This window comes from Nyctereutes procyonoides, unplaced genomic scaffold (assembly GCF_905146905.1).
Source record: "Nyctereutes procyonoides isolate TBG_1078 unplaced genomic scaffold, NYPRO_anot_genome, whole genome shotgun sequence".
Classification (NCBI taxonomy): Eukaryota; Metazoa; Chordata; class Mammalia; order Carnivora; family Canidae; genus Nyctereutes; species Nyctereutes procyonoides.
The window spans coordinates 14,189,329-14,477,686 of record NW_026575082.1 but is presented as its reverse complement, the minus strand read 5'-3'; the positions used below and the strand labels follow the sequence as shown (position 1 = coordinate 14,477,686).

The window sequence follows — 288,358 nt, the reverse complement described above, 5'->3', positions numbered from 1 at the left end:
AAACTATTTTTTAGTCAAAATGGCTCTAGTCCAAGTTGGATCATTGATCAACTCCTTAATTCTCCCAGGTGTAGAAACCGAGCTATCTGCCTGTGAGCAAAGCTAAAGTCAGAATCCTAATCACTTTTATGTACTTACAATATTCTATAATTCGATGTTGAAAAGTCAGGTTTTTGCTAGGGTGCCCTGACTGTATTTTGCCTTTTCTCCTCTGAGGTACCTAGACTTCAAACGAACTGGACAGGGATGTGCAATAGTATTGTCCCCAGGGTGCCTATTCCTGAAGCACGTCATGTGGATGGACTGTGGACCCCACAGGGACCCAGAAACCCTGCAAAGATGTCCAGTATCAAAGTGGAGATGTCTCCAACAATATTAGTCTGAGATATTAAGGAAAATTCACTCCCAGGGAAGAAATGGTGCCAATCTCTTGTCTAAATTCTGGTATAGATGGAAGAAGAAGGAAAGCGGGGGTAGAAGGAGTAAAAGTTCTCTCTAGGTGCTTAAAAGATAAAGAGGGGGATCCCTGGGTGGCTCAGTGGTTTAGCGTCTGCCTTTGGCCCAGGGTGTCCCGGGATCGAGTCCCACATCGGGCTCCTTGCATGGAGCCGGCTTCTCCCTCTGTCTGTGTCTCTGCCTCTCTCTCTTTCTCTCTGTCTATCATGAATAAATAAATAAATAAATAAATCTTAAAAAAAAAAAAAAAGATACAGAGGGAGGCCCCAGGGGGGTTGTAGGATATTAGAAAAGAGTGAGTGGAGGGCAGCCCAGACGGATTTCCTGTGGCCTCACAATCTCGCCAAGGGCAGAATGGAATCTGGATGCAGCAGCCTGCAGAGGACGCGGCAATCTGTAACCTACGTTCGAGGCTCTTCTGTGTTTTCTCCTGGTTGGGTGGGTGACATCATTGACAAGTCATCTTCAATTACGTCAGGAGTTTCAGGGACATGGAGAGATATCAGGAGAATGTAGAAGAGACTAAGAGGTAATGCTCCTTGGGATCCATTCCCAGTTCTATCACTGACTCATAGGGAGATTTTATTATTCCCATTGTTATTAGGGCTATTTTTATTGGAGATTGATACAATACCTAAGATCTGGAGGTCAACTCAGGACCTCTCCTTGCTTAATATCTAAATTAAATATAAAACTTTCTTTGAGATACCATTAAAGTGAAAGGCAGATGTCGTTATAAAATCTGAGAGCAGTGGAGCTGGAAACGTTGATAAATTTCCCTCTTTTGAAAAAAAATTTTTTTTAAATTTATTGAGATGAAATCCATGTCACATAAAATTAACCATTTAAAATGAACAATTCACTGACACTCAGGACATTCACGGTGGTGTCCGACCATCACCTGTGTCTTGTTCCAAAGCATTTCCAAGCCCCCAAAGTCAAACTCCTCGCCCCGTTAGCATTCTCCTCCAGTTCCTGGCAACCACCAATCTTTGTTCTGCCTCCATGGACTTCTCTATTCTAGACCTTCTGCATGAATGACATTATAAAATACTTGATCTTTTTTGTCTGGCTTCTTTCACCTAGTGTAAGGTTTTTGGGGTTCATCCGTGTTGTAGCATACATCAGTATTACATTCCATTTTATGGCTAATACTCCATTGTATGTATAAGACCACATTTTGTTATTCATCTGATGGTGGACATTCAGGGTGTTTCCATCTTTGGGCTACTATGCTCCTCCCCTTTCTCAGTCCTAGCCCTCACTCTCAACCCTCCTCACTTCATCTTCTCCTGTCCCTTTCCTGATCTTGTGTCCTTCCCTGTGGAAGACATACATCATTGTGAGCTTATCTCCAGGAGCTTTCTGGAGAGCTAAGAGGAGAAGAGAGAGCTGTGAGGCAGAAAATAGAAAATAAGGAAGGATGGATGTCTGGGTGGTTCAGTGGTTGAGTGTCTGCCTTTGGCTCAGGGCCTGATCCCGGGGTCCTGGGATCGAGTCCCACATCAGGTTCCCTGCAAGGAGTCTGCTTCTCCCTCTGACTATGTCTCTGCCTCTTTCTCTCTGTGTCTCTCATGAATAAATAAATAATAAAATCTTAAAAAAAAAAGAACTTTATAAAAAAAGAAAATAAGGAAGGAGAAGAGCTTGGGAAAGAACAAGGACAGAAGGGATGGGTAAAGGCCAAAGATTAGACATCCCCAGGTGAAAAAGGAAGTTCAGGAAACAAATTAAGGAGACTTTTTGGTAAATGGTCTGTCTCTGTCTAGGGGACTCAGCAGAGGTTTCCTCAAAGAGATTTTGAAAGTTGAAAGTTCACTTATGCTTTTTCTCCTGTGGTCCTCAAGAGAACATAATCCAAAAGTCTGCTGTCTTAAACTGGTATCAGGAGGGTTCCCACCCCCCAACCCCCACCCCAGCCAGCCAAGTTTCTCTAAGTATTATTAGTCTAGATATGTTTGTGGTTTTTTTCTGTTTTTTTTTTTTTTGTTTTTTTTTTTTTAGATAATGCTTGTTAAAGAATATCCGTTTACAGCCATTTAAATCCTAAGACACTCTTTTAAAAAGAGAATGGAGCATCAGAAAAGGATTTCGGTAATAACTAATTGAAGAAATTAAGAATGAAATTTCTACTTTCCTTGAGGATCCCCCATTAAAGGAACCATTCAGTGCATGTTAGACTAATGACTAGCTGTTCTTACCACTGAGACGATGGCTCTAATTCATCTTTAAAAAAAGAAGAGGGGGAGAAACAACTTTTGAAAAAGCAAAAGAATCAGCTAATGGGAGCCCCTGGGTGGCTCAGCAAGTTAAGCACCTGCCTTTGGCTAAGGTCATGACCTCAGGGTCCTGGGATTGAGCCTCTGCATTGGGCTCTGCTGAGCCTACTTCGCCCTCTCCATCTGTCCTTCCCCCTGCTTGTGCTCTTTTGTGCTCTATCAAATAAATACATCTTTTTTTAAAAAATTAAAAATAAAAAGAATCAGTTTGTAAAGAAAAATGAGGTTTATCTGTGGATGTGACCTGCATATTTTCTTTTAAAATTAATATCGAAAGAGATGAGAAGTTAAAAAGTGAGGGAGAAGTACAGATTTGTCTTCATTTTTTTACTAGCATTATTACTGAATCCAGTCATAGCTCTCCAAATTGTTTAAAATATTTGTAGAAATACTGTTTGGGTGGTATAATCATTCCCTACATGAGTAAGCAACTCAGTCTGTCAGCTGTCTGGAAAAGAAGATTTTAAGAACAACACTTTCTGAAGCCTACAATTCCTTCCTCTTGTCAAGCTTCCTTTTTTTTTCCCCCCCTTTAAGGCTATGAGTGCTTTAAAAGCAAGCAGTAGATGAAGATGGTCACCAAGCGGAAAGCACCAGAAATAGCTGAGTTTAAATAAGAACATCCATTTGGTGGAGCAAAGTCCAAAATGCAAGCCAGAAATAAAACCAGACAGAAGAATCAGGTGTTAATTACAATTTAATACCATGTTCTAGTCCTGGACAATGTTTTTCTTCTCCATCGTCAGAGGGTGTGTGTGTGTATAATTTCTTTTTTTTCTTTTAAGACTTTATTTATTTATTTGAGAGAGAGTGAGCATTAGTTGGGGGACAGGAGGGCAGAGAGAGAAGGAGAAGCAGACTCTCTGCCAAGCAGGGAGACCAATGTGGGCCTCGATCCCAGGACCCTGGGCCCATGACCTGCGCCGAAGGCAGATACTCAACCGACTGAGCCACCCAGGTGCCCCTATAATTTCTATATAATTTAAAAATTACGTCTGGCATGTGTCCAAAAGAGAAGCCTAAATTCTCTACTGCTGATCAGAAAACAGATACAGCAGCAATCTTTGACACTAAAAATGATGGAGTAGCAATCTCTGCTTTAAAAAGATCTAGTAATAATCTTTGCTAAAAAGACACAGTAGCAATTTTGGATGCTGAAAAGATAGAGTGTGAGGAATGTCTGGCTGGCTCAGCTGGTAGAGCATAGGACTTTGGATCTCAAAGTTGTGAGTTCAAGCTCCATGTTGGGTGTAGAGATTATTTAAAAATAAAATCTTGAAAAATTAAAAAGATTAAAGAGATACAGTAGCAATCTTTGATGCTTTCACCGTTAACTCTATAACTCAACAACCTGACATCAACATCCTCTGAACTCTTCTCTCAACATCCAGTGGGAAGGAAGCAAGTGATAGAAGGATTCCATTTGAGCAAAAAAAAAAAAAAAAAAAACCCCAAAACAGTATTACATCTTTTCATGGAACAGAACATGAGTAACAGACAACAGAATCTATTGGTTATTAAACCTAAAATCAACATCTAAATTCTAAGGAGATAAAAAATAATAATAAAATAAATTCTAAGGAGATGAAATAAAAGAAGGCATTTAAAAAAAAGATATTTAAACCATAGCTAAAATGCCCGATGGCCAGCAAGATCCAAAACAGTAACTTTCAAAGTGTGGTCCCCAGACCTGCTGCAGCAGCAGCAGAGTCACCTGGGAAACTGTCAAACCTGCAAACTCTTATAAATAAGTCATGGGGATATAATGTACAGCATGATGACTACGGTTAATAATACTCCATAGCCTATTTGTAAGTTGCTAAGATAGAAGATCTTAGAAGCTCTCATCACAGGGCGCCTGGGTGGCTCAGTCAATTAAAGATCTGCCTTTGTTTCAGGTCATAATCCCAGGGTCCTGGGATCAAGTCCTGTGTCATCAGGTTCCCAGCTCAGCCTGCTTCACCCTCTCCCTCTGCCCCCTGCACCACTTGTGTTTTCTCACCTTGCTTTCTCTAATAAATAAATTAAATAAACAAACAAATACGTAATTAAGATCTTTAAAAAGAAAGGTTCTAAAAAAAAAAGAAAAGAAAGGTTCTCATCACAAGAAAAATAAAACATTTTGTAACTAGGTAAGGTAAAGCATGTCATCTAGAGTTAGTGTAGCGATCATGTCACATTGTATACAGTTCATTATGTTGTATGCCTGACACTAATACAATGTTATCTGTCAATTATAACTTCAATTCTAAAAATTTAGAAGTTAAAACTAAAAAAAAAAAAAAAAATGCAAATTCTAAGCCTCTGTCCCAACTGACTGAATCAGAAATTCTAGCCACAGCGCCCAGTCAAAACTGTGTTGTCAGAATCTCCTTCCAGGTGATTCTGACACATGCTAAATTAGTTTAGGAGCTACTGGTATAAAAGTGAGTCCATTGCTCTTGATTTGATACCTGGGTTCTTTTTTTTTTCATTATTATTTTAAAGGTTTTATTTATTTATTCATGACAGACACAGAGAGAGGCAGAGACACAGGCAGAGAGAGAAGCAGGCTTCATGCAGGGAGCCCCATGTGGGACTTGATTCTGGGACCCCAGGATCACGCCCTGAGCCAAAGGCAGGCTCCAACCCGCTGAGCCACCCAGGGATCCCAATACCTGGGTTCTTAAAGTAATGATTTGTGCACTTATTCAGCTGAAGGGTGCTCTTTTCATCAGGAGTATTTGAACATTAAAAGTGGGGCCACAGAACCTACCAAAATAATCAGTTGTGTTGACTTTTTGTTACCCTCGACCAAAAGTGTTTTCATAAGGATTTTTTGGAAGCACAAAAGTAATCTACACATTGTGAGAAGGAAAGCAGCCAAACAATTTAATGGGACTAGAAAGGGCTTTTCTGCTGGGACAGCTGCCACTGGAGGGGTGACCCATGGCATTTGCATATTAATTATGATCATTTTGTCTCTAGCCCAGAAGTTGTGAGAAAAGAGAGAAGTTCAGAGGGAAATATCCTGGGCCAGAGACAGGGGCTTATTATTCCTAGTGGGTAAGTTTCTTTAGCATTACTTCAGTTTGGCTTTTGTGTGAAGCACTGATTTTTTTTTTAAGATTTTTTTATTTATTTGAGGGAGAAAGCATGAGCAGGGGGTGGAGGGGCAGAAGGAGAGGGAGAGAGAGGCTTAAGCAGACTCTCAGCTAAATGCAGAGCCCACTGTGGGCCTTGGTCTCACAACCCCAAGATGATGACCTGAACCAAAAGCAAGAGTCAGCTGCTCAACTAGCTGTGTCACCCAGGCACTCCTTAATGTATTGATTTCTAAACATATTTTTATGAGTAACATTTTGAAGGAATCTTAAAAGTAAAAGAAAGCAAGTAACTACTTTTTAGTGAGATTATTATCTCACCCAGATATAACAAATATCAAATTTTTATGAATTTCTTTATAGCCTTCTTCTTATGTGCTTTTATGCGATTTAGAACACTTTTTAAAAATTTACGACACATTTTTCCATCTTTATTGAGATATCATTGACATATGACATTGTGCAAGTTTAAGGTATGCAATGGATAATTTAATACATGTGCATATTGTGAAATTATTACAAGTTAGCTAACACATTCATCACTTTGCTGTGTGTGTGTGAAAAGACTTTCTTAGAAGCGAATCATGAGCTGTGCTCATCTTTAATTTTACTAATTATTCCCAAATTGCTCTCAAAGCTACTTGTAAAAATTTACATAAACACAGGAGTGTTCTTATTGTTTTACACCTTTACTGCAGTACTTGGCATGGTCTGGCTTTTTAGATTTTGCCTTTCCGATACAGGTAATGTCACAATGTTGCTTCCATTTTCATTTTCCTCTTCAATTTCAGCCTTCCTATTTTTCTCACACATTAATGTTATAAATCTAAGCAGGTTAGGGAAAGCATCTTTTCTTTTTTTAAGATTTATTTCTTTATTTGCAAGAGAAAGAGAGAGAGAGAGAAAAACCCCATGAGCAGGAGGGGCACAGGGAGAGAGAGAGAATCTGAAGCAGACTCTGTGCTGAGCACAATCCAATGCGGGGCTCGATCTCACCACCTTGAGATCATGACCTGAGCAGAAACCAACAGTCAGGAGATTCACCGACAGAGCCCACCCAGGCACCCCAACAAGCACTTGTAGTTTTAACATTGCAAATTTCATTAATCTTTTAAGTTTGTGCTTTCTGTGTCTTTACTAAGAAATTCTCCATGTTAATATCATAAAGAGAGTCTCCTATGTATTCTTCCAGAAATTTTGTTTTCAAATATATGGGATTGATCCTCCTAGAATTTATTTTTCTGAATGGTGTAGATGGGGATCTAATTTTTATATACAAGGACTTTTATCACCTTTCCAAATACACATGAGTCTGTTCCAGGGCACATATGCACTCACCCTCTCTCTCAAGACTATCATGTTAAGGAATTTTCCTTCTTTTCCTAATTTGCTATAAGTTTTTACTATGAATGGATGTTTTGTCAAATACCATTTCTGCTTCTATGTACATGGTCATTTTCTTTTACTCCTTTATTCTGTTAATGAGCAAATTACACTGTTAGTTTTTGTTTGATAAACCAACCTTAAAGTTGTGGAAGAAACGCTAGTTGATTATAGTGTGTTACTTTTACATTTTGCTTATTTGGTTGGTTAATTATTTATGATGTTTGTATTTATGTTCATGAGTGAAATTGGTCTGTAACTTTTCTTTATCATTAAATCTTTGTAAAATTTTCATATTAAGGTTACATTTGCCTCATAAAATATGTTGGACATTTTTTTCCTTTTTTTTTTTGTCTAAAAGAGCTTAAGATCATTAATTTTTCCTTCATTGTTGGTCAAACTCACACATAAGTCCAACTAAGGACTAGTGTTTTCTTTCTGGTAAGATTTTAAATTATTGATTTAATTTCCTTAAAATTCAGATGTATTCAAGTTTTCTATACCATCTTGCCAGTTTGGGTAAATTATATATTTTTAGGAATTTGTCTACTTCATTTAAATTTTCAAACTAATGTATATATAAAATTGCTCATAGTATTCTCTTACCATTTAGTTATCATTTACTTATTAGATCTGTAATGATGACTCTTAGGAATGACTAAGATTGGTTATGTGTGTTGTTTCTCCTTTTTTTTAATGGATTCATATCACCAGGTGATTTCAATGCTATGAGTCTTTTTAAAGACTCAACTCTTGGCTTTATTGATCTCTGATCTCCTTTATTCATTTATTTGAAGATTTTTTTTAAAGATTTTAGTTATTTACTCATGAGAGACACACAGAGAGACGCAGAGACATAGGTAGAGGGAGAAGCAGGCTCCCAGCAAGGAGCCCAATGCAGGACTTGATCCCAGACCCTGGGATCACACCCTGAGCTGAAGGCAGATGCTCAACTGTTGAGCTACCCAGGCGCCCCTGAAGATTTATTTCTTTATTTGAGAGAGAGCAGGAAGCGGGGAGGGGCAGAGGGAGAGGGAGAAGGAGAAGGAGTCTTAAGCAGACTCTGTGCTGCATGTGGAGCCCGATGGAGGGTTTAATCTTGTAACCCTGAGATCATGACCTGTGCCAAAACCAAGAGTAGGACATTTAATTGCCTGCCCCACCCAGTGACCCTTGGTCTCCTTTACTATATATTCATTTTCTAATTCATTGATTTCTATTGTCATTACTTTTATTTTCATTAATTTCTATTTTATAGTTTCTTTGGGTTTGCCATTCTTTTCCTAACTGCTTGAGAGGGACAGTTCACTCTTCAATATCAGCCTTCCTATTTTTTTCACACATGATTTCAATGTTATAAAGCTAAGTATTTAGACATTTAGCTACATCCTGCAAATTTTTTTTGTGTCATATTTTCATTATCATCTGATTGCAATATTTCTTCTTTGACCTATGGGTTATTTAGAAGTATATTACTGAATTTCTTAACATATGAGGATTTACTAGTAATCTTTTGATTTCTAGCCTAATTCCACTGGGTTTAGAAAACATACTCCATGTGATTTAATCCTTTGACAGTTCTTGAACCTTGCTTTATGGTCAAATATACATTAATTTTTACAACTGTTCTTTCAGGTTTCTCTTTTCTTCTTGCTGAACACTTACCTTAATAGTTATTTCACTGAGGAATTATAGGAGGGAAATTATCCTAAATTTTTTATATTAGAAAATGTCTTTTTATAACCCTAATCTTCTTTATTGAAGTACAGTTAACATACAATATTATATTAGTTTCAGGTTTTCAACATAGTGATTCAACACTTATATACATTATGAAATGATTGCAGTAACTAGTTACCATCTGTTGCCATACAAAGTTATTCCAATATTACTGACTCTATTCCCTATCCTGTACTTCACATCCCCATGACTTATTTATTTCACAGCTGGAAGTTTGTATCTTTTAATCCTCTTCATCTATTTTGCACACCCCAACCCTCCATTACTTTCCCCCTCTGGTAACTATCAGTTTGTTCTCCATATTTGTGAGTCTGTTTCTACTCTGCTCATTTGTTTAGATTCTACATTCAAGTGAAATTATATAGTATTTGTCTCTCAGACTTATTTCACTTAGCATAATGCCCTCTAAGTCTATGTTGTCACAAATGGCAAGATCTCATTTTTCTTTGTGGCTGAATAGTATTACACACACACACACACACACACACACACACACACACACCCCACAACTTCATCCATCTATCTATTGATGGACATTTAACTTCCTTCCATATTTGGTTATTGTAAATAATACTGCAATGAGCATAGAAGTACATATATATCTTCTTGAATTAATGTTTTTGTCTTCTTTAGATAAATTTCCAGAAGTGGAATTGCTAGGGTAGTTCTATTTTTAATTTTTTGAAGACCCTTCATATTGTTTTCCACAGTGGCTGCACCAGTTTACATTCTTGCCAACAATGCACAAGAGTTCTCTTTACTTCCCATCCTCGCCAACACTTGTTATTTCTTGTCTTTTTAATAATAGCCATTTTGACTGGTATGAGGTGATTATCTTATTGTGGTTTTTATTTGCATTTACCTGATGTTTAGTCATGTTGAGTGTCTTTTCATATGCCTGCAGGGCATCTGTATGTCTTCTTTAGAAAAATGTCTATTCAGGTCCTCTGCCCATTTTTAAGTCAGGTTGTGGATGTGTGTGTGTGTGTGTGTGTGTGTGTGTGTTGAGTTGTATGATTTCATTACATATTTTTGGATATTAACTCTTTATTGGATATATCATTTTCAAGTTCCTTCTCTCATCCACTAGGATGGTTTATTGATGGTTTTCTTCATAATGCAAAAACTTCTTAGTCCTAGTAGTTTATTTGTGCTTTTATTCAGACATAGATCCAAAGAAAAATATTGTTAAAACCAAAGATTTGACCCTTAATCTTGGAAGATAACTTAGCTGGCATAAAGTTCCAGGCTGAAGTATTTTTTCCAATACTTTACTTCTGTTCTATCTTGGCTAATGAGAAGTCAGCTGTTGGCCTGACAGTCACTTCTTTTAGGAACTCTATCTTTTCTTATTGAGAACTTTTAAGGTTTATCCTTATTTTTGATCCTTTGTAGTTATACTAGGTGAAGATATATCATTATCCTCTGGCTGGGTGCTTAGAGTGCACTTTGGGTTTTTCTTACTTTCATTCAAAGTCTTAACAATTACTTGCTCCTCGTTCCCCTAGCAAAGGGTTCTGAAAACTTTTTCTGTAAAGGGCTAGGTAGTTAATATTTTAGGCTTTGCTGGCCACATATGGTTTCTGTCACATTTTATTCTTCTTTTTGTAACAATTTTTTAAAAGTGTAAAAACCATTTTTAGCTCACAAGTAGCACAAAAAACTTGTCAACTCCCACCTAGGAATCCCAGTCATAATTTCCCACTCCACCACTACACATTACTCTTATGCTTCATCTCTTTCCCAAGTACCCCAGCTTCTCATTTAACACACACACACACACACACACACACACACACACACACATCTCTTGCTTAACAGGAGTAATTTAAATCACTTGAAACCCAAGGTATCTGCAGAAATGTAATCCTGACACCCCGAGTTGTGATTCTGAACGTGTTCTGCAGGGAGACATGGCTTATTGCAATGCAACTTGAATTTTCTTTGGACTTAAATGACGGTTAAACAAACATCTGCATTGTGACCCAGTATACATATACACACTACACACATATCTGAAATAGGAGTTCCATGAAACAAACCTACCTTTGTTTCATGCAATGTGCTCTGATATTTTTCTCTTCCATTCTATTCTATTGTTATTTTTAAAAGGTTGTCACCACTCACTAAATTGCTTTTATGACCCACTAATTTGTTGAGGCTCTCAATTTGAAAAACACTGGTCTATAATATTCTTTTTATTATTTTTAAAAGATTTTCTTTATTTACTTGAGAGAGAGAGAGCATGAGCAGGGGAAAGGGCAGAGAGAGAAGCAGACTCCCCACTGAGTGTGAAGTCAGGCACAGGGCTTGATATCAGGACTCAGAGACCATGAACTGAGCCAAAGTCAGGTGCTTAACCAACTGAGCCACCCAAGTGCCCCGATAATATTCTTTTTAGAACATCAGGAGTTAAATAGGGTTTTGTGGGCTGGTCTGGGACTATAACCATCATGCATAACACTGTTTCACTGCAAAATTTATTCTTATTTCCTAACAACTGGGTTAGAATCCAATTTGGGGAACTCAATCCATCTGTAAGCAGAGAACCGCCAAGGTCTAATTCAGGAACATTTTTATATTAGGAGTTCATTTAGACCCAAACAAGGAAAAGCTGACAACCTTCCTAAAGTAATTCCAATATACTTGTCTGCTTGGGAATAGAGCTTATCGGGAGGTAGTCAACCTTAGCATTTCTGCAACTTCTCCCTTTGAAAAATGACTTAATTTGAATTTCTGAAGACAGCACAGAAGTGATTCATTTTCCCCATAACACATGGATTGGAAGTTATTTTAATGTGTTTGCCACAAAATATAATTCTGCAGCTGCCCAAAGGGTTTTTGAAATCTATCAGCTTCTATTCCTACAGTTCCAGCTGGGTCTTAGGCAAGACCTTACCCATCCTAACTTGTCTTAATGGAAAAAAAGTCAGGCAGTCTGGTAGTATGGAGGCTCCTCAAAAGATTAAAAATAGAACTACCATATGATCCAGTAATTCCACTACTGGGTACTTACCCAAAGGAAATGAAAACACTAATTCAAAAAGACATATGAACCCCTATGTTTATCGCAGCATTATTTACAATATAACCAAGATATGGAAGTAACTCAAGTGTCCATCATTAGATGATTGGATAAAGAAGATATGATACATACATACAATAGAATATTAATTAGCCATAAAAAAGAGTGAAGTCTTGCCATTTACAACAGCATGAATGAATCTAGAGGGTATAATGCTAAGTGAAATAACTTAGGGTAAGACAAATACCATATGAGTTCACTCATATGTAGAATTTAAGAAACAAATGAACAAAGAAAAAAAGAGATAAACAAAAACCCAGACTCTTAAATACAGAGAACAAACTGGTGGTTGCCAGAGGGGTGGTGGGTGGGGGGATGGGTGAAATAGATAAAAGGGATTGAGAGTACACATCTCAGAGCACTGAAAAATGTATAGAATTGTTGAATCATCAAGTTGTACACCTGAAACTAATAATACACCGTATGTTAATTACACTTGAATACAGAAACAAGTAAATAAAAATTGGGAAAAAAAAAGTCCAGCAGTTTGGGAAATATTTCACTATGCACCCAAATTTCATCAAAGCTACATTTAGGGGGATCCATGGGTGGCTCAGCAGTTCAGTGCCTGCCTTCCGCCCAGGGCATGATCCTGGAGACCCGGGATGGAGTCCCACATCGGTCTCCCCGCATGGAGCCTGCTTCTCCCTCTGCCTGTGTCTCTGCCTCTCTCTCTCTCTCTCTCTCTGCATGTCTCTCATGAATGAATGGATAAAATCTTAAAAAAAAAAAAAAAGCTACAAATAGTAGTTTTCAGAATATTGTTAGGAATGACAGAGCCTGGCTTTATTTTTAGTTTGCAAGTCTTTTTTACTCTATTTTACATAAATTTTAACAGTAGTCTAATTCAATGAACTCTAAACTGTGTGTACATCATTACCTACCCTCAGGCTTCTTTTAGAGAGGTATAAATTAATCATTTTATAAAATTATTTCAGAAAATATTGGGGTTTGGAAGTATATGGTTGTATCCTACCACTTTTCATCACTTTTAAAACATACTCTACCATCATTTACTTTTTCCACCCCTCAAAAATAAAAGCTAAATATCCCCTCATGAAGTAAACACAAGGCCATATGGCTTCGGTCTAGGGTTACAACACTGAGAGGCGCAAAGCTGCTGCTTGCCCACGAGCTGATGGATAATCCATCAGGCTGTAAGCAAAAGCCAAGATTTCTCCTCAAAGAGTCCATATGCCTAAATGTCCCCAGGCTATATATTCCTCCTAGGTCTTCTGATTTGAATCACCCCTGAGAGAAAGCAGGAAGGTCCCAAATGTTACATGAGTGATATGAAGAAAAGGTTTCAAGTGTCTAAAATCCTCCTCTTGTTCCATCATGAGACCCTTTAGCCTTTCAGATGGTCATGATCAGCCAATACGAAAGAAGTACTTATTTTAGTGTCTGGCACGTGGTAAACCATTCAGTAAATGCTAGTCCTTTTTTTATTCCAGATTCTCATTTTAAAATAAAAATGCAAGAATTCTATTTGTTGGGAGCTTCCAGTTCAAGATGCGTCACTGAACACTGGTATTTGTTTTTCCTCCCTTGTTCTGTTCCATTCTACTGTGCTTCCCACTACACTTGAGATACCAACCAAATGGTAGTAAAGGAATAAATCCATAACAGCAAAGAGAATAGGAGAGGGACCAGCACGGGACATTTCAGAGAAGGAAAGACCAGTTCTGGCTGGCTACAGACTCACTGACCTCCAGGATCAGAATGAGAAGTAAAGTTGGGCATAAAGGAAAGAAGCATCTAGGAATATTCTCCTCTGATTGGCAAAAAATCATGACTTGGGACCTGCAAAAAAAAGACAATAATCCTAATATCCAGTGTAAAAACAGATTATTTTCAAACCACTCATGGAAGATTTTAATATAAGTATTGAACAAAATGCAGCATTATCAGCTTTGACCTGAGGATGTACTGTACATTAGGAGTGGGGGCTCTGGAGCTAAGTGTCTGAATTTTAATCCCAGCTCTGTCTTCTTGAAATGACTATTAAGTAAAGACTAGAGGGGGTGGGTGTGGGCATATCTGGGGGATATGCATTCCAGGAGGTGGGAACAGCAAGGACAAGGAAACTGAGGCAGAAGTTTCAGGCAAAAACCCATATATATATATATTTTTTTATAAAAGATTTTGTTTATTTGAGACACAGAGAGAAAGAGAGTACATGCTTTGGGGGAGGGGGCAGAGGGAGAGAGAGAAGCAGGTTCTTCACTGAGGGAGCCTGATGTGGGGCTCGATCCCAAGACCCTGAGAGCATGACCTGAGCTGAAATCAAGAGTCAGATGCTTGGGCAGCCTGGGGTGCTCAGCGGTTTAGTGCTGCCTTCAGCCCAGGGCGTGATCCTGGAGCCCCGGGATCAAGTCCCATGTTGGGCTCCCTGCATGGAGCCTGCTTCTCCCTCTGCCTTTCCCTCTCTCTCTCTCTCTCTCTCTGTCTCTGTCTCTCATTAACAAATAAAATCTTAAAAAAAAAAAAAGTCAGATGCTTAACTGCCGGTACCATCCAGGCACCCCTAAACCTGGTATGTTTGAGGAACAGGCATGTCCCTCAGTGTGGGAGAGTAGTAAATTATCAGGCCAAAGAGTGTGCAGTTGCAGCAATTATAAAAAATGAATATTAAAATCCAATAGGGATGAATGAATAAACAGTGTTTCTGATAAGTCAAGAAGTCGCATATTTTAAGGATATTCAGGCGGCCACCAGAAGAACTAGAATTGAAAATTATTGAAAATGGTTGACTCTAGGAAATTGTGCTGGGGATGGGAGAGGAGGTAATAGCACACTTTATTATTAAATCTTCTGCACAACCACAACAAAAAACCCATGTGCATATCATTTTACTTTTATAAAAGGGAAATGAAATTAAAAACTTTCCAAGTGGAAAAAAAATGTATTTGTCTGCAATGAAAGTGATCATAACAGAATTTGCATAATTTATACGGCCCTGAAGTAACTCAACAGCAAATATGTCCCAGGTGGACTCTCTACCTTTGAGATTTTGCATATTCCTGAAAAAACTTTTCCATGCTTCTGTGATTTTCTTGGAAAACAGATTATGCAAATTACTTCACACACTTCTGCTGATACAGCCCCACGGCTGCCACATTTTCTGGCCTGAAACTCTCTAGATTCCCGAGTCTTCTAGAAGCTACAGATTCACGCTGGAGTGTAGCTGAACCAGACACCCAAGGAGAAGATGACAAAGAGGTGCAATTTAATAGCAGAATGAGAAGGAAGGTCTTTGAAAGGGTCCTGGGCTCACAGTGCCTGTGTAAGACCAGAAGAAGGGAGCTACTACATCTAGTTAACTGTGAGGCATTTTCACCAACCCAGCAGTCCTCATGAAATCACTGCTGCTTCTAGAGGCTGCTCATCATGTAGGTGTTGCTGCCACACTTTTATAGGATATGCAAAAAGCCGATGAGGTAATATGCTAATAACCAGAAAACTGTTTTGGAGTTAACTAGGAGCCAAGCTAGATTCCCCCCTTTTAATTCAAACCTGAAGATCTAGTTTGCCTAACAACCAGGACAACAATAAATACAACATTCAGAATTGTGGCTAAAGATCCGATAGAGGTCTTCTATTTTCTTTTTAAGTTTTATTTATTTAAGTAATCTCTCCACCCAACATGGGGCTCAAACTCATGACCCTGAGATTGAGTTGCAGGCCCCTCTAACGGAGCCAGCCAGGTGGATGGAGATCTTCTAGATGGAGAATGGGAAGAAGCCTGATGCAATGATATTGTCAATGTTCCACTTATTTTTTTTTTTTTATGACAGTCACAGAGAGAGAGAGAGAGAGAGAGAGGCAGAGACACAGGCAGAGGGAGAAGCAGGCTCCATGCACCGAGAGCCTGACGTGGGATTCGATCCCAGGTCTCCAGGATCGAGCCCTGGGCCAAAGGCAGGCGCTAAACCACTGCGCCACCCAGGGATCCCCCAATGTTCCACTTCTTAAGATAGATACAGTTTCACAGTTTATATAATTATTATTATTTTAAAGATTTTATTTATTTATTCATGAGAGACACACACACAGAGAGAGAGAGAGATGTAGAGACACAGGCAGAGGGAGAAGCAGGCTCCATGCAGGGAGCCCGATATGGGACTTGATCCGGGGTCTCCAGGATCAGGCCCTGGGCTGAAGGCGGTGCTAAACCGCTGAGCCACCCAGGCTGCCCTACAGTTTATATTATTATTATTATTAGAGTTTTACTTACTTATTTTTGAAAGAAAGAGTGAGAGAAAAAGCAGGAGGGGGAGAGGGAGAAAGAATCCCAAGCAGACTCTGCCCTGAACATGGAGCCTGCCCAACATGGGCTGGATCTTACCACCATTAGATCATTACTGAACTGAAACCAAGAATCAGATGCTCAACAGACTGAGCCACCGCGTGCCCCTATATTATTATTTACATATAGAATATATGTATTCTTTACATACATTATTTACATGTAGAATACATATATTCTTTTGTATGTGTCAGATATTCATAATATATTTTTAAGGGAAAAAATATATTGCCTGACAGAGACATCTGCACTACCCTACAATATCATTCCATTCCATTCCATTTCTTTTTTTTTTTTAAGATTTTATTTATTTATTCATGAGAGACACAGAGAGGCAGAGATATAGGCAGAGGGAGAAGCAGGAAGCCTGAGGTGGAACTCAGTCCTGAGACTCCAGGACCACGCCCTGAGCCAAAGGCAGACACTCAACCACTGAGCCACCCAGGCGTCCCTCATTCCATTTAAGGACTAGAAGCTATAGCTTCTTTGTTTATCCATCTTTTAAGTTCTTCCACAGACATTTCAGTACTTCACAAAATACTGTGCAGTTTATAGTGGAAGTGCATGGATTTAAAATCAAACCAGCTCAAATTCAATACCTGTGTGCGCTAAAATTCTCAAGTTTCAGCTATTGATTTTTATTCTTACAGCCGCTTCTTCTCATTTCACCCTGTCATATGCATTGTCTTGATTGTGTCAATATTTACAGTCTTTCACAGAAAGGCACTGTCATCCTATAAACTCTAGTTTGGAGTGTGGTATGGACTGTGGTCAGAACTGACCTCACAGAAACAATCGTTTTTGACACAGGCAAAATACCACAGTACCTTCCCCATGGGCAAAACCCACTTCCATGCTTAGTCCTCGATCCTAGAACCTCAACATGGGCTGCCTGACCCCTGGACCTCTGCTTGCCCAGCTGGGAAAGACCGACACAGAGGCATAGGCTGGCTGACATTCAAAGCCATGACTTAAAAGTTCAAAAGATCATCAGTGTAAGAAGTCTTGTTAAGCCTAGATAACAACTTGTGCTAAGAGGTCTATCAGGGAATAAAATGCTCATTCAAACTCAGGTAGCTACAGTCCTTGTAGACTGACTCCAAAGACGGACATCAACAATTCCCTTCATCCTTGTGTATGTCTAGCACTCCTCCATCAACAGGTGAGTCTGTCTCCTCCTCCTGAATCTGAGAGGGCTCTGCAATTTGCTTTAACCAACAAAACATGGCAGAAATAAGCTAGTGATAGCTCTGGGCCTAATCCAGAAGATGTCTGATAGCTTCTACTTTTACTCTTTTGCAACATGGAGCCTCTGCATACAGAGGTCCAGCTACTGTGGTGGAGAGACCACATGGAGGGAGACCAAGAGAGATGGGAGGGGGTTAAGAGTTTGCGGTGGGGGTGGGGTGGTCAGTCCCCAGCTGGTCCAGTCATCCTAGCTAAAGCAAGTAAATCTTTGTTTCCTAGGGTTGCTATAAACAATAGAAAATTGATTCACCCACACTTCTGGAGGCTACAAGTCCTAAACCAAGGTGTGTCAGCAGGGTTGGTTCCTTCTGGAGGTTCTGAGGGAGAATGTGTTCCTTGCTTCTTCCAGCTTCTGATCGTTGCTAGCAATCTTGGGTGTTCCTTGGTTTACAATGGCATCACTCTAATATCTGTCTCCTGTTACATGGCACTCTTCCTCTTCTCTTCTTATAAGGACAATGGTCATATTGAGTTAGGGCCCATTCTACTCCAGCATTATCTCATCTTAACTAATTACATCTTCAGAGACCCTTTTCCTTTTTTTTAATTTTATAATAAATTTATTTTTTATTGGTGTTCAATTTACCAACATACAGAATAACACCCAGTGCTCATCCCGTCAAGTGCCCCCCTCAGTGCCTGTCACCCATTCACCCCCACCCCCCGCCCTCCTCCCCTTCCACCACCCTAGTTCGTTTCCCAGAGTTAGGAGTCTTTATGTTCTGTCTCCCTTTCTCATATTTCCCACACATTTCTTCTCCCTTTCCTTATATTCCCTTTCACTATTATTCATATTCCCCAAATGAATGAGAACATACACTGTTGGTCCTTCTCTGATTGACTTACTTCACTCAGCATAATACCCTCCAGTTCCAGATAACATCACATTCTAAGGTTCTGGGAAAACCTGAAATTTCGGGAGATACTTTTCAACTTAGTACAGAAACCATCTTGAACATTCCTGCCTCATTCCAGCCTCCAGACCACCACAGCTGCATGAGAGACTCCAAGAGAGATGACTAGAACCACCCAAATGACTTCTTTTGCCTGCCCAAATTGCAAAATCATAAGCAAATGGATGATTCTTGTTATAAGCCACTACATTTGGGGATGGTTTGTCATGGAGATAATCAGAGTCCTTTTGAAACATTAGAGGGGTGATTTAACCAATCATTGATACGATTGCTAATAAAACACTGCTACTATCTGAATAGAATTACTATTCAGAACACTGGGGTTTTTGCAAAAAGCTATTGCAACTCTCATGAGATGTCTTAGGTAGGATTTCATTCCATTGTTTTTCTACACCCAAGGCTTTCTCAGAGGTGATTTCCTGTTTAAAATAAGAAGGGAAAAAATGGAATAGGGATGTTCTATGCCTCAAAGTGACTTTAAAATGCTGAGTAACATGGAAGGAATGTGACACTCTCTGAGGCAGAGAAGAGAGTTTTGTTCCTTGTGAAGGACAGTGGATTTTACTCTGACAGCCCCCAGAAAGTAAAAGGAAGGGAGTTAATTGTGTTATAGCTGATGTCCTAGTCAGTAAAGATCAGAAGATGAACAGACTTAATGTGTGAAAAAAAAATGAAACTTAATTCTGACCAAATGTTCAATAATTCAACCCTCATCTCACTCACACAGATGAGAAGTTCAAGTCTCCAATCTTCCGAAAGCCTGGGATCAAACCGGATGAAGGAAGTGCTATGCTGCCAATTTTCCATAACATCCTCCCAAAACTATGCAGGATGAAAAATAGCAAATGTTAGTCTCTTGTGACCCTAGAAGCAGCCAGACCTGCTATAAAACTGTTGAATGGGCAGCCCGGGTAGCTCAGCAGTTTAGCGCTGCCTTCGGCCCAGGTTGTGGTCCTGGAGACCCTGGATTGAGTCCCACATCAGGCACCCTGCATGGAGCCTGCTTCTCCCTTTGCCTGTGTCTCTACCTCTGTGTGTGTGTGTCTCATGAATAAATAAATGAAATCTTTTATTTATATATATATATATATACATATATATATATATAAAACTGTTGAATAAGAAAAAATAATTAATATGGGAGGAAAAATTCTCCAAAAAGGGGATGGATCATGACTATTACTGTCCACTGAGAACAGAGTTAGAAATCTTCATATAAAGATATGTCCTTGTCATAGTAAACTCAAATATAAGTCAAAAGGTAGGGGTCTTTTCCATTTACTAACCATGACCATTACGTGGATTTCCTGTGCCACTTGCCATTTTAGACTCCGCATATGGAAAAGGGGATAATAATACCCCACTTTCCTCAAAAGATCATTTGGAAAACATGAAATTGTAAAGGTGAAAGCACTTTGAGCATTCCAAAAATACACGACAAAGCTAAGGTTTAATTATTACTGTTCAGCATATATTTAAGCACATTCATGGGAAAAATCTTCTGCAGTGCTCATTTCAGATATGGCTGATTAAAAGGAATTGCTAAAGAAACTTGTGGAATAGAAGTGGTGATGGCAGCCATGGTCTCATCAACAGGACAACAGTATTTCCCACTTCTTATTTTCAGCCTTGTCTAGGAATTCCAGGTCTGTCTGCAAGACCCTCTATCCAGTCTCTCATGTATTTACACAAATGATAATTTATTTGCAATAGATGAGTTTCTACTTAAAGTCCTCCAGGAAAACCACCCTCCTGGAATCTCCACACCAGATTCAGCTGTCACCTCCTATTTACTGTCAAGTTAAACGCAGAGCATTGCCAAGACAACGCTGGTGTCTGGAGCATATGTTTTCTCCTTAGGGTTTTGATTACCAGCCAGTTTGGCATCTTAGGACATGATGAGAAGAGAGAATACTGAATTTATTGTTCTACACCACCATACAGTCTTTTTGATATTAGGAAAGATGTTGGGGTTTGGAGCCGACAGCCAAGAAAGAATTCTTGAGACGTCTCTGGTGCAAAAAAAGGTGGTTTTATTAAAGCATGGGGACAGGACCTGTGGGCCAGAAGAGCTGCATTAGGATCATGAGGAGTGGCCCATTATATACTTTCAAATTGGGAGGGTGGGTTAGGGATAGCACAGGTCTCTAAGGAAATTTGGAAGCAAGGTTTCCAGGACCTTGGGGGTCCTAGCTATTGTTAGGAAAATGTCGTCTATTACTGCCTAATAAAACCTTAGTCATGAGACCCTTCAGATGTGTATCTGTGGGTTATATGCTTGGGGCTTGGGGGATGATTGCCAACATATATATCTTGGAGTAGAGATAAAAAGTTTCCAAAGGAATTTTTATGTTAAAGTAGACTTATAGGATCCTGGCAGGTCAGGCTAAGATTGCCTTTTGCTCTTAACAAAGTATTAACATGGTGGCAGCTGAGTTCCTAGAGGAATGTCACTCTGCCTGTTTCCAGGACTTGTCCGTGGGCTGTGGGAAGTAAGGACATACAGTTTTGGGGACGGGGGGTGGGGGAGTAAGGGAAATTTAATCTTTTTCTTGCCTTTGCTTCCCACATCATTTTGACATTTGGATTTCTAACCAAGTTCTGAAAGAAACTAATTAAGTGTTAAGTCCTGCTAACTCTGCACCAGACAACTTATAAAAATTATGTCATTCTTACAAATATCTGCTAATATTGATAATACCATTTTCTCCATTTATAAAAAAGAAAATTCAGAGGTCAAAGATCTTCAATAACTTTCTGAAAGTCCTAGAACTAGAATGCAGTAGAGTCAGAACATGCACCTAGGTGGTCAAACTCCAGAATTTAAGCTCTTACTATTATATAATTCTTTGCTTGGAATCCTCACAACAATAATATAAAATTGATGATGAAGCTTACACATTCCTCCTACACTTGTCTTATTGGCAGCTACTGCACTATAGGTGAGAGCATACCAGCTACAGCATGTCTATATTCTTTTCATGGGAATTTAGTTATCCAGGTTTTACTTCTTGTGGTTATATACATAAGTAGTAGTAGTAGTAGTAGTTGTTGTTGTTGTTGTTCTGTAATCAAATTCATACTATTTGTTCTTTTATACCCAAGCTAGTGATTTTTTTAGTGATAGTTACAATAAAAGTCTACATTCCTAAGTATAACATTTAAGACTCTGCATGAGACTCATAATTTCTATTCATCTCTAATCTTTCCTCTTTTACTCAAAGCACCAGGCAAACCATATTAAAGATCACAATGTGTGGGTCCAATGTCTATGTATTTTCTTTAGATGTATTTTTCATGCAGAGTAGTATTACCATCTAGGATGAATTCTTGTCAATATTTCAAAAATCCTAGTGTTAAAGTTACCTGGAATAAGAACTTCAGAGACTAAAATATTAAATTTCTTGGCTTTTGGCCAAAAATCCTAACTTAGTATGAGAATACTGATTATCTCATCTGATTAGAAATTCTAATTAACAGAGTCCTGGGTGTCTCAGTCGGCTGAGTGTCTTGACTCTTCAATTCAGGTCGCAATCTCAGGGTCATGAGATCAAGCCCCACATAGGCTCTGTGCAGTCTGCTCGATATTTTCTCCCTCTCTCTACCCCTTCCCCCCTGCCATGTGCTCTCACTTTCTTCGTCTCTCTCTCTCTCTCTCTCAAAATAAATAAGAATCTTAAAAAAAGGGATCCCTGGGTGGCGCAGCGGTTTGGCGCCTGCCTTTGGCCCAGGGCGCGATCCTGGAGACCCGGGATCGAATCCCACATCGGGCTCCCGGTGCATGGAGCCTGCTTCTCCCTCTGCCTGTGTCTCTGCCTCTCTCTCTCTCTCTCTCTCTCTCTCTCTCTCTCCTCTCTCTCTGTGACTATCATAAATAAATAAAAATTTAAAAAAAAAAGGAATCTTAAAAAAAAAAAAAGGAGGGCAGCCCGGGTGGCTCAGTAGTTTAGTGCTGCCTTCAGCCCAGGGTGTGATCCTGGAGACCGGGAATCCAGTCCCATGTTGGATTCCCTGCATGGAGTCTGCTTCTCCCTCTGCTTGTGTCTCTGCCTCTCTCTCTCTGTGTCTCTCATGAATAAATAAATAAAATCTTAAAAAAAAAAAAAGGAAAAAAATTCTGATTACCACTAATGTATGACTTTTGCTATCAAACTGAGAAGTATATCTTGATAAATGCAAATTTATTTACAATGACAAAATTATTTTGAAAACAACATGGGACAGAGGATGAGATAGGCAATAAAAGTAGTCCTTGGTGATAGAAAGTTTAGGAACCAATTGACCTATGGTGGCCTTTATTCTAGCACTTTTTCTTATTGAAATTCATCTCATATAAATGCTTCTTCTTCCATGAAGTCTCCCTCTTGTTATCTGGGAGAAGAAATCCCTCCTTGCTTTTTGATAATATGGTGTATATGCTGTTCTCAAAGCAACTTACTTCTGTATTTTCTTAGCTATAAGAGGATATCAAGTATAATCATTATCCTATGTACCACAAAGAATGAAAAAAACACTATTAACTAAACTATGATACACCATCTTGATTTCGACATGTGAAAAAGTATTTTTATTTTTTTTATTTTTTATTTTTATTTATTTTTTTTTGAAAAAGTATTTTTAAAAGTGTGTTACAGAATTAATGAGCTACAGTATCATGAGTAGTTTGTATTTCATTTCCCTTATTAGATCATTAAGAGGGAGCTACTATGTCTTGCTCATTTCTATTTCCCCAGGACCTTACACTATGCCTTACATGTGGTATATATTCAATATGTGTGTTATATTGAATTGTTGACTTAGACTTATCCTAGAAGACTCCTAAGGCTTGGTGACACACTAAAGTTTTTAGTGAAATTCCATGCCCTGTTCCTGTCTTTTGCATATACTTGTAGATCAGTCTAGTTTATAAATTAGACAATAAAGAAGAAAGCATGTGATCCCAACAGAATTCCTTATCTATGTATCAGTTAGAAGTCAACATTTACACTAAAACGTTATTTGTTAGATTTCTGTTGAGCCTTTTATTCTGATAATTTGGGGGGCTATGCACGGAATTTCATATTTGCAACTCCTGAACAGTTTACTTTTGAAAATTGGGCCAAGAAAGGAAAAACATAGAGAAGAATAGGGAGGGAAGGAAAAAACCCAGTCAAAACTGACATCTCTTGTCTTTTTCCCTAGAAGATACCACAGTCTTAGTGAACCAATGGATGTTTAATTAACTGGATAGGTGGAAGGTGGTTGGATATGTCAGTCATTTACCACTATAATAATGCTATATTAAAAACTACCTCAATAGCTCAGTGCTACATAATAATATACATTTATTTCATTCACATAGTTTGGCTGGGGGTTCTGCTGACCTGGGGTGGACTTACCCATGTATCTGCAAGTCAGCTGGGAGTCAGCTGGTCTAGGCTCAGCATAGCTGGGGCAGCTAGACTGGAGTGGCTCTGCTCCACATGCCCCTCAACTTCTTTGTGGGACCAGAGACATGTTCTTCTCATGGCAATTGGCAGAGCACACAGAAACAAGCAGAAACATATTAGGCTTCTTTAGACCTAGGCTCAAAACTATACACTGTCACTTTTACCATATTCTATGGGCCAAAGCAAATAATGTATCCAAACTGAAATCAAGAGGCAGGGAAATACACTCTTCCTCTTTAGAAAGGGGCTTGCAAATTCATATGTCAAAGGGTTTAATTACAGGAGGGGTGAAGAATTGTGGTGAGTGATGCAATTCCACTATGTACGGTAATAATGGCATTCTCCACATAAATACTGAATTTACAAAGAAAAACCACAAATATTTTCTCATTTAATTTCACAACTAGACCAAAAGGGCAAAGCAGATATGATTACGCCTACTTTTCTAAAGAAAAAAGGGGAACTTGGAGAATTTAAGTAACTTGTCCATGATACATACTGTCATATGATTGATATGGAATTAAATGAGAATTACTAAGTGTATTAAATAGATATATACTGTTAAGTGGTTCAGATAGAATTCAAACCATGCTACAATAGTTTTTTGTGGATTGCCACATACAGTTCTACTGTGGGCACAGAATTGATGTGTTTCGGTAAAGGGCTAGGTCAATTTAGAAGAATAACAATACTGGGCTTTATCTTTAAAATAATCAACCACGCCCAAAGTTTCTAGTAAGTATGCTCTGGCTGGCTTCCACACTACATTTATAAACGAGAATTGCTGCTTGTTTTCACATAAATACATTAATTTGTGCAGAGATTGGGCTAAGAGTACAAAGAATGATGAAAATCCAAATTGGGAACAGCAACTGAAATGCAAACAGCATCACACACTGATAAACTGCTTATGGATTTTCTGTCTTCAACTGATTGGAAAAAAAAAAACCAGTTTGAGGTGATGAACTGTAACATGTTGGAAGTAATTGGTTTAGTAAGGAAAAGGGTGTTAATTTAGAAATATCAATACTACTACCCTCCCAGTGGATTATATATAGACAGAACAAAATCAGAGCTGCCCAGTGATCTGATAGTTTATTGTTTCATTTACCACCACGTATGTCCCAGACTTGGCATTCGGAATAATGGGCATTTGCACTTCTTCCAGAAACACGGTGCCTTGCTACCTACTCCCTACCATTTATATATAGAGAGAGAAAAAACACAAAAGTCAAGGTCACCTAATGAAATAGAAATTGGTAATAGAAAATAAAAGGCGAATTGAAGTTTCCAGTAACTTTCCAAATAATCCTACCAATAATACTTAGTCAACAGAACCTTCCGAGGAAAGCTTCCCGGAGTTACCCAGTTAGTTCCAAGCCTAGGACCCCTGTCATTTGATCTCAGAGCAACCTACATTTTTGTTTTGTTGCATTATGTAAATTGCAATGATTTATTCATGGGTCTATCTTTATCATGCATGTTGCATCCTACACTATAAGCCTTATGAAGGGAGATCAGTAAGTTTCTGGTTCATCTTTTTTATCCTAGGACCTAGGACAGTACATGCTACATAGTAATCACTCATAACATTTGTTAAATGAAAGACTGATTCAATTTTTACCACTTCTACCTCCCTAAAGCACATTCTCTGTGACCCAAAATGGAAGGGTATAAGAAAGAGCTTGGGGGGATATTTGCTCTTGATTAGCTGCCCCATCCCCCCTTCCAGTGGTTTCTCCTTGAGAGCTCAAAATCCTTAACATAACCCAGAAGGCACTGGCTAGTCATGCCCCTCTTTTTTTCTGTTTCTTGGCTTCTCACTATTAAGCTCCAAATGTGTTTCCCTTCATTGTTTCTTTCAGTTCCTTGAATAAATTGCAACCCTGCCTGCCAAGTGCAATTGCACATATCACCCTTTCTGCCTTGAATTCTGTGCATACCCTTGTCCACTCTTAAATAACCTTTCAGCTGCCAGTCCATCATCACCACAGGAAAGCCTTTCCTGACTCCCCAGACCAGGCCAGGCTTCCCATCAGAGTTTCTCTTATGATCCATACTGTTGCTCTCTGTGGCAGCACAAACCACACAAACCACAGTTGTCATTTTTCATTTGATTACTGGCTATGGTCCTCATGGACTGGAAGCTTCATGAAGCCAGGGACTGTGATGATTTTTGCTTACCATGTAATACCCGAGATTTTTGCTCTACACTGATTATTCAGGGCTTTAGTGCTATGCCTGGCTTTTGGTCAGAATTCAGTAAGTATTTATTGAATGAATCCATCAATAAGAGAAATACACACACACACACACACACACACACACATCTTTTACATCTCTTTTTTTCTCTTCCTTAGGGATGAGCACCTAGGGGCAACAGATCTGGTTCTAAAAATAACTTCTGAAAATAAAAATAAAAATAACTTCTGTTGGTATACCAATAAATTTGAATTCAAGTGACCTTGGTTTTAGCCAAGAAACAAGTCCTAACTAGTTGTCCAGAGTTTCTCTGCTAATACATGGCAAGAATTTTTTTTTTCATGGCAAGAATTTTAACTCACCACAGGCTACCTCTTTGCAATCTTTTGATTTATAAAAAGGCACTATCTCCTTAGAGAAAGACTTCCTTCAAGGTATCACTTCTTACTATTAAACCGATCATTAATGAGCTTTCTCTTTATAACTCAGACACTTACCACAGTTTATCACTTGTATTTTATAACTCCTACGCCCACCCTGCCACATATGGTCACAGCTTGTTTGCAAAGAATGCTGATCATGCTTTCAAACAAAACTGTTCCCATATGCTGTGATTCATCCCCCCTTTCCTGCCTTTGCTTCATTTGTTTTAGAATTGGAGTTTAATTTTCAAAGGGTTGCTGTGACAGGAAGTGACTGGGGGAGGAAGAATTAGAAGAGGCGGATGGATGAGAGGAATGGTGGTTATTAAACCCACAGCCGGGATCAAAAACTACTGGATCAGGAAAACCCTTTCAAGGAACACCAAATTCCCACTTGAGCCCCTCCTAGTTTAAAGTAGGGGAATGGGGAAAACAGAAATGGAGAGAAGGCCTTCATTTCTGGGAAGCATGATAGTCCCATTACTTACATTACAACTGAATCCAACGCATGATTCAATTGCTGACCAGAGTGATATTTGGGAAAACAGAAGCATTACTATCTCTAGAGAATAATAATGAAACCAAGGAATGAGTTGGGTGATTGCTGATTACAACTCAGTGCAAGACCTTTCAATGGAGTGAAATGTTTATAATATAAAACTAACTTAGTGGGGTACTTGGGTGGCTCAGTTGGTTAAGTATCTGCCTTCTGGGCAGCCCAGGTGGCTCAGCGGTTTAGCGCCACCTTCAGCCCAGGGCCTGATCCTGGAGACCCAGGACTGAGTCCCACGTCAGGCTTCCTGCATGGAGCCTGTTTCTCCCTCTGCCTGTGTCTCTGCCTCTCTCTCTCTCTTTCTCTCTCTCTGTGTCTCTCATGAATAAATAAATAAAGTCTTAAAAAAAATCTGCCTTCCGCTCAGGTCATGATCTCAGGGTCCTGGGAGAGAGTTCCACATTGGGCTCCCTACTCAGTGGGGAGTCAGCTTCTCCCTCTCTCTCTGTACGCCCTCCCCCTTGTGCTCTCTCTCTTCTTCTCTCTCAAGTAAATAAATTAATTTTAAAAACTAACTAAGAATTATTGGATAACTTATTCCTTCAACAAATACCATTCGGCATCCATTATGTGCCATAGACCTAGGCACTGGGGATACAGCGGTGGAAAAAAAAAAAAAAAACCCTGATTGATATCCCAGCCCTCACAGAGCTTACATTCTAATGGGGGTGGGTGGGAGAATTAAATAACTAAGCAAGAATACATATGTCAGAATTTAATATGGCTGTGGAGGAAGTGAGGAGGGAAGAGCATTATGACATGAGTGAGTGAGGTTGGAAGGCTGGTGTTTTTAAAAGAGTAGTCAGAGAAGGTCTGATCTATCAGGTGAAGAAGTAAGCCTTCTTACACACCTGGGGGGGGGCAGGGACACACCTCATATGCTCAAGGAACATCAAGGAAGCTAATATCACTGCAGTGGAATGTAGGAGATAAAGTCAGCCAGGTAAAAAGGGGCCAACTTAGAGCTCTGTAAGCTGATGATAAGAATTGCATATTGTACTCTGTAAGAGGAGGGAAACAACTGAAGGGTTTTGAAAAATGAGTAACGTGATCTGAATCACATTTTTTTTAAAAAATCTTTTAAAAAACATTTTATTTTAGAGAGAGTAGGTGAGTAGGGAGAGGGTAAAGGCAGGTGCGGGAGAGAGAGAATCTCAAGCAGACTCTGTACTGAGCCTGACTCGGAGTTCAATCCCATGACCCCAAGTTCACAACCTGAGCTGAAACCAAGAGTTCGACACTCAACAGACTGAACTACTCAGGCACCCCCTAAAGTACATTTTTAAAGAAACACTTTAGCTGCTGTGCTGAGACCAGATCATAGTGAGTGGGGCCATGATGAAACAGAGAGGTCAGTTAGACAAGGAGGCTAGTGGAATAATCCAGACAAGAGATGGTGGCACTCTGCAACAGTTGCCAGAGAAGAATTGGCAAAGAATTGTATTAGTTTTGGTGACTACTGTAACAAATGCTCACAAACTTGACATTAAACCAACAGAAATTTATTCTCTCTCAGTTCTGTAGTCCAGAAGTCCAAAATCTGTATCACTGAACCCAAATCTAGGTGTTAGCAAGGCTGTGCATTCTCTAGACTCCACTTCTTGCTGGAGCTTCTGGTAGTTGCTGGCATTTCTTGACTTGTGGCCATATCATTCTAATCTTCAAGGATGGCATCTTCCAGTCTCTCTTTGCTCTATTTTCACACATCCCCTTCTCCTTTGAGGAGACCCTAAATCTCCCTCTGCCTCCTCCTTAAGGATACATGTGATTGTTTTAGGTCTCACCTGGATAATCCAGATAATCTCCCCATCTCAAGGTCCTTAATCAATATCCACCACAGCCTCCCTTGCCTTTTTAAAAGCCATTTCAGGTAATATTCAGAGATTCTAGGGATTAGGGTATGAATCTCTTGGGGGGGGTGAGGGCAATTTTCCAGCCTACTATAGAAGGAGTAAGTCATGGATATTTCTTGAAGAACAGCCAATGGGGTTTTCTGATCAATTACTTGTTGGGTAGGAGAGAGAGAGAGGAGTAAAGGGCAATCTTGAGATTTTTAGCCAGAAACCTACACCTCAGAGGAAGATTCTGGAAAGAATGGGCTCAGGGGGGATCCCTGGGTGGCTCAGCGGTTAGGCGCCTGCCTTCGGCCCGGGGCAAGATTCTAGGGTCCCCTGACTGGGTCCCACATCAGGCTCCCTGCATGGAGCCTGCTTCTCTCTCTGCCTGTGTCTCTGCCTCTCTCTCTTTCTCTGTGTCTCTCATGAATAGATAAATAAAATCTTAAAAAAAAAATAGAATGGGCTCAGGGAAGAAGAGTAGAAGCTCACTTTTTAAATATGTTAAGTTTGAAAATTCTATGAAATATCCAAGTAGTGACTTGAGGGAATTAGATATAAATCTGTATTCCAGAGAAGGCCAGACAGGGATTATAAATTTGTGAATCATCAGAATATGGGTGGAATTAAAGCCATGAGACAAAGTGAGATTACTTAGCATGTGCTTTTGAACTGTGTTCACTTAGCTAAACTAAAGTATATCCCAAAATCTTTTTCCTTGTGTGGTTCCAGGTTAGCACTGACCAAAATTATATGTGCATGAAATTGGGAGGTTGAGGCAAAGCAGCCATCATTACTCTCTGAAGGGTGTAGACAGAGAGCCATCTACTCTCTAAAGATGCTGACAGAGACAGACACGGGCACTGGTGGAATCCAGCTCATGCTCTTCTCTCCCACTCTGCATCCAACTCCTCTTCCCAACTCTTGGCCTTCTTGGCCAATAGCAGCCCCAAGCCCACCATCAGACTCAGAATAATAATAATACTAATATAGACTTCTCCATCTCTCTACTACAGTCCCACAGTAGCAGGTAGATGTGCCTTTGGAAGCCCCAACTCTGTCCTCCGACCCAGGGCTTCCTAGTTAGGAACTCTGCTCCAATCTCTTCTGCCTCCTTTCAGACCTTCTTCCCAATTGTGTAAGGTCTTATTCCAACAATAAATCCCAATTTCATTATGGTTGTGCTTCTCTGGTTAGCCCCTGACTGCCTGTGTGCCTGGGGAGTGAATCCAGATAGGGAAGAGTTTAACAACTGAGTCCTGGGGCTTTCCAACATTTAGAAAGAGGAAAGAGAGAGAGAAAAGGAGGAATCAGTGAAGAAAACTAAGCAGGAGTGGCTACTGTAGCACCGGAAGTTTATATAATTGGGGTGTGTGTGTCTTAAAAATGAAGAATAGTAGAAATAAAAATTAAAATGAAATATAAAAATAAATTTACATTTAAAATGGAAAAAGAGGGACTCCTGGGTGGCTCAGTAGTTGAGTGTCTGCTTTTGGCTCAGGTCATGATCCGGGGGTCCTGGGATCAAGTCCCGCATCGGGCTTCCTGCATGGAGCCTGCTTCTCTCTCTGCCTGTGTCTCTGCCTCTCTCTTGGCCTCTCTCTTGCCTCTCATGTGTCTCTTGTCTCTCATGAATAAATAAATGAAATCTTTAAAAAATTAAAAATGAAATGGAAAAAGAGATGACATCAAATCACAATTTTTAAAAGCTGGCAAATACAATAGATCATATTTTAAATTATTTCAATGTTGGGGATCCCTGGGTGGCGCAGTGGTTTAGCGCCGGTCTTTGGCCCAGGGTGCGATCCTGGAGACCCGGGATCGAATCCCACGTCAGGCTCCCGGTGCATGGAGCCTGCTTCTCCCTCTGCCTGTGTCTCTGCCTCTCTCTCTCTCTCTGTGACTGTCATAAATAAATAAATAAATAAAATAAAAAAAAATAAATTATTTCAATGTTGATACACCTCTATAATACTTTTATTCTTACATTTTTTGGCTGCATGCTTTTTGATCAGCTCTTCTTGTTACTATTATTTTATACAATAAGTTCCACAGAGAAAACAGAAAAATAGTCATTCTTCCTTCTAGCATGACTGATCTCAGTTTTTAAATTATTTTTAGCTTACATGCATAAAATGCATAAAATTGGTATATTCACAAACAGGCTTCCTTACTGTTTTGTAATCCTGTTAGCAGTCTGAGCTCCACAAACACAAGAATCTTCTAAATTTGTGTTGCAGCCAAGCTCTCTGAGTTGCTGTCTCTCTGCCCACGCCACCTGGATGGCCTCCCAGAACCATGACCCAGCTGCTGCCAGCGTGGCCGCCACCCACAAAGGTGCTAAGCCCAGTGGGGTTGCTGCCTGGGGCCCCCTGGGCAAGAGGCTATGGCAGAGGTTGACGACCTTTATGAAGTCTGGCCACAAAGGAATTTCTGCCTTCCCTAAATCAGACCACCTTTTTCAAATCGATGGGGACCATCCAGGGAGCAGCTGGCATAGTACGTGAAGACCTGAGCTATAATAAGCTCTCCCTGGAGTTCCCCGATGGCTACCCTTACAACGCGCCCACAGTGAAGTTCCTCGTGCCCTGCTAGCACCCCAGCGTGGGCACCCAGGGTAACATCTGCCTGGACATCCTGAAGGACAATCCTGCTGTCCATCCAGAGCCTGCTAGGAGAACCCAACACCTGATAGCCTTTTGCACACACATGCTGCCAAACTCTGAAGGAACCCCTACAGCCTCTAAGAAGTGTCTGCAAGAAATCTACTTAAAGCAGGTCAGACAAGAACCCTGACTGAACAGCCTCTCTCCTTATGTTGTCTTTTTATTTTCTCCTTAGATGGTCTATCCTTTCCTTCATTTCTGTCTAGGACTCTGTATCTTATGCTGTAGTGTCATTTTTGTTTTGTTTCTTTTTTTTTTTTTTTAAGATTTTATTTATTCATGAGAAACACAGAGAGAGAGGCAGAGACACAGGCAGAGGGAGAAGCAGGCTCCCTGTGGGGAGCCTGATGCAGGACTCAATCCCAGGACCCAGGATCATGCCCTGAGCCGAAGGCAGGCGCTAAACCACTGAGCCACCCAGGGATCCCCTTTATTTCTGTTTTTTAAATTAAGTCTCTGGTTGAGCCCTTGTGATGAATATATTAAATACATTTTTTTTTACAAAAAAAAAACCTTCTAAATTTGATTTTGAACAATCCTTTTTTTTTTAAAAAAAAAGATTTTATTTATTTATTCATGAGACACACACAGAGAGAGAGAGAGAGAGAGGCAAGGACATAGGCAGAGGGAGAAGCAGGCTCCATGCCGGGAGCCCGACGTGGGACTCGATCCTGGGACTCACGCCCTGGCCCAAAGGTGCACTAAACGGCTGAGCCACCAGGGCTGCCCCCAATCCTTATTTTTAAAAGGTTTTAAAATATGCAGTATATATATAATTGCATTCTCTTGTGTTCCTGATTAGGAGAAAACTTTCACTTTTGATAAGATATCAAAGGATTGAATTTTACAAAAAGAATGTGTTATTTTACACACCTGATGATAAGAAGGATTTTCCAGACTGCCTTTCAAACTTTGTTTCCCTTTCACTCTCGTACCCCTCTGGTGCTGTGTGCCTTGAGACAGACTCATTAATATCATGATCTGATTTCTGAGCAACACTTTTGGGTCTTGATGCCAGTTAAGTCAGCACACTAGGCAGTAGAGGATTTTTCAAAGCCGTCCTTGCCCCAGAGGGATAGAGATAACTCTACTATACACACACACACACACACACACACACACACACACACACACAAAATACAAAAGAACAAAAATATATCCCACTACACCCAAACTAAAGGTGTTTCCAACTTAACTTCCTCTAAGCCTCATCTCCAAAGGGCTTGTAGCCATTCCAACATTCCAGTACCACTGGACACAAAGGGAAAATTTGAACTTTCTAACCTGGAAACTTTCAAACGCACACACAAGTAGACAGTATAGTGCAGTAAATTCCCTGTAGTCTCAGTAGTTTGGCCAAAGGAGACCTTCTGGCATTCCATTCCTGTGAACAAGTTGCTCAATCAATTAAATAGCACACGGTGGCAGGATGCCAAAGCCCAGCACCTGCCAATCTTTGTTTGGTACATCACCCATTTAAGAAATGAAGGCCTAAATCTAAAAGGGGGAAAATATCCATGTTCCAAATCAAAACACATAAACCTTAGTTTGCCATTTATTTCCTAAAACACTACCACCCATAATATTGAGAAATTTCAGTGTGTGTCTATGTAGGTAAGAAATTCATTCATTTGCCTGTAAAGTTCTGTAGAGAACTTCTCTCTGCTAAAGGACAAAACTCTTGCCAACCACCAGCATCTGTGCCTATAGACCAGCCCCTGCAACTATGGGTGAACCCTAGATGCTCCTTATAAAGTTGAGAACAGAAAAAAGCCAAGCCACTGATGACAATATGGTGCCACCAGCTACTCATCTGACAGAAGAACTTCCAGGTCATTTTAACTCACACATTTCACCAAGTCCTAGCTTTTTTGCCCAGTTCAGCAATTTTTCCTTCACATTTCTCAATCTGCCCAACCCCTACCCTGTCGTCTTTCAAAGTCAGGGTGGTTCCAAGAAAATGCAAAATATGGTTAAAATCAATAATGAGACAGATTCAGAGAAGAATAAGCAAAGACTCAGAAGGATCAGAGCCCGGAGAGGAAGGAGAGAGGAAGAAGAGGAAGACAGTGTGAATCTTGCCTTGGATTGTGGTAACATCAGGTGCTAAAGATGGGGAGAACCAAGTGGTGGACGGATGGCTGTGACCTCACTTTGTTTGCACCAGGGTCATCTCACCACCAGCATCACAGTGGCAAGGAAAGGGAACATCGTGGGTGGGGACTCAAGATTCCCTGCTCTGTCCATACCCACAGCTCACATCACGACCCTGTTGCAACTGTCTTCATTCTGGTACTGTCAACTCCATACTGGTTGTAGCTGAATTTGTTTTTGACATGCTGCAGCTAAAACAGTGTCTTCACCTCTTCCCTGCCAGACTCTGCCCTAGGCTGGGTTTCTCAGGGGTAGGACCGGGAGTCTACCAAACACTTCCAGGTCCTTCCAGGGAGCACCCTGGATGATAATCTTGTTATCCTAGAGACTACCCACACTTCTCCCCTTCCCTCAGAAACCTAGCTCCCTCACATCACGCTCTCATCTCAAGACATTTCTCCAAAGCTTAACCTTCTTGCTAGAACTGACTGCCCACCCCAACTCCCCGCTTGTCTCCTGCCATCAGTTATCAATCTCAAGTTCATGCAGGAAGTCTTTTGCCCACAGATTGAACAATGCAATTGATTTTCAAGTGCCTGCCTCTCTGACATCCTCACTTGCTGCCCAAAGGAAGTGCCTTCCCCTGGCCCTCTATAATCCTTCCCACATTGACCTTTTCCATTCTCAAGGGCATCAAAAAGAAGTGGCTTTGCTATTTCCATCCCAGAAGATGGAAGATCAGATCTAGGAGGTCTGTCCCAAGATGAGGTTAAATGTGAAAATAACCTTGACCTCCAGAAACAGAATTTTCACCCCAAAATTTGGCTTTGAAAGACAGCTGAGCCACTGAGTGGGTCACAAAGACCCAGCAGGATTGAAGACACTTCCATTTATTAGTTTTCAATCAGGATTTGGAAATTGTGGTAATATAAATTTTCTGTAATATTTTTTATTTTAACAGTCCCATTGCAGTAAAATTATTGTAGGAATAATTACAATAAAATTATTGTAGGAATATCCCTCCATGCAGGGAGCCTGACGCGGGACTTGATCCCAGGTCTCCAGGATCATGCCCTGGGCTGAAGGTGGTCCTAAACTGCTGAGCCTCCCGGGCTGCCCTAAAATAGTTTATAAAAGAAAAAGCCAGCTCAAATCCCACTAAATAACTACTATTATTGTTTCAGTGTATTGCTTGTGTTTTTCTACTCATATGTAATACATTATTTTAGTGTATTTACATACATATGAGTTGCTTATTAACATAGCTTCAATTATATTTTATGAATATTCTTTGCATCTCTGACAATACTAAAGAACAGTGTTACACTTCATTATGTAAATATTTAATTTTTTTAATGACTTGTATAATATCTGACTACTCTTATGGAAAGGTCATAGCAGATTCTGAGATCAACAGAGTTAAGTACTGATCTACTTGCTGCTAAGCAGCTTTGCAACCTTTAAGTTTCTTAAATCTTGTGTGCCTCAGTTTCCTGTCATGTGAAATAAGGATAATCATAGTATCTATATTAAGGGTGTTTGGCAGGCTTGGTAGGTAGAACATGCGACTCTTGATCTCAGGGTTGAGAGTTTGAGCCCAATGTTGAGTGTAGAGATTACTTAAAAAATAAAATAAAATAAAATAAAATCTTTAAAATGTAGTATCTACTTTGAAGACATCATGTGGTGACTAAAGGGGAAATCGTGTGTTAAGTGCTTAGACTCATGCCTGGCATGCAGTAAGTATTAAATAAAAGTTATTCTTACCTTCATCATCTTCCTACTGCTTCATGAGTGAGTACTTTTATAATAAAGTGCTGATCCAATAATATAACTTTTCAAAAGTTGATGAGAGTTATGGCTAAACAGCATATCATTCAAGGTTTTAGTGAATTGGAAGTTGAACAGCAAATATTTCCTGAAGGCCATATAGTGTTATAGGCAAGAGATGAGTTTTGGATTAAGACAAAGGTTTAATCCCTGAAAACTGTGATAAGCATTGGTGTAGTTAACACAGAGGGCCAGTAACTGTTCTCAGAGCTCTGCTTCTATTAGTTGATTTAAGCCTCACAACAACCTAAACATATAGGTACTATTATTAGTAGGACACTGAGGCACATGAAGTTATGAAACTTACATCAAGGCGACAGGCTAGGGATCCCTGAGTGGCGCAGCGGTTTGGCGCCTGCCTTTGGCCCAGGGCGCGATCCTGGAGACCCGGGATCGAATCCCATATCGGGCTCCCGGTGCATGGAGCCTGCTTCTCCTTCTGCCTGTTTCTCTGCCTCTCTCTCTCTCTCTGTGACTATAATAAAAATAAATAAATTTTAAAAAAAAGAAAAAAAAAAGGCGACAGGCTAATAAAAGGCACAGTGAGGATTTGAACTCAGATGACTTAGTCTGAGTCTCTGCTTTTAAACACTGCTACCCAAGTCACCCCGTATCCATAAGGGATAGCTTCCAACACCCCAGGATGCCTGAAACCACGGACAGTACCGAACCCTATATATACCACATTTTTTCCTTCTACATACATACCTAGGCTAAAGTCTAATTTATAAGTTAGGCACAGTAAGGGATTAACAATAACTAATAATAAAATAAAACAATTATAACAATATACTATAATATAGTTATGTGAATATGGTCTCTCTCTCAAAATATCTTTTTGTACAGTTGACCCTTGAAAAACACGGGTTTGAACTTATAGGGTCAAACTTATACATGGATTTTATTTTTTTATAAATACAGTACAGTATTTTCTCTTATTTCTTAACATTTTCTTTTCTCTAGCTTCCTTTATTATACATATACAATATATAATATATATACAAAATATGTGTCAATCGACTATTTGTGTTCTCCGTCAGGCTTCTGGTCAACATCAGGCTATTAGTCATGAAATCTGAGGGGTCAAAGTTACAGGTGGATTTCTGACTTTGTGGGTTTGGCACCTCTGATCCCCGGGTTGTTGAAGGGTCAGCTGTACCATATTCACCTTTCTTCTTGTGATGATGTGAAATGATAAAATGGTGCCTGGGTGGTTCCGTTGGTTGAGTGTCAAACTCTTGATTTCGGCTCAGGTCATGATGTCAGGGTCACTAGATGAAGCCCTGTGCCTGGTTACCTACTGGGCTGGGCAAGGAGTCTGCTTGGGATTCTCTCTCTCCCTCCCTCTACCCCTCCAACCCTACCCCTCCCTCCCTCTCTCTGGAAAAAAAAAAGTAAAAGATAAAAATAATAAAATGGAGACCAGGTGAGATGAAGTGAGGAAGATGAGGATGCATGTGACATAGAGGCTGATGGCAGCGTGTGACATGGGGTCAGCCTACCATCCTGGTTCTGATGCTGAGTCGGAGGAGGATCCTTTACTACCGGCTGCGGTTGTCTCGGTAACTGAGACCACCTGAAAGAAAGATTGCAGATAAAAGGGGACTCTTGTGTGCTGTTCCCTGTTTGAAAAAGTTATTTAATATTGGTGAGTCTCTTGTTGACTAGGTTGTGCCCTTTTCCTTGTGGACTTGAAGAAACTATACGCTAGGTATAAGCTCCTTGCCAATCACATGTATTGCAAGTGTCTTTTTTTACTCTTCAGTTTCCCTTTTGACTAACATAATGGAGTCTTTTTATGAATAGTTCTTAATTTCAATATAAATCCCAAACATCAACATTTTCCCATGTAATTAGTGAATTTTGTGCCTATATTATCTTCTAGAAGCATTGTGATTTTACTTTCTCTACAATTTACTTGGAACTGACTTTTTAAATATTATGTAAGGTAGAAGTCAAGATACATTTTATTCTGATCTGGACATCCAATTGACATGACACCGTTTATACTGAAAAACTGCCTTTCTCTCACTGCCCTTGCAGCGTCACTCTTTCTCATAAAGGATGCTTACATCTGTGAGTTTATTCCTGAATGTTCTATTCTTTTCTATTGCTCTATTGGCTCATCTTGTACCAACATCATGGCAATTGTAGTTTTAGAATAAATTTGCCAATTTCTTCACTACTGTTGACCCTTTGCATTTCCATATAAATTTTAGAATCTACTTGCCAATTTTCCCCAACATGACCTGCTGGGATTTTGATTGGAATTGCACTGAACCTATAAATTAATTTGGGAAAAATTATACGCTTATGATATTGTCTGTGTAGTCTCTCTTCCAATCCACAAACTCGGTAAATTCTTCCATTTATTTTTATTTTCTTAGTCTCTTCTAATAATATTATATAGCTTTTATAAAACAATTTTTAAAAAACTTCTAACAGGTTTGTTTCCAGGCATATGATATCTCGAGTTGTTATTGTAAATGGTATTAAATTTTGTTGTTCCTACAGTACAATGTCGAAGAGGAGAAGTCCGTATGAGGCGTTGTTGTCTTTTTCCCAATCATAGGCAGGAAGCCTATAATATTTCACTATTAAGCTTCACAATTAGCTGTAGGTTGCAGAGGACTAAATTTGTATGGTTTTCTCCTCTGCTAATTTCCCCTCTCCATCTTCCGTAAAAATATCTCAACTTCTCTTGTCTGCTTTTCTCACCTCTTCTGCTCTCTTTGTTTTTGTAGGTTTATACCTTCTTTATTTCTTTAAAGTGAGGTTCAAGAAGGAATGAAGATAATAAACATGTTGAACCTGTCATGCATAATTAGAAGTCCCACAAGAATAGACATGAAAGAAATCCATTTTTAAAAAGATTTTATTTATTTATTCATGAGAGACACACAAAGAGAGGCAGAGGGAGAAGCAGGCTCCATGCAGGGAGCCCGATGTGGGACTCGATCCCGGGACTCCAGGATCACGCCCTGGGCTGAAGGCAGGCGCCAAACCGCTGAGCCACCCAGGGATCCATTTTTAAATTAAAGTGTACTTAATATACTGTATGAAAATTCTATGTTTCCTAAGTTGGCAGATTTTTTATGTTTCTTATAATATGCCATACACGTTGATTGCAGCTTTCTTAAGTGCTAAAATAATAAAGAAACTTTATTTCTCAGCAATTAGAATCTCACTTTGCGGTGCCAGAAGCCACCTTTACCTCAAATGATTTTCTTTTTTTAAATTAAATTTTAATTTATTTTTTAAGTAAGCTCTACACCAGTGTGGGGTTTGAACTCATAATCCCAAGATCAAGAGTTTGCATGCTCTTTCAACTGAGCCAGCCAGGCACCCCTCAAATGATTTTATGTATTAGCATTTTGCTTTTCTGCCAAATTCAAGTCCCCATTTCCTGGAGGACCCCCTTAGGCAACCCTTGAGTAATGACTGACGAGCCTTTGCTTACCTACACCAAAGAGTTTATCAGTTCTCCCACGTATAGAACCAAATATTTCTCTCAATTTTACACTTTAAGGAGAATCACTTAGGCTTGCATACTGAAAATAATGGAAAAACCAACTAAACAGTGGCTTAAATAAAGCAAGGGTTTTACTGTTTTTTATATAGGAAGGAGTCCAGGGGTGGGTCTAGCATCTCCATGGTGCTACCAGTAACCTGCTCTATTTCCAGCTGTCTGCTGCTTCACTTTCAGGCTGAGCATGGCCTTCAGCACCACATTGGTAAGAAGTGTCCTCCACCTCCAGGCAGTGCTTCTGCGTTCCAGGAAAGGTGAAAGGAAAAGTGCAAAAGGCGTGGCCTATTGAGTCAACCCCTTTATTTTTTATTTATTTTTTTTAAATTTTTTTTTAATTTTTATTTATTTATGATAGTCACACACACAGAGAGAGAGAGAGGCAGAGACACAGGCAGAGGGAGAAGCAGGCTCCATGCACCAGGAGCCTGATGTGGGATTCGATCCCGGGTCTCCAGGATCGGGCCCTGGGCCAAAGGCTGGCGCCAAACCGCTGCGCCACCCAGGGATCCCCGAGTCAACCCCTTTATAAAGAGCATTTCCCAAAGCTTCACCAGATGCTCCTTCATCTCATTGGCCAGACTATTTCACCTAACCACAAAGACTGAAGTCAATGTTTTATTGGGCCACCCTGAACAAAACTGAGGTTCAGTTAGTTAAAAAAAGGGAAAGGTAATTGATACTGGGTCAGCAAACAACAAGGTTAAACAACATTTAACAAGAGTTCACCTGTTTTCCCTTATTGATTCCTTTTTCCCCAGGAGAGAAGAGCAGTCAGAGGCTTCAACAATAGCTGAAAACTCAAGGGACCAACTCTGAACTGTAGGAATAAATGGGCATTAGGACATGAAGTCAAGAACAGAGGAATCTCTGAGAACATGCAAACAAAGCCGAGTGGACTCCTGCTTCCCCTGGGAAAGGAACCTTAACTAAGGCCCCCAGGAGGACCTCCAGCTTCTGGTGGGCAGAAGGACAGAGCAAGCTGAAGATAAGAATAGAAACAGCCGTTGGCTGTGCTTGCCAGCCCTAAGGGAATCGCTCGTGCACATGTTCTTTGGAACAATTCTATCTGATCCATACACATGTAAAAATCATTGCCTCCTTCACTTTTTAAGTGCTTGGAATTATTCCTTCCTTATTTAAACCTTACATTCACTAGGGCTACACATGGCTATGAGCCTGAACTTGTAGACCTTCCCAACTTGGTACATACAAGCCATAGAGTGTTTACTTATCACTCATTACTCTAGAACTTTCCTTTTTTTTGTGGCCTATCATAGACTTCCATCTTGTGCCAGGCCCCAGGCTAAGCACTAGCTTTTTTATCACTTGTCCTCATAATAACATTAACATAATTGCAGTTAAAAAATATTTTTAAAAGATTTTATTTATTTATCCATGAGAGACACAGAGAAAGAGGCAGAGACAGAGGCAGAGGAAGAAGCAGGCTCCCCATAGGGAGCCTGATGCAGGACTTGATCCCAGGACCCGGGGTCATGACTGGAGCTGAAGGCAGATGCTCAAACACTGAGCCACCCAGGTGTCCTGTTAATGCAGTTTTTAAGATGAGACACTTGGGGCTTGCTTCAGAGGTTTCAATCTGTACCTACTGGACTGTTCTGAAACCAGGTACATATACAAAAGCCCTTGTCCTCATTGCCTTGAAGCCAGAAAAAAGCTAGTCTTAACTCCCTGGTTTACAGAAGAAAACACACACATTACACACACACACACACACACACACACACACACACACACACACACCCCTCAGGTATCAAGGACCTGGCCCAGAGTAGCAGTTGTAGAAGGCATAGTGAATATCTGAACCCAGTCAACTCATTTCATATATATACATATATGATTTATTCATTTTTAGAGAGAGAGCACACAAGTGGGAGGGACAGAGGGAGAAAGAGAGAGAACCTCAAGCAGACTCTGCACTGAGTGCAGAGCCCAATGCAGGGCTAGATCCCATGACCTTGAGATCATGACCGGAGCTGAAACCAAGAGCTGGACACTGTACCACCCAGGTGCTCCCAAGTCAACTCACTTCTTGAGAATCTACGTAACTGATGCCTTTAGTATTCGGAGGGTTTAGTTCCACTTTTTGCCAGAGATGGACATCATTTTCAAACTTGACTATTCCCTCAAGACATTTCATTAACCACATTAAGGTTTTTACTTTCTAGACTAACGAAACACATAGCTTAAAAAAAAAAAAATCATGTTCCGAGTGTAAAGAGCTAGTGGAACTTGCCAGGAATTAGTTACAGACACATTTTAGCTTTATGATTTTGCTGGAAACTAAAAACAAGGCAAAATGTCTTTAAATTCATCCAAATAACCTTTTCACACTTCATCTCAGAGGAACCAGTTAGGAGGCAAAGGAGGGCCCCTTCAGGAGGCCAGTTGACCCCCTGCTCTGCTGCTTGACACCCCAGTCATCATCTGTTCTTTAGGGAAGCCTTCCCTGACCTGCCTTTCTAAATGAAATTCCTCATTATAGCACATTTGGGATTCTTCTTCTGGCTGTGGCAGATTAACTGGTACTGGACTAGCCCTCCTACAGCAAACAACTGACAAAATATATGGAATTAAGGCTTTCAGAAGTCAGACAATGGGTAGCACAAGACTGTGATCCCTAAGAGATGAGTCTCATGATACCCTTTCTGCAGACACTTTCTAGACTGTGACACAAGGAAGTCAAGCAGAGCACAGTGAGTCTTTCAAAGCTGAAGAGATAGAAATTGGAAGTTTAGACTAGTAAGACAGTTGGAAAGGGCAGGGCAAGGCCCATAGAAAAGGGAGCTGTGCAGAGGGAGTTCCAGATATTTGCGAGGGAATCCCCTAGAGGCTTCAGCTAAATACCAGGCTACTCATCTTAGGGCAAGACTCCATGAAGCTGATCAAAGACGCTGCAGAACAGATGGTTGAGCAAATGCTGGAGCCCGCATAGATCTGGGACATATTCAAGTTCTGACCAGTCAGAGTGGAGAAATGTCACTGGCCCTAGGCACTCAATAGAGACCTCAGAGGGACTATTTTAGACCTATACTACTAATGGCTCTAAAACAGCCCTTGAGCATATTAAGATGATCTGCAAATTCATTACCAGCCATAACAAAATTCAACACTATTAAAGAGGCAACAGAATCTAAACACTCAACTATGTAGCATCCATGATTTATACCATACAATAATTTCCAGACATGTGAAGAAATAGCAAGATATGATCCATAACCAGGAGAAAACCGCTAATCGAAAGACCTAGAAATGACAGAGGTAATGGAATTAGCAGATAAAGACTTTAAAACATCTATATCTGTAATTAAAGATTTATTTATTCATGAGAGACACACACACAGAGAGAGAGAGAGAGAGAGAGAGAGAGAGAGAAGCAGAGACACAGGCAGAGGGAGAAGCAGCTCCATGCAGGGAGCCTGATGTAGGACTTGATCCTGGATCCTGGGATCATGCCCTGAGCGAAAGGCAGACACTCAACTGCTGAGCCACCCAGGTGTCCCCATCTCTATATATTTTTAAAGAGCTATATTTTTTTAATGGACAACATATTTGAATAGACACTTTACCAAAGAAGATACATGGACATTAGCATATTGACACATTAGTCATTAAAGAAATACAAATTAAAACCACAATGAGATAACCCTACACATCTATTAGAGTGGTTAAAAAAATTTTTTTTAAGATTTATTTATTTGAGAGAGAGTGAGTGAATGGGGGTAGGGGTAGAGGGGGAAAATCTCGAGCAGAATCCTTGCTGAGCATGGGGCCTAATGTGAGGCTTACTCTCATGACTCATGAGATCATAACCTGAACCAAAACCAAGGATTGGAGGCTTAACTGACTGAGCCACCCAGGTAACCCTAGAATGATTAAAATTTTAAAAGATTGATCATGTCAAGTATTGACAAAGATATGGAGGACATGGAGAGAGCCAGGTGTTGCCTGCACACATAGTGGGGTACATTATAGCAGAGGAAAACACTGACATTTGGAAGACCTGATTTTATTTAGAAGCTATTGGTAAACCACCCCATTCCAGAGGAGACTCTGGAAAGAGGTCCTCCCCCAGGATTTCTGCAAAGAAAATTTAGTCCACTTTTTATTGGCAACTGTCATCAAGTGTATAACTTTTCCTTTGCTGCATAAAAAAGTACCACAAACTTAGCATTTTAAAACAGCACCCATCTATTGTCTCAGTTTCTTTAGGTCAGAAGTCTGGACATGGCAGAGATGGGTGGTCTACTTGGGGTCTCACAAAGCTGAAATCAAGGTGTTGGCTGGGCTGCATTCTCATCTGGAACTTGGGGTCCTCTTCCAAGTTCATTCAAGTTATTGGATTGAGTTCCCATTTTATTGCTATCAGCCAGGGGTTGCTCTCAGTCCTGGTGGCTGCCCTCAGGTCCTGGCCCTGTGGCCTCTTACAATCTGGCAGCTTCCTCCTTCTAAGGCAATAGGAGATTCCCTTCCAGTCTGCTATGATGGCGCCTTATGTAATATAACCTAAGGGAGCGAGGATTTCATAGGAGTCACAGATCCTGACCACACTCAAAAGAATGGGATTATAGACAGCATTTACAACAGGGTGCAAAAATACTGGGTGTCACTTTAGGATTATGTCTACCATATCAAAAGGTAAGTTCGAAGTCATGATTAAGCTTGAGTATTTCCTTCACTGATTGAAATTGCTTTAACCTTAGTGAGTAAACATATTAGAAGGATTCAAATTGGAAGTATTAATTTTCATTATACTTTCACAGACTGTAAGTACTAGTAGAAGTCATCTTGGCCAAGCTACAGCCAGTAAGTAAAAGAATTAGTCAAGAAGCTTTAGCCCTGAACTTGCTAGAGAATTTTCTGCTAAGCTGGTCTGGAAAGTAGAGGAAGGCCTCTCTGCAGGGTAGGGCAGGACTGTAAAAATGTGCATGCTGAAAGTGTGTTCAGCAACCTTAATGGGAAAAATGTTTGTTTTATGACCTTTAAAATTTTTTTGTCAGAACATTACAAACGCTCTTACTATTGGTTACAAACGTACAGGGAGATGGGAAAAAATAGGAAAACTAGTATTTATTCTATACATTGTAACTCACTAATAGGACCTTTATTGAGAACAAATTACACACAATATTTAGATAATAAGAAATAGTATTCTAGGTTCCAGAAATGTGAATATTGAGGTACAAATGACAGAATATGGTTAATGCTATTTTATCCCTTTTCAAGAGATCACTTCAAAATAGGCAGAAAATAAAACTAAAAGGTCTGAGCAACTGATCTGAACAAGACCCAGGATTGTAAACTCTAAAGAACAGTACACACTTAAGCATTCTTAACTCCCCCTGAATTTCAAAAGCAAGTGAAAAGTTTCATTATGTGTCTGATTATTAACAGACTCTACTGCCCCAAGAACTAAACAATGATAAATTATACGGATACTGGCACTAGAGCAAAGATAAATAGCAGTCTACAGGCCCCGCTTAAGAAGCCAAACCTTTCAAATTGAAGAGTAATCTACTTAAAAAATTTCTTGGGTAGTTGCAACATAAAGTTTGATGTTCGTTATTACTTCCCAATGTACATAATATGCTCTCCTCACACGGAGAATCCCCACAGCCTTCAGTTCTGGGTCTGCCATTGCCACTTCTGTCAAAAGAAACTCCAGGATGAATTTGGGGACTTGACAGATATATCAGGAGCTGCCAGAGAAGTAAGGAGGTGACACTTTAGTCATCACAGACCAATGTGAAACCAGGATGACTGCAAATGTGCAAATCAGGGTGGTCTGAGAAGGATTTTTCCCCTAAGGGACAAGCTTATAAAAAGACACTAAGATGATAAATACTTTTTATTTAAAATACCTTTTCTCCCCGCAACAGCACATATTAAATTTCAATATCCTCATTTAAACTGTGCTCTCCTGTGGCCAGGTTGTTGCTAGTATTGGATTCTATGATCCACAGAGAGATCCTGGCAAATTCACTTCCAACTCTTTCCTCTTGCCTCTAATAACAGAGATGATGAGGATAAGAATGCCTGACAGTTGCAAGGAGTTTTGGGCCTTTATATACCTGGCCCCCCTGCGGGAGTCTCTCTTTGCCAAAAGTAACAGCAGAAACCTACAAGAGCCACAACACAGCAGAAGGATTCCACTGACTTTATTCTCCAGAGCCTTTTATCCTTCTGAGGTGTCAGGAATTCTGAAACAATGAATCAAACCATCTTGACAGGCTTAGGCCATTTAGACCATATATTCTAAAAAGAAACAGAGGAAACTAAAAGGTTTTTACAATATTTTAGCTGAAGGAGGTGCTATTATTTAGATCTCACTAGACAGTCTTCTTGACAAAGTTTCAGGAATTTCCTGATTAAATTTTTAGAACAAGTTTCTACTCCTTGTCCATACTGTGATTTTAATCATTCAAACTGAAAAGCATTGTCCAATAAAGGATGACAATTCTGAACGACGTGCCATTTTGAAAATGATCCACATTTTCATGTAGACCAAAGTCGCTGGAGTTTTCCAAGTAAGACTGTTACTGCTTCTTGTATAGCAACTGCCCATGCTGTTTTCTTAGCTCCTTAGAATATGGATCTAACAAAGCCAAGATTTGGGGTGTGCCTCCCAAGTAAGGAAGTTGCCATCAGAAGGAAAAAGGAAAAAAAAAAGTCTTCATAGATGGCAACATCACCCTGATTCCCCAAAAGCCATTCCATGTACTTGTCCTTTGGATCCCCGATGGGCATCATCATCTATGTGAAATGCAGCACATTGTAAGGCTATAATATAGTTGCCACAAGCAAAGACGATGGAAATGCAAGCACAGCATAGGCTCAGGCAAATGAGTGATGAGGCAATATGGAGGCTTCTGGTGACTTTGGTGAGAGTCACTACTATGAGCCTTCTGCAGCTTTATCTTCCTCCCATGGAGCTCTCCCAAGCAGTAACAATTTTGATGGGATACAGGTGGCAGTAAGAAGTGTTGGAGGAAACGAATCTGTTCCACATTTCAGATGGCTTTATACCACTTTTCATTTTTTCTGCCTTCTTGGGTAAACTGATCCAGAGAACACTTTTGATCCCCCTCCCCCCGCCTCTTTTTTATTTTTATTTTTTTTTTATTTTTATTTTAATTTATGATAGTCACAGAGACAGAGAGGCAGAGACACAGGCAGAGGGAGAAGCAGGCTCCATGCATCGGGAGCCCGACGTGGGACTTGATCCTGGGTCTCCAGGATCCCGCCCTGGGCCAAAGGCAGGCGCCAAGCCGCTGCGCCACCCAGGGATTCCACCCCCCCCCCCCGCCTCTTTTTTAAATCATACTTCTGCTAGCTTTTCTGTCCAACACCAGTAAAGCCTGGGGAGAATGGGATTGTAAAGCCAGTGTTGGATTTTAACCATTTCAGGTTCCTTCAACCCAATCTCAGAGCTGACACACAAGTCCTTAAGGAAAGCCTTTTGCAGGGAGATACAGGGGTGCTGGGGTGGATGAAGAACAGTTGGGGGGATGAATGCATGAAAGGAAAAAAAGACTTTACTTTTTTGAAGGAGAACACTTTTACTCTGTTGGCAGCCAGTTGAACTGGCTCAACCTGAAAAAGTTGAATTTTATGAATAGGGGAATATAGTTATTTAACAGTGGTGACTGCTACACCCCAGAATATATTCAGGAGCAAGGCCAGAACCTCCAATTGTCACTCAGAAAAGCAACAGTAAAAGCTGGGAGGTGGGTCACTAAGAATGCGGACAGCGAGCAGACAGTTAGTTCTCTGCTGGAGGTACTGCATCTCCCACAGCAACAGGGATCACATGCATCTTCAGTTCACATCAAAACTTCAGTGCATTAGGCCAAACTTAAGACGGCAGATCCAGGCCACACCAGCTCTGTCCTGGTATCAGCCACCTCTAGGAGGAGCAGGTCCACCAGGTAATATAGGGAAATCAGCAAACCTTCGGACATACAAGCTCTCAAATGCAGAGACCCAAGGGGTGGCTAATAGGCCATCATTTCATTATTCTCCCATCTTAGACCCCAGTTGAATTTGGTCAAGCTCTGAGGCCCTTGAAGCATAAGAACAGCAGCTCCAACCATCAGACTGGCATGAGATAAGATTTTATAAATCAGAACATCAGTTAACATTACACAAAACTTGTGGCTTTAACAAAGGACACCTCATTTGAAGGCTTCACTCAAAGGTTCAGGGAATGTTCTTGTGATGGTGCCAGGCCTCATCACAGGGCCTGTGGTGGCACATCTAATTTACGCCAAATCTGGATCAAGACTGAGAGGATTTGTGCGCAGGGCTCCTGTGGGAAAATTCTCTCCCGCATTCTGGATTAGGTCATGGATGCCACAGTATTAAGGAGGGTAAAGCTCTTCTCAAAATAAGCCCAAGGGCGATGGTTTAAACAACGACCGGTTTCACAACAAGCTTCAACTTTCTGATTTCAACTGAATCCAGATGCATAAATACCAAAAATATTGAAGGGAAAAGGAAAGCCTAAGGATCTCTTTACAAGTTCCAGAAATACCCAGCTAAAAGGTTCCAGAAAAAAAATCATCAGCGATCTTGTCATTAAAGAGTAATTAATTCTACCTCTAGGTTTATGTGCTGATATCTTTATATCCACATTTTAGGGCGAACTATGGTTCTCCAACTTGTGATCCAGTAATTTTATGAGTTAGCCATGCAAATGCTGTGATTCAGTCTGATTCTGTAAAGCTAACCTCCCCAAATGTATTAGTTTCTTAGGGCTGCCATAATAAATTATCACCAACTGGGTGGCCCAAGACAATGAAAATTAATTCTCTCATAGTTCTGGAGGCCAGAAGTTGTAAATGAAGCTGCTGGCAGGGCCATCCCGTCCCCACCCACCCCGTGAAGTAAATAAAGTTCCTTCCTTGCCTCTCCCGGCTTCTGGTGGCTTCCCTGCCTGGTGGCCACACCACTATCTTCATGTGGCGTTTCCTCTTGTCATCTTTTCCTTTACAAGGACACTTTGCTTTTGGATTTACGGCCTCCCTGGATGAGCCATGATGATTTCATCTCAAAATCCTTAATTATATCTACAATGACCCTTTTCCTAAGGAAGATCACATTGACAGGTCCAAGGGGTTAGGAAGTGGACATCTCTTTTAGGGGTCCATAATTCGACCCACTACACTAAGCATGCTCTGGACTTTCAGGTCTTTATAAAACTTCAAGTGCTTGAAAATAGCAAATATTTCCTTCCTTCTTTTAATGCTAATTTAAAAAAAAGTGAGGAAACTTGGTCCTTTTGCTTTATATACCATTTGGAAGACAGCTGGCATATGCTTCAAATGTTAAGAATCTGGTGCAAGTGTGCCCTGTGCCAATTGCACACATGTAGGCAACTTCAACAGTATGTTTTCCTAATTATACTGTTTACACTTGATTACACACATACGACGGAAGGGTCTAGTTTTCATATCACCTGCTTAGATACAGTGTGACTTCAGAAGCAAAAATATACAAACAGTTTTATGCAGGTTCCAGGACATGATGTTTTGGCAGAAACTGTTTAAAATGTAAAAGCAAAGCAAGCCTGCCAGCCAGCCAGTCTCACACTAGTTGTGGGATCTTGAGCAAATTATTTATAAATCACCCTGTGTTTCAGTTTTCCCATCTGTAAAATGGTATAATGATATCTACTTCACAGGGTTGTTATGAGGATTAAATAGTTTAGTATTTGTAAAGCATTTAAATAGTGTCTGGCACATGGTAAAGACCTTGTAAGTTTTATCACAATTTTTAAGAGTCATAATTAGAAATTGCACTAAGCATTGAAGAGATACATTTGCAAACACATTTAAAGCAAGCATACCAATTAAAGTTCTTGGTTGCAAGTAACAGAGATGCAGACAAAATTTTTTTTGGAAATGAACGGGAAGGGTTACAAAATTGTTGGAACCAAGAAAAGCTGGGAAGCAGAGGACAAAGCCAAAGAGACCTGCAAAGAACATCACTGAATCATTCTGTCCCAACTGATTACCAATTTATTTATTTATCTTTTTTTTTTAAATTTTTTTTTTAATTTTTATTTATTTTATGATAGTCACACAGAGAGAGAGAGAGAGAGAGAGAGAGAGAGAGAGAGAGAGAGAGAGGCAGAGACACAGGCAGAGGGAGAAGCAGGCTCCATGCACCGGGAGCCTGATGTGGGATTCGATCCGGAGTCTCCAGATCGCGCCCTGGGCCAAAGGCAGGCGCCAAACCGCTGCGCCACCCAGGGATCCCCCAACTGATTACCAATTTAGAAAGCATAAGGTAAAAAAGAATATACAAAAATAAACATTTTAAGTGAAGCTTTGGATTTGTCATTATCTACTATGTCTTTAGAAATAATAGTAAAAATAATCTTTTACTGGATAAGTAAGCAGGTGATGGAAGGTTATCTATTAGAAGGTATCTAGAGTATCTCAATCCAATCTAGCTATCAACAGCTCCTCAGTTCTGAATCTTAGAAATTTTCTCTCCTTTCTAGTTTGAAAACCTTGCAAAGAACTCCGATTGGGCCAGCACCTCTAAACTAGTCAACTGTGGTGAGGGAAGAGTCATAAAAACCCACTTGGCTCCTGCCAGAGACACACAGCAGTGGAGGCACAGTTACTCCAGAGGAGAGAATGCCAAGCAGACACTGGCACAACTGAGCACTATATACTCACAACGTGTCTACACGGTACACAAGAACTGATGGGAACTAATTCATGAAGAAAATCCATTATTTGTATACACACTGGGTTCTAACATGGCTAAGAGAGAGGACTGACATGAGAAGGGAGAAAACAGCACAGGAGAGAGGTAAGTAAAACAGAAAAACCAAGGCAGGCATAAAAACATTAGTAATCACCTTCTATAGTAGCAAGTCACAAGAAAACAAGCCAATGTTTGCTGTAAATGTATTTTTCTGGTAAAGGCTGTAAGATACAAGGTATAAAGACTTAGTCCAAATTCTATCAGGGCTATCTGATGATATGTGACAAACTGGAAGCTGTACTGAAGGGTCCCACATGAAAGACTAATTGATCATAGGCACAATTTATAGAGGCAAATAAAATTTTAAAGTTTTCCCACATTAAGGGTTACAATTTTCTCAGGAAAACAGATTCAATTAAGCATATAACACCCTTTTTAAAAGCACACTGTCACCAGTGTGACAAATTGAGGTTTTAAGTGTGAAAGTATATGGCAGCATTTTTTACCTTTTCTTTTTTTTAAGATTTTTAATTTATTTATTTGAGAGAGAAGAGAGAATGCAAGCAAGAAAGTGAGCAAGAGCAGGAACAGGAGCAGGAGCAGGGGGGGAAGGGTCAGAGGGACAGGGAAAAGCTGACTGTGCTGAGCAGGGTGCCTGATGCAGGGCTTGATCCTGGGACCCTGGAACCATGACCTGAGCCACAGGTACACGCCTAACTGACTGAGCCACCCAGGCGCCCCTATGGCAACATTTCTAAAGCATGTTTACCAGCTGGAAAGGATACTTGAAGGATGGTCTGCAGCCAAGCAAATGGAAATTGCTGGCATGCTGCTATCTTTCTCCCTTCACAATGCACAGACCAAGTTAAATTCCCTAAGTACTAAAATAAATACACCTATTTAACTTTATTGGACTAAGTGCTTCTTAAATATATTTGGGCAGAGAACCCTTTTTATTTATTTATTTTTTAAAAAGATTTTATTTATTCATGAGAGACACACAGAGAGAAAGAGGCAGAGACACAGGCAGAGGGAGAAGCAGGCTCCATGCAAGGAGCCGGATGTGGGACTTGATCCTGGGTCTCCAGGATCACACCCTGGGCTAAAGGCAGTGCTAAACCCTGAGCCACCCACGCTGCCCGGGAACCTTTTTTATTATGAGATCTATTTGTATCCTAAGGAACTTACTTTCTAAGGAACATACTTTGAGAAATGCTATGTGGCAAATAAATACTGAAATTCTAAGGGTGATGAGTTGAAAAATTGTGATGTTTATGTCTCTAAGGAAGTTAATAAGTGACACATTACTTCTCAAATGCCCTTGTTATAGAATGAGTTTTTTAAAGATATTTTATTTATTTATTCATGACAGAGAGAGGGAGAGAGAGAGAGAGAGAGAGAGAGAGAGAGGCAGAGACACAGGCAGAGGGAGAAGCAGGCTCCATGCAGGGAGCCTGACATGGGACTCAATCCTGGGTCTCCAGGATCAGGCCCTGGGGTGAAGGCGGCACTAAACCGCTGAGCCACCCGGGCTGCCCATAGAATGAGTATTAAGTGTAGAATGGTATATCTCATATACCTTTTTTACATACCATGTTGATGCAAAAATGCTACAAGATATTACTACAGTACTGAAAACACATACCATAACAATCCCACTTCAAATCATTTACAGAAGATGAGCAAAACATAAAGAGATAAAGAATATCTCTGAGGAGGTGAGATATTACAAGTCCTCTCTGGCCTCTTAAAGGAGTCCTTGGAACTGCCAGAAAGGGGGTCCACTGCAAATGTCTGAGTTGTTTTAGTTCACTCTCTTCAGACTCTTTGACAAGACAACATCTAGGGTATATAGAGGAACTCACCAGGTTCTCCCCAGGAGAGCTGGAACCCTGCAGAGCTACTGCCTGTCTCTGGAGAGAGTCCCCAGCAGAACCCCTCTCCTTCCCCATGGGCCTGCTGCATCAGAAATCATATTTTTGATGGCAGAGGTATGTACCAAAGGTGGAGGAGCAAAGGAGTCCCTAATTTGTGTATAAAAGTAGGGCTTGGAGATGGGAGGACATATATGCTCCTAATATCGGAGTTGGGTGAAATTTGCAATGAGTTTTTTTTTTAATGATAATTGACCATTTTATTTTTTTTAAATTCTTATTTATTTATGATAGTCACAGAGAGAGAGAGAGAGAGAGAGAGACAGAGACAGAGACACAGGCAGAGGGAGAAGCATGCTCCACGCACCGGGAGCCCGACGTGGGATTCGATCCCGGGTCTCCAGGACCGCACCCTGGGCCAAAGGCAGGCGCTAAACCGCTGCGCCACCCAGGGATCCCTGAAATGAGTTTTTTATGAGAAACAATATCATGAGTGATGAATAGGTATCTAGGTATGTAGTCCAGCTCTATCACTGTTAGGTCATTTTGTGGAATTACTATGAAAATATTTTACCATTTATAACATTTCCGTAAAAAAATAAAAAATAAAAAAATAAAAAGCATTCTGTGTTCTACATATAATAATACAGAAAACTAAAACATTGGCCAATCATGGATGTATAGACTGCAATTAGTTTCTGAAGTCTTTAAGACTATCCACCAAGATTTATTCATGGTCTATGGCTTTTTTGTTCAGTATTTTCTCAATACGATATGCACTCTTTAATTCTTTAAAAACATTTTTTTAAAATTTAAATTCAATTAGCCAACACAGAGTACATACTTAGTTTCAGATGTAGTGTGCATTGGCACCTGTTAATTCTTATAGCAATTACTAATTTAAGCAAACGTTAATCAGCAAATAACCTTTGATTCGGAGATCTAGTATTAATAGTTAGAATGAAAAAATAAATGCTTTAAACAGAAATACATTTAAATCATATTTATTTTTTCTATTAATATAAAAATATTTTAAAACACTTTTAAGATATTTGACAAGCTGCAGAACAGAAAAGGCCTGTCTAGCAAAATGTTCTCAAGGAAGCCTGAGGGGTCCAGTAAACAGTGCAGCAATCCCAGCCTGTGGCTGCAGGTACATATTCTTGTTTTGTAGGCACACTGATTCAAAACAGTATTAGGAAAAGATGTGCTTCAAAGAACAAAATAAAGATAAAGCACTGAGCACCTTTTACAATGCTGTAATAAAATATTCATTAATTCCTCTGTGTGAAAATTTGGGAAAAGATAGAAAGTAAAACTGGACATAAAAGGAGTTAAAATGGTGTTTATAAAGTAAGTTTTCTCTGACTCATGAAAAAACGGATTACAAATCCTCTAAGACAATGTGAAAGTTCATAGGTTTTATATCTGCCAGTGTCATCACCTGCTATGGCAGCTTCTTAGTTGTTGACTGAGATTTTGTATTACAGACTGACACGTGGTATTATACTGACATTGATCTCTTCTCTTGGAGTATGGTGCTGTCATTGGTATACCATGAAGTACTATCACACACAAATTATAACCACACTTCATTATGAACAGAAATTACAAAAGCACATTTTGCCAAACTGATTTTTGAATCTTCTAAATTGTGTTTGTTCACTCACCTGTCAATTTGAAAAACACGGTAATTTGCAGAGGACTTTTTTGTTATTAATGTTAGTAATGTTATAATTGAATTCAAAAGCAATTATTTTTTAAGAATGAGACTTAGAGCAGCAAAGCTTAGCATCAGCCAAAATCTACTGGCATACCACAGGCAAAAGGCCAACTCTACAGTAATACATAAAGGTTACTTTAAAAAAAAATAAAGGTTACTTTATGAAAAACCCAAATAAAAATTACTCTCAAAATATTTTGTCCATTAGAATTAGTTTACAAACAGAAATTTAAATTAAATGAGAAGACTCTAGGCCTCTGGGATAGGATCTTACAACTAGAAGACAGGAAATGTTAACACTGATTTTTGTGATGTTGCAAGTTTAACCAGTGACTTAAAGAATTCTGTCAAAACATGTGATAAAAGGTATGGGGGTAACAGATACTGAGTCTACAATTAAAAAATTATCCTTTAAAAATTCTTCCCTTGAATGAAACACAAATACCAAGCATTTTCTACCTTTCTGTCTCTAGAAATTCCAATGGGAATCCAGAAATGGAAAAAAAAAATTAAAAAAAAAAAAGGAGTGAAGGGACAACATGCATCTGCTGGTATATGATGGACACCCTGGAGACAGCACTAAGACGATGGTATGGGTGCACTCTGAAGGAGAATGGCAAACACTGGCCAGCACTGTTTCCACTAAAGCTTCAGGAAGTAACAGATCCTGACCATTTTCCTAGTGTTAGCATTTAGTAGTTAGAACTACTTGTAAAACCAGTGCTGAGAGTTGATAAATATTTATGGTGCCACCTGGTGATTTCCTTCAAGTTTCTCCATCACGGATTTTGGATGTGATCGGTCCGCCCCCAAGGGAGCACATCCTCCTTTGCATGTGTGGGGAATTGCACAGTTAACAGGTGCTCTGAAACATCAGTGAGAAGAGCTGCCAGCTAAAGGAAGAAAATGCAAGTGGAGAAAGTTTACTAAGCTTTTCGACAGATACAACCACTATTTCACATGTACAAAACCTAAAGAAAATGGAGGCTCCTTTATTCCAGACAACCTGTAAATTCAGAATTCCACATACAATTTTCTTTTTTAGGAGCAGAATATGGCTGTATATCAATATCCATTTTCTTACTGAATCCTTGATAAGAGTTTAGTTTAAAAGGCAAATGAGAAACAGGATCCAGATGTTGAATGATGGCTTCAGCAGCATCATATGAGGTGGCTTTTGGGTTTGCCATAGAGTTCAAGTTTCTTTGTCGTGAGTAGGTGTGCCAGGCCATTGAGCAACATTAGAACGATGGTCATGGACATGACAATCACATAGTGGCTAATGCTACAGAAGGAGAAAAGGAAACATGTTACAAGCAGAGAGAACACATATGGGAAAGAACATAAAATCCCTCTAAATAATGTTTCTAAATATACCATAAAATATATAGAATTACAAAAGCTATCAATGATTTTCTTAAAAGTTTATTTATTTATTATTTTAGTAATCTCTACACCCAACAGGGGGCTTGAATGCACTATCCTGAGACCAGGAGTCCCATGCTCTTCCGACTAAGCCAGCCAGGCATCCCATCAAAGATTTTGAAATACATATCAAATGTTAAAAAAACAAATTTGTTATAGAAGTAGTGATGAACATAAATAATATTTTGAGAAATCTCCAACAACTGTAATGTTATAAAAATGTCTGGTATTGGCAGTGCCTGTGTCTTTGTCATCAATAAAAGTATTGTCCCCAGGTTAAGTATTCTGATGTTTTAGAGCACGCTATCCTGTGCTTTGACACAGGAAGTACAGTTAGAAGTTGACACAGTTAGAAGTACTTTAACAAAACTACCAACCACAGATACACACGTTACCCAAATTTAAATTCAAGGAAGTAGAAGTTTTATAGTCAAGAAATCTAAACAAAGGAAAAAGGATACATTTCTTCATTAATCTCCAAGTCAAAGCTACTGTCTCCCAGATTTTGCTCTTTTAGAGCTTTTATCACTTTTAATACTCCAAATTATTTAAAACACCCTTAACATTTTAAACTACTTTAATATAAATAATAAATATTAAATATAACTTGATTTCTTAACAAGATAAGCTTCATGAAGGGCACCTGAGTGGCTCAGTTGGTTGAGAGTCTGTCTTCAGCTTGGGTCATGATCCCAGAGTCCCGGGATCAAGCCCGAGTCAGGCTTCCTACTCAACGGGGAGTCTGCTTCTCCCTCCTTGTGCCTGTCTGCGCACACTCTTTCTCTTACTTGCTCTCAAATAAATAAAACCTTTTTTTTAAAAAAGATAAGTTTCATAAAATCAGTAGGTAGGTGGCTATCTTCAAATTTAGTGGAAGTCTATAAAAGGTATTTCACAGATCACTTATCTCCTTACAGTGGCCTGAAATCACAAACTTTGGGCTCATTTAAGCTAACATTATTGGCAGGAAATACTTGTGAAGCTCATCATCTTTAAGCAGTGGAGCCATAGGGCATTCAGCTTGTGATCTCTTCCATCAATCAAGTCTTGGTATCATCTCAGCATAGCAGAGTTAAAAGAGCATCTAATTTCAACTTGAAATGAGTTTAGCTGTTCCCACTCTCTCCCTTAACTATTTTGACATCACTTAAATTAGGAATTCTCAAGGTGTACATGTGATGGTAGAGGGACAGGGTCTCTGTGTGGAGAGGCATATAGAGGCACAAAGAAGGCCTGCCTGTACAAGGGGTGATAAAAGGTTGACTACACTTTTAAATCAGGGTAATGGGCAGTAGAAACAGGCCATATCTGTTGGATGCACTGGAGAAGAAAAAGTTTGAGAATCATTGATTTTAATAAAGCTTAGTATTCACTGTAAGAGTAAAGATATTTTATGGTACTTATTAATTACATTTAGGAGGACATTAAAATAGTATTGAACATAATGAGAAGTTATCATTATATTCAGAGAGAAATGATACTTTAGTTGTCATTTGTATTTTAATAAGGTATGACAATAATGCATATGGGAACAGAGTCCAAATGAACACTACTATCAAATCAAACCAATCAAACTGATGATGCTGACTCTATTCACCTCATACCAAATACACTTAGAACATAAATTTTATAGTTATGAAGATTACCTCAAAGGAAATGCAGTTTAAGAACTGCACTAGTTTAAAAAATGCACTTCTTTCAGGATGCAATATAAAAGGCAGTACTCTGTAAAGTTTACAACCTGCTATGAATGAAGATACAGTATAAAAGATCAAAAGGAGAAAATACTAAATTGTAGCTCTGTCAGCCCAACTCAGTTTTATGACCTGGACAGGATATTTTTCACATGGCTGTTATAAGAACATCTGATGACATAAGGTTCTCCAGAAAACCACTGAGCTGATAGCTGCAGGCTCAGTTGATTATACAGACTGGAGTATATTCCTTTAAGAGTCTCAATTTAGTTCTGGTAAAATCTGCTCTGAAGATATATTTCTAAACATATTGGACTATACCCATAAACAGAAATAGTCTCATAACCTAATAATATATATAATCTTCATTTTTAAGAAACTATTACTTATTTGTTAACCTGAAACTAATAGCTTAGGAATCTCTCAAACCCATTTTGAAAACCCACTGCAATCACCATGATGACATTATGACCATTATAGATACTTGCAGACTATATTCATGGGGTTTGGTGAGCTCCCACTCCTCTCTGGAATTCTGGGACACATTCTCACCATTTCTGTATTCATAAAGCAATCAAGTAGTAAGGACAGAAGGACAACGTTCTACTCCTGTGTATAATAAGCATGTTACGGCTAACGTTATTAACTATATTACTAATAAAAATGAGTTTAGAAATAAAATTTGTCACAAAGGGAAACCACTACAGGAGCAAAATGCAAATAACTATGGATTCCATTAAGGAAACTCTGTCAATAGGTTTAATAACATCTGCAACATGACAAGAAACATGTCAGCGTTTCTTATATACATTCATACAGGAATAATTAGAAACCCAAAACTTAAAAGCAACATTCTCACAAAGAGAATGCAGAAAAAAGTACAATGGTGAAGTTTTGATATGTGAACCCTATTATATGGTGCTTTAGCTTTGAATCTTGAAGCATATTTTCTAGCCATTATCCAAGCCTTTTCCTGGCAATAAATTAGACGCGGACGAAGGTGCATGAACCACTCCTGCCCCTCAGACCTATACCACATGGCTCACTGAGGGATCTCTACTGCACAGGATACAAAGAAAAGATTATAGAATTCTAACTTATTGATAGGAGCAGCAGCAAATCAAAAACAGCCCCCTGCAGCCTAAATCTGGGCAATTAGATTTAGAAAGCCTAATTTCTCTAACTCAGATTTCATTTATTTCACCATCCCAACCCTCTCCATCACCCCCTCCACTCTGCAATTATTTTCCTTTGTTAAGAGGGCATTTTATGGACATTATAATGGAAGACAAAGAGTAAGGCAAGGAGGTATTTCTGCTGGGGTGACCAGGAGAATATGCGGGGAATTTATGTTCATTGCCTTCAGCCTGATGAACCGAACCTGAGCTCTGAAGTCCCCTATTACACCTGTCTTCGAGAAGGCTCTCAGAGCAAGTGTCCCATTTCACTAACAGGAGTTAAGTCTGTGAGGGCAAAGCACTGACACTGAGATGAACTGTGGTTTAAACTAACTTATTAACTGGCTATGCCCCATCACCTTTCCAACCCCTCTGGATTTTGTGGGGGTAATGAGTATACCAGGACAACAGACACAAACCAGGACTGTTCCAGGTAAACCTGCACATGTAGTCACTCTGTGTGTAGGGCAGCTCCCATTACAAACAAATACTATTACCACAAAATATTTGTACAGCATAGTTTTTACCCTGTATGCATTAATCAATCATATAATTTTAAATAAGTATCATCAATAAATTATAGTATTGAAACATACAGTTAATATCCTTTTCTCACGGCTAGTACTGCAGAGCAGGGGTCAGTCATCAAAGCATTCTTGACCTGCAAGTGCTAATGCACCGTTTTGTTCCCCTTGGTTTGAATGATGCTCAATGTTTGTCTTATGCATTTATAGTCTCTCTTTCTGCAATTATTTTGTGCTCTGATGAATACTTTATTCCCATGATGGTTATGCAAAGGAATGTAAGAAATAGGCCTGAAGGTACCAGGCCAGTGCCAGGAAGAATGTCATGCTAGATGTTAAATACACGTTTTGCAATGGCTCAAAGCCTCTTTTAAAAAAGATCAAGTGAGCACAGGCAACAAAAATAAAAATAAATAAATTGGACTACATAAAAATTAAAAACTGTTGTGCATCAAAGGATACAATCAACTATGGCTCATCGTTCTGGCTCATTGCCTCCTAATCAATATTTCTTTCTCCTTTAAGTCCTATATATATATACTTTAAGATTTTATTTATTTTATTTGAGAGAGAGAGAGAGTGAGCACTTGAGTTGAGGGAGAAGCAGATGGAAAGGGAGAGGCCAACTTCCCGTTGAACAGGATGCAGGTTTGGGGCTTGGTCCCAGGGATCATGACCTGAGCTGAAGGCAGATGCTTAACTGACTGTGCCACCCAGGGTCCCTTAAGTCCTATATTATTAAAACTTTGCAGTGAATGGTTCCTTTGGAACAATCACAAACAGGATGAGACACAAAGCCACTTTTAAGAAAGAGTTTATTAGAGTTACAAAACAAAAACTTTGGGAAATTCCCTGTAAGTAGAAGTGAGAAGCAATGGGAATTCTAATAGCCTTGACTACTGAAGTGCTGCCCTCTGGACCTGCCCAACCATTTACTAGTCTGTGACATAAGCAAGTCACAATTTCCTTAGGGCCATAGTGTCCTTATCTCGAAAATGAGGACAATAACTATATCTACTGTGAAGAATATCTACTTTATAGCGTTGTGATAAAGATCACATGAAATAATGTGTTGGAAGATATTTAAACACTGTAGCACAACACAAATGTTGGTCATTTGTGGCAGAGGTGTGACTGGGGGCAATCCTTTGACTGCCATCTGAACCTCCTACTCAAGTTTGAGCTTCTACCTTATTTTGCCTTTACCTAATGTAAGCAGATTCCCTGGTCTTGAACTGCCTTCATCATGTCTTATAGAACTCCTATCTCAAATAACCAATTGCTGGGCATGTGAACTCTGTGTTGCAATGCACAGCCTTGCTCTGACCTTGTGGGTAAATCTCTGCCTCTACTCTACTCTGTAAATAAGCTTAATCCACCTAGGCCCCAGAATTAATATATCTAGGGACATTCACTCTCCCACCTCCTTCCAATATCATTTACTCATGCTCATGAGTAAAATGAAATGACAAAATCTCAGAGAGGTGAGTGTATTCCATGTGGTTATTGCTGGTATTTCTCCTTTCCTTTCTAATTAAGCTTAGAAGAGTAGTCTATACTTAAAACTCTATTTCCTGACCTCTCATTTCATTTATTCATTTCCCTTTAATTTTTATCAGTCATACATGCAGTACTAAAAACATAAAATAGTGGAGAAAGATTTATAATGTAAGGTTTATAATGAAAATTGAGAATCCTCATTCCTCCTTACCCACTTCTCAGGACACTTCTGAGTACCTCCTCTGGCCACTTTTCTTTTTTTTTTTCCTCTAAGATTTTATTTATTTATTCATGAGAGACACAGAGAGAGGGGGGCACAAACACAGGCAGAGGGAGAAGCAGGCTCCATGCAGGAAGCCTGACATGGGACTCGATCCCGGGTCTGCAGGATCACACCCCGGGCTGCAGGTGGCGCTAAACTGCTGTGCCACCAGGGCTGCCTTGGCCACTTCTTTTTTTAGATCTTCTGGTAGTTACCTCCTTACCATGAATTAGTATCTTTATGTTGCTATTTATTGATACATCAATTTAAAACATTATATATTAAGTCCTTTCTAGGAAAGAGGAGAATTGAGCCTACTTACACTATGCTCTACTCATTTCACTTTTAGGTATTTTTTCTTCTACTAGTTTTTCTTCTATTTTTTCCGTATGAGTTGTCTTTGAAGGACAATTTATATGTAAGAAAATGGAACTATTTTAAGTGTCCAGTTAGATGCATACTGACACATGGTATGCCATGTAACCATCATCACTGTTAAGATAGAAAACATTTCTATCACCCCAAGAGTTTCCACATTCCCTTGTACAGTCAAGCTCATCCTAACCCTCAGTACTAGAGATGGAGGATGATGACATTGCACAATAGTGTGAATGTACTTAATGTACTGAACTGTACACACATAAAAATACTACATTTTATGAGAATATGTTCCAAACAAAATTCTGGCTTATGTCTAAAACGAAAAAAAACTTAAACTTTGGAGAGAGTAAGGAGAGGTATGTCAAACACAAGAAACACTATGAAGGATAAAAAATAGAACTATAGAATAACATCAATGCTAATAGCTGCTTTTACTGAAGCTTCTTAGATGCCAGGCACAGTGCTAAATGCCCTATGTGGACTCATCCATTCAGACGACTACATGAGACAAGGGAGAGATTAGAGAGATTAAGTTATTAGCTGATGGTCTTGCAGCTGAAAGGTAGCAGCAACTGTTTAAGCCCAGGTTGCTCTGGTCTAAAGCTCATGTTCTAACCCACTATTTTGTCTGGACACTTCGGCATCAGAGGGCTGGAGAAAGAGAGACATCAAAACTTCCCTTAAGCATTCAAGCTTAAGAGTAATGATAACAAAATGATCTAGGGACACCTTTTATATGCCTGGCACATATGGAATGAAGAAGATTCAAATTAGATGAGGCAGGGAGGCAAAGCTGTATATATATATATAAGAAAGTAGGACCAGGAGTGAGCTGCCTAAGAGGTAGGAACAGAGGACAGAATAGACTCTAAAAGAGTCTCATCCAAGTCTACACAATTCCCAGGACCATAAGTGAAATAAATATTGACTAAATGAAATAAAACCAGTCTATAAAAATGTATTCTTTCTCTGAATGCATTTGAAAACAAAAAAAGCAAAAAGATCAACTTTGCTTTCTTTCTCTAAAAAAAGAAATTTAACAGATTATGGCAATCATTCATATTCAAATCATAAAGAAAAAAACGACTTTTGGTCCAGATTATACTTTAACACCGTTGTAGGTCTCATGTGTTAAATGTTCTCATATTAAAGATTCTAAGAGGCAGATAATGATTATATGCAATTTAAGTTGCCATATAAAATCCATACTGTCACTGAGTGCTTCATTTTTCTAAAGAGACTGAAAGATTGTAAGAACAGATAACTCTAGGGCAGCCTCAGTGGCCCAGTGGTTTAGCACCGCATTCAGCCCAGGGTGTGATCCTGGAGACCCAGGATGGAGTCCCATGTTAGTCTCCCCATGTGGAGCCTGCTTCTCCCTCTGCCTGTGTTTCTGCCTCTCTCTCTCTCTCTCTTTCTGTCTCTCATGAATAAATAAATAACATCTTAAAAAAACAGATAAGTCTAAAAGTGACCGACTCTAAAAACCCAGATCAGATTCAAGCAAACTGTCCTATAGTCCTTTCCAGAGTTAGCATCTGTCCACACACTATCTCAAGAAAACATTTGGTAATGTGTTAATGCTAAGAATTGGAGAGACATGTCTCACTTCCAGAGGCTCAAAATAATTGGTACATGCTCTGTTTACCTCAAAAATCAAATTGGCATCTTCTACTAAGATACCAAAATTTTTTTTCACCGTACTTTTAAGAATTTCAATGTGAATATATACTGTACCTTGTTCCAATCTCAAGCCAGCTGCCATAATCCTTGACCAAGAAGAAAAAATGCTGTAAAATAAATACATGGCTCCATTAAAAAACAAAGGTATTTTGATTCAGATGAAAAACAATGTTATTTTAGGATTAAGAGTTTCAGATTTCTGACCTCTCATAATTACTATCTGACTAGAATCTGTAAGAATATGCCCTTTACAAAAATTTTTGCTTGGACTACATGAGCAATATCCTAAAAGCCACATGTAGCATTACCGTTCAATCAAATGAATACAAAAGTGACATTTATGAATAACTAAAAATAAAGATAACCAACTTAATTTTTTTTAAAGTATGCTGTAATGCAACATGGGGCTTGAACTCAAAACCCCAATATCAAAAGTCACAGGCTCTACTGACTAAGCTAACCAGGTGCCCCAAAGACAACCAATTTTAATAAAAGATACTAAATAATACCAAGACCTCAGTGAAAAAAAAGCCATATCATCCATTTATCAACAAATATCTACTGATAGCCTACTATGTGTGGTCAATTTCAGAAATATATTGGATATCTAGTTCAACAGAACACAAAAATGCTCTCATCTAAATCAAGTGACTAGGAATCTGACTGGGAAGTTACACTACTTGGGGTCTCTAATCGGTTCTAGCACACGATGTTATACATGAAGAATTAGCTCTACCCAAAAAGAAGTCTTGCCTTTGCCTTCAGTTACTTGGAGTGACTCCTAGGACCAAGAAATGTCATGCCCGATGGGAGTATTTTTGCCTTGGGGCCTTAGCCACTGGGCAGTCTAATAATGTGATTTATACTGTGGGCTTTGGGCCATGCGGTATCAGTTCCACCTTAGAAGGACTGAACATTAAAGGTCAGCCATGGGAACAAAATGTGATTGATCCTTATTAAAAAGTTGACACTGGGCTCTGGTGAGCCTCATTGGCATACTCCCTATGAACACCACACATTAATGCTGGAAGAGTAATGCTGACTTAGTAATTCTGACTCCACAGGAGAGGAGGACCAGAGCTCCACATCCGGACCCTTCCTAGACTCTGCCTTCTGAGGCTCCTCCCTTGGCTAACTTTAATCTGTATCCTTTCCTGTAATAAACCGTAACTGTGAATATGATGGTTTACAGTGAGTTTTGTCCTTCTAGTGAATTATCAAAGCTGAGGGCAGTTTTGAGAACCCCATGAACTTGAAGGTGTAAAATAGGTTCTTTTTCTTGACATACTACATACAAGAAGTCCACCTGCCTGCTCCTTACTCAGAGCTCAACTAGTAGAGCCATTAACTTAGTAACATCTTTCCACCTGAAAAGCTCCACTTCCCCTCTTTCCTTCCTTCCCTTCCTTTTCTCAATCTCAGAGAATGGTTAGAAAAATCAACATTTCAAGTAGGAAAATGATGTATTATCTAAATCAAAAGTTAGCTTTTTCTGTTAACTTTCTATGGAAGGCTCATTTCAGAACAATGCGCCGTAGAAGAGTAAGGTATAAAATGACAGGTTCAAATAAATCAAGTAAAGAGACTTTTGACATCTTCAAAAGAACACCATTTCTGCATAAGTCATATAAAAAGAAAGTAATTTTATATGTGTAAATTATGGCATCACTTATAACTTAATACCTAAAGATTTCACATGCAGAAATGCATTCAGATTTCTCTTGATTAAATTAAATCAGCACTTAGCTTCTCAATCTTTATACTAAATATCCAATAATGTCTTACCAAAGCCATAATGTCTGATATGATGAGAACCATGAGAAAAAGGCTGGAAAAAAATAAAGGAAGATTACACATAATAGAACAGGCGCATTTTTAAGGCACATTAAAATAAAAATGAGAATAATCAAATAATCCTCTATTAGTATTTTTGCTTCTGAGAAATACTACTTTAGACAAGAGCTCTTTTTGCATTATAATGAGCAACTAACTGTCCCAGAGTGATGGGCTGGAATTCAAAAATGCTATTTAACATTTTGAATATTTATTTTGATAGGAAAAGGACATGAATTATGATATTTATTTATTTATTTATTTATTTATTTATTTATTTATTTTGGAGGGAGCGAGGGAGAGAAGGAAGGGCAGAGGGAAATGGAGAGAATCCCAAGCAGGCTCCATGCTCAGCGCAGAGCTCATGTGGGGCTTGATTTCATGACTCTGAGATCATGACCTGAGTTGAAACCAAGAGTCAGATACTTAATCAACTGAGCCACCCAGGCTCCCAGAATTATGATTTTTAATTAAACTTTTTATTTGAGATAATCACATGTAATTATATAATATAGAGGGATCTCATGTACCCCTGGCCTAGTCTCCCTTAAGGTAATATCTTATAAAACTCTAGGACAATATCACAACCAGGTTATTGACACTGTTACTGTCAAGATAAAGAAGGTTTCCATTACTACAAGGATCCCTCATGATACTGTTTTATAGCCACATCTATCCTCCCTCCGCTGAACTCCTGCCAAATCCCTAACCCCTGAAAACCAGTAATCTGTTCTCCATTTCTATAATTTTGTCATTTCAAGAGTGCTGCATAAGTGGAATCACTCATATCACTCTTTGTAAACTGTTGGGATTGTGTTTTTTTCACTCAGCATAATTCCCTTGAGATTCATCTAAGGTATTGTGTTAATAGTTTGATCTTTTTTATTGCTGAGTGGTACTCCATTTATGGATGTACCACAGTCTGCTTAACCATTCAAACACCAAAAGACATTATAAATAAAGATGCTATAAATACCTGAGTATAGTTTATGCAAACCTAAGTTCTCATTTCTTTTTTTTTTTAAGATTTTATTTATTTATTAATGAGAGACACAGAGAAAGAGGCAGAGACATAGGCAGAGGGAGAAGCAGGCTCCATGTAGGATACCTAATGTGGGACTTGATCCTGGGTCTCCAGGATCATGCCCTGGGCTGAAGGCAGACACTTAACTGCTGAGCCACCCAGGCATCCCTAAGTTCTCATTTCTTTAGGAAAACTACCATGGAATGTAATTGTTAGATCTTATGGCTGTTGCATGTTACCTTTAATAAGAAACAAAAACTCTTTTCAGAGTGGTTATACCATGCACGTACCCATCTGTAATACATGAGAACAATTAATGATACTTCACTGTGGTTTTAATATGCATTTCCTTAATCATTAAGGATGTTGAACAGCTTCACCCCATCTATACATGCTCTCAGATCTTTTGCTCATTTTCTCATTAAATTGTTTGGTGTGTACTGTTGAGTTTTAAGAGTTCTTTATATATTCTGGATAATAGCCCTTGGTCACATACATAGTTTGTAAATATTCTCTGTCAGTATGTAGCTTGTCTTTTCATTCTCTTAAAAGGGTCTTCTTTTTTATAGAGCAAAATCTCTTAATTTTGATGAAGTCCAATTTATTAATTTTTCCTTATATGGATTATGGTTTCCGTGTGAAGCCTAATTCTTTTCCTAGCCCAAATCTCAAAGATTTTTCTCTTACACTTTTCCTAAAAGTTTGAATCTGTGGTCTATTTTGAGTTAACTTTTATGTAAGGTGAAAGATTTTCATCAAGATTTTAAAAAACACAGCATACCTACTTGATTTTCATAACAAGGCAATGAAGAACATAATGCTCATGTGTAATACAGAATCCTAGCTTTCTGATTTGCAGAAGAAATGGAAAAATTTCCCTCTCCCATTAAGGTATCATAGCAATTAGGTAATAAAAGGGAAAAATGCAAATCCTAAAGTATTCTCAGATTTTAAAATTTCTATATAGAATACAAAGGTGCAAGAAAACTGTAGATTTCCCTCATTTCACAAGTTGAATGTTCTAAAAAAGTCTTTCCTCCAGGGAAAACTCATGTGATCAATTACTGAATTGCATTACACAGTTCCATTTCAACTGAGCCAGTTGAAATGACTAAGCCACTACGCTTAGTCTAAAATCATCCTTGATTTCTTTTTAAGACATAACTGTTTTTCGGGTATCACTGAGGGGCTCAGTGGTTTAGCGTCTGCCTTCAGCCCAGGGCGTGGTCCTGGAGTCCCGGGATCGAGTCCCGCATCAGGCTCCCTGCATGGAGCCTGCTTCTCCCTCTGCCTGTGTCTCTGCCTCTCTCTCTCATGTCTCTCATGAATAAATAAATAAAATCTTAAAAAAAAAAGACATAACTTTTTCTAGTTAGAAAAGGTCTGAAAATACAGTAATGGAACTCAATAATTCACAAACACAGACATATATAGCACAAGTCAGACATCATATCTAACTGAAGTGTTATGTATCATTCAAAACAAGTCTGATATAACAGACATACAACAAGTGCGTTACACTAAGAGTTTGTGGAGGACACAATGATAATTCAGTACAACCTTCTATCCAAAGCACCGATTCTCAAAGTAACAATCCCAAAGAAAGCTCTGTTTAGAATAAACTTTAATGGTTCCAATTACTGAATCCATTCCAATTTACACAGCCCCAATTATTACAAAATGCTTTCCTTCTTTGAATCAGAATCAGTGAAACAAAAATTCTACCCTATGGCACTAGTTCTTCTGAGACAAGATGAAAAAAATAATCTACACATTTAATGTAAGCCCTATCAAAATACCACCAGCATTTTTCACAGAGCTAGAACAAACAATCCTAAAATTTGTATGGAACGGCTAAAGACCTCAAATAGCCAAAGCCTTGAGAAAGCAAAGCAAAGCCTGAGGCATCACAATTCCAGACTTCAAGCTATATTGCAAAGCTGTAGTCATCAAGACAGTATGGTACTGGTAGAAAAACAGACACATAGATTAATGGAACAGAACAAAAAATTCAGAAATGGACCCATAAATATGTGGGCAACTAATATTTGACAAAGCAGGAAAGGATATCCAATGGAAAAAAGACAGTCTCTTCAACAAAATGGTGTTGGGAAAACTGGAAGCAACAAGCAGAAGAATGAAACTGGATCCCTTTTTTACACTATACACAAAAGGAAATTCAAAATGGATGAAAGACCTAAATGTTAGACAGGAAACCATGAAAATCCTAGAGGAGAACACAGGATTTGACATTGGCCATAGCAACTTCTTAGACTCATCTCTGGAGGCAAGGGAAACAAAAGCAAAAATGAACTACTGGGTCTTCAGAAAAAAGGCTTCTTGGGGTGCCTGAGTGGCTCAGTTGATTGAATGCCTGACTCTTGATTTTGGCTCAGGTCATGATCTCAGGGCTGTGAGACTGAACTCCACAACTAGTGTGGAGCCTGTTTAAGCCTGTCTCTTTCCCTTTTCCTCTTCTTTTGCCTTTCACTCCCTCTCTGCTTTTCACTCTCTTCCTGTCTGGAAAAAAAAAAAGGATAAAATGTTTCTGCACAGCAAAGGAAACAATCAACAAAACTTAAAGGCAACCTTCGCAATGGGAGACGATATTTGCAAACGACATATCTGATAAAGTGTTAGTATCCAAAATCCATAAAGACCTTATTAAACTCAACACCCAAAAAACAAATAATCCAGTTAAGAAATGGACAGAAGACACAAATAGACATTTTTCCAAAGAAGACATACAGATGGCTAACAGACACATGAAAAGATGCTCAACACACCCATCAATAGGGAAATATAAATCAAAACTATAAAGAGATATTACCTCACACCTGTCAGAATGGCTAACATTAATACAAGAAACAATGGATGTTGGAGAGGATGTGGAGAAGGGAACCCTGTAACACTTACATTCTTAGTAGGAATGCAAACTGGTGCAGCCATTCTGGAAAATGATATAGAGGTTCCTCAAAAAGTTAAAAATAGAACTACCCTATGATCCAACAATTGTACTACTGGATATTTAACCAGAGGATACAGAAATACTGCTTTGAAGGGACACGTGCATCTCTACCTTGACAGTTAGTTTTTCATTGAGCCAGTCTTAGGACACAGTTACCACACACACACACACACACACACACACACACACTCCTCCACTTCTCAATCCACAGATTACCAGTTCTTCTTAAACCTTGAAATCCCTGCTAAAAATATGTATCCACTAACACAGATAGAAAGTACATGTCATTTACCATTTTTTATTGTATCTAAGTAACTATTTCTTCTGTGATATTGACAAGGTATAAATGTTTTTACTGTTAAATTTATGTAAATATCCTGTAAAAATACTAAATTAAACTAGAAAGAAATTTCTACTATTTTTAAACAGTGGAAGAAAATCTTTTAAAATTATTACTGTTATTATGGCATATGCATAATAATATGCTAAACCCAGTTCTAGCTTAAACTCATCAAAAAGAACATGCAAATTTATGCTAATATTAGTTATTTCTTTCAGCTTTGAATATGCCAGTTTGATTCAAGAATAACAGAGGTGCTAAGAAGCTTTGTATTTATCTCAAGTGTCTTTCAGAGAGGCTGATCAGTCCTGTGCTGATGAGGCAATTTCTTTAGTTAAAAAAAGCAAAGTTGAGTTCATGGCTTCTTTTCCAGAGTCTTTATTTATTTATTTATTTTTAGATTTTTAATTTATTTATTCATGTGAGACACAGAGAGAGAGGAAGAGGCAGAGGCAGAGGGAGAAGCAGGCTCCATGCAGGAACCCTGATGTGGAACTCAATCCCAAGACTCCGGGATCACGCCCTGAGCCAAAGGCAGATGCTAAAACACTGAGCCACCCTGGTGTCCCCAGAGTCTTGACTGCTCCAGAAATTCCTCAAAACTTAGAATAATGCCCATCTCACTTAGCAAATATGTAGAAAATAAGACTGAGAAGCTATGTAAATTATTAACATGTAATACAGTTAAAGCCATGTAAAATGAAATGATGTTAACACATTGGTCTCATACATATTTAAGAAAAAAATCCAAAAGAAAACAGAATGATATCCCTTGTGTTTGTAAGCACAGCTATTATCTATAATAAACAAGTCATTAACTCTAATTTAAAATTTATGTTTTACTGTTTTCTAGGGAAGCTCTTCACCAGCTTGAGTAATATTCTAATAACATTTTATTGTTGAGAAAGCATGTGTCTGCTAGAGGCTCTAATCAACTAATTTTCTCTAATGACAGCTGAACTCTGGCTATAAGGGTACAATCTTTTTTTTCTCTCATTTTTATAATAAACATTCTCTGTTGCAGCATTGTAGCAATCATATATCTAGTCTCACTACCTGAACCTGGGCAAGTCCAATGAGTCTTAAACATTCACCTTACCTTTTTGATGATAACTGGGTAGTTAACTGAACCGCTTCAAAAGCACACATCACAAGAACAAAGGGGATTAAAATCTGTTCAAAAGGATAACAAAACAACAAACCATGCCATGGGTAGCTGAAACTTTTGAAAAACTTAAAAATGAATGCTATTTTTGCTTATAGCAATACTTCAATTTCTCAAATTTTACCTATATTAGTGAAGAGCAAGCTCTGAAATAAAACCATGACATCAATGACATATAGAATATTGATGAAATGGATTTAAAATCTACATCAATAGCATATGTAATAAAAAAGATAAATATCAACTCTCATTCTAAATAAAACCTCATACAAATTTCTGTTCTAACTTATTATAATTAATGACCATGTTCAAATGATTCTAAGAGAATATGAGAGACACAGAATGCCCAAATCAAATAAATTACAGAATCTAGTAATTTGATTCACAGATCCCTGAACCCATCTGGTCACTTGATACTGTAACTCTACAAACATGATTCAGCTGCTCTGCCATTGTTTTTTGTTCAATTATCTTAATATAACTTTATTTCTGAGTATACAAAATTCACACCCACTGTAAAAAATTTATTAAGAAATTGAGAAAGGTATATTATAGTTTATACTGGTTGAAAATCCATAATCCAGATGGATATCTGGATCAACACTTGATATTTTGAGATACTGCTTTCTAATAAACAATTGAAAAAAATATATATATATACTTGATGTCTAATAAGAAAGAAAAAAGATATGCAAAAGGAATGATGTTCAAGACTGTAAGATTCCTTCAAGTGAAGGACATAAGGCTAAAATAGAGTTTGGGAGAACCTTCACTTTGGCCACATCAGTCAAAAAAAAGCATCCAGTGCATTATGTCAGTAAAGCTCTGAATGAGGCTGGAGAGTAAAGATCTAGTATTCTAATTTAAACTTTTGTTTTTTACTATTTTCTTATTTTTAATGAAAGGCCAATGGTTTCCAAAAGAGTAAGAAAAGAACTACTACCATTAAAAAAATAATTGAAAATTAAAGAAATAGTGCATATTTTAAAATAACTCAGTGGGTAAAAAAATAAAAATAAATAAAAATTTACAAAATAACTCAACAGAAACTGGAACATGAGGAAACATCTTTTTAGCATTTCTTAAGATTACATTTGTATTAATGCAGTAACAAAAAAAAAGGATATTGGTCCAATTAAGAAACACATACTTAAAAAAAAACACATACTTTTGATAATTAGTATGTATATGATCTGAATAGAAGGTACTAATTAGATTTTAGGCAAATACATACTAACTACATTAAATGTGCCAGGCACTGTGTTAAGACAGGCATAATGATGCTAAAGAAGAAGGAAAGAACATGAATTATATTCCACAGGAGTGTGAACCTCCAAAGCTGAGGAATTTGCCATTATCTTGGTTTTGTCAGCACCTGGCTGGTGCCTGCTGCATTATTGAATGTAAGCATTCAATGATGAATTTGTGGAGTGAATCAATCAATTCTAGGTACACGGATTATGAGAAAAGATTGTAACATATGGGCAGTCTTGTGGGGAGCATATAGAATCTTTGGGGGCACTGCAGTTCTGATCTATACTGCCCTTCCCTACAGGCTTGAGTCATCTGTGATAGGACTTCCCAGGACTTATTCAGAATCTGTACTCCATAGAATTTAAATGGGCTTAAGGATAAAGCAAAATGGTTAACTATATTTTGGAGTAAAGCTAAAGGGTCCCACCTCCCATTCAGCATTGTCTGTGAAGGTATCTTCTTTCCATGCTATTTCACTCTATCAGAATGATTTTATAGTCTTAAAGTCATGTAATGGTACATAATCTTAATGTCACAATGAATTGATAATCTTAAACAGTATCTTAAGTAAATAAGAAAATAAGAAAACTAACCTTCCACATCATCAGGGCTCCCATCATATAAGGACTAAACACAGTCAGAAAGCAATAGACAGAGGCAAGATCAAAGCTAAGGAACCAACATAAAGAAAAAAGATTTTAGAATTCACATTGTAACTTTAAAATAATGTTCTATTAAAAAGGATGTCTAAACTAACTTTCTGAAAACTACTCTTACTAAAACACAAGCAAATATCGTACCAAGAATATTAGAAAGCCACTAAAATGATTGGGGTAGATCTATATGTGCTGATACATACCACTCTCCAAAATATATCCTTTGCTATAAAAAGCACAGTACAAAACAAAATCCTAACTTGTATTATCTTTTATTATAAATATGCTGTTTTCTTTTTAAATTACCTGTTAACAGAAGCTATGTTCCCAGTTCCAAAAAATGCTGTCACTAAGAAGAAAACCTAAACAGAGTTAAGGAAATGCCAAAACAAGTCAGAATTCATACAAATTTCTCCTTCATTTAGAAAAGATATGCCTAGAGATCCCTGGGTGGCTCAGCGGTTTAGTGCCTGCCTTTGGCCCGGGTCATGATCCTGGAGTCTCGGGATCGAGTCCCGCGTCGGGCTCCCGGCATGGAGCCTGCTTCTCCCTCCTCCTGTGTCTTTGCCTCTCTCTCTCTCTCTGTCTATCATAAATAAATAAATAAATCTTTTAAAAAAAAAAAAGAAAGAAAGAAAAGATATGCCTATCCTACCACGAGCATACATTGATTTTTAACCTGTACATTTGGCCATAAATTGTTATAAGTGAATGTTCCATTATATCTCCTTGCAAATGCATTTTGAAGAACCTGACTGAAGAGGCAAAATGTGCTAAGAATGGGAGGCATGGGAGCTTATCCTCACTTGTCATTTTTCTTTTCTCTAGCAGAAACGAGTCAGAGTATTGTTATCTGTAGTTGGCCATTGATGGTTTTTTAATAAGAGAACAGGAACCTAGTGGATCAGACAGATATTTTCAGGAGAAATACTGTTTCATTTTATATACACTTCCTCTGTGCCTACTACATGTGAAACGTGTCAGGATCTTTGGAAGACTCAGAAGGAAATAAGATACCATATTCTCCAATAATCCAACAGAGAATGAGACAGGAGAAAACATTAGACATCTTTTTGACACTTTGTAAGCTCACATTGATTTGTTTTAGTGCAGTAATAAAAGGCCAATATTAATCCTATTGGTGTCTAAGAACTAACTGCTAGGAAAATACTGTCTGGACCATTGAAAGGACTTAATGAATGTCAGCTATTTTATTATTACACAAAAGTGGTAAAGAATTATGACAACTTTCAGTGAAAAAGTGGCATATGAGTTGGTGACTTGAACCTCAAATGTACTCATGGATCTATTCATTCAAGCAATGAACTAACCAACCAACATTTATTGTGTCTAGTGTATGTCAGAGGCAGAGTCAGGCACCAAGAATATAAATATGAATAAAAGAGTCTCAAAGTGCTCATAAGTTAACTAAGATTATGGTGATCTATAGAAGTTTACGAGAGGCTTTTAAGGTAAACAGGGGAAATAAAAGACATAATCAGGAAACATTAAGAGCTGTGGTAGAAGCTTAGGGTTTATTGAAGGATACAGTGAAAGATAAAGCAGGAATACAGATTGGTGGCATATTAATAAAAAGCCTTGAATTTTACTGTGGAGACCATGAAAAGCCAGCAAACATCTTAGGTGAGTGATACAAACAAATACCAGAGACAGTGAGATATTCAAATCAGGGAGATAAATAATTACAGGCAGGAAATAAAACTGGGAAGCTATTTCGGTAGTTGATGTCAGGGGCAAGGAAGATCTACACTGGTGCAGTGGGAGCAGAAATGGAAGAGGGGAGACAGTGGGACTTTAGAACTGGACAAGTAGTTAAATATGACAAGTGTGATGGTCTGGATGACTAGGAATATGGCCTCCAGAGAGAGACTTTGGGGAGGGGTGGGCGGTTGTTAGTCAGTTTGGGACATATATTTGGTGATGTCCAGCAGAATATTGGACATATGGCTTGTGAGGTCAAGAGAGGCCAAGGCTGGAGAAGTAAATCTCAGAGTTGCTGGCACAGAGGTGTCAGTCAAAGCTATAGGAGAGGGTGATAATATCTAGGCAGCATAAGAGAAGGTTAAGGAAAAGGTAGAGCTTGGAGAAGAACATCATTCAAGATCAGACAAGGATACAGTACATTTTAGTGAAGGAGAATAGAGATAATACAAAAGCTAAGAGAACCTGGAACATGTCCTGGAGGTAAAGGAAAAAGAAAGTGAAGTTAACAGAGTTGAATGTTATTGTGGTCAAATAAAACTGAAGTCCAGACTGTGCAGTCAGGGTATAGCTGCAGCAGGGACATCTGACAGATATTTAGAGCACTACTGTGTGCCACACTAGCATGGGCCAGGTACTTCTCAAGGCTGAAGGATACAGTATCTAGATGGGGAGAAAATGGTAGCAGCAACTACAGATTTTTCTTTCAAGGAGCTTGGTAGTAAACAAAAAAGACGAGATGAAATTATACTTTAGGGATGCAGGGTTCAAGGGAAGAAGTGTTGATTAGCAGAGGGTGAGTGTAAGGACTCTGCAAAGAGACAGAGAGCAAATCTAAGGGCAGAAGCAAGAGGAGGGAAGGAGAGTACCATGCTAATTTCAGAGGAAATACCTCCCTGAGAATTTTTTTTTAATTTTTATTTATTTATGATAGAGAGAGAGAGAGAGAGAGAGGCAGAGACACAGGCAGAGGGAGAAGCAGGCTCCATGTACCGGGAGCCCGATGTGGGATTAGATCCCGGGTCTCCAGGATTGCGCCCTGGGCCAAAGGCAGGCGCCAAACCGCTGCGCCACCCAGGGATCCCTGAGAATTTCTTGAAGCTGGTCAGCCAGCCTTCCCAAAGTGAGACTTTATTTTGCCATATTGTCTTTCAAACTTCTGACAGTAAGAACTTCCACACAATATTGCCAAAATTGTGGTCCAAAAACCTTGTCAGGTAGATGTTATAGAACATGAGTAGAGTATAAAATACACATAAAAAGTACAAACCAAACTCGTATAAGTGGTTTCTTCTGGATGAGGGAGATTAGAGTGGAGTTGGAAATTGAAAAAAACTTTAGCTGTAATGTTTTAATTTTTTTTCAATGTGTGACACGTGACCAAATATTAATTGTTGATCTCCTGGATGGTGGGAATACACACATATACATTCACTTGTTATATCATTCTGTGTGCTTTTCTACAGTTTTGACGTTTTTTAAAAACATGGACTGTATGAGAAAATTATGGTTGAGAGAGGGGGGTTAAATGGCCTCCAAGTGGTCATTATTAAGTGAGCAGGCGAAGTTATCTTCTTCTTCCACTAAGTGGGCAGTTGCAGTGCCTTAAAAGTCCAAACAAAGGATACAAGGAAAAAAGCCCTCCGGATGTCATCCAGATAGAGATGTCGAAACTGGGTTATATCAAGATTACAGGTGAACTGGAGACTGGTGACCTGTGAGACAATAAGAAATACATGAACACACAAGAAGAGTTCACTTACTTTTACCCTCAAAGGCAATCTTCTAGTCTGGTACAATAGCTAGAAAGTTATCCTGTACTGACAAAAGAAATTAATAAAGCTATTCTTATAGCTTAATTATATTTTATTAAAATCTGCTGAAAGGTAGAATATGTTGCTAATAATATTGAACAGAGTTGTAGTATTGCTGAAAGTATAATAAAAAGGAGAACCAGGCTTTTCTTAATCCTATATAAATGCTTCACTTTTAAATCCCTGTATAACTCCTACCTTTTTGAAGTCCTGATTTCTCAGAGTCCTGATCTTCTAAAACCCAGCTATGGTATTATATTAACAAGGCATGATAAAATCAAATATTTTTGTTTCTTTATTCTTCTGTTAGAAATTATTTTCTCACTACACAAATGCAAAATATTCCTATTTTTGGTAAAATAGAAAGTCACTCAATTCCAACAAGAAGGATGTACTTTTGCTTAACCTCCTCACCCCAAAACAGAAAAACTCAGTTTAAAGGGAGACCTTCCTCTTCCTCTACTATCCATGTAATTTTCCAGTAATTCTTTGGATGCTTTAATACTCCTTTTTATAGAAAGAAATATCTGTTTTACTTTAAAAAACACAATTTAAAAAATGACACAATGGGGATGCTTGGGTGGCTCAGCGGTTGAGTGTCTGCCTTCGGCTCAGGGCATGATCCCGGGATCTGGGATCAAGTCCCATATTGGGCTCTCCGCAGGGAGCCTGCATCTCCCTCTGCCTGTGTCTCTGCCTCTCTCTCTGTGTCTCTCATGAATAAATAAATAAAATCTTTTAAAAAAAAATGACACAATGAATCTCATTTTTAGATTTAATATTTATTCAATATTAAAATTTTAGTATTTACTATTATGGACAATCTGACCATTTACTTGAATCTGATCAAAACTGTTTTCATGTAGTTTTAATATTCCAGGGCTGAATGTTAAAAACCAGTAATTATTTAAATACTTAAATAAAGTTTCTTCATTATTGAAATTAATTTTTCTAAATTACCAATTACTCTGTAAGCTCAACTGGAACCAGTTATGGATGGATCAAGGGATCGACCATGAAGGTGTTTTTCTGCAATATTCATTTTATCTGACTTCAGTAAAACTGTAAATATTCTATCACCAATTGCTTATAATTACCTTCAGTTCTAAAATAAAGGCAAGAGACATCAATTTAACTTTACAGCGTCCTTAAAATTTACCTGGCTTTTAGCCAATTCAAAATGTACTATGTTGAATAAACAGCCTAAGATTTGGACTGAGGCCACAATCACTACAGGGGCAGAATAAGCAATCTGGACCAGGACTACTAGAAAGACAAAAGCAACACTGAAAACACAAATGTTACCTTATGATCAAATTCATGAATTGACTTGTGACAACATAAATATCCTTGTGACTATAATAAATGGAAGGAAAGAAAAATTAGACATGAAAACAGAGGAAAATAAGATAGAGAGCATTCTTTCTCCTCCACTCCTTCACCTACATTGATGTTTTTGTACATTAGCGATTCTCAAATAATCTCTAAAAAAGCCCAACCTATTTAATGCCTATAAAAAGAATAAAAATCACACTTTTCTGCTGTAAATCAACAATTTTCTATAAACTAGTTAACTTAATTATTAATAATTAGCTTAATTATGACTGCCTTAAGTGGTACATAGTTTTTGATGAAATAACACTGCAACTTCCTTATAGAATAGGGAATATTTTAATATTCTCAAATAAATGCAACAATGATTTTGACAAACTACCTTCTGTCTATAGGAAACACCGGATTGCTGCAGAGTTTCTTGTTCCATCCGTATCCAGACAAACATTAAGCACGACAATACTAATGGAAAGAGAGCTTCATACCTAAGGGGAAAGGGGGTTTGGGATGGAAGTGGGAGGGTAGAAAAGAAAAAAAAATCATAAAATAAGTAAAAATGCAAATTTATCATAATGCAAATGTCTTTCCCAACATTAAAACAACCTTGATAATACTTCTTGTTACAATATCACAAAATTTAAAATTTCTAGGCCTTCCAGAAGAAGAAAGTGAGAAAGGAACATTTGAATATGAACTCCAGCACCATCTTTTTTTGAAATTTATGGAATCTTGAGATTATAATTTTAAAAGAGATATTTAAACCATTTATAAGGTAAACAACAAATACATAAGAAAGAAAGAAAACATTCAGACAAAGGTATAAAGATAATGCCTGAGTCAAAATCATTAATTATAGAGCAAGACCAATGTCCCAAATTTTTTTAAAAAATGGATGCAATACAGACCTAAATCTCTGAGAAAGAAAAAAGAGAGAGGGTGCCAATAAACACATGAAAATATATTTGACCTTACTGATAACTGACATGGAAACCAGAACAATAGGAAGATACCATATTCACTTACCACATTTATCTATTAAAAAGAGTAATGTCAACAAGAGTACAATGAAAACTAACTCTCATACTCTCTCTATAAGAATAAACAGTTTCTGGAAGGCAATCCAACACTCTGCATCAGGAATCTCAAAAATATTTATATACTATAATCCAATAATGTCACTTCTAGGAATTTACCCTGAGGAAACAATCCAATATGGGCACTAGAATTCTCAAATGAAGATGTTTGTTGTAATACTGTTTCAGAATGAAAAAACCAAAACCAAAAACAAAACAGGAAACAAGTGAGGGAGTGATTGAATGATGTATAGTACAGCTCTAGGATAGTACAATGTGGACATTAAATATGTTGACAAAGGAGAAATGTTCATGAGATAAGATAGTGACAGAAGTCTTTTCTAAACGTCTTCCAGCCTAGTTAGGGATAAATGTGCCACCCTTGTAATCTCTCAAATACTCTATTATGGTTCTCACATGATTTTATTTTATTTTTAAAGATTTTATTTATTTGAGAGCAAGTGAGAGAGAGAGAGAGAGAGAGAGAGAGAGAGAACGAGTTGGCATAGGGGGAAGGGCAGCAGGAGAGGGAGAAGCAGACTCTCCGCAGAGCAGGGTGCCAGACATGGGGCTTGATCCCAGGACTCCGAGATCATAACCTGAGCCAAAGGCAGACACTTAACTGACTGAGCCACCCAGGCACCCTAATTCTCACACAATTTTAATCACATGTTCACTGACACGCATTTCCCACAAGTTTATAAAAAGCTCTGACTCTGCCAGTTTTGTCACCACTGCAGGCCCAGCCAACAATAAATATTTGCTGAGGGAGTTACTTAAGGGGAAGTTAAAACAAAATCAAACTAACCAAACCAAAACAAAAACTTTATTTCTCCCAACTTTTTCAACTATTGAACTCTATTCTATTTAGCACTACTTCCTAAACATGAGAAGCAAAAGAAGCAAGATGCTTTAAACTCTATCACTGATCATAAAAATAAAAACTGAAGACCAGGCAGAAGGAAGTATCTGGACTTAAAAAAGCCACACAAATCACTTGGCATATAAGATGTAGAATGCCCAAGCATATGGACAGATAATATATATATGAGAAAACCTCAGTAAAACAGGTACAGAAAATTATACAAAGCCCTACCATTTTTGACCTATGAAAATAGCAGTTGGTGTTCTTATTTAAAAATGAAAATACCAAATACTGTGACGGATGTGATGAACTAGGACCCCTCATTGGTTGCTGGTAATATAAACTGGCACTGTTCTGAAGACAAAAGTAAAAAAAAAAAAAAAGAAAAAAGAATTCATACTCTATGGCCCCCCTATACTACATGTGAAAAATGAACAAAGGAAATAATCTAAACTATGTGGAAAGATTGTGCACAAAAACATAACTCAAAATATTATTTATGATAATAAAAATAGAAATAAAATGATCAAAAATAGAAGAGTGGCTAAATAAATCAAGGTTTATCACCTCACAGAATACTAAATGTCCATTAAAATGATGGTTAGGAAGCCTATGAGCCACCTAGGACAACATTTCTAAAATAATGTTAGGTAAGGGGCACCTGGCTGGCATAGTTGGTTAAGCATCCGACTCTTTTTGACTCAGGTTGTGAACTCAGGATTGTAAGGTTGGGCTCCACACGCAGTGTGGAGTCTGTTTGTGACTCTCTCCCATTCACTCTGCGTCTCCCCACTGCACTCCTGAGCACTAATTCTCTCTCTAAAATAAATAAATAAATCTTAAAATAAAATAATGTTAGGTAGAAAAAAAGATATAAACTAGTACATGGACTATGCTATGTTAAAAAGACAATTACAGATTACAGGGGTAGGGTTAATAGGTAAATTTCCTCTTTATCCCTAGTTTCCAAAATGTGATCACTGCTATTTTTACAATGATTTAAAAAAAAACTGAAAAACAAATGTTAATTTAGAACGCCTGTATCCTAGATGTTCTTTAAAATTTAGTTCAACTTCCACAGGAGTCTTTGATGGCACCATGTTCCTCTACTCAAATTCTTTCTCTAGACATTCTTTTAATCTTATAATTCCCAACTAATTAAGTCACAATAACTTAACTGTTGCATTCTGTAATTGCCTAATACTGCAAAATAAAGTCCTTATTTTATAGCAGCTTACAACTCTATTATACACGTGGGGTAAGCTAATTGTTCTGCCTGTTTGTCTAGCTTTCAGGACACGAGAGAAAAAACAATTGTTGATTAATTGAATCAAGAAAGAGTATACTCTAAGCAAAAATGGACCATGATTTTTAAAAAATATTTGCAGTTACATATGAAAGTATTCTTCCTTAATATATGAAAACATGAATTTCATAGTTCTACAAATAGTGCTACTGATTTATTTCCTTTCAGAAACTATAAACTATAATAATTTTTATTTGTAAAATGTAGATGAATATATCTGATAAAGACATCTTCCTATGGGACTTTATTTCTTCAGACTATCAATATCTTGTATAAAATCTGCATATCTGAATTAATACACTGAAATACCAATAAAATGTCATCACAGACTCAGAGTGTACATAGTAAAACTTTACAAAATTAGGATCTACTAGTTTGGTCTCTGCAAATTCAACAGGGCAGAAAAGGCATTTAGCTTTGTATTATAGTTTGTTAAGCAAAGGGATGATATAAATACAATTTCAGTGAGAAATGTTTAACAATCTTAAGAGAACTATTTTCAAGCATTACAATAGCTTCTATTTGCATAAAAATAATGAAATGTTGATTAAAATGAATCTTCTTTATTCATTAAATCAAGGATACATTGTTAGAATTTAGAATTACTATTACTGTATTTCTGTAAAGTAATAAAACTGCATTTCTTTTAAATAGCCTATAATTCTGACTGTTCACTAATTTACATAGAGAACCCCCAGATTGTCCAAATGGTGATGTAGAATAATAAGGTGGACTATCAGTTTTGCAAAACTGATTTGACATTGAAAACTGTACTAATTGAAATTGTCAGACTGTGCTATTTTAGGCTATCTCTCTTGCATTTTCTCTAAAGGTAAATATACCTTCACAGAAGACATAAATGATATTTCTGATGTTGAATGATATTTCTTAATACATTCATTAAAAAGGTCATACTCATTACTACTGTTCTGATTTTACACATGAGTTTTTGCTTTTTAGATTTTCTTAAAATAAATTTACTTATGGAAATATGCTTTGGTATCTTTATGACTATGAAATTGAGGATTTTTTTTAAATTTTATTCATTTACTCATGAGAGACACAGAGAAAGAGAGAGAGGCAGAGACACAGGCAGGGGGAGAAGCAGGCTCCATGCAGGGAGCCCGACGTGGGACTTGATCCCAGGTTTCCATGATCACGCCCTGGACTGAAGGTGGCGCTAAACAGCTGAGCCACTTGGGCTGCCCTGAAATCGAGAATTTAAAACACTATCATATTTATCCCCAATGTACGTTACATGATTAGCTCATTATATATCACGAAATATTTTTTTCACTCAAAATTCAACTTCAATCATCCTTTCTTCTTTCTTCCTTCCTCTCTAATCTAGTAAACCAGATCTATTTATATTTCTTAAATCTTCTGTATTCTTTTAAATGTGTTTATTGCTTTAGAATGTGAAGGCTCAAAAAAGAAAAGGGTTTAGTGATTATTAAGGGACTGTGTAGAAGTTGGCAAATATTTCTGGACCCTCTCAAACACATATCTTCTTAAAGCAACCTCTAGAGAAGATTTCTTAATGAAACTCATGGGTCACCCCAAAATGGTGAGTTAAAATACAAATTATTTTTTTGCCTTCTTATCTAGACTAAAAACTAATTCATATATAGTTTGATAGATTCTGATTGTAACTAAATTATTTATTTTGAAATTTCACCAATAACAGGGCAAAGTGAAGTTTTGTTTTTGTTTTTAAGTAGGCTCCACACCCAGTATGGAGCCCAACACAGGGCTTGAACTCACAACCCTGAGATCAAAACTGGGCTGAGATCAAGAGTTGGACACTTAAATGACTGAGCCACCCACACGCTCAGAGAGTGAACAGTTTTAAAGTTTGATTCTGTTTATCACTCTTAAGAAACTGCTGATAGACTTCAAGTTTTATTTCAAAGTTTAAAGTTCTAAGTCTCAAAGAAAGCCTCTCTTAAAATCTTACTAGGTAACTGTTGAAAATTTCCACGTTGCTTATATTACTTCTTCACATCTATGTTTCAGAACTGGTTAGGCAGGGAGAAAGGAAGGTAGGAGGTGTATGGAGCTTTTTTAAGAGAAAGTTTCATACCACACTGGATCATATCTTATCTGAGGACTACAAGAACTCCTGCAGCCTAGGTCCACTTAGAATGTTAGGGCCCATTAAGAAAAGATTTTTAAAAACATCGTTCTAATTCTGAGTTAGGGCAACTAAGTTTCCCAAAGAACGAACCCAAGTCTAGGACTCAAATGGCTTTACAAAATCATCTAAACTGGGAATAACTTGTTGATAGCACAATGGTGAAACCCTAGGTTTAGTCTAGTTGGGATTAAGAAACTGTGTTTGGGCCAAATTTTGAACTATCTATGAGTGGTGGTAATTTGATTTGTTCTATACAATGTTGTTACAAGGTACACATTTCTCACCCTCATAAACATTTAAGTAAGGATGAAATAAAATTCAAGCAAGTGAAAAATCCTTTTCTTCAAAGAAGATGGGGAGATTGTATCACTGTTCACTGAAATCTAGAGAACACTTGCAGATCTATCCCAAATCACGCTGCTAGTTTTGTTTTTTGTTTTGTAAGAAAATTTAAATCTGGGACGCCTGGGTGGCTCAGTGGTTTAGTGTCTGCTTTCAGCCCAGGTCTTCGATCCTGGAGTCCTGGGATCGAGTCCCACATCGGGCTCCCTGAATGGAGCCTGCTTCTTCTGCTTATGTCTCTCTCTCTCTCTCTCTCTCTCTCTCTCTCTGTCTCTCATGAATAAGTAAATAAAATCTTTAAAAATGGATTCTTTAACTTTTGGGAAAATATTCTGAAAGTTTCTGAATCTAAAGGAATATTTGGACTAGGATATATTTAAGAGTAAAAATAAAAAGAAAATATATTCAAATAAGTGAACAAATCAAGGTGTGATTTGAAATACATGAAAGAAATGTAACAAAGCCATAGTTCTTTTAAGTCACTGTTTGAGACTTCAAATTCCTACATAATCAGAACTTTCTAATACTGTAGTGAAATGACATTTTAGCAGCTTCAGGAAGTAAACAGAAAGACAAAGACAACAGGCAATACTATGAAAATAAGAAAAAGAAAACAAGATTTAAGATCAAGTCATACACAGTTCTTACGAAATAGACAATACTTATGATTTATTCCTCAAGATTTGTATATTTTTCATTTCCAGAGGTAAAATATTCAAAGAGAAATGTCAATATCATTTAAAACGTGCCACTAAAAATTAAATTTTAAAAACAGTTTATACCCTGTGCTTAGCAGTAGGTAGGCTGACATCCAGGAAAGAAGTATGCTAAACAACCGCTCAAAGAGACTTGTAGGACTCAGTAGTGGTAGGACGAAGGAAGAGGCTGCAATAAAACAAAGCAGGACAGTGTCATTATGACATACACAAACACAGTGTATATGCATTTAGAAGTACTAATTCTAGTGTCATTTATAGAATCGTTTCTATGACCTCTCAAAATGGGCTATACTTGCCCTAACCATTTTTGTGGAAATCTGAAACTTCACATTAAAAAAAAAAAGATTTTATTTATGTATTTATTTATTTTAGAAAGAACAACGAGCAAGTGAGTGGAAGAGGAGCAGCAGGAGAGGGAGAGGGACAAACAGACTCTGTGCTGAGTATGGAGCACTACGACATGGGGCTTGATTCTACAACCCTGAGATCATGACCTGAGTGGATATTAAGAGTGGGGGCCTAACCGAATGAGCCACCTAGGCGCCCCTAAAACTTCACATTTTTAATTCAAATTACATTTCATTATTCTACCACCTTTTGCTCAGACTTTCTCAATTTTGTCTAGTCTTGCTCACTGTAATATTAACCCCTAAATGAGTAATTTGTTATTTGCTAATATAAATAATAAAAAATGTAATACAACATATTGTTCCAGAGTTAGCAAATTTTCTCTTAATTAGGCATTTAGTCCACAGACAACTTATTCCCCAGAAATTGCTTTTTCCTAATCTCCTTCTCCTCTTCCTTGGTTTTCCCACTGTGAAGTATGCACTGAGAGTGGTAGTATGCCATCTAGAAAATGAAAAACAGGAAAGTATTTCCCCGCATATGAGGGTTGTAATAAGAGTAATCTTAATAAATTAAGGAAACCTTCCCCACAGGACAAGAAAGCAAGTACTTCAATAGGAGAGCCACAAAACATAAACTCCTCATTTCTATACTGGGAAGGAAATATGCCTAAGTTCCCCATCACCCTAGTTAGGCAGGAAACACGTATGGAATTAAATGCTCTTGAGTATGGAGACAGATGACTTGGGATGAAACTCTGGCTGATTCATTTATTAACTATTTAACTACAGGGCAAGTTTATGAACTCATCTAAGTAGTATTCCTAGCTGTCAAGTAGAAAACATAAATAAGTTGTTGTGAGGTTTAAATACAACTTTACCTGTAAAATGCCCCTTGAACATAGTGTGAGGGATACAGTAGGTGCTTAGTAAATGTTAGCTGCTGTTATTATTACTAATCAAAATCTACTAATAAGTTAAATTTAAAGACAATCTCATTCAAAACAAAGTCACTGCAAGATGTAAGAATCTGAATGTTATATTGATAGTCCCGTTGACAAATACCTTCTCTTTTTCAGGTGTGATAGTCCAGTACTGTTATCAGCAGATACATATTTTAACAGAAAAAAGTGACACATTAAAATTTATAATAAAAGCCAGCCCAAATGAGACATCTTCTGTAAAACTATTTTCTATCCTTGTTTTACTTTTGTCTAAAAAATTGATGAGGTGATAGAGGGAGAAATAAGAGTCCCCATTCTGAATGACATATGTTAGAACAAGTTTTATAACATTTAATCCATTTGGAGATCACAGCACATTAGCAAAAAGTGCTCATTGGAACTAGACTATGGTGAATCAGTGCCTGGAAGAGATTTCTGGAGATACTGCTGATCTACCTCTGAGTCAACTATTTCACACCTTACAGCATTTGGTAGGCATCCTCTAGTAGTACCTATCTCTCTGAGTCTCAAGGATGAAATGTCTTATCTAAAATATATGCTTAGCCCAGAAGTAAACCCTCATATACACAGTCAACTAATATTTGGCAAGGGAGCCAGTAACAGTGGGGAAAGGATAGTCTCTTCAACAAATGGTGTTGGGAGAACTAGATAACCACATGCAGAAAAATCTTACACCATTCACAACAATTAATTCAAAATGGGTTAAAAAGTCAAGCATAAAACTCTTTGGTGAAAATATTAGGATAATATTAAGAATAACACTGATCTCAGCAATTTTTTTATATGATACCCAAAGCACAAGGAACAAAAGCAAAAATGAACAAGTGGGACTATATGAAATGAAAAAGTTTGCATGTCAAAAGAAACAAGCAATAAAATGACAAGGCAACCTGTGGAAGAAGACAAAATATTTGCAAACCATATATCAATAAGGGGTTAATATCCAAAATAGATAAAGAACTCATATAACTCATTAACAACAAAAAATGCAATTCAATTAAAAAATGAACAGAGGAACTAGATAGATATTACTCCAAAGAAGACATCCAAATGGCCAACAGGTGCATGAAAAGATCACAGAATCACTAGTAATCACTAATCATCACAGAAATGCAAATAAAAACCACAATGAGATACCACCTCATATCTGGTAGAATGGCCATTATAAAAGAAACAAAAATAGAAAATAACCAGAGTGGACAAGGATGTATAAGAACTGGAAGCCTTGTGCACTGTTGGTGGAAATGTAAAATGATGCAGTCACTATGGATATAGTATGGAGATTCCTCAAAAAATTAAAAATAGAACTACCATATTATATTTGGTATTTATCCAAAAGAACTGAAAATAAGATCTTGAAGAGATATCTACATGCTCATGTTTACTGTAGCATTATGCACAATAGCCAAGACATGGAAATAAGCCAAGACATGTGACAACAAGGGTCATTATACTTAGTAAGATAAGCCAGGCAGAGAAAGACAAATATTGTATGACATCACCTATATGTGGAATCTAAAAAGACCACATTCTTATGAGGAGCTGAGGGTGGTGGAATTGGGAAGATGCTTAAAGGTAGAAACTTATCACCAGTAGATAAATAAGTCTAGAGGCCTAAGACAGAGCATAGAAATTATAGTCAATAATACATTATAAACTTCAAAGTTATAAAGAGATAGATCTTAACTGTTCTCACCACAAAAGAGAGATAATTGTGTGATACGATAGAAGTGTTAGCTAACACTGCACTGTTAATCATGTTGCAATATATAAATGCATCAAACCAAAGCATTGTATACCCAGACCTTATACAATGCTTTGTGCCAGTTATATCTTAATAATTAAAAACTAAAATATTCTTTTGAAAAATAAATGAATAAAAACAAAACATATGCCACAGGAATGTTTATGTATTTGGAGAAAAAGCAGCAGACTGAATCTCACCTTCCCAAAGCAATTACAAAATCAATAAGGACAATAAATAAAATGATATAGGACATTCCAAATTTGGAAAAGTATATAGCACAGGAATTATATAGTACAATATGCACATAACTATAACATAAGAAAATATGACAAAATAGAGAGATACCAAGCTTAAACATGAATATTTTCACTTAAATAAAATGGTTCAAATTGACACACATAGCAAAATCCAGTTCTATTCTGAATAAAAGAGACAGACTTAAAACACAGTGATTCAAAAGACTAAAAATAAAGGAATGGACTAGGCAAATGTTAACAGTAAGAAATTCAGAATTGCAACCCTGATACCAGATAAAGTACACTTTAGGCTATAAAGCAATAAACAAGACAAAAGGGACAGCATATGACATTAAAGCCACATTCCACAATGATGAGGTAATAGTTATAAATTTTGCTACAAAGAGCACATCAACTACCTACATAATATGAAATTTATAGGAGATACAAAAAGTAATAGGTAGAAATATACTAAGAAAACTGTAACACACCCTTCTTACTAGGATAAGTTGACAAAAAACAACTTATAGAATATAAGAATATAAAACCATATAACTAACAAAATAGATATTCTGGATATATACTGAACAGTACAGTCTCATAACAGAGACCATACTTTCTTCTCAAGTACATATGGAATGTTTACAAAAACTAATCATATACACTAGAGCACATAGAAAGTAGCAGTAGGTTCCATAAAGTGGAAATAGGGCAAACAATCTCTGGCAAAATGCAATGAAACTAGAAAGTAAAAATAAAACAAAAACTAATGAGTTAGTGAATAGAACTAAAATACAGTAAATCAAATTAATAAATCAAAATCTAGATTCTTTGAGAAAATCAACAAAAAAGGACAAACCATTAAGTTAATCACAGAAAAGGGGAAAAGTGCAAATAAAATAAATGATAAGGGAAAGGTCTAATGACACAGACAGAATTTTTTAAATCATTAAGAGACTACTTTGCATCTCTCTATGCAAACAAGTTTGAAAATCTAGAAGAAATGTATAACCACTTAGGCAAATATAGCTTCCCAAACTAACCCCAGCAAAGATAAAAATTTAAACAGGCCAATTTCATAGAAGAAATAATAGGAAAGTTATCAGGGAACTACCTAACAAAGAATTAGGTTTGTATAGTTTCAAAGGGTAATTCTTCTAAAACTTTACAGAACAGATAGGGCCCAGGACTATCTATTATTTTAGAGTATAGAAATCAAAGAGAGATTTATTTTTTTTAATGAAGAAGTATAATTATGATACCTGAATCTGATAAATATAGAATGAAAAAAATTAAAGACCAATATCATTATGAATACTGATGGAAAAATACTATCAAATGGACCCCAACACACATTAAGAATATAATATATTATGATAAAAATGTGTCTTGGGTTTATATCAGGAATGCAAGGATGGTTCAATACTCAAAACTCTACTGATATTATTAATAGGCCATATTCATAGGGTAAGAAAAAAATCACATTACTCCCATAGATAATGAAAAAGCCTTTGACAAAATTCAACATCCATGCATTCGTAATAAGAACTCTAAATAAAACAGTAATGCATGTACTTTCTTTAACATGACAAATATATGTACCTTAATCCTAAAGCCAACAAATATATGTACCTAAATCCTAAAGCCAACTCCAGAGGTATTCCCACTAAGGTCAAGGGACAAAAAAAAAAAAAAAAGAAAAAGAAAAAGAAAAAGTCAAGGAGGGAAAATATATACCTATATTTGTAAATGGCATGATAGTATACTTGGAAAATCTTAGAGAGTTGATGAAAAACCTAACTCAAGAAATGAAAGAATCCAGTAAGGAAATAGAATATAAAACCAATATGTAAAAATCAAGAGCAACTTATACTAAAAAAAAAAAAAAAAAAAAAAAATAGAAGACACAATGAGTGAGAAAGGCCCATTTACAATTGCAACAAAGAAGATAAGATATTTGGGAATATACTTGATAAGAAATATTTAAAGCCTGTATGAAGAAAACTATAAAGACTACTCTTAGAGGCATAAAAGTAGACTGGATCAAGTGGAAAGACATCCCTTGTTCTTGGTTAGAATGCCCCAACATCACTTATGATTAAAATATAAGTTTTCCCTAAGTTTATTTACATATTTAATATGATCTCCTTAAAAATTCCAGTGGCCTTTTTTTTTTTTTTGTAGTTAGAGCAGTTGATCCTAAAGTTCATACTTTATTGTAATATACTATGAAGTCTCTGTAACTAAAACATTATGCGACTGGCACATGAATAGGCATATAACTGGAATAGAATATAAAGTCTAGAAATAGGCCAGTGTATCTAATGTATGATAAAAGTGTTAAATCAAGTCTTTATTAATGACAATGGATAGTCATTTGGAAAAAATAAAATTAAATCCTTTCTTTATACCATACATTTAGAATAATTAACTCTAACTAAATCAAAGATTGAAATGTAAAAGGTAAAAGTATACAAGTACTAGAAGAAAATATGACTGAATTCCTCTATAACGTAGGTACCAGGAACAGCTTTCTGTGACCAAAAAGTCAGATGCATTAAAAGAAGTCTGAGTATACAAAATTAGAAATCATTTGCAGGGCAAAAAGACATCATAAGCATAGTGAAAAGACATGTGACAAATTGGGAAAAAATTCTGTTACATATATCATAGGTAAAGGACTAATATCCCTAATTTATAAAGAGCTTTTATTATTAATTTTTTTAAAAAAGATTTTGTTTATTCATGAGACAGAGAGAGAGAGAGAGAGAGAGAGAGAGAGAGAAAGGCAGAGACACAGGCAGAGGGAGAAGCAGGCTCCATGCAGGGAACCCGACGTGGGACTCGATCCCCGGTTTCCAGGATCATGCGCTGGACCAAAGGCAGCGCTAAACCACTGAGCCACCTGGGCTGCCCATAAAGAGCTTTTAAAAATAAAAGCAAAGAACCAAAAATTTTATAAAAAACTAGGGAAAACAGATGAATAGATCCTTCCCATTAGAGATATAGAAATGTCCCTTAAGCATGTGAAACGATGTTTGACTTCACTCATAATAAGAAAAATACAAATTAAAAACAAAAAGATACCATTTCTTAAATTTAAAATGGCATAAATTCCAAAGCTTGAACATAATTGATTGTCACTGGCATAAACTTATTGACTGGCATAAATTTAAAAGACTCTGGTGAGGGATCCCTGGGTGGCGCAGTGGTTTAGCGCCGGTCTTTGGCCCAGGGCGCGATTCTGGAGACCCGGGATCGAATCCCACATCAGGCTCCCGGTGCATGGAGCCTGCTTCTCCCTCTGCCTGTGTCTCTGCCTCTCTCTCTCTCTCTCTGTGACTGTCATAAATAAATTAAAAAAAAAAAAATTAAAAAAAAAAAAAAAAGACTCTGGTGAGCCTATGGAGAAATAGGCACTCTTCCTATATTGTTGGCAGAAATGAAAAATGGTGCATCTCTGGAGAGGAATTTAGCAATATTTAAAAGTACTATGTGCACATTTACCCTTTGCATCAATAATATAACTTCTAGGAATTTATTCTGAAAATATACCTAACAGTATGAACTATGCATATGCTCAATGTTATTTGTTGCAGGATTATTTGTAATTAAAAAAAAAAAAATCATTACCTACCTAAACATGAAAGCATAGGAGACTGGTTATATAAACAATGGAATACACACACATTGGAAAACTAAATAGCTGTAAAAAAAGAATAAAGAAGAGCTCTATGAATTGATATGAAGTGATTACCAAGAGGTATTGAGTGAAAGATGCAAAGTACAAAAGAGGATATATAAAATGCTTCCGCTTCTATGTAAGAAAGGAGGAAAATTAGGAAAACATACTTATATCAGAGAAACACATAAAGGGTAACTAGAAAGCAATGACGTTTATAGCCCATTAAGGACTGGAGATACATGAGAATGGGGTGAAAGTACTACATACAGCACTTCTTTGAGTATACCTTTTTGTATAGTTTCTATGTTTGGAAGCATGTGAATATTGTACATATTCAAAAAATTAAATAAAAAAGAATAGGAAAGAAAAAAAAAAAACCAAAACAGCAAACTGAAACAAACCTAGTTGTGTTTCAAATGAATATCATAATCACCGTAAACAAAATGAAGGAAGGGAGGGAGGCAGGCAGGCAAATCTAAATAAATATGAACACAATATTTAACCATAAACCTTTAGTCTTGGACAAGGTGAAGTGAGGGGGCAGAGTGAGAATTACAAACAAATCTTGAATAATATTGTTTATTGTGATGGCATGGGTGAAACATTCCTGAAATTGCTTTAGATGTGCTATAGGACTAAACAAATGAGTACACATATTGATGATGTTGGAAGCCAGGGTTAGCTATCATCATGGGAAGAGCATATAAATATGAAATGGGGGAAGGCAAGAAAGAATAGATAGAAATATAGGTATCAGCATGAACTTATGATCTCTGAAATATGTGTATATGCATATTTATGTGCATGTATGTGTTAACATATGTGTGTATATGTATCTATATATAAGAGAAGTTATATGTATATAAGAGTACATATTTCCTAGCTCTGTCTATTGAAGGGCAAAGAAGCAGATACCCCAGTAGTGATGAGTACATATGGCACCATTCACCCAATAAAAAGAACTATGGCTCCTCAGAGAAATAACTGATTCCAGAGCTGGGACAGTGTGGATATAAGGTAAACTTTATAAGGTAAACATTTTCTCAATGCCAGAAAATAAAGTGATCAAAAAAATTATGGGGGTGGATGGGTGTGTATTTAGAAGCTAGCTTGAAGGGGCTCTCTCTAGCCAAGTCTGGGACAATTTAAGCCCCAAAGTATGAACAGTAATGAGTTATAAATTTTTTAAAAAATAAGTGTTCCTGAGTCCACAAAAATAATAAATAGCTAAGTCAATGAATGAATGTACAGGAAAGAAGGGAAGATTCTCAGAAAAGAATGCAGAGAACCTCTGGTAAATGCAATGGGAATCATTTTGTGGCTGTCATGACAAATATTGGATCAGGAAAGACTTATGAATGGATGTTACATCTAGGGAGAAATTTTGATGAGGATATTTGCTGGTCTTAGAGTGTCTCCTCACTGACAGCTTATTAGTAGCAAGGGAAGGGGGGGAAACAGTAAATTTATGGTGAAAAAAATGGGTAACACCTTGATAGGGTGATACAAATTAACATCAACAATGAGGGACAGATAGAGATCATGCACCACCAAATGTGACCTTAGGAAGGGCACAGCATCACTTATGCAGTATTCTGGCCAATAATGCCTAACCTCAATTTAATTATAAGGAAATATCAGACAAATCCAAATTGAGTAACAATCCATTGTGGGGTGGGGGTTGTGGTTGGTTATATTCTTCAAAAATATCAATGTCATAAAAGACAAAGAAAGAAAACAATGCCATGAACATTGCTAGGTTGACTGAAAAATTAACATAAGGAAAGCAGAATAAATAAAAATACTGAATATGGCATCTAAAAATTTTAAGTGTACATATATATTCATAAACACAGATAAGGGACAAGCACATGAGTGAAGGATGGCTTTCTGTAATTCTGATAAATGTTCTTTTTTTAAAAACCTTTTTATAAGTTGTAGACGTTTAGAAATGAGATATAATGAAATGTGCACAAGTTGTGTTTTCTTTGCTTCTCTTCTTCACTGTAGTTTACCCCTAGGTAGGTAAGAAAACTAAGGAGGTGAGCGAGGCTGCACTGTACAGGAATGAGCAAGAGCTGCATTGCTACTAATTATATCGGACCTCCTATTTGCCATATATTATTTATCTGCTGGTGTGTGTTGTACATGACTGTGCATTTGTGAAGCTATGCACTATGACAGAAAGACTTCCCTTTAATACGAGAGTCCCCATTCATAGTTTTTGTTTTTTTCTGGGGATTTAAAAACTATTATGTCATGTGAGAGATCATTATTTATGGTCACCTTACTAGAATATTACCTACCCCTTCCGTGTAGAATATATGCTTCAAAAGGGCAGGGATGTTGTCTATCTTTATTATTCTCAGGGAATAGAACAGTGCCAGAACATAGTACAAACTGAACACATTGGGTTTTTTTTTTTTTTTTGGATGAAGGAGTAGTTGTCAATATTGTTTATGCAAAATGAATATAAATAGTAACTTTATTAAATCAAGATAATTTAATGCGAAGGCCTGCAGAACAGCCTTCATCACTTTTAAGGTAAAGTTCCAATCCAAAAATCATTAAAAAAACAAACAAACCAGGGATCCCTGGGTGGCGCAGCGGTTTGGCGCCTGCCTTTGGCCCGGGCCTGATCCTGGAGACCCGGGATCGAATCCCACATCAGGCTCCTGGTGCATGGAGCCTGCTTCTCCCTCTGCCTGTGTCTCTGCCTCTCTCTCTCTCTCTCTCTGTGTGACTATCATAAATAAATAAAAAATTAAAAAAAAAAAAACAAACCAGAGAGGTTAAATTGCAAGTCACATTACTCATAGACATCAGAAAACGTCTTTTTTTTTTTTTTTAATGAAAAACTAGGACTTCAGGTTTGCACCTGTCTTGTCTTCCAGTTGGAAGTGAAACCCTAGGTCTTTAAGTTACTTCTGTTTCTTTCACATGAACATTTCAGGATCCTTAAGTAAAGGTACTATAGAGGAATGTGTTTTGAAACATTTAACTGGCTTTATAAAATGTGAAATGTGTTGGGAGGTAACTAATCAATGTTATTCTCAGCAAGGAAAATAAAGATAAAAATGAACTGTTTCCTAGTCCCTGTGTAAGAATGGAGAATTTATGAATTGACATGAAATTTGAGCATAAGGATCTCTTCTCTTCGGGAATCACTTAGAATTTTATTAGATGTGAATATATATATATATATATATAGCCTTATTATCAGGCCAATAATATTGTATCAAGTAATTCTTATCAACACATGAATGGTCATAGAAGTTCTAATTTTCTTTGTCAAATTCCAGCATGAGTTAGAAATCATAGCTGGTTATTATTATTTTCATTCAATGAAGTGTTACTGAAAGAAGTAACAATAATACAGATGTAAATGGAATTTTAAGATAGGACTTGATATAATAACATAAATTCATTTAGCTCGATTGCCCTCTTACCTAATATTATCCAGCTAATGATCTGGTTTAAAAAAGGCAGTCCTTGTTTCTTGAGTAGACTGTGATGGGTGCTGTACACAACACACATGGAAAGCACTATGCTCAGCATCTGAGAGTAAATACAAATCACATTAGTAGAAGAGAAGGTGGTGAGAGACTTATATTATAAAAAGAATCCTTAGAAAAGTGCTGGAACAACTGGAATCTAGCCCCAAAGCTACCGAAATTAGACCAGCTCACCCTCTCACAGCCCAGGCTACAAGACAGAACTCTGTCACTAAGCAGAAAATAAGACATTTGACACTTTTGAGAGTAGTTTAGTATATGTGATCATACCATGTCTATTTAGAAATACTCATTATTAATTTTGAAGATTTCCTAACTCATGGAAATGCAGACGGTGCAATGTGGTTTAGTGTCTTCCCCTTGTGGCCCTCACTCAGTCATGTCCATTGATTCAATACCTGTTTGTAGCCTGAATGTTCATACGGTAGTGGAAACACTAGGAGTTCAATAATCTTCAGGGAATATACATAAACTTGTGGAGAACTGGTAAACTATGGCTTGTAGGCTGGTAGCCTATTCTTAGAAATACTGTTTTGTTTAAACATAGTCACTTATGTATAGTCTACATTCATTCATTTTTGTGTCGTCTACAGCTCGCTCTGTTATAGTGGTAGAGCTGAGGATTTACAACAGACTCCATAGGACCCACAGCCTAAAATACTTATAATCTGGCTTTTTAAAAAATTATCTTCCAACCCCTGAACCAGTGAATTATTTGCCATTTTTAAGAAAGACAGCTATGGCTGTAAACAAAGTAAAATCTCCTAGAGATCAGATTAGCAACCTCGTCACCAATCCTTAAGATACTTTTAATTTATTTTATATTATCAGTGAATTTAGGGAAAAAAATGCCGTTGACAAAGCTATGACATAATCCTAGGATCCTTTCAACGGTAAGACATATTCTCATGTCAGAGACATTAATATGTTAAAAGATATTTATTGGGATCCCTGGAAGGCTCAGCGGTTTAGCACCTGCCTGCAGCCCAGGGTGTGGTCCTGGAGTCCCGGGATCGAGTCCCACATCCCACGTCCCTGCGTGGAGCCTGCTTCTCCCTCTGCCTGTGTCTCTGCCTCTCTCTCTGTCTCCCATGAATAAATAAATAAAATCTTAAAAAAAATAAAAGATATTTATCTTGGAATCATCAAAAATATGCTACACAATAGAGCAATTAATCTAAATTAATAAAGTTATTGTAAAAAAGAAATTTTGCAACAGATTTACCTTATACTCAGGGATATTTCTAATAAGGACTCTAAGAATTTTAACATTATATTTGCTCCTGTAGAGTGGGATCCAGGAACATTCATTTCTGCCAAAGTAGTCATAATTATAGGTGAATTCTGTCAATGTTACCTGTGTGCTTTAGTGTAAAGCCAGTTGATACACCATTTAAAATGAAATATACATTCCTATGTCTTGATAAGACATTTGACAAAATACTTCTTCTTGTCTTCTTATATGTTCTCCATCGTTCTCTAAGGACAAACTAACACCTTTTAAGTGATGCTATATTTTTATTTTAGAGTGTTCTTGGCATTACTTTCTATTATCCCAGGTTTGTTCTGAGGAAATTTTTTGAGAAGACACCTATAAGTTTTCTTTTGTCAGTGTTTTTAAAATTTTTTATTGTTAAAAAAAAAAGTGGTTTCCATGCTTACATAGAAAACAGCTGTCGTTTATAGAATATAACATTATATACTCTCTAATTCACACAACTCAGTTAGATATTATAGCTACAGATTAAAAACAGACTGAAGCTATATTAATGGAAATCACATATTAAGTACACAGTATAAATGCGAATTGATTCGATTTTGAAACCTCAAGTTCAAAGTTCTTTTCACCACCAAAGCCAGTAACCATGGTGAAGTCTACCTTCCCTGGCACATCATCTGAAGTCTTAAACTGGCTATATTCTTCATATAAACATACTCAGAGGCTGCTTTCACTAGAAAATGACCCTTCCCCTGACGCAAACGAGAACAATAAGAATCTCAGTCCAAATCTCAGTTCAACTTTTGGGTGAATACAGATGCCTCTTATATCTCCTTAATCTCTGCTCTCTTGGCATCTTTGGGCTTGTCTGCTGACTTTTTGGCTATTTCATACCCCTTAGAGACTATATTTCCATGTAATATCTTTTTTTTTTCCATGTAATATCTTAAACAGAGAACTTTCTTCTCAACCGGCAGGTATTGAGCAATGTAAACGTGATGGCATCTAAAGAACAATATCATTAAATACAATCATAAGATCCATTTGGTATATCATTAGTGTAATATGGTGTCGAAAACCTGTAACTAACTTGGGACACCTGGATGGCTCGGCAGTTGAGTGTCTGACTTTGGCTCAAAGCGTGACCCCATAGATCTGGGATAAAATTCCACATCAGCCTCCCTGCAAGGAGCCTGCTTCTCCCTCTGCCTATGTATGTCTCTGCCTCTCTCTGTGTCTCTCATGAATAAATAAATAAAATCTTGGGTATCCCTGGGTGGCTCAGCGGTTTAGTGCCTGCCTTTGGCCCAGGGCATGATCCTGGAGTCCCGGGATCGAGTTCCACATCGGGCTCCCTGCACGGAGCCTGCTTCTCCCTCTGTCTGTGTCTCTGCCTCTTTCTCTGTGTCTCTCATGAATAAATAAATAAAATTAAATAAAATCTTAAAAAAACAAACAAATCTGCAACTGACCTGAAACAGATGTAACAGCAGCTCTTCATTTATAAAACGATCTTTTCTTTTTATGAGAGATGTTAGAACACACAGGGACAGCAGAAGAACCAGCGAGCCAGCTCCTATTCTGTTTTAAAACACAATTCACAATTTTAAATTTCCTTAAGATATTTACTGAACACGCATCATATAAAAATGTTAGATATTTTACTCTAATGTAGATTCTATCAGTCATTTGGTTTTATCATGATGAGGGAGCAAAATAGATATACAGGTATATAGGTATAAAAATCACAGGAGGAAGATGCAGTAGGGATGGGGTTATTTTTAATTCCTTACAAATTTTTAGATATTTTTGCCTTATTTCTTTACTTTGATTTTTAAAGATTTTATGCATACCAAGTCCTTAGTCTGACTTGGATACATTTACAGAAAAACAATATAAAAAATAGTTAAACACATCATCAGTATCTACAACATAAATTTTCTGATTATGAGCACTTACTCATACAAAAAGGATCAACATTTCTAATCCCTAGTATTGCTAGCAGAACACAATGGTTCTATCATTAATCTTGGTGCTTTCCTCAGCTGCTCCTGGCTAAAGGAAGGGTAGGACAGAGGCCACAAAGGTAACATGTAGGTGAGGCATTTGAACAGTAAGGAAACAACAAACTACATTTTCCTTCTTTATAAGAGGAGGCGGGCATTGTGGAGGGACAGAGGGAGAGAATATTTAGCAGGCTTCATGCCAGCATGGAATCTGATGTGAGCCAGCTCAATCTCACAACCTGAGACATGAACCTCATGACCTGAGCTGAAATCAAGAATCAGATGCTTAACTTACCGAGGCATCCGGGTGCCCCAACAAATTATACTTTTTTTTAAGAACACTAGGTATAGTATGGTTCCTGAGGTTGAAGGAAACTGATACCAAGAAAATGGTATACTAATGTTAAAGCTGTATTTCTCACCTCCTAAAAATCTGAGTAACATAGGACAACTGAAATAGTTGAGGACAGAATCTGGAAGCAGGCAATTTAACAAGTATGAGAAAAGGAGGTAGCTAAAGAGAAATAAGAAAGCAAAAGGCAGGGCTAAAAATGAATGAAAGCAGGAATTCCTAGGAAAATACTTGCTTGTTTTTGCTTTTGTTTGGATTCTTTTCAGACTCTTTTTGAAAATTGTAAGGGAAAAAAGTTCTACATTCAACATGGATTACCATTTAAGCTTAAGAAAACAGTGATCTATGATCAAGATTCTTTGCTTTTTCTTTTTTTTAAAAGATAATTTATATATTTTTAAACTTTTGAATAATTTAATTCATTGGCAAATATGTTTTTATTTTAGAGATTTGAGTAAGAAGAATATCATAGCTATGTTATTTTTGCTTTTTTCTTTAATTTTAATTTTTTCTTTTTAAATTTAACTTTAAATGTTTCACATATCTGTCTTGTTAAGTTTCTAATGAAGGGAGGTGATGGGAGAGATCAAATGGAGAGCAGAAATTTCTCCATGAACCAGAAGTCAAAATAAACAAGTTGCAATATAACCACTAGAACACCAGCACAAACTTAAATCACTGAGGAATTTAAATTAAGAAGCAGAGAGGGGGAAAAAACATAATTTTAAAAAATACAAATTAGGATTTCTCCTGTTTTAGCAAGTTTGCTTCTTGCATTCATCTTTAGTAAAATATGCAAGTGGCAAATTTCTATGGAGACCCTTTATATAATCTCTTCTCCTTTTACCATATAAATTCTGCTCAACTATGTCAACACTGCTTGAACAGGACAGAAAAGCAGAAACTGACCAAAGCAGGGAAAGGAGTTTTATAAAGACAACAGGAGAGCTCACACAGAAATATGAAGCAAGAAATAAATGAAAATATTTGAATTAATCTTCTTACATACTATTATAGTTTATGACAGATACAAAATGTTTTTACTTAGTAAAACTAATAAATTATGACTTAGAAGTATGGTCTTAGAATTCCATACAATTCTTTTCGTTTTTTTTGCTAATAAATTGACTTTCTGGACTAATTCCTGACTTATTCTATACTAGTACTTCACAGAAATGAGATAATATGTGTTCCCTGATAAATAACACATGCTCAAAAATTAACACATACTTTAAGAATATAATTTAGTTAATATTCCTTCAGTTAAAAAAGATATACCCTTATCAAAGATTAGGTTAAAATGCTAAAAAAAAATTGCTTATACAGAGTTCAAAACAAAGTAACAAAGATGATTACATGATTAGAAAATGACAGGGAATGTTACATGAAATAGAGATCATTTAGCTTGCTGAGCACACACATGCACACACATGTGCACACACACACAGCTAGACTTCTTGATAATAATTTAAAAATAGGTCAAAAGTAAAGGTAATCAATTTTTACAGATTTGGTATACACTGAGAAGAAATAAATGTGACAGTAACATGGAGAATTAGGTAAGGTATACAGAATTTTCTAACAGTTTAATTAGATATAAAGTCAAGGTACAGAGTCTCCTCCCCTAGAGATCATTACATGCAGATTAGGAGAGAATTTCATTATTCTATGACATTTAAAGTGTGAACATGTTCAAAGGCAAAGACAAAGATTACATCACTGGCTTTTAGATATTTTCATTTTTGGCAAACAGAACAATTTTCTCATATGAAACCTTTACTGATTCCTCAATATACAAAAGCCTCTAGACTTTTTTTTTCTTTTGCATTTTAAGTTATCACTGTTTGGCTCAATTTTATTTTTTTGATAGGCCCAGAAGTATCTCCAGGGAGCTTTAATGCTCCTCAGAGACTGAGCCAAAATTACCACTAATGGTTTGATATTAGTATTTTAACTTTTAGTTTATTCACTAGTTTATTTTGAGACTCATAACCAAGATGAGGTTTATATTTCATAGTGTTGACTGAGAAAAACAATTATACTCAAAAGCAAATAAGTTAAAATATTGTTCATACACTAGAAAGATATCTGGCTTTCTTCCTACAACAGGCATCAGTGGGAATACTGCCAGGAGCAAAGAGAAGAAAATCCAACTCAGTGAGATGCTCTGAAATAAATAAAAAAGTTATCTTTAGACAAGTATGGTAAAGAAAACTGGCTTTAGTGTTTTGCAGACTTCATGGCTGTGAAGACTACACACAAAGTTTTAGAACTATTTAAAATGCAATACAGTTCCTCCTGGGGGCGGATTTGTCAAATAGTAGGCACTGTTGGGTATAAGATGAGCCTTATCTGATTAAATTCTCACAATAACCTTATGAAGTAGGTTATATTACTCATAGTATTTCCGATGAGGAAACTGAACTCAGAGATGTTAAAGTATAAGAGTTCCCAGGTCTGTGACCAGTATATGAAACAGCCAGGATTTAAACCTGGGTCATATTTCACAGCAAGGGCTTCAATCAATTTATGTTATACCATATGCTGATATCTATAAGAAAACTGGCCTGCAGTCATAATCAAGTGATAGAGCTCAGGAGGGAAGTAAAAATACTTTTGCAAGTAGATTAAGACAAAAAATTATCAATAACCCTATTAATTGGAAAATTTAGTAAGTTCTCACAAGGTGGAAAGAAGATATTTCTATCCTCCTGGTACCTACATCAAAAAGTTTCAATGTGGAAGCATGAACCTATTCCCAGGAGTAGGAGAACGGTGACTTTTCTGACTTGAGTTCAGAGCAAAGCCTCCTAAGCCACTGCATTGCTCTAGACAACCATTCCTTAGCTAGTTGAGGCTAACAGAATCTAGGAAGTGATTTACAGAGGGATATACCAGTTCTGACTCTGAGTATTTCAATCACGGCATGACCAATTCATTTTGATATCAAAGTGTATGAGAATCACTTAATGGTAACCTCAGTCCTCCTGTCAAAAGGCTCTTTATGTAAGGATACGTCTTACCCTTTTCTTTATAAATGAACAATTCCCTGAGTTAAATACATATCAAAACAAAGTAGCTACTAATCTGTCCAATGTCAAAACAAGTACTTATACCTTTGCTCGAGTCCATAGCTGAGTGATAAATGGCCAACAGGCAAATGCAATAAGTCCAGCTGTGAGCATGTAGCGGTAGAAAAAACTGAGAACCTAGCAATGCATTCCAAAGAAGAAATGAAAAATGAGGTCATTTAAAAGGAGTTACATATGTATGAAAGAGATCTGAAAATTCTGTAATGCGATAAATTACTCACTAATACTTCAATTCCCAAGGTAAAGATGAACAGGTAGCCAGCCAACTGACTTGGAGGAAAGGTCAACAGTGATATGACAAAGTCCTGAATGACTTGAAACCTGTTTAACAAGATTATTTATACTACATATTGAACAAAAAAAAATTAGGTCATATGTGGTAAAATATAAAAACCGCACAACCCTAGAAATCAGGGACTTTTCAATTCATAGTTATTCAAAACCTAATATAATCTCTAACCAATTTCTTTCAATGGCTTCACTTATTTAAATCTTTTTTTTTGAAAGCTAGAAGTATTTTAGGAAAAAGCATAATTTCTGAATTAATTTGATAATGATCACAAAAGTTTGTTTTTAAAAATAAACATTAATGGTAAATAAGTGTTGATCTTAGTTTAAACATGAGAACACCCAATTACAGATACATGATCAGAAATAAAATATAATGAACCAAATGGATAAAAACTAGAAAAAAATTTAAATTCAGCAAGGTTAATCTTATATCAAAATTTCCACTGTCTTAATAAACATAGGTTTTCCAAATCTAGGTAAAGAAAATCTTTTTTTAATTTGGGCCATTTATATTTGTTTGTTTATTTATTCATTCATTTATTTAAAGATTCCATTCATTTATTCATGAGACACACACACAGGCAGAGACAGAGGGAGAAGCAGGCTCCACACAGGGAGTCTGAAGCAGGACTTGATCCCAGGTCTCCAGGATCATGCCCCGGGTTGAAGGCAGTGCTAAACCGCTGAGCCACCCAGGCTGCCCCTTAGGTAAAGAAAATCTTAATTGTACTTTTTCACTGAACTAAATAACCTTTTCCAAACCCAATTTAAGACGTTGCTAATTATACACTCACTGTAATTAAATGTGAATCCATAACCATTAAAAATGTATTACATACTTGAGTACTTTTTACATTTCATCACTGGAAAAAATTTTAGCATTTGTAGTGATTAAGAAGGTAATTACAAAAAGTCAGTATCATTTGGTTTATTATCTTTTTCTGATTGAAAATAATGGTCACATAATATTATCAAAACTATTTAGGGGCCATGTAGAAAAGTAAAGATAACACCAGTCCAAAGAAGAATGCTTCTTTTGTTCTCAACAGTGAGCTAGCACAAGAAAACGAGATGATTTTGTAAATTATTCAGAAGATTTTATAAGACTTTAGAAGAAAAGTGAATTTTTATGTTTTATTTTCTATTTAATCTACCAAAAAGATAGAACGCAACATACATTCAAAATCACATTTCCTCTCAAATTTTAAACATAGATGTCATCTTCATAAATAGGACATTTAATAATTTAAGAGAGGTTCTGTAGTAGAATAGAATTTTCTGCAAGAATAAAACTTTCATTCTAAAAATTTTTAAACCAGAGATTAATTTTAAACCAGACTAGAAAACAATCTGATTTAAGTACATATATCCAGCAATCCCATTCCTTTCAAATGGAGAAGCAACACCAAGTCCTTTTGTTAGTTTCTTTTTGTCTTATCCTATTTCTTTTTTAAAGATTTTATTTATTTATTTGACAGAGAGAGAGAGAGTGTGCGAGCGAGCACAAATGGGGAGCAGGAAGACCAATGCGGGGCTTGATCCCAGGACCCTGGGATCACGACCTGAGTCAAAGGCAGAAACTTAACCCACTGAGCCACCCAGGCATTCCTCACTTACACTTTTAAATGATAATATTTTAAACATTTTAATATCAATTTTTATTTTTGATATTTTAACATGGGTCATATAGAAGATGTGGTCAAAGTTGGAGTTAACAAAAATTAGAATAAAAATACACATTGTGTCATGACAAACATGATGGCCAACCCTGAAAATTTTCAGGACAACTCTGAAAATACCCTTTAAGTCTGGGCTCTCCTTCCCTGGTCTGCTTTTGGGGTCTGGTTTGCTCAGAGGATGCTTGGATGCCCAAGACTAAGTTTAAATTCTAGATTACTGTTGCAAATATAGCAACAAGATGTGCAACACGTCTGTGAACATGAACTAGCCCAGTATTTGAGTGGTTTTCTTTTAAAGTGCTCAAAACTTGCCTGAGAGCCCTACCTCTGATGTTTTCTACAATGGTAAGAATCCATTTTACTTCCAGCTTGTGAGGAGGCACTTAAGGGAAGAACCATAGCACATGGGACTAATATCCACCACTCTCTATGGTGGCCTGGATTTAATTACAAAGTTCCATTTAGTTAGGTTTACATGATAGCTATGAAAGGAAGGGTAAAAATGTGTGGAAAGAAAACATGTACATTTCCTTGTGAAACATGAAGATACACTGAAATCTTAGATGATGAGACAGATTCAAAATATAAGTTACTCCTGGCATAGTACCATCAATATTAATTATTCTTTCTGTAGCCCAGATTTTTCTTATAAAGGATACACAAAGAAAGGAACAAGGTCAATACTAACTCAGGGCAATAAAGATGAAGTCAAAAGGAAAAGTCAAAACAAAAAAGATGTTCATATGCAGCATTTATGCTATTGTAAATGAAGTGAGAGGGCTCAGAGATTGAAGGGTATTATAAATATCTTTGAAGATTTATGCTACAGAAATCTAATGCACGTTAAATACAGATTTCACTGTTGGTGAAGTACAAAATAAGACATCAAGACATGTTACTTACTCTCTTAGCACAGCATACCATATTGGCACTGGCAACAAACAATATATGTAGTAAGTCCAGGGACAGTCCTGAATCAGCAGGAAAAATGCTACTAAAACACCAACAGCTATAAAACTACATGACAGGAGGTGGCTTGGTTTCTGAAAATCAAACAGAACATTGAAACACTTCTAAATTCATGCTAATTGATAGGTTTTTAAAAGAGATTATAAAGTGAAGAGACATATTACTACTTTCTTTCAGTGGTTCCACAAAACTACCTGATTAATTGAAGAGCTGCATTTAAAAAAAAAATCTGTCATTGGAGAAGCATTATTACAGAAGAAAAAGTTGGATATCCCAGAACTGTTGCAATTAGGCAATTCTCAATTTAAAAGTAACTATGTTCCTCAAGTTTGTTTGCAAGTAACTTGTTTGGAACTCTGAACATATTTGTCCTTAGTAACAATCTTATAAATGTTGATTGAGCTTCCCGACTAGCTCCCAAAAGCCCATTTAATACACAATAAACTGTGGGACTTAATCTTCATTTGGAACAATGCTTCTATCTATTCAAACTCCAACTTGACATGCAGCCCATGCTCCTCTCTCCACTGCCCAACCACAGTGTGTTCATTCATCATATCTTCTCTTCCCAACCACCTGCCAAACAAGAAAGGAGTTTCTCAATGTAAGACACGAGTGATGGCCTCCATGGGCTGGACAGGCCTATGAGTGCTCTGGGCCATGAGTAATGAAGTAAGCTTCAGGGACATTCTAGTGATTGGGAAAACAACACACCTATGGGAAGTTGCTAGGAATGGTACTGGAGGAAAAAACCAGGAATGGAGGGGTAATAAGGTGTTCTTGTTCATCTGTCTCTTGTTTTGACTCTTGCTTTGCTAGCCAAAACTAAATAAGGTGAGAATTAAGAATTACGTACTGGAGTAAAGGAATTGCAGGGTTCCTTGCAGAGGAATTGCAGAGGCAAGAGTTTGTTTCCTCTTTGTAAGTCCCCCTTACAGGCATAAAAAGTCACTAGAAAGGAGGAAACAAGGATAAACTAGGAAATAGTTGTAAAAAGGAAGGTGAAACACAGCAATGTGATTAAGCATTTAGAACTACACAGATCAGAATTCAAATTCTGGCTCAGTCACTTGCTCTAAGTACAACTATATACAACCATGAGCAAAATACAAAATGTACTGAGACTTAATTTCATCCCATTTATAAAATGGGAATAATAATTCCATATCTACTTATCCAGGCTGGTAAAGTTTACAATAGATCAAGATAGCTTAACAAAATGCCTGGAATGTCATTATGGCTAATACATAATGGCTGCTATTATTACCTTCATTTTTACACTCTCCTTCCCTACTTCTTTGCATTAGTCCCAGGAGGCAATACAGAAACCTGTAAGTGAATAGCACTGGGAATGGAGATGTGCGAGATAGCAATGGAAATCCCATAGAAAGCTGCAAATCTCAAACAGATGTGGATAGTTGGAGTCTAAAACTGAAGGTGGCTGAGGCATGTATTCATCTTAAGAGGTGGTTTCACATCATTTTGAGAATAATAAAATAATAACAAAAGAAGTTTAAAAGAGTATCTAAAAACAATTACAGGGATTTTCTAGAGTCAGTGTAATATGGTATAATAATCTAATCCTTTGATACCTAAAGCAGACATTGATACCAATGACATCCACTTGTGGGTAATGAAATAATAAAGAATTCAGTTCAGCTGAATTGGAGATTAAAAGGCTTCTAAATAATAAGAGTGGAGGACATTTTCTACTTTATCATAAGTTGATGCCCTGATCACCTGATGAAGAAAATAAGCCATGCTGGTGCATTATGATCACTCCTTCATCCAACAAGCATTTATTAAGTTGCACACTCTATGCTATGCTCTGTACTAGGTCTTCAAGGAGTTCAAACTATACAGGTCAAGGTGGAATTATGAGACTTGGTTTAAGGAGTTAATATTTTGGGATTTTATTAGGTAATAAGAAAATAAATAAAAGCATGTGGCAAAATAAGGATATTTAGTTCTAAAGCAAGTAACATCTGAACTGGAAAAAGCAAAGGAGAAGAATATGTTGAAGTTACATGCGGAATACAATTAAGAGGAATTGTAGCAAAAATTAAATTTAAAGAAAAAGAAGATACTCACTGCCTATAATGGTGATAATCAGAAACTACCTGTATAATTTGAGTGACCCTGTCATGTAGAAGGAATATAAATTTTGGAGTCAGATGTAAATTTAATTCCACTCTTGGCCTTCTAGTTCCTTGTCAATTAGACTAATCCATTTAGCTTATCTGAAGCTCTGTTTCCTCATCTGGCAATGATGACAATATTCGTTGGAAATCCACTGTTCCCTCTCCTACAGGCACTCTATATTCTAGCTGTACAGTAACTTGCAGCTCTTATAAGAAGCCACATTACCTCTCTCCTCATCTGGTACATGCTGTTCTGTGTGTCATCTTCCTTTTCTTTTATTGGGTTATCCTATTCACCCTTCAAGACTTAACTTTGGGGGCTCCTGGGTGGCTCAGTTGGTTAAATGTCTGCCTTCAGCTCAGGTCCTGACCTCAGTGTCCTGGGATAGAGCCCTGCATTGGGCTCCCTCCTCAGCAGAGTTGGCTTCTCCCTCTCTCTTTGCCCTCACCCTCTGCTTGTGCTCTCTTACTCTCAAAATAAAGAAATAAAGTCTTTAAAAAAAAAAAAAAAGAAAAAAGACTTCACTTTGGCAACTACCTCCCCTGCGAAGCCTCCCTACACCCCAACTGCAAGCATTGCATTCTACTACATGCACTGCTGTGGTTCATCTTACATCCTAAGTGCTTTCCACCCTTCTATTTTTTTTTTTAAAGATTTTTTTATTAATGAGAGAGAGAGAGAGAGAGAGAGAGAGACAGGCAGAGGGAGAAGCAGGCTCCATGTAGGGAGCCTGATGCGGGACTCAATCCCAGGTCTCCAGGATCAGGCCCTGGGCTGAAGGCAGTGCTAAATCGGTGAGCCACCCGGGCTGCTCTCCATGCCTCTCTTTAGTTAATCCTTTGGACCATGGGCATTTTATTCTTCCTTCAGAACTGTTAGATTGTGTCACTTCACTAGGTTATAAACTGATTGAAGAAGAATCAGAATGTTTTTGCAAGCAGAACTCTTTTGCAAAGGGTTCAAAGTATTTTAATAACCTCAACTGTAATGGTTGGTTTTGTGTGTCAATTTGGCTGGACTACAGTCCCCAGTTCCTTGAACACTGATCTAGGTGTTGTTGTGAAAGTATCTTGTAAATGAGATTAAAGTCCATAATCAGCTGACTTTAAGTAAAGAAGATTATCCTAGGTTACTGGGATGGGTCTGCTTCAATCAGTTGAAAAGCTTTAAGAGCACAATGGCAGCTTCCCTAACAGAAGAAAGTACACTTGATGAGTGTGGCCTCAGCTCCTGCCTGCAAACTTCAGTCTGCCCTCCTGAGGGCCTGACCTGTGGATTTAGGACTTAACAGCTCCCACACTCACAGAAACTAATTCCTTATACTAACTCTTCTAATACACAGATCGCTCTGGTTCTTTTTCTCTGGTTTAACTCTAATGAAGGCACCAATTCCTCACTAAATAATGTTTAAAATCTATAGCCCACCATTTGAAGCCTTCGATTATTTCAGCCTAATCTATACTGGTGGTATAAACTTTTATTAGTCCCTTGAACAAACCTTCCACATTCTCCCCAAATTGAACTATTTATTTTGAAAGCAGTATGGTGTAGAAAAAGCATGAATTTAAGTATCAGAAAATATTAGTTCTATTATTCCATACCAGTGTGTCCTTGAAGAAAATATATATCTCTCAGAGCCTAAATTTCCCCATCTGTATTAGGAGAATCATAACCACCAAATTTAGGGTAGTGTTAAGCTTAATTGAATAACACACGTAAAGCATCCAGGATAGTCCTGGGATAGTGGGGCAAAATAAATATTACTCATTATCCCATCATAATAATACATTTTCCTAACTCTGCCTCTGTTTATTTCAATTTGCTTCAATTCTCATCCTTTCTCTATAGCCGTTAAATTTCCACCAAGACTTACTTTTTCCTGTTATCATCACCCTCGCTATAGTGAGGTATCCTGTATTTAAAATGATAGTCTTTGTATCACATTCAAACAATGTATATTAAAGTTGTTAAATGTTAAAGCTGTCTTTTGCAATGTAGTGTAGTATAGCAATCTACATTGGATAAGGTGGTTATGTGTACATCTCTTACCTACTTTGCTCTTAATTCCAGGCTCCTTGAAGGCAGAATCTGGATTTTATTTTTCTATGGATAGCCTAGGCAATAGCTAGCATTACACCGTACACGCAATTAAATATTCACGGCATTATCAGATGAAGGAATAAAGGAGAACTATGAGCTTTGAAACTGTGTTGATTCATTAATCTAAAGACTTCATATCTTTTCTCAATAACCTTAACATTAAGATAAACATGAAAAGGCGGGCAGCCTGGGTGGCTCAGCGGTTTAGCGCCACCTGTGGCCCAGGGTGTGATTCTGGAGACCTGGGATCGAGTCCCACATCGGGCTCCCTGCATGGAGCCTGCTTCTCCCTCTGCCTGTGTCTCTGCCTCTCTCTCTGTGTCTCTCATGAATAAATAAATAAAATCTTAAAAAAACAAACAAACATGAAAAGGCAGTGTTTAGCTCAAGATTGTTCTGGATTCAAATCTCAATTCCTTCATATCCTAGTTCAGTGATCTTTTGCAAAATAAGATCACTGAACATAATAGCTTTGTTTTCCTTTTTTTTTATAAAATGGAATTATAATGCCTACTTCTAGCATCGGTATGAGTTTAAAATGACAAAATAAATTCCAAGCACCTAGGCAGAATGTCACTGCTTAAACATTATTGGTTCTGTTTCTCTTGCTACAATGTCAAAAATTATTCCTGTTCTCAACAATTTTTCATACATTCAAATAATGAAAATTACTTAGGGAAAATTATTTAATGCATTTAAAGCGCTATAAAAATTGGAATCAACATTACTGTTCTTTTTTCCCTCATTACAGAAAAACAAAATATAAAATTAGAAAAAGTTACTACTGGAAATGTTTGCAGACTGTTACTATGAATAATATACCATCCAGATATATTCGTTTGTAGAGGATTTGGACATGGTAATAATCATTAGAATGAAGTAAAAGAAATGAAAGTGGCACATTCTCCCTAATAAACGATAATTAGTAATGTATTTTGAAAGAGTAAAGTGTCTTAAGGTAGCAAAACCACATATATACTTTTATATTTACTCAGTTATATAAAGTACCATTATATGGTTTTTTGGCCTTTCTTCCCCCCATTGAAAGTACAGTAAACTAGAAGACTAATTCTTTTTTTTTTTTTAACTTTTAACTATCATTTTATTTTTCTAGCGCATGAATCACATCCTAAGGTATGTTTGCTATTTTGACACAAAGATGTTTAAATCATAGTGACTTTTTATTGAGTTTGCACATAACAAAATTTCTGGAATTTTATAATGTCATTTCATATAACAACACTATTTGGACAGAGGATTTAGGTAAAATCAAACTTAATTTTACATCTAAATATTTTTTTTTTATTTTATAAATTAATTTTTATTGGTGTTCAATTTACCAACATACAGAATAACACCCAGTGCTCATCCCGTCAAGTGTCCCCCTCCGTGCCCGTCACCCATTCACCCCTACCCCCCGCCCTCCTCCCCTTCCACCACCCCTAGTTCATTTCCCAGAGTTAGAAGTCTTTATGTTCTGTGTCCCTTTCTGATATCTCCCACACATTTCTTCTCCCTTCCCTTATATTCCCCTTCACTATTATTCATATTCCCCAAATGAGTGAGAACATACACTGTTTGTCCTTCTCCGATTGACTTACTTCACTCAGCATAATACCCTCCAGTTCCATCCACGTTGAAGCAAATGGTGGGTATTTGTTGTTTCTAATGGCTGAGTAATATTCCATTGTATACATAAACCACATCTTCTTTATCCATTCATCTTTCGATGGGCACCGAGGCTCCTTCCACAGTTTGGCTATTGTGGACATGGCTGCTAGAAACATCGGGGTGCAGGTGCCCCGGCGTTTCATTGCATCTGAATCTTCGGGGTAAATCCCTAACAGTGCAATTGCTGGGTCGTAGGGCAGGTCTATTTTTAATTCTTTGAGGAACCTCCACACAGTTTTCCAGAGTGGCTGCACCAGTTCACATTCCCACTAACAGTGTAAGAGGGTTCCCTTTTCTCCGCATCCTCTCCAACATTTGTTGTTTCCTGCCTTGTTAATTTTCCCCATTCTCACTGGTGTGAGGTGGTATCTCATTGTGGTTTTGATTTGTATTTCCCTGATGGCAAGTGATGCAGAGCATTTTCTCATGTGCATGTTGGCCATGTCTATGTCTTCCTCTGTGAGATTTCTCTTCATGTCTTTTGCCCATTTCATGATTGGATTGTTTGTTTCTTTGGTGTTGAGTTTAATAAGTTCTTTATAGATTTTGGAAACTAGCCCTTTATCTGATATGTTATTTGCAAATATCTTCTCCCATTCTGTAGGTTGTCTTTGAGTTTTGTTGACTGTATCCTTTGCTGTGCAAAAGCTTCTTATCTTGATGAAGTCCCAATAGTTCATTTTTGCTTTTGTTTCTTTTGTTTTCGTGGATGTATCTTGCAAGAAGTTACTGTGGCCAAGTTCAAAAAGGGTGTTGCCTGTGTTCTCCTCTAGGATTTTGATGGAGTCTTGTCTCACATTTAAATCTTTCATCCATTTTGAGTTTATCTTTGTGTATGGTGCAAGAGAGTGGTCTAGTTTCATTCTTCTGCATGTGGATGACCAATTTTCCCAGCACCATTTATTGAAGAGACTGTCTTTCTTCCAGTGGATCGTCTTTCCTCCTTTGTCGAATATTAGTTGACCATAAAGTTCAGGGTCCATTTCTGTATTCTCTATTCTGTTCCATTGGTCTATGTGTCTGTTTTTGTGCCAGTACCACACTGTCTTGATGACCACAGCTTTGTAGTACAACCTGAAATCTGGCATTGTGATGCCCCCAGCTATGGTTTTCTTTTTTAAAATTCCCCTGGCTATTCGGGGTCTTTTCTGATTCCACACAAATCTTAAAATAATTTGTTCTAAGTCTCTGAAGAAAGTCCATGGTATTTTGATAGGGATTGCATTGAACGTGTAAATTGCCCTGGGTAGCATTGACATTTTCACAATATTAATTCTGCCAATCCATGAGCATGGAATATTTTTCCATCTCTTTGTGTCTTCCTCAATTTCTTTCAGAAGTGTTCTATAGTTTTTAGGGTATAGATCCTTTACCTCTTTGGTTAGGTTTATTCCTAGGTATCTTATGCTTTTGGGTGCAATTGTAAATGGGATTGACTCCTTAATTTCTCTTTCTTCAGTCTCATTGTTAGTGTATAGGAATGCCATTGATTTCTGGGCATTGATTTTGTATCCTGCCACGCTACCAAATTGCTGTATGAGTTCTAGCAATCTTGGGGTGGAGGCTTTTGGGTTTTCTATGTAGAGTATCATGTCATCGGCGAAGAGGGAGAGTTTGACTTCTTCTTTGCCAATTTGAATGCCTTTAATGTCTTTTTGTTGTCTGATTGCTGAGGCTAGGACTTCCAATACTATGTTGAATAGCAGTGGTGAGAGTGGACATCCCTGTCTGGTTCCTGATCTTAGGGGAAAGGCTCCCAGTGCTTCCCCATTGAGAATGATATTTGCTGTGGGCTTTTCGTAGATGGCTTTTAAGATATCGAGGAAAGTTCCCTCTATCCCTACACTCTGAAGAGTTTTGATCAGGAATGGATGCTGTATTTTGTCAAATGCTTTCTCTGCATCTAATGAGAGGATCATATGGTTCTTGGTTTTTCTCTTGCTGATATGATTAATCACATTGATTGTTTTACGAGTGTTGAACCAGCCTTGCATCCCGGGGATAAATCCTACTTGGTCATGGTGAATAATTTTCTTAATGTGTTGTTGGATCCTATTGGCTAGTATCTTGTTGAGAATTTTTGCATCCATGTTCATCAGGGATATTGGTCTGTAATTCGCCTTTTTGGTGGGGTCTTTGTCTGGTTTTGGAATTAAGGTGATGCTGGCCTCATAGAATGAGTTTGGAAGTACTCCATCTCTTTCTATCTTTCCAAACAGCTTTAGTAGAATAGGTATGATTTCTTCTTTAAACGTTTGATAGAATTCCCCTGGGAAGCCATCTGGCCCTGGACTCTTGTGTCTTGGGAGGTTTTTGATGACTGCTTCAATTTCCTCCCTGGTTATTGGCCTGTTCAGGTTTTCTATTTCTTCCTGCTCCAGTTTTGGTAGTTTGTGGCTTTCCAGGAATGCGTCCATTTCTTCTAGATTGCCTAATTTATTGGCGTAGAGCTGTTCATAATATGTTTTTAAAATCGTTTGTATTTCCTTGGTGTTGGTAGTGATCTCTCCTGTCTCATTCATGATTTTATTAATTTGAGTCTTCTCTCTCTTGTTTTTAATAAGGTTGGCTAATGGTTTATCTATCTTATTAATTCTTTTAAAGAACCAACTCCTGGTTCTATTGATCTGTTCCACAGTTCTTCTGGTCTCAATTTCGTTGAGTTCTGCTCGAATTTTAATTAACTCTCTTCTTCTGCTGGGCGTCGGGTCGATTTGCTGCTTCTTCTCTAGCTCCTTTATGTGTAAGGTTAGCTTTTGTATTTGAGTTCTTTCCAGTTTTTGAATGGATGCTTGTATTGCGATGTATTTCCCCCTCAGGACTGCTTTTGCTGCATCCCAAAGATTTTGAACAGTTGTATCTTCATTCTCATTAGTTTCCATGAATCTTTTTAATTCTTCCTTAATTTCCTGGTTGACCCTTTTATCTTTTAGCAGGATGGTCCTTAACCTCCACGTGTTTGAGGTCCTTCCAAACTTCTTCTTGTGATTGAGTTCTAATTTCAAGGCGTTATGGTCTGAGAATATGCAGGGGACGATCCCAATCTTTTGGTATCGGTTCAGACCCGATTTGTGACCCAGTATGTGGTCTATTCTGGAAAAAGTTCCATGTGCACTTGAGAAGAATGTGTATTCAGTTGAGTTTGGATGTAAAGTTCTGTAGATATCTGTGAAATCTATCTGGTCCAGTGTATCATTTAAAGCTCTCGTTTCTTTGGAGATGTTGTGTTTAGAAGACCTTGATAGAAGCGTGAACTCCTCTCACTGTAGCATTCCAGCTGGTCTCTCTTTAAATCTCAGGCCGAATTCGTAGATTTTCAGGATGGTTTGAAGGTTATCTAGGTAATTTGTTGGGGACAGGTGATTTGGGGACCCTACTCTTCCGCCATCTTGCCCCTCCTCCCTCTAGAAGACTAATTCTTAAAATGAGGATAAATATAAAGTTCTGAGAATTTGCATTAAGAATTTCAGAAAGTTGAAAGAAGGTAAGAAGAGTTCCAGAAAAGCACATACATTATTCAGAAAGGGACATTTTTGAGTGATTTTATCGCTTCCTAGCTCCTAAACTTTTAATACCAGATACAGTTAAATATATTGCTTTGAAGTAGTTTTCTGACCACCTGTACTAGAAAGATATGGGATGCTTATAACATGCTAAATAATTATTAAAAAGAATAGAAAATCAATAGTTAATGCCATAGGAGAATTTAGATTATACAGCTATCTTTATAGCCCTCTTACGTTATAGGGCCATCATTATTAATATACCCTTTCCCCAACCAAAGAAATAAAGATAACTGAGGAAAAAAAGACCTGACATAACAAAAGCAAATGAAAGGTAAGAGTTAGCTTATTACAACTTGCACATTGTACAAACTCATTACAGTTGATTTGATTCAATTTCTTTCGTGAGTCCTAATGATTTTACACCACTATCTGAATCTTCATTATATTTTCTGAACGTACCTTAACTTCTTTACTGACACCTCTAGTAAAGCTGGAATGAGACCTGATGATCAACAAAGAAGCATAAGATGTCCATCCCACAAAACCAAGAACAACATTGATGCCCAAGAAGAACCTGTCATAAGTATGATAATAGGACAAGCCTTTTAATGCAAGCTGAATCAGCTCCTTGCAAAGGGAGACCTATGGAGAAAGGAAAACGTAACTTGTCACATGGGAAGAATCAGAAAACCTAAGTTTTAAAGGCAGGAAAATTATTAAAATTAGAGTGCATAACTATAAATGATAAATCAAGAACAGATTTTAATTACTCAAGGGTCTTCTTGCAAAGTATAGGGAAAATTCCTGAATAGAATGAATTTTGAATCTTGATGAGGAAGGACATTTTAAATGTAAACTACAATATGTGTAGTGATTGAAAATGATTCATTCCGTGGATATATCAATAGAGGACCTATGAAAGAAAGAACTGAAGTCTCACTAATATTGATCTGAAATAGCAGAGATACCCACATTTGTATCATTTTTAATTTTCTCATACCAGATTACCCACATCAGTTATAAAGCATCATTAAAACAGAAAAGCAATAGCTTACTGTTTTAAAACTATAACAAAAAATAAGCATTAGAAATGCATGGTATTTTGCTTAGGCAATTTGAGAAACTGAAAATAGAATTCTTTCCTTCTCCAAAATTAGGACCACTTAACAAAAAGAAAATTAATGGAAGGCATAGTGGGATAGTTGCTGAGAAGATTCAAAGCTTCATTATGAATCATTACACTTCTGATACTGTGTAGATAGTTCCAAATGTACAAATGCTATGTTCTAAAATGTTACACACTTAAGTAGGGTTACATAAATTTGGAATAGACTTGCTCATTATAGAAAATGGCAACTGTTCTTTTCCAAACCTAAAAAAAAGTTTACTCATAATAATATCTGCAATAAGAGAAGCATGTTCATGGCTAAAACAGCTACTTAGAAAATCCAATCCTTCCTTAAGCGTTCAGGAAAGCTCCCTGGCCTGCCCACTTTGCTCTCCATTGTGTATATCTTGCCTTTCCCCATAACCTAAATGATGACTAGCTATTTATACAAATAAGGTTTGCATACTTACTGCTTCATCGTACTTTCTCTGTTTTATATAAGACCTGGCTTTTCGTAAAATGTTTAGCTGTTTAGATTCAGAAAGCAACCTACAAAAGAAAAGGTTAGGTTTAAAATATTTCCTCATTTCAATGATATTTTTATTTCTTTTTTCTTAATTGAAAATAAAAGGATAATAAAAGTTGAAAAAATAAAGAAATGAGACAAAACAAAACAAAAAAGAAACCTAAAGCTAATTGTATTATTGCAGATTATCTGAACTCTCCCAAAAAAATAGCTTTGATTAAATTTGGTTTTCTTGACTCAAAGTTTCAGCTCCAAACTACACTTACAAGAGTAACATGATCCATCATTTTGAAGAAATGGAATACTCTAGTTAACAAAGAAATTCTGACTAAATCAATATAATTAATGGAACAGCAAATTAGTGGCATGAGTTTCAACCGCTTAGCACTCCTGTGCTCATCAGCAGACACAACAGACAAAGCAGATCCATTATGGCTCTTTGTATCTCTGAGCTAGATAGGGCCTGAGAATTGCCATGATCAAAAAACTCTACGCAATGTGGAGCCTGGGTGGCTCAGTCAGTTAAGCATCTGCCTTTGGCTCAGGTTGTGATCCTGGGGTCCTAGGATTGAGCCCAGAGTTGGGCTCCCTGCTCAGTGGGCAGTCTGCTTCTTCCTCTGCCTGTGCCCCTTCCCCGACTTGTGCTCTCTCTCAATCTCTAATAAATAAATAAAATCTTTAAAAAAACAAACAAACAAACCCAAACTCCAGGCAATCAAAACCAACAAAATTAGTGAATAATTTGAGCCTCTTTGATATTCTTATACTATACCATATACCTTTTCTGGTTCCCTTATCTTTCATTTCTCTTTCTGTCACTTCCCTGTCCTCTTTTTACCAGAGTAGAAACCTTAAATACACAAGAGAAATACTCCTAATATTACATAAACTGGCAATGTATCTGAAGGCATTAAGTTTCTGGAATGTCAAAGTTGAGGAAATATAACCACACCTCAGTAACCTGATTGAAATAAGTAAGTATATTCAAACACAAAATTAAATGCATACTGCTTAACTAAACTTATAAAGTGAATACCTTCAAACTTAAAAAGTATAAAAAGGCTTTGATAGGGTTAGATCATATGAAATAAGTATTTTTGTATGTCAAAAACTACTAAGTTAAATATTGACAATTTCACATGGTTCAACATGATATAATCATTTTCTTTTTCTACTTGGTTCCATTAATCTTTAGATAAGATGAAGACTTGTAGGAAGTACAATCTTTTAAGCAATGTTATTAATTTGGATGAGGTCACAGACTCCTTTCTGAATACGATACTCTGTCTAGAAAATGCATTTAATCTTACATACAACTTCAGAAAATTAATGAAACCCAGAAGCTCATCTCTGAGCCCTCTGGAGATCTGTAAATGTTCTTGTTTGGGAACCTGTGCTATTCCAGGGACCCCCAGATCTTTCAACTCAAAGGAATCCAATCACTCTTTCAGGCTGCAGGAAAAGTCTCCACCTCTGGACTCACTGAGATTTGGAGGAAAAAGATAACAGGAAGTGAGAACACACGGGGGAAAAAAAAAAACAAGTTACTTCAAAGTGTTGCCATAATCCAGTTCTTTGTCCTTCAGATACCACATATTTTAGAGTATTTTCCTGTAAGTCTGAGAACTGGAATACGAGCCAAAGGGCACTGGAGTTACATGAAGATTATATCGAAGTTGAATTTTCCAGATTTTTTAAAAAAAATTTTATTTATTCATGAGAGAGAGAGAAAGAGAAGCAGAGACACAGGCAGAGGGAGAAGCAGGCTCCATGCAGGGAGCCCAACGTGGGACGCGATCCTGGGTCTGCAGGCTCATACCCTGGGCTGATGGCAAGCGCCAAACCGCTAAGCCACCCAGGGATCCCTAATCTCCTGGACTACTGATGACTGTATTTCTTTCTATTTTACTTAATTTCCCATTATCTCATATGTATACCCTGAGCTATAAAATGGTTACACACTTCATTCTTCACCTATCTCGTATTCACATCTGAGTTCTTTTCATAAAGATCTTTCCCTCTCTGCTTTCCAAAATCAAATCCTCATCATCCTTTATAGTCCTCTCCAAATTCCACCTCACATCACTGGCACTTTAGTGTCATCTAATAACAATTTATTTCTCTTCAATTAAATTTTAATCTTCAACTAGGCCATTATTTCAATAAAAAGTCATAATAATACTCAGCAAAGTACCAAGCATATAAAATGAATCAATAAATCTTAATTGATTAAAATGCTATCAAAATATTGTAGATCTAAAAAAGGGGAAAAAATAAGAGAATAATATAAATTCCCATTCTTAAAGTACCTAATCATTTGCTAACTTAAATGAAAAGATGAAAACAAAGCTTGTTTGGAACAAAATTACTTAGGCTAATATAATACTTTAAGAAGGATGAAAGAAGTATTTTTAAAGAGAAATATTTGTTATATTATGTTAATTATATTTCATTATATCATATGTGAAATTATTACATTATATATGGAATACTTAGGTAAAGAATTAGGTAAAAAAAAAACCACTGTCAGGCTAATTTACATTTTTCCTAAAAGTTCTATTTATAATTCTTGGGACATACTAAAGGTTTCGAATATGTTTGGAGTTCACCAAAATGTTCCATACAAATCTCATTGTACCATTAGGACATTAAAGACTCTTACAAACTTGTTCCCCAGTAAAATTTTTTTTAGCTTTCTGTAAGTTGAGAAGGGATGCAAAGTCAATCTTAGTGTCACCTATTTTAAACATAAAGAAGTTTTATGAGAAATGTAAAGTCCAGAATATGAGGTACAATATGTTAACATTTACATAAAACAACAACAAAACAAGGGGGGTTGTGGTAGAGAAGTAACCAAAGGAATATTATCTATAAATTAAAATAAATAAAGATGATCTACATGTGTCAACATGGATAAATTCTGAAAATCATGGTGAATGGAAAAAAAGAGATTTATAAAAAAATGTGGTAGATTTTAAAAATAGGGTTTCAATTACATTAGATGATTTTATTTCTTAAGAAAAAGAGATCTCAAGAAATATGGCAAGATGTTAACATTTCTTAAACCTGGATGTGGGTATAAGGATTTTTGCTATATTCTCTACTCTTTTCAGCATGTTTGAAGAGGGATATATATATATGAAAGATGTATGAGAACCTGCAACTTTGCCTCCAAGAGAAAAGACTGTGAGACTAGAACTCAGGAGAGGTCACATTTTATTATTGCTTGTGTAGTTTTTATTGTATATGTTCATTACTTTCTCATTCACATTTTAATAATGAGGTTTTTTTTTTTAAATAAAATAATTAAAACATTAAAGTTTAACCACAGTTTCTGGTTATGATGGAAAGTTTGGACATATCAATGCTCCCACCAAGAACAACTAGGAAAAAAAAAAAAAAGGAACAACTAGAAAGCCTGATTAATATTAAAAATCAATTTGAAGGTGCTAGAGAGCTTCGTAGACCATCAAGAATTAAAGAGTTAAGATCCTAAAGAGAAGCAAACCAGAGAATTAGTCCAGCATTCTACAAACTGTAACAATTAGGGCATCTGCCATTCTTATTTTTGGCAAAAGGCTGAGAACTTGGGCACATAGCTGCTGCCAGGAGGTAGAGAATCCAATAGAGTCTCTGGCAATCTTATAAGGCAACAGAGATAAAAAAAAAAAATAACATTTGTGGCTGCCAATGCAGCCAGGATATGAAGACCCACAAAGAAAGACAAATAAGAGGATAATATATACAATCTTCATTCTGGATTAAAAAAAGAAAAAGAGGGCACCTGGGTGGCTTAGTGGTTGAGTGTCTGTCTTTGGCTCAGGTCATGATCCCGAGGTCCGGGAATCAAGTCCTCTGTCAGGCTCCCCACAGGGAGCCTGCTTCTCCCTCTGCCCATGTCTTTGCATCTCTCTCTGTGTCTCTCATGAATGAATAAATAAAATCTTTAAAAAAATTTTTTTTAAATAAAAGAAATTTTAAAAAGGCATGAATGAAAAGCTATCTGAAATTACATTAACTTAATACTTAACCTGAAGTGACATCTCAAGAATGAGAGAAGGAATCTTTATAAGCAACAACTTCTATTCTATTCTATGTGGACAATTCAGGTAAAGAAACAAAGGCCACGATCTGGTGAGAAGGGGAACGAGCTGGACACCTAGTGAATTCTTCAACTGCATAGGGACAAGAGGACAAGAAGCTATGAAGAAAGCACCTGAAAAGGACAGAAGTTTTCGCAGTTTCAAGATATAGAAGAGACAAAATCTGGTGTTCAGAAGCCACCAAGGAAGGGCTCTGGACAACACACAGCTTCCACTGAAATGCCTGGGAGGCTACATTCTAAGGGCAGACAGACACAAACAAACCAGAGGTAAGGGAAGACAACAAATGCAACACAGCCTTGAGTTAGTTACTACTCTGTGCCTGTCAGAGGATAAGGTGAAACCTCTTTGGAGAATGAGATAATCCAGAGCTTCCAATACCTTTAATATACAATGATAGGCATTCATCTAAAAACCACCAGACTCAATAACAGGACCAAATGAAAAAGACAGTAGAAGCACACTCACAAATGATATGGTTATTGGTGGTGTTATCAGGTACACTTTAAAATAATTGTGGTTAATATATTTGTAAATATATTTTATCAATTATTCAGGGTGACTAGTGTTTGCAGGACAAAATCTCCTTAAAATGCTGCCCTTTGAAGTATTCTATCTTCTACATCTTCTCAGCTTTTTATTACAAAAATATTTTCCTTGCACTTACACATGATATTTTAGAGAACATCTATTTATAGATTAAAGGAAAAATATTTCAAGAGATAAAGACAGAGGAGGGATAAGCTACCTCCAAAATAACCCGAGTTCCTTTGCACTGATCATCGATATAGAATCTTATTTTTATCTTTTGTTTTTAAGATTTTATTTATTTATTCATGAGACACACACACAGAGGGGGGGGGCAGAGACATAGGCAGAGGGAGAAGCAGGCTCCCTGTGGGGAACTCGATGTGGGACTTGATCCTAAGACTCCAGGATCATGCCCTGAACCAAAGGCAGACGCTCAACCATTGAGCCACCCAGGCGTCCCTTATTTTCATCTTTTAAGTCATAACTGAGTAAATAAACATTTTTTATGTATGTGACATATAAAAGTTACTTTTTTTAAAAAAGAAGAATTTCAATTTTGAAGGAGAAAATTCCATTTCTAGTAAATAATTAGTAAGCCAGATGGGTGAAGTGGTAGATTCACATTAAAATTAGTATTTAAATTTGGTCTAAGGACTTTAATCCATATCAGCTAAAAGAAACAAATATATTAAAAAAAATGAAAGTAGCTTTTGTCATTTTGGTAGAAAATATGTTAAAATACCTGGTTAAACTTTAACTGCTCTGAGTTTATATAGTGATTTTTAAGTAAAAGAACAGCTATTTTTCTTCTATTGGCAAGGTACAGTATTTCCTTCCCATTTTCATTTTCTTCAGATATACTCAAGAAGCCTTTCTTGTTCTTTTCTCATTTTATGTAACTTTTTTCCTTTAAAGTTATTCTGGCCTTACTCTGGCCTCTGGTACACAGTTTTGAAATACAAAGTGTATTTCAATACTCCTTTTAAGGTACTTTTATGCTTCTCCTAGTCATGTAGCACCACCTGCTGGTCATTCCTTGGCATAGCACAAGGTTTGAGTTTGTGGAGTTCTACTTGTCTGAATAGATTATTATTTCATGACTTTTAGCCTTTCTTAGAAATCTTTAAGATATAAAAGGTAAAATATACTTAATTTTTAAAGAACAGGATAATATAGGATATGCAATTACCATACGGATTCACTGGAGTCTTTTACAAGTGTAAGGTATGTTAAAGGATCTTAGCAATTATATTCTCACATCTTGAAACACTGGCTATTTCAGCACCCTAGGAATTATTACACTAGTCATGAATTATTCATGAAGACAAGACTCAGACAGTGGAAGAAATGGTGGAGAGATAACATTAAATTAAAATCTTGCGATGCTGGTGAAATTGATCATGTTAAGGAAAATCTCAAGACTATGAAACCTCAGATGTCAATATCCTAGATAAATTTTCTCAAACTTAAGAACTGATGAGTGAATCATATATTTCTAAGAAAAAAAGGAAATATGGTACTTATTCAAGAGGGAAAGGCTTCAGGGAACCAATCGTTTGTAACAAGTACTTAAGTGTTTTGCAAAAAGGATCTGTAATAACTGTACTCTTTCATTATTATGTGCTAACATTTACTTGATAAGTTTCTAAGTGGATAATGCTGACATTAGGTGTATACATAAAGGGGACTAGAAGAAAACGGATGGTGTAAATACAAGTAAATTCATCGGACTAGAGAAAAACAGTCCCTTGTACGCCAATGGTAAAGGGCAATAACTGTTTTCCCTGGTATATTGAACATATGTAGTAATAAAAAAAGATACTACTCATGATACAAATAAAATATCCAGGAATAAAATAATGAAAAAATATATTATGGGGAACACTATAAAATTTTACTTAAGGACATAAGTAAGTAAATGTTGGAAAGTAATACTCTACATTGTAAAAATGTCAATCCTCACCAAACTACTTCCTAAATATAATAACCACAGACTTTCATGTAACCCAAGACATTGACTCTAACATTTATATTTCTTTATGCCCATTATTTTTATGATTCCATTTGATCATTTGTGCCAATGATTAAGATGTCAATTTATTTTTGTTCTTTTTAAAAATAATGTGCTTTATCAAAGTAATATGTGCATAATTTTTAAAAAGTCAGAAAGTACAGAGGGCATAATGACAACCAACAACTCCTGCCCCACCCTTCTCACCTCAGTTCTCCAACCCAGACGCAAAATTTTTTACATGTGTCTATTTTCAGGTATTCTGGTAGCTACCTCCATGTTTCTTAATAATATGCTTCTATTACTATTTCTTGACTGGATGACCTGAGGCATTTTCTGTGGACTCTTCACTGACTCTGTCTATTCTTGCTGTCTCCTCCTCCCTCAATATGCTTATATTACTATTTTTACCTCTTCTGTTGGCTATATTGGTCACTTTATTTTTTAAAAAGATTTTATTTATTTATTTGATAGAAAGAGGGAGAACACAAGCAGGAAGAGTGGCAGGCACAGGGAGAAGCAGGATCCATGCTGAACAGGGAGTCCAATGAGGGGCTCGATCCCAGGACCCTAAGACCATGACCTGAGCCATCCAGATGCCCATAGTCACTTTATTTTTAAGCTCGCTCTACTCCCAATGTGGATCCCAACATTAAAAGTCACATGCTTGGGCAACCCGGGTGGCTCAGCGGTTTAGCGCCGTCTTCAGCCCAGGGTGTGATCCTTAAGACTGGGGATCGAGTCCCACGTTGGACTCCTTGCAAGGAGCCTGCTTCTCCCTCTGCCTGTGTCTCTGCCTCTCTCTCTCTCTGTGTCTCTCATGAATAAATAAAAAAAAAAATCTTAAAAAAAAAAAAGTTGCATGCTTTACTGATTAAGCCATCGAGGCACCCCAACATTGGTTACTTTAATAATGTAATACCTAAACCTCTGTCTCACTTTCTCAGCTATATCCAGAATCTCCACTTTCTATTTCATGAGGACAACAGCACCACTTTCTTTCCTCCTCTGCCTTCCAACTTGTAACCTTGTACACTGTCAAGGTAGGCAACATTTGCATTCTATCCAATAATGATACTTAAGTCTTGCTTTGTCTAAGGTTTGTCTCTTACTGTATTATGGTTACTTACTACTCACTGAGTAGCTAAATTTTATGCTATGATTAGATTTTCTTGTCTATTTCATTGAAGCTTTGATCTATGTGCCACAAATTCTCTTCTCATACTCCCAGCAGCTGTTCGAAATCACCTTACACATTAGGCTGCTTCATGTTTGAAGCACACTTTCTTGCACAGTTGGAAATGCCTTCTTTTCCCTAAAGTCTCCACTTATCCTTGTTTCAGGGGATGAAGAAATGTATGCGATCCATGTATGCCATCTTGTTTCCTTCAGTTTCTTATTCAATTCATATATTAAAACTCATTTCACATTGCTATTCTAATTTAGAGGGTTTGCCTCCCAGTTGGACTATTCTTATACAATGTATCATTCTGTAAGTTTTTAGTTGCATTTCTCTTTTTAAAAATATGCATCTTGTACTCTTTCTCATTTTATAAAGTGTGTGCTAAGGATACAATAGCTTTTCAGATATTTCTGAGAAATTTTAACATTTTAAAGTTCTTTTCTGTTCCTTAAATTATCTCCTCAGGAGTCTATCATTCATTTAATCTTAGGTACCTTTTGGTCAGATTGCAGACTTTTGACCAATGGTGATTTTCAGCCAGACAAGTCTGTAGGCAGGGCTGATAGCTTTGCTCCAGAGTGGGTGAGCCACCAGCTAGGAATCAAGAATGCTGCAGGGCCTCCAGATGACACAAAGCTAGTAGTGGCGCTGCAGGCAGATGTTGAGCATCAAAGCCCAGTAAATTCATGGTCAGTCAGCAGGTCTAAGTGGAAGAAGGTAGGCAGTGTGCACCTGAGCCCTTTGCAGAAGACTACCTCTTCCTGACCAGTCCTTCTAGAGTGGCTGGTCTAAAGTAACCCACAGTCTCACTTTCAATGTCCTGTGTATTTTCTTCATACCAGGAATTGATAATATATTTCTTGTTCATTTATTTATTCTATTATGCTCTGACTGCACCACTACACTGTAAATAAACAGATGCATAAGATATGTATATGAGATAATGTGGGGCAAATTCCAATCAGTAAAAACTTGGCTTATACTCTTTATAAGCATATGTGATAATCTTACAATTAGGGACAATCTTCAAAGGTAATTACACCTTGGATGTATATTGTGTAATATTTAGGGCAATTAACTTCATATGATCATAAGCTGCAAAATCCTAATTTTGGTTGGTTTTTGCTCTCCTATTCACACAAATATACACACACACAAAGTCAGGCATGTAATCACATTATTTAGAGGGTAATGTAATATTTAAGCCTTTCTAGTTTATGAATACCATACTAGTGCTATATAAGTTGTCAAAAATAATTCCAATGAAATCATTCAAACCCATTACTAACACCCATATTATAAAGTTTCTATGTATTTTGGTCAAGATCAAAATCCATCCTAATCAAATGTGATCCTTGCTAATTGAAAATGAACCTTGATGAGGAGGAATAAAGGAGACTGAATATATCTGCCCACATTAGGAGTGCAGATCCAGGTTTGTGACTCATATCTCCTCTCTCCTGATTCAAGGAAAACAGATAAGACAGCAAAATCCAGCTGCCCACCAAAGTCTGCTCTCCTTATCCACCCAGTAGTTGTCACTGTCCTCCAGAATTGCACCATCAGTCTTTTCTTGTCACTTTTTAGGTTCTCCTACCGCCTCCTACATGTGCAACAGTTAACACTACCATCTTATCTTATATTGATGCCTCCAATCTACACAATCCACTCTCATCTTTATGTTGAGGTCTAAGTCCCTAACTTGTTACACTAATTTTATTTCTAATTTCTAAATAATTCTAATTAATTGGTATCTTCAAATGTAAGCTGAACTCAGAAACATTGATCCTTGCTCCTCAAATCATTTCTTCTTTCCTTCTACAAGCCATAATGGTAACACCACCTCCCAATCAACCAAGCCAAGGGTCCCCACATGTTCCCAAACAGGCCCTGTTCAATTGTCTCTTTAATGTCTCCCACATTTCTCTCTGTCCTTTATCTCCTTTATCAGCTATTCAAAGGTAGAATCTGGTGCCTGGCCCATTATTTACAAAAACACCAGAAGAGGCTTTTGTTTTAGAGTTTGCACTAATATAAACAAAAAGGACAAAGTTCTAAGTAACTATCCTGTCAGTACTCAAACTCATTAAAAGATTCCTTCCTATAAGTTAATAAAAAATATGAGACTTACTTAAATGGTGTAAAAAAAAAGGGTAAAGTAGCTTCTTTTTTCTGAGTCATTTTCACCTGGGAACCAAATATGAAAATATTTTATTATATTATAAATGAGAAAAAAATTAGTTTCATTTTGAAATACAAACATCCACTAAACTGTCTCTTTGGGGATAGTTTACTACTTTGAAACTAAATGGAATTTTATGTTACTATATTATTCTATAAATATTTAAACAGAAATTTCAGATCATACTACCACAGTAAGCTGAAAATTAATATCAAGCTTGAAAATAACATACTGTAATTAAACTGTATTTTTACTCTTAGAAAACAAAATAAGTCAGGCTGCATTAACAGCATTAAGAATAACAAAGTTTCAGTTAAATGGCCACATCTTTAATTTAGCTTAATACATATGGTAATATACATTAAATAACAAGAAATGTTGCAATCTCTAACACTACCTCTGTGGGGCAAATTCCAATCAGTAAGAGTTGGTGTGTAGTCTTTATAAGCATATGTGGTAGTCCTACAATTAGAGACACTTCTCAAAAGTAATTCTATACCACAGACCGATTCATGGAACATATACCTCACAAATGTTAAACTTTATGACGCCAGTCATATACACAAAATTTAAAGATAAACTATAGAAAATAATTTTCATAAAACACAAAATCAAATATTTTCACTTAATATATTTGATTTTGCAGTTGCAGTAGTATCCATTTTTGTGTCTTATTTTACCTTGAATTGTTCAAGAATCTGTACTGCATTTGTAAACATGCTCTCTGCTTTGAAGAGATCAGTGTTGTTAAGATAATCTACAGGAAGGATACCCTGTAAATAATAAACACTAGTTTAATATAAATACTATTAGCATACTATTACTAGTATTAATAGCTCAGGTTATTCTTGTAAAATGAAACAGACTTATAAAGGAAGCACTAAAGATAAGACAGGTAGATGAATAAATTACTGAAATAATTAAGCAAAACATCTTTTCTAAAACCATAACTGAAAAATGTTCTATTATTTTTTCTCATAAGGTAGACATAATAAAGTAAATAAAGCAAAAAAGATGAAATAGATTCGATAAAACCTAGTATCTATTGAAAGACTACCGTGTTGTAGGCAGTGAACACAATGCTTTGCACACATGAAAAATCACTATGGTAGGCCACAACCAGTATACTTAAAAAGAAAAAAAAAAAGGATAAGAAAATTAAGAGTATACCATGCACAGTAAGAGTAAGGAGTGTTTTGTGAAATTTTTGTTTCAGTTTTACACATACACACATGACTATAAGGGTCATTTACTCAGAGTTCTGAGTTAGACAACATTTATTAAAAGTTTGATTTGAAGACCTAATAAGAATGGCTGGTTGGAATGGATATATATATATATATATATATATTTTGGCTTTTCAGCATTCCAGTTCCCATTCTTAAAAGCATTACCATTCTATGTTTAGAAATCTCACTCACTGCAGAATTTAAGAAACAAAACAGATGGACATAGGGGAAGGGAAGAAAAAGATAAGATAAAAACAGAGAGGGAGGCAAACCATAAGAGACTCCTAACTATAGAAAACAAACTAGGGTTACTGAAGGGGCAGTGGATGGGGGTGCGAGGGGATGGGTGAAATGGGTGATGGGCATTAAGGAGGGCACTTGTTGCAGTGAGCACTAGGTGTTGAATGTAAATGATGAATCATCACTAAATTCTACTCTTGAAACTAATAATATACTATATATTAACTAGCTTGAATTTAAATAAAATCTTGGGGAAAAAAAAAAAGGAAAATCTCCCCCACTGGATCTAACATAGTGGGTTTCCAATGGAGCCCCACCTTCCTTTACTGAAGGGTAGACAAGTAACCCAGGCTAGGCCACTCAGATGGTAAGCACTGGAATTTGACTCTTGAGAGTCAAGTCACAAAAAGTGTAAGTGTAATGCTATTCGCCCCTAGTGTTGGTACCCTGGGCACAACTGTTTGGTTCTTCTTTTGAAGTCTCCGGTGTTCTTTGTCCCTGCTCATTTCCATGCCTGGTTTTTGAGCGCCCCTTTGATTCAACAACCCAGCAAGATCTTTTTAACAAATTCCCTTTAAATGGATCCAGTTTCTGCTGCTTGCAAATAAAAATTACTTCTATACTTTTACCACTTATAACTGAAATACAAAGATAAATCTGTACACATTTTAGAAAATAAAAAATGTTTAAAGAAGAGCTATTAGGCTAGTACTCCATGCTGTAGATTGTAACATGCCCACAGTTATGAGATATTACATACTTAGAAAGAAAGGAAAGTACAGTTTTATGTATCCAAAGATTATTCAGAAAGACATAAAAAAGGAAATTTTACTGTACACTTTTTTCTTCTGAGAGCTATTAAGAAAATTTGATTCCTTACCACTGAATTAAGGGGAAAGGGAACTCCAATAAGAGAAGCCATTAATGGTGCAATATCGGCCTACAAACAGAAAAAAATCAGTTCTAATAAGTCTACAGACATCAGTAAGAAAATTAAATAATCTAATGCAACTATATTTTGGACTACAATCTTGATGTTCACTATAATCCATTACCTTCCAACATTTAATACACAATAGATATCAATCTCTAAAAATGTCATTTGCTATAGCGGCATTAATGTATAAAAAAATACATTTGAAAAGCCCCAAATGCAAAACATGCTAGAACAAAAAGTTACCCACTCTGGTACCTAAGAACTTGACTACTTCATGTAATAGTTTTTCAGTATGCCTCAACTATACAGAAAATGAATAGCAATAGAAGGCTCTAACTGGAGAAATATATATATTAACTAAAGAAAAAGTATATACCAGAAGGTTTGGCCAGCCAGTGAAATCCAGAAAAGACATATAGCTCCTAGTTTCCCAGAGTTGTTTGTGCTTCTACCTCCACTTCTGGAACTCCCCATCACTCCTCAACCCACCCCCACTTCCTTTTTTGACCTTTCATCATCCCATAGACCACTCTCCCTTAGAGAGCTAACTAACACTCTCTGTTTCTCTAGATCTGGTTGGCTGTTTTTATATTAGTCCTTACAATTTTTCAGGCAGTAAAGTGCTTAGATGTCAGAATTCCCAGTTCCAAATCCTTGCCTGCAATCTCTTGAGACTAGGGGCAGATTATTTAACCTCCCCAATGCCTTGGTTTCCTTATCATTTATTTATTTAAAAAACTCTCCCTTACAGAGTTATGGCATAATTAAATGAGATTAATTTATAAAGTATCTGGCACATAACAATCCTGCAATAAATGGTGGCTAAAAATGCTGTTGTAGTTATATTAACTAGTTGGCCTCTCAGCAGCACTGTGTAGACCATTCCCTTCTCAGTTTCTGTAATACTGCACTCCAGTGAGTGTCTTCAATCTCACTGTGGCTCCTTTCCAGATACCATTCTAATTCTAATTCCCCATTTAAAGTTGAAGTTTGGTCTCAGGCTTTCAATGCTTCTCACTTTTTTACTATCTAGACTCTTTTTACGAAGTAGCATTCCCACACAACACTGGAAAACTCCAATTGCCTCTGCCTTCTCCCTTTTCCCTAGAATCCACTGTTTGGCCTCCTCTAATCTGTTCTCCAAGCAGCGCCAGACAAATCCTTTCACAAAAAGATCATATCACTCTCCAAGCTTCAAATACTTAAAGGGCTTCCCCAAGCTTTAGGATTAAGTCCATAGGCTCATAAGGCCCTGCGGGGTCTAGTGCCTACCCAGACCTCATACCACAGCCTCAGTTGCTCTGTGATCCTTTAATATGCTATGTATTCTCTTCCCAGAGCTCTAGGTACACGACGCTCCCTCTGCCTGAAGTGGAGGGAGAATATCATGTGCCTGGTGACTCCTACTTATGCTTCAGTCTCAGCTCAATCCTCAACATCTCAGGAAGACTTTATTGACCATACCGTCTACCAGATATGTCCACTCTGCTCTCATGGTTTCACAGTCCTCTTTTGTAGCACGTAGCACAGCTGTAATGTTATATTTATTCATATAATAATTCAGTTAATATCTATTCTCACCCCTAAACTGTAAGCTTCCTAGGGCAGGCATTGTATCTGCTTTTACTCATCATTATATCCCTTACACATGTTTAATGCTAATCTCTGCCAAGGTCTAAACACACTGCAGACACATAACAATGCTGGTGGAAGGAATGAATAAAGAAATTCTCCTCTAAAGCAGATTTGAGGTAGGAGCATTCAGAGACCAATAGCTGAATCTATATTTAGTTTTAAATTATAATCCAGTCTCACTATAAGTAAAACATGTTTTATGATCTTCAAGATATTCCCTATTCCTCTGATAGTGATCTTTATTGCAAAATTAAACAAACTGTTATTCTAATCTTACACATTTCCATTCATTTAGGTGATATGCAGTTAACCTGAGAGAAAAGACCATTCTTAATATGCTGACAGAGAACAGGCTTCTGCAATCACAGACCTAAAAATGAGATTTTAGACCTTGGTTTATTCACCAAAAAAGGAATGCCAGCTTGTGAGGTTACCTAGAGAAGATAAAATATTCCTACCACTTTGGAGGCCATATCCAATAATGCCATGCCTTCTACAAATAGTGAAGATGGCTGTTTACATAGCATATCTTCAAAAATGAAAATTCCATGCTTCATATTTATACATGTTACCAGTCTAACTTGATTAGGTTGGCCATGCATTTTCCTGTAACCTAAGGTTTCTAGCTGAGTAATCTATATTCTTGTCATCTTTTTTCCATTGCATTTGTAAGTATCCTGGGTAGAATTAAAGATAAAATATGTGTTAATAAAAAAAAATGGTAACTCACATACTACAGGGAAAAAAACTCATAATAGGATTTTATTATTTATTATGTCTGTGCTTAAAGCAACTAAGCAAGGCAACCATGACAAGAAATCATAGAAACTGAACAAGCATGCAGATTTCAATTTACATAATAATTCTTTAATTAGCCAATGTTATTTAGAGGGAGTCTTTTCAGTTTTACTTGAGCTTTTTTTATTTTGCTAGAAGGAAGATCAGTTGAGTTAAAATATTTGCATTAGATGGATTTCCCTAGGTAACTGAAATGTTTTGAAAAATCCTTTATCATCATTATTATTAATACTGTTTTTCAGATTTTTTTTGGTCTAAACTTCTTATAGGAGAGAAAATTAAATTTGAAAGTGATTAAATTGTACTGAATACCTGATGGATATCTTGTCTCTTCCAGTTCTCTAATTTCCATTCTGAAACACAATTAGACACAAGAGCTGATGTTAAGATTAAAAACAAAACAAAAACACTTTCATTATTAAGAGAGATCAAGGTGTAATGACAAAAGAAAGTATTGGGAAAGTCTATTTTAAGTCAACTATGAATAAAAAGGGTACTTAAACAGGTAGAGCTATATATTTTTAAAACTAGAATTTTCAAAGAATAGCTTTAAAGTTAATATTTGATGTTTTCTGTGATGACTTCTTAAACTTTCAAAATGCTCATTCGCAGATAATTGTTTCAAAACATCAAAAAGCCGAGGAAGGGAAAATGGAAGTAAAAGGCACAATGATAAGAGCTGTTGGCATGACTACAACTGACAGTCCTGCTCCAGGGAGTAATTAAAGCAATTGATAGTCCATTAGACAACCTAAACCTTTTTTCTTCTCTAATGGCAGTTGCTTGCAAAATATTTAAAATTGTAGCTGTGATATTCCTACTGTCACTAATCTTAAATGTTAAAATACCATAGTGAGTTATGAGCTACTATTTTTTTAAAAGATTTTATTTATTTATTCATAAGAGACAGAGAGAGAGAGAGAGAGAGAGAGAGAGAGAGAGGCAGAGACACAGGCAGAGAGAGAAGCAGGCTCCATGCAGGGAGCCTGATATGGGACTTGATCTCGGGTCTTCAGGATCACACCCTGGGCGGAAGGTGGCACTACCGGGGCTACCATGCATTACTATTTCAAATTGCCTTCAGATATATCTGTCCCCTATTTTTCTACAAATTCAGAAACTTCAATAAACAGTTATCAAAACAAATGATTATGAGACTATCTCTTATTTTAATGACTTTAAGATATATTACCAAAAGGGTTCTAAGATGTTTTATGATGAAATTTCTTTTAATAAGCTAATAAAGTTTAAAAAAATCTTCAGTTTCTACTAGTCAGCTACTATAAATTCACACTAATCACCTGATGAGGAAAAAAACGCACATTCCCTTTCTCTATAACTTATGATGTTTTATTCATATAAAAAAGTATATTCCTTTTATAATAATTTTTGAAGTCAAATTATCCTAAATATTAATTCACTGAGAAATCAAGTGCCAAAATAAAGTTTTATCTCCTAAGTACAAACATACTACTTAACTTAGTTTCTATTAGACCCAATCTAATCCCTTTACCACAAAGCATAGGAATATAAAATGTTGAAGCTGCTTTAGAAAACAGTGTGGCAGTCTGCAAAAAATTAAACACAGAGTTACATATGACCCATTTATTTCATCCCTAGGTATATATCTATCCAAGAGAAATGCAAACACATGTCTACATAAAAACTCTTACACAAATGTTCACAGCAGCACTATGATAATAGCCAAAAATAGAAACAACCCAAATGTCCATAAGATGATTGAATAAATAAAATATGGTCCATACAAAAACACTATGGTCTATACATACAATAGAATATTACTCAGCTATAAAAAATAAACTATAGATACTAAACACAGATGAACCTTGAAAAAAATTATGCCAAGTGGAAGAAGCCAGACACAAAGACCATACAATGAGTAATTCCACTTATATGAAATGAGCAGATCCAGAAGAGAGAGAGAGAAAGAAAGTAGAGTAATGGTTGCCAGGTGAAAGAGAGAGGGAGAAATAAGGTGTGTTCTCTAATGGGTGACAGGTTTCTTTGGGGTGCTGATTGAAATGTTTTATAATTAGATGGTAGGGGTGACTGCAGTCTTGTGAATATACTAAAACCCCGAGTTGTATACTTTCAAAACATGAATTCAAATTAAAATGGTATGACAATTATATCACGAAATAAAAATAAATTCAAAGAAGTCATCTAAGGAAATCTTATTATGCAAACCAAAAAGAGTCCTCTATGATAGAAATGCCTAAACATGGCTGTCAGTGTGAATCCCTGGAGAAAGTTTTAAAAAGAAAATTTCTAGGGCTAATCCAGACTCATGGAATTAAAGTATCTAGTAACAAGGTCTGGAAATCTGTTTTGTAATCTGCATTTTTAACATGTTGTTTTGGATGAGTTTTATGCAGCTAATCTGGAGTAAGGATCTAAAAGGAATTTTTTTTGTCAAATTAATAAAAATTTTGGAACTCTGAAAAAAACCTTACCTTAGAAAATAAGCAGAGCTCCAGGAAAAAGGAATTCATTTTCCTCATGGATTAGGAAGGAAGGGAAGCTTGAGTAACAGAGAATCTTCAAAAGTACTAGAGACACAGCAAAATCAGTCCATTTGTGAAATGTCAATTGTGACATCTGTCTGATTTATCTGAGTGACAGTCTTTGCAGATAAGATTTGACTCAAGAGTTTAATGTAAATCTCAGCAATAAAAAGGCTTGTGGGAAAAAAAAGTAATTGTATAATTTATACTTGTACCTTTCATAAGGCAGATAACTAAGACCATATATTTCTTCTTCTTCTTTTTTTTTTTTTTTGAGAGAGACAGAGTGCATGTGTGTGCACACATGTGTGAGCAGGGAGGAGTGGGGAGGAGGGAGAAAGAGAATCTTAATCCAGTGCAGAAACCTGACAAAGGGCCTGATCCCATGGCTCTGAGATCATGACCTGAGCCAAAATCAAGAGTGGGACCCTTAACCAACTGAGCTGTACAAGCACACCTAAGACTACGTATTTCAACCTGAATATTATAAACCAAATAATATCAACTATACAAAAGTAATACTTAAAAATTATAATGATACAAATATAAAAATGAAAACTGTAACTTCAAAAATGATTTTTTAAAGGTAAACTTTGGTTTTATTTTAAACTGTTCTATTTATAAAAACAATAAAGATAAATGTCTCTACCTTTTAAAAATGCATCATCAAATTTCTGAGCTGATACTCTTTGGGGATACTTGATTCCAGCTCCCCAAGTGACAAAAGGAGTTAAAGTCTCTGAAGGATGACCAGCCCCATGGAAACCTACCAATAAGACAATAAGAGTAATAAGACAAGTATATAGGAATTTATACCTACATTTTTTTTTAAATAGTAAATTTTAAAGAGTTAATCTGTAAGTAATTCTACTTCTGGCCACCACACTCCTCCCAAATGCTTGCAACACTGCATAACAATTAGTTTATAAATATTCCCAAAGCATATCAGAGCATCAAAAATAAAACAAAAAGAGTATCTGTTGACTGGCTGAAAGAAGAACGAGAATAGTATCATTAAGACTTGGAGGAGATGCCACTAGAGTAGCTCTGTATAGGGCAAGCAGTCAGTCAACTCCAGCTCTGTTCTGGAGAGGACAGGAATATCTCTTTGATAAGGTTCTTTAAGGCTACTTTGGTTGATATAGCCAAAAGGCCTTTAGAGAGTGGAACCAGCTCACTAGAATTCTATACTGTGCACTAAGCATCTTTGCCTGCTTTTGTTCTCTGTGTACACACTGTGTTTGCCTTGGGAGTCTCACAGGGAGGACAAGCTCATCTAGGGGAGACCTCCAGGAGCCTGAGGGTCCCTGGTCATACCACCTTAACTTTACCTTGTTTGTCATCACTTACAACCAACTCTAAGAAGAATAACAGGATAGATACTTTGTTTTCTTCTCCACGCTTTTCTCTAATTTCTCATTTTAAATGAGAATATATCCCTTTTATAGCTAGAAGATAGATTTTTTACATAAGATCAGATTTTTTACACTAACACATTAAGCAGGAAATTGTTGTGTGCTAGACACTTTGCATATACTAACACATCTAACCTGCTTCAACATTACAAGATATCTGCAAGCTACATTCACCACTATTTTAATCATAAAGTACATGTCGCGTAAAGACAGACTAACCCCAATCTGTCATTCCATGGTCAGAAGTAAAGATAAATGCTGTTTTCCCATCATTTCCATAAAAATCTTCAAGCATGGATACAATTTCTTTAATTCCCTCATCAACTACTTTAATATTGTCCTTATATTCCCTGTTTAAAAAGAAACAGAAAAATAAATTAAATTACATTAATTTGGAAAACTCAAATTTCTTCAATGTGAACTAATTACATCTAAAGTTGGTAACTTTTAAAATACTTTAAGATTTCATCTTTAATATTTTAAAATCAGGATTCTTTAAATTATCAAAAATAATATTCTCTCCTTTTTAAAAATATTCTCTCCTTTTAAAGAAGCAAAAGAATCTGAAATGGTTTTCAAAAATAGTTTAAAAGGAGAATACTCTTCTATATTAGTTAGCAAGTACATTTTAATGAATGCTTTTTGCATCTCAGATGCATTAATTATGAATTCCAAGTTCATGTCTCTCATAATGCAAACTATATTGTTCCTGTCGTATTAATAGGTATAACTGCTTCAAGTATAAAACGTTTCCAGCCTGTAGAATGTTTATGATATAAAACAATAATATAATATTTTAAAAAAATTATATTTAAGCATTCTATACAGTTGAAAAGGTTGGTCTGGTATGAACTCTATCACTTGAAACAGTCCATCATGTTCAAGAAGGGGAGCATGAGGTATTCATTACTGGCAACTAATCAATAGGCTGTAGTTACAATTAGACATATCTAAGTCAAATTCTAAATAAAGAATAAAAGTAAAACATGGATTCTTACTCTTATGGTCTACAAAACTGAGAAAAATAATTGCTGTTCTATATAAGGAGTGCTACTGAAATATGGTATAGAAAACTTGATACAATTATATGCTAGACACAATACTTATTAAATGGAACACGTAAGGAATAGCTAATTATATCTTCTTGTGATATATTAATATCACAATATTAATCCCACATAAATGTTTTCCCCCCAAGATTTACTTAAATATTTCTAAAATATATAGTTTTTCCCTGCCTGAAGAATATGGAATATAAGCACTGTGAGAATTACAAACAAATTATAATATTTTAAAACATTAAACAGAATAGTTGGGTCCCTTAAAAACACAAAATTAAACACAGCATTAAAATTACCTCGATGTTGGTCGGTGAGCATGTCCATTTGTATCTATTCCTAATAAATGTAAGAAAAAAACTATTTTTTCTTCATTTAGTTTAGAAAACAAAGATTGGTTGTTTCTGGCAGCATGAAAGAATTCCTATATGTAACAAATCAGTTAAAGAAATTTAGTTCATTTATTTTATTTAAAAGTAATTCTGACGAAAACATTTAATTGCATTTATAACTATAAAATTAAATTATCTTATTTTGTTTAAATTTGTCCTTGGGACCATCAACACAAAGTCCGTATTGTTGAATAATGAGTGAGCTATTTTCCGGGTAATAAGTAGGCCAAGAAAAAGTTATAGAAAGGGGCACCTGATTTCATGAAGACCTCATAAGCCTTGAATAAAATACAGCAGGTTGAAGAAACATTTTGACAAGAGCCAAATAAAATAGTACTAGAGGCAACATTTTAGGAGCATTTTATCATTTTTAAATGTTTTCAAAGCTGGACTATTTCTCACTGTCCTGGCTAGGTTACTACTTGAATCCAACAAGTCCAACCATAATTGCTCACTTGGATCATTGTGAATAGCTTCTAAACAGTCTCCTTTGCCCAAGACTAGAATATGTTCTTCACATTGTATGAGAGAAAAATGCCCTAACTTAATAAAACACGGGTCAAAAATTATTTTATTAATTTCATAATGATAAGCTGGATTCATAATGCTGTTCTAAGACAAAAATCATAACTTCTACTTACATACACATGAACACGTAAACAAGTACCTGTGGGGAATACTTTTTTTTTTTTTTTTAGATTTTATTTATTTATTCATGACAGACACAGAGAGTGAAAGGCAGAGACACAGGCAGAGGGAGAAGCAGGCTCCATGCAGGAGCCTGACGTGGGACTCGATCCTGGATCTCCAGGATCACACCCTGGTCTGAAGATGGTGCTATACCACTGGGCTATTGGGGCTGCCCTGTGGGGAACACTTTTAAATTATTTTAGGTAAGTTAACAGGCTATGCCAAGATACATAATTACCATTCACATAAATGTCTCTAACCATATAATAGATGGTAACTTTAACAAGAGTGATTTAATTGTCCAATAAAAATCTGAAATATATTTTGAAATGATTCATTATTATAAACGCTAAAAAAATACAAATGGTGCCATATAGAGAAGCCTGCTATTGAAGAATAGAATGTAACCTGCTACAGCCTCCTCAAAAGCATAAAACTGTCCCTAGCTTTCATATACATTTTACTTTACCCCTAAGAAGTTTTTAATCTAGGTAGAAGTGGTAAGTTCTTCAAAAGAAAGGAGTTAAACCCTAAAGATATAATATTTTTTATAAAGATTTTATTTATTTATTCATGAGAGACACAGAGAGAGAGGCAGAGACATCGGCAGAGGGAGAAGCAGGCTCCATGCAGGGAGTCCGATGTGGGACTCGATCCTGGGACTCCAGGATCACACCCTGAGCTGAAAGCAGACGCTTAACCGCTGAGCCACCCAGGCATCCCCCCTAAAGATATAATTGAAAGCTGACAAAACCCCAAAAAACCTAGCACCTGAAGTTAAAATTTGTTCCATGACTGGTAAAAAAAAAAAAAAAAAAAATTCCACTATGGAAAAAGTGCTATTCATTCATATATGGACGTAAGATCTGGGAGACTATGAAATACTAATCTTACAGAGTTCAACCTGTTAGATTCCTAAGGGCTTTTTAAAAGTTAGTCTTTTGGACACAAGAGGTAATATATACTCTAGTTACTCTCCCTTCCATATCTACTCTACTCGTGACCATCAGCTCCTACTGTTTCTTTTTTTTCTTTTTTTCTTTTTTTAAATTTATTTATGATAGTCACAGAGAGAGAAAGAGAGTGAGAGAGAGAGAGAGAGAGAGAGAGAGGCAGAGACACAGGCAGAGGGAGAAGCAGGCTCCATGCACTGGGAGCCCGATGTGGGATTCGATCCCAGGTCTCCAGGATCATGCCCTGGGCCAAAGGCAGGCGCCAAACCGCTGCGCCACCCAGGGATCCCGTTCCTACTGTTTCTTATCTTGCGAACACACTCCTTCATTTCTATACTCAACGAATATTTGTTGTGTGTCATGGGAAACTACTGGATGACTACCCCAACATGCACTCTCTTTTTCTGAGTAGAAACCTGTGATTTCATGAAACATGGCAATGCTCAACCTTAAAACCTACATATTTCCCATCCTCTCTTACAGCTAAGTGTGCCTTAGTGGTTGTGGCAATGAGATATAAATCAAGTATTTCAGTCAAAAGACTATGAAGACCTAAGGCTCTTTGAAATAACAACTCTGAAGATAAAACTCATGCTCTGAGGACAGAGGAGAAATTCAAGAGACTGGGTCTTATTGACACCATGGAACCATTATGGAAGTCCTGGACTGCATCAATCCTGGGCTGCCTACTTCTGGCACTATCTTTACTGAGATAAAAGTAAACTTTTAAGCTGTTTTTTCCCCCTATTACACAGAACTGAACCTAATCTAAGCTAATACTTGTATCTATGTACCAGATGATTCCTTGCTAGGAAATGAGTTAACAATGAGAAAAAGTCAGTATCTCTACCAACAAGATGTATTCAGGATTGAAGGGGGATCTGCCAAAGTATCAAGAATTATGGTATAGCATAATAAAGTACTTAAGATAGAGGTACCAAGGGAATATAGAAGAGTGTTATTTAAGTGGAACTGGAAGTGAGGTGAAGCAAAGGGAAGTCATGGAAGGCCTACTAAAGGAGATGATACACAAACAGAGCTTTAAAAAGCAAATGGATTCAACATGAATGAAGCTTAAAGACATTATGCTAAGTGAAATCACACTAAGCCACTCACAAAGGACAAATATAGTATGGTTCCACTTATATGAGGTATCTAGGTACAAAACATAGACATATAGGAACAAATACATAGAAACAAAGTAAAATGGTGGTTGCCAGAGGTTGAGAGAGGAAGAAAATGAGGAGTTATTTAATGAGCACAGAGTTTTGGTTCTGCAGGATGAAAAAGTTTTGGAGTCTGGATGCACAATAATATGAATATACTTAACACTACTGAACCCATACACTTAAAAATGGCTAAGATGGCAAATTTTGTTATATGTATTTTACCACAGTTTAAAAGAGTGAGTAGACATTTACATGGATTTGTTCTGCTTGGATTAAGCTTGAGTATCTAACCAGAACACAAGTCTAGGTAAGACCCCTGACTCCTTCTCTAGCCTTACTTCAGATCTTGCTCCCAGTCAGTATTCCTGCCACCTTAACTTCCCTTTCTTTCAGTTCCTCAAATCTATTATGCTGGCTCTTCAGTGCCCAAGATTTACATATTGATTGCTGTTGGCCTGAAATACTTGTTCACATGCAGTCCAGATCCATCCATTTCTTCCAATACTTCTGAGATCATTGTAATACTCTCAGGAAAGCCTTCCTCTACCTATTTAGATCATGATTTTCTAAAGGCATATTCTTAGTCCCTATATTTTCCCTTCACACCATTTTCCCATTGCTGATGATTTCATATTACTGTTATTATTATACATATATGCCATATTTTATGAAGTCATAGGCAAATAATTTTTTCTGATCACTAGCAGTGTTGAAATAAATAAAGGAAAAAAGGCATAAACGCAGGCCAGCCACAAGCTATATCTGCCATACACAAGGAATCAAATCCATGATTCTGGAACATTTTTAGCTATGTATATGAAATTAGAAGCCAAGTGCCTTTCAGCAAATACTAACATAAGTAGATTACATTAAGAAATAATAATTAGCTAAGTAAAATTTGCCAATTATTTTCTTAAAGAGATCTTATTTAATTTCAAGTTTTCCCTGTTGACAAAAGTATACATTAAATAAAAAAAGAAAATTTCAAGGAGAAAGATCCTGATAGAAGAAATATGGTTTATCAAAGAATGTATTGAACCCTTAATTCCTGCTAAGTAACTACAAAGAAAAATGAAGACACATACTTAGGATTTTATTTACAAGCTAACAAAAATGACTGTATCATGGAGAAGTCCGCAGGGTCACTTTGAAAGACACTACTGGTAAGAAGAATCATTAAGGGTCAATCAATGAGTGCTTCTAACAACAGATAAATTATAAGTTGTTATATCTAAATGAGAAACAATGGACAGGAAGAAAAGAGAGGCAATATCCACAACTTAGATTTTCACACAATTTTTCAAAATGAATTCTACCGGATCCCCGGTGAAAACTGGTAATTGTCACTATCAAATAGTCTAAACACCTTTATTGCTTAGAGAAACCCATGGATATGGATATTATGACTAACTTGCTAATTTGTTTTTGCTTATCTTTCTCTAAAGTGCAATTTTTAAACAATCATGTTATTATAAATGCATTCCATTTGAACAGCACTTTCTTTTTTTTTTTTTTTTTTTTTAAGATTGTATTTATTTATTCATGAGAGAGACACAGAGAGAGAGAGGCAGAGACACAGGCAGAGGGAGAAACAGGCTCCATGCAGGAAGCCTGACGTGGGACTCGATCCCGGGTCTCCAGGATCACACCCTAGGCTGAGGGTGGCACTAAACCACTGAGCCACCTGGGCTGCCCTGAACAGCACTTTCAAAAGCATTTTTCATACATCTTACATGATTCTACTGCTAAAAGACTATTGTATGGTCAAAGAAAGATCAAGGTTTACCTAGGACTATTCAGCACATAGGAATGAAATGCAGGCTCCCTGAATTCCAATCTATGGAGCCCATTTCACTGTCAGAAATATAAAAATTTAAAAAGTTATCTTTTTTCAGATTTTTTTAAAAACATCCATTAATTGGTTATTGTAGAAAGTGTAATTTCTTAGAATCTAGTCTTTTTAAAATAGTATGTACAAATACAGAACTTTCAAGTTTATACAAGTAGGAAAAATTAAGATGCATTTACTAACAAATCAGTTTCTAGTACTTAGGTACAAATACATGTGCTGAAGAAGATCACCTCAATAGTACTCACCTTCATATTATCAAAAACCCAAGTATCCAGTTTTGTTACATCCTGGGCACCAAAATCCTCATTGTCAGCATCATAGCTATATGCATAAACATGGTCTCCACTAGCACCTGAAAAGGAAATTTTGGGAAAAATCTTTTTAACAATTTTTTAATCTGTCATGAAATATGAAGTAGTCATTTAAAGATTTTTTTTTATGATAGTCACACAGAGAGGGAGAGAGAGAGAGGGAGAGAGAGAGAGGCAGAGACACAGGCAGAGGGAGAAGCAGGCTCCATGCACCGGGAGCCCGACTCGGGACTCGATCCCGGGTCCCCAGGATCGCGCCCTGGGCCAAAGGCAGGCGCCAAACCGCTGCGCCACCCAGGGATCCCCCATTTAAAGATTTTTGTGAGCAACCAAAATTTTTCACAAAGCATTTTATATTATTAAATTTTTTAATTTATAAAAATAATATAATTATTATATATAATTATATATAATATAATTATTATATATAATATAATTTTATATTATTATTAATATTTTAAATATTTTATTTATTCATGAGAGAGACACACACACAGAGAGAGAGAGACAGAGAGAGAGAGAGAGATTGGCAGAGGGAGAAGCAGGCTCCATGCAGGGAGCCCGACGTGGGACTTGATCCCGGGTCTCCAGGATCCCGTCCTGGGCTGAAGGCGGCACTAAGCTGCTGAGCCACCCAGGCTGCCCAGCATTTTATATTATAATAGGGAAGAGAAAGACAGGAGAAAGAATGAACATTTATTTTAAGTGCAATGGACTATGACTACTACTTTAACATGCTGTTGCTTTTTGTTCTCATAGCACCATTCTAATTTTACAGATACACTACATGTAAGTTAATTACTTAGCAAAGTCACAATGCTAATACACACAGCACAAAAATAAACATCAAAGTCCGTTTCCCTGTACAGATTAAACTATTCAAAAAATTTGTCGTCTGTGAATGCTACAATCTAAAACAGACGAAGTCATTTGGTACATCCTAAAGCAAGAAGAAAATTCAAATATTTCACTTATCCTATTCATAAACTGTATTTTTCTTAATATAAAGGAATAAATATTGCCTATTGTTAAATTCTTTGAAGGGGTCAACAAACATATTAATCTTACATATTTACAAGATTTTATTAAGAATGTAATCAACTTAGTGAATTGCTGAGATAGGTAATAAGGATGAGACAGACCAAGTAATAATCTCTAATAAAAGCACTTCAGTTCCAATGACACTACCACCGCTCAGCCATTCCACTTCCCACATCCTAAGTACAGATCTGAGTAGGTTTTTTGGTTACTCTAAGAAATAGAACACTCCTGGGGATCCCTGGGTGGCGCAGTGGTTTAGCGCCTGTCTTTGGCCCAGGGCGCGATCCTGGAGACCTGGGATCGAGTCCCACGTCGGGCTCCTGGTGCGTAGAGCCTGCTTCTCCCTCTGCCTGTGTCTCTGCCTCTCTCTCTGTGTGTGACTATCATAAAAAAAAAGTCCACTCCTATTGGACTGTTTTTGATTCAGGTGTTGGTCCTGTCCTTCCAGTGATAGCCAGAAGTAGGAAGGTCATATAGTCACTCACCACCACCAGCCCCCCCAAAAGCTAAACTGCTTTCCAAAAAAAGGAGACTATATATAAATGGCAAATAGTCTGAGGTTTCTTTACCCTGACGTACATAATTGTGTTCTTTGAATATCATATGTAAAATTCTGAACATATATTTTTGCTTTCAGGACATATAATATTCAATAATGCCAATTATTAAGATTACATCTATGGTTAAGTATAATGTTACAAAACCTTTCATTAAGTGAAATGACCTGTCATTCTGCTCTCACTAAAAAGCATTTAATGACAAAATTCAAATGGAATCCGGGATTTCAGAAAAATTATAAACAAATTTCTAATCAATGCACAGAAACAAATATAGCAAATCCAAATGGCATGATCTTGAATATGTGAAAATAGGAATTACAAGTCATAGCACTTAAATCTTTATGTAAGTATCTACAAACTTAATAAATTATCAAAGTAAAATGAACCAGACATCAAAATCACCATCATAATGAAAAGTTATGTGATAAGCACATTGTTAGATATTTCACAGGAATTATCTAATTTAATCCTAAAAACAAACCTATGAGATAGAAATTATTATGATTACATTTTACAAGGCAAACTGAAGTTCAGAGAAGTTAGCTAACTTGCCCAAGATTACAAAAGCTGTTAAATGTTAGAGCCATATACCATTTCATTGAATCCAAGATACTAACCACTATACATGTGCCCATATATTTCAAGTACAACTAAAAGAAAAATATCACACAGACACATCTATCCTTTGTAATATATGTCACTATGTCAGAGATGTTAAATATTTAAAAACAAGTATCTCAAAAATCAATAAAATATAGTAAGTAATACACAAAAATTAGCATATTGTTTTACTACCTATACTATCTGAGGTAATATAATCAATGACTCTTACCTTTGGCAAACATAGTCAAGATATCTGGGCTTCCCCAGCTCCATGTGTACCTGCTTTCATTAATAAGAGAATCAAATCCCACAGGATTTTCCTTCCATCCTTCAGGTCATTGAGAAAAGAAGCAAATAGTAACAATAGTAATATATACACGGTGAACGGTGAAATATTAGTATAGCCCCTAAAGAAGTATTCTTCAAAAAGTAACAATGAGAATTACAGAACAAATGCAAAATAGTAGATTTTATGTTACATGTATTATACCATAATTTTTTTAAAGCTTACAATAGATAACTTCTTACTAAAATATAGAATCACTTTTGAACTTTTGAGAGTTAACATCTAGGAAAACCATGGATCCATCCAGTCAGGTTATTTTAGTAGCACAGAACAATAAAAGACCAAAGCTTAATTCTTGAATCAACACCAGTATGTGTTTATGAGTAAGCCATACTAAAATACTTACCAAAAGTATGTCAAAATACACTTCACTTGTGTCATGATTCAGTGGTAAAGAAGCAATATATATGCCATAAATTTTTCATATCAGAAAATCATCCGTATAGAATATAGACAATACCTTTGGCAACTGCACTGACATCTTCATAAAACCCAGCTATCAGGGCTACGTGACCTGGCCGGGATTCAGTTGGCACCCGTGTATGAGATATCCCCCAGCTGCCTTCATGCATGATGATATTCCTAAAAGATATTATAGATCAATAGTTAACACAGACTATGATTAAATCCTACTAGAGCTTTAGAAAAAATAAGATTTTTACAGAGGAATCAAACCCAAAAAATGACTCAAAATTTAACTAGGAAAGGAATCTTTCCAATCCCAGCTGAGCCCAGTTCCAGCCCTCCGACTAGCTGGATTCAGCAGCATAAATGAGTTTAGGCGAGACAAAGAACCATCCAACCACTACAAAGAACTGTGAAACAAAATAAAGGACTGTTGTAGGAAGTCACAAAGTATTCAGATAGTTTGTTACATGAGAATTAACTGACTCACAGAATATTGCCCTATAAATGTCAAATTTCATTAGGTGAGATGTGTTAGATGCAGTCATACAGGAGAAAGTCCTTGTTCTTAGGTGATGCATGCAAAAGTGTTTAGCAGTGAAATGTCATGAGATCTTAAACTGTATTGCAATGAAAGCAAAGGACCAGCAATGCCACTGCAGGTTAAAGAGCAGCAGAGTAACGAGCTATAAAACACTGACTGCATTGGTAACAGTTTTTAAGATGAATGTTTGAAGCCCATAACAATAACTACAAGTACTGGTTTAGATACTCTTTAATACTGAATTACCTCAAACTAAAACCAATTTTGGTAAAATGCATGCATAGTTTGAAAACCATTGAACCATTTGTTAAGGGAAAAATATTTTTTAACTTCTTCAGTATTTAATGAAAAGTAAATTTCAACACAAAGTAGGAGGTAGAAAGAAATTTGAGGGACGCCTGGGTGGCTCAGCGGTCGAGCGCCTGCCTTCGGTCCAGGGCGTGATCCTTGAGACCCGGGATTAAGTTCCACTTCAGGCTCCCTGCATGGAGCCTGCTTTTCTCTCTGCCTCTCTCTCTCTCTCTCTCTCTCTCTCTCTCTCTCATTAATGAATAAATAAAATCTTTTAGAAAAAACTACTTTAAAAAATAAAAAAGAAATTTGCATATCTGTTTAAAAACATTTTGATCAGTTCAGATCATATTTTTTAAGAAAGAAAATGAGGAACAAGTAAAACATTTTACAAACAGGTTTAAAAAAAACTAGATTTCTGAAATTGTAAACACACGATGGCATATAAGCCAAGGCATACCAACCACGTGAGCTCTTGGCCTGCTACCCACCACCCAAAGGAGAAAGAAGTGCCACCAGGGAGGCTCACCTTTTCCCTAACAACTGGTATACTTTTATTAATTTGCGATGAACTGTATTTTTCTCCTTTCTTTGACAACTAAGAAAGTCATCTAAATATACACCTAAATTTTAAGTTATTTGTGGAAATTAATGTGACACATTCTTGTGAAGTGCACTTAACTATGGTTTGATCTTATTTTCCTACTCACATTTTCCACTGCCCTGAGTTGCTCACTTAATTACTTTTATCTAATGCATTCCTTTGAGCCACCATAAATTTATTTCTGGAAATTCAACAGGAATCCAAGTTCATTCATTATTCTAGCAGTCAACAAATATCTAACGGCCTACCATGTTCTAAGAACTGGAAATAAAGTGGTATATAAAACAAAGGCCCAGGTTTCAAGGAACCTGCACATGCTAAATACTATAAAGAAAACTAAAGCACAGTAAAGAGATAAAGTAGTGATGGCAGGTGAGAACAAGGGAAGGTGAAATATTTTAGATAAATTTCCACTTGGATTTGAGTTTTAATCTCTCTACATACAACAGCATTAAGAAGGGCTTTTGAGGGACATGCCACTAATCAGAAAAATAACAATTATAGTTGTAGGAGCCCCAACAGTTTAAAAAATTAAACATTTCTTTTCAAAGCCACTTCAGACTCTAAAATCACACTGAACAGCAATATCAACTTGGAAGGGCTTCATATGTTTTATAGGTGTATTATCAGTTGAATTCTATATTTTCTAGTTAAATACCACTGTAATTAGCAATTCATTAATATTTATGTTTGTCATTATTTTTAAAATATAACAAGTTTATTTTATAAGAAAAAGATAATACAGTGAGTTGTAAGCCAGGTTTGGATAATTAGGACAAGGTAGGCCAAGCAGCTAATGTCATACACATCTCCTGGGAGGAAATAAATTTGTTAATCCATAAGACAAAGGCAGATATATATTTGCCCCTATTGCCTTTCTCATCATCACTTCTATGTCCAACATGAGATAAAACAGTGGCAAGACAACATTTTCCAGAGAGTTCTTTGTATCAGCTAACATGCTTACCTAATAAATGGCGCTCTAGTATTTCCATTTTCATCTAATTCATAAAGTGTATCAGCCCGCAGGCCATCAGCAACAAATAGTACTAATCTTTTTGCTGGAGGAGGCAATGGCGTTAACTGAGGAGTCATTCCATGAACCAAAGGAGATGTAAAATAAATATCAAAGATGGAGCCGAAGAACACAAAATGTACAAGCAATCCCAAAATAAAGAAGAGCAGCATATCCAGGGTAACTAATTAATCTTCAAGAAAGACTGAAAGAGGAAACAAAATTAAATTTGGGTAAACCTTAATGCAATTATTTATTTTTTCAATATTTTGGTGACTGTGTGTAGATTGAACATGTGTGTTAAAATGTTACATAATTTACAACTTCACTTTCATTTATGCTAGCAACAATATACATTTTTTAATAATGAGATAATACTAAAATATATTCAAACAAAAAGAGAAAGTTCAAGTATAATACGCAATTAACACCAATAAACTATTGCTAATAAATTTTAATGCACACTAAGCTTATAAAAACTAACAGAGGATCAAAAAACAAAGAATTAAATGAGTCCTAAAATGAGTCAGGGTTCAGTTAAATCAAACCCTGTATAAAATAGAAAATATAATTCATGGTGCTCTTGGTTGCCCATATGACCACCACTGATAGGCTTGGAATTTAACATGACTTAAATGTTAGTGGAATTTTTTTTGGGGGGGCGGGGGGTTATCAGCTCAGGAGACTTGTAGATTCTGCTGACAGATAACATGATTTTTGTCAATTTAGCTAAATTATAGGAAGGAAAAAGTAGTTAAATTCCATGTGTTTCAGAAAATGTACATTCACTAAAGGAACACTTTTAGTTTCCTGAACCAATAAAAAAAAAAAGGGAAAGTTATATTCATTCTTTCAATTTAAATATTCTTGAAAGTATTCTATACATAACTGTTTATGGGATACAACAGGGAACACCAAGAAGACATAGTTACAGATCTGATAAGCTTACTCATACTTACTGAAGGAAAACTAAGCAACATGAAACTTCATTTAAATAATACTGTAAGACAGTATGCCATTAACTGCCAAGATCAAGTCCATGGGAATTTTCAAGACAGTCTATAATTTACTTTTGTTGGTGAATCTCCCTGTAGATTAAAAACAACAAAGTACTCTTAAATTGTTTTTTTGTAATATAACTAACATCAGTTACATACAGTGACCCTTGGCTGAAAGACACCAAAGATGAAGTAATTTTAATTACAGACACATCTTATTCTTCTTGGTCTAAAGAATTACATCATGGAAGAAAGGGTGGCAAAAACAACAAAAAACAACAAAATCCTTGTCAAAGTCAAGTACATCATAAAAAGAATATAAAATAATGCAAATGGGCAAATTATGGGCCACTTTTTCCTGAAAGATTTAAGAGTCATAAATATCAAAGACATTCCACAAAGTATAGAAGTCCCTTCGTGGGTCGGTGCTATTCTGCAACCTAAGGAAAGATTCTCAATAAATATTCTGCTTTTTCTAATATATATGAGCTTCAACTATACAGCAAGCACCATCTTAATGATGGTATACTGAATATAAAAATAAAACAATCATGGGGTGCCTGGGTGGCAAAGTATGGTTGAGTGTCCGACTCGGTTTTGGCTCAGGTTGTGATCTTGGGGTTATGGGGGCGAGGCCTGCATTGGGCTCCATGCTCAGTGCAGTTTGGTTGAGACTCTCTCTCCCTCTCCCTCTGCCCCTACCCTTGTACTCTCTCTAAAATAAATGAATAAATCTTCAAAAAATTAAGAAAATCACTGGTAAGTTTGGAAAATATAGAAAAATTACTTATGATTTTATCACCTAAAGAAAAATCTGTTACATTTCTTACAGTTTTTATCCAATCTACATTTTTATAGTCTCATAATTTCATATATTATTATACATGAACATTTCTTTGTTATTAAAAAAAACTCTTCTTACTCATTATTTACCATCACCACACTTTATTCTATGGGCACATCTTAATTTTCCTGTTCACCTCTATAAATGTTAAACATTGGGTTTTCATTTTTTCATTATTATAAATGTCAACATGATTAATTTACATTTTAATGTAATTTTTATGTTAACTTTTCAACATTTCACATTGTACGTTTAAAATACTGCCAATAAATTCAATACTAAGTCAAAGGCTATGAGCACCTTTAAGGCTCTTGATACATTGTACACGGAAATAATTTTTTAGCTGAAAACTGATTATCCTAACGATAACTTCATTTAACACTTGCAGTATAGATTTCTCTTATCTCACAACCCCTTCTAAAGAAAAAACTATCACTTCAAATAGACACAGTAAAACAAAATAAATTTGATGAATTAAGAAGACATTGAATACTCTAAATGACAGTATTTCAAATAGAAAAATTATTAATACCACTGTTTCGAGAAAGGAAGGGGTGGTCAGCTTTGTCAGATACAGTTAAGACTGGAGTAAGAGCAGGGCAGCAGGTGATTTGGTTTGTGGAAGTTCTTGTTAAGCTTACTGAGAAATTTCAACATAACGAGAACTGAGCCCTTTCTAAAGTGCTTGTTTGAAAAGCCAACAGGTGGCGATGAAGGGAAAGGCAGCAAAATGAGTACAGCTCTTTGGGAGAGTGTTAACTCTAAAGAAGAAAAATGAAAATTGAGGTAGGGCCAATAGAGGATTTTCTTCAGGTAGGAAATAGTAGATTTGAGTGCTGAGGAATGATGATGACTGATGACGTAGAAAGAGGTCAAAGCTGCCACAGAAAGCTGGAATAACCGCAGGGGTTACAAATCCTTATGAAAGTCAGAAAAAATGGAACCTAGGGTACAAGTGGAGGAGATGGCTACTCCTGTTTTCCCTGGGATTTTCCTGCTTTTGGCACTGAAGGTCTTGCATCCCAGCAAAGTTCTCAGTTCGACAAAAACTGTCTCTGGGCTCTTTAGTTGGTTGGTCCCATGGCAGCCTGCTTCTTCATTTTCTTGCATCTTCTCCAGTCATCTCCTCAAGGTTTCTCTGGCCACCCAGAATTAGACCCCTCTCTGATTTTCCTTGATTTAAATACTCATACACTCTGTATTTAAAAATAGAGTATCCAGCAGCCCATTTTTCAGTGCTAACAAGGAGCTCTGTGATAATTCTTTCAGATCCAAAAAACTATCTACTGTGCTTTTAATTTTTTTAAATATGCATATTAAATTAAAATTACCCCTAGCTATTTTCTTGAGTACAAGGACTCTCCATCATAATATATGGCACTTATTTAAACAAGTGCTAATTATTTTAAGAGTCTTACTAATTTTTTTGTGAAGACTTCTAAAGATTGGTACCTATTTTTTAAATTTTTCAGTCAACTTTATTAGTGTATTTTATATATAAAAAAGGACACATTTTAAGTTTTACAAGTTTTGACAAATATATATTCACATAACTATCAAAATCTAGATCTAGAATATTTTCTCTAAGAATTCCCCCCCATGTCCCTCTGAAGGTAATCCTTGCCCCACAGTCCCAATCATAAGCCATTGCTGCTCTGTCTTCTGTGATTGAAGATTAATATTGATTGTTCTAGAACATCACTGAGATGGACTCATGCAGCATGCAGTCTGTTCTATTTTCATTCAGCATAATTTTTGACTTATGGAGGTGATTTGTTTGTTCCTTTTTAATGTTAAGTATTCCATTGTATGGCTATACTACAAAGTGTTTATTAAATTCTTGAATATGTGAATTGTTTCCAGTTTGGGGCTATTATAACGCTTTTTAAACAGTAAATTTGCAAGACTTTATATATATATATATTTTTTTTTTCATTTCTCTTGAATACACAGAATTAGAATTGCTGGGTTAGGGGTGTCTGGGTGGCTCAGTAGGTTAAACATCTGCCTTTGGCTCAGGTCATCTCAGGGTCCTAGGATGGAGTCCTGCATCAGGCTCCCTGCTCAGCATGGAGTTCTTGTTCCTCTCCCTCTGCCCCTCTGCCTGCCTGTGCTCCCTCCTCTCTCAAATAAATAAAATCTTTTTAAAAAAAGTTGCAGGGTCAAATGGAAAGATGTTTAAATTTATATAAAGTATTGCTAAACTTTTTCCAAACTGTTTTACCTACCTGTTATACAATTTCACATACTGTCCTTTCAGCAAGTGTTTTAAAACTTTATTGACAATCTATAATTTCACTATAAATGCCATTTAAGAATTTATCTTAACTTTTTATAGTAAGTGTAATGTGCTTTATATTCTTTATATTGTGTATAATATTTCTCCACAGTGAGAATATTCAATTATAGCACTAGCTACTATTGATTACTTGCTCAGCATCAGAACCTGGGCTTGAGTACTTATGTTTTTTCCTCTAATCCTCAGAATCTGCTTTGTCAATGAAGTAGTAGAACCCTCATTTTTACAGCAGGGAATGGAGTCTAATGGGACCTAAGTGATGCTCCAAACATCATATAACTAGAAGAGGAAGAATGAGATTTGAACGCTGGGTCACACTGGAGACCCTAAGCCTTTTCTAACACTTGTTCAGATGACCAGTGTGTCCAGACTTGATCTTGGTACCTTTCTTGGAGGGGTGGGATGGCATAATGGTAAAGAGTACATACCAATGCATTCCTCTGCAGGGATTCTAATCCTGCCTTCTCTACTTACTAGTTGTGTAACTTAAGGCAAGTTACTTAATTTCTTTGTGCTTCAGTTTGTCAATTAAATGAGGATAACTATAGTATCTACTTGCTAGGGTGTTACTAGAATTGAGTTGATGTGTGTAAAATATGCAGAAGAATCCCTACCACAGTCAGTACTCATTAAGTAATATATTATTGTTGCTAATGTACATGAAGTTGGATTTATCATGTAAGAAAAATTCATTTGCCATCCTTGAGTCTAAAATCAAATACATGTAAATCTCTTACAGAACCAACTCCCAAACTTTTATACCAAAGCATCAACTTTAGTGTCACTGGTTTACCACTAGTTTATGTGTTTTGTTTTTTTTTTTTAATTCTGGTAAGGACACTTAACATGGAAGATCTACCCTTTTACATCTTTAAGTGTGCAATACAGTACTGCTAAGTATAGGCACAATGTTATACAGATGTCTAGAACTTACCTTGTGTAACTGATATTTTATAGCTGTTGAACAATAACTCCTATTTCTCCTCCACCACCATCTCCAAGTCCCTGGTGACCATCATTCTAGTCTCTGCCTCCATGTATCTGACTCTCTTAGAAATTTCCTGTAAGAATCATACAGTATTTGTCTTTCTCTGACTAGCTTTATTTCAGCTAGCAAAATGTCCTCCAGGCCAGGAATGTCTGATAGCTCCAATTGTTCTGTATATTTGCCAACAATATTTGGTATTAATAAGCTGTTTAGTTTTGACTTTTCTATATGTGGGAGTGTACTTGTAACCTATTGTGGTTTTAATTTACATTTCCCTGATGACTAATGATGTTGAGTGATTTCTCATGTATTTAACGGACTTTTTAAAAAATACTCTCCCTATCCCCCTTTTCTAGGTGTTTTTCAAAAAGCAGTACCTTCCAATTTTGGTTAAGTTCAGTTAATTTTTCTTTTGATTATCTACTTGTGTCCTACATAAGAAATATTTGTAAATGACAGCACTTTATTTTTTTTTAAGATTTTATTTATTTATTCATGAGAGACACAGAAAGAGAGGCAGAGACATAGGCAGAGGGAGATGTAGGCTTCCCACAGGGAGCCTGATACAGGACTCAATCCTAGGACCCAGGGATCATGACCTGAGCCAAAGGCAGATGCTCAACCACTGAGCCACCCAGGTGCCCTAACAGCACTTTCTTTAATACAGATTTTTTAATACGCGTTATTTAAAAATAATTTCAAACTGATAAAAGAATTGCAAGAATGGTACAAAAACCCATATACCCTGTAGCCACATGCATCTATATTAATATTTTCTTTTGCTTTGTCATGTTTTCTCTTGTCTCTACTGTCCATGCTTTGCCTGTCTTACCCCCATGAAAGTATACACACATATATGTGTGTCCATGCATGTAAAATATTGTTTTGGAACCATTTGAAGATAAATTACATATAACATGACCCTTAAACCCTAAATTCTTCAGTGTTTATTTCCTGAGAACAGTGATACTGTCTTATATACCAACAGCAATTGTCAACTTCAGTAAATTCAACATCAGTATTTTATCTCATCTACCATCTGTACTCCACATTTTCTGAAGTGCCTCAATAATGTTCTTTATAGCATTTTTATAGCTCTACTGAGGTACAACTGGTCTATAACAGACTGTATGGATATAAAATGTACAATACAGTCAAGATAATATATCCAGAATTCTCAAAACATTCCTCATGCTTATGTAATTCACCCCTACATATTTTATATTTTTTGATATTATTGTAAATGGTATTTTGTATTTCAATTTCTTCTTGTTCTTAAAACACTACTTTTTATATACTCACCTTGTATCCTACAACACTGACAAACTATTATAGTAGCTTTTATACAGATCTTTTTGATTTTCCACAGAGATAATTATATCACCTATGAATAAACGACTTCTTCCTTGTCAATATGAAGGTCTTTTATCCTTGTCTCATGTTTACTGTACTAATAGGACCTCTAGTATGATGCTGAACAGAAGTAGTAGTAACAGGAATCTTTGTCTTCAATTTTAGGGAGAAAATTGTCAGTTTTCCAGGATTTGGAGATTTCCTTTATTTATTTATTTTAAAGATTTATTTATTTGTGATAGAGAGAGAGAGAGAGAGAGAGAGAGAGAGAGGCAGAGACACAGGAGGAAGGAGAAGCAGGCTCCATGCCGGGAGCTTGACGTGGGACTGGATCCCAGGACTCCAGGATCACGCCCTGGGCCAAAGGCAGGCGCTAAACCGCTGAGCCACCCAGGGATCCCCGGAGATTTCCTTTATTAAGTTAAAGAAGTTGGCTTTCACTTCTAGCATGCAGAGCTTAAAATCATGAATGGATGCTAGATGTTGTCAAATCCTTTTTGTTGGATCTACGGAGATGATTGTGAGCATTTGTTTTTTTCTCTTTCAGCTTCTTAATCTGAATGAATTACTGATTGAATTACAAATGTTAAACCAAACTTGCATTCCCATAATAAACCCCACTTGGAAAAAAAAAAAACAAAAAGAAAAAAAAATAAAATAAACCCCACTTGGTTATTGTTATCCTTTCTATGAAGTGTTAGATTTCATTTGCTAAAATATTATTTAGCATTTTATAGCAATGTTTATGAAAAGATATGAGACTATATATATATATTTTTTTTTTTAAACTTCATCCATTTATTCATGAGATAAACATGCAGGGAGCCTGATATGGGACTCAATCCCGGGTCTCCAGGATCACGCCCCAAACCGAAGGCGGCGCTAAACCACCGAGCCACCCAGGCTGCCCTAATTTTGTTTTCTTGCAATGTCTGAATCTCCTTTTATCAGACAATGAGTTGGAAAGTGTTGCTACCTCTTTTGGGTTTGTTTTTTTTTTTTTTTTTTTGGAAGAATTTGTGTGGAATTTGTATTATTTCTTCCTTTACTGTGTAACAGATTCACTGGTGAAGCCACTGGCTTTTTCTTTGTGGGAAGATTTTTAACTATAAATTCCATTTCTTCACATATATAGGAATATTCAGATTATTTACTAATTGTTGAGTGAGCTTTGGTAGTCATATACGTTTTAGAAAATTTGATTTCATCCAAATTATTAGATTTATTGGTCTAAAATTATTCAAAATATTCTATTCAATTATTATTCTTTTTTCTATCCTCCATTCCAGGACACAGTCTATCAGGTATCATATTTAGTCGTCCAAAGTGAGTCACTTTTCAAGTACTTAATTCTTTCCAGTTAGATCTTAAACTATTCAGCTAAAATACATATGGTATATTTGGATGTACAGAAGCTCACATTGATTTAAATATCTCCTCTTCATCATGGAAACATTAGTACTCTCTATCATGGTTATAAATAAGCACACATCTATGTCATTTCCCACTTTCACTTGCATTTATGAATAACTCCCTGGAATTAACGTTCTTATTTTCCCATTGCCATTACACAGCTTTTCTGAATAAAGTATCAAAGTCTATGTGTTTAAGGAACATATAAATTTTCCACTACCCAAAAGCTTACTGAAGTAGTCAAACAAGAATTTTGAGAACTTTGACCTTTCCAGAGCTCTAACAGCCAAAGTAAAAGTTGCACTCTATGAGAACAGAAGTCTCCCAGTCAAGTCAATCCCTGTGTTTCCTTATCCATTAAAAAAAAGACACCATCAGCCTTATTCCGTGGCAGGAGTCTAGTGGGAAGTAATTAAGACATGGCACCATACAAATGTAAAGTACTGGAATACTCTAAACTAAATTGTAAAGCACGGGACTTTTATTTTTTAAATCAAACTCTAAATAGATAAATTTATATTATTTTTTAAAAAAGGGATTAAAAAAAGGTATAATGTATCTTCCTGTTCCAGTCAAATCAATTTTATAATTTCTTAATTAAGACTTGGAATATTCATTGCTACCAAATATTAATGATATAAACACTGTATATTTAATATTTCTCAGTGTCCAGTTGGGTTCTATTTATTCTTTCTTTCCCTTTTTTTTTTTTTTTTTTTTTTAAGAGAGAGAGAGTAAGTGGAGAGGTAGGGCAGTGAGGGAAAGAGAATTCTAAGCAGGCCCCACAATTGGTACAGAGCCCTACCTGGGCTGGATCCCACAAGCCTGAGATCATGACCCGAGCTGAAATCAAGAGTTGGTTGCTCAACCGACTGAGCTACCCAGGCACCTCTGGGCTCTATTTTCAAAAGGGCTTGAGTTTCTTAGTTCTCTACTTTCACACCAAATAAGTTCATTATGTCCTTATCTGAACCACTTCAGCAACACACAAATGGGGTTCCCTACTAAACTACATGATATAAATTTTTCCCCTCTTCAAAGTAATGATCTTATATATTGCACTCTATTAATCATACTAAATTTCACTGGCCATTATACTTTATTCTAATTGGTCTTTAGTAGTTGTATACACCGGCCTTAACCCCAAAATTCATGTACTTTCTTTTTTTTTCCCCAAAGATTTTATTTGAGAGAGGGTGTGTGTGTAAGAGAGATCATGAGCAGGGAGGAGGGGTAGAGGGAGACGTAGACTCCCCACTGAGCAGGGAGTCTGATTCAGGACTAGATCCCAGGACTTCTGGGATCATGACCTGAGCTGAAGGTAGATACTTAACCAACTGAGCCCCACCCAGGTGCCCCTCATGTACTTTCTAACCCATTTTCTTAAATGATCCTTAATTTTAAAGAATTTATTTCAATATAAGAAAGATAAGGTCAAATGAGAGTATCTAAAAGAATTCCAGGAAGGAAAATCAAATGAGGATATAGTTGATACTTTTTCTCTAAAATCATGTTAGAGATAATTACTTCATCCAGTAGTAACTTGACATTCTTATCTTCACCAAAATGCAATGAGATATTAATGAGCTTGGAATTTCACATCTTTTTTCCACAGAATTCCAACTAATAAATGTAGAAGGAATAAGGAAAATATAAAATTACACCTAAACACCACAATAACTTATTGCCATCAGGACACATTGATAAATGCTTAACTCAGTAAGTGAATATTTGAGGCAAAACAGGGTATTTGCAGTCTCAAAGAAATATCACCTAAACATATATTAATTACAAAGGGAAAAACATTAACTTACAATGGAGAAACCCTTCAGATACCACCTTACCAAATGGTCAAAGTTAACATAACCAGTAATAAGACACATTAACATCATGTAACCCTAATATGGTGCACTAAGAAAGGCACAACATAGTATTTTTGGCAAAAGAATACGTGGCAATCTTGCCAAAAATGCTAACCTCGATGTATTTATGGGAGTATATCAGATAGACTCAAATTGAGGGATCCCTGGGTGGCGCAGTGGTTTGGTGCCTGCCTTTGGCCCAGGGCGCGATCCTGGAGACCCGGGATCGAGTCCCACGTCGGGCTCCCGGTGCATGGAGCCTGCTTCTCCCTCTGCCTGTGTCTCTGCCTCTCTCTCTCTCTCTCTGTGACTATCATAAATAAATAAAAATTAAAAAAAAAAAGTTTGAAAAAAAGTCTGCAAAAGACCAGTATTCTTCAAAACTATCATGGTCGTGAAAGACAAAGAAAGGCTGAAGAATGAAGAACTGTCATGGAATGGAGGCTGAAGAGACATAACTGGACTGGATCCTGGGTCAGAAAATAGAAAATAGTGGAAAAAATGAATTTCACCTAAAAACTACAGATTAGTTGATAGTTTTGTACAAATGTTAATGTTTTGGTTTTGAGAATTATACTGTAGTCATATAAAATGTTTACATTAGGTACAATGTAAAGAGTATACTATAACTCTGTACTATTTAACTTCTCTATGGATCTAAAAATATTTCAAACTAAAAAGAAAAAAATTAATTTGGAGCCTAAGTCTGTGCTCAAAAGATAACATTAACTAGAGAAATGGTCATAATCACCACAAATTTTATGGATAGCTCTGATTTCATGTAACCCGTGTTCTCGTAAATAAAGGTTATTTACTAAGCTCATAGGCTTTAAGTGTTTACATCAGTGTAAACCATCCTAAAGAGCCTATTATTTAAAGATGGTGTATTGCAGTTCTTTTAGGTTCTGTTTATCTGTCATGTGAAGAGTAAATATTGCCAGTCAAAACTGTAAGGAAGTTGCTGAGACTTGTACAGAAATCCTATATCCTTTCTTAGCTAGAAAATTTCAAGTTTAAAAAAAAAAAAATTTCAAGTTTTCACAGTCTTATGGTCTGAGGCCTGCTTAGCCAAACTGGCTATCAGCAAATCATCAACATACTGTAAGAGGATCCCATCTCAGAAGATTATCAGGGAAACTATTAAGCCATGTTACTAACACTAGTTCATTTGCTCCTTTATACTTATTATTTTGGGGTATATATTTTTCTCATCATGATGTAGGTCATTTTCAAGCAAAAATTATATGTGACTTTACAAATGCCATATAAGAACTAATTTTCAAATTTCCTCATGGCCAGTAGACCAACAGAGGTTGTTGGTTATTTAGATGATTCATGCCCAGCTATACACCGGAGAAGAATTCAATTTTTTGTCTTCATATCTAATGTCCTTTATCTGTTCTAGGATACCACAGTAGTTAATTATCAAGTCTCCTTAGGCTTTTCTTGGCTATGACAATTTCTCAGTATTTGCTTGTTTTGATGGTCTCGCAAGTTCTGAAAAGTACCAGTCCAGTATACTGCAGGAGGCTCCTCTATTAGACTTTGATGTTTTTCTCATGATTAGAATGGGTTTAGGAAGAGGACAGGGAGAGAGAGGAAATCTACATGTGTAAAGTGCCATTTTTTTAATCACATCTTATCAAGAGTGTATATATACACCATCAACATAACATAGCTTATCACAATTGATATTAAACTGGATCACCTGGCCAAGGCAGTGTTTGTCTGGTTTCTCCACTATAAATTTAATTATTCCCCCCCCCCCTTTTTCATATTGTACTCTTTGGAAGAAAGCCACTGTGTACAACCAATACCTAAGGAGTGAGGAATTATACTGAGCTATACTCTGTCTACTGAAAGCATGAAGTACCTATGTAGATTATTTGAAATTCTTCTAGAGAGAGGATATACATTTTAAACTCAATTATGTGATTAAAAGCGGTCATTCTACAAGATTTGATTAACATTATTATCACCAATATTTGCACTCATGCCTTCTCTATCCTACTGAAGAATTAATTTTTACCAGTATACATGCAAAGCCATTATTCCTTTTATGAGCCTTTCCAGCCAGCACCATCAAAAAATGATAAATTATTTTAAAGATTTAAACATATATTCTATTATATAACTATACTATAATTTATTTGAAAATTATCCTGATAGCTTCTTAAAAAAAAAAAAAAGGAATAGGATAGGATAGAGAATACATTACAATAAAGTACTTCAGAAGTAGAAAAATTATTTTTAAAAAGTATTTTAATTTTTCCCTGTGTGAACATGCATACATGTGCATTATATGAACATAGTACATTGTAGTGAAAAAATGTATTTCTAACCATTTTATGTACAAATAAGTTTGAAAATCATCTCTATTAAGTGGAATTGCTGCAATAAAACTGTATTCTCAACTTTACAAGACAGTAGTAAAATATCAATAACAATTTAGATGCACACCAGCAGTATATGAGAATTCCTATTTCCTCTAACTCCCACGATTGACTGGTATTATCATATTTATCTTATGCCAATCTAAACAAGATGAAATGGCATCCTGTTGTTTATCTATTTGTCTGATTACTAGTGAGGGTGAACATCTTTTCATGTTTTTATTGGCCAATTGGGTTTCCTATCCTTTCAACTATGTGTCCGTATCCTTTGATCAAATAGGATTGTGCTTGTTGGGCTTTTTTCTTTGACTTATACATTACATGCATGTGTATCTGTGTGTCTCCCTACCTATATATAATTAGAAAGATATAATTATTTGCACCATACATACAAAAAATCTAAATTTGTTTAGAGTTCTATTTGTTAAATAGAAGTTTTGTAACTTTATTTATTGATTGATTTTTTTGTAACTTTAATACAGTATAATTTACCAAATTTATCCTTTCTGGACTGAGTTTTGTGTGTGTTTTTTTTTCCATAAGAAAACTTTCCTTGTTTCTGTGTCACATAAAAATAGTTTTAAATTAATACTAAATTCTAAGTTTTGGATTTTTGTTTTTCACCAGTCGTTATCTAGAACTTACTTGTACATGGTGTGACAGAGGTCTAGTTTGAAGCTTTTAACCAACTGGCAGAAGCAGTAGGATAGCTATCACTTAAGAATGTATTAAGATAAATTCCGTATCAGACACAAATATAGGTAAAAAACTTTAAATTCAATTGTCTTTTGCTATTTGTATCATAATATTTGGAAACAGTATCTAACAATAGGAACAGATACAGTTTTGGTTTGGTGAAATACTATACTGAAAATGAGGTAAGCCACACCTATGCCTAAGATACATCTTACAAATAAAGGATTAATAAAGAACATTTTTAAAGGCACTGGCCACCTCTTCTCCTCAACACAACCAAAATTTTGAAAATAATGAATATGATCTCTTTTTCCCTGGTCATCTAGATCCCGAACAACCCGAGGCTTTGTTTTCCATTATATCAGAGAAAAAGCTTTCATTAATGTAATGTAGCCAATATTGCAAAATCTAGTCTTTCAGTCTTTTATCATCCATTCAATTTGTCTTTGTTTACCATATCTTCTTTCTTAAATAGCTGTCATTTCTTGGCTTTTGTGAACATTGCTCTGGTTTTCCCTCTAATTTCCTATCTAACATAGAAAGGTCTCTATGTGGTCACTGAATTTTGAGTTACTCAAAACTCAGTCCCAGGGCTTCTTTCATTCTTACTCTTATACTTTTTGTCTAAAATTTTTTTTTAAGATTTTATTTTTAAGTAATCTTGACACCCAACATGGGGCTCAAACTCACAACCCAGAGATCAACAGTTGCATGCCCCACCAAATGAGCCAGCCAGGTGCCCCTCCATCTAAGGCTTTTTGATCATATCCTTGGTGTCAGACAGTACCTATATACAAAAATCTTAACAAATAGCTCTAAATCCATATATGTAATCCCAACCTTAATACATCCATTTGAGAGGCAAACTATGTTTTTTATTTTTTAAGATCTTATTTATTTATTCATGAGAGACAGAGAGAGAGAGAGAGAGAGGCAGAGACACAGGCAGAGGGAGAAGCAGGCTCCATGCAGGGAGCCTAACGTGGGACTCGATCCCGGGTCTCCAGAATCAGGCCCTGGGCTGAAGGCAGCGCTAAACCACTGAGCCACCCGGGATGCCCACAAACTGAGTATGTTTAAAATCAAACTCAAGATATCCTCCATGAACCTTGTCTAGGTAGTAAGCCTCCCAACTCCCTAATGTTTACAACCTTAGGAGATGGCACCACCTTCCACTCAAGTACACTAATCAGAAAACTGGCACTCATTCTGTATACCTCATTCTTTGGCTGTATAGCCACATACTACTTTTTGATTTTACTTTTTTTCAAATTGCAAATCTGAACATCTTGCCCCTTGGGTAAAACCCTTTAGTGCCTCTCCCCCATCCTAATCAAAGCTAGAATCCTGGGATGCCTGGGTGACTCAATGGTTGACCATCTGCCTTTGGCTCAGGTTGTGATCCTGGGATCCTGGGATTGAGTCCCACATCAGGCTCTCTGTGGGGAGCCTGCTTCTCCCTCTACCTATGTTTCTGCCTCTCTCTCTCTGTATCTCTCATGAATAAATAAATAAAATCTCAAAAAAAAAATACAAAACACTAGAATCCTTATCATGACACACAAGAGGATACATGGACTGGCCTCTGCCTCCCCTTCTAGCCTTGTCTCGTGGCACTCCCTCTTGCTTTATGGCATCTCACCCTATTGGTCTTTTTTATGTAAGTAGCCCATGCTTCCTACTGTTATTAAGACCTCTGCATAAATTGCACTTCCAACCCACCCTCTATCCTCTCTCACTCCATTGTCTCATGACATCTTGCATTTTCAAGCATCACTTTCTCAGGGACTATGCAGTCCACACCAAAAACTTTACCTTGAGTTTATAAATATATACCTATGTTTTTACTATTTGGATTAATGTCTGTCTCTACCACTTAACTGTAATTCCATGACAGCAGGACAGGGCTTCTCCAGCACTCATCCGCAGTCCTAAAATGCTTAGTAAGGATTCAAATATGTGCTAAAGAAATTATTTTAGATTATCATTTCAAAGGTACATGTAATATGCACTACACCCACTAGAGGCTGCCTTGCTTCTCTTTTTCCACCAGAACAAACATTTGAACTGTGAAGATTCAGGATATTTATATCAAAACAAAAACCAAACTTCTGCTTAAGTCATTTACTATGCATAAAACTGCAGTGATTCCAAAATACTGTCCTGCTCAGCGGGAAGACTGCTTCTCCCTCTCCCTCTGCTCTTCTTCTCCGCTGGTGCACTCTCTAAAATTTTAAAAATAAAATGAATAAAGGGAATCACATTTATCCAGATTTATCTAAGAAGATAGACTTTGTCATGGTTGAATCATTTGGAAACCTCTCAAAATAATTAACTACCAAAAATGTTAAAAGATGCATATCCGTGTACCAATAAAAGTTACTCAGCTTATACCTGTAGAAATATTTACATGCACTGAAAAACAATATAAAAATTAGATATTTAAAAAATTTTACATCAACCAAAACTTTGCATTTAAAATGTTAACTGTGGTTATTTTAAGACTATTAAAGTCAAAACTTAGTTTTTAAGCCCTAAAATATTTGAAGTGCTTAAAAGACCTTTAACATTTCATTGCTAAGATACAAACTTCAATGACTATCCTCATTATTCAATGAAACCTTAGCTGTAAAGACCTACATTAATGCAAATTTTGCTAAGTAGAACACTTCCCAACCCTATTAATAATAAATTATTATTGGTAGAGATTAGCAATTATTAATATTCTAGTATGTGCTATTTCTTAAACACTTCTATTGATAAGTAAACCCCTATGTACTTAGGAAAGTACTTACTGAGAAAACTGGCCAGTTGATTTGTTATGGGCTTGCAAGGTCATATAAACAAGTCCATGATTATAGGATATGAAGTAGAATCAGGAAACTACAGATTTATATAGGAAGTCAATCATTTCAAGCACTTCTATGTCCAACTTCTTACAGCTCTCTGAGAAAACCTATTTTAAATCCATTTAAACTTACATTTTAGAAATCAGACCCTAATTTAAAGATTTGCCCCCTACTGACTTCGTTGTTTTTTCCAGCTTTAGCTGCTTAATAGTTGATACTTGTTTTATTTTTTTAAAAAACCTCTCAAATATTTTCAATATATACTAATATTGCACTATCCATAACTCACTATACTAACAACATTTATGGTGTATTAGGTACCAGGCATTGTGAAAAGCACATTCCTAATTCTGTGCACTTTTATTAATCCCCTTGACATATTAAATGTTAAGTGAGACTAAGAGAAGCTAAGTAACTTAAGGCGTTAAGAGCAAATAATCGGTAGAACTGGGATACAAACTCTAGGCTCTTCTACCAGGTAAGCACAATCTTCTTCAGGGACCCTAAGCGCAGGAGATTTCTAAAAATTCCATTACAGAGATGGAAATATTGTATATAAAGAATACATTTCCAATCGCTAATCCATGCCATTCACTAATCCCTCCCATTACTACATTCCAGATATTGATTCCATTTTCAATCTCTCTGGCAATCTCAATTACAATAAGTATCAGCAATCCTTTTTGCTGATAAACGGTAACAGCATTGGCTATTTCGACACTATTTTCCTAAGATCAGGGATTTTTTTCCCATGTTTTTCTTCAATATACACAGCACAGAAAAATACTTAGAATTCGAACATTAGGAGCTAATGTTCTATTATAAATATTTTGAATTCCTGGTACTAACAATGTCAAAAAAAAAAAAAAAAAAACAACCACCACCACAACAAAACTCTGGAGCAAAAACAAAACAAAACAAAGAACCAAAAGCCTCACTCAAATGAAAATTTCAGTTTACTGAGCCTGGGTAAACTGAAATTAAAGCCTACACTTAACCGTTGGCATACTTTTACATGTAAACCAATAACCTGACCTGTGGTTATATAAGAATGCTCTATTTTTCTGCACAGCTAAAGGAGATACTTGACTACTTCAATGTAACATGTAATTCACCTGATAACAAAATTACTGCTATCTATTTATTTTGGGGCTCACGGGGAGCGACAGTGAAGGAAAGATAATTTAAAACCTTGCAAAAGGGGCAATTTACATGTGAAGGAAATGGAAGGTCTTAGGAATAGCATTCCAGTACTGTTGACTAGAAACTAACATCCCCTTCACCACCTGGGACTGTAATCCAGGAATGACTTAAAAGATACGCGGGGTCCAAACTTAGCATACTCCCTCCAAGTGCTAACATTTGATAAAGGAAATTAAAACTGTGCAGAGCCACCCAGTTTTAAAATAATTATGTTCCGCGGTCAACACCTTAATTCAAGCCTAAATGGCCAAGTCAGAGAGAGACTGGAAGGCACAGTGGGAGATGACTGGCTTTGGACTTAAGAAAACCGACTTTAGAGTTGCCCTTGAACACTTCTCGGCGGAGCTGAGCTGACCAGGTCACTGAAGTGTGCTTTTCTCTCTCTACCGACGCGGGCCGCATTTGGTATTCTGAAGGGTCCCTGTGGTGCAAACTGTGTTTTAAATCCTCAGTGCTCACTGAGCCACGGAGAGCTTGTTAGACCAGAAAGCGCACAGACCGTCGGGGGTCTAACCGCAAAGCCAAGGAAATCCAAAACCGAGGGCGCCCGGGGGGCTCAGGGCGTGACCCCGGACATCCCGGGATCGAGTCCCGCGTCGGGCTCCCGGTGCATGGAGCCTGCTTCTCCCTCTGCCTGTGTCTCTGCCTGTCTCTTGTGTCTCTCATGAATAAATAAAATCTTTAAAAAAAGAAAGAAAAGAAAAAGAGACCGCAAACTCAGGAGCTCCCCCGTGGGCTACTTCCTCCCACACCCCACCTGCCCGCCCGCCCTCACAGCACCAACTGGGCGCCTAGAAGGCGGTCTTCCAGAAGTCCACGCAGCCGGCGCTGTCGCCAGGCCCGCGGAGCGAGCCGGCACTCGGCTCGGAGGGGAGGAGAGAGGACGTGCCATTCTAGCTAGTGCCCGGGGCACCTGCTACACGTGCCGCCACTACGCCGCCAACCCGCCGCCAACCTCGAGGCAAAGTGCAGCGCGCCGAGCAAGCCGCGCGTCGGCGGGCGCGAGGCCACTCCTGCAGCCGCCGCAGCTGTCGGCGCCCCGGTCCCCGGGCTTTACCTGGGGCTTTTCCGAGTCAGGCGTTATCTCGGGAATGAGGCCTCCTTAGCGGAAAGGCGGGACCCGGGTCTCCGGCCCAGCTCCCCTCCTGAAAGGAGACCCCAGAGAACGTCCCTAAACCACCGTCATAACTGCCTCCCAGCCGCGGAACGCCCCCCGACACCCTACCTGCCCGGAGACGACTCTCGCGATAATTCTGGGGCCAGTCCTCGGCGACTCCAGCCCCCCTCCTGTCCCGACCAATCAAACAGGAGCGGGGGCGGGGTTTTGCCTTTGAGACGGGAGCGGGGCTCTCAATCTGCGCGTCGAGAACGGGCCGGGCTGGGGCTGGGGCGGGGCTGGGGCGGGGCTTGCGCGGGGAGAGGGGCCGGGCGCTCACCCTCTCTCGCGAGACTGGAGACCAGGAAGACGCCTGCAGAGCCCCGCTGCTGGTGCAGCAGAGGCTGAGGCAGCGGGGTGCCGCTGCGTCCGGACCTTCTGCCTCCGAGCCTACGCCCGGTCTCGGGGTGTGGAGGTGGGACGTGGGCAGGCCGCGCTTGTGGAGGTGCGCAGCGCCCGCTGAGGCTCGGAGGGGATCCAGGCTGCGGCCTGTCAGAGCCCGTCAGGGAGGCGCCCACAGTTCTGACAGGGTAAGATGGCGGCAATGGCGCCTGGAGGTGGTGGCAGTGGTGGCGGCGGTGTGAATCCGTTCCTCAGCGATTCGGACGAGGACGACGACGAGGTAGCGGCGACCGAGGAGCGGCGGGCAGGACTTCGGCTGGGCTCGGGGAGCGGCCTGGATCCTGGCTCTGCGGACTCGCTGTCGCCCCAGGATCCCGTGGCCTCAGGGAGCAGTGCGCGGCCGGGGCTCCCTGGGGAGGCGGCGGCGGCGGCGGCGGCGGCCCTGGGGGGCTGCGGGGAGACCCCTGGCCGCTTGTCCATTGATGCGATCGCGGCCCAGCTGCTGCGCGATCAGTACTTGCTGACCGCCCTGGAGCTGCACACCGAGCTGCTGGAGAGCGGCCGCGAACTGCCTCGGCTGCGCGACTACTTCTCCAATCCCGGCAACTTCGAGAGGCAGAGTGGGACCCCGCCGGGCATGGGGGCGCCGGGGATGCCTGGAGCTGCCGGCGGCGGGGGCGCCGGAGGCCGGGAACCCAGTACGACGTCCGGCGGGGGACAGCTCAGTAAGTGAGCGCAGCCTGCGGCTCCGGCCGGGCGGCTGGGAAGGTCGCGCGCGGGCGGGCGGGCGGGGAGTGTCAGAAACATCCTAGGGAGGGTTGGGGCGGGCGGGCGGGCGTCGTCTGCGGTGGGAGCCGAGGGACCTGGCGGCGGCCGGCTGCGTGCCTCGGCCTCTGGCTGCACTGGCGCTGGCTCCTGGCTCCCCTGTCGGCGTCGCTGTCTGAAGAACAAACACATCCCGTTTCTCGTGCCCCGGCTGCTGCGGGGCTCCTGGAGACCCCTGCAAACGGGCTTGTCGCTTTGATCGTTTCCCCTTTTCCTCCAGTCTCCTGAATCCCCACGGCCGGGAAGTCGCGTTTCTTAAATCGCTTGCAGTTAGGGATTCCTCGCCTCAAAGTCAGGAGGGAGGAGAAGAATCGGAAATGTTCTCTCGGGCCGGTCAGATGCCCGACCGTCCCTTTGTCTTTGGAAGGGCTTTGTCCCTCAGAAATGGGGTTTTCTGCCGCACAAAATGTGTTGCGTTTAAGGAAAGCCAGTTCTATTCCATGTCGGCGCCTTAATTGCAAGAAGTTTCCACGATTATAGGAAATCTAAGGAGCAGGGTGATCGAGTTCTGCCTGTGGTCCCACCTCCTCGCAGGCTTTTTTTTTTATAATCTGCGTAAGTTAGACATTTACTTTTTTTTTTTTTTTACCATGTTACTGTTCTTAGCCGTATAGATGGCTTATCCTGTCCATCATATATTTATAAGCGTTTTCTTATGGCTTAAAAACTATCAAGGATGTATTCCAGATTCCAAGGGTGTATCCCAGTATCCTTTTTGGGAGGCATCTTAGATTTTCCCATACTAATAATGGTATGAGAAGTTTCAGTGTGTCGGAGGAGAACAACCGCAATTCACTAACAACATGTTAAGTGTACAATTTTTAAATTGTAGCCCCAGTGATTATTTTGCCTCTGTACTTCTGAATGGTGTCACAGACTTCTACTGCCAAATCTAGATGTGGTGCAAGTGCAGAGTACATTTTCTATCCAGGTAAATCCTGGGCAGATTTCCCTCTTTGATAGAGAATTTTCTCAGTAGGTTTAACTTTCTTATAATGTAGGGTAATCTTCTCAGGAACAGATTTTCTCATTGCTGGCTAGCCTGTCACTTTTACAAATGCTTGCCACACTCCCCGTGTTTAATTAGTTGCTTCTTTCTTTTTTTTCTTTGTCACTTATTTTGCTACTTTCATATGTGAACTATAGTCTTTAATTGTTTTGTTGTCAATATCATTTTTCTCCATTATATAGTCACTTCTTTTTTTTGTGTGTGTGAGATAGTCACTTCTTGAGGGACATCTTCATATTCCTCACACTTTGTACGATCTCTGGCCTGTTGTTGAACACAACTTAATTGCATCTGATACGTTTTTCTAATGTGTTAATATAATGAAATAGGTTATTCTGTACTTCATGGCTTTATTCTGTTTGAAAGAATTTCTTAGCCTACCTTATTACAGTTTGGTATCACTGTTCATAATGAAAATTTCTCATTAAAACTTTTGTATATAGAAATAGTTATGGGGCACCTGGGTGAGTCAGTTGGTTGGACTCTTGGTTTAGGCTGGGGTGGTGATTGCAAGTCATGAGATCCAACCCTGCATTGGGCTCCCTACTAGGCAGGGGGATTGCTTGGGGTTCTCCCTCTCTCTCCCTCTCTTTCTCCTCCTCCTACCCTGCACCCATGTATGTTCTCTCTCTCTCTCTCTGTCTAAAATAAATAAATCTTATAAATAAATAAATCTTTAAAAAAAGAAAAAGATAATTATATTTATAATTTAGACTCTAAGTAGTATTTTCAAGTTAATACAAAGAAAATGAACAAAAGAGGGAAAAATAAGTTATCCATAATCTCATCAATGGTATGCCTAACCTGTTTTTTCCATACATGTATTTTAAAAAGCAAACATTGAGTTAAACTGTTTTATATAACTTTAGATTATTTGACATGCACTATGATTTTTACCATCAACTTTGATGTAAATGCATCAAGTGTACAGTTTGATGAGTTTTGAGAAACTAATCACTACTACAATTAAAATATAGAACATTTTTATTGTCCCCAGAATTCCTTCATTTTTCTTTGCATTATATCCATTGTCCCACCTTTAGACCTCCACTGATCACTATACAACAGAATTTTGCAGCCTGGGGACTATTGAGATTTGGGGCCTGATAATTTTTTGTTGCAGTACTGCCCTGTCCATTCTAGAATGTTTAACAGCATCTCTGACCTCTCTATCCACTAGACGTCTGTAGCAACCATTCCAACCCCATCTGTCAAGCTGTGACAACCAAAAATGTCTACAACATTGGGGAAGAGGAGACCAAAATTTCCCAGATTAAGAACCACTTCTGTATATAAGTTTTGCCTGTTCTAAAATTTCATGTAAATAGAATCATGGAGCATATTCTTTTTGCATGGACATGCATTTTCATTTCATTGGATAATGCCCAGAAATATAATTGCTGGGTCATATAGTTACTATATATTTAAGTTTATAAGAAACTGTCAAACTGTTTTCCAAGGTGGTTGTACCATTTAAAATTCCTATCGCCAGTGTATGAGAGTTCCACATTCCCTAAACACGTGGTATTTTCAGGCTTTTTATTTAACTCATCCTATGAGAGATTGGAAGTATCTCATTGTGGTTTTAAATTTCATGTCCCTGCTGAACTCCTCCTGAGCTTTTCTGATACTTTAGAGTATCATCTTTCATGAAATGTCTGTCTTTAACCACTTTTTAAAATTCTGTTTTATATATTCTGGACCCAAGGCCTTTATTAATAATCACTTTGGAAATATTTTTCCCAGTGTGGTTTACTGTGTTATTTTCTAAATGTCTTCAAGTCTGGTTGATCAGTTTTGTTTTTTTTTTTTTTTTTTTGATGATTTATGGTCTTTGTGTCCTATATAAGAAGTATTTGCAAGTCTCAAGATTGCAGAAATTTTCTGTATTTTCTCCTAGAAGTCTTTATGGTTTTAGCTTTTACATTTAAGTCTTTAATGGCAAGACTTTATTTTAAAGTTATAAAAAGAAGAAATATTTCCTATTCTTTCTATAAATGTGCACATATAGCACAAACTTGAGTACAGTTTAAATATGTTTCAAAATATCAGTGCCTGTAAATGTCTTAACCCAGTTAGAAAATAGATAAATATATAAATGTTCAAATAAGTTTGTAAGACTGCTTCAGTACCATGTTTTGAAGATTTTGACTAAGCTCCTGATTGCACAAATTATATTCTAGGAATTCAGAGGATAAATGATTCTCTAGAATTAGACTACTGCCTGTTTTTAAGGTCCCCTATATTCAAGTCTAGCATGTTGATTGTTGCAAATTAGATTATGATTTTATAATAATAAGAGCATCCTGGGTGATTATAAACCATGTAAAGATGGATAGTATAGATTATCTAAAACATTTAATTATTTTTATTTCTTTTTGTATATATTTTGATGGATATGTGTCTGATCTGAAAATTCATAATACTTCAAAATAACAAATATGTAGCTAAAAGTTGTTTTTTTCTTTCATCGATGTCTAAAAACAATTTAATTTTGCAAGATTTACGTATTTAATAAAAGTCTGTTGACCTAGGTAAATAGTATGGTGGTTCTATTAAAATACTTTAAGGAGTCTTCATACTGTATTTAATTTTTTTTTTCTTGACTGGAAGAGTAATCCAGACTTATAAAACATTCAAATGGTAAAAGAATTATAGCTTTATAAATTTGATTGTTTCAGTAGAAGAATTTATTTTTTTGAAGATTTTATTAATTTATTGAGAGAGTGTGTACGTGAGGGGGTGGGGAGGAGGAGAGGGAAAGAGGGACTCTCAAGCAGACTCTGTCCTGGGCTGAGCATGGAGCCAGACAGTAGGGCTCAATCCCATGACCCCAAGAGTATGAACTGAGCCAAAATCAAGAGTTGGTCCCTTAACCGACTAGGCCACCCAGGTGCCCAAGAATTTCTTAACTAGAAAATTTACTTCTAATGAACACTTTAAGGAAGTTTCAGTGTTTGATAAATTGTAGCATCATTGCAAGATTTCTACTAGATCTACCTGATGAACTAATTATATCTTTTATATTTAATATAGTTGTTTGAATAGACACACATTATTTATATATTTTTCTTCTGTATTTTTGCCAGTTGGGCCAGAATAAACTTCAATTTAGTAATTGTTTTGCTTTTCAGTTGGATTGCAAGATAAAAATTGTGGCAATGTCGTTGATTAACACTGATCAGATTGTAGTATCTTTGCCAGGTTCCACTTGAAGTCTTAGAGCACTAATAGTATCTTTGCTGGTTTCACTTGAAGTCTTAGAGCAGTAATCAAAATTGGACTGTAATTTCATAGATGAGCCCAACTTTTTTTTTGCAGTACAGACAGTAGGTGATCAAATTGGGAAGACAAGTAACTTAATGACTTTCAGTGATAGATTTCTTTTATTCTGTATTCACATGTCAGGAGGTAGTCATTTATGAATCAGTGTGATAATTTCACTTGTAAGCCTACAGCCTTCCTGAGTCATTTTCCTTCTTTTTAAAATTTTCTGTTTCATGATCCTACATGTCTTTTCTCAGAACTCACAAAGAGTACATATCTCACAGTGCTCAGTATTCCTTTTTCAGTATCACCAATGCTAACATGTCAAGATTATAATCTTCCAACGTTCCCATCTCTTCTGCTTTACAAACTAATTCCTTCCTTCTTAGATTGAAATTGCGTTTAGTGATTCCTCTGGCTTCTGAGATAGAAAATATCAATAAAATATTTCTAAGATTTTTAGGTTCACTGTTTTAGCTGAATGCAACTTACCCTGTACATTCCTAAATTTATCGGTTGCATAGCTATCATTTTGCTTGTCTATATCTGCCTAGTAGTTTCAAAATTATTGTTAATTCTTATAGAAAATCTAATAAGATATTTTCACTGGCTAGCATGACTTAAATATAGCTGGTATTCAGTATTTATGTTGATCAATGTATTTATTAAGCTGTGTAATCATGATTATAAGGATCCAAAAGATGTTTGTTTAATGCCAGTCCTTGAGCTTATGTTCTTGGTGAAGAAGCAAGACTAACACATGAAAGAGCTATAGAATAGTCTTCTGTGATACAAATAATAGTGTAAGCATTCAGATTCAGAAAAATTATTGTCGATTGTGGCAATGAAATGGCCCTTCTGGAGAAAGTGAAATTTTGAATAGCAACTTTATTATTTGACTCTTTATCGTGAGTGAGGAAAAGGAAGTGAGGGTAAAGAAAAGATAGTATTTTTTTATATATGTATTTTGCCTTATTTAAAACATCTGGGAATGTGCTTCCCATTATCTAGCTCTCCACTAAATAAAGTGATTCCCCTGGTACTTGTAAAAATGTGGTGTGATGTTTCAAGCCATTGTGGTATTTTGCCTGAGAAGAAGCAAGATAGGACTATTAATCAGGGAAAACAGACCTTATTTCTGTCAAAAATTAAAATTATACTTTCTGTGGGGCAGCCTTGGTGGCTTAGTGGTTTAGCGCCGCCTTCAGCCCAGGGTGTGATCCTAGAGACCCAGGATTGAATCTCACGTTGGGTTCCCTGCATGGAGCCTGCTTCTCTCTCTGCCCATGTCTCTCTCTCTCTCTCTCTCTCTCTTAGTCTCTAATAAATAAAATCTTTAAAAAAAATTATACTTTCTGTTTTTCAAAAAGAAAGTTAATGATCTTCAGGATGTATGCTTGTTTTTTAAAAAAGCTTCGTTGGGAAAAAACTTACCTAGAATTTGTGTAATTTTCATTTTGTTTAGTATTCTTAGGTCAAAAACTAAGTTTGGTGCCCCTCTCTCCCATGGCTTTATGATGAAAAACATATATCTCGGTCTAAAAATAAAGTTTTATATCTAAATTACTAATATCAGTTGAAGGTCCAACTCATGATCTCAGGGTCCTGAGATAGAGCCCCACGTGGGGCTCTGAGCTGAGAGTGGAGTCTGCTAAAGTTTCTCTCTCCCTCTTCCTCTACCCCTCCCCACTTTGGCTCTCTTTCTCTCACTCAAATAAATCTCAAACAAGCAAACAGAAAACCAAGTGGCACTTAACCAAGGTCTTAAATGTTAACAGCCTCTTGTTTTCACTGGCTTCTGCCTGTAAGTACTTGAGATTTAATTATTTATAATTATTCTAAATTATTTATAATAAAAATATATTTGTTAATATTTAAGGAAATGGTTTTCCTATTTGTCCAGATTTTGAAAATAGTGCCTCTTTGATTTTTGAGGGTTTGTGTTAGTTTTGTTTTATTTTGAATAAGTTATTTCTTCGTATGTGTCGCATTTGTCTACCTTTTTGTTACCTTATATTGACTATCATATATTAAGTCAATTTGTAAAAAAAAAAAAACTATAAAAATAATTTTTGCTTACAAACTATATATTTTACAAATATAAAGATTAATAAAGAAAATTTTTATTTATTTTTGAGAGAGCATGCTTGCATGCAAGCAGTGGGGGAGGGGGAGAGGAAGAGAGAGAATCTTAAGCAGGCTCCACACCTAGCACAGAATCCAAGGGGGGCTGGATCGTGAGACCCTGAGGTCATGATCTGGGCCAAAATCAAGAGTGTGACACTTGGCCTACTGAGCCAATACCTTATTTTTTCTTTTTAAAGATTTTATTTATTTTTTCATGAGAGACACAGAGAAAGAGAGAGGCAGAGACACAGGCATAGGGAGAAGCAGGCACCTTGCAGGAAGTCCAATGTGGGACTGGATCCCCTGACCTGGAATGCAGCCCTGAACCAAAGGCAGACGCTCAACTGCTGAGCCACCCAGGAGTCCCTAGCCAATAGCTTTTTATTGCATTGTATGGAGGAGTGTCCTGTAATATTCTGTGTATGTGTATGAAAGTAGAATTAGGGGATCCCTGGGTGGCTCAGCAGTTAGCAACTGACATTGGCTCAGGGCATGATCCTGGAGTCCTGGGATCGAGTCCCACATCAGGCTCCCTGCATGGAGCCTGCTTCTCCCTCTGCCTGTGTCTCTGCCTCTCTCTCTCTCTCTCTCTCTCTCTCTCTCTTAAATAAATAAATAAATAGATAAATAAATAAATACTTAAAAGAGAAAGAAAGGACCTAACAATAGCCTTAAAGTTTCTAATTTTTCTAGCCAGTAGTAGTTCTTCATTAAAGACATTCTTTACAATCATGGTAAGAATCGAAACTTTTTTCTTTTTTTCATCAGAGGTGTGTAAGTAAGGATAGTTAATCAAAGTATGTAAATGGAATGATGATACATTCATAAATGTATCGCCAAAATCTCTAGTCCATTTTATCATTTGCATTTTGTGCACTTTATAAGTCATAATAGTGAGAATGCTGAGTTTTATGTCTTAAACCTTTGAATACGATATCTATATTAAAAAGGTAGACTGTATTGATAGGTAACTTTTGAATCTATGTTCTCACTGGACTCTTCCTAACAGATTTTTTTCTACAAGCCATATTGTCTTCTGAGTGTAGTTTAGAATAAAATATATGTGTGACACAAAGGTTGAAAGGTAAAATTGTGTACTCATGTACTGTTGGTGTCACACTCTTGAGAGTAATTTGTAGTATCAGTCATATCTTAAAAATACATATTCTTTAATCTCCAGTTCCATTTCTGTAATTTATTATGGATATATACATGCTCATTTGCATTAAAACAACTGAACCAAGATTTTTAAAATATCATTTATAAGTAAAGGTATTAAAGATTGAAAACAACCTAGGGACACCTGGATGGGTTAGTCAGTTAAGCCTCTGACTCTTGGTTTTGACTCAGGTTATGAACTCAGGGTCCTGGGATCGAGCCCAGTGTTGGACTCCCTGCTCATCAAGGAGTCTGCTTCTCTCCTTCTCTCTTTGCCTCTCCCCGATTGTGGGCACTCACTTTCTCTCTTTCTCATATTTATAAATACATAAATAGATAAATAAATAAGTCTTTTTTAAAAAGATGGAAAACAACATAAATATCCAACAGTAAGGGATTGCTTAATTAAAAAAGAATAATCTATATGTGATGTGGAATGTCCACCAAGTTATATTATAAATTGAGTAAATTAGGAATCAGCCAGTATATATGTTTCCATTTATATACAAAAAGGGTGAAATTTGCATATGCCTCTTGTAACTTAAAATGGTATGTACAGAAAAGTCTAAACAGTGATTGATGCCACAGAGGAGGATTGCTGATCCGGAGGTGGGCACAGGGGCTTATGTTTCTTTGTATGCCCTTTTATATTTTACCACAAATCATGCTTTTGGTGGCAGGACTATGATTCCAGCTCAGATTATTAACTTTAAAGTCTGCATTCTTTATGTTACATACCACAACTGCTGTTTTATGTCAACTTCAAAATAGCTCAGCAAGAATTCTTAGGTCATTTTAGTGTATGATGGGCCCCTCTCCTTAATGCAGAAGGCAGATCAGGTAGTATAAAATTGACCATTTTAAAAACAGAGTGACAAACTAACACCACACTAAGACAGAAGTGAATAACTGCTTTAAGTATATTACTTAATTTTGACAAGATGTCCATGTTACACAGCACTTATCTAAATCAGGACATGCATGTCCTACATGTGATTGTAGGATATTTGGGCCATAGACCAGGATTAACTGAGCCTCCATTGGAGCCAAATATAGTCATTAATTGTTCTCCTGAATGAAATAATCTTACAAGGCTAAATTTGTACTCTGTTTTTCGTCTTGAAGTTTTGCTGCATGGTTACATCTTAAGTTACTGGTGTAGTCATGGAGCATGACTAACTAAAGCCTCAAGGAGGAGGAGTCCACAATTGCAATCATGGGTGTAGCTTTCTTCTAGATTTTCCCACCCAGTATTTCAAAAATTCCCAGTAATCATAAATGATGTTCATTGGTTTTTGCAACCAGTTGCTCCTGTTGTAGATAGATAAGATTGCTTGCTCAAAGTAGTGTCATCATATTTTCTGTTATTTTTTATCCTCTTGCAGTTCTGTGCTTGTATGTTGTCTTAGTTAAGGCCTTTAGCTCACATCTGGACCATCAGTTTTAGCCTCTTAACTGGTTCATGTGCTTTTTTTTCTAATCTCTTCTTCCATCCTTGTTCTTACTTGATTTTAATTTTTTTTTTATTTATTTATGATAGTCACAGAGAGAGAAAGAGAGAGAGGCAGAGACATAGGCAGAGGGAGAAGCAGGCTCCATGCACCGGGAGCCCGATATGGGATTCGATCCCGGGTCACCAGGATCGCGCCCTGGGCCAAAGGCAGGCACCAAACCGCTGCGCCACCCAGGGATCCCCTTACTTGATTTTAAAAGCTATTTTTTCATGTCATTCCAGCTAAAACCTTTCAAAAATTGCTTCCTTCTGTCTAAAGCAACTTTTTCCAACTTTTTTTATTAGAAAAATCATGTATCACAGAAAAAAAAGAATTTACACACTTGTTTAGAAATTTTAATTTTTATCCCATTTTTTTTTTTGCATAGTATGATAAAAGTGACTGTAAAGTATTTTATCATGGGTATGTGTAATAAACTTCTTCCTAAACTTTGTTTCTTCCTGCCTTTTTAACCATGTTATCCATATACAGAACTTTGATTTTTCTTATAGATAGGGTTGGTTGTTTTTGTTTTAAGATTTTATTTATTTATTTGAGAGGAGAGAGAACGAAAACTCAAGAGGGAGGTGGAGTGGAAAGGGTAGAGGGAGAGGAAGGAGCAGACTCCCCGCTGAGCAGGGAGCCTGACTTGGGGCTTGATCCCAGGACCCTGAGACCATAACCTGAGCCAAAGGCAGACACTTAACTGACTGAGCCACCCAGGTGCCTCTACAAAACTTTAATCATACATTGTTTACTCAGTGTCCCTTGAACATGTTTTATATTTTTCTGACTCAGTGCCTTTTCCTTTATCTGAGAATACTTATTCCTGGTCATCATTTTCTTTTATCTAGATCTTAGTGTATCTGTATCCTTAAAGAAGGTCCAGTTTATGTTCCTTCCTCTTCCTAAAGTTTCTCCAGCCTATAGTGAGCTCTGAATCCTCTAACTTGTAGCATTTTTTTTAAGATTATTTATTTATTCATGAGAGACACACAGAGAAAGAGAGAGACATAGGCAGAGGGAGAAACAGGCTCTGCAGGGAGCCCGACATGGGATTGAATCCCGGGACTCCACGATCACGCCCTGGACCAAAGGCAGGCACTAAATCGCTGAGCCACCCAGGGTTCCCTGTAGCATTTTTTTGATCTTGTATTTCACTTACAGAAATGAATTATATAGAGACTTATGAATTTACATATGTTTTTAATGAACTTTTTTTTCCCCTAATGAACAGTGCCTAAAGCTTTGAATAAATGTTGAAGCTGTGTTAAAGAAATGATCTGTAGGTAGGTAGTAGTTCCTGTAAATATGTGAATTTGGAATATTCCTTGCAAAAATAGCCTATTCCCTCAGCTGTGCCTGAGCAAAGCTGAGTTGAGTCTGATGTAAAGTCATTCACAGTATCAATACCAACTTATTTGGAATCTAGGAGATTGGAACCTGCATGCTCTTAGGCATATTATTGAAGAGAACTTAATGGTTTTGAGCTCAGGCCTCCGCATCAGAGAGCTTGACTTTACATTTCTACTCTGCCACTTCCTAATTGCAGCACTCTGCATACTCTGTTTCTTCTACTATAAAAAGCAGATGGCAGGGACCCTGGGTGGCTCAGTCAATTGAGTGCCCAACTCTTGATTTCAGCTCAAGTCATGATCACAGGGTCTGCAGATCAAGCCCTGAGTTGGACTCTGCTGGGAGTTTGCTTGTCCAAGCAGGGAGTCTGCTTGAGGATTCTCTCTCCCCTTCCCTCAACCTCCTACCCTGCACACACACACACACTCTCTCTCTGTTGCTGTCTCTCAAATAAATAAGTCTTTTAAGACTAAAAAAAAAAGACTTTAAAAAAAAAAAAAGGCAGATGCCAAGGACTCCTCTTGCAGGGGATTGTTATGAGCTTAATAAATAGTTATCTGTGGAAAGTTACCTGTGGCACAGAGTTAGTGCTCCAAACATTAAAAATATAATAATTTATTATTCATAACAATTATTAATAATCCTTCTCTTGACCTAACAGCTTGGAAGTCTAGCTCATTGTAGAATCTTCTGACAAAGAGGAAAAGACAACAGACTGCAAGCTGGGAGACTCAATTTCTAATCCTGGCTTACTCACCGATTAATTTATTAAAGCCTTTAACATTCAATAATCTGGTTATATCATTGTTATCTGTGTACTTAATTTCAGTGGTTTATAAGCTACTTTAAGTCAAAGACCAAATCTTACTGAATTTTATATTCCACACTGAGGGTTAATAAATCCTGAATGAATACATAGCTCTGTATTCTTATCTGTGAAAATGAGGGGATTGGACTATCTAAGATTCTTTTTTAGCTCAAATATTTTTAACATAGGAGTTAGTGAGTGAAGTGAGCGCCAGCACTGGAGGAGAATTGAGGATCAGAAAATACAAGTTTTATCCTTGACAGATATCTAAAAGCCATACTTAATTTAAGTGGTTAACATGCTAAAATGTTTATACATGATCTCAGGTTTAAATATAATTACTTTTAAGGGAAGTTCATTATCTTTCTATTTATTGAATTTCTATAATATTTCTTCATTATGTACTATGACTTAGATTTACTTAGGCATGGTTTAGTAAACCACTTTTACTGAAGAATGGAAATATAAAGCTAATTGTTTAGTAATACTTTACTTGCTGTCCTTTCATTATGAATTAGATACTTTCATGACTTTTTAATTATTAAATACTCATTATAGAAAGTATTTAAAGTCTTTGAAGGTAAAATGCCAAATACAAATAAAACTCAAATAATACAGAGAAGACTATATAGTGAAAATATTAAATCTACTCATCTGAGTCAATTAATAACTTATGTATGTTTACAGAAACATTTAATAAACATGTACAACACACCTGCATGGGCTTTTATATCCATATCCTTTAAAAAATTATCCTTTAATACCTTATTGTACCTTCATGTCAGTAACCTGGTACGCAGTAGTTGATCAATAAATGTTGTTGTAGGGCAGCCCGATGGCTCAGTGGCTTAGTGCTGCCTTCAGCCCAGGGCGTGATCCTGGAGTCCCAGGATCGAGTCCCACGTCAGGCTCCCTGCCTAGAGCCTGCTTCTCCCTCTGCCTGTGTCTCTGCCTTTCTCTCTCTCTTTCTCTGTCTCTCTCATGAATTAAATAAATAAAATATTATAAAAAATAAAGTTGTAGTTGTTTTTTAAAGATTTTATTTATTTATTGGTGAGAGAGGGAGAGAGAGGCAGAGACACAGGCAGAGGGAGAAGCAGGCTCCATGAAGGGAGCCCGACGTAGGACTCGATCCTGGGACTCCGGGATCATGCCCTGAGCCAAGGGCAGAAGCTCAACTGCTGAACCACCCAGGCGCCCTGATCAATAAATGTTTAATTGAATTAACAGTACTCTTTACCAGTCAGCAACTATTTAATTACGTTTAGATTTTAAAGTACTATATAATTTCCATAAAATGCCTTTTCAGTAATCTGAAACTAATTTTTTTAACTATTATAAAAGTACATCCTGTCATCATTGCTAAAATATTAAAAATGTAAATATAAGAGAGGCTTTCATATGCAATTTATAAAATTAATCTGCATGCTTTAAAGTCATACTGCGTATAATGGATTTAGTTCTTGGATTTAATTTAAAACCCACATACAGGTTTTACCAGTTTGCCAGCTATGATGAAACTTCCGGGCTATTCAGTTTCTTGTGTTATAAAAGTGAATTATTAAGTTACACAATCCTAGAATTTGAAGAAATGCTTTGTGGTATACTTCATACTAGAATATGGTAGATTTTTTCTAAATAAAAGAGGTTACAGTTTTCAAACTGTTTTAGAGTATTTGGAAAGGTACTTACCCTGGAAAAGAATTGTGGCTGAATTTGAAGAAGTATATTTCTCTTGGCTATAGTATTATTGTATTATTATAATAATACAATGTATAGTATTATTATAATAATAATTATTATTATTATACTGTTATTGCTCTGAAAATCCAAAGTACATTGTATTTCTTTAGTCTGAAAATCCAAGTGCATTATATTTACAAAATACAGGGTTAGTTCAGTCAAAATTGAAATTACTGTTTTCATTAGTGTAGGGTTTTTTTTTTTTTTTTGCACTTGCTTTGGCAGCACATATTCTAAAATTGGAATGATACAGAGAAGATTAGCATGGCCTCTGCACAAGGATGACACGTAAAGTAGGGTTGGTTTGTTTTTGTTTTATCTGACATGGTAAAACAAATTTTAATGAATTAGGAGATTTTTACTTTTGTGACATCATAGTTATTATTTAGAGAGGAGTTAGATCTTTTTTCTTGGAAAATATGAAGTTGTTGGCTTGGACTAAAAAAAAATTTAGAAACGGCAGCCCGGGTGGCTCAGCGGTTTGGCTGCCCAAGGTGTGATCCCAGAGACCCAGGATTGAGCCCCACGTCGGGCTCCCTGCATGGAGCCTGCTTTTCTCCCTCTGCCTGGGTCTCTGCCTCTCTCTCTCTCTCTCTCTCTCTCTCTCTCTCTCTCTCTCTCTCTTTCTCTGTGTCTCTCATGAATAAATAAAATCTTTAAAAAAATGTTGGGAAATATTTTTCAATGGCCATAATAATACCAACTTGAAAATTAAACTGTGTGTTTGCTTTCCTCAAGTACTCTCCCATTGTATAGATGAGTTCTTTGAAACTTTGAAAGAAATAACAACAGTATAATGGAGGAATAATGTATGGTGGCTAATTAAACACCTCTAATCTAGGCCTATCTGTATGATTAAACGTATTATGAAGAGAAAGAGAAAAACTTAGAAAACTAATAATAGATGAATACTTAACATAATAAAAAATATTTATCTGAAATCAACAACCAACATCATCCTTAACATTCAATGAAAATCAGGACTAAGTGATAACTGATGTCACAATACCAGAATATTGGTTGATAATAGTAGATTCTTTTGAGTGTACATGTTTTAATACATATGTTGGAGACAGCAGAATGAGGAGCTAAGACATGTGACTAAGAGTAGAGAATGTAGTACTCAAGCTGAGTTTCTGGTTAGGGCAGTAATGGCCAGATAAACTCACGCATCAGGAAAATCTAGATATTAGCTACATGGTCAAAGAATGTGAATAGAAGACTCACGCACACGCTTAAAAAAGGTAGATGGCTGATATATTTTTCAGAGTGTTCAAGTTCACCAGGAATCAGAGATGCATAATTAAGCAAGATACAGTTTTATAATATGTTAAACTGGTGAGATTTAAAATAATACCAAACAGGGCAGCCCGGGTGGCTCAGCGGTTTAGTGCCGCCTTTGGCCCAGGGCGTGATCCCAGAGTCCCAGGATCAAGTCCCGCATTGGGCTCCCTGCATGGAGCCTGCTTCTCCCTCTGCCTGTGTCTCTGCCTCTTTCTCTTTGTTCTCTCATGAATAAATAAATAAAATCTTTTAAAAAAATTAAAAAATAAATAAAAATAATACCAAACATTGGCATTATATACTGCTGATGGAACTTAGATTGCTATGTATACTTACTTTGGGAAGCAGTTTAAGCAATAAATAGCAGTAGCCTTAATGATATGGCAAATTCTCACTATATAAGCCTCAACTTCAAAGAGTAGAGGGAAAACAAAAAAATTTTTTGTCATTTAAGACAATAATAGTAGCTATCTTCGAGTATTACAACTGTAATTATTAAAATCTAGGAGTCCGTGGATTCTATCAGTGTTTAAGAAGTTTTATTTTTCCCCCACATTTTAAAAATTTCAAAACTTAAAAGTTGAATTTTACTACCCATATACCCCCACCTAGGTTACAAAATTCACGTTCTACTGTACTTGCTTTATCTTGTATCTAGGTATTTCTCCAACCCTCTTGTTTATCCAAAAATCCATCCTATTTTTTATCCATTTCATTAAGCTGCAGATATCAATATACTTTCTTCTAAATACTTTGGTATGCGTGTCATTAAAAAGAGCTCAATATTTAGAATTCTTTTATTTTTCTTTTGAGGTAAAACTTAAAGACAATAAGATATGTAAGTTTTAAGTGTACCATTTCATGAGTTTTGAATCCTGTCAAGGTATAGAACATTACTTTCTCCCCTGAAAGTTCCCTCATGCTCCTTCCCAGTTAGCCCCCCACTCTAAGAACTACTATTATGATTTTTTCTGCTATAAATTACTACTATTGCCTGTTCTAAAACACCACTTAAATGAACTTATACAGTATGTACTCGTGTGTAAGGCTTCTTTCATTCAGCATCATGATTCACTCATGCTGTTGTATATATCAGTAGTGTTGTTTTTTTTTTTTTTATTGCCGAGTAGTGTTCCTGAGTTCAGCCCATTTTTAATGTGAAATTTTTTCTTTTTTTAACTAATCTCTCCGCCTAGTGTGGGGCTCAAACTCAAGACCCCAGGATTAAAGGGGAATATTCTACCAACTGAGCCAGCTAGGTGCCCCTTTATGTACTTTTGATACTTCTGTGGTTACTATTGTTATTTGATATTTCTTGGCTTATGCTTAAAAGAAATTATGCAATGATAAGGGATACTATAATATTTGGGGTTTTTTTGTCATTTTTGTTTATGCTGTCTTAAAACTTAATAGCAAATTACTGTTTATCAGGTATAATTGTGAGGAAATTAAATGTTTCATTTAATAGAAACACAGTGTTCTAAGAATGTTCTTGCTGGTCCCTTACCTCCTAGCCTGCCTGACCCCTTGTAGCTTCTGTACATTGAAACCTTACTACTTACACCAAACTAGTCGAGCACTTTGAAAATTCCATATACTTGTTTGTTCTTTCCTCATTAGTTGACTTGGTAGACATTTATTGTTTAGTGCTCAGTTTAACATATTTTCTGATTGAAGCCTTCCACCGCCTCATTGAATCTGGGAGTCGCTGATAGTGAAGTGGGATCCAGGAGACAAGACATTTTTGTTTAAAAAAAAAAAAAAAACAATAACAAGAAAACAACTACATTACAGAGATCTAGTAAGAGTTGAGATGTTTTGTATAAATTAATTTTCCATTTCTACTGTTTTGCTTTTCTGCATAGTATCTTTTGGCAGACAGTATTTTTATCTGTTTTTTCACTGCTATGTATCCAGAATCTACAATAGTGCCTGGCACAGATTAGGTGCTCTGTTAATATTTGGTGAATGAATAAATAACACCCTTTAAAACCATTAAAAGCACCCCTAGCTTGGGGAATCATATAAAAACAGCCCTCAGGGGATCCCTGGGTGGCACAGTGGTTTGGCGCCTGCCTTTGGCCCAGGGCGCGATCCTGGAGACCCGGGATCGAATCCCACGTCGGGCTCCCAGTGCATGGAGCCTGCTTCTCCCTCTGCCTGTGTCTCTGCCTCTCTCTCTCTAATTCTATGTGACTATCATAAATAAATAAAAATTAAAAAAAAAAAAACAGCCCTCAGGCCACATTTGGGTCAGGCCTTAGCTGGTCAAACCCTGTTCTAACACATTATCTCCTTTAACAAATGAATATTTTTAAATTACAGAAAATAGAGAAAGCAATTTAACATTTTTCAGAATGTATTCTGAGTAACATTATTTCCTTGCGATAATAAATAGGTATTATTCAAAAAAGGAATGTGATGGACAAATGATTTTGGAAAACGCTATCTTATTTTGCTTTACCTCAGGACTTTTATGGATCTTTGATATACTGATGTACACTATAAAACCTGAGATATTGCACGCACACAACACGTGTGTGTGCGCCTTTATTTTTTCTTTTTTAAAAACTTTTCTTAGCATCTTGAGGCATAAGGACCTTTGTGAAAAATATTGAGGGAACTGATTAAGTTTATCTTGTCTTCATTTTGGAAGGATATTTTTGAATACAGAATTTGAATTGCATTTTTTCTTCTTGCACTCCAAAGCTGTTGTAGCTTTTTAAATTATTCGTTTCATTTATTTATTTATTTATTTATTTATTTTTTGATGAATTAATTTTTATTGGTGTTCAGTTTACCAACATACAGAATAACACCCAGTGCTCATCCTGTCAAGTGTCCCTCTCAGTGCCCGTCACCCATTCACCCCCACCCCCTGCCCTCCTCCCCTTCCACCACCCCTAGTTCATTTCCCAGAGTTAGAAGTCTTTATGTTCTGTCTCCCTTTCTGATATTTCCCACACATTTCTTCTCCCTTCCCTTATATTCCCTTTCACTATTATTCACATTCCCCAAATGAATGAGAACATACACTGTTTGTCCTTCTCCGATTGACTTACTTCACTCAGCATAATACCCTCCAGTTCCATCCACGTTGAAGCAAATGGTGGGTATTTGTCGTTTCTAATGGCTGAGTAATATTCCATTGTACATAAACCACATCTTCTTTATCCATTCATCTTTCGATGGGCACAGAGGCTCCTTCCACAGTATTCGTTTTATTTAGACAGAACTTAAGTATCTTAAAATTTCCCCATTTAGAGCATATGATTCAATTGTTTTTAGCATGTTTAGAGTTGTGCAACTATCACCTAATCTAATTTTAGATCATACTCATTACCCCAAAAAGAAATTTCTCACCCATTATCACACATCCTATTCACCCTTACCCTTAAACCCTAGGAAATTACTTAATCTACTTTCTGCCTCCTTAGATTCACCTATTTTGTACATTTCTTACATGTAGTATATGGTTCTTTTGTGACTGGCTTCTTTCACTTAGCCTATGTTCAAGTTTCATCGTGTTCTAGCATATATCAGTATTTCAGTCCTTTTTTTTTTTTTTTTGGAGAATAGCATTCAACCATATGAATATATATGCTACATTTTATTTCTCTATTGATCAGTTTATAAGCATTTTGTGGTTTCCACTTTTTTTGCTGTTGTGTATACTGCTGCTGTAAACAATCATGTACAAGATTTTGTGTGGACATACGTTTTCATTTGTTTTAAATGGAAGAGGAATTGCTTGGGTCATATGGTAACTCCAGTGTTTAGCCTTCTGAAGAACTGCATTTTACATTCCCACCAGCAGTATATGAGGGTTCAATTTCTCTGTATCTTGACCAACACTTGGATTTGTCTTTCTGTTAAAGTAAGGTATAATTCATATACCAAAAATTCACCATTTTAAAGTGTACAATTCAGTAGTTTTAGTGTATTTACAAAATTGTACAATCATCATTATTCTGTATTTCAGAACACTTTAATCACCCCCAAAAGATATCCTATACCCGTTAGGAGTCATTCTTCTCTGTCACCAGCCCCTGGCAAACCATTGATCTATTTTATGTTTTATGGATTTGTCTATTCTAGATATTTCACATAAGTGAAATCATACAATAAATGGCCTTTTGTGTCTGGCTTCTTTCACTTAGCATGTTTTCAGGGCTTATATATGTTGTAGCATGTGTGAAATAATACTCTATGGTTATATCCCATTTTATTCATTCATCAGTTGGACATTTGATTCGTTTGTATTTTGTTGCCATTGTGAATAATGTTTTAGTGAACGTTCATGAACAAGTTTTTGTGTGAATATAGGTTTCCAGTTTCTTGGGTATATGCCTAAGTACATATTACATGGGAATTCTATATTTAACTTGTTGAGGAACTGCCAAACTTTTACCAAGAAGTCAAGCCATTTTAAATTCCAACCAGCAGTGTATGTGGGTTCTGCATTCTTTACATCTTCTGAAACACTTGTTAGTATCTGTGTTTTTGATTATAGCCATCTAGTGGGTTTGAAGTGGTAACTCATTGTAGTTTGGTTTTCATTTCCCTGATGATTAATGATGTTGAGCATCCTTCAGTATACTTATTAGCCTTTCATGTATCTTCTTTAGGAAAATGTTTAAATCTTTGCCCATTTTGAAGTTGTGTTCCTTTTTGGTTAAATTATAGTGTTTTGGGAACCCTGGGTGGCGCAGCGGTTTAGCGCCTGCCTTTGGCCCAGGGCGCGATCCTGGAGACCCGGGATTGAATCCCACGTTGGGCTCCCGGTGCATGGAGCCTGCTTCTCCCTCTGCCTCTCTCTGTCTCTCTCTCTGTGTGTGACTATCATAAATAAATACAAATTATAAATAAATAAATAAATAAATAAATAAATAAATAAATAAATAAATAAATTATAGTGTTTTATATTTTGTAGATATAAGTTCTTTATCAGATGCTTGATTTGTAAATATTTTCTCACATTCTGTAGATTGTGTTTTCACTTTCTATATGATGACTTTTTTTTTTTTCCTAATTCCAGTGTAGCTAACATACAGTGTTATATTAGTTTCAGGTGTATTATATAGTGAGTCAAGAGTTCCATATATTACTGTTCAACGAAATAAATATAATCTTAATCCCTTTAAACTATTTCATGCATCTCACCACCCTCCTCCCCTCTGTTAACCATCTGTTTGTTGTCTGTATTGAAAGAGTGTTTTTGATTTGTCTCTTCTCTTATTATTTTTATTATTTATTAATTTCACAGTTCTGTAGTTCAGAAATCCAAAATGGGTGTTGTGATAGGCGAAATGGGCTGAAATTAGGGTATTGGCAGGTCTGTGTTTTTTCTGGAGTTTCTAGGAAGCCTTTAAATAGCTTCTAGAAGTTGCCTGTATTCCTTGGCTTATGACCCATTTCCACTTTTAAGGACCTCTGCTATTACACTGGTCCAACCTGAATAATCCAGGATAATCGCTTTAAGATCAACTGATTAGCAATCTTAATTCCATCTATATGTAAAATAACAGATTCATAGAGAAGCCAGGGATTAGGATTTTTTTTTTTTTACCTACCACATTGCTAATGCTTTTGTGTTGCACCTAAGAAGTCATGGCCTAAGCCAAGGACACAAATAATTGCTTCCATATTTTCTACTAAAAGTTTTTTTATTTATTTTTAAATATTTAATTTATTTATTCATGGGAGACGATAGAGAGAGAGAGAGAGAGAGAGGGAGGCAGAGACATAGAGGGAGAAGCAGGCTCCATGCAGGGAGCCTGATGTGGGGCTCCATCCAGGGACTCCAGGATCACTCCCTGGGCCAAAGGCAAGTGCTAAACTGCTGAGCCATGCAGGCGTCCCTCCTACTGAAAGTTTTATAGTTTCACGGTTATATTTAGGTCTGTGATCATTTTTAATTAGTTTTTGTTTAATGAATAATCGTCCACTTGCCTTCTTGGACATGTGGATATCTGTATTATTTTTTTTTACTTTTATTTTTTTATTTTTTATTTTTTGATATCTGTTTATCCCAATACCATCTGTTGAAAAATTCTGTAAATCTAAAATCAAGAAGTATGATTCCTCTCTCCTTACTCTTTTTCAAGATTAGTTTGGTTTGGGGGAACCTGGCTGGCTCAGTCAGAAGAGCATGCGGCTCTTGATCTTGGGGTTGTTAAGTTTAAGCCCCATGTTGGATGTAGAGATTACTTAAATAAATAAACTTAAAATAAGTCAATCAAATAAAGATAATTATCATATGAACTCACTCATGTGGAATTTAAGAAACAAAGCAGAGGATCATAGGGGAAGAGAGGAAATAAATAAAACAAGACAAAATCAGACAGAAACCAACCATAAGAGACTCTTAATCAGGAGACTGAGGGTCGCTGGAGGGGGAATGGGGTAACTGAGTGATGGGCATTAAGGAGGGCACGTGGTGTAATGAGCACTGGTATCATATAAGACTGACGAATTTTTTTTTTTAAATTTGCCTTAGGATTGTTCATTGCTAGTATATAAAAATTTAAATTTTGTGTGTTGATCTTGTGTTCTGCAACTTTGGTAAATTTAGGTCTTATGATCTTTTAGTGGATTTCTTAGTTTTTTTTTTTTTTATATTTAAAATAGAAATAGTTTTACTTCTTTCTTTCCAATCTGGATGCCTTTGGTTTCCTGGAGTTTTTATGAGAAATCAGCAGTCATTCAAATTACTCTTTCTCTATATGTAAAAATATTATTTTTCTCTGACTACTTTTAATTTTTTTTTTTTTTTTTTTGGCTTTCAGCAATTTGATTATGTTGTGCCTAAGTTTCTGTTCTCCTTATTGTCATTGGTGTTCTTTGAGCTCATTGAGTTTGTGTCTGCCCCATTTCTTGTTTTATCTATTGTTGACTCCAGTTTCACATATGTCGGATCTTTGGCTGTTGTCTCATGAGTCCCTGAGGCTCTGCTAATTTTTTTTTTTTCAATCTTTTTTTCTCTCTGTGCTTGAGTTTGGATAATTTCTGTTACTCTGTCTTGAAGGCCACTGACTCCTTTTCAGTTATTTCCATTTTCTTATTAAACTGTTTAAAGAGTTTTAAATTTCAGATAATTTTGTTTTTAGAATTTCCATTGGCATTTTTTTATAGTCTCAATTTTTCTAAGATTCCCTCCTTTCTTTCATTGTGTGCACATATTCCTTTATTTCACCGAGCATAGTTTTAATAGTTATTTTGAAATCTTAGTGTACTAAGCATAGTTAGTAATGATTTTAAAATCTTGGTCTACTAATACCAACGTCTGGATTATCTTCAAGTTGGTCCCTATTGATTGTGTTTAGTCTTGAGACTGTGTCACATTTTATTGGTTCTTGTGTATATAGTAGTTTTGGACATAACACAAATCAAGTGTGTTATGTTGTGGAGATAGGGTTTTATTCTGTTTTTTCAAACGGTGTTGTGTTTTTTCCTAAGAAATTATTTTCTTGACTTCAGCCTGCAAACTCAGATAGTAGCTTAAATGTCATTTTACATTTGTTTTTTTGTTTTTTGTTTTTTTTTTTTTTTTTTGAGTTTTTTTGTCTTTAGCTAGACTGGTTGCAGTCTACCCCGTGTGTGCATTGTTCAGGAGTTAGCCAGAGATTTGGGCAGGAAAACTGGAGTTGTTTTGAAGTAGCTTAATTGGCATTAACATTTTTGTCTTGGTTTATTGTTTTAGTAGAATTTAGAATCATAGCTTTTTAAATGAAAAATAATCGTAGGTAAATAATTTCCAATGTTTTATCTTAACAAATAATAAGTTTCTTTTATTTTTCTTATTATTACAGATCGAGCTGGGAGCATCAGTACTCTCGATTCTTTAGACTTTGCAAGATACTCAGATGATGGTAACAGGGAAACAGATGAGAGAGTGGCAGGTGAGTCACATTGTGAAGACAGATTTGGAATCTTTGACATTCAAGAAATTAAAAAATGACTTGAGGAATTCTCTTCCTTCTACAATTTGGTATGTGAATATAATTATGTAGTTATTACACAAAATTATGTTACTAATTTGTTGGCTGTAAGGAACATCTGAACCCTTAACTTGCTCTTCCAATTGTGCTGTGGGTTTTTGGTAATACACACCTAAAATTTGTTGAGTTTTGCTTGTGCCCAACAGTTTACAACCATATAGTTCTAACTGGTATTAAGCAGGTTTAAGGTAGCTATGGTATATTGCAAAGTTAATTGGACCTTTCTCTTCCTCATTCTTTGATCTTCCAAACCGGGCATGATATTTAGGTGTTGTATATCAGCACAAGATTACTGATTGTAAAAATTGGTTGAAATACTTCTGTGCTGGCTAGTGAATAAAAGTTGGTGTTGAGACCTCAAGGTGCTGCTCCCTAGCCATCATAGCACCTCCAGAAATTTCCCTTGACTTTCCTATGAGCCAGAAAATAAAGGTTAATACTTGGTACAGCAGGGGCCTCCAGGACCTCGCTTATTCCAGTAAGAACACCAACATTCTTTCTAAATACTTAGTTATACCAATCTCATTCCCCTCTCCACCTTCCCACCTGTTCTGTCCACATCTAATGAAGCCAGTTAGATTCTGGTCCAGGTTCCACCCTGGAAATTATCTGTGTAGCAGCCCTGGCTCCTTTTAGTGTCAAAAGTTTGGTATCTGTCGAGTGCTTCAAAGCTATGGCTATCTATAATTGAAGACATTCTTGAGTGCTTTGCAGGAATTGTAGTTTTCATAGGACATTGGCTCTTAGATGGGGAAAGCAGACAGACATCAATTAGGTAGTTTGATCTCCACCAGAATGATGGGCACTCCTGGAGCAGGAGGATTGCCACATAGGACAGGTGGGGGTAATGGGGGCAATATGGTATCAGGGAATACCCATAATGTGGATTCCTTTCTTGACAACTCTGTTGAACTTTTCTTCCATTTACTGGGACAAGTTTGTTACAGTCTACCTAATGTTTACCTGTCATGGTCATTATGAATAAAAGTGAGTACTAATTTTTATGTAGCACTTGCTCTATTGTAATCACTGTTCTAAATGTGTATTAACTCATTGATTTGGGTTGTCATCATGCTCTCCTCCCCAGGAGACTAAGACATTCAGAGGGATTATTTAAGACTTAAATAGCAAGGCTAGAATTCAAATACAGATAGCCCAGCAACAGAGCTCACAACTGGCTTTGCCATGTAGTAGTATATCATAACAGGAAGGATGAGATTTGACCTGATTATAAATGATATTTCAGTATATGATTTTCATTCATTACTCAAGAATAAAGATATTGAATAATTATAGATCTTAGATGGTATTGTATGAGTTAGAAAAAAAATGATGTAACTTTTATTTCAGCAGGAGCTAAGAGAAGATTCAGCAGTGTAAATAGTAGTGATATCACTTAAATGGGAAAGCCATTGAAAGAGTTTGAGGTGGCTCCCTATATCAAATCAAGATTTAGTCATAAGCGTTATTTATTGACTTGTATCAAAACAGTAAATCACATCAGTTTTGTCTAAAAATTAACAAATTAAATGGAAATTATTCAAATAATTTTAGGACTAATTTATCCTACTTATTTTATAATTTGGTAAGTCACCTTGTATTATATATTTATGTAGTATATGTTAGATATTAGATATTTTATGTTATATGTTAGAATTAATATATGGTAGTTTATTAGATTAACCAAATATGTCTGGTTTTGTATATTGTATTACTGTTCAAATGGTTATATAATTAGAAAGTAACTCCTACCGAAAATAGATCACATAATTGTTTTCTTTCTTTTTATTTCCATTTGAAAACCCAAATTATAGATTTAGTCAGATGTAAGAGGTTCATTATTCTTGTTATTTAGGTATTTTTAGTGTTTCTAATTAGGAGAAACATTACCGATGTAAAAGCAACATGTTATAACCAAGCATACCTAAGCATGAAATGTTACAAATACATGATGGTTTTGACCTTATATTTTTAATCTAAAAATTATACTCTGTTTCTAGGTTTGAGGAGATAAAGTAAGTTTTGATCATTATACAGTGCTAATATATAAATAAATGTTTTTATCTTCATTGGAAAAGGGAAGAAAAACGTGTTATTACAAGAGAATAACTTTCAGACTTTCAGTGCTCTTGTACCATAGTTTGTAATTGAACCAAATGTGATATTTGGGTGAAACTTAATGAAAAAGTTTTAATTAATCACGATTCCCATTTCCAAAAAGGTTTGTAGGTCTTTGCTAACCATTGGTAGGAACTTAAAAGCTTATCAACAGACCGATAATCCAGAAAAGATCCTGTCGACTGTGATTGGATCACATGTAAACCTCACTAAGAAAGAACAGAAATTTCTTTATTAAGTTTTTCTATACCTGTCTTGGGCAGAAGGAGGTTATAGATAACACAGATATTGAGTCCATTGACCCTCCACATAAATGTAGGGTCTGCTCCAACCTTTATTCAGCTGCTGCTGTTTATAAGACAGAGATACTGTTTGTTTTCAGCATAATTCTTACCATCTTTTTCTTAAATTTAAAAATCTGATTATTTTATCAAGTCTATATAGGTTTTCCTACAAAGAGGAAGACATCTCTAAATAAACTGATGTTCATTGGGCATCTGCTCTGTGTCAGGCACTGTGTAGGATGCTTTGTATAAAGTATTTTATTTGATCTTGTTAACAATCCTGAAGAATAGGTCATGATATTCTTATTTTATAGATGGGAAAACTGAGGCTCACCACGATTGACAGATCCGCCAAGTAGCCTCCATATGATAAGGGATCAGGGTATGAACACATAAGTTTTGTTTTGTTTTGTTTTAAGATTTTTTATTTATTTATTCATGAGAGACAGAGAGAGAGAGGCAGAGACACAGGCAGAGGGAGAAGCAGGCTCCATGAGGAAGCCAGATGCCACTCAGGCTTCCCTGAGCACATAAGTTTTTATTCCAGAGCCTACAATTTATTTTTTAGTACCAGGCTGTAGCTTTGACCTATCTATACATTCCTGTGGGTAGATAGTCAAATTGTCTCTTTCCTGTAAAAGACTATTTCAACGTAGCCATTTTCTTTTAAAAGAAGTAAACTTTTTAAAAAAGATTTTATTTATTTATTTGAGACAGGGAGAAAGAGAAGCACAAGCAAGAGGGGGGCACAGATGCAGAGGGAGAAGCAGACTCCCTGCTGAGCAGGGAGCAGACTTGGGGCTCAGTCCCAGGACCCTGAGATCATGACCCAAGCCAAAGGCAGACGCTTAACCAACTGAGCCGCCCCAGTGCCCCTAAAAGAAGTAATTTTTTAAAACCTTTTTATTTTAGGGACGCCTGGGTGGCTCAGCGGTTGAGCATCTACCTTGGCTCAGGGCATGATCCTGGAGTCCTGGGATCAAGTCCCACATCGAGCTCCCTGTGTGGAGCCTGCTTCTCCCTTTGCCTGTGTCTCTGCCTCTCTCTCTGTCTCATGAATAAATAAATAAAATCTTCAGTAAAAAAAACTTTTTATTTTAAATAGCTTCCATTTCTGAATTTAGAACTGTAAATTTTCACATAAAAATGAGTTCAAAAGTAGTTGACATGAAACTGAAATGAGCTTAACCTAACTGAGCTTCTGTATATTAAAGAAATCTAGTGTTACTTGGTGCATGTATAGGGCACCTCTTAAATTTTTAAGTTTTCTTAAAGATAGCAAGGGACATGTATGTTCTAAATGTTGGGATTGCCATTTTAAAATTTATTTTAGACATTCTAAGCATCTGTTATGTGTTAGGTACTAGATATGGAAACATGAAATAGATAAAGTTTCTGCTCTCAAGGAATTTGTCCTGAAAAATGTCTATAATAAAATAAATGTTTGGTACTTTAGAAACAGTGGTGAGAGACTTGTTAATTTTGGAACCACCTATAACCGTGTCTCAGTTTCACATGATCCATCTTTTAGCATCAGAGTCTCTGACTATCCATTTATTCAACTAATATTTGTTGAGTATTTATTCTATACTCACGGTATTATGCTGTTGTATTAACAGTTTTCAACAAAACAGACATTTGAAGCCTCTATAAAGCTTACATAATCTAGTAGACCTTCTAAAATGACTTTCATATTTTTGCCTGGGAAATAAACTGGCCTGTCCACTGATTAAGAAACAGCATCAATAGCCTTCTCTTCCCTTAGCTATTGGCCTCAACGTATATATCCATATTTATCATATTAAATGAACCTATTTGTTTCCTGATGTATTTCTCCTCTAGTAGAGGTATTTATGACTTCCTATTAGTAGTACTTTTGTTTTTCTTATTTTGAGGCTTACTTAAATCTTTATGATTTTAATTGAAGTAGATGCTCAAACAAGACTTTAATATGGTTGAAAGGTATTATAATTTATATGATAAGTCAAAAAGTTCTGAACTAGGATAATTTTCAGAGACAATTGAGATGAACAGTTTTTTAGGGGGGTTACTTTAGGGGTGGAATTAATATGGCTTGGCTTGGACATTTAATTAACGTGGACTAAGCACAGTGGATAAGTGAAGAGTAATTTCCAGGTTTCCTATTTGGATATCTGTATAGACAGTGGTGCCATTAATGGAGAGAGGCTGCCGGAGGAAAAAGGAGAGCAGATTTGAGAGGAAGATGATAAAATTCATTTAGATAAATCAAATTCAAAACTTAGGAGACATTCAGGTGGGCATCTCCTAGAGATAATTAAGTAGGTCTGTATCTTTGGGAAAAGGTAAAGATTTTTGAGTCTTCAGAGTACTTGTCACAGTTAAAACCATGAGTGGATGTCATCCCAGTGGGATATGTAGGCCAAGAAAAGGGCCAAGATGATACCTTGGAAAACACCAGCTTTGAGATGAGTGATTAGAGGAATCTGTATGAGAACCTGAGCAGGAAAGATAGTAATAATAAGAATTTTGGGTTTTTTTTGTTTTTTTTTTCTTTTAAGGTTTGGGGAAGATGATTTTCCCCCCACTGAAATAAATACAGAAAACTAAATGTCTATAAACTATAGAGATTGCTTCTTGCTTCTGTTCATTTATTTTTCACTATTTACTAAGTCATGCCAATACTACTATTCCATTCTAAAGTCTATAATAGGCAGAGAGAATTCTCTAAACCCCGGAGGGGTGGTAAATCCCTACAGTTGTAGGATTTCTGTATAATTTTTAGGAATAGATTTTTATTCTAACAATTTTAAAAGAATCTTCCAATCTTAGCATTCTGTTCCTGGGATAATAAAATAACTATTAAAAAGGGGGAAGTGGTATTTTACTATGAAGTCAAATGACTTTATAGTCAGAAAAAAAAGATCCAGGGAATTCTGACTTGAAAGAAGATGGTTTCATGTCTACTATGGGAAGGACCTTGACTCAGTTTTGTTGATTTGAACTCTTCAGTAAACAGGAGTGAGAATAAGAAAAGTACTTGACTCTGATCAGAGTCCTGTCAGAATTATGGAAGTTTTTTCCAAAATAATATTTTGAGTTTCATGCCAGGATGATCAAAGACTAGCAGACATTTCAAGATAATACAGTGATATATTGATTGGGGCCACAAGGGATTGATATTTTTTTCTGTTTTGAAATTTAACACTCTACCTTTCATGTAAAGTCACGAGGATATAATCTTTAAACATTCAGGTACCTCTGACAGTATACAGTATTCCAACTCCTGCTGGAAAACAACAATTTCAACTACTAGAGTTGTTTATACTGAAAATTATTAATTATTTTGATAAGATTATAATATGCAATAATAGAATATACCTACATATTTGCAGTTATTAGTTTAATTCCAATAAAATTGCCTTCAGTAGGGTTAAACTAGTAGTAGAGGATTGAGATGGTGGAGTGAGCAGGTCACCTGGGTAGTTGGTTCCTACAGTGTTTTTTACAAACAATACACATCCTCAAACATTTTTATGAAGAATTAAAATATTTGAAAAAGACTTGGAGGTTATTTGGTACAATGTATCTCTTTACAAGATTATTAATTTTGAGCTTTAATTTTTTTAAATAAAGGAGACAAATCCATATATGTTTGAATATAGCTCTTCAGACCTTTCTTGTGAAATTTTCTGATATAATTGTAATTACTTGATCCTACTGTGCCTTTATAGAGATGTACTATAGCTTCAAAGATATGCCTTTGTCTTTTAAAGTCTATATTGTATATTAAGAAACATGCAGCAGAGTGAATTCATTTTGATAAGCACTATCTTTTCAAAGCATTGGTAACGTTTAGTGACATTTGGCAATGTATTTGTAGATGTGCATAAAAATATAAATTCTTGCCGTCTGACATGGGTTTTTCTGGCTTTCTGTGCCTTGATCATTCAGTGTTTTGCTCTTAGTCACCTAAACTTTTCACCAATTGAATTTGAGTTTTTCACAGTTTGTGTTTTAACCCTTTTTTTAATTTATTTTTTTTTCATATATCTATCATTCTGGTGCAGGCATTTCTGATCTGCAATTGTTCTGTAATATGTCTTACTAAATTTGTAAGTAATACTGAAAGCATAATATATATACTGATTTTACTTAAGGTATAGTTAAGTATTTTTAGATCAAAATCAATTATCTAGAGCTTTGAAATTAAAAAAAAAAAAAAGTAAATCTATTTTGTACTTAACACACCGAATGTGTGCAGTCTGACTTTAAACACAAACTCTGTTTCCAGAAGTGTAAGTTTTAGGGAAAATGTTTTAACTTTGTTGCACAGAAATGTTTGCAGATCAGCATTGCTAACTACCAAAAAAGAAATAGTAACATACATGTCATACTTTTAGTTGTGCTTTCATGTTGCTGCAGTGAAGTTCTGTGCATCAAAATAATTGGCCTTCATGTACTAGATGTGATTCAATTACATCTTAAGTTTTTAATGAAAATATGCAAACTGAGTGAATCCTAATTTTTCCATATATTTTTATAGCTTTATTGTCTCTGATAGCATCTCATTTGCCATCTTTTTTGTTTATTAATCAGGAAAAATTGCCATTTTTAAATTTTTTGATTTGTTAGTTTTTATGCAGAACTATTTAAATAGTATAATTTTGTTTAATATCCAGCTGTGACAGAGATCACTTAATTTTCCCAGAGCTTTACTTCACGGAAATGGCTTTTTTCCTCACAGCTAAGTTTGCTTTTTCTTCAGAGCAATATTTATATATTTTAAAGAAAGTTCCCAGTTAAGACACATGTAGTTAAATGTTGCTCGTGATAAAAACATTTTCAAGAGCTTTTAAAAATGTTTCCTCAGTAGTCACATTTATCTTATCAGTAACAAGAGAAGTCTTTTAGTTTCACTAGTTAGTATCTCTTAACATGAAAGCATATCTATTTGGAGAGTTACCAGAAACTTTGAATTCCTGCTTAATTATACTTAGTATCCTTAGTACTGTACTATACTTTTAGAATTGTACACTATCATTTACTTTGGAATGGTCTTAAATAGAAATGAAAAGACAAACTATTTCTATTTCTTTTGGATTTAAATGAAACCTAAAACCATAGGAACATTTTTTAAGATATGTGTTTAACATATCTATGCTTGTTTATAGAAAACATACTTTTGTTGTTAGAAAAACTTACAGCCATCCCAACATTTGTTAAATACTTAAACCAGGTTTCTTCAACATCTTAATGAAGGGATATATTCACTGTTTCTGTATATTGATTTATAACATTATTCTAGATAATGCTTTTAAAAATACTTTTCTCATTTTTAATCCTAAGGTTTTCTTAAAGTATATTTGCTTGAACTTGATCTAAATTTTTGTCTTGTTCCCTAAAATTATGTCACTTGAAAACATTCCATTGCATTTTCTTACCTATGCTCTGTGAAGTACAAGACCCAGATTACTAATATTTTTATTTACCTAAATGAGAGTATGCCATAGATTTTATTTTTAAATAGAGCTGTTCCCTGTCAGACAGCTAGAACATTTGACCAACAATCCCCTGAATTCTAAAACTATGGAAAACATTCACCAGTTTGCTTGCAAACCAACTCTGCTGCATGCGTTCACAAATTTCATAAAGATTGCATGCTTTCTGTTTTCAATACAAATTGTATTTTTTTTTCATACCCATCCTTGCTTTTTATTTTTTAATTTTGTTTCCCTTTTCTTGGTTGGATGCCTGTGTGTGTTTATTCCAAATCCCTGTCCAGTCCTGGAGTTTGAACTACGGAAAGCCAAGGAGACCATTCAGGCCCTCCGAGCCAACCTGACAAAGGCTGCAGGTGGTGTACATAAAACTTTTTTGAGACTTTTTCTACTTTGACAATGTAGAAGTAGCTGAGAAATGTTCAAATGTAAAATAGTAAAGTATTTGTATTTTCTTCCACCAGAACATGAAGTTCCTTTACAGGAACGAAAAAATTACAAATCAAGTCCTGAAATTCAGGTGGGTGAATGACAGACCTAAAAGTATCTTCCACATAAAATGATAGCACAAGTATTAAAGGAGGGAAACTTATAGTATTGTATCTTTTATTTTGCCTGTAGGAACCAATCAAACCTCTTGAAAAGAGAGCTCTAAACTTCTTAGTCAATGAATTTTTATTGAAGAATAACTACAAGCTTACTTCAATAACCTTTTCAGATGAAAATGATGACCAGGTACAATTACTTTTTTTTGTTTTTTTGTTTTTTTTGACAGTGATTTGTTTCCTTTTTCATTTGTATATATTTTCTCTTTTATTTAGTTTCTCTAATTTTTAAGTCATACGTTACGTGTAAGGTAAAATTCTATTAATACTAGTTAGCAAACACTTCTCAGCCCACCCAGTCTGGTATTCTTTTGGCCAAGCACCCATTGCCACACTCAACTGTTACTGTCTTAGTCCCATTGTATCTGTTTTTCGCCTTACTAATATCTCCACCTTCTAAACTTCTCCGTTTTCATGTCAGTCATCTCTCTTACCTACTGCTTTAACTCCTTTGTTATCATTTATAAATTTATAAGCCCTCTCAACTTTCTTTTTAGTTTATCCTCTGCCTACCTCTCCAACATTATCTTTTGCCTCTTCATTATAATCTTGCCATACAGAAGGGCTTGCATCCCCCTCAACATATCTGGTTCCTACAGAGTTTTCTGCTTTTGTTCATTCTTCCCCTTGTCTCTGAAATAATTAGTTCTCCTATCTCTTTATTGCCATGTGCCTTGTGAATACCTAAACCTTTTCCAAGGGAGAGCACAGGTCATCACCTTTCCAAAACCTTTCCTTCTGTCTCAAGACAGAAACTGACTCCTTTCTCTGAATTCTTGATAGTTTTTTAGTTATAATATCTATAATAATTCAGATTCTACCTATTTCCTTATGTCTTTGAAGACTGTAAAAGCCCCTGAGTGGTTTCCCAAAAAAGTATAAAAAGTTAAAGATATCAAATTAGTACTAAATTTTGATGTATTGGAGAAAGAGAATGGTAGGGCAATATATTTGCATATAATCTGGAATTTTATTAAGCTCTTCAAAAAATCTTTGCTCATAGAATGCTTGAGATGACATACCTTTTTGTACCTCAGTAATAAAATTGTGTTAGATTGAATTCAAGTGAATATTTCATATGTGATAAATCAAAGAATAGCTATTTGGATTCTGAAATTTTTCAGAAGCATTTTTAATAATATAAGTTGGATTCAAACAGCTATAGAAGGCAAGCAGGTTAAATTGCTTGCTTACCCACCAGAGATTACACTAAATGTATACAGGTTAAAATATTAAAGAAAGGAAGAACAAAATTAATCCCATCAATTAGTTTACTTATAAATAATGGGTACAACTTATAAACTAAGATTTTCTTAATAGAGACATGTTCTATGACTTCATGCAAATATTTAAGTATGTTTTACCAGCTTGAAAGTTAACACAATCTTAAAAGTTAAGGGTTTGCATTTTTGAGAGATTTAATAAATAAAAAGATTGTATATGCAACATCTTGACATCTTAGGCAGTTTAACCTGTTTACTTAGACTATCAGGAAACTTAGAAGAAGAATATCAGGCAGTAGAAGATGTAAAGTAAGTTTAATGATGATATTTTCCCACTTGGAACATACACTTTGACATTACAACAAAATTATGATTATCTTGGGTTTTCAAGATACTAGCTATAAGGAATATAATGAATCTTAAAAATGCAGGATAAAATTTCTCCAGGTTTTAAAAATATTATCATTTATATTTTAGGATTTTGAACTCTGGGATGATGTAGGATTAAACATTCCAAAACCTCCAGACTTACTGCAGCTCTACCGAGATTTTGGAAATCATCAAGTGACTGGGAAAGACCTTGTGGATGTGGCCAGTGGTGTAGAAGAAGATGAATTAGAGGCTCTTACACCAGTTTTAGGCAACCTTCTTCCAAGCCTTGAAACTCCTCAGACTGTAGAGGTGAGCAGTATTAATTAACTAGTCAGGTCCACAAAAACTATTTAAATTGTATAAAAGCATGCTATGAGATCCTGAGTTTCTGTTTTTCTCCCATTTTGATTTTAGAATTCCTTGCTAGTACAGAAATTAGAAGATAAAATTAGTTTATTAAATAATGAAAAATGGTCTTTGATGGAGCAGATCAGAAGACTTGAAAGGTTAGTACTCAATCATCATTTCTAAAAACACCTCTTAAAGGTTGTAAAGAAATTAACAGATTTTATAAATATATAAAATAATACTTAAGTTGTAAGACATAATTTTTAATATTCTAGTACTTTTAAAAGAAAGTTTTAAAATTGTTTTGTATATTTAATATATTCTTTTTCCCCAAAAAATGTTATTAAGGCATCATAGTAATCATGTAACTAATTAATTCTTGGAAGCAAGGAACATGGTTTTCACTTCCCCATGGTTGTGTCAGTATTAATAAAATAACTCCTTCACACTAATGTTGTAAACATTTCCCACTGATTATTTCATTTAATTCTTATTAATATCCTGTCAATTAGATGGAATTATTCCCATTTTCAAATACAGAAAAGAAGGTTATAAGCCAGTTCAAAACAGAATTTATGAGGCTATTTTTATGCTTCATGGTAAGCATTTGTAGTTATACTTTTAGGTATATGAAGCATTCGTGTATAGAGTACAGAAAAGATTAATCAGTTGTCAAACAATTTTCAATTAATGTGTGATGCTTTTAATGCATAAAACCTAATATGAAAAAAAACAAAAACCAACAACAACAACAAAAAAAACAATATGAGGTTTGTTTATGGTATTGCCACAGTTTTAAGAATATAGTTGTTTTCTGATAATTTCTCTTTCTTGCTGCAGCGAAATGGACTTCCTCAAAAATGAACACTTTGCCATCCCAGTAGTTTGTGACTCTGTTCAACCTTCTTTGGATCATAAAGACTCTGAAGACAGTGGACAGAATCCAGTTATAAATAACACAGACAAGGGAAAAGACAAAAATAACCATCTTTCAAAATCAGATGAAGTTGATTCCACTATTCCTAAGGAGAATTTCCCAAATTCTGTCCCCAGGAGAGAAAAAGAAGAAGTTCCATCTTCTCCATCAAGTAAAAACACAGTCCATTTTGATAAACCCAATAGGTTAGTATACAGCCTACGTTTTGAGTGCATCTTTCAGCTGTCTAGTACCTCGCCCAACTAGAGGAGCTTCAGTTCTTATTTGCAGGTCAAATGTATAAATTTTTACACTTGGCATAAACGCATAAACTTAACACATAGCAAAGTACATGTCTCAAAAAAAAAAAAACACAAAGTAATTACGAAGTTAAATTACATTAAAGAGGATTAAAACATAAATGGAATCGTTTCTAATCTTAGCAAAGTACTTAGACCCATAAAATAATATGTATATTCTGTGTGCTGTAAACTCTTGTACCCAGTGATTTTATTTTTTTTAAATTTGTTTATTTGAGAGAGAGCACAAGCTGGAAGGGCAGAGGGAGAGGGAGAATCTGAAGTAGGCTCCCTGCAAGCGCAGAGCCAAACGCAGGCTCTATCTCACAATCCTGGATCTCAACCTGAACTAAAACCAAGAGTTGGACACTGAACCAGCTGCACCACCCAGGCAGCCCCATAGCCAGGGATTTTACTTTTTCTCTGTTATTAACAGACACAGTAGAAGGTTTTGGTACTGCATAGTTACCAATGTAAATAGGGGAATTGTTTCTGTTCCTAGTCCCCTTTCCTGTGTCTGCTTCCATGACTAATATTGTATTATTGATATTCTCTTGATTCATTTACTTTACTTTTGTTGAGTCTCAGTGATTGAACTCAGATAACAGTGGTACATGCCCTTTATGATCAGATTTTCTAGTGGAGGAGACAAAATATAATTTAAAATTTTTTTACGTTTTAATGTGAAGAAATCATTTTAATAAAGGAATGTTTACTGTCCTCTTTTTTATATTTTAGGCACAGTTCTAAATTCTTTCTGTACACTGACTTATTTCATCCTCACAGATAGCCTATGGTGCAATTCTGAGCTGCAAGTCATGCTTTCTCCTTCCATTAAACAGACGGATATTACACCTAATTTTGGAATATAATAGGAAAGTATGACTGATTTCTTTTAGACTTAGAGGTACTCATTATTAAGAAGCATTTGATTTTTTTGTAAGTAAATCTTTCTACTGATGAGCCACAACTTTTTGTAAAATTTCTATCCACATTTTTCTTTAGGTATTATGGAGGTTATAGAGTTGAAATAGATACAGCCTAGTCTTCAAGTTGCATTTTTTTCTAGTATGGATAAGATAGAGTCATAAAAATCTATGTTTAGATGCTCAACAATAATGGCAATTGTAGTAGTTCTTTAATGTTTAGGAGTACTTCCATATATCTCTTTTGATGTACAAAAGTCACTTTCTGGAGAAAGATGGTTATTAAATTTGTTCAGCTAATATTTTTAGTTCTTAACTGTGCTAGGCAGTGTTAACAAGGAACAAATGGAAGGCAAAACATACGGTAATCACATGGTATGAGAGAGACCAACAATCAGACAATCATAAAGTGTGAAAAATAGAAATATAAGAGAAGTTTAGCTTGCTTTGGGAACACACATCAGGGCACCTAATGTAAGTCATCAAAACAGGTAGTTTTCAGGGAAGAAGTGTTTAAGCTGAGGCCTGCCAACTAAATAGGAGTTAACCAGACGAAGAGATAGGAAGGAGTGTTCCCACTCATGGAAGATAGCATGTGCTAAGAGCATACCACACATTTTGGGGAACTAAGAAGAATTTAGTAAGGTTTAAGCAAAGACAGTCATATAATCCACATTAACTCATTTTAGAGAGCTGGGACATGATGGTATCTACGATTTAGAAAGAGTCCTCTAAGGTAGAGTTGATTGGAGAGTAGCAAAATTGGAGGAAAGAAGCCTAATTGGGGGGTGGGGGGTTGTCTATTGGAAGAATCCAGGTAAGAAATGATTGAGGTATTGGAATGAAGTAAGTAGAATTTAAGATAGTTAGAAGGTAAAAGCTTGATTGGATTTGGAGTTAAAAGAAAGGGAAAGATACAGGCTGATTTGTGGTTTCTGGGTTGGTTGATTAGATGGATCATGGCTGTTCCACTGAAAGAATATGGGAGAAGGAACATAGATGAGCAAATACTTGAGCTTTGGTACATTATTCTTACTCTGTATTCATAGAAATTACTGAATGCCACTTCATAGTATATACTAAATAGCCTCTATTTTGTAACTTTTAGCATTAGCCCTTTTTTTGTAGGTTGAGATAAAGTACAACTCAGTCATATTTTGTGAATACTACTACACAGAAACTAGTGTCATTTTAGAGAATAATGTTTTAACTTCATTTCTTAAATATAAGCTAATATTTTCAATTGCAAAAATAAAATACTTTCCTTTATAATATACCATAAATGTTGACTGAGCCTCTGCTTCATTTACCTTTAATTATTACCTCTTTTATGTGGGTCTCTAACATTAAGGTTTATCATTATCATTGGAGCGGTCTGCAAAACTTTAATTCCTGTCAGCAATTTTTTATCCACCTTACTGGACTATTGGGAATTGTGGAGAAAAAAGTCCTCATTTCAGATTTTGCAAATACATTCTATAATCATTGATCTGTTCTATATTTCAGGTTTGATCCGATATTTACAGGCTGTTCACTCATAGAACCTGAAACTATTTTAAAATTGGTTATTGCTAATTTCTTCCCCTGTATAATTCACTAGTGAATTATTCTTCAAATCATTGGTGGTTGAAAAATCCAGTTAGCATTTGTGGGGCAGGATGAATGCAGGAATAGGAGTTACAGCATGCAATTTACCTTCTCCTAAATACCGATGGTAACTATTTGGTATTGTCCCTTTTCATCCAATTTTTCTTCTAGGAAATTGTCTCCTGCTTTCCACCAAGCTCTACTCTCTTTTTGTCGAATGTCGGCAGATAGTCGTTTAGGATCAGAGGTAAATTATACCATATATTCTTGGAACTTTTTTAAAATATTTGATTTTTCTTCTTATCTGTAGTAAGACTCCATTTCAAATAAACATCTGTTTTTTAAAATAATAGCCTAGGAAATAATACCTAAAATTTTAAGCTTTTAAGAAAGGTAGTTGATTATTTCTGTCATTTAGACTAAAGTTTTGTCTACTATTAAAGGGACCGTTTGTATCTATTTTTAATTTGTTATGTCTGACATATGGTAATATGCCTTTTTTTGGTATAATTCAGAAAACCAGTGTTAAATGTACATATTGTTTGTATTTCAGTTGTTTTTAGATTACCCTATTATTTTTACTTCATTAGGAGTGGTTATCTTTTTTTTTTCTTTAATATTTTATTTATTTGAGAGAGAGAACACAAGTAGGGTGGAAAGGCAGAGGGAGAGGGAAAAGCAGACTCCCTGCTGAGCAGGGAGCCCGGCTTGGGTATGACCTGGGCTGAAGGCAGATACTTAACCCACTGAGTCACCCAAGCACCCCAGGAGTGATTATCTTTGATCGCTGAGTTTGTTAGCTCTCAGATTCCTCAAGTGCTTTTTAATTGATGGAGGCTCATCTTGAAAGAACATTTTAATTATTTTTTAAAGATTTATTTATTTATTTATTAGACAGAGAGAGAGAGAGAGAGAGAGAAACAGGCAGAGGGAGAAGCAGGCTCTATGCAGGGAGCCCCACGCGGGGCTCTATGCAGGGAGCCCCACGCGGGACTCCATCCCAGGTCTCCAGGATCATGCCCTGAGCGGAAGGCAGTGCTAAACTGCTAAGCCACCGGTGCTGCCCTGTTTTTAAGATTTTTAAATTTATTTATTAGAGAGAGAGAAACAGGCAGAGGGAGAAGCAGGGTCCATTCATGAGCCCAATTGAAAGGGCATTTTATTATTTTTTTCTATCATTATACTCCTCCCCTTTCTGGTTGTTTTATGGTTGATTCCACTGAACCTCTTGTGGGCATCAGTTTCACAATGTCATTGTGAATCTGAAATAGCTAGAGGATGCTTTGGATACATTTCTGGTAATCCTCACAGCAGAACTAGGTCAGCCTTGGGCTTCTGTCTCCTGTACGCAGCTTCACTTTCCAAACTATTGCCAGGGGCATACATTGTAGTTATGTAGGCATCTTTTCAAGAATGAACGGAAAACCATTGAAGTTACCTTAGTCCTGTGTTATCCTTCCTTGTTCCCAGAACTGTAGCCTTGTAGGGCTCCTTGGATTCACGCTTGCTTCTTCCTGGTATTTTCAGTCTATTTCTTGCTTACAGAAATGTTTATCCTGTGTGGTAACACAGTTCTTGTTGTCCGTGATGGGAATGTCTTGTTATTACCACTGCCATCAGAAGTTGGAAAACTTTGGGTGTGTGCTTAGAGTGGAGGTGGCAGGATCTAAAGCGTGAACTTCAAGAACCATCATGCATGGAATTTCTACACCATCCTCATTTATTAATTCTTTGGTTTTCTAGGTGTCTCGGATTGCAGACAGTGAGAAAAGTGTTATGTTAATGCTGGGACGCTGCCTGCCACACATTGTTCCTAACGTGCTGTTGGCAAAGAGGGAGGTGAGACACATAAAAGTGTTTTCATCCCAGTAATCTCATCGTGTTGTCCATTTTTTGTCATTTTGAAGTTTAGTGTTATATTTTTATTTTGTTAAAGTCTATTACTTGCAATCATATTCTTACTTTTGTGCATGCATCTCTGCTCCTAGAGAATGGTTTTACACCTCTGTCAGGTGAGTTCAGTAAAACTGCATGGTATTCATGTTTTCCCAGTTTTGCTTAAAGCATCATTAGCTTCTGCAGCACTAACTATTACTGTAGGTCCATTTATGTGCCATGAATACTGTCCGTTTTCTACATTACCAGTTAACTGATTTATTTTATCTCTGCTGTGGATATGATATGCTTGATCTGTATACAAAAATAGACCCTCTTTGTATTGAAAATTAACTGGGACTAATAATGTAACTTTTTTCCTAAATGTTCTTGTAGTTACCTATTATAAATGTTAGTTTTATTATATTCGTTTGTCCATAATTACACTAGTCTTACGATGATAGGATAGTTACAGTATTGACAATAACTTTTGAAAGTACTTTCTTTTGCTTTTCTCTTAGCTAACTTTGTTATTGACAGATGCTTAAAATATCCAAAATACAGTAGCCAGTATCTTTTAGTACAAAGAACCTCCATTATGAGCCATACTGTAGGGAGTTACCTTTAGAGTTATATTCAGCCAAGAAAAGATTAATAAAAAGTTACTATAGTCTAATTTAAATGACAGTGGGTGATTTATTTGTCACCAAGTTTAATAATTTGTTTGAATATTTCAATTTATAAAATCAACTTCCAGTTCACAAAATTTTTTTATAAAATGGATTAAGAGTATTTTAGAGTATATCCTGTAAGTTTCTTATATCATCTTCTTAATATTTACCTCTGATTTCAATCATAATTCATGGGACCTACAGTATGATAGGTACACAATGCATTGGCAAAGCCCATATAAAGCTTATCCTTAATTATCCGTTTAGCACAAGAAATTTGTACTGATCCTCAAGAAAACTTACATGTAGAAACGTACATGTAAAATTTACATTAAAATTTTTTATTACTGTAGGTGTTTTGAATTTAAAAAAAAGATTTAAAAGCCTGTTTACTTACCGGTGGTTTTATTTTATCTAATACATAAAAATAGTTGTAAGATATTAATAAGTATGAAAGATTCCTGTATCTTGAAGGATCAGTGTCCAATTTCCGATTGTTTTGCAGTTCTGCTTGGCAGAATGGTGTTTGAGCTTCTTTTCCTTTTTTTTAGCTTGTAACATATTCCATGCAATGCATTAATGTTTGCATCCCTTTTACTGTGTCTCCTTAATATAATCTTTAAAATAGCACAGAAACTTAATTGTTATGAGATGCAGTTTAAGCCTTATTTTAATTTTCCCTTTTTTTATCATAGAAAATTCTACCACTAAAATCTGATTGTACTGCATGAAGTATTTATAAATTTGCATCATCAGTAATCAGATCTGTTATATATATATATAAATATATATGCTTACATATATATTTATACATACACACATTTTGTTTGTGGTATGATGTTTACTTTTATGGCTGATTTTAAGTTTTTTGTATTTAAAAATATATACTTACAATTTCATGAAGAAGTGATTGTTTATCTTTGTTTAATTATTTGTGTGTTATTCTATTTTATCAGAAAATTTACCATTTATCAAAGTTGTATTCTCTTGAAATTAAATTGGTAAATAATGAAGTTTATCTTGGTTTGGTTTGAAACCAATCCCAGGGCATGAAAGGACAAAACTTTTACTTCCATTCGTCCTTTGAATATTAGATTACTTTTATTTACTACTTTACCTTAATTCCTTAAATACGGATTTTTAAAAAGGTCTTGTGATTAAAGGATAAATATTTTGATTTTTTTCTTTTCAAGTTTTATATAGTCTTTTATCAGGATAAGCCTTTTTATTGATACGTAAATACAGTTAAAATGTCCTTTGATAAACTAATTGGCCACAATAATAGCCTAGCTGGTTAAATAAATCATTAGAAACATGATTTAAGGTTTTGTTTAAGTAACACATTTACATTAACATCTTTTTATTTTTTTATTATTTTTTTAAATATTTTATTTATTTATTCATGAGAGACACACACAGAGAAACAGAGACATAGGCAGAGGGAGAAGCAGGCTCCACGCTAGGAGCCCGATGTGGGACTCAATCCCCAGGAATCCAGCATCAGGCCCTGAGCCTGAGCCGGAAGGCAGACGCCCATCTGCTGAGCCACCCAGGCGTCCCTATTAACATCTTTTTAAATATAAAAAGATAAATAACAAAAACTCTTTCCCTGTCCCTGAGCCACCATTCCACATACAATAGATGTTATTAGTTTTTAATATATTCTCTTAAGTCCTTTGCCCATTTTTTAATTAGGTTGTTTGTCTTGGTTTTGAGTTGTAAGAGTTCTTACAATTCTCAATATTAAACCCCTATTCTATATATGATTTGCTAATATTTCCACTTGGTAGGCTGTCATTTCACATTTTTTATAATATCCTTTTATGGACAGATGTTTTCCGTTTTTATGAAGTCTGATTTATCTATTTTTTCTTTTGTTGCCTGTGTCTTTGGTGTCAAATCTAAGAATATATTGCCAAGGCTGAGGTCAAGATTATTCCCTGTGCTTCCTCCTAATAGTTTCATAGCTTTAGCTCTTTTTTAGGTCATGGATCCATTTTGTATTTGTATTTGGAGTGAGGCAGGGGCCCAATTTTATCCTTTTTGTATGATCGTCCAGTTGTCTCAGCACTGTTTGTTGAAATCATTGAATCGTCATGGCACCTTTGTCTAAAGTCAGTTGTCTGCACATGTTTGGATTTATTGCGAGACTCTCAGTTCTGTTTTCTTGGTCTTTATGTTTATCCTTATACCTGTACCAACCATACTGTTTTGATTATTTTAGCTTTGTACTAAATTTTGAAATTGGGAAGTATGAATTCTTGAACTTTTTTTCTTTTTCAATATTTTTTACCTATTCAGGACCCCTTGCAGTTGCATAGGAATTTGATACTCCACTTTCATTCTGCAGTAAAGGTCATTGGAATTTTGATAGGGATTGCCTTGAATTTATAGATCACTTTAGGGAGTACTGCCATTCTGATAGCAATAATTCTTCCATTTCATGAACATGGGATTCTTTTCATTTATTTATGTCTTTAATTGCTTTCAGCAGTGTTTTGTAGTTTTCCGTATACAAGTTTCTCACTTCCTTTATTTTGGCTCTTTTAAAGATAGGTTTATTTTTTTGAGAGAGAGAGAGCAAGCATGCACAAGTGGAGAGAGGGCTAAGGGAGAGAATCTTTTTGTTTTGTTTTGTTTTGTTTTGTTTTGTTTTGTTTTGTTTTTAAGGGAGAGAATCTTTGAAGCAGACTCCTTGTTGAGCACAGAGCCTGATGCTGGGCTTGATCTCTTGGCCCATGATATCACAGCCTGAGCCCAAACCACGAGTCTGACATTTAACCCATTGAGCCATCTAGGCACCCCTTTTGTTACTTTATTTTCTCTTCGCTTCCTTGTTTTAATTTACTCCTATGTATTTAATTGTTTTGGATGGTATTGTAAATGGGATTTTCCCCTAACTTCCTTTCAGATTGTTCATTCCTGATTTATAGAAACAGAAGTGATATTGTGTGGTATGCTCTTAACCTTGTAACTTTCCTGAATTAATTAGTTCTAGTAGTTTTTTGTGGAGTCTAATGTGATTTTCTTCAACTAGAATAACATTACCTGCAAATAGAGTTTTGCTTCTTCTTTTCCAATTTGGATGGCTTTTCTTTCTTTCTCTTGCTTAATTGCTCTTGCTAAGACTTACAATACAATGTTGAATAGCAGTGTTTTGAGAAAGCAGATATTTTTGTCTTGTTCCTGATTTTATGGAGAAAACTTTCAATTTTTCACCATTGAGTATGATACTGGCTGTGGACTTTTCATAAATGCCTTTTATCATATTAAGGAAATTTTCTTCTGTTCCTAGTTTGCAGTGTTTTTATCATGAAAGGATGTTGAATTCTGTCAAATGTTTTTCCTGCATTGATTGAGATGTAATTTTTTTCCCCTTTGTTCTATTGGTATAGTATAATCCTTTACTGATTTTTCATATATTGGACCAACCACCTGGAATAAGTCCTGGTTGGACATGGTATATAATCCTTTTAATGTGTTGTTGGATTTGGTGTAACTTTTTTTTTTTTTGCGCATTTCCACACCTAAATTCGTAAGATATATTGGTCTGTAGTTTTAACACTGAGAATTGTCTGGTCTAACCTGGTCTATTCTTGAAAATATTCTGTGTGCCCTGGAGAAAAGTATATATATATGTTGCTATTGTCAGGGTGAGTGTTTTATATATGTCTTTAGGTTTATTTGATAGCGTTCAGGTTTTCTGTTTCCTTAGTGATCTCCTGTTTAGTGGTTTATCCATTATTGAAACTGGGGTATTGAAGTCTGCAAATATTATTATAGAACTGCATTGTATTCAGAAATATTTTGTATGTGTGATATGATCTTTCTTCCATCACTTATACAGATGGTACCATACTCCAATGCACTATTCTTTACATTGCTTTTTTTCCATGTAACATTATATTTTTGTATCTTTCTATGTCAGTATATAAAGAACTCTCTTGTTCTTAAGGCTGCATAATATCTAGTCTTTTTATAGGCTTTTAAACATGTTTTAAATTAGTGTTTTTCGAACTTTATTGGCCATACTCAGTAAGAGAGACATTTTACATGATGTGCCAGTGTGTAAATACATATATATAATTAAAATGAAAGCATGACAAATCAAGTCTTGTCTTTACTAATTATGAAAAGTTAAAATAGAAGACAATATCAAACATGATTTTAAAAATATTTTTAAACAGTAAAGAATATGCCTAAATACACAGTAACAAAGGAAAGAATACTCATGATCCATTCAGTTATTTTTTTGACTCATTGTTTTAAAGTGACATAAAGGTTAATTAAAGTTGTCTAAATTAAACTTTTTATTTTTTATGAAAGTGGAAAGTACAGTGAATATAGATGTTAGTGTTATTTATTTTTGTTTTCTAAAAGAAAAGTAACAACCTCACTTAATCTTTAGGTCAAAATTAATTGCATTTTCTAAATTTAGCATGCCATAATATTTTAAATCTAAGATTCCATTGATTGTAACAATTATGTAGCTTTGAGAAAAAAGAATTCCAATGAAATTATTAACATTCTCCATTAATAATTCACACCCCAATTTCAGAGATCATAAAAAGTAGAAAAAAGTTTCCTCCTATCAACTGTTAAGTAATGATCATCTTTTTTTTTTTTTTAAGTATTTTAAAAGACTTATTTCCTTTTGATTTGGGGACAAAAAAATCATGAACAAATTTTCTGTTTGTGGCTTATGTAGTAGTTCATCTTAATGGGTTCATTGAAGAACTTGAATCTTTCAAACCAAATTATAGAATAAATGTATGTATATAGGCCACAGAAGTTAATTTTTCACAGTCTCTGCTTTAAATGCATTTGAAGGGAAAATTCTGTAATTTAAAAATAAGATTTCTTAAAGGATTACTTTTAAAAGCATTTTTAAATAATATATCTAAATTTAATTTTTATTTTCATTCTATGCCAAGGAAAAAGCTGACTTGGAAAAGCAAAGGAGAAGTCTGGGCCTGGAATGGGGATGGGCAAGTGGAAGTGGGGAATGAGACCAAGCTTTCTTTTTGAGATGTTGAAATTGTTCCGAAATTAGATTGGTGGTGGTTGCACAACTCTGAATACACTAAAAACCACTGGATGTACACTAGAATTTTTATAATATATAAAATATACCTCTTTAAAGCTAGAAGAAAAGCAGAGAACCAATTCCCTAAAAGTTTTTTTATTTTATTTTATTTATTTTTGAGAGAAAAAAAAGAGCGCTCTGTGTGAACAGGGGGAAGGAGCAGAGGGAGAGAGAGTGAAGATACTCTCCAGCAGACTCTGGGCTCAGCAGAGCCCATCGTGGGGCTCGATTCCCATTACCCTGAGACCATGACCTGAGCTGAAACCAAGAGTCGGACACTTAACTGAGCCCCCTCTGTTCCCCCTCCCTAAAAGTTTTAAATGTAGTAGTATCTCCGAAGATCTGCTTATTTTCTGAGAAACCAAACTTTGCTCTTTTATATTGCATTCATGTTTGCTCCATGTTGAATTTTTAATTTAATAATTAGTAATAATAGCCTAAGTATTTATAATTGTATGAGTCTTGGGAGGAAAAGGTTTTACATCTACCTTTCTAAGTTCTTTGGCTAGTCTAATAACCAATTTAACATAGGACAGATTCATAGGAGAAAAATAAATTTAATTACCTATGTATGAGGGCCCCATAACAATGTAAGACCCAAGGATAAGCTGGGCAGGTAGGCTTATATGCTGACTTCAGCAAATGGTCTTAGGAAAGGAAAGGGAGTGATCACAGGATAAGAAGAGCAGTTTGTAATTAGGTGTTTGTCCTTTCCCACAGATAAGTCATTGAGAGAAAATTCTCTATGGACCACACCTCTATCTAAATTCTTTTCGGTAGTTTAAGAAAGAGGTAAAAGTTTTTCTTGGGGTCTGTTGGATCTTGATTGCCTTCAGCTCAAAATAGTCTGTCCACATGCCAAAATGGAACATTTTGGGGATACTTGTTTTGAACCCCTTCAGGAGTTCTACAAAAGAATAGATAAGTAAAATAGATACTATTGTGAAGTAGATAAGCTTAATCCATCTCCTTTACCTATTTAATAGGTGTTTTTATATGTGTATGTTAATTTTGGAAGTAAATCACATGCTCTTTAGTAGTATCAGAGTTTTTTTATTTGTTTTTTTTTTTTTTAAGATTTATTTGTTTATTTTGGGGAGAGAGAGAGAAAAGCAGCAGACTCCCCACTGAGCTCAAGGGAGCTTGATGGGGAGCTCCATCTTAGGACCCTGAGATCATGACCTGAACTGAAGGCAGACACTTAACCAACTGAGTCACCTGGGTGTCCCAGCAGTATCAGAGTTTAGAAGTCATTCGAGTATTTTAATTAGGCTTCTTAAAGGTTGAGCCATGGGAATAATTCTAAGATAGATAAGCCTTAGATAATAATTCTAAAAATAGATACTTTAAGAGCCCTTGAAGTATAGAACTTTTCCAGAGGTGAGTAATCTTGTTTTTTTCTTACATGAGTCTTTGTAATGTTTGCTCCCTCGTTCTCTCTCTTCCTTTCTTTTTTTTCCTATTTCTCTCTCTCTCTCTCTCTTTTTTTTTTTTTTTTTTTTTTTTGAATAAGCTCTATGCCCAACATAGGGCTTGAACTCACAACCTGGAGATCAAGAGTCACATGCTCTACCAACTGAGCCAGCCAGTAGCTCCTCTTTCTTTTTTAAATGTATTGTCAACATTCTGACAAGTTACAACTGAAAATCTAAATCAGAGAGTGTACGTGAATTTAAATTTTAATTTGGTATTGCTTAATATCTAGGCAAAAGACCAAATGGAAACGTTTAAAATAACAACTACCTAAAATTTTTAAATGAAGCTTGAGTTATAGGAAATAATTTTAATGAAAGCAGTGAACTATAACTTACAGGACTGATGTTACCTTTCTAGTACAGTAGAATTTTCTTCTTGACCCAAAGCACTCAGACATTTCCTCCTTGGCATCTGATCTAAATATATTTCCTTTTCTGTTTTAGGATTCTTTCAGATCTTGAATCCATTATCTTACATTTCCATGCTTTTTTTAATGTTAAAATTTGCCTTCATTTCTGCCACCCAACATCTAATCTCTTAGTTTGGTTTAGATCCTTTTTAGATGCTACCTCCCCCTTTTTGTAGTCTTAAACACACCAATCTTTCTAAGACTAAGAAAGTTAAGTAAAAATACTCATAAAATCAAACGTAAAATTCTCTAAAGACATTTTCCTATCTCTAAAATGATTTCTTAGTCACTAGAATTTATTTTGTTTTAGTTGTAAAGCTGAAAGAACTGAAACAGTACACACCTTGCCTATTTAATTCTGTGCAAAATTCCATTGGCAACCTAAGATTTGAGAGGTGGGAGATCCTTCATATAGAGAGAACTAGCTTTGTAATTAAAATTGCAAAAGTCATTTACTTGAGTAAAAGGTAAATTACTAAGCCTTTTAGATTACTGAATTCTAAAAGCCTTAGAAATATCTTTTCCAAAATGATAATAAAGTAATAGAATACCTTCTGCAGTAAAATTACTGCACTGATTTCCTCTCTAGTGATCAATAGGACATCTGTTTTATATTTCACTTCAATATACATTCATTGAGTACTATCAGTTGCTAAAGCATGTTTTAAATAAAAATTTTAAGATTTTTGTTGCCTTGAAGTATGGACACTAACATTTTTAGGGGGATAACTACCTTTTGGATATAATGTTACCAAAGCTATAGATATTTTCTTACCATGGTTACTATTACTCTTTTTATCAACATGCAGTATTAAATCTGATTTGCTTAAGGATCTTTTCATGTGAAAAACTCATAAGCTTTAGATAATGATGTCTAAATTGCTCTCTTATTCTCAGTACATTTTTTATGTAATCATTTCAAGACATTTTTTTAAACCACTGTCGTCTTGAAAAAAAACCACTATAATCTTGCCTTCTGAAGGAAATTTAACTACCACCTTTTAAATGTTTCATTTAAGAATTATAAGGAAAGTTTTTAAAACACTAGACTTCTTCATTGGAGAGATGATACCAAAGGGAGAATATTGGTTCAAATCTATAAATTTGTGAATAGTGTGAAAATGGTACATACAGACCTAATAAACCCTGATGTGGATGTATTAATACTTCAGAGGCTTGAAAAACATGAATTCACAGTAAATAAATGTGAATATACAACAGCAGATACATATGTACAGAATTCATTATTCCAGGGGTGATACAAATAGAATTTGTGAATAAATAAATGAGCAAACTTGTATAAGTAGAACTTGTGAACAAATAAGCCACTCATAATTTAGCAATTAAAATCCCTGATGATTCTGTGAGAAACAAACTACTTCCACTTTTTTCTGCCATCACTTACTGGACCTCTTCTCAACTCTGTATTTCTCTAAGAGGAAGAGACTGACCTACTTTATACACTGAGTTATAACTGTTTTAGCCATTAATGTGCCAAGATGTACCCAGTTCTGCTTGGTATGGCATATTATCCAAAACTGATTGGCAAAGTATGCTGTTAATTTTGCCAGCAAGAAGTAAAAGCAAATGGCAATGTAACTTATTACCATGATTCAGAAAAGTGAAAAGTATTTTCCTTCAGTTCTATAGTCATAGAATTTTAGAGGCTAAGGGTACAAGAAATGACAGATTTTCCTCCCACGTATCAGTTCGGATTGGTTGGTATTGAGAAGTGCTTTGGTAAGTGCTCTGTTAAGGCTTTGTGAGACCAACCTTGATCTCAGAAGGAAAAATTAATAATTCTACATTAGCAATAGAGAAGGAAATTGCAGACTGTGTATGAAATACTTCCCATTTCTGCCCTGATCTTAATTCTTTTATGTTTTGTTTGAAGAAACTAAAAACCAGAGACATTTGTGATTCTCATTAAGTTTTCAGTTTGGCACATGTACAGCCATATTTCACTTAAAAGATTCTTTATGCTTTTTTTTTTAAGATTTTTTTTCTTTATTCATGAGAGAAACAGAGAGAGAGAGAGAGAGAGGCAGAGACACAGGCAGAGGGAGAAGCAGGCTCCATGCAGGAAGCCCGACATGGAACTCCATCCCGGGTCTCCAGGATCACGCCCTGGGCTGAAGGCAGTGCTAAACCACTGAGCAACCTGGGCTGCCCCAAGATTCTTTACGTTATAATGTAGGATATAAACTTCCTCTTTTTTAAAGATTTTATGTATTTACTTGAGAGAGAGAGAGAGAGAGCACGAGTGGGGGAAGGGGCATAGGGAGAGGGAGAAGCAGAATCCCTGCAGAGCAGGGAGCCCAACACTGGCTTGTTCCCAGGACCCTGAGATCACAAAAGCCAAAGCCAGACATTTAACCTACTGAGCCACCCAGGCACCCCCATAAACTTCCTCTTTGATGAAGGATCACTAAGCCTCATGATTTAAAAAAAGCAAATGTAAGGTACAAAGAATATATAGTAATACAACTACTTTGCTATGCTTGTTTTTGAGATAAAGAAGCTAAGTAATTGTACCTTATATATTTTTTAGCAGTGTGTATGTATATGTTTGTAGTTATAGCAAATATCTACATTGCATAATTTTATCTTTAAAGATAGAAGAGAATGGAAGAGTACATATGTAGAGACAATGGAAACAGGAAGAAGATTGAGGAGGAAGCAAGAGAACTCAGGAAAGAAGGAACTGACATGAGGGAAGAAATACAAATAAAATTTTTAGGGTCCTTTATTTTCATGCATTAAAATATTTTCTCCTTTTGTTAGTGCCTTCTGGAATAACTGCTTTTTCATCTTTAAGGTTCTCCTCTCAGTGGGATATGCTGATGCAATGTCTTAGTCCTCTCATAAGTATCATTGGCTCTTATCAATCTAAATGAAATCCTCTAAGGATTAGTATAGTCCTTGTTTTTAATGATCTCTTACTCTAGTATCTCATAAAAGGTTGTGTATTTTTCTCTTACAAAGTCAAGACTAATCCATCAAGCATCGTATTAAATCTCTGGGGAAAACATTACTTAACAATACAAGATCCATATCTATACTTTGTCTTCCATTCCCAGTACAAAATTATTTCTCCTAATTACTTTTTTTTTTAAGATTTTATTTATTAATGAGAGACAGAGAGAGACAGACAGAAACATAGGCAGAAAGAGAAGCAGACTCCTAGCGGGCAGCCTGATGCAAAACTCAGTGGATCACGACCTGAGCCAAAGGCCAGACACTCAACCACTGAACCACCCAGGCACCCCCTAATTACTTTTTATTACTTTTGCTTTTCATTTGCTTACTAATCTAAAATGTACAGAGGTGCGCAAATACAAAGATGACAGAATAAATGTTTTAAACTGGTTTTTATTTCTCAGATTTAGTTTTAGCTCTTATCTATATCTTTGTACCTTTAAGATTTTTACCAGGTAATTGTATTTTTAAAATAATATATAACAACTTTAGAAATAATGGAAGGGGACTTCTAGTCATTCCTCTAATCTAGTTTCAACTCCACTAGAAATCGTATCATACTTTTCTAAGGGAGCCTCTTCAAAATGAGAAGATACTTCAACAGTATAGACTTTCCTACAAGGTATAATGCATTATTACACAGTGATCCGTTCCTTTTTTGTTTGCTTTTAAGATTTTATTTATCTATTTGAGAGAGAGCACAAGTGGGGTGGAGGGAGGGCAGAAGGAGAAGGAGAAGCAGACTCTCAGCTGAGTGGGGAGCCTCATGCTGGGCTTGATCCCAGGACCCTGGGATCATACCTGAGCCAAAGGCAGAGGGTCAGCCACTGAGCCACCCAGGCTGCCCAACAGTTCCTGTTTTAAATCTACTAGCACTTTTTGGTGGGTAGGATTATATATAGGAAAAATAAATAATGGGAGTAATCATTCTGTTCTTATTACATCAGAGTAATTTCTTTAAAATAACTGTAGAATATTTTTATAATTTAGAAAGTTTTCCTTCAAAAATAATTTTATAATATTTGGACTTTTATTTTCATTAGATTTGAAAATCCATTCCAAAGTGAAAAACTTTAAGATCTTTTGGATATATTTTAGAATTTTGTCTTAGTTTCTTTAGTTTTGTTTTTTTTTTTTTTAAGATTTTATTTATTTATTCATGAGAGACACAGAGAGGCAGAGACATAGGTAGAGGGAGAAGCAGGCTCCATGCAGGGAGCCTGATGTGGGACTCGATCCTGGAACTCCAGGATCACACCCTGACCCAAAGGCAGACGCTCAACCTCTGAGCCACACAGGTGTCTCTTGTCTTAGTTTCTTTAAAATGTGAAACAACATTGGTTTAAATATTTCTTTGGAAGGGAGAAATAAACTTTTGCTATTACTTTCCTATAAAATACTGAATTTACCTCTGCATGTTGAATGTGTAACAAATTAAGATATTGCTAAAAATTTCCATTTGAACATAAAACATTTCTACTAATACTCTATAGCAGTGTGAGCATTCAACACCTGTGAAAATGGTCTTTTGAATTAGTCATGGGGTTAGTTGGGGAAGGGTACAAAATTCATAATTATATGTAATCTTAATAAAGACAGATGATATTGTACTTGTGGAAATAGGATGGCTTGTCTTGATTTTTTGTTAGCTTTCTAAACTTTAAAATATAGTTAGCTTCTGTAAGCTTTTTTTAAAAAACACTTTCAAAATTAAAATTACTATATCAGCCTTTAGTAAGGTAGAATGTTATTTAGTGTAAAAACTAGTAGACTATTAGAAGGGACTGGATAAGGAAATAAAGTTAGTTGAATCTTTAGTAACTATTACATTGTGATTCATACCTTTTCTATAACGAACACATAAATACATGTTTTACTGTTTTCTCTTGAATTACTAATTTCACAGAATTAGAATTTGCTTTTTTATATGTTGAGGTTTGTTTCATTTTAAATGTCCATTTAAGAACTCTGAGGAAATAAAAGAATATTGTGCAATGCATTTTTACTTTGAATTTTTTCACCTTCCTATTTCTCTAGGAGTTGATCCCCCTCATACTGTGTACAGCATGCCTACATCCTGAGCCTAAAGAAAGAGATCAGCTTCTCCATATACTTTTCAATTTGATCAAGAGGCCAGATGATGAACAAAGGTAGGTATGACTACTTCTCTGGGAAATAAATACAATGTTGATTTATTAATTTTACTAATTTGGCATCAAGATTAGCATTTTAATCTAAATGTGCTCTGTTTCAGTATTTATTTTAGTAAGCAGTATTTATTTAGTAAACATGGCTCCATTCACAGAGCTCTTCAGTGTTTTCATTCTTGTTATTCCAGTTAGTCATGTTGGATTTGTACACTTTTATATTAGTTAACTACTTTGCACTTCTAATTCAACTATTTCCTTGCCTTTATCTTTCACTTTCGATTTCTAAGAAATCCTCAATATTCCCCTTTTTCCCATGGATGAACTAGATATATAAACTATATATATATAGGGCTTCTTAACAGTGAGGCTCTACAAAAAAATAAAATATTTAATATATGAATTTTTATATCACTGGGCTATTTGTAAACCAAATACTATCTATTTTTGTTAGTTGTGACTCTGATACTCACAACTGTTGATTCCTGAGTGGAGAAATGAGTTGTATCTGAGGGTAGTGAAGGGACATACATCAGGATGACTTTCCAGAAGAATGGGGAGTAGATTTTGATCAAGCAACGGTGATGTCTATCTCAGAGAATAAAACTTTTAAATAAAGGTGAAACTTTTAAGTGAATCTGTGCAAGTGTGAACATGAACAAAAACATCCTTTTGGGTCAGTAAGTAAACTAAACACTGGATGGATAAAATTGGGCAGTTGAAATTTTTTTCTATAATTTTCTATTTTAATGAAAAAGTTTTTGCTCATACTTTTACAAAACAGTACTATTGTACTTTATGGTTAGATAACTTTATATATTTAATTCTTGTTTCACTGATTGTCAAAATTCTTTCCTCATCTGAAAATGTTAGCAAATTGTAGTAGTGAACCATAAAACAAGTGAAGTTCAAAATTTTAAGTACGAAGTATCAACTCTGAGAATAAACACAGTCCTATAAACTTTAAAACTTTATGAGTATATATCTCTTGCCCCTTCTTAGGAAAATAGACCTAGACAAGCAGAGTAACATGTCATTTCAGGATCCAGTCAAGATGAATATACACCAGCCCTCACATGCTGGTCAAATAGAAAGAAGGCAGATTTTTTTTTTTTAAGATTTTATTTATTTATTCATGAGACACAGAGAGAGGCAGAGACATGGGCAGAGGGAGAAGCAGGCTTTCTGTAGAGAGCCTGATGTGGGACTCCATCTCCATCTCAGAATCCTGCAATCACGCCCTGAGCTGAAGGCAGACGCTCAACCACTGAGCCACCCAGGTGTCCCAAAAGAAAGCAAATTAAATCACTATTAATTACAAACTGAAAATTTTCTGAAGCAATTTGATGGTGCTGTATAGGAAAATTAACATTTTATTTTCTTGTTGAAAAATACTATTCATGGACTATTAACTCTAGGAAACAAACTGAGGATTGCTGGAGGGACGTTGGGTGGGAGGATGGGGTAACTGGGTGATGGACATTCAGGGCACATGATGTAATGAGTCCTGGGTGTTATATGTAATTATATGTAACTGATGAATCTCTGAACTCTGTCTCTGAAACTAATGATACATTATATGTTAATTAATTGAATTTAAATAAAATAAGATAAAAAATCCTATTCCCCATCTTCATAACTTAATAATTCAATACCATTTATTACATTGTTATTTTTAAATTTGCAAGGCAAAAACCTTTAGATCTCTAGCCTGTTTTCATAATGAAGACACTGCATATAAAGCTAATAGCTGCCACCTGGTGGCCAAAAGTACATATTAGCCTTATCTCAGATTGAGACCTGTCAGGAATTCAGCACTCATGACCACATTTAAATTTTTCACCTTACAGATACACAAGTATTTATTAAAGTACACTTATCAATTGATTCACTATATATAATGTGAATAACAAATTAGCAAAGCAAAATGTTTAAGTTAGCATATTTGTCATATAATTAGTTGTTACTTTTCCTTACTTAATAAATCTCAAGCTTCTTTGTATCCTAAGAAAAACTGAATTTTATGCTTAGTATTGGTGCTTTTTGCCAGTTCTTTGCTAACAACTATAATTGACCTTTTATTTTTACCTGCATTCAAATACTAGTCAAACAATCCCTGTCTTGCAATTTTCTACAAGTAGAAACAAAATTTTTTAAAAAGATTTATTTATTTACTTTAAAGAGAGAGAGAGTGCTAGCAAGGAGAGGGGCAGAGGGAGAGCGAGAAGAAGACAGAGAATCTAATCTCTATGTCAACCCTGAGATCTTGACCTGAGTTAAAAACGATAGTTGGATACTTAACTGACTGAGCCACCCAGGCGCCCCAAGGGAACGGTTATTTTTACCATAACAGGAGCCTATTTCCAATGTTGTTAATAATCTGTTGGCCATATGACCTTTTTCTGTTTTGTATTTGTATTGAAACTTGTATTTCAAAACAGTGCTACTTTTTTAAGTGATTTGGCCATTTCTCTGTCCATTGGAAGCAAATCATTAGGTCCAGTCTACACTCAAGGATATGGAATTATACAAGAGCATGAATATCAGGAGATGGACATCCCTGGGAGCCATGTCAGAAGCTACCTACCACATTTATCTTGTGTATAAAATTCTGATTTAAGAAATAACATTTTACAAATGCGATACCATAGTTTTAAAATATAGAAACAGGGGCAGCCCTGGTGGCGCAGCAGTTTGGCACCGCCTGCAGCCTGGAGCGTGATCCTGGAGACCTGGGATTGAGTCCTACGTTGGGCTCCCTGCATGGAGCCTGCTTCTCCCTCTGCCTGTGTCTCTGCCTCTCTCTCTGTCTCTCTCTCTGTATTGCTCATGAATAAATAAATAAAATCTTTTTAAAAAATAAATTATAGAAACATTGGAGAAATAATCATTGATTATTTTAGTGTCTAGAAGCTGAAGCATTAGCTGTATTATCTCAGAATGCATGTATAGGAAGTTAGTTTAGGAGATTATAAGATTAGGCTTCACACCAATAGAGAATCCCTTCACAATGTCTCACCAATGGTATTGCCACTACTGGAGGAAGGAGTCTTAAAGAACGAACTCATTCTCTTGGTGGTAGCCTAGTCCATTGTTGGAAAAATCTAATTTGGTTGTACAAAAATATTGTATGTTGTGTGAATTGCAGAGCTGGCTCTTTTTAACCCTTAGAAAGGTGTGCTTTCTAATGCAAGTACAACTGTTGATTGATTTATATTATTTTTCAGGCAAATGATACTGACTGGTTGTGTGGCATTTGCACGTCATGTTGGACCAACACGCGTAGAAGCTGAACTTTTACCGCAGTGTTGGGAACAGGTAAATAACTATATTGGGTTTTCCCCTAGCTGTTGTATTCTAATTTATGTGTTCATATTTTCTTTTTAAAATGCTATTAAGAAATATGTGGGATCTAAATTATGCTACTGTTTCTGAAGTCCAGCGCAGTAACTTCATAGCATTTAAGAATGCTCTGGGATGCTTTGCTTTTTCCACTCTTCCAACAGATACTTAAAGAAGCACTAGTTTCTTTCTTCATTCTTCCAACAAGTACTTAAGAAACACTAGTTTTAGTGCCAGGTACTGCTGCAGTCATTACTTACAGTAATGAACAAAATACAGTGGTGAACAAAAGACAAAGACCTTTTGGTGGGAAGATGAGAGTAAACAAATAAATGATATGTCTTGTGTTACTATAAGTTATGAAGAAAAATAAAGGAAGATAAGGGTTAAAGAGTTATAGAAAATAGTATTTTAGAAAGGGTGGTTAGAGCAGGATTCTGAGAATGGGATGTTTAGGCAAAGATCTGAATGAAGTGAGTTACTATAAATACAAAAACCCTGAGGTGGGTTCAGGGGAGAACGAGTCCATGTGTGTTTGTGTGTGAGGTTGGTTAATAGAAATAGTATATGTGTTAAATGTCTGTGTATATTGCAGATATATACAGACTACAAAGTATAAACCATTGATGTGGGAGTTTTTTGTATTTTTAATCCAACTCACCCATTTACTAACAATACTTTTTGTTTTTTATTAAATTTTAGTATTGCAGTCCTGTAGGAAACTCATAATCATTGACCTTCTACACTTGATGTTTAGGTCATTAAATGGCTTCTTTATCTGTCTTAAAAAAAGATGAATTACTTAATTCTAAAGACAGATTTCATGGCCTTATTTTTAATAGCATAGTCACTTATTCTTAAACAATACCGGTCTCTGGACTATCACAAAAGCATATGGTTCTTTAGAATTATATTCCTAACTTCTTTGAGTATTCATTTTTTTTCTTTACATATTTAATCTAGATAACTCCACTAAATTTTAAAGTGAACATTATATATGGTCCTCTTGTCTCTGACAGTCCCTTATGTCACCTATAGATTATAGTGCATACTAAATTTAGGGTGAGTCTCTAATCTCTGCAAGTCAGATTTGCTTGGAAACAGCATATACCATTTTGAATTTACAATTCTGTACAGTTACTAAGAGATACATATTATTTCTAATAGTTTTTTCCATTTCCTTTTTATCATTGTTAAGCATTATTGAGATATTCAGACACCATATATCCATTTAAAGTGTACAATTTAGTGTTTTTTAGCATATCCACAGAGTTATATAGCCCTCACTACAATCAATTTTAGAACAGTTTTATCAACCTAAAAAGAAACTCTAACCTTTTGAACATAGTTCTCTTACTTCAAGTTTGTTTTGGCTATTCTGGGTCCCTTGAATTTCCATGTGAATTTTAGGATGAACTTGTCAGTTTCTGCAAATAAGCCATCTGGAATTTTCATAAGGATTGCATTGTATTTTTAGATCAATGTGGAGAATATTGCCATCCTAAACAATAGTGAGCCATCTAATCAATGAATTTAGGATGTCTTTCTATCTATTCTTTTAAATTTTCTTTCAGCAATATTTTGTTGTTTTCAGAATACAGTTTTGCCCCCTTTTTGTTTAATTTATTCCTAAATATTTTATTCTTTTTGATAATATTATAAATAGAATTTTCCTAATTTTATTTTTTATTTGTTGCCATATAGAGAAATACAATTGATTTTTGTATGCAGACTCATGAGCTACACTAGATAAAAGCAAAATGAAAGTTTTTATATCGCATACTTTGACATTTGGACCATTCTGCTTTGAGGTTACTGTTTCTGGAAAATTTAGTTTACAGATTTTAGTTATAAACACCTTTACTAACTCTTCCAAAACCTGAATAAACATGGATATCAGGGATCTATCTAGCCAGCTACCTCCAGTTTGTTGCCCAGTGGATTGCTATGTAATTTCTTTTCTTAATTTTAGGCATCCAATACATTAATGAATTATGTCACCTTTTCATATGGGAATATGAGAACAGATATACTTCTTTTCCAGTCAAGGAAAGATTTATATTCTATGAAGAAGACATATGGGAACAAAACCCAGTATGTGTCATTTTTTTGTTATTTTTTGTTATGGTTCAGTGTAGTCATCACAACAGCAAAACCCCATCATCTTGCATATACAAACAGGAATGGATTAAAGTTTGCTTACTTTAAAAACAAAATCATATCACTGGTTAAGGGCTCTGGTTGTCATTGATTAACTTACTCCTTAATCCCTTAGTTAAAAAAGGGAACTGATGAGTCACTCCTGGCACATATTACAAGCCATATCTATAATACCAGAAGCTGGGTTTTTCAAATATAAAAATAGACTCATGTTGATAGGCCTGGAGAAAGGTACTTCTGACACCCTAAGGAAAGCCTAGCTATAGGCAAGCCCACATCTCTAGACTCTTTGCCATATTTTCATCTTTGCTTTATCCTTTTTGCTTTAACAGATAACTCTTGTGACCTCATTTTTTAGGCTCTCTGATTCCCTTATTCCTGATCCACCTATAGCCACACAGGGATTCCCAGAAGTGGAAAAGAAAAGAAGCTTTATTGCATTCTTAACAGGATTTGTTATGAGAAGTAATTCTCTGTTGGAGGAAAGGTGGTTATATTGTTTATGCTTGATTTATTTTTTACTCTAGATTAACCACAAATACCCGGAAAGACGACTACTTGTGGCAGAATCATGTGGAGCATTGGCACCTTACCTTCCTGTAAGAATTGTTATTTTTTCTTAAAAATCTTTTTCCTTTTTAATAATAGAGAAACCTTTTATTCAGGTGACTTATACATTTTAATTCAGATTCTCTCAGGGCATGCTATCCTAATATAGAAAGAAGAGCCCAAAGAAAAAAGATTCACATTGATATAATATGCCATTGCAGACAGATAGGTATTTTAACTATTTTGCATGAGCATAAATATATTAAATTACCAGCAGTTCTCAAACTTTGTGGTTCAAGGACTCTGGGAGATTGCTTGAGATCCTTTCAAAGAGATCCAACAGGTAAAAACTATTTCCGTAATATTAAAATATTTTTCATTTTTTACTGAGTTAACATTTACATTATTGGTGCAAAAGCTAAAATGGGCAGTAATGCCAGTGCATTAGCACTGATCAAGGCCATGACCTCAAAATATACTGATAATGATTGTGCACTCCCATGCACTCAGAAGCCAGTTTCACTTAAAAATAAGCTTGATGAATCAATAAAATTATTAATTCTACTAAATTTTGACCCTTTTTAATATTTTGTGTGGCAAAATAGAAAATACTTCTATCAAGCCCTTTTGCTGTATCTTGAGGTATAATGGCTATTTCAGAAAAAGCATTTCAAATTGCTTGAGTTGTCAACTAAACTAGCTACCTTTTTTCTTGAGATACTGATTTTACTTGACCAAACACACACAAGCTCTGATTATTCAGACTTGGATATTTAGCAGACATTTTTATGAAAATGAGTGAAATGAGCCTGTTACTTTAAGGAAAAACAAGTAGATGACGTTTATTGTCAATGATAAAATTGGAACTTTTGAATAAGAACAAGAATTAGAGAAAATTTTATCTCCCACCATGGGCTTGGCATCTTCTAAGTATGCAAACACATTTCTGAGATCAGTGGTGATATTAACAACAGTGGTTTTTTGAGATTATAATAAAATGTGTCAATATTGAAGAGCCTCTGAATAAGTCTGTGGTATAATGTTTCCCAAATGGCCAACACATACTACTCAAAATCACACATGGGTAAAAATAGAGACAAAGTCCAAGGTAGACCAGTGGAATTTAATATGCAGAGTTTAGAGTTTATTAGCAAAGAACCATATCATGATTTTAGATTCTACATTGTATCTAACCTTTAAGAAACCACTACTTGTCCAGTTTTAGTGTAGAATTTAAATATCTATTCTTATCAGAAAAGGCTATTAAAATATTTCCTTTTCAATTACATGTCTCTGTGGAGCCAGACTTAAAAACTTCAACTGAAACAATATATAACAATTGAATGCAGAGCAGATGAAAGAATCTGTTTGCTTTTAAGTTAGACATTAAAGTGATTTGCACCAAAATGTAAAGCACCATTCTCCTCACTAATTTTTTTGCTCTAAAAAGTTATTTTCATTAAAACGTCATATGTTAATGTAAAATGAGTTTGTTATTTTTAAATTTCTCATATGATAAATGTCAGTAGGTACTACCCACCCAAATAAAAGCTGTTTGCAGTGCTCATTAATTCCTTCCACTGAAAAGATTGAGGACCCCATTTTTTTGACAATGGTTTAACAAAATTCTTTTATACAACTTACAAAAATGAATATTTAAGAATTTTCACAGCTTAAATTGTTTTCCTTTTCCACCTCCAAAGAAAATACAAAATTATCTGTACCCACATACATATATACTCAAAACTATAGTAACATTCTCTACACAGGACTAAATTAGAGCTTAAATTGCTGAAAAATCAAGATAATTCCAAGAAGTTATACAGGGATGGTTTTTTTTTTTTTTCCCTTTGGAAAACAGCTAACAGACAGTAAAGCAATTTAAGATAAAATTATCTCCTGTACGGGCAGCCAGGTGGCTCAGCGGTTTAGTGCGGCCTTTGGCCCGTGGCGTGATCCTGGAGACCCGGGATCAAGTCCCGCATCAGGCTCCCTGCATGGAGCCTGTTTCTCCTTCTGCCTGTGTCTCTGCCTCTCTCTCTCTGTCTTTCATGAATGGATGAATAAAATATTAAAAAAAAAAATTATCTCCTGTAGTTGTCAAAAGTTCCTTGAAGTACACATTTCAATTTAAAAGAAGATCCAAGTCAAAGTTCTCCCCACCTTCCCCTTGCTAACGCTTTAGGGTAATATTTTCTTCCTGCTCCTAAGGAAAAAAAAATGGATTTCCTAATATTGTCAGTTGTGTCGTGTTATGCTCTTTTAAATATCTTCCTATAGGTCCTGGGCTTAGAGGGGGTAGGGAAATGAGATGATATCATAGTTACTTTAATTTAAACAACCATAGTTTAAAGGATTATTTGACAAACTATAGCCTGGAGACCAAATCTAGTCCACAGCCTGTTTTTAAAATTAAAGTTTTATTGGAACACAACCATACCCATTTGTTTGTGTATTGTCCATGTCTGCTTTCACACTATAGCAATAGAATTGAATAGTTGCAACAGAGACCTCATAGCCCCCAAAGCCAAAAGTATATACCATCCGGCCTTTCACAGAAAGTTTGCTGGCCACTGCCTTAAATGATCATTTTTGTAAGATTATTCTTAAAAACAATATAAAAAATGAAATTGTATGATAATGCATACGCTGTTTATGTTACATTTACTATTAACCTCATATTTGGTGAAGAGTGAGAAACCATGACTCTTAAACAGTTGTCTTTTTTAAATGTAAAGTTTGTATTTTTTAATTTAGAAAAAGATTAGTCCATAGTTTCACTCCCAGTAATATTTTTTTACTTTGTTAAAAATAAATTTTCCTACATTATAGAAAAGAATAAAATGAAAAGCAAAGACTTTGCTTCTCTGGCACCTACCTACTCATTCTCTCCAAAGATAGCTATCTACTGTTAATAGTTTTTAATTAATTCTTAGAGAAGATAAAAATTTATGCATATACCAGTTTGCGTTTTTTTTTTTTTTAATTTATTTATTTATGATAGTCACAGAGAGAGAGAGGAAGAGACATAGGCAGAGGGAGAAGCAGGCTCCATGCACCGGGAGCCCGATATGGGATTCGATCCCGGGTCTCCAGGATCGCGCCCCGGGCCAAAGGCAGGCGCCAAACCGCTGCGCCACCCAGGGATCCCCCCAGTTTGCGTTTTTATATTTGAATTTTTCTTACCCAAAATTAATCATACTTATGTATAATATTCTGTATTCCTGACAGCAAACACTATTAACAGGTTCTTATGTGAGTATCTGTGTATTTTTAAATTTCTTATACTGTTAATAACTCCACATTCTGTGTTTTTTCAAGCATTTGCATTTTTTTGACAGTGTTAAATTGGCCCCAACCAAGGTAACACAGATTTATGCTCCTGTCATCAGTACATTGGAGTTCCTGTTTTCCCATACCTTTGTCAGTAACTGGACATGATAAAATCTTTTTTAATATTTTCCTATCTTATAAGAGAAAACTGATATCTTATTGTTGTGATAAGTCATATAGATAGATACACACGAGTATGTTTTGAGCATCCTTTTGTTTACTGTTCCAAGACACAGGTGAACATCACATGCACAAAGAGGATAAATGAGTTGTTCTACACTGGCCCTGATACTAGAATGTTAAGCAGTATTAGTAATAGACTTAATGTTTCCTCCATTGATCTTCACTTCACTTGCCTTATATCCCACCGCCATTAATAACAGTAAAATCACTGTGTGGTCATGGCTTAAACGGAGTAATGCCTTCTGATTTGTCCTGTGGGTTCCCTGTAGCATACTCAAGCTAACTGCCACAGTTGACCTCAGCTCAGATCAATGTGAAACAAATACCCAGCTGAAGTTTACTTGCCTCCATCTTATTGCTGAGGCTGATACCAATCCAGAAGCCTTTTTAAGATCTTCAAGGCAGTGGGGCAGCCCTGGTGGCACAGCGGTTTGGCGCTGCCTGCATCCTGGGGTGTGATCCTGGAGACCCGGGATCGAGTCCCGCGTCGGGCTCCCAACATGGAGCCTGCTTCTCCCTCTGCCTGTGTCTCTGCCTCTCTCTCCGTGTCTATGAATAAATAAATAAAATCTTAAAAAAAAAAAAAAAAGATCTTCAAGGCAGTTTTTTGGGAAGTTTTTATCCTAAAGGATAAGTAAGTGAAGCTGTACTAAAATACACATTCACCAACCTAAATGTGACCAAAATTTGCTAAAATTATATATATTTTTGTTTCTAAGAAATCAAAGCAAAAACTAGGTCTTTTAAAGATGACTGTTAGACCTTGCTCTGCATACTAAAGTCACACTGTAAATTTATGAAAATGATCACATCATCTCTTTAGTATTCTACCCATTAGATGTGAAAAGATTCTAAACAAGTTTAGAATTGAAGAATTTTATAAATTGATCAAATTATAAAAATGGTCCAGAGAAGGGAAGGAAGGGCAAGAATTTGTATAATGGTAGCTCTTTATTTTACTTTCAGCCATTAATTAGGCCAAAACATTCTTTAACCAAAAAAAAAAAAAGCAAAAAAAATTATGTGAAATCAGCAGTGGTTGATATTATTTTAAAGAGTAGCATCTAAGAATAGCAATGCAGTTCCCTTTGAAGTATTTTTAAAGTTTGCTCTCATATTTTATCATCCTGTTTGAAACTTTTTTTCTCTGTTCTTTAAAAAATTAGAACACCAGGATTTTAGAATATTTCCACCACATTCCTACCCCAGACAAATCTTTTTGATTACTGGAGTGATGTTTGTAATCCCTCCTGTTATTAAAACTCTGAAAATTCTTCTCTGAGTTAAATGAGTATTGGTAGAAGAGTCATCTGGGCACCTGGATGGCTTAGTCAGTTAAGTGTCTGCCTACATCTTAGGTCATGATCCCAGGGTTCTAGGATGGAGTCCCACATTGCGTTGGGCTCCCCACTCAGCAGGAAGCCTGCTTTTCCCTCTCCTTGTGTCTGCCACTCCCTCTGCTTATGCTCCTCTCTCTGTCAAATAAATAAAATCTTTTTAAAAAAATTTTAAAAATAAGAGTCATTGTCCATTTCTAGCAGCGTGTTGACTTTGTTGATTTGCCAAAAATGTTTGCTACTATGTGCTATAGGATTTGAAGGATTTGCACATATTTAGTAGATAGAAAAGCATCCTGGGAGATGATTAGTACTAAATTCAAGGTAGATGTTACCTTTAGAGAAGGAGGGTGGAGGCAGGGGAAGAGGGTGGAGGAGAGTCCAACAAGTTGTATCTAATGCTTTATGCCTTTGAAAAATGAAGACTTAAAAAAACATAGCAAAATGCAAATATATGTATTCTGGATTTTGAATATGTGGATGTCTGTCTTAATATTTTCTATGCTTTTCTGCTATTAGTGTAAAATAAATAGTAAAAACTGCTTTTGTTTATTTTCAGAAAGAAATCCGTAGCTCCTTAGTTCTCTCAATGTTGCAACAAATGTTAATGGAAGATAAGGCAGATTTAGTAAGAGAAGCTGTGATCAAAAGCCTTGGTATCATTATGGGATACATTGATGATCCAGACAAATATCAACAGGTATGTTTTTCAGAGTGAACCCCATTTGCTCCATTATAAAATTCCAAATAAGTTGATATTCCAAACCTGTGATTTCACTACCCAATAATCTGTAGTAGAGATGGCAGTTATAACCAGTTGTCAGTTTTAACCAGTTGCAGTGTCTGCCTCGTTTTACTTCTTCAGCTCAGAAGAAAGTACTAGGATTCATCTACAATCTCTGCCATAGTTTTGTGGCATGCCATGTTTACAAGCATGCCATGTTTACCATCTTTTTTTTTCTGTATCAATGGATACATGACATTTTCTTTAAAGGAAATGGGAAGGATAAGATTATGGATGGCTTGCTTTCTTGCTTAAAATGTTTTCTAAATGTACTGCAGTATATACTTACTGCTTTTTATTGAGTTTTTTTTGTTTGAGTTTATTATTTTAAAATTTTTACCTGTTTCTTTTTGGCAGGGTTTTGAATTGTTGCTGTCAGCCTTGGGTGATCCCTCAGAAAGAGTAGTTAGTGCAACTCATCAAGTATTTTTACCAGCCTATGCTGCCTGGACTACAGAACTTGGAAATTTACAGTCTCATCTTATACCTACATTACTGAACAAAATAGAAAAACTTCTCAGGGTAAATGCTTTCTTTATGTACGCAGTTTATAGAAATGTAAAGAGTGTATACTAAGTCATCTTGAAAGAATGTTGGGGAGTGAAGATAGAAAGTACCACTTAGCTGAACATTCTAATCATTTACCAGTTAAAGATTTTACTGGACTGGAACCAAGAGAGATTTGAGGAAGTTCTGTTTTGCGAAAACCAAACAAGAAAGGGCATGAAGTAGCACCTTTGTGGAACTCACTTGTGCATTTTTCAGAAAGCTAGCTCCTCCTGTCTCTTCTGAAGATTTAAAGATTTTAGGTAACATATCTAAGTTCCCGGAATACAGAGATAACTAAAATATTAGTCACTTAAAGCTTTCTTACTTATCCAATGTCAAAATGCTTTAACTGTGTGTTTTTTTTTTCATTGTACTCATTCATTTCCTCACTTCTTGAAATGAACTTTTTTTTTCCCAAGTAAAAGAAATAAAGAAAAGTTAGGGAAAAAAAAAGTAACTTCTTGATCTAATTTTAATACTAAAGTCCCTTTCAAAGTTTAGGAGAAAAATTAACATTTCTTTAATGTCTATTATGTGCATTATGGTAGCTACCTTTTTATAAAACCTAGGAAATTTTTTATAAAGTATTTTTTTAAAGGTTTGCAGTCCTTCTACCTGAGAATTATCCATACCTTTGTTTTTCTTATTCCATTTCATAACATGGTTAATTCTGTTTTGCTATTAAACATATCTGCAGCATCCAGCATAGCTAGTAATTCTTCCATGAAGAGATGAACTAATTTAGAACTTGATAGATGAACTAATTTAGAACTTGATAGTATGTAACTCATTATCTGGTATCTCTGACTCAGCTGTTATTTTATAACATAGTAGTAGTATCTTAGGTGGATTTGAATAGCAGTGAACACTTTTGTCTCTAATAATTCTATTTTCTACTTTAACATTTGGTTTCTGTGTACCATACTTATCCTTTTACTCTTTTTTTTCTTTCTGTTATTTCTGTCTTTTGTTTCCTTTTCAAGTTTTTTCTCCTACATTTCATCTGTGCATTGAATTATTTTAAAGTGCTTGCAGTGCTGGCAAATACAGATGCCACCAAATCTGTAAAAGGAGATCAGGAGTAGGAGAAGGAAAGTAGTAAGTGCTGCTCCTGGTTTAACAGTTGAACATTTAAAATGATTCCTGTGGCTCACTTTAATTTCTTTATCCTAACTTATAAAAGAAAGGATGAGATCCTCTTAGAAAAGTCCTATAAAAGAAGTTTCACACAAATTAAAGGACTGATACTCACTCTAAAGTTTTCCATATAAAGTTCCCATATAAAGTTTTCCGTATTACATAGTGCCACATTTCGTGTACTTAGAGAAATTAAGAAAAGCTTGATAGACATCTCCATTAGCTGTTGTGCCATGAGTCTACCATACAGATCCTTAAATGTTTTATTCATTGCCACAGAAAGGAAGAGCATGATAAATACCTAATTTCAGGAAACTAAAGCTAGCTTACACCTCCTTATGTTTCAGGAAGGAGAGCACGGGCTGGATGAACACAAGCTCCACATGTATCTCTCTGCTTTGCAGTCCTTGATCCCATCTCTATTTGCATTAGTTCTGCGGAATGCACCTTTCTCCAGCAAAGCCAAGCTTCATGGTGAAGTGCCACAGATAGAAGGTACTGAACTTATATGGTGGAAGGAAGATGTAGAATATTAGTAGCTTAGCTTCCCAAAGATTGGTTTTCACTGAAAATTCTAAAAATTACTTTATATGACAGCATAATTACTAAGATAACACATGTGGAATCTCATAGTCTTAGATTGTGTGACAGCTAAGGTAAACTGGCTTCATCTTTTATGAATAGGCCTCATGGTATTATTTTATAATATTTGTACTTTCCATTCTTAATCTATAGTCCTTCTTATAACCCTTATTTCCAGCAGCTGAAATAAGTTTTCTTTCATTAATAGAGCTGAATCAATGAAAAGATCACTGCATAGTTAGTAGTGCCAGTTTATGAAGCTTGTCATTTCCACTTTCTTTATATTTTTTTCTCCCCCACCTGTTTCATCTTATTTTCAGTAGGGTAAGGTAAATGTACTCTTTTCCATTATGTCCTTGACAGGAATCTAAGCATTTGCAGCAGATTTTTTTTTCTTCCAAAGAAGGAATATGTCTTAGTTTCAGAAATTGGTGACATTAATAGCAAAAGCCAGTATTCTCTTATCTCAGTGTCCACCTAACTAGTAAGTGACCTTTAATCCATGGCACTTAGTAACCCACTGCACCCAACCCCCAGGATAAATGACTGTAGACCAGCTATTACTCTGTATGAGGTCTCTTTGCAATTTCGTCAGATTTATGAAATTGTCCATGCTTCTCAGTGGCTTTTGATAGACAAAAGGATTACGACATTGAGAAAATCAGTCACTTCATGTTTTTAGAATTCAAAAGTTTTCATGTAAAGTAAACTTTGGGCTACCTTTAATCTTCGGGATATGAAGCAGTGTCCAAGAATACATGAAGCACAGCATAAAAATGGTGTACACTTTTGAATGTCTGTTGTACTGGAAAAATTGAGAATGGATGGAGTTGAGTTAATTTAACACTTTAAAATATTATTGAGGAGAAGGAAAATTCAGACTTTTAAGAAAAATCTTCCTAAAGCACTCACAGCTGTCTGCTTCAGGTTCTACTCCCTCATGTATTAAGGTTCCTCGTCTGCCTAGGGGCTTTCCTATCTTTCTAATTCCCTCTCTTTCTCTTTCTGTCTTGCCATACTGGTTTGTGAGGGCTGCCATAACAGAATACCACAAACTGAAATTTATTGTCTTACAGTTCTAAAAGCTAGGGGTTTCAGATCAGGGTGTCAGCAGGGTTGGTTCCTTCTGATGGCTCTGAGGAAAAAGCTGCTCCATGCCTCCCTCCTTGCTTCTGGTGCTTTGCTGGCAATCTTTGTTATTCCTTGGCTTATGGATGCATCACCCTGATCTCTGCCTTCATTTTCAATTCCATTCTCCCTCTGTGTCTATATCTGTATCCAAATCCCCCCCCCTTTTTACAAGATTTATTTATTTATGAAACACACACAAACACACACACACACACACACACACACGCACAGAGAGGCAGAGACACAGAGGGAGAAGCAGGCCGCATCCAGGGAGCCGGACATGGGACTCAATCCTGGGTCTCCAAGATCAGGCCCTGGGCTGAAGGCGGCACTAAACAGCTGAGCCACCCAGGCTGCCCCCAAATTTCCCCCTTTTATGAAATCAGTCATATTGGACCAGAGGCCCACTGGACTCCACTATGACTTCATCTTATCTAATTCAATCTGCAACAACACTATTTCCAAATAAGGTCACATTCTGAGGTTCTAGGAATTAGGACTTCAATATGCAGAGGATACATAGTTCAACCTATAACACTTATTATTGTTCATTCACTCATGTATTTAATAAATAACTCTTAAATGGTACCTATTGCTAGGCATGTGCTAGAGAGTAGGTGAAAATTGTCAAAACAACTGGTTTAGCATCCTGAATATATTTGTTCTAGTGTTTATGTGACCTTTTCTTGTAATTATGTCTGCCATCATGCTGAAAATAATCTTTTTAACCCACACAAATATTTTTATTATCCATTTATTCTACAGCATTAGCTAATATTTATGCAGGCACTATTTTAAACACTTGGGATCGGGGCACCTGGGTGGCTCAGTGGTTGAGCATTTGCCTTTGGCTTAGGTCATGATCCCAGGCTACTGGGATTGAATCCCACATCAGGCTCCCCACAGGGAGCCTGCTTCTCCTTCTGCCTGTGTCTCTGCCTCTCTCTGTGTCTCTCATGAATAAATAAATAAAATCTTTTAAAAAAGTAAATAAAATAAACATGGGATCATTCATGAATAAAATAGACAACTTTCTGCCTTCATAGAGCTTACATTCTAGTGAAAGGGAAACACTACAGAGTCATAAAAGCTGTTATTTTGCTGGATAATTGCGGTTATTTTGTTGACATTAAATGCTGGTATTTTGCCAGCCTGTTAAAATGGCATTCTGGGGACCTTTCTATATTGTTATAAATTAGGTGCTCACATTTTTTAAAAATCCTGTTAAATAGGGGCACCTAGTTGCCTCAGTAGATTAAGCCTCTGCCATGGGTTTTGGGTCCTAGGATCAAGCCCTGTGCCAGGCTCCCTGCTTGGTGGGGAGTCTGCTTCTCCCTCTGCCCCCCACTCGTGCTTGCACTCTCTCTCTATCAAAGTAAATAAAATCGTTTTTAAAAATTCTGTTAAACAGAATAATATTTTAAAACTCTTGAACCATTCTAATTACTTACCTGTATTAATTGAGTTATTCTTGACATTATTTTGCTTCTGTTGGACCTACCTTTAAATCTTTTTAGAACTCACTTTCCCTGTAGTTAATTTTGACATACCTATTTTACTTTAAACTATTCCATTATTTTTCAGTAATTTGTTAGTATTTTTGAAGGAATAACATCCATTCTATCCTAGTATAGCAGATTGTGACAAGTATGATATAACCCTGTTTGAAATTATATGAGGTATGCTTTGACATGATACATTTATTTATGAAGTACAAATATCCCTCACAGTCCAAATCTGTTTGATTCATGGGTTGAGATATGTGAAAATTCAAGCAGAAACCCCAGATAGTGAGAAATACCATGTTACCCAAACTCATTTATTTGTTGGTTGGTATATTATGATAACAAATAGGAGAGTTTGGCTAGCAAGGGATGACCTTATCTGTCCTTAATAAATTTTGTAAAGTCTTGGGCAGCATAGAAAGACAGTAACATCTTAATTTTGTCATTGAGCATTTTTAAAATTATGTGTATTTCATGTTTTCTTAAAGCTTAATAATAAATCATTAGGCCATTAAAATATTTTGAGATAATTCTGCATATTTATTTGTGTCGTTTTAGGATATTAGCCTCTATATAGTAGATGTTAGGCAATTAGGAGCTGACTAACAGTTAATGAGCTGTTGGCATGTATTATTATTTAATAGCCATCAAGAATTGTTCTCTTAATAACCTGGGATCTAATTATGATCTGTAGGATCATAAGTTTTATTGATATTTACAAATTTGAAATATGCTGGTTATATCTTCATGTTTTATTTACATAATTTTAAAAGTTCATTAGTTTTCCCCCAGATTTTTTAAGTATATACATGGGAACCTGGTTATACAGTACATTCTGCATTATCTTTCTGGTCACTAGTTTTAACACTTTATATTAAGTTAATGTTTATCAAACTTCGGGAATTTTTTTATTTAAGCATTTAATATTGGAGAGTAAATACTTAAGAAATCTGTTTGGCTCAAACTTTAATGTATTTTATTTCATTCTTCTCTGGGATTCATTTTTTTCTCCACTATTAATCTTCGCTTCTTACTCCCTAAAGGAAACATTTTATCATATTTACTATTTTGTTATTATAAACAGTCTGATGGAATTACAGTCATTTCTATTTTTTTTTAATCAAATTCAAATCCATATTTTAACTAACATCTTTGGGCCAATTTTAATTTAACCTAAATGAAATTTTACTCTTCATTAGCAAACTACTTCATTACAGTATTTGTTTAACTATTTAGTCTCATAAAACCTTAATTTTTGAGATTTGTTAAATTCATTCAGATGTGACAAGAATTTTTCATTTTTTTCTTAAAATTATTTGAGTAATATATTTCAGTTTTATATTTAAAGTTTATAATAAGCTGGAGGCACCTGGGTGGCTCAGTTGAGTGAGCATCTGACACTTAAAATCAGCTCAGACCTTGATCTGAGAGTCCCAAGTGAGTTCAAGCCCCACATTGGGCTCTCACACTGAGTATGGAGCCTACTTAAAAATAAAAATGATGAAGTTTATAATAATAAGTTAATTAAATATCAGGAGGCAGAATCTCAGTTTCCTTTTGACAGAATAGCTAATTTCACAAATTGCCATTTTTTACATGATTTGTTTTGCTTCTTTTATTTATAGTGACTAGGTTCCCTCGGCCTATGTCGCCTCTTCAAGATGTATCTACTATAATTGGAAGTCGTGAGCAATTGGCAGTGCTACTACAACTTTATGATTACCAGCTGGAACACGAGGGTACAACAGGCTGGGAGACTTTACTATGGGTTGTCAATCAATTGTAAGTTACTGCCTCCATCTTCATTTGGTACACATCTAGAAGTTAAATGGAACATAGCTCACTATGTTTAACCTTGGCACTGAGGGACAAAATATAAAAAATATAACAAAACATAAGTTGGCATTATCTGTGGTAAAATTCTATAGGAGAGGAGATTTATACACTAGATAGGTAGCTATTTATCTGTGAGGATGGTGCTGCTCTATTATGTCAGAAGGACCTGTCTGCTGCTTTGTTGTTGTCTAATAGTGGTGATGGATTTTAAACTACATCCAGATTTTCATTTTGAAGCTAAAACAGTTGCCATGTTAGGCAAGCTCCTATGTGAAGCATCAAATCCAGTGATTTGTGTCTCATTAACTCCATAGTTAGAATGCTACCATTAAGGTTCCATTATATTTTATGTCAAGCAATAAATAGAGAAGAGGTTTGTAGAATATAAACTTAAAACCTTTTCAAACCACTCCTGTGGTTTGCAGTTTTGCCAGCTATGAAAAAACAATGGGTGCCTGGGTGGCTCAGTCAGTTAAACATCTGACTCTTGATTTCAGCTCAGGTCTTAATTTCAGGGTCATGAGTTCAAGCCCCATGTTGGGCTCCACATTGGGCATGGAGCCTTCTTTACAGAAAAAAGAAAAGAAAAGAAAAGAAAAACAAGAAGTTGTTAGATTTGCATTGTTTCAGAAATTGGCAAGGAAACAGTAATTTATGTGTATCCCCTGCCTATTTTTCTTTCCTTTCACATTTAGGTTGCCACAACTTATAGAAATAGTTGGCAAAATTAATGTTACTTCAACTGCCTGTGTCCATGAATTCTCCAGATTTTTCTGGCGCCTTTGCCGGACATTTGGCAAAATTTTTACAAACACTAAGGTAAAAATTTGTATTCCATGTTTTCTTATGTGCAAGAGATATAGAAATGTAATATGTTAATTAATGCTGTAACAGAGTAAATAAAAGCATGAGCCCTTCCTTTAATTATCTTTTAATATCTTAGAAAATTATGATAGTAAAAGAAAATTCTAGTCACTAATATTCTTATCTTTATTGGTTTTCAGATGATTTAGCCTAAACTTAATTTATATCCAGAGTTGGATATGAGATCTACTCACTGTGGATGTCTTGAATATTTCTAGCATAGTCAGTGTTAGGGAACTCAGCTGCAGTTCTCTGATATGCTTCTCCTGCTTTACCAGCTGTCCCAGATTCTGGGGGCGGGTGTTTTTTCAGCACACTTTGGTCAAAACTTCAGGCAATTGTGGAACCAAAGTAGTTTATCCAGAAGACTTGTTGTGAAGATACCAGCTCTTTGGCTAGCGTGGACACTTGAGATTAATGCTGCGTATTTCAGTTGCTAGCAACCCTATGGTTTGTCACATTCACACATCCAGGTTATTTAATAGTTTTAGATATTAAAACTAGAATGTCCTTAGATCCCAATTTCCTATTTAATCCATTTGTCTTGCTAGCATGTTATTAAGACGGTTCTTTAGAGACCTAATTAGTAAAAAAACATAGATATAGTTGATATAATCAGATGCTAATCAAGGTGTTTAAAAGGTAAGAATTTTGTTCAGCTCTTTACTATTAACTGTTACTTTGTAGTTATTGAAACATTTAAAGCAAAATAGTTTGGTATTGCAGACTGGATAAAATTCAGAAAATGGATATTATATTAAATGTTATATTTGTAATTTATAGTAATTAAGTTGTCTGGGCTTATTCTCAGTATGTGTAAAATGAAGTTCTGTAAATAGAGAATTTGTTCTATAAATATAATTCTGTAGATTAATCTTTTAACAAGGGGCTTCACCGCAGTTTAAGTTGAATATGTAAGTTGCTAGGCCTTGATGCCACTGTAGAAGAAACAGGATCATTTTATGTTTTTCACTAGCCTCTAATTATTAAATATACTTTGATTTTATTAGTATCAACATTGGCAAGCAAATTGTTTGACATCTCCGAAAGAAATAGCTATTATCTTAGAAAAAAAATAGTAGGAATAGTCGTAATAAGAGTCTGCTTTAGCACTTAGCAGTAAGTGGTTGGCTTCAGTGGCCTGAAATCTATGGTAATATTAATAATAAAAAATGGAAATAAGCATTTACTCTAACTTAAATTATAATTAAATTCTGCATTTGATGTTTGAATTTAAATTTTAAGGAAGTTAAAAATCTAAGCAGATGGATATTACATGATGAACATGTTACTTCTTGAATACCTTAAATGAATGGAATTTCCTTTTTATTCCCTTTAAGCAAATTTTTAGAAGTGTTTCTAATCCTATAATATTTACCTAAATAATCTATCATCAAGTTAGTTTTAGGAGATAGTAATTTCAAACACTGAAAATCATCTCGGAAATTAGTTTAATTTAGTGAAGGAAACCAAAGGCCCTCGAGAAAATACTTACTGACTTGAACTGATTTTGAAAGTGTTTTTTCTCTAAAGGTGTTTTCAGTAACTTGACTCTTATTTTATTCTAAGCCTCTTAGGAATTGTTATATTTTTAACCACCCTAATGGTCTTTAAAGCAAAATAAATAAATAAATAAATCAAATAGTAGTAATAGTAGTAGTAGTAAAGCTAAATAAATAAATAGTAGTAGTAGTAGTGGTGGTGGTAGTAAAATGTTTATTTTATTTACTTAATCATCAATTGATCCATTGGACCTAAAACTTTTTGGATCTTTCCTTTGGGTTGCTTAGGTAAAACCTCAGTTTCAGGAGATTTTAAGACTGTCTGAAGAAAACATTGGTAAGTTCATTGTTACTACTTTTAAAAACAATTGAATCGCTTCACTCAGGAAAAATACTATATTCATTATATGCAAATTGCATAAATGGACTAGGAAGTACAAGTAAAAAGGAAAATTTATTTCTTGATTTTATAATTTTGTCACATCTAATCTCTTTTGAGATTTTAGTGAGATTAATTTTTGTTAATTTGATTGTAGATATCTACTTTTCTTGTGATCAAATCGACCTAAGGCTGAGTTTCTCAAACTGAGTATTTGTACCCTGGTAGGTTTGAGTGGTATATTCAAGATACTGAAAACTGTAAAATAAAGGACCTCTAATTTATAATTAGTTATTTAAAACTTTTGAAATTAAAGCTATAGTGGAAGATAATGTAAGGTATACATTTATGTTTTTAAAATGGAAGCTACATTCTTGAATGGGCAGCCCCTCTCTTGGTAGTTTTCATTCATCTGTCTTCAGAAGTATGTTGGCAAATTGAATTTAAATTTTAAAAAATGTAAAAAAAAAAAAAAAAGTCTGGTTATAGCACCACTGGCCTAAGAACTCATTTCTGTGTGGATGTTAGGAAAATGTATGACCTCCCTCTTTTTCTCTTTCTTTCTTTCTTTTTTTTTTTTTTTTCGTTTGTTTGTTTGTTTTTAACTTGGTTAATTTGGGATAGATAGATAATTCTTATTTGAGTCCAGTCCTATCTCAGTGATTTGATTTGAGTGATCTTGAAAACTCCATCTTGGGCTATCCTCAGAGATAGAGAAAGGAATACATAAATCTTCTAAAATTTGAAACATGAGGAGATTTTTTTTGACAAATGCTTTCTAAAATTTTTATTTTAAAGAGTTAATGTTTAGAATGCCTAATAGTTGGTATTATCTATTTGGTTATTAATTCTGATGATAAATTAGTGAAAAATACTTACATATTTTAGAAACTGACAGCTGTTAGAATTATTCAATTAGCTGTGAATGTTTAGCTGTTCATGTAGGAAGAGATTATTAATCTCTGTATATATAGTTTGTATCTATGAATCCAATTTAAGCTTATTTCCTAACCTGAGATTTAACTCTCAAATACCAATAGCCACACTCAGCCAATATCATCATCCCCCCCCAAAAAAAAAAAAATCTTATTAAGAGAATAAACAAATCTCAGAGACTAATTAATGTGAAAATGGAACTTTGTTTTTTGCTATAATTCCTTCAGGGCAGTTAGTTAAATTTCTTTATATTACTACTTTCTGAAAAGAATTTGAAACCATTGGAAAAAAAGAGAAAAAAGGAATAAAAAATTGGGGGGGTACATAAAAGTAAATATAAAGCACTTAGTGCCTACAGAACAATAAGCTAGACCAGTTGTTGGTGCTATAATGTCATGTCATCTCTAGAATTGCTTTTTTGAAATCATCTACAGGTGAATTTATCTCCTATTTTGCAGTAGCCACAGGATACTCTCCTGTGATTAAATGCTTTCCCCTCTTCTGCTGCTTTAACCTGAATTTTCCCATTGGAAATAATTGAAGTTATTTGGCTGAAAATCCCTATGAATGCAGGAGGGTCTCTAGAACCAGAATACTACTAGAAATTAGGTAGTATCACATATCTAGAAGTGGATTAAATAATATATCTAGGTGTCTCCTTTTATCTGAGTATCTTTACGTTTTACTGAATACTATAAATTGAAAGTATAAAAATTTAAGGAGACCCGCTTACACAGACAGGCACTTGGGAGACTTTAAGAAAGCTCTGATTTCTAAGTATGGAAATGGAAGTATAGCATCTCATTTTGATTATTAAAGTTCTTTCCCATCTATCAAAAATGTTTATGCTAACAGCTTTATAAAAATATTAAGTTGTAGTTTTACAAAAACCATTGGATACATATTTTAATCAAAATTATTTTCCAGAGTAATGATGATATTTATGTGTAAACCTTGTAACTGTTGGAATTTTAAATATAATTGGCATTGTAACTTTTTGCTTTATGTTTAAAATATACTCAGACTTAAAATTATTTTAATGATTTTAGATTCTTCAGCAGGAAATGGGGTCCTCACTAAAGCTACTGTCCCCATTTATGCAACAGGAGTCCTTACGTGTTATATTCAGGTAAGGGGAAAAGTCCTTTTACTAGAAAATGTAAAATGTTAGATATCATTCTAAATGCCTTTTTAATTTGTGTACAAGTGAAAATGTTACCCATAAAGGAAAATAAAATTTATGTATTTGTCTTATTCAATAAGTAATTTATAGTGGAGAATATATTTAAGTCTCCGAGTAAAACTGCATTGAATAAATACATTTATAGATGGTGTCCTTATTGATATTTTGTTAGAAGTGTTAGATTACACTTACTTAGTAAAGTTTCATTTTGTTTCAGGACTAATTTTCCGTAAGTAAACAACAAACAAAACATATGTATTTGGTGGAGCAAATTACAAAACATTGTAGAATACTATACTCTTATCATCTTTAGCAAAGTTCCTTTTAATAATACTTTATTTTTCTTAATTGTTATTGCATAATAAATTACCCAAAAACATAATGGCTTATTATAACCCTTTTATTTGCTAATGGGCTTTGCTCAGCTTAGCCTCTCTTTTGTGGCCTTGCTGGTGGTCATTCATGTTGTTGCATTCAACTTTTTGGTTGGAAGGGAGGTCAGCTAGGGTGACTGAGCTTCCATCTCCATGTAGTCTTCGGGCTTCTCTCTCTCCACAGGACCCCTGGAGCAGCAGAGCCAGACTTAATACATGGTGGCTCAGGGCTCCTAAGAGTGCAAGAAAGCAGTATCTGCTCAGCTAGGGCTTAGGCCTGAAATTAGCACATCTCTTGTCTTCTCTTGGTTATAGCAAATTACAGGCCCAGCCCAAATTCAAGAGATGGGAACTAAACAAGAGTGTGAACTAGGAGGTATGGTTCATTGGGGTTCACCAGTATAACAGACTACTACACTCTACCTTATTTTAAGGAAATAATACAGGATATTATATTAAGGTATACCAAGCATTTTTAAGTAAGAGGCACTCCCACCAGTTAGGTGAAAAAGTATGGGTTCCTGATAAAGCATTTTTAGAAATTCGAATGTGACAGGTACCAGCTGATTCAGTCAGTAGAGCATGTGACTCTTCATCTAAGGATCATGAGTTCAAGCCCCACATTGGATGTAGAGATTACTTTTAAATAAGTAAATAGAAATTAGACTGTAAGAATGAAAGAGGAAAACCTTTTTTCCTGAGTTTTTCCCTATTACTACCTAAGGTTTCTTTTGCCCTTTGAATTCAAAGTATAACAAATCTTACTTACTGCACTCTTCTTCCAAAGTAGATTTGAGTCGTCGTACAATTTTAAAATCTACTCCTACAGTAACACATACCTTGTAAGAGAAGTTCTAATTCTGTGAAAGTAGCACAATATTCCTTTAAACATTTCTACACTAGTTTCAAAGACTACCTCAGAATATGAATATTCACAGAATATCCCTGTGTGTAAGATATTTTAAGTCATGTAGCCTTAATAGATTGTCTGTATTGTTGTTCTTCAATTCATGGAGATTAAATCTCAGCATATTGCCAGACACAATAGTATGTGTACCATTTTCCACTCTCTTTAATTTTGAAAGCTGTACTAGCATAGTGTCAGATCATTTTTTTTCTCTCTTTAACCTCTGGAAGTTTGGTTAGTATGTTGATTTTGACAATAAATAGTATTTTAAAACATCATAAAGTACCAAATACAAGATTTACCTTATGCAAAGCCCTCAGATTTGTCAAATAAATGAAAAAGTCTGTGAGTCGCTGTATGAAGTTCCAATATCTAAAGAAATAAGAACTTCTCAACTAGTTACAAAATGTGAATTGAGGTAGCTTTCATAGACTTCCAGAGTTACTTATTTTAGGAAGCACATACCAGCAGTTAATGTTTTTCTTACTAAACAAAGTACCTGGGTGGCTCAGTCTATTAAGCATCTTCCTTTGGCTCAGATCATGATCTCAGGGTCCTGCCATCGAGCCCTGCATTGGGCTCCCTGCTCAGCAGGGATCCTGCTCCTCCCTCTCTCTCTCTGTCCCTCCCCACCGTTCATGCATGTTCATGCTCGCTCGCTCTCTTTCTCTCAAATAAATAAATAAAATCTTTAAAAGAATTTTTTCTTACTAAACAAAATTTTCTCTTAGGGCAAATCACTGCCCTGTTTGCTTTAGTAAGCAAAAACTATTTTTTGTCTTGAGGTTCCAAAAAGGAGAAATAGGATTATACTAAAATTTCAAGTTAGAAGAATCTCTACTCATTTAGAAAAATATTTCCTAGCTCTTATCTCACACTTTAGGTTTGTCAGGTTTACTATTTGTTTTCCAATTCTTTGTATACTTTGTTTTTGATATGTTAGGCAACTAAAATTGAGTAAAATCTCTTCCATCGTTGCTCTGATGCTAGTGTGTCAGTGTCCTAATAAGCTTTACATTAAGTACAATCATGTTCTAAAACTGCTCTCATTGTTCATGCTGATCATTACTTTTGTCAATCCTGTATTCCTTCTAAATGAATCTGATTATATATTTTTAAAAAAATGGTAGGTGGCAATCCAGTATTCTTCATAGACCTATTTATTAATATTCAGAAGCTATTTATTGTTGACCTAATACATCCCTAATAACTGAAAACTTTCCTCTAATTTATTTATACATTTGTTTTGTGATAGAATGTCAGTTTCCCTTCCTTTATAGATTCAGGTTAATTTAACATACTTTCTTTTTTTAATGTTTCTAATTTAACTGGCATTTTCTTCACAAGTTTCTATAGTAAAATTTCTTTGGGGCGCCTGGGGTGGCTCAGTCAGTTGAGCGTCTGCCTTCAGCTCAGGTTATGATCTCAGGGTCCTGGGACAGAGCCCTGTGTTGTGAGGGAGTCTCTCCCTCTGCCCTCCCCCTCCTTGTTCTCTCTTTCCCTCTTGCTCTCACTCTCTCTCTCTCTCAAATAAAGAAACAAAATATTTAAAAAAATAAAGTTTCTTTTATTAATATATTCTAGATAGAATATGATACAAGAAAAAAAGTGTTTTCTGATTATGAAAATAATGGTTTATTAAAGTTTGAAAATATAGATTATTTTTTAAGTCCAGGATGTGACTATTTCTTTTAGGCACACAGTAGTGTACATTTCAACAAGCATGTAGCTTCTGACCACTAAGACATTGCAAAGATAATTTTTTGAAAACAGATTTTCTCTTAGGAAGATAACTTTTACTAATTTGTATTTAAGTATTTAGTATCAAAATTAATGAGAACTAAATTTGGTAAGGATAAGTTTTAATAAAGAATATACCTTTTTATGTTCTAAAGCAGGACTGTCTAATAAAATTTTCTGCAATAGCAGATATAATCTATATCTGAGCTGTCCAATAAAGAAACCACTAGCCACATGTGGCTATTAATTAAGCACTTGAATTGTAACTAGTGCTACTAAGGAACTGAATCTTTCATTGTACTTAATTTTTAATCTAAATTTAAATATAAATAACCTCATGTAGTAAGTGGCTACCATATTGGACAGTACTGGTCTAAATCTATGAATCAAGGTAGTCCTTGTCCTCATACCATTGTGGTCATAGATATGCTTAATAAATATCTTTAATTAAAATGCTTCTAAGACTGGATATTTCCCTGTGTTTGGTAAAATTTTCTAACTATAGGTAGGAAATTATTATTTGAGTTCTACTTAATTTCTTAGAAATTTATTATCAGTCTTTATCCTCTGTAGGAAGAAGACCGAAAACTGTTAGTTGGATTCTTAGAAGATGTAATGACCCTGCTTTCATTATCTCACGCTCCTCTTGATAGCTTGAAGGCTTCTTTTGTGGAACTGGGGTAAAAATAATAGCTTATAGTTTTTTTTATTATTATTCATATAGAGTTTAAAATTGGATTTATAGAATACATAGTTTGAATCTAAAAATATTGGCATACACACCAAATCTTTTGGTTTAAGGCCTAAGATTTTTGTTTATTTTGAGTTTGGATTTTGATTTTGCTTATTTGTACATTCTTAATACTTTGTAATCAACACATTGTAATAAAAGAGTGGGAGAAAGAGTACAGACATGTTTTATTTGAAGCAGTTAGAGAAATAAAGTTTAGATTTGAAGAAAATTTAGTTTTCCAAAACTGAAAAAGGAGCCCAAAGTGAGAGCCAGTTCATTAAGCTCCTTTTTCTATCCCATTTGATTTGCCTAATCCTGCTTATAATCACATCGTTTAGCTGCTATTGTTGTTTTATTTCTGTCTTTACTGAAAACGGGCTTCTGCACTTAATATAATCTTGTGTTTGGGTAGGCCTCACAGCCAACTTATCTTTCCATATAGATGATTTGAGTTGATCTGATTTGATCCTACAATAAACATATGGCATAAGTAGGACACATAGTCCTTCCCCAGTTTTTGTAGATGTAGAAATTAAGCCCCACAGAGGATGTAACTTACCCATCTGACTCTTAGTCCAATGTTCTTTTTTTCCTCCTAGGTAAATTTTGTTTTTCTTTTTTTTTATTATTTTTTTATACTATTCAAGAGTTGAAATTTCTGTCATAATTGTAGTTTATAGAGTCTAAAAATATAATTCTCGGATATGCTAAAAGTTTGTAGCTTTATAAGGTGGCTTCCTTTTTTAAAGAATCTTGGATATAACCTATTACACCTATACAGAGAATTTCATATGTTTTGCCAATATTTTTATCATTAACATTACTTATAAATGTAGTATTCTTCAGTACACCAGTAAGGCACTGTGGCTCTCACTTTTAACACTGAGTTTTTTCTTTCAGTGCAAATCCAGCCTACCATGAGTTATTGTTAACTGTTTTATGGTATGGTGTTGTCCATACTTCAGCACTTGTGAGATGTACTGCTGCTAGAATGTTTGAGGTATGTAAACAAATGCTTCTCTCAGTAAAGATTATAATGATTGTGTTTAGAAGAAGAAGGGAATGTTTCCTTAAAAAGTCTTTGCATACTGTTACGTTGATGTATATTTTATGCCAATAAACAATATCTAGTTGTGTACTGTGTGATGGGGCAGAAATTTAGCTTTGATATACTTAAGAATGTTTTCTAGCCTTATTGGTTCCTTGGATGTCATTCTATTATCAATCTATTTCTCAAATTTTCTTTTAAGTCTTATTTTAATTTCCATCCTATATAAATCTTTCTGACTATACTTTTCTATTTATTGAGATAAAATGGCTACTAAAATAAGCTAAAACAATATAAGATATATCTAAAGTTGTAAATTATGGTTGGATTCATGAACAACATTAAAAAATTAATTATTGGAAATATGGAAATACTTTTTGATTAGTTCTATTTGATTATTTCCTCACATATCATATCTAGAATAACATTTCTATACATTAACTGCCCACAGACACTGAGAGAAAATCTAGTTTAACTAGATTTTCTTAAATTGCCACCTACCCAAGTTAAGTGTGAAATTGAAATGCCTGTCTTTTGAAAATCAAAATATCCATCATAGAGGAAATGATTCCATAGCCTACTTTATTAATTTATGTATTCATCTGTTTATTGATTAATTTCTATTTCTGGAACTTGTATATGAAGGCTAAAATTGATGTAGAGTGTTTCTTGTTGCTGTTTAACCTTGCCATAGAGCCTGACTGCCTGGGTTCAGTGTCTGTCTCTGCCACTTAGCGGCAAATTCAAACTTCTCTGTGCCTTGGTTTCCTCATCTACACAATGAAGGTGATAATAAGTATCCATCTCAAAGGATGTTTGTTAATACGAAATGAATTAATACTTGTAAAATTCTTAAAACCGTGTCTGGCACATAATAAGAACTAAATAAATGTTAACTATCATCACTTATTCTTTTTTTTATCATGCTGTTATTTCACAAAATAATATATAGTTTAGGAAACATATATTTATCCAAGCTAAAATTATCCTTGATATGCATGTGATTCTTAAAATAACTTAAAATATCTATTTCCGTAAAAGGAATTGGATAATTCAGTGCTTTGGATAATTTTTCCTGAACTTCAGAATTTTTCCGTAATTTAAGATAAATTGCCATTTGAAGAACAGGGCACTGGTACTTTTAAAATGTTTATCTTCCAGAACTTCTAAATATATAACATGCATTTGTGAAATCAAAAGAAAATTTCAGCCTTACCAGGAGGTTGAGCGTCCCCTGACCATGTTACTTCCTCAGTTATTATATCTGTTTGATTTAAAAAAAAACTATAATCAGGTGTTCTTTGTCAAAGTGAGTGCCAAATTAACAATTCAGTTTCCTTCTGTAGTAAAAGTTTCTTGTGAGTATAAATAATTTTTCATTATTCAGTATGCTGAAAAAGAGTCATCCATGAAAGAAAAAAGTATACCTTTATGTAAAAAACTATGTCTTTAATATATTCTTTTCATAGGATTTTATTCTAAGAGCTTAAAAGCTACTTCTTTCTCTTAAACTTTTTTTTTTCAAATTATGTATGCACTGGAAAAGCATACCATATAACTGAAAATAATTTAAATAAATAAAATGAAATATAATTTTTATTTTTGGGGGGTTATTTCTCATATGTGGCATTTGTCTGGTTTTGGTTTCTATATTTGCAGTCAGTGCTGAGTTGGAAACTGCCTATGCTCCAGCAGTTTTCAGTGTTCTTTCAGGTTGATTATGAACTTCTGAGTCCAATTTGAGAGATGGATTTGTTTCTATATTTTTTCAAACTCATTTATGATAAAAAATTTTCAGTGATCATACCAGTAAAAGTCATTAGTAGAAAAAATTAAAGTTACTTTTGGAGGCACCTGGGTGGCTCTGTCAGTTGATTGCAGCTCAGGTCATGATCTCAGGGTTCTGGGATCGACCCCTGTGATGACCCGCATATCGGGCTCCAGTCTTAGTGGCTGTCGGCTTGAGGATACTCACTCAAGTTCTCCCTTTGTCTCTCGCCCTGCTCATTCTCACTCTGTAAAATAAATCTTAAAAAACAATAAAGTTACCTTTTTGTCAATGATCCTCATTTTGAACAAGATGATACTAAAAGAATAAGAATGTTTTGTAAGGTTTTTTTATACTAATATTCTATAACATAAAATTATGCCTGCTTCCCCCCACCCGCAGTGAATTAATTCAAAATAAAAACATAGAAAGCAGGCCATTTATAATAAAAGAAAATTTTTAATGTGAGACCAGAAACTGTTGAGAAGTAACTGAGAAATGGAACATAACAGGAACATAATAAGAGATATTTAATAAAAATGAATGCTAAATGTAGCTCTAAGTTTTCAGACAGGAGGACAAAAAGGGGAAACCCAGTCAATCATATCATTCTAATTAAGTAAGAGGCAGTATGTTACTTTTTGAAGTAGCAAATTGTTATTTAAATTGATTTTTAAGGAAACTTTATCATATAACATAATGGATTTCCCAGAACTTACAGAAAAAAACTTCATGTAATGAATCCTCATAAAGATGCTAAGCATGTAACAGTAGCCAACTCAAAGATGGCTGGGGCTCTGAAAGGGATGTGACTGAGTCTGTTTTCTAACTCTGCCTATTGCCTCCAAAACCCCAGACAAATTACTTAACTTCCCCAGGGCTTCGTTTCTTCGTGTTAAAATATTGGTAATAATTGTATTTAGTTTTAACAATCAAATGATATATTTTATGTAAAATGTATAATTATCAGTAGCTCTTAAAGTTTGCTTTTTGGCTTTCCAACTTAATAAAGAAATTACACTTAAAAATGCAGAGCAGGGGTATCCCTGGGTTGGTCAGCGGTTAGGCGCCTGTCTTCAGCCCAGGGGCGTGATCCTGGAGTCCCGGGATCGAGTTCCGCATCAGGCTCCCTGTGTGGAGCCTGCTTCTCCCTCTGCCTGTGTCTCTACCTCTGTCTCTCTCTCTCTCTCTCTCTCTCTCTCTCTCTCTCTCTCTCTCTGTGTGTGTGTGTGTGTGTGTGTGTGTATCTGTCACATGAATAAATAAATAAAATATTTTTTTTTAAATGCAGAGCAGGGATGCCTGGGTGGCTCAGCAGTTGAGTGTCTCTGCCTTTGGCTCAGGGCATGATCCCAGAGTCCCAGGATCAAGTCCCATATCAGGCTCCCCTTCTCCCTCTGCCTGTGTCTCTTCCTCTCTCCATGTCTCTCATAAATAAATAAAATCTTTTAAAAAAAATTTTTTTAATGCAGAGCAGTGAAAAATTAACTTGTCCCCTAGATTATCCCTTCTTTTTCTTCTTAAATGCTTTTTGGCTGCATAAGGTAGCAGGCACTTTGAGATACACTTTACTGATTTAGATCTAAGCTATCTTATTTATAAAGCAGTACAGAGAAGAAAGTTTTATTTAACAGTATTTGAACTTCTTTCCCCTTTCTTTCTGCTTGACATCTATAATGTTATCATATAACATTATATGACATTGTCAAACTAAGAATCCCACATAAAGTGAGCTCTGCTGTCCCTGATATGATAGATATGTGGGAAGAAATGTGTTAACACACACATAGGGTTGTGTTTTTTGTTATTAAAAATTCCACAGCATCTTCCATCTTCCATGAGGCCTAGATCCATTGCAAGGTGAACAGATTGATTAGCATATAGGATTAATCTGTTTTTAAATTCTGAAATTCAGAATGTAGGATTAGTTCTTGCCCTTTTAAAAACAAAATGTATACTGCTCAGTATTGGCCTCTTCTAGATTTAGGGTTGGTTGCTAAATGAATTATTTTATCATTGGATTATAGAAATAGGTCTGTGCTTATCGTATTTGTTTTCTCATTCATTTCAGCTTTTAGAGAAATGCAAAACAGCAAACTGTAAATGTTAACTACTTGGACCAGCCAAAACAATTTTTTAATTAATAATTTCTTCTTTCAAATATCTCCTAAATCTTAAATCCGTGGAGCTTTCATAATAATTAAACTCACATTTCTTGAATACCTAATCTTTGTCAGACACAGTATTTAGGTATATTATGTGTGGTGCTAGCACAATGATCCTTTAAGATAGATTACTATCACCACGTTCAGATGAGAAAACTGAGTTACAAGAGATTATGTGATACATCTAGGGCCACGTGGCTAATAAGTGGAGAGCTAGAGTCTGAACCCAGGTCTAATTCCCACATGTAATACTTTCCATTTAGGCTGCATTATGTCTCTACTTCAAAAGAGAAAGCTCTGTGATGTAAAAGGTTGGGAATTGTCCTGGATTTTTAAGTTGACTTGCAATAGAACAATCAGAAGCAGTTTAGTGGTAGCTGCTAGCCATTTGAATTTGGTTTAAAAACAGTCCAGTTTGTACCTTCTTGGTCATAATAAAATGACTCGAGATGTACTTCAATAAATTTAACCATACAACCCAGAAAATATATATATATACACATATATATATATATTTAGTTAGAAAGAAAGAAAGAAAGAAAGAAAGAAAGAAGAAAGAAAGAAAGAAGAAAAGCTTTCTTTTAAATTGCATTTCATTGAACACAGAAATTGCATGGAGACTTTGACCAAAAGTACAAACTGCTAACGAATTGGTTACAAACTCTTTTCATAGACTGCTAGGCTATTTAAGCTTTATTTCCCTGCTAAGCGTTCTCTGCCTTTATAAAGCACTCTAGTAGCAGTATTTGCTTAGCTTCTAATTTTGGTTTTGCGTTTTCTCTCTTTCTCTTGGTTGTTCCTTCCTTCTTCCCGTGGCACTGTGTTTGTTCTTTCCATGCATCACCTGTGAATCCCCCCTGTGTTGACCAATCAGCTGTTGGTGAAGGGGGTGAATGAAACTCTGGTAGCTCAGAGGGTTGTTCCTGCTCTCATTACTCTCTCCAGTGACCCTGAAATGTAAGTGTCATCCCTGCCTTTTACATTCAGCATCCCTTTCAAAATGTGCCTGTCAAGAAATAACCATCAGCTTTTAAATTCTTTAAAGAATATATTTATCTCTTTAAAATAACAATATTGGATTATGTTCACTTGATTTTAAACTTCATCATACTGTTCATGTATCTTTTTTTTATGTCGACTGTCAATTTGGAGGCCATATATGAAAATAATACATTAATAGTATTCTCAATAAACATTTCCAAAACTTAAAATAGGCTGATGGACTATTTCTTCCAGGCCAAGAAAGGATGCTCTTCTAATCTCACTAACATGTTGGTACCAGTAAGTATAGTGGCATGAACCAAAGGCTTAACATTTTAATGTCTCGTGTGGGTGACTAAACCGAGAAAGACCAATGAGTCTGCCTGCCCATCCTCAGTCACAGCTAACCCAGTTCTCATTCCAGTTTACCAAACCATTTTTTATTGCATGTTGACTGGTTTACAGCTGACTCTTCGAGGCATGAGTGAAGCGTTAGTTGACAAGCGGGTTGCTCCGGCCCTTGTTACCTTGTCCAGTGATCCTGAATTGTGAGTTCCACAGACTGCGACCTTAAGTTATCCTGTCTGTCTTTTTGAGCATTCTTCTTGGTCTGCTTTTTTTTAATTTAATTTGTCATTGCTGGAGACTAATACAGTATATTTACCTTGTACTTACTTTGATATACATTTTAATAATCAGTTTTTCATCTCAAAGAAAGTTTCAGTTTCTTTCTTTTTTAATTCTAACAGCTCTGTCAGAATCGCCACAATTCCGGCCTTTGGCACTATTATGGAAACGGTTATTCAGAGAGAGGTAGGAAATGATTGAAATTTGTTATCTATGTACTGTTGAGGTGATGATACATTACCAACATGCACCCAGTGGTGGGGGGCAGGAAGCATTATACCTTTCATTTTATCTCTTGTTGAGGTATGGGCCAGAGGAATATCTCAATATTTGAAAACATGAGGGCTTTACCCGAAGTATATTTTCATATCCTAAGGAAATCTCTAGTCTTTCTTCTCAATTAGAAAATTAATTATATGCCAACTCTTAGATGTCCCATTTTAAGCCTAGCTAAGTATTGTAGTTTTGAATAATCCTTCAAACCAGATCTAGTTCCAAAGGCTTCTGTTACCCAGTAGACATCTAGAAAGCCTGATTCCTAATCAGGAATAAATTCCTAATTACCAGTTTGCACAAATCTGAAGACATTTTGCCAGGTAACTTGAGGAACACAAACCTATTTCATTTTTGCAAATGGAGGCTAGAGGCACCTCCGTTCTCATAACTGTGTCATTGATACCAAGGTGTAAGTCTAGTGGGCTAGTATCATGCTGTTGCAGCCATATGACTGTGACAACCCTCTGTCATGCCTGCTTCAGGAGATTATCAAGCTCTTTCTCTGTAACAGTGTATTTTGATTTAGAAACTTGTAATTTAGGTTCAAGTTAATGTGCATTAACTATAAGACATTAACTGAAACATTAACTATAAGACACTTCTCAGCATTTATATCAGAATTTTATTCTTTATAATCAAATTGGACGTGTTTTTATACAAATGAAAAACCCTATACTTTAGAAAATAAATCCTTCGTGAACATATTACATAGCCACTTAAATGGAAAGATTTTACACATACACCCCCCAAAAAAAGGAAACACTATTTTATGAAGTTCCTTTCTCATAAAGATTTTTTAATAACAAAAATTAAACAACTTAGTTATGAGGGAAAGAAGTTTTCCATTTTTTCCCTATATATTTCACTGGTGAAGCAACATGAAAAAGTATCATTCTGCAACGCTTGCAGTCTTGGCAGAATTTCAACATGTTCTTAAATCCTAAAATAAAAATGACTTTTAGGGAAATGTGAGTAAGATGTAAGTCATTAATGACTCATTGCTTTCAGAAGGTGAATAATTGGGTAGTTTACACTGTGATTGGTTTTTAAGAATTAAAACTTAAATCATTATAAATTTATCTGTTTTTCTCTAAATACTATGGGGTCTTTTGATTTCACATTTTGTTAGGGAACATTTGTATTTTCAAAAAATATAAAAAATTAACATAAAAAATGTAAAACCTTTCTAAGCCAGAAGACTAAATAAGTTCTTTTTCATTGCAAATTTCTACTGTCATGTTAGTATAAATCATTTGAACCCATGCTGCAAGCCATGTTTAATGTGTAACATTCTCTTTAACAACTCTATTCCGTTTTTAATATTCTGCAAAATAACGGTACAATATCCAATTTTAAGTTGCTGGAAAGGGTGAAAATGCAGTTGGCTTCTTTCCTGGAAGATCCTCAGTACCAAGACCAGTATTCTTTGCATACAGAGATCATAAAAACATTTGGTAGAGTTGGACCTAATGCAGAACCAAGGTTCCGAGATGAGTGTAAGTTGCATTATTCTACCTTTTTTTTATGAATTGTAATGTAAGATCAAAGCCAGAAGCTTTCCCCTGATTTCTCCTTTGTTAAAGCCCTTTTATACTTCATCTTTCATGTACTGAAAGCTAAAAGTGAACCAAGTTGACTGTTATGAACTGATCAGTAATACTATTACTGGATAGTTTATACTATATATTTACTGCTGTAATACATGTGAAAAGTAACTCAAAGTTATTTTTAAAACATTTTTAAATAACTAAATTTCAAAATACTATGCTGTGTTCTATTTAAAGCTTACTGTTTAATTCTCATTTTTAAGGAAATTTTTATGTGTTTCTAGACATGTTCTTATGAAAAATATGCTTTTCTTTCACTTACTGTGCCATTTAGTGATTTTGTTTTAATGCACAGCTTGTTGATCTACTAAATGATTTGCATAATTATCTGCTAAGGCATTTTTTCTAGTTTGTATAATATCTCTTTTACTGTAGGCCTCAGCCTTTATGAGAGCAATTTCTTTTAGAGGCATCAAAGAATCCAGTAATTATTACTCCAAAAGCATATGTCAGTTATCACTGCTATACTTCAGTCCTTTAATTTTTAGCAATTTGACATGCCCTAGAGAGGACCACAAGTTTGGCTTCTTAAAGTTATTTTGTTTTCTAATACAAAATTGGATTCTCTCATGGTCTAGTTGTTGCATATCTGGCCTGATATTTTTTAACGTAAGAGTCATCAACAAAAAAATATTGTTAATTTTTGGACAGCAGTGTCCAAAATGTCTTTTGAGGGCATAGTACTTACTGAGCTAAGGAAACACAATCACAAAATTATTTTTTAGTAGATAATGTTAATAACATGAGAAAATAGCGGTATTTCACTGTTAGTTAACACGAAACATTTTGGTATTTTAGTTAGCAATAGGGATAGTTTGCATATACTGTAGTGTCAGATTTACAAGTGATCCTAGTAAAAACTCTGAAGGTACTTTGACCAGCATTGTTGAGGGTGTCATTACTCTGAAGTGCAGACACTAAATCTTGGCTCTTGGATCAAGGAATTGGCTAAGAGGCAGTGAGTCTTCGGTGGGTGCCATGTTGTTGAGTTAGTAACTCTCTAGAACATGATCTAACCTCTTTGTGTCCATTCAAAAGAAACATTTACACATCACAGAGAAGAAAGAAAGAAGAATATTATTATTATCATAATAATCCCAAAATAACAAAGGTCAGCTTGGGAAAAGATTGACAATAGATGTTTCTACTGCTTGAATAGATGAAATAAACCATTTGTTATCCCTGTCATCCTTCTACAACTTAATGTATACCCACAAATACGTCTTATACAATCTTCCTTCACATTTTGGTACAACCAGAATTTTTCCCCCTTTAAAACAAAACAAACAAACAAAACATTTTTTTCCCTTTGTACTTATTGCCCAATCAATTGGCTTTCCTTTTACTTTAAAACTTTACCCTGAGGACTTTAATATGCTGTGTTAATATGGTTGATGCCATCCATATTGACAAGGATGCCATACTGTCAACCATCTTTATTTATAGACAGTTGCTTTTAATTGAGTTTAGAGAAAGGACAGAGAATTATTGGGTTGTAAGATCTTCCTCAGAATGGCATTTTGGATATTTGTCATTCTGTTTCTTAGAAATAGAGGACATTGGTTCATCCAATGGACTTTCTTTCCTAGCTCTTCATTAACACAGGACGTTCTTGTCATGATTCTTTTACAGGGGCCATTGGTTTTATCTGGAACACAATTCAGTCTTTTTGTTGTTGTTTGTTTTCAGTTTTTTACTTTATAAAGCTCTCTGAAAATGTTCATATTCTAGAGATTTTCTAAAATGGCAATTTTACATTTCAGGTTAGTTGTTTTTTTTTTTTCTTTAAGAAGTTCTTTATTTCAGTTCTTTTTTTTTTTTTTCCTTCTTTATTTCAGTTCTGAGCCCACTTACAAAAAGAGAGGGTAAGATTCTCTTTACTTTGGCTGTGGATCTACCCCAAATATTTTTTGAAAGTTTATTGAAATCAGTTTTTATAAAGTCTCCTATTGATTTATCTTTATTTTGTTTGTAGTTTAGATTCTGTCCAATCTGCCCTTAAGAGAAAGGCTTCTGCAATGGCCTTATGTTGTGCATTTCCTATTTTCCTTGCCCACTGAAGGTCAGTTGTAGAACTATGCATATCTTGGTTATTAAATCTTTTAATCATTTATTTCCATCTGAGAGGTTATCTTAATTAAGTAAATTAATTGCTACAAATGGGTAGCTAGAATAATTTACATATAATGTTGAATCCTGTAGTAAATTTTTGTCTATCTTTGGAGATTTAGGAGGATCTTTAATTATAGTCTTTAATTGGCTCTAGAGTTAAAGTAACTTCTATAAATTTGTTTTCTAGTTAAGGAGTTTTAAGGGCTTGTTGTGCGATATGGTTATTGAGTTTCTGAGAAAAACATTAAGGAAAGGATTGCTTGTTTAGGAGGTCAGAAAAGGAGCAAAAAGAATAAAGAGGCCATGTGTCAATAGATAACGAAGTTCAAGGACCCTTCCAAAGGTTTGGATAGAAGTGAATCTCAAAGATTCTCTTTAAGAGAAAATTCTCAGAGAGCCTCTTAGAGCCACCATTTTTTGAGGCCTCAGCATGCCAGTTAGTGAATTGGAGTTTCCATGAATTCAGTGGGAAATCAATGAATGTTTGGAGTTTTTGTCTTCCAGTTTTTCTAGAGCTCCTCTTAAATATGTTGTTACTAATTTTGATAAGTCAAAATACCCTAAAAATGGCCAATGTTATTCTAAGTTTTCATGGGGGATTTTTTTTTTTTGCCATTTACTAATGTAAATATAAAAGTTGTGATTTTAGTGTCAGTTTGTTAGGAAGCAGGAGGTTTTTCTAGGAGATTATGGCTTTCACCTACACAAACTCAATGCAAACACAAAAGAAGTCACTGCAGTTGATCCAGAAGTATGTGCTTATGAGTGGTGTTTTGGGTTCCCCATCCAAGCAGAGATTAGAAAGGGGCCCTGTGAACAATACTTTAATAGTCACTGACCCTGGAACCATTTCTCCAAGGAACCCTGGTTTTATGGGGAACCTGGTATTTAAGAAACACAGTCTTAGGCTCTAGAGGTGCTCATTGCTACTGAATTGGTTACTGTTTCTTGGTCCTCACTTTTATTTTAGCAGTAGGTTGTCTATATTTTTGAAATTTTATACTATCATTGAGACAGAAGAGGATGTTGAGCCCTTTGAGTGACTTGAACTAAACTCCCAGTGCTATTTGACATTGGTCTTGCTAAGAATTTGAGAAACTAAAGCTGAGAATTGTTTAATAAAGGAGTAAAATAATTTGATATTGAAAAAGAATAAGTATACTATATTTGTCCTTTGTTTAATTGCAGTGGTAATATCTGATTTTTATAAAGAAACTTATTTTAAAGATAAAGGTAGATTGTTTACATTTATTTGGTTTTCAAATTGGGAAATTTAATTTCAATGAGGCCAAATGACCTGTAGACACCTTCATAATTAGGTTATAGAGACAGTGCTATGTCTGCCTTCCAAATGTTTTTATTCTGAGAACCATGCTTTCTTCTCCAGTAAAAAGCAAGGATTGAAATCATCTAGAATTAAAATGAAATTTTATAAATTTTCAAATGAAAAAAATTTTTAATGTATACATGTAGTGTATGCAGCATTTTGGATAAAAGTCTAACCTTTTCTTTTTCTTTTTTTCAGTTGTTATACCACACTTGCATAAATTAGCCTTGGTGAACAATTTACAAATTGTGGATTCTAAAAGACTGGATATTGCTACCCATCTTTTTGAAGCCTACAGTGCACTTTCCTGTTGTTGTATCCTTGCTATATTACCATGTATCTAAATTTACATAACTAATCTTACAGTGAATCTCAGTTGTTAAAGCTTGGAAGGTAGTTTTTTTTTTCTTCAACTTAACTTACATAATAGTTCTAGAAAATTAAAATTTGGTTTGACTTGCCCCACTGCTTATTCTAAGCCATCTCATCTTTTTTTTTTTTTTTTTTTTTTTTTTTTTTTTTAGATTTTTTATTTATTTATTTGAGAGAAAGAGCAAGAGAGCACATGCTGGGGCAGTGCAGAGGGGGAGGGAGATGCATGGGGGCAGGGCTCAGGGCTCAATCCCAGGACCCTGGGATCATGACCCCAGCTGCAGGCAGACACTTAACCAATTGAGCCACCCAGGTGCCCACCATCTCATAATTTTAAAAGATAGTTTTAAGTCCTCCGTGTATATATGTTCTATAATTTTGAAACACTAAAGTTTTATCTGTGTTAATTGGCCATGTGTCTGAGCACAAAATGAGTTAAAGCTGAGGCTTCTGTTAATCAAAAGGAAGCCTTCCTTGTATGTGTTCTGGCATTTGCGTTTTTCATTAATGTTTAACCATCTGTATCCAGTGGAATGCTATGGAGAGATATCACTCATTGAGGAAGTACAGTGCCAACATGGCTGATCATCTCCAGTGATGGTAGAACTGAAGGAAAACTCAAAGATCATCTAACTCGTCAGCCACTAAATTTTATAAATGATTAAAGCTTGAAGATATTAGTGACTTCTGTTTTTTATAGTTAAAAAGCAAAACTGACTAGAACAAAGAACTTTAGCTATCCTGTTACATGTTCTCTTTACTATCCCAGGCCTAGTAAAATAAAACTAAGAAGGAAGCAAAGATAAAGATGGGCAGAGTGAGCTCCAGCTTTTCTGCTCTCCCATTAAAAGTCAGGCAAGGTTAAGAAAGAGGAAATAAGAGATCAAAAAAGGAATGAAAGGCTGAATACGCAAACATCTATGAAAGTACATGCTAGATAGCATAATCAGAAAATTCTGATTATAATAGAAAAAAATGACAGTAGAGAGAGATTTCCTATGAGATAACAGGACAGAGAAAGAGTTTGAGGATTAATATTTAGGATTCCAGGGCAGCCTGGGTGGCTCAGCAGTTTAGCGCCACCTTCAGCCCAGGGCCTGATCCTGGAGACCTGGGATCCAGTCCCATGTTGGTCTCCCCCTGCATGGAGCCTGCTTCTCCCTCTGCCTGTGTCTCTGCCTCTCTCTCTCTCTCTCTCTCTGGTGTGTCTCTCATGAATAAATAAATAAAATCTTTTTAAAAATATATTTATGATTCCATATTATTATATACCAGTTTGAAGTAATAAGTAAAGTGAACAAGTAATTTTAAATAAGATAAATATATTGCAAAATATCATCGATTGGTATTTTGGTGTATACCAATACATTGGCACTGGATTCTTAACTGGAACATTCCAGTGGGAAGTTTTGTTTTGAATAAATCAAATAGGGAAAGTAGAAGCATAGAGCTGATCTGTTAAGGAGCTATTTATCCTTTTGGAAATGTTAAAATTTGAAATTTGGTGAGTAGGTGAGAGCATTTTATTTTTAGGAATCTGCTATAGATTACCTCTTCATGTGGATGATGTCAGCCATGTTTTTATAATAACAGATTATAAAGTGGCAGAGACACCATATTTTGGTAATTTTGTACTTCAGCTATCCATATATCTTCTATAAGTTTATTTCCACTAAAAGGAGAACTTACTATTATTCTTGATTTATATGGTTGGCATTTTCTACTTAGGGAAGATAGAGGAAGCAAAAAGAGGAAGTGATATTCTGAATTGGCAAGGAAGAACTCTTTACTAATGGAGAAGTAACAAGACCCTTTCAAGAGAGTAATAATGGCATGTCAAAGTTGTATTTCAAAGAAAGAAAACATTGCTATATTTATACCTTCCCTAGGTTTTGTGAAAGTAGATGTTTAAAAACCTAAGCAAGAAGTTATGTATAATCTAATATAGCAGAGAGTTTCTAAAGGAGTATGCTTCAAAGGAAACTGGAAAGCCAAAGATCAAAAATTGTAGCTATATCAAACCAAATATTCCCAGGTAGGCAAGGCAGTGGTTTCTAAAGTGCATAGAATCTGTATAGAAAGAATATTATTGTGTGCTTAGATATGCACACAATATAGAGTAAATATAATAAAGTCTTTACACCAATATAGTAAGAGGAAGAACATCTTAACAATAGACCTACTTCAAGTACTAAAAGTGTTCTACATGAGTCATAACTTGTACTTGTGCCAACAGAGTAGTATGGGCCACAATAAAATCACATTGTCCTACAATCCAAATCTATTCTGTATTCCTTTCCATTCTGATCTGATAGAACACAAGAGTATTCCTTTAAGCACTGACATCATATTTTAATAAGGACATGGAAAACTATAGTGTTTAACATTAAGTATAGCAATAACTCAAGTCATGTTTTAAAAAAAATTCAGAGGAATTTAGAAATGTTTAACCTGGAGAAAAGAGAGCATGGGGATGAAAAGATAATTCAAAAATTATTTTAAAGGTTGTTATATAGAAGAAAGTTTAGGCACACTGTGTAACTCGGGGATAGAGCTAACACTAACAAGAAGGTTACAGAGAATTTGATTTTATTTATAAGGAAAACTTTGTACAGGTGCCTGGGTGGCTCATTTGGTTAAGTGTCCACCTCTTGATTTTGGCTCAGGTCATGATCTCATGGGTTGTGGGATTGAGCCTCCTTTTTGGGCTCCACACTCAGCAGGGAGTCTGCTTCTCTCCTCCGTCCCTTTGTCCCTCTGTTTGCTTTCTCTCTCTAGAATAAATAAATCTTTTTTTAAAAATCTTTAAGAAAAGCTTTGTAACTTAGCTATTTAAAAAGAGCGATGTAAAAAAAATAAAAAAATAAAAAGAGCGATGTCTCTTATGAAACTATGAGTGTCCTGTCATTGTTAGCAGTTAGAGGCCATTATTCACAAATGAGGTAGAGGTGATTCCTGATATTAGATAAGATAAAATGATCTCTAAGTTTCCAACCCTTAAGAAAGATTGTGTGATTCCACAGGGAAAAGGTATATCCAATGAGTAGAAAGAAGAGGAGACTTAATCTCCAAATAAGGCCATCTTCAGTTTCCGTGTCCATATTTCTCTAGATCAGACACTTTTTTTTTTTTTTGAGAGAGAGAGAAAGAGTGTGAGCTGAGTAGGGGGTGTGTGCAGAGGGAGAAGGAGAGAGAACCTTAGGCAGGCTTCACACCCAGTGTGGAGCCCAATGCAGAGCTTGGTTTCACAACCCTGAGATTATGACCTGAGCCACAGTCAAGTCAGTGGCTTAACCAACTAAGCCACCCAGGAGCCCTGATCAGATGCTTCACTACTGATTGCAAGGTCACTCACAGTTACATTTTGGTGGTATTTTCCCTATATCTAGAAAACAAGACTACATAGCCATTATGTAGGAGCCCTCTATGAATAGAGGGATTGGTTCAGCCAAATGATGTCTATATTTTTACTACTTATAAATATAAGCCACTCTTTATAGGAGTCTTATTTACAAATAATATTTGTTTATAACTATGTTTTTAAGTTTATTTAGGTCATAACTATATTTTTAAAGCAAAAGTTATATATTATAATGATTTTTTTTATTAATGAAATTCATTATAACTTGTTCTTCAGAAAGACTAACTCATCTTTATAGGGGACATCATTTACTGCCATTTTTTCACTTTAGTATAGTACATATACTATTAAATAAGAACTATTTTTTAGGGATGCCTGGGTTGAGTGTCTGCCTTCAGCTCCGGGCGTGATCCCGCGGTCCCAGGATTGAGTCCCACATCGGCCTCCCTGCATGGAGTTTGCTTCTCCCTCTGCCTCTGTATCTGCCTCTCTCTCTCTCTCTCTCTCCTAACTAAATAAAATCTTAAAAAAAAAAAAAAAGAAAAAACTATTTTTAAATGGCTAACTATAATAAGGTAAGAATGTGCTATGAATAAACAAAGGGAATTGTTTTCTTGAGAAATACACTTGCTTTCTTGATCTCTCTGAATGTCAGGATAATCATCTAAAACTGAAATGTGACCAGGAAATATAACTATTACTAATCATGTGTTGTTATAGTAAAAGTTCTTTTACCCAATTCAATTAGGACCAATAGTAGGCCAATTTAATAGGATGGTTAAAGCAGAAAATCAAGAAAATGGTTTATATAACTTACTTTAACTTAAAATACATAATATTTTCTTTACCAACCATTTTTTTATAGATTTTATTTATTTATTTTGAGAGAGAGAGAGAGACAGATAGCAAGAGAGAAGAACATGAGCAGGGAGGAGAGGGAGAAGCACGTTCCTCGCCATGCAGGGAGCCAAATATGGGGCTCCATCCTGGCATCATGACCTGAGCCAAAGGCAGATAGCTTAATCACCCAGGTGCCCCTCCTTACCAACTTTTTGATGTAGTACTAAGGTCTTTCTTTTGTGTGAGCCTGCTGAGTAAAGTTAAATATCATCTTAGATAAACCACATCCATTATGTAATTGTGATTTTTAGTTTAAGTTTCTTTAAAGAGGACCCAGAAACATTTCTGATACTGGATATAGACCTTTTTCACTTTTACAGCTGTTTCACACAGGCATAATTAAACAGCACCATTTTAAGTAATTGGCCTTTACCAGTTCTTTTAAACCTTCCCACTTAGTTGTGATGGAAACATTAATTCTTTTACTTTTCATCATTTAAACATCCAATTAAATTACATGATTTAATTTTTACACTTACTGCATGTGTTTACATAACATGTAATTAAATTATGTAGTGTTACTGTAATGAAGACCGCTGACATAAAAAGATTTGTAGGAATAAATACAATTGACTCTTGTTAGTGACTAACTCAACAAATGAGAATCATGCTTGAGGGAAGCTTGTTTGTTTTAAGTGATCTATATGCCTTAGGCATCATTTTTATCTTGTTCTTCTGTTGGAAATCCCAGTTTGATTTTTTTTAATTACCTTAACTCCTTTGTGTCAAGTCATTTCAGAGGATTTAATGGTTAATCACTTTTTACCTGGTCTCAGATGTCTACGGACTGATATGGAACATCTTTCTCCAGAACATGAGGTGAGCCACCATGATGAGCCACTGTGATTATCCATACCATGTTTGTATGTTTCAATGTCTATTTCCTCTTTAGTCTTGCATTCTTTATGTGAGGCATGATTATGATATGCTGTGCTTAATTCTTTTAAAACTAGTGTAGGGTCATTTTATGGCTTCATTTACTGGTTAGATCTTGAAAAACTCCTTTAACATCTTGGTTCTCTAATTCTACATAGTAGGGATAACATGCTTTCCTTCCCCGAATATAATTAGAGTCTAATGATCTAATGTACATAAAATGCTTTTTAAATTGTAAAATGCTATGCAATTTTATCTCTGACCATTAACTTTCTTAGAAGCAGAGTTTCTATTTTCTGTCTCCCATTTCCATAGAATTCTTTCATTCTGTTTGTCTTCCTGTTTCCTCCAAAACCCTGTTTATCATTTATTTCCTATTCTATATCTACAACCTGTTTACCCATTATCATGATAGGTTTGATTTTTTTTTTCCAGATTTTTACAGAGGAGGCTTAGATCATTTACTTTTAAACTTTTGGGATACATGAATTTAAGTCTATATGTATTCTTTTAGCCACATCCTGTGCATTTGCTACATTGTATCTTATTCAGTTCAGATTGGATTCTCAATTCTATTATTTATTGATCCATGGGTTTTTTGTTTAATAGGTAAATTAAGATTGAATTCTCTTATGTTTCTATCAGTTTTTTGTGCTGCTTCTGTTAGCTCTTGAAACATGTATTAAAGTTAGGATTAGGGAATTATGTTTTTCTCTTTTGCTTGATATGTTTTAAATAGGTGCTATTAGGTTGAGGAGGTTCCCTTTTACTGTTAGCTGATTGACTTTTTATCATGAAGGAATGTTGGATATTGTCAAATGTTTCTTCTGCCTTAGTTGAGAAGATCGTGTGGTTATTTCTTTTAATCTCCTGATTCATTGTTTTACACTAATGGATTTTTGGACACTAATCAGCCTTGACATTTTTAAAATAAATCTCATTTAGTTATGATATACAATTCCTTTTATATGAAGCTGAATTTGTTATGCTAGCGTTTTGTTGAGGATTTTTGCATCCAAGATGAAAGCTAAGCCTGCAGGATAGAGCAAGATATTATAAGGCTTATTTCACAACCCTCATTGTGTAGGTTGAGCTGAAAATCGGAGTGGTTAAAAGTTTTTGTAAGGATCAACTTCCAGATTCCCTTTCCAACCTTGGCAGAACTCTGGAGCTTTTCTTTCTAAACTTGGGATCACATGTAGTTAAAAGCAGGAATGAGTGTTACAATGAGAAGAAGGAAATTAAGTGAAGGCATAGTGATTGAAAACCTTGTTTCCTTTCCTCTTGTTGGAGCCAAGAATGCTGGCAGTCAGGATTATACCCACGGGAGAAAAAGATTGACACAAAGTTTGGTTTGTGCCCAATTCACCTTCAAGTGAAGTTACTCATGCATAAAGAGATTTTTTTTTTTAAGATTTCGTTTATTTATTCATGAGAGACACACAAAGATAGCCAGAGGGAGAATCAGGCTCCCTCTAGGGAGCCTGATGCAGCACTCCATCCCAGGATTCCGGGATCATGACTTGAGCCAAAGGCAGACACTCAACCACTGAACCACTCAAGTACCCAATGCATGAAGATATTTTAATCAGCATTTTAGGTGCCCTAGTCTTTAGTAGACATCCCAAAATCACCAACCATTTGAGAAAAACTTCTAACATCTAAGACGGAGATGAAAACATACATGCAAGAAAGAGTACTACAAGCAACAGACAATGTAGGGAGCAAAAGAAAAAGCACAAAAACTACCCCCAAACAGAATAAAGCAAAAACTAGCTAAACAAGCAAGATCTATGATCTGTGAGATCAGAGAGTGGAAAACTAGAAAGATTTGGAACAAGAAGATTAATCTATACCTAACATGCATATGACAAAAGTCTCACATAATAACCAAATTCCTTTCTGTAACCCGCAAGGCACTCTAAGATCTGGCTCCCTCTTCTTCACATCGCCCTCTTTGCTCACTCTGCACCCACACTCTGGCCTCCTTGCTTAGAATGTGATAGATGTATTTCTACACAGATGGAGCCTTTGCTCAGCCTCTTCCCAGTGTCTGAAATATTTGCTCCTTCATCTCTCTCAGGCTTTTCTTTAAATGTCATCCCCCTGAAGCCTGCTCGGGATACCTCCATGTAGATCATAACATTCTTCACCTTGGCCTCCAGTACCCCATATTTTACTTGATATTCTTCCCAAAGCCCTATCACCTTCTTTAAAAAAAAAAAAAAAGATTTTATTTATTCATGAGAGACACACACAGAGAGAGAGAGAGAGAGGCAGAGACACAGGCAGAGGGAGAAGCAGGCTCCATGCAGGGAGCCTGACATGGGACTCGATCCTGGGTCTCTAGGATCAGGCCCTGGACTGAAGGCAGCACTAAACCGCCGAGCCACCGGGGCTGCCCACCCTATCACCTTCTAATATACTATATAACTTACCTATTTTTTATATTGTCAAGAACATAAGCTCACCCTAAGGAGGGAATGGTGTCTGTTTTGTTTGTGCATTCAATATATATTAAAAAGTGCCTGGCACATAGTAGGTGACAGTAAATATTTGTTGTTTAGTGACCTCCATGCCTAACCATGGTCCGAGAATATTCAGAAAGACCATTCAATTTCTGGTATGGTTGCTAGCAGTTGGAGGAGCAGCTTAGATCCTTCCACCCTTTCCATTACTCACTCAGTCTCCCTGAAAAAATGATATTAACTCTTAGATGACCATTGTATTCCCAATTATATTTCACTAGCCACAGACCTACATCTGGTCCCTGCTCTAGACATTAAAATAGAGCATCTTGCTATTTGCAACCTGGAGAAAGCAAAGGAGCATGGGACAGAACAGCGTTTACTGGGAAATTATGTGTGAACATGGTATGTGTATATGTTAAATGTATAGATGTATACAAATTTAACATTTTATAGTAGGAAAAACTAAGGGAGAATTGAAATCAGAGTTAGAAGTAGGGTTAGTGAAAATCAAAGTCAATTATTAGGTTATATGATGGAGGTCTTATAAAGCTATTTGTGTATAAAGCACTTTGTGTAGCAGTCTAATGTGAATTCCTTTAACAAAGTGACTGCCAAAGCTTTATATCTTTAATTAACATTAGTTTGTGGTAATATTAGAAATTAAATTTGAAAGTTTAGATTAATAGCATTTCACTATTCTAAACTAAAGTCATTTTTTTTTTTAACTCAGGTCATTTTAAGTTCCATGATAAAAGAATGTGAACAAAAAGTAGAGAACAAGACTGTCCAAGAGCCTCAAGGGTAAGACATTAATTCTATTTGTAAGGCTTCATATTAACCTAATTTCTCTATCTAAATTTTCTATACATGGGTATGGTGTTATTGTTGCCTTGTAGTCATTTATTTGGAAAGCAAGAAAATTATTTAAATAATTGGCTATCAGCACTGGGTGTTATTCTGTATGTTGGTAAATTGAAAACCAATAAAAAATAAATTTATTATAAAAAAATAAAAATAATTGGCTATCAGATGCTAGTTTATAAATCATCTGCATCAGAATTCTCTGGGGAATTTTAAATTTAGATCTCTACCCATGCGCTGTGCTGTCCTCTCAGCAATCTGATTCAGCCTAGGGATCTGTAGGTTTAAAAGCTTAAAGACCATGTGATAGGTAGCTGGATTTGAGAATCACTAATCAAAATAGTTTCTTAGAAATTTGTGATAGGAATTATAAGGCATAATTTGATTTATTGCATAAAGATTGTAAACTTGTGAATGTTCTATTTACATGCTCCTAACCAAACTAACTAGAATTCAAAGATTCAGTGAAGTCAAAATATAAGCATAGATGTGAAAGAGTAAAGTTGGGCATTCAGGAGAGGAAGTAATTTACAAATAGACTCTTTGTACTCCTGGCTCTTGTTGATGTAACCTTGAGCAGTTAATCTTAAATAGACTCTGTTAGGCATAAAAAGCTCAAAGGTTTTTCCTTTATAAAGCTGACTACTAGGAATAAGTATCTTATCAGGCTAGGTACCCAGACACACACACACTTACCCCTTCACACCACCAACCTCCCTTACACACATGTACACATACAGTTTTTTACTTCTTTATACTGTGTGTCAGAGCCCTTTCTTAAGCCTCCTGGAATGGTAGGAACTCTCCTACCATTGTAATCATGGAAAGTTAAAACAGTAAAAATACTTTGATAGGCTTTAACTCTGAACATATAACCCATAAACACCAAAGCAAACACTTGTGTTCATTTGTTGTACATTTAAGTGTTAAGATTATTTGATGCCTTATCAGTTGAACATATAAAAAGTTTGGGGACAAAATTAAGAATTATATGTGAAATACATTCTAAATGAAATTTCATTAATTACCATGCAGAAATTGAAAGAAAAATATCTTTATAACTTCCTTTAAAAAAGCTTATAATCCTATTTTTCCCATGTTATTCAAATCTTCTATATTGTTATTTTTTTTAACTTTTAGATAATTTCAAATAAGCACAAAATAAATAATGTAGTAAATTCCCATGTGCTCACCACTCAGCTTCAATAACTATCAACTCACAGTCAATTTTATGTCATCCATCCCCTTCCTATATGCTGGTATGTATCCTTAAGAGACAAGTGCTCTTTTTTAAAACATAAACATCATGTCATTATCACACCGAAATAACAAACTTCTTATTATCAGTTATCTGATCTGTGTTCAAATTTCTAATTGTTTTATAAAAGTCATTAGTGATTTGTATTTTTTTTTCCTTACAGTCTATTTCTTTGAGTCAAATCCAGAGTTCCATACATTGCAGTTAGTTGACATGTCTCTTAAGTCTTCTAATCAATAAATTCCCCATCTATCTCATTTTTTTCTTTATGTACTTACTGAAGAAATTGAATCTTTGTTCTGTGGAGGTTCCCACAGTCTGAGTTTGGTTGATTACATTTCTCTCTCATTGTTTTAATATGTTCCTCTGTATTTCCTATAAATTTCATGGTTGGGTCTAGATCTAGAGACGTCATCACATTCAGGGCATGTTTGTTGATTTTGCAAGGCTGTTTCATAGGAGGAGGTGTGTTTCCATCATGAGAGAGACAATGTCTGCTTCTTTTTTTGGTGATACTAACATGTGTTAATGATCAATACCTAGCTCCACTGATTCATTAACTATTACTCAATACATTACTCTAATTCTACCATTCCCTTTTCATTTGTGAGCTAGGAATAGTTCAGGGAAAAAACCTTCCCCCCTATGCACTAAAGTTACCCAGGGATACAGCAGTTGTTTACAGTAAAAGCAAGGTAAATGTTCAGTTCTTTCTCTTATCACATTTTCTAAAATAATGAATTGATTCACCCTCTGATGGTGACTAGTTAGATGTTTTGTTCAAGTATCATAAACTCATGTATTTTCAAATATTTGATATAATTCAGTGCATTGCTCTTTTGATGCCAAAAATATCCCATCTGTGGCCATTGCAAGGCTTTTCAAATTGACATCCTAAGTCCTTTTGACAGTAATTTGCAAGATGAAATGGTATGGAGGAAAAGAGAACTATTCTAGGACATAAATATTTTAAAGGTGTTAAGAGGTTCTACAGATTCGGAATCAAGAAATGGCAACTGGTTTGATAAGAGTTACAAAAGAAAGATCTGAGACTTCCTTGAAAACTTGCAGGAAGAAAACAGTATTACCTCACAAGGCAACCCTTTCATTTTTAACAATTCTATTTTTTACAAATTACTCTTTTACCCTGAGTTAAAGTCTCCCTTCCTATAATGTTTCCTCTCTAAAATAGGTTTCATCATCTGGCAGAGAGATGGGAGAGCGTTACAGACTCCTTTTAAACTGATAAAAATATAAATTTTCTCTTCATAAAAAAATACTGTAATGTAGTGGTTCTTTGTTGGAAAGCTTTGTGTAAAATAGATACCTGGGTTCTTTACACCATATGGAAAGAATCAGAATAACTGGGGTTAGGCCAAGGCATCTGTATTTTCAGTAAATTTTCCAGGTGATTGTGATGTATCCCAGTAGAGCTATACAAATATATACAGCTATGCAGATATATATTTCTGTCTAATTTTTTACATGTAACATTGGTATCTGTTAAAGCTTCTGAATCTTCTCTTCTCCAGACTGAACGTCCCAAACTCTTTAACATCATTGTTGCCCTCTGCTTAGAATATCATTAAAACTCAAGTATTATCTGACCCATGTATCCTGGTTTTCTCAAACTAAGATCATACTTCCCTTTTAGCTTACAGTATTGTTCTACAGAAAGAAAAGTACTGTAAACTTAGAACATTAAGGAAAGGTATTAGAGAAAATCTAGGACTTGAACTGGGATTTAAAGGATGTTAGGCACCAAATAGAAAGAAAGAAGTTAAAAATGTTTTGAAGACTAAACTTGGCAAACTTAACTCAAGGGAGTCTAGAAATTGAGCAGTAATGGTTGGTTAAAACACATACACCAGAATTAGATTGCTGTGTTTCTTGAATGCCAAGCGTACTATCTTGTATGTAGTAAATAGCCATTGAAGATTTTTGAGAAGGGCTAGGCTATGAAGAAGTGATTATTTCAAGTTAATCTGATTGTGCCAGGAGACCAGATGTAAGACTGTTGGAATAATTCAGTTGGAAGGTATTGTCAATGGAAATAAAAATAGTAGATGTTTCATAGAATAAAATCAGAGGATTTGATGATTGTTTTTTTTTCTTAAGTTTTATTTATTTGAGTTATATCTATGCCTAGTGTGGGGCTCCAATTCATGACCCCAAGACCAAGAGTCATGTGCTCTTCTGACTGAACCAGCCAGGCACTCCTGGTGATTGGTTTTACATAAAAAAGAGAAAACCATTATATTCAGTGTTGGGCAGAGAGGAAGGAAGAAGGTAAAACGACTAACAAATAAGGAAAAATACTGGGGTCACCTAAGGGGTAGGAGGTGAAAAAAAGCTTGATGTTAGTTTATCTAACAAACAATAGTAATATGAGACTTTTCCCAAACTCCTTATTGAGATGATACTTGAAACTTCAAGAGAAAGTTTCAATAGTAAGTTTTGTAATTGAAGAACCAAGAGCCAAATGCTGAATCTTACGGAGGATTACTTTGTAGGAAGAGAAAAGGCAGCAGAAGACAAGTAGTCAGAGACAAGGGAGTGGCCAGGTTGGTGTACTGGGTGAAGAGCTGTGGGAAGAAGAGATTTTCAAGATGCTAGTCATGGTCTGGCATTTAATTTAGTAATTCACAGCACACACCTTTAGGGACTACAGAAAAGCAGAAGTTCCTGGTGGTAGTGTGTGCTTCATCTGTAGTTTCCATGGACATCTGTTCCTGCACCTTTCCATTCACTGCCCATGACATGTTCAGACATATTCTCTCCATTAGTCCTCAGAATATTTTGCAGTAGTAATTGCAATCTGTCTTTTTCAGTTTAGGAAATTGAATCAGAGTAATCTAAAGCATATAGGCCAAACCCACAGACCAGTAAACTGGATTTATTGTTGGATCACTGAAAAATTGTACTTGATCCATATTCTATTTGGTATTATGATGAATTAGCAATCTTTAGAAGGTATTTAAATTGTATTTATTCCCTCTACAGAAGGTTGTTCAAAAAAGAAAGAAGTAATGGATTTTAAATTGTTGATTGAAACTAAAATTGTTGATTGAAACTAATTCGTGTGGCAGTTGAGGACATTCTTCCCCACCCTCCCAAAAGTAATATGTCATAGGATTGTTATCAGCACAGTATAAAAACCTCACTGTGATTCAATTTACTTATTTGTGAAAATAGGGATAATATCTATCTTCCAGGGATGCTGTAAGAATTAAGTGAAATGATGCTGATAATAAGAATAACTACTAATACAGCATGCTATTAGATGCCTGCCACTGCTAATAAGCACTGTACACTTGTATAATTCTTAATAGACCTATGAGGTAGGTAATGGATTTGTCTCCGTTTTACAAATGAGGCTTACATTACAGATGAGATTAAATAACTTGCTCAGGGTCACGCAGGTGATAAATGACAGAGCCAAGATTCAGTCTCACTTGCTCTTAACCTCTATGCCATACTGCTTCCTTTAACATAAACGATGAACATAAAGCTCCTAACCTAGTATGGTACATAAAAACTCCTCTCCATAAATACTAGTTTCCCTTTTGTGATACCAGTTCAGAATGTATTTATTAACATCATACTACTGAAGAAATGAAAAAATGGATATCTTAGTTAAAAATTGCTTTACTTGAATTTTAAAATTTCTTTCCTAGCTCAATGTCAATTGCTGCAAGCTTAGTGAGTGAAGACACAAAGACCAAGTTTTTGAACAAAATGGGCCAGTTGACAACATCAGGTGCCATGTTGGCCAATGTGTTTCAGAGAAAGAAGTAAAAGCAGGAAGGAAGCCCCCAGTAAACACTAAGAAGGACCTCAGCAGACTGGTTCCTTGTACTTGAAGTACTTGCCTTTTTTATTTCCTTGTTTTATGTTCTTGCATTTTAATTTTATCCTAACCTCCAAAGATATTTGCACTGCTTTTGATTATTGCTGTATATCTGTTAATTTTGAAGTTATAACTGTGGTGATAGAAAATTGAGTTTATAGTCTGTACCAAGTCCCTCTTCTATGTTCTTGTCTTTCAGAATAATTTTATATATACATATATATATATAGTGAAGAGGTTTTTTTTTTTAATTTTTGGATGGGATATTAGCAAATATCTGTATTATACACTAAGCTATTACAATGGTACTTAAAATAATGTAAATTTGAAGTCATTGTTATAAAGTAATAAAAGTGGAGATTACTTAAGTATTTAAATTATGAAAGAATAATGCAGACTTTTTATTGTTTCTTAACTGACTAGAAAGAGCCACCAGCATTACTCTGTGCCTTTTGGACTTCAGTTTGTGTGTCTGTAGGAGTTGTGTGCATTCCATTCACACAGTATTTTATAATGCTGTGATGAATTTGAGTTACAGATCCTACAGTAAGTAGATTATAATGAAACATTCTACATTTCAGAGCTCTCATGAATATTCTTTAAGTGCTATTCAAACCTCCCCAGCACTTACATGCATATAATGGACTTACCTGAGGAAAGACAGCACATAAACACGGGGAGTGGTAACCAAGGTGAATTTTACAAACTGATTTGTAGTAGATTTAAATACTTCAAAAATAGATGTAAGTAAGAAGAGCTAATAATTGTGAAATTCTTTCCCAAATTTAAATACATAGGAAAATATGGTTTGAATTTGAAATTTAACACTTATTTATGTAAAGTATTTTATTTAAGATATTTTCTAAATGATTTTAATTTCAGAAATTATCTTTTCATTCTGTGTATAACAGAGAAGTACTGAAAAGCGAAGGATATTGGGGGCTGCTTTTTTCCCTCTAAACTAAAAATGACATTAGCTAAATTATTATTGGTTAGTTAACACCTTGTCCCTTTAAGTCAGTGACTATTCTTGTGTTTGATATATATTACATAGTCTTAAGTCAGTGTACAGTTCCACTGGAATTTGACAGTTGTCTATAAAGTAAACTTGAAGTAGAGAAGAGTGGTACTGGACATAGAAGGGGTGATTGGTTTGAGGGGTTAATGTGAGGCCTTTTTGAAAAATGAATATTTTGATAAAGAGAATTCTTGTTTGAGCACAGTGGATGCACATAGGTGATTCTGATGTTTGTTGTATAAACTGGTTTCATACACTTGGGATATAGTTGGATTACATTCACTTCCTGGGAAAGCTAGCTTACCACACATTCAAAATTATAAAATAAGTTGCCATAAACAAAGCCATTTAAAAGGTTCATTCTGAAATTATTTCTTTTGACTATAGTGACATAATTGTTAAAATGAACTAGTCTTTCAGAAACTGTTGGATTCTAGGCATTCCTGAGAAATTGAAAGTGGCTACCTTTCATGTCAAAAATGTTGATCTATTATAAATAAAATGTTTTTGCATACTTGTTTTTGTTTTGTTTCTGGCTATGTGTATTTATTTTCATTTTGAAACACTATATATTCTATATCCAAGCAAAAGGAAATGAGAAAGAATGTATTCATTAAAATGTACTGTTATTTAGGGAATATAATCTATATACTTAGTTTACTTTTACTAAAAAAAGATTGTTGCTATAAAATGAATATATTTCAGAGGCAGTTCAAAGAAAGTGTTAATGTCTCATTTGCTTTGAAATACAGTAGAATAAGTATATTCGTTACCAGATAAATACATAATTTTTATTGTGATAATTTTTATCAATTCATGAATCCATTTATCTAAATGCTTGTGGTTCCTTTAAAAGGCAGCAGCTAATAAGATATACAATATATTTCATGGGAATCTCCCTTATTATGCTGTTAAGTATATTAACGTCAGTAAGACATCACATTTATTTTCACAGTGATTTTTAAGGTAAACTATAGATTCTTTAAAGACAAGACAGACTAATGACGTTAATCGCTGAGACTGAATGTGTCCTTGTAAAGCAGATCATAAAACTCCCATACACTCTCTTTGAACAGAAATAAAAACTGTACAGGTTTAAGTATTCAGCTTAACAAAAAACTAACCTAAAGTATTGAAAGGCTTTTTGAAATTATGCCTGTGTTTCTAAAGCAAGCCAGAAATTAAAAATTTTCACAAACCCGGAAATGCCATAGTTAGCAATTTTGCTGAATTACTTCAAGAACAATGCTTGAATGGCAGCAGTATCTTAACTTTACACATGGGTGTCCTTGAAATTCATTTGTTCGCATCAGTAATCTTTTGAATGATTACTTTGCTAAACATCAAACGGACTTACACTGAATGAAATTGTAAGTAATTTTAATGGAATGTCAATTCAAGTTGCTATCAAGTTTGTTTTTCTTAATAGGAAAATAAAATAGTCTCTGATAAAGTTTGGAGAGGTAAAGTGGGCTATGTATTGAGTTGTCTTGACATGATCCCAATTTTTAAGATAACTTATTGTAGACTATTTGAACTTTAAGGACAGAACTTTTTGTAGACCCCACCTTCTTGATCTTTGAACTGTGAGAGCTAGCTACAGTGAACATTTTGTGCTAATTACCAATTCCTTAACTATTTTTTGTATAAAGAATGTATGTTCAAAGAGTTTTGTAATTAGCAATTCTAATCCTTAAAATTCTCCAGATTGGCTAGGTAACAAAATTCCAACTTTGTGTTAGATGTTCACTCTTTTATAAGCAAACTGAAATAAATTTAGCTTTTCACATGAATAGATACAGGTTTGAAAGTTCTAAAGTAACTTTACAGGGTGCTTGTTTTCATTACTATTTTATTTCAGTACATTTTAAAAATAATAGATTAAAGATATTTGCTGCTAATAAAAAATAATGTCTCTGGTAGATTTCTGCATCTTAGTAAAATAATTGGATTTTAGCCTATTTTCACATTACAAATAGATACTCTACCTGCATTTAGTCTGTGTAATTTACACCCCAGTCACAATCTCTGAGTGGCACATCATTCATATTTTCCCATCAGAACTAACTATAGGAAACTTTATTTTGATTGCCTTCTTTATAGTTTACTTTGTTTGCATGTTTAAGAAAAATCTTAAAATTTCCTGTTCACTATAAGGCCACACCAATCACAAAGGTACATGACAGTTAATGCAAACTTAACACAATATAAAAAGGTTTGTATTTTTTGGTAGCATGAAAATAATTCTGAAGGTTCTGTGTGGGGACAGATATAAATTATTTGCTTTCCTTGAGAGTCTTCAGTAATAGCTGGAAAATTCTGCCCAAACATATCTATAAGAAAGTATATTACTATTTTAATATCTTCTTATTATGTTAAAGACTAATCTATTATATTTATTTCAATTCGATCATTATGTGAATAGGTTTCTTTTTTTTTAATTTTTATTTATTTATGATAGGCACACAGTGAGAGAGAGAGAGGCAGAGACACAGGCAGAGGGAGAAGCAGGCTCCATGCGCCGGGAGCCCAACGTGGGATTCGATCCCGGGTCTCCAGGATCGCGCCCTGGGCCAAAGGCAGGCGCCAAACCGCTGCGCCACCCAGGGATCCCCCGTGAATAGGTTTCTTGAGGGACTTTAATGTAGTAAAATTTATGTTGTCTGTAAACTGGCATTTTGTGTTATATGTTATAGATACTAAATTTTTCGTTAGTGATGCTATTTAGGATTATCATTTGTTGATAGTCTACTTTTTAAAACTTTTTAGGGGCACCTGGGTGGCTCAGTTGGTTAAGCGGCTGCCTCTGCTCAGGTCATGATCTCCAGGTCTGGGACTGAGCCCCCTGTCAGACCTCCAGCTCAGCAGGCAGTCTGCTTCTCCCTGTCCCTCTGCCTCTCCCAGCCTCTCCACTCCTGCTCTGTCTCTGTCTCTCTCTCTCTCAAATGAATAAATAAAATCTTTTAAAAGATTAAATAAAAAATTTTTAAACTACTCTTACAGGAAAATCAACCCCCTTTTTAATTGTTGGCATTTGCAACCTGAGATATTTTTAGGATATGCATTTTCAATGAGGCTGAAAATGTTATAAGCATCCTATGTAACATGTACATTGCTAAGTAAATCTAATGATTTCTCGTTGACTTTACAGTTTTATAGATAACTTTATCTTCATTTCTGACAACTACTTGACAATTACTTAAATTTTTAGCTTCCTCTGTTCATAAACCTCCTTGTCATGTATTAAGTGTTGAACCTATGGTGATGCTTTTCATAATGTAAATCATTTCCTAATTTCCTTTTTATATGAATTTTATAAATATAGTTCCCTTTCTAGCAAATTCTTTTTTGTCTTACCATCAAAATGCATGGAAATAAGAACACTCTATTCCTTACAGGACTTCGTGAAAATTACATAATAGTAGACATGAAAGTGCTTTAGCACTTAAAGAGTATCATGAAAGTTCAAAGTAGAATTAAAATAAGCCCTTGAATAACTAAAGCATGGGTAACTGTGGATAATCCCCATACTTTGTTTTCTAGTAAGTGTATAGGTTACCATGACATGCATCATTTACCTAAAATTGCAGTGAGGCAGAAACCACTTTTGATTGTTAACTTTTGCCTACTTTACTCCTAGAGTTTCCAACCTAGTGAAGACTGGTAAGATAATTTTATGTTTTGTTTACCAAAACTTGCAATTAAATTTTTTTCAAAAGCCTAAGTAAATTAGTTCAATAAATTAATTTTTGTTATGTAAATTAGATTTTGTAAAAGATTTTATTTACCCTTTGCAGCTTCACTCATGTCTTTTAGTATATAGTTGATTCTTAGAGTAACTTAGAGCTTTCTTTGATACTTTGTTTGAACTTCCTTGTAACCAAACTTTTCATACTAATGGAAGAACAAGAACTGCCATTTCTTGAAAATAATTGGTTCCTAGTATTATCTAAGAGAAGGAAACTCTTCAGTTAGCCACTGACCAATGATTTTAAAAGTTATAATGCTGGTTTCTTGCAGACACTATGAAAGTATTCAGATCTTAGGTAAATGCTGCATGCCAAATTTGGAGACCATTTTGTTTTATATGTCATGCTATTGAAACACAGTGCTGTAATCATCCTCAAAACATGGAAAGGGGATCCCCGGGTGGCTCAGCTTTGGCGCCTGCCTTTGGCCCAGGGCGCGATCCTGGAGTCCTGGGATCAAGTTCTGCGTTGGGCTCCCAGCATGGAGCCTGCTTCTCCCTTCCCCTGTGTGTGTCTCTGCCTCTCTCTCTCTCTTTCTCTCTCTATGTCTATGTCTATCATTAAATAAATAAATAAATAAATAAATAAATAAATAAATAAATAAATAAATAAAACACATGGAAAGGCTACAGACTAGAGATGGATAAACGTCCTGATTTTCAAAAATGAGAAGCCAATAGATTTTACAAAATGTGGATTACCATTCTAAATCTATATAAAGCCTCTTCAGGTTGGCTTTTCTGTCTATGCAATCCAAAGTAACCCTTATAATTCCCTAAGATCACTCTGGTTTTTCTTCATAATTACTCAATACTCATTTTCTTGTTTTTTATTGTCTGTCTCTTTCACTAGACTCAGCTCCATGAGAGAGAATGTTGTCTATCCTTTTCAACCAATGTGTCTCCGGTATTTGAAGAATGCCTGGTGTATGATAAGTACTCAACATTAATCGAATGAATTGCAAGCTTGATACCAATTCCATGCAAGTTTGCCAATTATATTAAGAGGATGAGTCCCCCAGGACAAGATGAATTTACTGAGTCTACATGCCAAACTAACCTAAAGTCCTTTCATAGAGTTATTATATGTTGTTTATCAGAATTATATAGTCTTGTGCATCTTGACCTCAGCAAAGTATTTGACTTTATTTCTCATAATGTCCTTACTTATAGCCAAGGTAGAAAATATGGAATAAATAAAAGTGCAAAAAAAGAGTTGTACCATGTGTGTATGGGCTAAAAAGCTCTGGAGTTTGTATTCATATCTGACTCTCTGGGCAGCACCTCTTATCAACACCACCAAGTCTTCCAAGTGATCTGTAAGTGTGAGGAAGACACCCCTTTCTAAAGATTGTAGTCATTCACCATTCAGTGTACATTTGTGGAGGATCTATTATGTGCTAAGCATGAATGAGGCCAACAACAGCTTATAGCCAGGCAAGGAGACAAACAGGTTGAGAAACAAGAGCTGAGGAAGATGTACCTTAGGGTGATTATGGTTTGCTTTGGAAGACACCTCTGAGGTGACATTTTACCTGAAAATGAGGAAGAATAGGCTTTAACCATGTAAAAATAAAAGAGAGCAGTATGTGCATAGGCAATGAGATGAGAAATAGTGCTATGTTCAAGGAACTGGGGGGGGGAAATGGCAATATGATTGAGACACTATCAAAAGATGAAATTGGAGAGGGGTGTAGCGAGATCATATAGGGCTTTGTACACTATGATTAGGACTTAGGGAAGCCTTTGAATAGTTGTAGTAGAATGGCTTAATCCAATTTATATTGGATATACTGGTGCTTTGTAAGAATGCTTTTGAAAAGGAGATGGTAGAGGCTGAAGGCAGAGGTTAATGAATGCAGTAGTTCAAGCAAGAGATGATGGCAGCCTGGACAAAAATGGAGGGAAAGGAGCAGATCTGTAACATGTTTGGAAGTAGAATTGGCATGACAGATTGAGTGTGAAGAGTGAAGGAAAGGGAAAAACCAAAGATGTCGCTAAAATTTCTGTGCAATAACTGAATACATTAATGGATGCTGACAGTAGTGAGGAAGTAAAAAACAAGTTTGGGGAGTTAATCTACACTTTTGTTTTAGATATGTTAAATTTAAGATTTCTGAGTTACTTCTGGAAATGTTAAATAAGTTATCTGAGTCTCGATCTCAGGTTAGATTATGGAGTCATCAGTATTTGGGTAAAGTCATGGGACTAAATGAGATGACCTGGGGAGAAAGGAACCACAGAGAAAAGGATCCACATCTGAACCTTGGGCCACGCCCCAGACTTAAAAATCCAACAGAGTAAGAACAACTACTAGAAGAATCAGGAGGAGGGTACAGTGAGATTAGGCAGGAAACCAAAAGAGTGGTTTCCTGGAAGCAAAGATAAGAGTCTTCTAAGGAAGGTCATTTGCTACTCATAGGTTGAGATGAGGATGGATCTGAAACCCACTGGAAGATTAAACTCATGGATGACCTCAGTAGTAGTTTCAGTGGATCGATGGTGATGGAAATGTAAACCTGATTGGAGTGGGTTAAAGAGAGACAGTGAGTAGAGATGACAGCTCTTTCAAGACATTTTGCCATGAAGGGGAGCAGAAGTACTGGTAGCTAGAAAAGAACAGAAGGTCAAATGAGGGTTTTGTTTAGATGGGGGTTTTTTGTTTGTTTAGTTTTGTAATAGAAATTAGATCATGTTCATATGCTAATGAGAATAAGCCAGTAAAATGAAAGAAGGTGATGATGCAGCAGCAATAACAAGCAAAAATTGTGAAAGTGAACTCCTTGAGAAGGCAAGAGGGTTGAGCAGAGCACAAATGGAGGGGCTGGTCTCCGTTATAATAGGGGAAAATGCAGAGATAGATGCACGTGGAGGTGGTTCGCTAGATTTAGTGGTGGGAAGATTAGGGGGTTTCCATTTAATTCCTTCTATTTTTCTCAGTGAAGTATGAGGCACAGAAATTAACTTGGCTGGTATATAGGAAATGTTAGAGGTTTGTTGTTGGTTTTTTTTTTTTAAGATTTTATTTATTCATGAGAGACAGATTGAGAGAGAGATGCAGAGACACATGCAGAGGGAGAAGCAGGCTCCATGCAGGGAACCTGACATGGGACTCTCTCCCGGGTCTCCAGGACCAGGCCCTGGGCTGAAGGTGGCGCTAAACCGCTAAGCCACCGGGGCTGACCAGAAGTGTTAGAGGTTTAAGGAGAGAGAAGGTAGAAATGGTTGTCTTTGGGATGCCTGGGTGGCTCAGTGGTTGAGCATCTGCCATCGGCCCAGGGCGTGATCCTGGAGTCTGAGGATCAAGTCCCGCTTTGGGCTCCCTGCATGGAGCCTGCTTCTCCCTCTGCCTCTGTCTCTGCCTCTCTCTGTGTGTCTCTCATGAATAAATAAATAAAAATTTTAAAAAATGATTGTCTTTGAGAATGGCAGAGTGAATTACCGAGAGAATTGCAGGATTGCCAAGAATTTTGAAAGCACATTTGAGAATAGTAATTGTGAATTTATTTATTTTTTATTTTTATTTATTTATGATAGTCACACACACAGAGAGAGAGAGAGAGGCAGAGACATAGGCAGAGGGAGAAGCAGGCTCCATGCACCGGGAGCCCGACGTGGGATTCAATCCCGGGTCTCCAGGATCACGCCCTGGGCCAAAGGCAGACGCCAAACCCCTGCGCCACCCAGGGATCCCAGTAATTGTGAATTTAAAGAGAACTGGTTCACTATATATTTACTAACTGGAATTTGAATAAAAACTTTTTAAAAAAATAAATAAAAGAGAGCTACTTAACATAGTAAATTTTTTTCTCCAGCCAGGAACAACTATTCAGGAGCAGGTGTGAAGTATCAGAGAATGAAATATAAATAGGGTGGGTTTTTCTAGATGCTTAAAAGGAGGGTATAGGACAGGACTTTCAAACTACTTGTGAAGAAATGATTATAGTGATGGACCATAGAATCCAAACTGGAGAAGAGGACAAAGGAAATAATGGAGTTAGGGGGGAAATAATCTGAGGGATGGGTCTCAATACAATTTAAAAAATATGTTTTAGTGAAAATGCTCAAGCAGGTGAACTGGAAAGATACTTTCCTTGGGAGTAAAAATGAAAAGGAGATAATATACCTATCCTATCTCCAGGCTGTAAGGTACAAAAGTTTGTGAGAACAAAAATGAAAAGCCTCCACTTAGAAGCGTAGCAGAGAAGGTGGTATCTTAATGGGTAGCCAGGATTCAATTACAGTTGACCCTTGAACAACATGGGTTTGAACTGCACAAGTCCACTTACACATGGATTTTTTTCAGTATAGTACTGTAAATGTATTTTTTCATCTTTATGATTATCTTAATAACATTGTCTTTTCTCTAGCTTAGTATAAGAATATGGTATTTAGGGGATCCCTGGGTGGCGCAGCGGTTTGGCGCCTGCCTTTGGCCCAGGGCACGATCCTGGAGACCCGGGATCGAATCCCACGTCGGGCTCCCGGTGCATGGAGCCTGCTTCTCTCTCTGCCTCTCTCTCTCTCTCTCTCTCTCTCTCTCTCTCTCTCTCTCTCTCTCTCTTTGTGTGTGTGTGTGTGTGTGACTATAATAAATAAAATAAATAAAAAAAGAATTAAAAAGAATATGGTATTTAATACAAATAACATACAAAATATGTGTTAGTCAACTGTTTATGTTATTGGTTAGACTTTCCATTCAATAGTAGGCTGTTAGTAGTTAAGTTTTGGGGAAGTCAAAAGTTATCTGTAGATTTTTGATGGTGTGTAGAGGTCTGTTTATGAGACGGTTGGTCTGTAGTTTTCTTGTAATGTCTGTGTCTGTGTCTGGTATTAGAGTAATGCTGGCCTCAAAGAATGAGTTAAATATTCCCTCAGTTTCTGTCTTCTGAAAGACTGCAGAAAATTGGTATAATATCTTCCTTAAATTTTGATAAGAATTCATCAATGAGGGCAGCCCGGGTGGCTCAGCGGTTTAGTGCCGCCTTCCGCCCAGGGCATAATCCTGGAGACCCGGGATCGAGTCCCGCATCGGGCTCCCTGCATGGAGCCTGCTTTCCCCTCTGCCTGTCTCTCTGTGTTCTCGTGAATAAATGAATAAAATCTAAAAAAAAAAAAAATCCGTCAATGAACACATCTGGACCTAGGGCTTTCTATTTCAAAAGGTTCTTAATATTTTGATTCAATTTCTTTTTTTTTATTCAATTTCTTTAATAAATACAGGCCTATTCTGATTCTGAGCTTTGGCAGATTGTATCAAGGAATTGGTTCCTTCCTTCCTTCCTTTCTTCCTTTCTTTCTTTCTTTCAAGTAATCTCTACGCCCAACATGGGGTTTGAACTCACCACCCCAAGATCAAGAGTTAGATGCTCTACCAACTAAGCCAGTCAGGCACCATGGAATTGGTTTATTTCACCTAAGTCATCAAACTTGTGTACACAGTACTCCTTTATTATTATCCTTTTAATATCCATGGCATCTGTAGTGATGTCCCCTCTTTCATTTCTGATACTAGTAATTCTTGTCCTCTCTCTGTTTTTCTTAGGGTGGCTAGTGGCTTATTGGTCTTATTTCTTTTCAAAGAATCACCTTTTGTTTCTGTTTATTTTTTTCTGTTGATTTCCTGTTTTCAACTTCACTGGGGTTTTTTCTTTTGGTTTTGGTTGGGTTCTAATTTTAATTGTTTCTTTTCTTCTATTTACTTTGGGTTTAATTTGTTCTCTTTCTAGTGTCTTAAGGTAGAAGCTTTGGTGGCTGATTTTAGATCTTCCTTCTTTTCTGATATATGTATTCAATTACATAAATTTACCACTAAGTACTGTTTTTGATGCCTCCCACAAATTTTAATAAGTTGTGTTTTCATTTTCATTTAGTTTACAATATTTTATAATTTCTCTTGAGATTTCTCTTTTGACCCATGCATTTTGTAGAAGTTTTTTTTAATCTTCACATTTTTGGGATATTCCGTTGATCTATTATTGATTTCTAGTTTAATTCCATTGTGATCTGAGAGAAGACATTTTCTGACTTCTGTTCTTTTGAATTTGTTAAGATGTGTTTTATGGCCCAGAATCTGGTCTGTCTTGGTGAATGTTCATGTGAGCTTGTGAAGAATATGTTTTCTCCTGTCACTGGACAAAGTAGTCTACAGAAGTCAATTATATCCAGTTGTCAATGATATTAATGAATTCGACTTCAACTATAATAATGGATTCATCTATTTCTCCTTGCAGTTCTACCAGTTTTTGCTTCATGTATTTTGACATTCAGATAATTCTCCTTTGTCTGAAGTCTGCTCTGTCTGAAATTAATATAGCTACTCTTTCTTTTGATTAGTGTTAGCATGGTACATCTTTCTCCATTTATTTTTAATCTATGTGTTTCTTTATATTTAAAGTGCGTTTCTGGTAGGTAACATAGTTCAGTCTTGTTTTTTTATTTACTCTGACAGTCTCTTTTGACTGGTACATCTATATCAATGAGATCCAAAGTACTGATATAGTTGAATTAATATCTACCATATTTGTTATTGTTTTCTATATGTCACTCTTGTTTGTCCATATTTTTGTCTTCTCTTTTTTCTTCTTTTTTGTTGTTTTAATTAAGACTTTTATGATTCCAGGATGCCTGGGTGGCTCAAGTGGTTGAGCCTTCAGCTTTGTGATCCTGGGGTCCTGAGATTGAGTCCCACATCATGCTCCCCACAGGGAGCCTGTTCCTCCCTCTGCCTATTTCTCTGCCCTTCTCTGTGTGTCTCTCATGAATAAATTTATAAAATCTTTTTAAAAATATTTTATGATTCCATTTTCTTTTTTTTATTCCATTTTCTTTCTTAGCATATCTATTTTACTCCTTTTTTACTTTTTTTTAAATCAGATTTCTAATATATATTTATAGCTAACCCAAGTCCACTCTCACACAACACTAGAATGCTTCAAAGGTAATGTAAATACCTTATAATAACAAAATAATCCTAATTCCTTTCATTCCTTGTATTATTTACTGTCATTCATTTCACTTATATATAAGCATATATATAATATATACATAAGCATATACAAATCAAACACATTGTTGATATGTTTTGAAAAAACTGTTACCTGTTAGAGTAAGAAAAGTAAAAGCTTTTATTTTACCTTCATTTACTCTTTCTTCAGTTGCTCTTCCTTTCTTTATATAAATCTGAATTTCTGGCCAATATTTTCCTTCTCTCTGTTAATATTTCTTGTAAGGCAAGTCTGCTGGCAACAAATACATTCAATTTTTGTTTATCTGAGAAAGCCTTTATTTCTCCTTCACTTTTGAAGAGTAATTTCAAAGGTTACAGAATAAGTTAGTTATTTCTCTCAACACTTTTTGTTTCTGACTCTGCTCTTACTTTGCTCTTACTTATTCTGCTATTCCCATGTGCATATGTTACACATTTTGTAGTTGTCCAACAGTTTTGGATATTATGTTCTGAGTTATTGTTTTAGAGGGTTTTTTTCCCCCAGTGTTTTCTGTTTGCTTTTCATTTCTGGAAGTTTCTACTGAGAAATCATTAAGTTCAAAGATTCTTTCCTCAGTCATGTCCAATTTATTAATAAGCCCATCAAAGGCATTCTTCCTTTCTGTACAGTGTATTTTATCTCTAGCATTCCTTTTTGCTTCTTTCTTTGAATTTTCATCCCTCTGCTTACATCCCCTGGCTGTTCTTGCATGTTGTCTACTTTATCCATTAGGGTCTTTAGCATATTCATCATAGTTGTTTTTGAATTCCCAGTCTGATAATTCTAATATCCTTGCCATGCCTGGTTCTGCTGCTTGTCCTGTCTCTTCAAATGTTATTTTTTGCCTTTTGGTATGCCTTGCATTTTTTTCTTGATAGCCAGAAATTATGCATTGGGTTAAAGGAACTATTGTAAATAGGACTTTAATAATGTCGCAGTGAGGTGTGTGGGAGGTGGCAAATATTCCATAGTCCAACGATTAAGGCCTCCATCTTTAATGAGCCAGTACCTCTGGACTGGGAACTTAACAAGCATTTCTCAGTTTTTCTCTCCCCCTTCAGTGGGACAGGCTGGTGAGAGTGGGCTGGAATTGGGGAATTCCCTCCACCATGTTAGTTAGGCTCCGATAATACCCCATCAGATTAGGCTGTGGTTAACTAGTTTCCCCTGAGGGCAGGCCTTGTTAAGAAAAACCAGTACCAGCAGCTCCGGTGGTGCAGCTGTTTAGCGCTGCCTGCAGCCTGGAGTGTGATCCTGGAGACCTGGGATCGAGTCCCACATCAGGCTCCCTGCATGGAGCCTGCTTCTCCCTCTCTGTCTCTATGAATAAATAAATAAAATATTTAAAAAGAAAAGAAAAACAGAGTACTCTCCTTCATCTCCAAATGGTTTCCTTTTCCTCTCCCTCTGCCAGAAACACAGGAGATTTTTCTCTGATGTTTACTGTAAGAACCTGCTTGAGCTAGAGATAAAACTTACAAAAGTAGGGGGAGCCCTCTACAACTGGGTCCCCCTAGAGTTTTTAACTCAGACTTGCCCACTCTGAGCCTCCAGCAATTCATCAATTACAGTGCTGGTTTTCCTGCCCCAACACTGATTCACATGGAGGTTTCTTTTCATAAGTTTCTAACCTGGTAACTTGTGGTTCTCTGTAATTGCCTGTCAGTCTCTCCAGTTTGGGGGGCAGCAGTGTGTTCTATGACCTCACTTCTCCTATGGACTTGAGATTTGTTAATTTTTCAGTTTGTTCAGCTTTTCACTTGTTAGGACAGAGTGGCAATTTCCAAATTCCCTGTGTGCAGAACTAGAAATAGGAAGCAGCACAGATCTTTTTTTAAATGCAAAACACAGAGAAAAGGGTAAAAGTCATAGGAGGCTGAAAGAGAAAGCAGAGAATGTGTAGAAATATTATTTGAAAAGCAAATGGCTAAGAATTCTCTCAAACTGACAAGAAACATCATGAAGGTCAATGAACCACAAACCAGGATACATTCAAAGAAAACTAAGCCTAGTATGTTACAGTAAACCTTCTGAAAACTAAATACAAAGAGAAAATCTGAAGAAGCAGCAGCTATAAGACTGATAGTTTACTTACCAATAGGAAACAAGAATGACATCTTTAAAATGCTGAAAGAAGGGGCAACTGGCTGGCCAGTTGGTGAAGCACACAACTCTTGAGTTCTGGGTTGTGATCACATTGGGTGTTAAGCCTACTTAAAAAATAAATAGGGTGGCTCAGCAGTTTAGCGCCGCCTTCGGCCCAGGGTGTGATCCTGGAGACCTGGGATCGAGTCCCATGTCGGGCTGTCTGCATGGAGCCCATTTCTGCCTCTCTCTCTCTCTCTCTCTCTCTGTCTGTCTCTCATGAATGAATAAATAAAATCTTTTAAAAATATAATAAATAAATAAATAAATAAATGCTAAAAGAAAAGAACTGCTATTAGAATTCTATACCCAGCAAAAATACCTTTTACAATAAAGGTGAATTAAGACATTTTTTGACAACCCTCACCATGACCTACCAAAAACTCAGAATTCATTATCAGCAGACTCATCCTAAATGAAAAACCATAAGATATTATTCAAGCAACAGAAAATGATCCTACGTGGTACCAATAAAATGAAAAAGTTAAGATGGAAGGACATATTCCTATTGCCAATACAAAGGGGCACCTGGCTCAGTGGGTAGAACATGTGACTCTTGATCCCAGAGTTGTGGGTTCAAGCCCCCCATTGAGTGTGGAGCACTCAACAAAACAAAACAAAAAACTTTATTTAGAAAAGCAGCACAAGGGCAGCCCCGGTGGCGCAGTGGTTTAGTGCTGCCTGCAGCCCAGGGTGTGATCCTGGAGACCCGGGATCGAGTCCCACATCAGGCTCCTTGCATGGAGCCTGCCTCTACCTCTGCCTGTGTCTCTGTCTCTCTCTCTGTGTGTGTGTGTTTCTCATGAATAAATAAATAAACAAATCTTTAAAAAAAAAGAAAAGAAAAGCAGCACAAGAAGAAACAAAATCTCAGTAGTTCTAGATCTATTAAAGAAATTGAACTTGTAATTTCAAACTACGCCACAAAGAAACCCCAATGCCCATATGGCTTCATCAGTGAATCTACCAAATATTTAAGAAAAAAATAATGGCATTCTTATACACTCTTTTCAAAGTTCTTCCATATATTCCACAGTCTTGCCCAGCAACATCCTGACACCAAAAATTGACCCAATTCAGAAAGGATAATGACAGGCCAATCTCTTGGATGTGAAAACTCTTAAACTAAATATTAGCAATCTGAGTCCACCAACATGTGAAATAATCCAAATATCCTTCACCAGTAAAATGATGAATAAGGTGTGATGTATTCCACTTTAGAAATTACACAGTAATGAGCTGGATGATTCTCACAAACAATATTGAACAAAAACCATACACAAGATAATACTACAGTGCAGATTCTGTTTATATAAAGTCCAAAAGCAGATAAAGTAAATCACTGGTATTATAATCAAATCTATCAAGAAGGATGAGGGGGTAAAGATTAAAGGGGCTTTGGAGGTTCTGGTAATGTTCTACTTCATGATTTGGATGCTGGCTCTATGTATATCTTCATTTTATGACAATTAGCCACACTGTACATGTTTTGTATGTTCTACTTCAATAAAAGTACTGTTGAAAAAAAACCATTCTGTCTCAATCTTGATGGCAGCATTAATTGTCTATTGTGGCCAGTCTGAACCTGATCAGTCTAAAAATAGAACTGCCATCCACATATAGGATAATACTCATCCTTGTGTTCATTTGTAAGGGATACACAGCTACTTTGTCCTTCATATCCTTAAAGTAGAGCTAAGAAGAAGGAAAGTAGAGGAAATATAAATTCTGTTTCCACTTGAAACCATTTCATCTGTAACAGAATCCAAAAAAGTCGTGATAACTACTAGCTGAGAAATTCACTTATTTTAAATACCAAATCTGTAGGGCTAAACAAAAATTCTTGTCTACCAAAGCAAGCAAGATCAGTTTCCATGTATACAGTTCAACATTTCTCACAAATTTTCATGTTGTTTGGGTATCATTACAGGATAGAATTGTGCCTTAATTTATCCCTGAATGAACACTAATTTATCAATGACTTGTTTAAAAGCATCTTGTAGGCAAGATGAGAAGAGCAGAAGATAACAGGGTAGGTAATAAAAGTGCTTTTCAGTAAGTTTTCACTGAAAGAAATATTTGTAAAGTCCTACATTTACTTAATAACTTTGCTTTTTTAATGTATTCTCTTTAGCTCCTTACCACATTAACAGTAACTATTTTGATATCACCATGTCAAACAAGATCCTGTTTTCTGCTGCCTAAACGAAGATTAAAATGTTACCTTAAGAGTAAAACATTACATTAAAATGTAATATAAGACTTAAAAGCCATCCACTAGAAACAAAAATGATAGCTACATTTTTATGTTACCTTTTCAATTCTAAAAACCAAAAAGTTCATGCAGAAGTGGGAGGTAGTGGGGATTTCCAGGGTGAGATGCACACTATCCATATAAAAGTTTTCAAATAAACCTATGATTCCTGCATTTGCATAATGTACTGTGTTTTCTCTTAGTACAAGTAAGTACAATTCATTGTCTGCTGATTACTTTTTAAAATCAGAAACATTTAACTTTACTAAATATTAAAATATCTTTTGCTTAAAATATAATTTTACATTTATTACATGTAACCAATATTTAATTGTACATGTGCTGGTAAATGTGAGGTTCCTTAAATCATAAGTTCTGTAAATGATGAATAACCTCTTAACTATAATGTATGCATCCTTCACTGAAGATATAAAAGCAGTATTTGGAATAACTTCCATGTTCCTGGTATAATAATGCTGTTTTTATAGGAAAGATGACATCCTCAAGCCCATTTTAATGGATTTCATTAAATAGTATTCTACATTAATATTTATAAAATGTTTGAATTATGTGAGTGATAATTCTGTAAATATAGAAATAGAGTATTCAAAGAGTAGTGTTTTTTTTTAATTAAGCTCTCTTTCTCTCTCTCTCTCTCTCTTTTTTTTTTTTTTTTTTTTGCTAGTAGATTTAATGTGTTAACATGGGCATTCTATTGTTCAAGTGCTTCCAAAACTAGCACACTCACCTCTGGGGCTTTCCAAGCAGAAGTTTAAGTCCTTTAATCTTTTTTGAGAAAAGTAGGGGGTAATGTTGGAAATGTGCCAGGAGCAAGCCTTGGTATTTCTCATGAAGTGCCACAGTGAAAGTACCCTCTCCACAAGTCAGTTCCTTGTAGTAAAATCCTAATCTCATCTGGCTTTCACATCATTACTTTTTCTAGAAAGCCTGTCACCACATTCCAGATACCAATAGTCCAGATAACTAAGTAAATTTGTTCATTTCTCCTTTCACTTCTGCAACTCACCTGAATTTTAAAATCTGATGCTTAGTGAGACAGTATAATACTCTGGAGCCAGAAAGGCAAGGTTTGAATCCCAGTTCTCCCACTATTGGCAAGTGACCCTAAAGCAAGTTATTAACCACTCTGTGCCATCTGTAAAATGAGACTAATAATATTCCTTAAAAGGCTCTTGCAAGGATGACATAAATTTGCATGCTTAAGTATGCTATTATTGTCTTTCTAGAAACTTCTTTCACATATATAAATAAAATCATGTTTATGATTGTTTACAAACATGGGATGATATTACTCTGTAACTTGCTTCTTTTACTTAGTATACAATAGACATCTTTCCAAAACCACTTAATTTTCTTAAACAGCTGCATTATATTCTATACTACCAGATACTAGAATTTTTTCTACCATTACTCTATTAACACATTTTTCAGGGCACCTAGGTGGCTTATCAGTTAAGCATCTGCCTTCAGTTCAGGTCATGATTCAGGGTCTAGGGATTGAGCCTCATGTCAGCTCCTTGCCCAGAGGGGAGTCTGCTTCTTCCTCTGCCTCTCCCCCTGTTCATGCTCTCTTTCTCTCAAACAAATAAAATCTTTAAAAAAAAAACACACACACACACATTTTTCTTCTTTTGTGGTTTTACAAAAATGCTAAGGTAAATAAACACCCTTGTATGTCTCTATGTATTGCTATATTAGAGTCCAAGACATGGAATTACTGTTTCAAAGGATATTTGCACTTTTAATTTTTTTTTTATATCAACATTACCAGAGTGCTTTCCAAAAGCACAAAGGTAACTGGGCAGGCTGCACAGTAGGGCTTGTTTACAAAGCCAAACAAGCAGTATGACTATAATGGCACAAAGCTGGAGGCGGGCGGGGGGGGATGGAAGTATGCTGCTGTAGGTCCTTACACTATACATGAATGGGAGAACCGTATCCTGAAGGTGGACTGTGATAAATTACAGATGCATATTATAAACCCAGAGCTAAAGACAAACAAACAAACAAACTAGGTATATAAATTAAGCTAACAGTGGAGAGAAAATGGAATCCTAAAAAATAATCCAAAAGAAGATGAAAATATTGGAACAAACGGAAAACAAATAACAAGCTAGTAGACAAATAACAAGATAGTAGATAACGAAATTTCAACCATCTCTATAATCACATTAAATGTGAATGGTCTGAAAATTCCAGCCGAAAGGTAAAGACTGTCAAAATGGATAAAATGAAAAAGCAAGATCCAATTATATGCTGTCACTTTAAATAGATATAAATTTAAATTGAGGGTCCAGGACCCAGGGATGTGCCAGAGGGGGAGAGTCTGCACTCCCGAGGCTCTGGCCACGGCTTCCTTTACCTGGCACCTTTTCTCACCTGGCCTTTGCCTACCTGATGCACCTCCCAAAACCACTGAAGAACAGGGCAGCTGCTTTACCTTTCTTCTCCCTCCAATTGCCATCTCCATCTTCTTCCTCACCCTACCAGCCCTTCTGTGATCCCAGGATGTGTCCTCCCCTTCCTAAATCTGACTCCTTCTGAGGAGTTTGTTTTGAACCTTTGAACACACCAATCAGCATCACACACCCTCAGCCCAAGGCTACCACATGGGACCAGGGTCCTAGGGGCTCGGAGGTGGGGTGGCACAGGCCTCGGTGGGGTCCAGCGTCCACCCTTTGGCCACTTCGTGGAGAGCGTACAGTAGGGAGGGAGTGGGGTATATTGGGTCCCTCCGGGCTGGCCTGTCTCTCACAACTTCTGCCTCGGAATCCTTGGTAGTCTGTCAGTGGGAGATCCTTGTCACCATTCTCTTGCCTTCTCCAGCCCTGAAGAGCCCTGCAAGTCTCAGGCATCTCCAGCCAAGGTGGCCAGGCTGGTGTGCAGATGGGCGATGACTGCTAGGAACTCCATTGCATGGAACAGGTGTCCAGCCTGATGGCCAGATGCCAAGGGACACCTGGGGGAGGAGATGACTCCTTCAGGTGTTGGCAAGTATGGGTCAACAGCAGTGTTTGTACACTTGGAACCCAGCATCATTGGTGAAGTTTGCACCAGCACCTACGCCCAGCTCTTGCATCCCAGGCAAGGAAGATACTACCAATAACTATGGCGCTAGGCACTACACCATTGGCAAGGAGATCACTGACTGATCTCACCTTGGACCAAATTCATGGACAAGGGCACAGATTATCAGGGCTTCTTGATCATCCACAACTTTGGTAGAGGTACTGGTTCCGAGTTCAACTCCCTGCTGATGGAATGTCTCTGTCAATTATGGCAAGAAGTCCAAGCTAAAGTTCACTATTTACCCAGCCCCCAGGTTCCCACAGCTGTAGTTGGGCCCTACAACTCCATCCTCACCACCCACAGCACCTGGAGCACTCAATTGTGCCTTCATGGTAGAAACAAGCCCATCTATGACATCTATTGTGGAAACCTCGATATTGAGCCCAACCTACCCTAACCTAAATAGGTTGATAAGTCGAATTGTGTCTTCCATCACTGCTTCCCTCAGATTTGATGGAGTCCTGAATGTTGATGTGACAGAATTTTAGACCAATCCAGTATCCTTGTTCTGGCATTTACTTCTCTCCGGCCACTTATGCCCCTGTTATCTCTTCTGAGAAAGTCGACCGCGAACAGCTTACTGTAGCAGAAACCACCGAGGCAGGCTGTGAGCCAGCCAACCAGATGGTGAAACATGCCCCCAGTGGCAGTAAATACATGTCTTGCTGCCTGTTGTGCTATGGCAACAGGAGTCTCAGAGATGGTCAACATTGGTCAACATTGCCACTGCCACCATCAAGACCAAGCGTGCCATCCAATTTGTGGACTAGCGCCCATTGGCTTCAAAGTTGGCATGAATTACCAGCCTCCCACTTTGGTACCTGGTAGCGATCTGGCTACAGTACAGTGAGCTGTGTGCATGCTGAGCAACACCACAGCCATTGCGGAGGCCTGGTTCTGACTGGACCACAAGGCTGATGTGATGTATGGCAAGCACGCCTTTGTTCACTGGTGTGTGGATGAGGGCATGGCCGAAGAGATTTTTCTGGGGCCCATGAGGACATGGCTGCCCTTGCAAAGGATTATGAGGAGGTTGGAGCAAGTGGTGCTCAGAGGGAGGATGAGAGTCTGCTGCAGTGTTACACTCTGTTGTCTTGGGACTGTCCTATTTCCATTGTCCTGTGAAGCTGTCCATTGTGATCCTAACTTGTCAAAAAAAGTGATGTTTCTTTTTTAATTATGGTTATCAAGGGGATATTAAATCATTTCTTGATTACACATGATAATGGATGATACACAAGCTTTAATCCCATCTATAATTTTATCTGATGCCATAATTCAATTTAGATACATCGCATAGCATGTGCCAACAATTATATTCATAACCAAATAAACTCCATGACTTTGCTTGGGTGACCCTTTTAATGGTAAACTACAGGACCCAACACAACTACACCAAGGTTTGTGGACACAATGGCTTCTGTGCCCAAGCAGGTTGCAAGTAAATTTCGAATAGAGCCTGGCATCTCCAGAGGAAGCGAACTTCACACTGTTGGAGGAGTTTACCAAGATGACTTCAAGTGGACCAACTTTACACAGCACATTTTTTAAAAGACACATGTACTCAGTGTCAT

At 36.0% G+C, this 288,358-nt stretch overlaps 2 protein-coding genes, 1 non-coding gene and 2 pseudogenes across 12 annotated transcripts; 4 read left to right on the top strand and 1 right to left on the bottom strand.

The window, feature by feature from the left end:
* The first annotated feature begins 31,220 nt into the window (after nt 1-31,220).
* Nucleotides 31,221-31,734, top strand: LOC129514420 (ubiquitin-conjugating enzyme E2 C-like; annotated as a pseudogene).
* Nucleotides 31,735-52,656: 20,922 nt separating this feature from the next.
* Nucleotides 52,657-162,519, bottom strand: LOC129514590 (GPI ethanolamine phosphate transferase 1). Of its 6 annotated transcripts, none has more exons than XM_055333300.1 (31): nt 162,491-162,519; nt 145,327-145,455; nt 144,320-144,572; nt 141,969-142,090; nt 141,392-141,490; nt 138,893-138,999; nt 133,891-134,015; nt 132,753-132,883; nt 131,768-131,884; nt 128,906-128,946; nt 126,104-126,163; nt 124,435-124,527; nt 123,704-123,759; nt 113,689-113,767; nt 112,570-112,752; nt 102,626-102,765; nt 99,974-100,073; nt 99,777-99,869; nt 98,736-98,827; nt 95,775-95,883; nt 93,018-93,126; nt 82,652-82,754; nt 76,529-76,631; nt 76,120-76,170; nt 74,629-74,715; nt 71,585-71,640; nt 71,216-71,291; nt 69,303-69,376; nt 63,824-63,866; nt 62,093-62,145; nt 52,657-54,676 (listed from the first exon to the last, which is right to left on the bottom strand). In XM_055333300.1, the coding sequence occupies exons 3-31, from the start codon at nt 144,538-144,540 to the stop codon at nt 54,553-54,555; spliced, it is 2,847 nt and encodes a 948-aa protein (XP_055189275.1). In that variant the 5' UTR covers nt 144,541-144,572; nt 145,327-145,455; nt 162,491-162,519; the 3' UTR covers nt 52,657-54,552. The 6 variants fall into 6 exon arrangements, with proteins under 6 accessions (XP_055189275.1, XP_055189274.1, XP_055189277.1 ...); XM_055333299.1 differs by lacking the exon at nt 162,491-162,519 and adding an exon at nt 162,323-162,472; XM_055333302.1 differs by lacking the exon at nt 162,491-162,519 and adding an exon at nt 154,240-154,399.
* Nucleotides 162,520-162,731: 212 nt separating this feature from the next.
* Nucleotides 162,732-275,296, top strand: LOC129514519 (RAB11-binding protein RELCH). 5 transcript variants are annotated; one of them, XM_055333134.1, is made up of 29 exons: nt 162,732-163,488; nt 185,645-185,734; nt 194,000-194,071; nt 194,180-194,235; nt 194,337-194,450; nt 196,021-196,224; nt 196,330-196,421; nt 197,104-197,385; nt 200,163-200,238; nt 201,735-201,830; nt 214,525-214,637; nt 217,862-217,952; nt 220,664-220,735; nt 226,098-226,238; nt 226,680-226,844; nt 228,356-228,503; nt 232,852-233,008; nt 233,758-233,881; nt 235,717-235,765; nt 237,793-237,872; nt 241,521-241,627; nt 242,581-242,680; nt 247,536-247,618; nt 248,392-248,455; nt 249,903-250,041; nt 253,790-253,906; nt 258,955-259,043; nt 262,302-262,372; nt 273,160-275,296. In XM_055333134.1, exons 1-29 carry the CDS (start codon nt 162,957-162,959, stop codon nt 273,254-273,256), a joined length of 3,621 nt encoding a protein of 1,206 aa, XP_055189109.1. In that variant the 5' UTR covers nt 162,732-162,956; the 3' UTR covers nt 273,257-275,296. The 5 variants fall into 5 exon arrangements, with proteins under 5 accessions (XP_055189109.1, XP_055189108.1, XP_055189107.1 ...); XM_055333133.1 differs by lacking the exons at nt 247,536-247,618; nt 273,160-275,296 and adding exons at nt 248,108-248,190; nt 267,368-269,077; XM_055333132.1 differs by lacking the exon at nt 273,160-275,296 and adding an exon at nt 267,368-269,077.
* On the top strand, nt 176,763-176,865 carry LOC129514663 (U6 spliceosomal RNA). Its single transcript, XR_008665476.1, has one exon. It is a non-coding gene; the product is annotated as a U6 spliceosomal RNA (small nuclear RNA).
* Nucleotides 275,297-283,448: 8,152 nt separating the features above from the next.
* Nucleotides 283,449-287,909, top strand: LOC129514494 (tubulin alpha-4 chain-like; annotated as a pseudogene).
* The last annotated feature ends 449 nt before the right edge of the window (nt 287,910-288,358 follow it).

Coding starts and splice junctions, on each gene's coding strand:
- LOC129514519 (XM_055333133.1), top strand. CDS start 162,957: ATGGCGGCAATGGCGCCTGGAGGTGGTGGCAGTGGTGGCGGCGGTGTG. Junction 201,831..214,524: donor TGCTGTTGGCAAAGAGGGAG/GTGAGACACATA, acceptor CTATTTCTCTAG/GAGTTGATCCCCCTCATACT. Junction 248,191..248,391: donor TTGTCCAGTGATCCTGAATT/GTGAGTTCCACA, acceptor TAATTCTAACAG/CTCTGTCAGAATCGCCACAA.
- LOC129514590 (XM_055333300.1), bottom strand. CDS start 144,540: ATGCTGCTCTTCTTTATTTTGGGATTGCTTGTACATTTTGTGTTCTTC. Junction 124,528..126,103: donor CCTTTCCCCTTAATTCAGTG/GTAAGGAATCAA, acceptor TATTATTTACAG/GGTATCCTTCCTGTAGATTA. Junction 123,760..124,434: donor AGATTCTTGAACAATTCAAG/GTAAAATAAGAC, acceptor TTTGGTTCCCAG/GTGAAAATGACTCAGAAAAA.